Raw genomic sequence first — 240,332 nt, forward strand, 5'->3', positions numbered from 1 at the left:
AGCTACTTCTAATTGCGAGTAATTTTCATAGTTATTAAACAAATTGAATTAAAAATATTATTTTTATGATATTTAATTAATAAATTTGTTAAATTCGAAATTAAAGTGATATCAATGAATAATATATAAAATAAAAAAAATAGCTTCTTTTCATGGCGCTGTAAAATAATGAAATTTGTACTGAGCGAATCTATACTGACAACAGTGTTCGTGATTCATGTGCATGGAACATATCGTTGTGAATGATATATTGTGTACTCAATATCGGATCATAGGATGAAAACTCGAGTTTTCACAATCTAAATTCACTATGCCTCGAAAGACGCTGAGAACGTACCGACAATTACGTTAATGTGCTCAAAAATCATCAAAATTTGTGTGTATTATTGAAATTTGACAGATTCATTGCTTCGTGACAGGAGTGTGTGATTTTTCCTTTTTTTTTTTTTTTCGTTTGTTTCACCTTAGTTCAACCTCCTTATCTATTTTCCTCTCATATTCATCTTTCCCTTTATATTTCAATCCTTGAGTATCTTATCTCTCATTTTCATCTACCGGATAAAAAGAGAATACTTTTTACCCTTTCTCTCCTCTCCATTTCCCTTTCCTGTCTGTCTTTTTCTAAGTTTTTCATTTTTTTCCCCCTCTTCACCGATACATCTTATATTTTTCTTTCTTTTACTAAATGTTCATGATAACAACAATTTTTGACTCTCCTGCATAACGTGAACGTGGATGAGTGATCATATTTTCACGCAATAGCCGATCGTCGGCTATTCTACCTTGTACGCGAATGAATGCTCCCTACGTTTAACTGGTGTCAATGTACACACGGTGTAACGTTATTATAGCATTGGCCAGAGAGCTAAAAGAATCTTCGTTCTAAAAGAATCTCCGTTCAACTAGAAATTCGACATGATGAAGAGCAGTGCTATGCTTAAGAAAGAAAGCAAAATGCGCATACGTGCTTTTCCGGTGAGTATGGCTTCGTTTGTTTTTTCTTTCTAGCCTTCATTCGTTTTTATCTCTTAAAATTTAATTGTTCTTATATTTTGTTTTTTTTCTTTTTTTATTTTTATTTAATATCTATAAATAAACTAATAAATATACGCTATTCAAATTTATGCGTATATACATTTATATATACTCAGTTCTTTTTAATTGTCAAATTATAAAAAAATAGAATAATTTATAAAAATAGTTTTCATCACCTGATTTTTTACAAAAACTCTTCTTTTTATACTTTATAGGATAACAACGCATAGTATCATAATTTAGATGTTATTTATGATCAATATACTGTGTCTTTGAACTTTAAAGAATCATGTTTATAATGTTGTATATATTGTCACAAAGATGAATGTATCAGCAGTTGCTATAGTGGCATATAAAATAAAAGCAATGAAATATAAATATTTCAATATTATCATGTTTATCAATGAATTTCAGTTTATTCTGTCAATAAAGTTTGGAACTGTGATTATTGTCTACTACTAAATTGTGATTGTAAAAATTATATCTCCTGTGCTAAATAATATGACATTAAAAATTGATCAAATAACATTTTAATATTATATTTAAAATACTAATGAAATATTCTTTGTGATCATATCTTATAATTATAATTGACTAGTAAAATATTCTTTGTATTTGTTATTATTATTACATAATTTACTTTTATCTAATAAAGCAATAAAGCATAAAATTTGTATTTGTACAATGACAAAATAATATTGATAAATTAAGCATTGTTATTTATTTAATATTCATAATATTTCTTTTATGTAATAAAGGCAATGTTAAAATAATTAATGTAAGAAAAAAAAGGTTAAAATATGAAGCTAAGAATACTTGAACATTCAAAATATTCTAATATAATATATAATTATATTCTTTTTAGATATTATTCTATATCAATTATATTTTATTAATATTAAAAACTATATTATATATAATTCAATGCATTCCATTGATTTTTTTAATAAAATTTATTATTTGTAATAATATTCTCACCTGTTTTTGATTTTTTATTAAATTAATTTTAATTCTCAAACATTATTTACATTAATTTTTAATAATCAATATAAATTTAATAATCAAATCAAATATCAAATATTTAATTTATTAATTTTCTTTTAGACAACTATGGATGAAAAGTATGTAGAAAGTATTTGGGCACTATTAAAAAATGCTATTCAAGAAATTCAGAAGAAAAATAATTCAGGGCTTAGTTTTGAAGAGCTTTATCGGAATGCTTATACTATGGTTCTTCACAAGTATGGTGAACGTTTATATACAGGTTTAAAAGAAGTTGTAACACATCATTTAGAAAATAAAGTTAGAGAAGATGTATTAAGATCTCTTCACAACAATTTTCTTCAAACATTAAATCAAGCTTGGAATGATCATCAGACATCTATGGTAATGATAAGAGATATTTTAATGTATATGGATAGAGTTTATGTGCAACAACATGATGTGGACAATGTGTATAATTTAGGACTTATCATATTTAGAGATCAGGTAAATGATTGTCACTTATTTCAAAAGCTAGAATAATTGTAATAAAGATTTTATAATAAATAATTATCTTATTTTTAGGTGGTCAGATATGGATGTGTTAGAGATCATTTAAGAGAAACTTTACTAGGCATGGTAGCAAGAGAAAGAAGAGGAGAAGTTGTAGATCGCATTGCAATAAAAAATGCCTGCCAAATGTTAATGTTACTTGGCATTAACAGTCGTCAAGTTTATGAAGAAGATTTTGAAAGGCCTTTTTTACAACAAAGTGCTGAATTTTATAGAGTAAGAAAACTTTTTTTAAATTTTATAATATTATTATTTAATTTGATTTATAATATAATTATTTAATTTTATATTATATAATATTATTTTTTAATATTTTTTTTTTTTGATTTAGATGGAATCTCAAAAATTTTTGGCTGAAAATAGTGCATCAGTATATATAAAAAAAGTTGAAGCTAGAATTTGTGAAGAATCAGAAAGAGCAAAACATTATTTAGATGAATCTACTGAACCACGAATAGTAGAAGTTGTAGAAGAAGAACTAATTAAAATTCATATGAAAACTATTGTCGAGGTATAAATATAATATTATCCCATTAACATAATATTTAATATTATTGTGACAATTTAAAAAATGATAAATATAAATAACAAATTAGAACAATTTATCTTTTTATTTGAAGATGGAAAATAGTGGTGTAGTACATATGCTCAAAAACCAAAAAACTGAAGATCTTGGCTGCATGTATAAATTATTTTCGAGAGTTTCGGATGGTTTACGTACTGTGTGTGATTGTGTTTCTCAATTTCTTAAAGAGCAAGGCCGTGCTATGGTTCAAGAGGAACATGAATCAACGACAAATGCAGTTCTTTTTATTCAGAACTTGCTAGATTTAAAAGATCGTTTTGATCATTTTCTTCATTATTCGTTTAATAATGATAAGAATTATAAACAAATGATTGCATCTGACTTTGAATATTTTCTTAATTTAAATACAAAAAGTCCAGAATATCTTTCGCTCTTTATTGATGATAAACTGAAAAAAGGTGTTAAAGGGGTTAGTTTAACTGTTTATTTTTATAAATAAATTTTTATGGTAGATAATGTTATAAAACTTTAATAAATATCTTACATTCTACAAAAGATTGCTGTATTTAAATAAAATATATAAGTTTTATCTTTTATTTCAATTCCTAATCTAAATAATACAATTGTATATAATATTAATCAATGTTTATGTTAATATATTTTAGATGACAGAACAGGAAATCGAAGGTATCTTGGATAAAACTATGGTTTTATTTAGATTTCTTCAAGAAAAAGATGTATTTGAACGATATTATAAACAGCACTTAGCTAAACGTCTTCTTTTGAATAAATCTGTGTCTGATGATAGCGAGAAAAACATGATATCTAAACTTAAGGTAATTTTTTTTTTAATTTATTAATATAGATTATTTAATAATTAATTATTTTAGACTGAATGTGGATGTCAATTCACATCAAAATTGGAGGGAATGTTCAAAGATATAACAGTTAGTAATACTATTATGGATGAATTTAAAGATCATGTCCTTACATCCAATGTAAGCATTTATAAGTTAAAATATTTATAATTATTTCATAAATAATTAATTTTTATACTTTCAATTTTATATTTTATAGACAAATCTACATGGAGTGGATATAAGTGTAAGAGTTTTGACAACCGGTTTTTGGCCGACGCAATCCGCAACTCCAAAATGTAGCATGCCAGCTGCTCCACGAGATGCTTTTGATGCTTTCCGACGTTTTTATCTTGCTAAACATAGTGGTCGACAATTAACATTACAACCACAATTAGGTTAATTAATTAATATTGCTCTTTTTATTTATGTCTTTAATTTTGATAATATAAATTAATATAATCTTTTTAGGTTCTGCGGATTTAAATGCTGTATTTCATGGACCACGAAGAGAAGAAAGTAGTTGCGGTGGCTTAGATACACCATCGTCTTCAAGTTCCATTGGCAATGGAAGTAATCTGTATGGTACTGGAATATCTACTAATGGTAGTATTTTAAGTCAACGTAGCAACAGTTGTGGAAATACCAGAAAACACATCATTCAAGTATCAACTTATCAAATGTGTGTATTAATGCTTTTCAACAAAAGAGAAAAATTGACTTACGAGGTTAGTTTGAATATTTAGTTTTATTTTCCGATTTTTATTGAAGAATATTGAAGTCTTCGTGATTATCTATACAATATATAAAACGTTGTGTAGGAAATTCAAGGTGAAACCGATATTCCAGAGAGAGACTTGGTTAGAGCATTACAATCTCTCGCAATGGGAAAAGCTACACAAAGAGTGTTATTAAAGCATCCTCGTACAAAGGAAATAGAACCTTCACATTATTTTTGTGTTAACGATAGTTTTACCAGTAAATTACATAGGTATCTTATTTACAATAAATCAAAATCGATATAATAATTAACAAATTTGTAAATGAAAATATTATTAAATCAATTTATTTAATTATATATTATATATTAATTATATTTATTATTATTTAATTATATATTATATATTAATCAATTTATTTAATTATTTTATATTACTTATAAATTATTTATAATTTATTTTAGAGTAAAGATTCAAACAGTAGCTGCAAAAGGCGAATCAGAACCTGAAAGAAGAGAAACTCGCAACAAAGTAGATGAGGACAGAAAACATGAAATAGAAGCAGCTATTGTTCGCATTATGAAAGATAGAAAGCGTATGCCTGTATGTAACATTTATGTAGCATTATTCTTATGATTTATTATTTTAATATTTTTTAATATATTTTTATTTCATATTATATTTTTTTAGCACAATATACTTGTAACTGAAGTAACAGAACAATTAAGAGGTCGATTTTTGCCGTCGCCTGTAATAATTAAAAAACGTATTGAAGGTTTAATTGAACGTGAATATTTGGCTCGTACGCCGGAAGATAGGTTTGTATAATTATTATTATATAATTATTATTCATTTTATTTTTAGCAATTGTTTTTAATATTAATATCAATTTAATTATAGGAAGGTATATACGTATGTTGCTTAATGCTCGAATTTAAATGTTGGATCTGTACAAACATGTAAGTAATCTATAATAGTATCTATTTCTTTAAATATCTTTTCATTATCTTATATTTTATCAACTTATATGTTACATCTTCAGTTTTTCATTAATTCATTGAAAATTGTTATCATCTCTAGTATTTTTTTATAAACGTAATTAAGATGATCACGAACGAGGCATTCCACATCATAAATGTATATGGTCATAAACACATTATATAATATAAAACTCGGATAAATTATTAATTTAACATTCCATTTATATTAATTTATATTAATTATTTATATAAATCAATTTCTATTTTATGTTTTAGGTTTTGATAAATTTTTATATTATCTGTTTACTTTAAATATAGTTATTATATATAGTATTTACTACATATTAATTTTAAAAATAATTATATTTATCTCAAAACCTAAAATTTAAAATAGAATTGCATAAAGAAAAAATGATTTTATAAATTTAAATTAATTGATGTCGATTGCCTCGAAAATAAAAAAAATAGATAAATCTGTTTAATAATTGGCTAGTTTGGTGGAAAAGGTTGACATGAAGATAATTGAATGATCTAGAATATATATTTTCAAGTATCAAAGTAAGTTTTTTACAAAAATATATTCTGTAAAATTCTTGATATCCTCTTCCTTGAATTCATTTTATCATATTTCAGTTGTATCTATATGATTGATTTAATTAAATATATAAAAATACTTACTATAATAGAAAATTGTAATTTAAGTTCAACAGCATTCAGTTGAATATACGTTATATACAAACATTTATTAGTAATAAATGAAATTTGTTATCGTTAAAATTGATTCATTCGTTATGTGTGTTATGATTCAGCATTTTTTTATATTTGTAATCTATTTACATATGTATCTATGATCAAAAACAAATCTACACGAATATAGTGATAAATTATTAGTGTTATATACGAAGATTTTATTTACATTCGTGATTATCTATTATGTGTGTACATAAACATGTGAATGTATATCTAAGAATATATTTGCCTCATTTTAATATTTGATTACTTTATTTTAATCATTTTCCATATCCTAAAATTTTAGAATACAAGTAATGATTTTAGTAAGTTTTCTGCGAGCTCCACCTCTTCCACCTAGCTCATCAATTATTTTATTACAATTGAATTAATCCAATTTTTCGTTAAATCGCAGAATATTTATTATAGTATGCCAAAAGTGGAATCTCTACGAATTTGTAACAGATGCGGAAATAAAAAAAAGAGACAATGTCACAGATGGTGAAATAAAAAAAAGAGTGCGCGCAGTTTATATAAAAGACGAAGAACTTAATAAAGGAATGAGACAAAAATTATGATTAAAGACCGTATTATTATGAGCTCGTATGTTGACGAAATGAAATGAAAAACATGCGAAATGCATCATATTTTTATTTCCATTTATACCTTTATTTATTAATATAGAGTTTTAATATTTAAACAAAAGGTTTTACCCTTTCTTACGCAAACTAAATAAAAAATAAAACCCTGTAAAAGCAATCTTTAGTTTCGACACATTTTAAATATAAGAATATCGTATTAATTCTATCCAATCCTTTGTTATTCCATTTTTTAACATTTCCTATTAAATTAACCTCTTAACGTCTAAATTATGAAAATAAAATTTTACAGTATAAGTAAAATGACAATCAATTAATATTTAAAATTACAAAGCATGTACTTGGAATAATAGACGTTAGAAGTAAAAAGACGTAAAGAAGTTAAATACAATTTCTATTATATATTATAATATATAATATATTATAATTATATTTAAAATTGTAGTAAATGCTAATATCAATATATCAAAATATTGCAGAGTTTACAGTTGAATTATTCTACAATATAATATATCACATAAAGTAATAAATTAATAAAATTATTAATTCAATTATTTGCTATTTAATGAAATAATGTTATTTCAAAAAAATAAAGATACATATTACAATTAAAGTAATTCAATTGTAATTTTGCGAATATAACATCAAATCATACAAATCAATTTTCTATATACTTTTAAAAGATCAAATTATATTTTCAATATAGTATTAAGAAAAATATTTTCAATCAAAATTAATATAATCAATTTAGCAATTAGTTAAATTTTATATATACATTTACATAATAATCATTTAATGATTTTGTATTTAATTGATGTGAACCAAAATTTACCTATAACTTCACACAACACATTCATAATATATTTTCTAATATTAGAAATAAATGCATTATTCTATAATATTATACTTTTTCACAATAAATTGTAATTTTGCTTTAGCAAAAAAGAGCAATTTGCATATTTATGCTTTTTAAAATTATATGGATTGTCCATAAAATACAACTTCAAAATACAAATTGTATACAATATCATACAGTTTATTATACTTTTACTTTACTCTGAAAAATTTGTTAATTCACTTTATAAACATTACAATTTGCACATAATATCATTGTCGATAGTTAACCAATACTGTACACATGTATCTCAATCAACTTGTTTTTCATGTAACAGAGAAGTCTATATTTGTTTGAATTAAATTAGGTGACAGGTGGCAGGCATCATGGTGAGTAAAATTGATCACTCGTGGTTATTCATTAGAAGATGATTCCCGCCTTTTTTCTGCATGTTTTTTTGTGAATTCCTCTGCATTTTTTAAAAACTTTTTTCTATCTTTTAAAAATTCTTCTGCAAGATCTGCTCTTAATGGATGTTCTGGTTCAGGATCATTCACTAATGCTATCAAAGCTTGCACAACTATAAGTATAATAAATCAATTATATGTTACTTCTTTTCTTATATGGATAAACAAATTCAAATAAAATTTTACCTTGATCTGTTTTTGTAGCTGGTTTCCAGTTTTCTGCACTTATAATTGGTAAACACACTTGGCCCTTTTCATCCACATTTGGATGATATATTTTTGTTTTAAAGTTTATTTTTGGAGGTTTAAAAGGATATTCTGCAGGAAAGTTTATTTCAATACGAAATGCTCCTTTATTATATGGAGGATTATCCTAAAACATTAAAAGAAGTAAAAGTGATAAACATTTCTGAAAGAGGAATAATAAAAAAAACATACTTTAAATGTAATTAAGACTTGTATGTCATTATGTTACCAGTTAAATTTTGAAAACGACATATACAATCATTCCAATCTTTCCAAAATCAAATTGTAGTACAGCATTGCGTATATCTAACTATAGTTGTCTTTACAAATAGGATTAGGTTAGGTTAGATTAGATTAAATTATATCTCTAAAATAGAAAGGAACATCAAAACATACCGGCAATATAAGACCTTGCCAAGTAAGAATATTCGATTCATCAACTTGAATATTTGTAAAATTTTTCATTGCTGAAGCTCTTAAATCACCAAGTTCCTGCAAAAATAAAATCGCTATCAATATTATTATTAAGAAAAATAATAATATATATTTTAAATAAATAATAAAATACTTGATTTCTTATCATAAAAAATTTTGAATATAATAAGAATAACTATTAACAAATAATAGTAAAAGTACTACTGTTCTATATCATCATGAAAAATCATAATATTTAAAATAATATGAAAATTAATTCATATATGATGATCAAGGAATTTTAAATACGAATTTTTTATAATATTTTTTCATATAATAAATTCAATATATAATCATTCTTATTGACAGAAATTTTGATTTACCTTTTGCAATCTTCTCGTAGCTGCCATTTTGAAAATAAATTTCACTAAATGTAGTAAAACTTGTCAAGTTTCTTGACGATGGTTCACAGCTATTGTCTTTGAAAATACCCTAGTATTTTTTTTACTGAAATTTTTTCAGAACAAAACACTATAAATTCTTTTTTGTTAAATTTTGTTTTACTATACTGTTTTCTCATTAATGCAAATGCAGATATTTATTGTTGATCACGAATATGAATTGCTGTTCTTCCATTCGTTTAGCCGTATTGTACGCGTGCGTATGATTTATACATAGTACCTATATACATACCTATATACAACTAAGTTAAGAATTAAAGATTAAAAATTATTTTAATGTTAATATATAAGTAAACTCTTGACAAAACTTTACTTCGGAATTCGAAAAATTAACTTTTTTAAAACTTTTTTCATAAAAATAAATTTTTTTATATCTTCTTTTATAATATCTTTTAATAATTAGAATTAAAAAATGTTAATTTTAAATTTAAAAATTCAATGATTCAAAAATTATTCATATGTAAAGTTAATGCTTTTTAAGCATTTGATATATTACTAGGACGCCATATTGGTTTCCAAAGTTCGTGGATAATAATAATAAGTGGAATAATTATCTATATGTTGGCTGTGATAGGCATTAGATTATATATTTTCAAAATTACTGAGTTGGATTAATTATTTTTCCAGCTGCCTTAGATAGCCGGCGATATTAGTAATAATTATTATTTTGATTTAAAAATTTTTTAAAATTATTTTTAAAAAATAAAGTTTTAAAATTGAATATAATTATACGTATTGTAGAGCAATCAGAAAAACAAAATATATGAAATGCATTTGTATAAGCCAAATTTGATTTATCGCGCTTAAGTAATTATTATCTATACAAACAGTAACTTTTTTCACTGGACGAATTTGGATACCAATCAATATGATGTTCTAGTAATCTGTCAAATATACTTAACATTATTAATTTTACGTATGATTAAGTTTTAAATCAGTGGATTTATAAACTTAAAATTAATTTTTTTTAATATTATTCGTCAAAAACTTTTAAAAGGTACAAAAAAAAGTTAACAATTTTTAATGCTCCAAAATAAAGTTTAATCAAACTCTTGATAAGATTTTAATATTTTAAATATTTTAAATTCTTTAAGAATAATTATAATTCTAAAGAATAATTTTTAAATATTTGTAATTATTAATGAGAGAAATATTTATTCTAACATAAATCATAATTCATGAGAGTTATCATAAGAATTCTTATCTTATCTTATAAACATTTTTAAGTTATTTTAAATATCAATTTTTTTATAATATAATATTGTTTATTATTATTGAATATTTTAATAAATAATTACAAATTTAAGAATTTATATTTAATTTATATTTTAAAACATATTTTTTTATAGAAAAATATTAACAAAAAACTATCATGTCAAAGGAAAATATTAATTTACCAAAAGCTCCAAAAGATTTATGTTTTTCTGAAATTGATTTTATTCAGGTAAATTAACATTAAGATTATTTTAAATTGTAATATTTTATCATAACATTATCTTAAATCAACATTATCTTAAATCTTAAATTTATATTTTATAGCAAAATTTTAATGTGGATGCTTTTCTTCAAGAACATAGAAAAAATACAAAATTAGAAACAATGCGAGATGATCTTGGAATATATTTAAAATTATTGAGATCTGCTATGATTGATTTAATCAATAAAGATTATATAGATTTTGTAAATTTATCAAGTAATATGATTGGTTTAGATAAAGCTATTAATGATTTACAAACACCTTTAGGTCAACTAAGAGAAGAAGTAATGGTAAATTAAAAAAAAAAATATCTAATTTCTAATTTTTGTACAATATTATTAATAATAATTTTTTATAGCAAGTACAGCAGATTTTAGATGATGAAGTTGTGACAATTACTCATAACATAAATGAAAATAAGAAAGTTCGAGATTATAAGCAAAGTATATTCAGTTTACAATATATCTATAAATCTTTAAATAAACTTACATCTATTTTATGTTTAAATACATTCCTTGAAAATCCTGTTAAAATAGACATCTTGGAACAAGCTGCAGCAGAATTTAATCAGTTGCAATTTCATATGTCTAGATGCAAATTAAATATTACTAACGAAAAACAGAAAGTACGTACATTTTTAAAAAATTTAAATAATATATTTAATCAATATAATGAAAATAAATTTTTTATTTTTTGATTATGATTTTTATTATGATATATAATGAATAAAATTTTATATTATAGGAAAATGAAAAACTAGAACAATCTTATATGACACATCTCAATGAATTTTTTTTAGCATGTATACAAGAACAAAATTCTGTCTTATTAATTCGTTGTTTAGGAATTTATGTCACACTTGATAAAATATGTGATGCAGAGAATTTAGTGAGAAAAGAGATTATTAGTCCATTGATATATAGCATAATTAATATAGAAAATTTGCAAACTGATTTATTAGGTCTACAAAATATATATAGTAAGTTGTTGACCATCTTAAATGTAGAGCTTAAACAATTATTAGATATCACATTACATCCAAATAGGTATGTAATTTATAAAAGTCAAATTATGTATTTTATAGTATAGAAATATTTTTAGATTTTGTTTTGCAGACTTTCTGTAAAAGGTTTCAATTTTTTAGTAAATAGTTTTTGGATTGATGTAGAAGAAAAAATCGAACATTATATAAAATGCATCTTTGCTCCTGGAGATCCAATATTATTCCATTCAGTAAGTGAATAGAAAAAAAATTTTATTAATATGTATCATATACAGTATTTTATACATATATATAATTTCAGAGATATGTAGCCACTTTGGAATTTTTAGAAAAGTTAGACACTGAATGCGTTACATCTGAATGTTTAATTGCATTAAAAAATAATTCACAATACAAAAATTTTTTAAAAAAATGGAATTTACCAGTATATTTTCAAATTAGATTTCAAGAAATAGCTAATGGAATTGAGACAATTTTAATTGAACCAATATCACCAACATCTATAAAAGGAACATTGGAATCTCTTGCATTGCAAAATGAATTTTCTCTTTATACAACTTATATTATATGGGAAAATCTACAAAAAATTTGGGATAATAATATATATCTGTATCAACTCTTCCATAAGTAAGTGAAATAAAATATTTATTTATAATAATAATAATTTGCAATGTTTTGTCTCTAGATTTTGGAAATTCAGTCTTCAAATATGTGCTAGATATCAAACATGGATTCAAACAGTGCTTAAAGAGGTATGCTTAATTTTTTAAGTGATAAAATATATATAAATGATATATGATATATGATGTCCTAAAAATTTTTTCATTTTCTTACAATAAAGTTATTCTATTGCGAAATTAATAATATCTTAATATTAATGAAAAATAGGCTATATGTTTCGAGATATTGTCTATCAAAGCTTATTGTGTAAATAACAAAAAAATTATGATCTACAATTTTAATTTTCTTTTTATGCAAAGGTATGGCCAATAGAAAATGAAATTAACAATTCAAACAAAATAGAACATTCTACAAAACTTAATTTTTTAATCTGTTTATATAAGGATGCAGAAAAATTTATAAATATACTTCCATCTCTTTTGGAAATATCTCGAATAAAACTTAAAGAAGAAACTCCAACAGTATTGAAATTGTTAAAAGGTTACAGCATAACATGTTAATGTTATTATTATTAAAAAATTTTTTATCGTTATATATGTATTCTTTCATAGATTCTCTTGATGAAACAATAAAAAATTTAAAAAAGATTTGGCCAGATATTACAAAAGAAATTGTAAATGAATTATTGAAACAATGTGTAGTACATTTGAAACAAGTTAGTGATATACCAAGATTATTTAGACGGACAAAAAGGGACATACCAACTAAATCATGTGCCTATATTAAAAATACTCTTGCATTTCTTATCAATTTTCATACAGATTATAAAAAAATAATACCAGATGATGTTAATTATTGGTTACAATTAACTCTTTCCTCATTAACTGAACAGTAAGAAAAAAAAATTTAAACATTATTAAATATTAATATTATTGTTTTGAAGTTTATCATTGTTAAACATTAATTTAAAAATATTTATAGTTATCTAATTTCTGTAAAAGATGTGCTTACTTCAGTACAAAAAACTGAGGAAAGTTTAAGAAGATTGAAAAAAATACGCGATAAATCTATAGGTTCTTTTTCATCTGAAGTTCAAGGAATCAGTGATGATGAAAAAATACGAATTCAATTACAAATTGATGTACAAACTTATGTTAACATGGTAAAATTTATCATCATAATTCATTTATTAATTAAAATTTATTAAATTATACATTTAAATCATATTTTAGATTACAGAGATGCAGATTTCAACTTCAAATATACTTTATATGAAAGAGTTATTATACGCTGTTGAAACAGCAATAAAAAGATAAATGTTATTTTCTTCTATTTATTTTATTTTTATATAAATTAATTTTGTTATTTGCAATGAAAATTTATTTATTTATATTTTTCTCTATTATTTATATATTATTCATTATATAATATTTTCTCTTTTAATAAGAAAATTATAATAATAACTTTTCTTTTAATTTTTTAATGTGTTAAATTTTGAAGAACAAATTATCCAAATTATTTGCTTAATAGACATGTATTATTTACATAAACATATTTATATTACAGAAATTGTATTTATGATCTAATTATTTGATTATAAAATATTAAATTCTTTTTATAACAAACTCTGATCCCAAGAATCACTTTGTGGCAATTCAATGGAAATTATTGAATCTTGATGAGGATAAGTTGGATGCCACCAATCTAAAATTTGATAATTAACAACTTCATTCAAAATAACTTGGTTTGTTAATGTATTAGGAATATCTGATGTTCCAAATCCAAGTTGTAATCGATGATCTTTAAAACCAGGCATTAAAGTCATTGATACTGACTGTAAAATCAAACCAATTACAGGTGGTAACATACTATATTTTAAACAAGTTACCTATAAATTTTACAATATTGTATAAATATAATTTTATCATAATGATATAATATCTATTATAAATAATTAATAATTATTTATAATAAAATAAGTACCCGAAGTATTTTACAACCTTCTTCTATATTCACAGCTACATCTTCCAACATTTCAATAAAATCTGTTTTTTTACCGTTCGTATTTTTTTTTTGTTTTAATAAATTATTTGTAGTTTTGGGCAATTCTTTTAATTTGAAATAGAAGTACCAACGCATTTTTCCTTCCTAAAACAAAGTATTGATAATTACTTTATAACCAATTAATTTTATTAAGCATTTTTTAAATGCATTTTCGAAAAAACAAAAATTAAAAATATACAATATGAAAGAGAAATATATAATTATAATTCTTTTAAAATAAATCTTATAATTATAATTCTTTTGACATGATTGATGATGAACTCAATGATATGAATTCGATCACTCTTTGATGTTTGAATAAATTTTGATCTTCAATATTTCAATTAGTAATTTAGTAATTTCAATAATTATAATCATTATCTTAAAGTTTATAATTTTAAATATCAATAATATAATTTCTACAATCAGCTATAACTTTCTAATAAATTTAACTCTTTGCTCTCCAATGGTGACTCGATCACCACTTGAGTTAATGCCGGTCCAGCGGTGACTTTCCGATTGTTGCAACTTGAATAGCGGCAATATTTATTTATGTTTGATTTTTTTAGAGTATCGCTTCATAAATAGATTCCTAAGTTCTTTACATATAATCTTATGAGGTGTAATCTTATTCTATGAGTAATTATCTTATGAGACTACCGAACGCACCGAACGCGCGGATCTAAGTCTTGCTAGTTCGACAGAGCGAAATAGGCCTGGAGTGCAAAAGGTTAATACAATTTTAATAATTATTTTTGATTTTTAAATAACTTTGAATATCAATAATAATTTCAATGAATTTCTGTAAAATTAAAATAATTTTAATCATTATCCTATGATTTTTCTGCTATTTTAACTTCTAATTATATAATCATTCTCTTAATGAAATTATTTTGACCATATTATAATATATCAAATATCATTATATTATTTTAATGATTCTTACAATTCAAATGATAGAGAATGTTATCAATTAGATATTAACAACACAATATCAATATTTCAAATCACAATATCATGATTTTAGTTTTTAAATTTCTTAAATCTTTGCAAGATTTCAAAGTTTTCAAATGACTTTAATATGATTTAAATGATGATTTCATATTATAGTTCTTGAATTAATTTGATTTTTACAAAAATTTTCAAAATGATCCAATTATTAAAAAATATTATTATTAGTATAATATTATATATTACTACATACTTTATGCCACATAAGACAGCACTGTCTTTTTATAAGTGAATGTGGTTCATCTTGTCTTAAATAGGATACATCATCAACTTTTCTTTTCAAAGCAAAATAAGTATAATGTAATGTTCTGATGACACAAGCTCGAAGTCCATGAGTACGAACCATACATTGTGGTTGTAGACGTTCTGGTAAACCAGGAACAAATTTATAGTAACTGCAATTATATTTTACTTGATATTATTATATTTAATATTTAATTAGAAATTATTATATTTTTACATAAAGAAAAACTTACGATTTATACAAATGAAACCAAAATTTTCCAGTTGAAACTACATAATAAGAACTTCTACATATTTGAGCAAATTTTCCTATAGCCTCAGGACTAATATATTCAGATATAATAAACCATATATCTAATGGATAATCTATACCTAAATAAAATAAAAATATGAATTTTTGAATTCAAAAATATGAATTTTATTATTTGCTATTTCTTTGTATTTTACCTTGTTGTTCTTCTATACCTTTTTTAAAGTAATTTGACTTTTTATTTCTTTGATTTGTTAAAACTTCTAAAAAATGAGATTAATTTAAGCTTATTTGAAACTTAATAACAAAATACTTATAATTATAATTATACTTATAATTTAATATTTCTAAATATATTTACCTTTAGTACTTTTCTTTGACTTATTTGAATCATACAAATTATTTTGGTAATTTTCATTCATTTCATTTAAAAAACTTTCTTCATCTATTGTTATTTTTTGTCTCACTGTAAAAAATACTTTATTATAATTATTTATTAAACAGTATAAAAAAATGAATAAAAATGTTTTATTATATAAAAACATTAGAATATAAGATTCATTAAAATGAATTGATGAAAATAACCTTCAGAGGAGACATTTATTATTGCCTTTTTAAATCTTGTGTGTATCCGTGATGAATTTGCAAAATCATTGATAGTTATATCTGTTATAAAAAAAATAAAATATTATTTCGTCAATAATATATTTTTTTTACACACATTTGATGTGATGTTTAGGTATTATTTTAAAATAATTAAAAAGGAATGTATATGATTAACCTCCAATTAAATTGTCATTGCCATTTTCCACATTTACTTTTTTGCTAGATTTTTTCCTTAGAATAGGCATGATGTTAAACGTTATGTTACTATCTACAAATTAATCAGGTACCAGTTGTAACAAAATAAAACTTAAAATTAATAACTATTTACATTAATAATAGAGAATATTGTAAACACCCATCATACTTCTTACAATTAGTAAAGTCGATAAAAAAGATGTACTCTATTCATTTTCATGCCATCGTATCAACATCGTGTTGTTTTGACTGATATTTTTATATTATAGTTAATACGTTAATTTCTTAATTACATTCAAATTATTAACAATAAAAAATGAAAAACAATAATTTAATTTATAAATTTGTATATATTTAATTACTTAAAAACACATGAATTGTTTTTTTAACAAGTTAACATAAACACAATATTAAATAATTTAAAGTTCATTAACATAATTTTATTTTTTTAATATTGTTTTAATTTTAAAATACTATATAAAATGAATCTTTATACTAAAGAAGAAAAACGTATTTTTAATTTTTTATATCAGCAAAATTGTTGTTTAAGATGTTGTTTTCGTTTTATTGGATGGCGTACATTAAATTGTTTTGAAGATCCTATTAAATTTGCAAAACATGTAAGTATTTCTAAATATTTATAATTAAAAAGTTTTTTAAATTTTTATATAATATATAAAATTTTTCTACAGGTTAGATATATAGAAACGGAAGATATTTCTTTTAATGATGAAATACTTTGCATGGCCTGTCTGGGAATTCTCCAAAATAAGATACAAGAACAAGTTATTAAAAAAGTATGTTGAAATATTTAATTTGAAATATTGATGTTGATGTTTTACATAAATTTCAATAATTTTTCAATAATAAACAGATTCAAATTGAAATAGAAAAACAAAATTATGACAGTGGAACATTCACATGTGCATTAACAATACCAATATGCATCAGTCTTAGAGAACGCTTCTTACATATTCAATGTGCTACTCAACTTAATCTTTCAGAAAATACTTTGTTAGATCTTAAAGTTAAACTGCAAAATGTAAAAGATGTTTGGAAATGGATAATGACTCCTAAAATAGAACAGGCTATTAAAAAACAAGTGGATTTGATAACACCTTCTCCATTTCTGATTGAAGTTATTTTAACATATAAATCTAATGAGAAAGAATGTGAAACATTGTAAGTTCAAAAATTTTTTTATTTCTATTGATAGAAATTTATTTCAATTTCAATAAAATTTTTTTACTTTAGATTAAAAATATACAATGAATCAAATAACATGGGAAATAAATACAAAAGAAAATATGATGATAATAGATTCAGCAAAAAAAATATAGAAACTATTATGACAAAAATAACAGACAAAGAATTTTCTCAGCATTTTAAAGCATTATCATTTGAAACAAATAATAGTATTTTTATAGAAAATATTATGTGTTCACATTCAAGTATTTTTATTGGAGGTAATATTTACTGCTTATTATAATGTATATAATTATATATAGCTATAATTATAATATATATAAATTATTAAATATACCATATATTCATATTATAACTTCAGGACGATATAATAAGTTATCAAGAGAACTGAGTCAAACACCATGGTTTATAAATGGTGAAAAAAAAATGCAGACATCTGTTCAAGATATACTTTGTAATCCTATTGCTGATGTAATGAAAGCTCAATGTAAATCATATATTTAATAATTTTGATATCATAATTAATTATATACTAATAATTTCACTTATAATTTAATTTTTAGCTATTAAATTTTTATCATCTGGCAGAGAAGATGTGGATGTAAGAAATATATATTCAGGAAGACCATTTGCAGTTGAATTAATTAATCCTCGATTGACAAAAATAACAGAAAAATTATTGTCAGATTTAATTAATAAAATTAATCTATCTTCACAGCAAGTACAAATTGTCTCAAATTTAAAAGTTTTATCCAGATTTGATCTGAAAAAATTGAAAGAAGGAGAAAATGTTAAAACAAAATTTTATCGAGCACTTTGTATTTGTCGTAATGCATCTAAAAATGTGCTTTCTCTTGAAAAATTAAATAATTTGAAACATTTAAAAATAATTCAAAAAACACCAATGAGAGTATTACATCGACGACCCTTAAGCCCTAGAGAACGTTTAATATATGAAATGAGAGCTCGTTGGGTAAAACATCAAGAATTAAAAAATTTGAACATAAGTTCCGAGGATGCTAATATTTTTTTTATATTAGATATTAAAACACAAGCTGGAACATATGTAAAAGAATTTGTACACGGAGATTTTGGACGAACAAAACCAAGTTTGTGTGATATTCTTAATGTTGAAATTGATATAGTCGCATTGGATGTAACAGGAATTAATTTGAATTGGCCATAAGAATTATTTTAATTTTTAATATTTGAAATATTGCTATTACATATGCATAAATATAAAAAATGGTTTTAATAATATGATTTTATAATAAAAAATATATACCTCTCATAATTTTTAAGATTTTTATATTAATATGCATCTTTGTATTTTAATATCCAGAAATGTTTTTTTACAGCAGCCATAGAAATTCTTTCTGAACTTTTTCGTTTAATTAACTGTAATATAAAAATAATTATTAACTTTTGAATAAAAAATAATAAAAATAAATAGAAATTACTTTTGATATCAAATCTTTAGCTCCTGGTGTAATTTGTTCTGGCCATTGTATATTTAATGTCTTTATTTTTGCATAAGTTTCTTGTTGTGAATCACTAAGAAAAGGTGGTCTACCAACAAGAAATTCATAACAAAGAATACCTAAACACCAATGATCAACATATATATCATATGTTTGTCCTGATACCATTTCTGGAGGTAAATAATCTAATGTTCCACATAATGTATTTCTTCTGCAATTATTTTTATTGTTAGAACTTTCTCTGATTCTGTTTTTGTATTATGTTTTGACAATGTACTATAATTATACAAAGGTACTTACTTAGATGATGGTGCATGAACAGACCAGCCAAAATCTGCTAATTTTATATTACCTTCATAAGTAAGTAATAAATTCTCTGGTTTTATATCTCTGTGAATCACATTATTTTTATGACAGTATTCTAAAGCATCTGCCACTTGATAAGTATATTTAGCAGATCTAAAAAATAACTTGTTGATTAAAAATAAATATATAAATTTTATTAAATTATGAATTATCTCCAAAATATATACAAATGTTCATTAAATCTTTCGTTGGGTTGTCGTTTTAATTCCTTATATAATTCTCCTCTAGCTGCAAATTCTAATACAAGATAAATACGTTTATGGTCATGAAAATATGTTAACATTTGAAGAATATGAGGATGCCTGAAAAATTTTATATAATATAAAATATATATTTATTATTAAAAAATATTTTGTAAATAAAGAAATTATAAAATTATAAAATATTTACCTCAAATGCGTTTGAATTTCAATTTCACGCATCACTTGTTTCTCTACACGTCCTTTCATTAACTCTACTTTATATAAAGTCTTCAATGCAACCATATAATGTGTAGTTTTTTCTCTAGCCAAATAAACACGTCCAAATTTACCTCTACCTAAAGGTGCACCAATTTCAAAATCATCTAAATTCCATTGATATCTATAAAATAATATTTTATTTTTATAACAACATTAAAATTGCGAAATATTTATTTATTAAATATATACTATATCATATATAATACTAACAATTGAAGAAAAATTTTTTCCTTTTTACCTTAATCCTCTAGCTTCAACATGTTCTTCCATTTTATACAAAGTATCAAGTACAATATCCTTATAATCAGATGGAACATTAGATGGAAGTTTAAATGCTTCCATATGGGTCATTATAAATTATATGTTTTTCAGAAATATCAGAAGATTTTTTAAAAACACTATTATTATTTATTATAAATTTATCTATTGTTGTTATTATATATTTATATGTTTCAAAATATTCTTAAAAATAATAATTATATAATATTTAATATTTGAGTTAAATTTTTTATTAAAATAACACTCCGCAATCAATCATTTATTCAAGTATTCATAACAAATTCTTCATTATCATATATTTAACTGACATTTTTGATTTAAATCTTTAAATATAACTGATAGATCAAAGTGACATCTACAGAATGAAAATTAGAAAAAAGTTCGATTTTAGCCATACAATATTTTGTAATTTAATTTCAATGAAAAATTCTAATATTAAAAACTTATTTCAAAGATATATTGTAAATAAATAATCTAATTTAAAGTAAAAAATAATTTTAATATAATTTAGAATTAATAATAATATAATGTTTATTTTATGTAGTTGTGTATTTCGTTAAAGTTTCCTTTCTATATTTCATATTTTCTAGTGCCTATCAAAGTATATACTTACTTATTTGCTGATCAGTTTTGACATTTTATAATAAATTTTTAACAAAAACGACATAAGAATACACATACATATACATAATGGTAAGAAAATAATTAAATTTTAAACATATTAAAATTCATATAAAAAATTAAGTAATATTTGATAGTATAAGTAATTAATTTCATATTTGTTTAAAAAAGATTATGTATCATAATTGCATTTTAAATTGTTTTAAAATATTTTATAAATTTATAGTATAAATAAATGATATAAATAATTTTTTTAACAGAATATATATATATATATGTGCATTTTTTTTTAGGGTAATGAAAGCTCGTTGCCTATGGAACTATGTTCCAATTGTGAGTCAATATTAAACTATTCTTGGTATCTTAAATCAATTTATTTTGTTTTAAATTTAAAAATAAAAATTATATTTACATATATTCTTATAAAATAATTTTAAATTATATTTGATCAAAATATGGAATTAAATTAATAATTTTTTATTTATTAATTTACTTGTTACTTTTGATCTATTTTTATCAACTATTTTACCAACTAAACATAGTACCTATAAAGTATTAACCATCATATTAATTATATATATACAATTATGTTAACAATTATATTAATTAATATTATTCTTATATTTTTATTTTTTAATAATTAAATTAATAAATAAATTAAAATAAAAATATTAATCTTTTAGTTGATGTTGATGAAATTAGAAGATTAGGAAAACGATTTCGGAAGTTAGATTTAGATAATAGTGGTGCTTTAAGCATTGATGAGTTTATGTCATTGCCAGAATTACAACAAAATCCTTTAGTACAACGTGTTATAGATATATTTGATGCTGATGGTAATGGAGAAGTAGATTTTAAAGAATTTATTCATGGTGTTTCTCAATTTAGTGTTAAGGTATATATAAATTTTATTACAATATCATCAAAGTATAAATAATACATTTAAAAATAATTTCTTTTTTTATTATATAGGGAGATAAAGAAAGTAAATTAAGATTTGCATTTAGAATTTATGATATGGATAATGATGGTTTTATAAGCAATGGAGAATTATTTCAAGTATTAAAAATGATGGTTGGTAATAACTTGAAAGATACACAGTTACAACAAATTGTTGATAAAACAATATTATTTGCTGATAAAGACGAAGATGGCAAAATTAGTTTCGAAGAATTTTGTTCTGTAAGTAATAAATTCTAGAATCACAAAGAAAAAATAACTATATAAAAATATTTTTTTTTTTATAATTTTAGGTTGTTGGTAATACAGATATTCATAAGAAAATGGTGGTTGATGTTTAAATTATCAAGTTTATGAGAAAAAAGATATTAGAAAAAAAATTATAATAATATCAATTTGACTTTTTCATTATTAACACTAGATTTATTGGATAGTTATAAATAGAGTGAAATTATGATCATATTAAGTCTTTAATCAAGCCAATTTTTTATATAAGTTTATCATGTTTAAATATTTTTGTTATAATTATTATAATTATAAATTTATCATTTTCAAAAATATTGTGCATATTTATTAAATGTAAGATGTCTCAGTTGAAAAAAGACATTTAAATATTTCTTTGTTTTTAATGACATCTAAAAATATTTTTGATAATTTAAATAATTTTAATAGAAATAGTTTGAATATGAATAGTTTGAATATATATATTATGGAGAAAGAAATTTTTTCGGAATAGCATTTTTTTGATATTTACTTAAGGTTATTGATTTTTTTTTTTTTTATTAAGAAATGTAATAGTAAAATATTTTTTTTGTATTGTATGTAATGAATGAAAAGTATATTTGATGATGTCTAAATAAATCATAATCTTTAATTGATTAAAATATATTAAACAATTATAAAATAAATAGAATAATAAACTTATTATTTATGTTAATTATTGTTATGTTTATGTTGTAAATGTTTAAGATATTTATTAACAATAAACTTTATATAGTTGAATATAGAGTATAGTTTCTATACTTATCAATATACATAAATAAAATTTGTTTTCTAGCTGTTTATAGTTGAATTTTATACTTATCAATATACATAAATAAAATTTGTTTTCTAGTTATTTATAGTTGAATTTTATACTTATCAATATACATAAATAAAATTTGTTTTCTAGCTGTTTTCCCAGCTACTAAAACATTGTTGCTTTAAAATCATTTAAATTATAGAAATATTTTATATGTCATTAAAAACAAAAAAGACATTTAACTAATCTCAACATTTAAATAGTTTTTTCAGCTGACATATCTTGTAAATTACGCAAATTTTAATATAATTGGTGTTTTATATATATTCACAAAGTTTAGTTTTTAATCAAAAAAATATTTATAGTTATAGAATAATTTTATTATTTTATAATATATAATCATTATTAATATATGATTAATTAACATTATAAATATATGTTATCTAATTCATTTACAAAAAGTTATTTCAAGTTTAATTTTATGAAAATATAATTATAATTATATAAATTACTTAAAAAATGTCTTTTTATATTTTATATTGAAATGTAATTAAAATACATTTTTTAAATATTATTCCACGATATATTTTAATAATTTGCAATATATTACTAAAAATTTTGAATTTTTATCAATTTTAAAATTTTTTTAATTTTTCAATTAAATGCTATTATAGCTGAATAAATAGGAATATTTTATTTAATCCATAATACAAGATTTTTAAGTTAAATTAAATTAATCTATTAAATTGGATAACTGTTAATTTCTAAGATCTCTATTCAATTTTAAAATGATTTTTATATTTTATATATATAATATATATATATTGTATTAAATATATATAATATATTATTAATTAATTGAGCATCTGAAAGAAATAAATCATTTAATTAATTATAACTAATTAACATTTGAGAAGCTCTCTCTTGAGTTAATAAAATTAATTTTCTAATAGAAATCTTATGATTATTCAATTTTGAATTTAAAAATCATAAACAGGATTTTAAGAACTTTCAGATGCACAATTATTTTTATATAAATGTGTTATATAAAAAAATTAAATTATATCCATTATTTTATTATAATTATTATATTATAAGTCTTATAAATTTACATATTATCTTAATGTTTGATCAAAAATTGAAATAAATCTATGTAATATATATAATATTTAATCATTTGAATCCTATATATATTTTTTTAATATATTTTTGTTTCTTCATTTAAAAAATTATATATAAAATATATTTAATCTTATATTAAATATAATAATCTTATATTATAATGATATTATATTAATATAATATTATATAATTATAATAATTTTATGTTAAATATAAAAATTTATAAAAAGTATTCTAAATTATAAATTTTTAATTGATCAAAAATTAATGTTCAAATTCCAAAAATAAATTTTGAAAAATATCAGAAAAATATAGATTTTTAAAAAGTTTAAAACTATATAATACTGCATAACCAGACTTTTAATGTCAACATTCATTATTGAGTTCTATTCATTATTGAAAATATATGTAAACATGTTAATAAACTATAAATAATAAATAAATATTAATTATATTTTTATCATTACTTAAACAAAAATTATAAATTTCATTTTCTTATGTTATTTATAAATATATTTGGTATAATATTAATTTTATAAATAATATAATATTATATTATGTTTTTACTTTTACTTTTACAATATAATATAAAATTTTAATGTTATTAGATATTTTTAGATATACAAAAGTATTTATAATGAACAGATATATAGTATTATTTTGATTTTTTTATTGATGTAAATTTTATAAATATATTCTATATGAAAATATACCTGAATATTATATGTATTATAAAAGAAATTAAAATAGATTCTAAAGATTCGATTTCAAATGTTTAAAAATCGTAATTCATCTTGTTCATTGAAAAAAATAATATAATAAATGAAAGCACATGAGAGCTAACCAAATGCTGTCAACGTTGACATATTTTTAAGATATTGGTAGCCCTGTTTCGTCCCCTGCCTTTCATTGTTGCTATTTAATACCCGGTGTGTTTGCGTTTTTCATTATTTCTTGCAAAAAGTTTTGCTGTAAGTCTTTTACAATCTAACGAAAAGTATTGACAATAATTATTTAGCAAACAAAAGAAGGCGGAGGGGGTAGCAGGAGGTGAAGATGGATAATTTGGAGGAGGTATTGCAAGCTCTTGACGAATTTCAGAAAGTGCGTCCAAGTGAAATACCTCGAGAGCTCGAAGATTATTTATGTTGGGTTGCAAAAACTGGTGATCCTGTTTATCAGTGGTCATTAATTAAAACATTGTTCAGAGAAAAACTTACTCGCGTGATGACCGAATTTTATGAAAGTTGTCCGACGCTTGATCTTGCACCGTGTCCGAACGTTGAGCATTTCAATTATGATATGATGAAAAGCAATCTCTTGGAGCGTTTGGAATCATTTGCAAACGCTCCGTTCACTGTTCAACGAATTTGTGAATTATTAACAGCACCACGCAAGGAATACAATAGAGTTGATAAATTTATGAGAGCTATTGAAAAAAATATCTTAGTTGTTTCTACTAGAGAACCTGGACCAATAACCAGGAGAAATGAAAATGGAGATGGTATGGTAAATGGATCAGTAGATGAAGATCCATCTGTAACACAGCCTCCTCAGGATGTAGAAATGGAATATTGGGAAAAGGACTGTTCTTCCACAGTTACAATTAGCGTGCATACTGTTGAAAATGAAACGCCTTTGTTACATACTGTTGTACCAACTAATACTGTAGTAAAAAATGTATTTGATACGGAAGAACTTTCACATGAGAAAGTAGAATCAACATCTAAGTCAGATATTGTAGTATCTAATTTTATACAAACTACTTCAGAGTTTTCCGGAGTTTCCAATTTGAATTCTCAAGCACAAACACAGGATTCACAAATTGGTTCTGCAATACAAAATCTGTCAACTATAGTTCCTGAAAATTCTGGAATTATTAGTGATGTTTCAGAAGCAATTATGAATGAAGATACTAGTTCTCAACCTAGTTTAGAATTGATAAATGAAGGAGGAGATACTATAGATTCCTCAAGAAAATTACAAACTACTTTCCAAACAAAAGATTTTAGCACAAATGAAAATAAATCGACAAAATTTTATATAGATAATTCTAAGATAAATGAAAAGACAGAAGTTGAATTAATGTCAATACATGTACAAGAAGGATCAAATAAAAGTAAAGATATATTAGTTAAATCAGATATTGAACTCAAAACTGTATTGGATAATAAAGAATCAATTAGTCCAATTGTTGAAAATCTAAATACTAATAAAAATTTGGAAAATACAATAAAATTAGATACTGAAGTAGAAAACATTCAATCAATTATTGATACATCTATTTCAAATAAAAAATCTCTAGATATGGAAAATACATCAGCAACAAACAATTCAGAACAACTGACAAATAATTTAATATTATCTACTGATAATGTAAGTACAGAGGAGACTATAAATACTTCAAAGAATTTATCTATTGATATAGAAAATTTGAAAGATCAAACTAAAGAAGTAGAATTAATAAAGAACTCAAAATCTATAATAGAAGAACCATGTTCCAAAACTAATGTAACAAAACATTTCAATCAGAATCAAAAGAAAAATGATTTAATTATCACAGAAATTGGAGAAGATGAGGGCAGTATCATAAAAACTATAGTACCTGATCCAATTCCTATTGTTGAGGAACCAAAAAATATAGAGTCTATTAAAATTAAAGAAAACATTTCACCAATTATTGAAATAACAGAAAAATCAGAAAATCTGCAAAATTCTCCAATAATATGTCAATCAGAAAACAAAGAAAAAATGTCTATTAAAGATAATAATGTAGCACAATTACAAGGTAATAATATAACTTCTACCATAAATAAAATACATGATAGTGACATAGTAATTGAAAATATAATGAATAAAAAAGAACAGAAAGAGGTGGAATTAATGGATGTAGATGAAGAAGAAACATTATCCGTGTTTCAACAAGATGATGAAGTCATGGAACAAGAAACAGTACAATCATCTAGAAGTTAATGATATGTAAGAAGAAGATTTTATTCATATTTTTTAATATTTGATTTTGATTTTAATAGAAAACATAAAAAAGAAAAATAGAAAAAATGGAATTTGTTTAAATGATAAAAATTTGTATTGTATTTCAAATATGATTTGTATGATTTTCTTTAAGTAATTTAATATATGAGATGCATAAAGAAATATTGTAAGATGATTTATTAGAAATTCTCTAATCATATATTATATTACTGTTTCATTAATTTTATAATTACTACTCATTTAATTTCATAATTATTATTAAATCAATTTGGTATTGTACAGAGACTTGTTCATATGAATTTCTAAGCTCCTATAGAAAGCAAAACACTGCCTATTTCCAAAACATTATAATATTAGTTATCAGTTTTGACTATGATTTGGATCTTAATTCAAATCAATTTGTAAAAAATTTCATAATAAATTTATGTGAATGAAGTTTCTACTTAGGATATGGCTGTGTTTGTAATTAAAGCATATGAAATTTTTATGGCTCCTAACATAATACAATATGTGATATAAAAAAAGAAGCATTTAAACATGAATTTTAGTGCTTTACAGAATATTTTATTGGCAAATAGGAGCATAGATCTGACCAATTATAAGCTAAATTAATTACTGATTGTATAAAGTCACAAGAAATAATTTTGAATTTTAATAATTGGAAATAATGAAAAATGAAAAATATGTCAATTTTAAAAAATCAGTACTATTTATTAATAATATTCAAATATATTCACAAAAATGACTGAAATTTACAAATATTTCAATTGTATTAAACATAAATGGATGGGATCAAAACATGAATTCCATTTAATTATTTAATTGATAAAAAAATGTATTGCTATGTAAAACATAGCAAAGATAAAAAATTAATTCTTTCCAATTAAAAAATGGTGATTACTCTTTATATTTTGCTCTATTTTCCAATATATAAATATAATAATTAAATACTTATCAAATAATATGAATATTACAACATTTTCTTTTCTTTTAAAATGGAAATTTTATTTCGCAAAACACATTTATTTAAATTAATTTAAATAAATAAAATTAAAAATTTATCTTAGTTTAATTACAATAATTTGCTTCTGATCACATATTTTCATCAAATATTTTTATGCAGATTTAAGTCTAAAGATAATTCTTCTTCTTAAAAATAATTATAGTAACATTTATTATAGTAATTTAAAGACAACATATAGAACAATGATATAAAACATTGATATAATTTAAGAAATAACAGTGTACAATATTTTATAGAAAATATATTAAAAATCATTACCAAAGTGGAATTATTTATAATACCTGCTTTATATTTTAGAATATAGTTTTGTAATTCTTATGATTATAAATTATAATTTGTAATAAATGTCTCATATATATTATTTTAATAAATAAACGTATATCAAATTGAATTTTTTAAATTTTAAGTTTATACAAATTTAATGATTTGAAATTTCGTAGTAAAAAATATATGATACAAAATAATTTCAGAATAAAACATTGTATTTCAAAAATTAAATCAATAAATTTAATCATTATTTATTACAAATATGACTTTCAATACCTTTATAAATTATTTTCATACAATTTGTTAGTTTTTTAGTTCACATGTTTTTAACAATATATACATATAATTTTCATAATATATCAATTTAATTATGCTTTTATTAATTTAAGTAAAAGTTTGATGTTGAATTAACTTATTAAAATAACTATCTTTTAAATTCATAAGTTCTTTATAGCTCCCAGTTTCTATCACTTGTCCTTGTTTCAAAACAATGACTTTATCTGCATTTTTTATTGTACTCAATCTATGAGCTATAGTGAGAACTGTCCTTCCTTGAACAGCTTTTTCTAAAGCTTTTTGTACGTAATGTTCGCTTTCCGCATCTAATGCACTTGTGGCTTCATCCAAAATTAAAATTTTGGGATTCTAAATATTAAAAATATACAATTCTTATATATATATTAATTCTTATTAGATAACTTTGATTCCAATAATAAATTTACCTTTATCAATGCTCTAGCAATAGCAACTCTCTGTCTCTGTCCTCCACTAAGGGTAATGCCTCGTTCTCCCACTACTGTATCTAAACCATTTGGCATATTTTCTGTAAATTCTAAAATGTGTGCACATTTTGCAATCTCTTCTACATTATATTTTACTGAGTTTATTGCTCCATACAATATGTTTTCTCTTATTGTTCCACTAAAAAGAATAGGTTCCTGAGAAACAATACTAATCTGTGATTTTACCCATGCTGGATTAAGAAACTTAAGATCATAATTATCTAAAAGTATAGATCCTAAATTAGGATCATAAAATCTTAATAAGAGTGAAGCTATTGTAGATTTTCCAGAACCTGATGCTCCAACAATAGCAACTACTGTACATGAAGGGATTTTTAAATTGAAATTTTTCAAAACCCATGTATTCTCTCTTGTAGGATAAGCAAAACTGACATTGCGAAATTCAATATCACCTGATAGCTGATTTTTCAGAATTTCACCACCATAAATTGGTATTGCTGATTCTTTTTCAATCAATTCAACTAAACGTATATTTGCACCCAATGCTTTATTTAATTCGCTATAAAATGAAGATAATCCATTCAAAGAAATTGCAACATATACAGCATACCCTAAGAATGCACTTAAGCTTCCAATTGTAAGAGAGGAATCAGAAATCATAGCTCCACCATAATATAACACCGATAAAATAATCATATTTCCAGAGAAACCAGTTAATCCAAAAAACATTCCTCTGCATAAACTTTCTTTATAACAAACTTTAAGCATATCATCTAGTTGAGAATTATAATAATTGGTTTCATTTATTTCTTTTGAAAAAGCTTTTACTGTTCTTATATTGCTAATTCTTTCTTCAGATATTATATTTAGTGATGCTAAATTGTTTTGTATGTCTCTGGAAATCTTCTTTAAAAAACGACCACATACTATAGCTAAACCAGCAACTGGTGGAACAATTGCTAGACTAACTATAGCCAATTTAGGAGAAGTATAAAACATCATAGATATTCCAGAAATACTCATGAAGGCAAAACGTAATCCATCTGATATATTGCTTGTCAGAGCATTGCTAACAAGTTGTGTATCTCCTAAAAATAATCAAATATAAAAAAATAATATTTATATAATAGAATTTTGAAATTTGAATTTATACCAGATAATCGACCAACAAATTCTCCTGTATTACATTTATCAAAAATTGCTATTTCTTGTCGAAGAATAGCAGCATATAATTGTTTCCTTAAAGATTGAGTAATTCTATGTCCAGTAGTAGACATTAAATATATTCTGCAAAAATTACATAAACCTCCAAAAGCAAATATTCCAAATAAAATGATACATAATTGATTAAGATTTTTCTTCATATCTTTTTTATCATTTGTATTAATGATATCAATTAATTTTCCTAAACAAAATGGTACTGCCATTGTTATAGTAGATGAAATTAATAAAAAAGTAATAGCACTGAATAACCTCCATTTCTCAGGTACTGCTAGCACAATTAGGTTTTTCAATTCTGAAGTTTCTTTTTTTTTTGTAATAAATCGTACAGTGGAATTTAAAGTTTTAGTTTCTAAAGTATTTGTTCCGTAATATCTTAAAGTGTTAAATATACAGGTTTTTCGATTAATTCTGGCTGATGATGTTAAATATATATAAAATAATTGTTTATGTATAATTGGCGATTTACAAAATTTTATTTTTTGTGAAATAATATTTCTGGTAAAGAACTTCCAAATAAGTGTCATTTTTTAATATATTCATATGTCTAGAAACTAAACAATTCACAAAATGGAAAGTCATTAAAACTTATATTTGATTATTAATAAAAAGGTTATGACACTTTTAGATTGAATATATCTATTGAATATATTAAATATATTAATGTTAAAATTTATATTTAAATTATTTTTCAATATATGTTTATAAAATTAGATTCAGTTTAATATTAATAATAATTTATCGATAATATATTTTAATTTCATAACTAGATTTTAACCAGCTGCATATTAAAAAAAAAACCATTTTAATCACGTGACTAGATAAACAATGAATGAACTTACTATGAATATAACTTACTATAAATATATAAGTGAGTATTTACACAAGATACTTACCTATTGTAATAAAAAATATACATGTATATTTGATTGATAAATAAATTTTCAGTATACTTATATTTATTTTATATTATTTGTATAGTACTATAAACTATATTATTAATATATTTATTGTATTAATACATATATTTATATTAATACATATATATCTACTTAATTCATACAAAAAATGTAAATGAATATAAATTATTATTTATTGAATAAAAATATAATTTTTAAATGACTGATTTTATAAAATTTAAAAATAATAATGTTAAACTTTAGCTATTTCATTAAAAATTCTTTCTCTTTTTTAGAAACATTAATAACAAATCTAAATTAAAATATTTACTTATAGAATTAATAGCTTTGTAATACTACAGTAATTTTGGGACATTTATTTTGATTATAAGATATATAAAAAAATAAAATTAAAATTGGTATAAGTTTGAATTTATCAATCTATTTATTTACATATTTAAAATATTTAATTTCTTTTATTTAAATATGTACTAAATAATTTAAAATTTTTTCTATTATATATTTTTTTTAATTATTTTTGATTACAATAGTATAAACTAGATATGAATTAGAAACAATAGGAAACATACAAATATTTAATCAAAAAGAGTGGGGGAGTATTCAAAGCGCACAATTTAGTTGAGCATCTCTTATTAACCAATGTAGAGGTTATAAACTTAAGATAGTTCTTTCGAACAACGCATCATAGTTGTTTTTCTATATTTACTATAAATTTACTAAATTAATGGCATTAAAATAATTCAATTATTTGTGTGTTTATGACACACAAATAAGAGAATAAGAGATCTCGATTTATTATTTATTCGACTCGTAATTGACGAGTATCAAAACATGAAAAATTTATATGACAGACGTACTATAATAATGTAATTGAAAACATTTAAATTTTAATCACACATCAAGGAATTAAAAGAAATAATGACAATCACAAAAATGATGTATTATCAAACGCAAAATTTGTGTGATGTCAAGTAGATATGTGAGAAATAATACTAATTTATATCTTTTCTTAACTTTTTTTTATATTTAAATATGTTATTTTTTTAGATAACATACGTGAAGATTTATAAAAATAATATTGTAGAATTGGCATTTAAAAATTTTTAACAATGTCAAGTATACTTGTACAACAATTTGTTCAAAGACTTAAATCCAAAAATGAAGAAATACGTAATAAAGCAGCTAGAGACCTATGTCTCTATGTTAAAACAGAATTACGTGAAGTATCACAGGAAGAAATTACAGCTTTTATGGATGAATTTAATCATCATATATTTGAAATGGTATCTGGTTCAGATGTAAATGAAAAAAAAGGAGGTATCTTAGCTATAGTTTGCCTTATTGGAGCTGATGTGGGAAACATTAATACAAGAACTATAAGATTCGCAAATTATTTAAGGAATTTATTACCTTCTAATGATGTAGGTGTTATGGAATTAGCTGCTAAAACAGTTGGTAAACTAGCATTAGTTTCTGGTACTTATACAGCAGAATATGTAGAATTTGAAGTAAAGCGTGCCTTTGAATGGCTTGGTGGTGATAGACATGAAGGTAAAAGACATGCTGCTGTTCTTGTTTTAAGAGAACTTGCTGTTTCTATGCCAACATATTTTTTTCAACAAGTGACACCATTTTTTGAACTCATATTTAATGCAATACGTGATCCAAAACCTGTGATAAGAGAAGGTGCTGTTGAAGCATTGAGAGCTGCTTTAGTTGTTACTGCACAGAGGGAAACAGCAAAACAAATGCACAAATCACAATGGTACAAACAATGTTATGACGAAATAGTAACAGGATTTGAGGAAATATATACTAGAGAAAGAGGAGTAAATAAAGATGATAGAATACATGGTTCACTATTAATATTAAATGAATTACTAAGATGTAGTAATATTCAATGGGAAAAAAATTATGAAGCTTTAATGGAACGATTAAATTGTTCTACTCAACAAAATGAGAATGACATATTATCATTAATGCCTCGATTAAAAACAACAATAGTATCTAAATGGTCTAATTCCTCTCAAAATTCGACTAATTCTCAACAGACATTATATCCATCACATGAATCTGCAGTATGTCGTTGTTTAATGCAAGAACGATTAGATGATATATATAATGATGTAATGAATCAGAGAATATCTAGAAATCCACATATTCAACATGCTCTTATGATGTTGTTACCAAGACTTGCAGCATTTAATAAAGAAAAATTTACAAAAGATCATTTGAGAGAATCACTAGCATATCTTTTAATGACTTTACGTAGTAGAGAAAAAGATAGATATGCTGCATTTACAACAATTGGATTTATAGCAGTTGCAGTAGAAGATTCAATAAATCCTTATCTTTCAAAAATTATGGAAATGATCAAAAGTTTATTACCTTCTAAGGAAACGTCTACTAAGAAACGTGGAATATCTTTGGAGCCTGCAGTATTTATTTGTATAACTTTACTTGGACATGCAGTAAAACAAGTTATAGCTGCAGATGTGAGAGATTTGTTAGAATCTATGTTACAAACTGGATTAAGTCCTATTCTTACAACTTCTCTCAGAGAACTAGCTCATAGTGTTCCATCATTAAAACCTGATATATCTCAAGGACTTTTACGAATGTTATCTCAAGTTTTGATGCAGAAACCCTTAAGACATCCTGGTGCACCATGGACTGCAACTAGTCCTATATCTGGTCCTCCAACTGAAATGGATATTCCATCTACAGTTTTAGCTTTGAAAACTCTAGGAACATTTAATTTTGATGGTAATCCACTTTTGCAATTTGTAAGGCGATGTGCTGATCATTTTCTTACATCTGAACAAGCAGAAGTTCGATTGGAGGCTGTAAGAACATGTTCAAGATTATTACGATTAGCGTTAAATCAACCTGGACCTACAGTGACTAATACTGTCTCTACTGTTCTTGGAAAATTATTAGTTGTAGGTATAACTGATACAGATCCTGATGTAAGACTTTGGGTTTTAGCTTCTCTGGATGATTCATTTGATATTCATTTAGCACAAGCAGAAAATCTTTCCGCACTATTTATTGCAATGAATGATGAAATGTTTGAAATAAGGGAATTAGCAATTCGCACAATCGGACGATTAAGCACAATGAATCCAGCATATGTTATGCCTTCTTTACGTAAAACACTTATACAATTTTTAACTGAATTAGAACATTCAGGTATGGGTCGTAACAAGGAACAAGCTGCACGAATGTTGGATCATTTAGTAGTCAGTGCACCTAGACTTATTCGACCATATATGGAACCCATTCTAAAAGTTCTTGTTCCAAAATTAAAAGAGCCTGAATCAAATCCTGGTGTAATTTTAGCTATATTACGCGCTATTGGTGATTTAGCAGAAGTTAATGGTGCTGAAATGCAACAATGGATGCCTGAACTTCTTTCTATATTGCTTGAAATGCTAGTCGACGCGAGCTCTCCAGAAAAAAGAGGAGTTGCTTTATGGGTTCTTGGACAACTAGTGGGAAGTACAGGACATGTTGTTAAGCCATATATGCAATATCCTTCATTACTAGATGTATTGATAAATTTCTTAAAAACAGAACAACAACTAATTATTAGAAGAGAAACTATAAGAGTTCTTGGATTATTAGGTGCTTTAGATCCATATAAACATAAAATGAACCTTGGTCAGATTGATTCTCAATTGGATACTCTTACTTCTATGGCTGATACTAAAAGTGAAACTGAAAATACACAAGATTTAACTACTAGTGAAATGTTGGTCAACATGTCCTCTTCAACTTTAGAAGAATATTATCCAGCCATTGCTATTGCAACTCTTATGAGAATCATTCGTGATCCAACATTATCGCAACATCATACTATGGTAGTTCAAGCTGTAACTTTTATATTCAAAAGCTTAGGAATTAAATGTGTTCCATATATTTCTCAAGTGATGCCAAGTTTCCTTAATGTAGTTCGTACAGCAGATGTTAATTTTCGTGAATATCTATTTCAACAATTGGCTATTCTTATTGCCATTGTGAAGCAGCATATTAGAAACTATTTAGATGATATATTTAATTTAATTAAAGAATTTTGGACAGTGAATAGTCCATTACAGAGTACTCTGATACTTTTAGTTGAACATATTGCTGTTGCATTGGGTGCAGAGTTTAAGATTTATTTACCACAGTTAATGCCACAAATATTAAGAGTTTTAACACATGACACAAGCAAAGATAAATCAGTTACAGTCAAACTTCTTCAAGCACTTCAAAAATTTGGAAATAATCTGGATAATTATCTTCATTTAGTTTTACCACCAATTGTAAAATTATTTCATGCTACTGATTGCCCAATAACTGTAAATAAAGTAGCACTTGAAACTGTTGATCATCTAGCAGATACATTAGATTTTACAGATTTTGCATCCAGAATTGTGCATCCTTTAGTACGAACTCTAGATCAGTGTCCAGAGTTACGAAATACAGCAATGGATACACTATGTGCATTGGTGATACAATTAGGAAAAAAATATCAGATCTTTATCTTATTAGTACAAAAAATTATGACGAAACATAAAATTGTTAATTCACGTTATGAAGTTTTAATTGATAAAATTTTGACAGAAACAACTGTTGCTGACGGTGAGGATTATCTATTAATGAGACATCGACATTCAAGAAATAAAAATCGTGACTTATCGTTAACATCATCTGACACAACTACGATTAAAAGATTACATGTATCTGCCTCAAATCTTCAAAAAGCCTGGACTGCAACAAGAAGAGTTTCAAAGGATGATTGGCTGGAATGGCTAAGAAGTTTGTCGATTGGTTTGCTAAAAGAATCACCGTCACCAGCATTAAGATCATGTTGGGCTCTTGCACAGACCTATTCCAAATTACCTAGAGATTTATTTAATGCGGCTTTCGTTTCTTGTTGGACCGAATTGGACGATACTTATAAGGCGGAACTTATACAAACCTTACAACAAGCATTAATGGTTCCTGATCTTCCAGAGATAACACAAACGATTTTAAATTTAGCAGAATTTATGGAACATTGTGACAAAGGACCATTACCTTTAGACAATAAAATTTTAGGTGAAAGAGCAATGCATTGTAGAGCTTATGCAAAAGCGTTACATTATAAAGAAGATGAATTTCACAAAAGCAGAAATAGTAATGTTTTTGAATCTTTAATCTCTATTAATAACAAACTTCAGCAGAAAGAAGCTGCAGAAGGTTTATTGGAATATGTTATGAATCAGAATAATCAGCAAGATCTAAAAGTGCAAGTTCGTTGGTATGAAAAACTACATAATTGGGATAAAGCTTTACAATTATATAGAGAAAGACTAGAAAGCGATTCTACAGATGTAGAGTCGACTTTAGGTGAAATGCGTTGCTTGGAAGCTCTTGGAGAATGGGGACAATTGCATGATGTTGCTACCAAACAATGGTTTCATCAAAATGATGAAACTAAACAGAGAATGGCTAGAATGGCAGCAGCTGCAGCATGGGGTTTAAATCAATGGGAAAGTATGGAAAAATATGTCTCTTTAATACCAAAGGATACTCAGGATGGTGCCTTTTATAGAGCTGTTTTAGCAATTCATGATGAACAATATAATATTGCCCATCAACTTATTGATAGTGCTAGAGATTTGCTAGATACAGAATTGACTGCTATGGCTGGTGAAAGCTATCAAAGAGCTTATAATGCTATGGTAGAAGTTCAAAAATTGGCAGAACTAGAGGAAGTGATACAATTTAAATTAGTCCCTGAAAGAAGATCTACTATTAAGTCCATGTGGTGGGAAAGGCTTCAAGGTGGACAGAGAATAGTTGAAGATTGGCAAAAGATTATACAAGTTCATACATTAGTAGTTTCACCTCAAGATGATATGTATACATGGTTGAAATATGCTAGTCTTTGCAGAAAAAGTGGTAGCTTAATGTTATGTCATAAAACATTAGTTATGTTACTTGGAACAGATCCTTCATTAACTCCTGACCAGGCATTACCGACCACTCATCCTCAAGTAACATTTGCCTATTGTAAACACATGTGGGTAGCAAATAAACGAGAAGAAGCATATAATCAACTGCAAAGATTTGTACAGATGTCTTTACAACCGACAACTCTATCAGTGGTCAATCAAGAAGACGAGAAACAACAGGAAATAAGAAAAAGATTACTCGCCAGATGTTATTTGAAGCTTGGAGAATGGTTAGAAGCATTGCAAGGCATAAATGAACATTCTATACCAGCTGTGCTATCTTATTATGCTGCAGCTACAGAACATGATCCTACTTGGTATAAAGCATGGCATGCTTTCGCTTATACTAATTTTGAAACAGTTTTATTTTATAAACATCAGCAAGGTGATTCAAATACTGAGAATATTCCAGGAAACGGGACTCATAATAATCTTTCTAGTTCACAGTATATATCTCAATTTACTGTACCAGCAGTTGAAGGATTTTTTAGATCTATTAATCTTTCTCATGGTAATTCTTTGCAAGATACACTTCGTTTATTGACCTTATGGTTTGATTATGGTCAGTGGCCAGAAGTATATGAAGCTATTGTCGAAGGTATCCGTTTAATTGAAATCAATACTTGGTTACAAGTAATTCCGCAACTTATAGCAAGAATAGACACACCCCGAGCTTTAGTTGGTCGATGCATACATCATCTTCTAATAGATATTGGAAAAACGCATCCACAAGCCTTGGTTTATCCTTTGACCGTAGCATCGAAAAGTGCTAGTCATGCTAGAAAGACTGCTGCCAATAAAATTCTTAAAAATATGTGTGAACATAGTCCAACATTAGTACAACAAGCAATGATGGCTAGCGATGAATTAATTAGAGTTGCAATTCTCTGGCATGAACTATGGCATGAAGGATTAGAAGAAGCTAGCAGATTATACTTCGGCGAAAGAAATGTTCGAGGAATGTTTGATACATTGGAACCTTTACATGCAATGTTAGAAAGAGGTCCACAAACTTTGAAAGAAACGTCCTTTAATCAAGCTTATGGCAGAGATTTAATGGAAGCACAAGAATGGTGCCGCAGATATAAAGCTTCACGCAATGTTCGAGATTTAAATCAAGCTTGGGATTTATATTATCATGTCTTTAGAAGGATATCTCGACAATTACCGCAGTTAACTAGTTTAGAACTTCAATATGTTAGTCCTAAATTACTTCTTTGTAGGGATTTAGAACTGGCTGTACCGGGAAGTTATAGTCCGGGACAGCCAATAGTTAGAATAGCAAGTATACATAGTTCTATGCAAGTAATAACCAGCAAACAGCGACCGCGAAAATTATGTATAAAAGGTCAGTAATCTTTGAATTTCATTAGATAATTTAATATAACATTGAATAAAATGTATAAATTGTCTTAAATGTCTAATATTTGCAGGTAGTAATGGTAAAGATTATATGTTCCTTTTGAAAGGACATGAAGATCTCAGACAGGATGAACGTGTAATGCAGTTATTTGGTCTAGTCAATACTCTTTTATTACATGATCCAGATACATTTAGAAGAAATCTTACTATTCAAGTAAATATATGTTAAAAAACAAAATTTTATAATATAATATTTATCAAATAATTAGTCAAATAATTAATTTATTAAATATATAATATTTTATCAATTTTATCAATTAAATTTGATATTTTATATTTAGAGGTATGCAGTAATTCCATTGTCCACAAATAGTGGTTTAATTGGTTGGGTACCACATTGTGATACATTACATACACTTATCAGAGATTATAGAGAAAAGAAAAAAATACTATTAAATATAGAACATAAAATAATGTTAAGAGTAAGTACATATTTTATATATGTTGATATTTTATTTTAATTAATTTAATTATAACAATTTGATTTATAGATGGCCCCAGGTTATGATCATCTTATGCTTATGCAAAAAGTTGAAGTATTTGAACATGCTCTTGAGCACACATATGGTGATGATTTATCGCGGCTTCTTTGGTTAAAATCACCATCAAGCGAAGTATGGTTTGACCGTAGGACAAATTATACACGTTCTCTCGCTGTAATGTCTATGGTGGGCTATATCCTTGGTCTTGGTGATCGACATCCATCTAATTTGATGTTGGATCGTTTAAGCGGGAAAATATTGCATATCGATTTCGGAGATTGTTTTGAAGTGGCTATGACTCGAGAGAAATTTCCTGAGAAAATCCCATTTCGATTAACAAGAATGTTAATCAATGCGATGGAAGTAACAGGAATCGAGGGCACATATAGAAGAACTTGTGAATCTGTAATGTCAGTGTTACATCGTAATAAGGATAGTTTAATGGCAGTATTAGAAGCATTTGTATATGATCCTCTATTAAATTGGCGATTAATGGACAATGCTGCACTGAAAGGTAAAAGATCTGATGCTCAGGGAATGAGTGCTAGCAGTAATCAAGAGCAGAGCGATGCATTAGATTCTCTTACTGCCACATTACCAAAGAAAGGAGTACCATGTAGTGTTGAAAATGGAGGTAAACTATTTATCTGTATGGAATTTAATTATAACAATTAATAAATATATAATTGAAAATTATAAATGATATATATCATAAAAAATGAACGAAAATTTATTATTATCATAGGTGATACTAATCAACCAGAGGCATTAAACAAAAAAGCTCTTGCTATTATTACAAGAGTAAGGGATAAATTAACGGGACGTGATTTCTCTCATGAAGAAACATTGAGTGTTCAACGTCAAGTTGATCTTTTAATTCAACAAGCTACCAATAATGAAAATTTATGTCAATGTTATATTGGATGGTATTTTTTTATAACTTTATTTACAATATATTACAAAATCATAAATGATTTTCATTATTTATTTGTTAATTATATAATATATAAATAATACATTTTTTTATAAATGATTAATTATTATTAATCATTACTAATAAAATTATATTTATTTTACAGGTGTCCCTTTTGGTAAACAAAAATTTTCATAGATGGGGACTTTAACGTATATCATGTGCAGTCTTGTTCCTGTTTTTGCATTTTTTATTATTAAGAAATAATTATGTATAATGTCATACTAGAACATGTACATATATAAGCTATATTATTATATTGATTGTATATAATACTTATGTTATTCTTGCTTATAAAGTACAATGTAAATTAGAAAAAACATACTTCAGAAATTATATAATAATCAGTTTTTATGTAAACATAGAAAAAAATCTACTCAGGAATAAGATTATAGTAACAATATTTTTTTCTTAAAGATTGTCTTTGTATTTATTGAAATTTGTATATATAAAAACTAGCATCACAATTATTACAGTCAGACCATTCATTCAAATTTTTATAGACAAATTCATATAATATAAAACAACATTAATTATATACAATAAAACAATAATAATTATATATTTTCATTAAAAGACAGAATATGTCTTGATAAAATAATTAATATATAAAACAAATGAACTTAAAGAGATATTAAGAAATATTAATATACATAATTTAATCTTTTTCATTAAAAATTTATTGCAATAATTTTGCATTTCCAATTCCAAAAGCATGAGGTAACAAATTGCTTAATGTCGTTTTTAACACATTTTTCATATCAGGTCCTGTTAAATAAATTGGTATGTCACCAAATTCTGCAATAGCTTGTCTACAAAATCCACATGGTGTAGTAAAAATATTATTTTTTTTATCAGCTACTACTGTTAAAACTTTGAATTTTCTTTTTCCTTCTGACACTGCTTTAACAATTGCTGTTCTTTCAGCACAAGTTCCTACAGGATAAGATGCATTTTCTACGTTACATCCTGTGAAAATGGATCCATCATCACAAAGTATTGCAGCTCCAACTTTAAACTTACTATAGGGTGAATAAGAGTACTCACGAACTGCTATAGTCTTCTTTATCAAAGATTGAATATCTGGTTCTATAAAATATTGTAAATAAAAAAAAAATTAATACTAATAACTTATGTTTAATTTTTGTTAAATATTATATATAATATTATAGATAGATAGATAGATAGATAAATAGATAGATAGATAAATAGATAGATAGATAGATAGATAGATGAATAATGAAATTAATAAAATATGATTATATTATATTTACCTAGTTTCGCAAAATCAATAATTTCTTCTGCATTCATTATAGCACGTATTATTAAATATCGTAAAAAATCAATGTTTTAATTTGATATTTATTTAGAAAACCATCTTAATACTCGATACTATTTTGATACTTGTCAAATAATATTTTTAGATACACGTAACAAATATATACATATAAATTTTTTAAAAACTATGCAAATATACGTGTTATCAAGTATACTATTATCAACTATTGTATTATACACTTTTGTTTGCTCACACACGCATATCGTACAATGATTTTATCTGCAGAATGAGATAATATTGACCAATATTATTATTATATTGAATCTAAGAAATAACCAATCAGACTCGACCAATTTTTTAACTGTTAACAATAATTGATTAATAAATATGACTAATAGAAATATAAGATTAAGAGATATCAAAAATTATTTTTAAATTTTATATTTTGTTATTATTTTAACAATAATATTTATTGATTAAGAAATTTTAATAATATCGTTCTAACATTCATAATTCAATTTCTTATTTAACCTTAAATTAAATTTAATAAAAATTTAATAAGAAATTTGTATATATAACAAATAATTTGAATTGAAATAATAATTAGAATATATATAATTTAATTTATATTTTAAAATATAATTTATATTTTTTATGTGATATATATAGACAATAGACAATGATTAAGCATAATAACAATATTTGATAATATAATCAATTGAATTATTAAATCTATTTACTATAAATTAAAAATTTCAGTAGTAATATTTAGTAACATTATATACAAATCATTAAATTATTGATGTGAAAGAAAATTAAAATAAATAATAAATATATTATATGATAAATATATATAAATATAGAGTATCAGATTATATTGTTGATCATTTTTGCTACCCAATGATGAATTCTCTTTGCTTACTATTGTTTCACTGCGTAACCCGCAGATGTTGATTGAACTTTAGTTACCATTATTAATGCAAGAGAGCGTTCTGTTTTATATTAGTTGCTCAGCTGTTTTGAAGAATCGACGCAGCTTAACAGTGATTATCCGTAACTCAGCGTTGAATTGCTGCTTTCACGTCCAAACGCAAACAGATGTGGAGTGGCTGTCCAAATTTTTGACGTATCTCGTTCAGAATTTTTCGAACAGTGAAGACTTTTTTTTCGTAGAATTTTTATAATATCAACAAAACGTGTGATCATAAGTGATCGTGTTAGAGGTTAAAGACATCAAAAGAAAAAAATAAAGAAATCGCTATGAGCGAATTAAGCCAAGAGGAAGTGAGTACCAATGCATCGTTTTCAATCGTTATTCAATAGCGTCCGTAAGTCCGTTTTGTTGTTACCTTCCTTTCGCTTTATGCTTGCTTTGTTTCCTAAATTTAAGCTGAAATGGAACATGATAGGCAAGAGCATAAGAAAAAATAACAGGATAAAAAAGAAGTCTCATCAGCAAGACAATAATTGTAAAATACTACTTTTTATACTGTGGTATTGTGTTAAAATAATTATATAACGTTAACAAATTAAAATTAATTTTTTCCATTAATATATAATTAAGATAATTCTTTGGTAATTTTTGTTGAGATATTAATTACAATATTTATTTCTTTTTTTTATAATGTAAACAAAAATTATATATTTCATAATATATTAGAAAGATTACTTTAATATAAAATTTATTTAAAAAGATAATGTATTCTTTATATTTATAAAAGTATTTTTTTATTTTCATTGTTATTGTTTGTGTTCTTTGTCTTTGATATAAATATAGTAAATTTTTGATCATATCTTACATAGTTTTGATTATTGAATCATATCTTCCTGTTAAATATTAATAATATGAGAAATTATTTAAAAAATCATATTAATTTTTTAAAAAAATTATTTTATAAAATAATAACAAAAAGAAACATTAAAAAATTATAAATATAATATCAAATGTTTCAATTATAGGTAAGAAGAAGACGTATGGCTCGTTTAGCAGGCTTGGACAGCTTTAATTCAACAGTTAATATAAGTCATAATAATGATCCTGTTTCTCCAAACACACCTGGTCCATCTAAAACATTTACAGATCAAATAATATCACCATTAAAACAGCAGCAATTTCAGAATCCTGAGCTACCAATGGAAATAGAAGAAAATACTAATAAACAATGTAGTAGTTCTGGTGTTGACATAGATTCAGGAATTGAAAATATGGAAGTTGAGGAATCTGAAAGAAAAGAAGTAAAGCCAAGATCACGTGTAAATATAAATATTTATATTTATAAAAGAAATGTAAAAATATGTATTAAAAAAATATTATTATTATTATTATTATTATTATTATTATTATTATTATTATTATTACTATTATTATTACTATTATTATTATTATTATTATTATTATTATGTTTATTTTTTAGACTACAAGTTCCAGTACAGAAATAACTACAGAACAAATACATGCAGTTATATCACGTGTATTATGCATATCATGGAAAGAACCTACAGAGGGTTATATATTCTTACCACAAATGGCAATATATGCATTATCAACAAAACTCATTGATGCCACAGAAATCATTAATCAAGCATTAATGGAAGTCTTATGCATGTTTATGAGAGATGAAGATCCTTTAAAAGAAATTAATATAGATACTTCTTCAGATAGAGAAGATAGTCCAAATAGTCAAGCAAGTCCGTTACAAAGCCCAGTTACAACATTTTGTCGTTGTGATATTTGTTGTAAATCATCACAACCTAAAAGTCTTATTTATTTATTAGACTGTTATTCAAGAGTTGCAATTGAAGAACGAAATCATCCAAAGGTATAATTTATATTAACATTTAATTATTAATATATTTGTGTCTTAACAGGTATGATATTTTTTTTTTTATAAATAGAAATCAAGTACACCACCATTATCTGATATTTTGGCTGTTCTAAGAGCACAATGTGTTCAATATTCCAGTCTTGTGTTACAAGGCCTAGTTGGTATTTCTCAGTCTTCAACTACATATCCGTTTTCCATGACACCACTTCTGTATCCTGTACTCTCGCAAAGTTTACCTCGTGGCTATTTACATGAACTTGTAACAAGAACACATACGAATTCTGCAATATTTAACAAAATTTTTACACCACTTTTGCAAGGCTTATATCTTTCAATGCAGCAAGCTAGTTTGATTAGAAATACACATCGAAGACCGATTGAAGCATTAGAAGAGTTAATAGAAATTTGCTGCGGACCGAGTAGTAACATACGACCAATATGTCGTTTAATTGTCCATCAAATTCAATTTTTACCTGATATTATGACGTCAGCTGCTGGTAAAGAAATTACAACAACATCTCTTTTGGGACCGTTTTTGTCAGTTTCTGTATTCGCCGAGGATCAACTGGATGTGGCTGAAAGATTCTTCAGTGGTAATCTATTCGTCGATAAATCAATAAGTTTAACATTGCAACAAGAATTAGAAAGTATCAGAACATCACTTCATAAGATATTTCATGCGATACTTGCGAGTAGTAACTGCCGTGAAGCTATGTTAACATATTTAGCAACATTATTACGTTACAATGAAAAACGTGCTCAAATACAAATGGAAGAATTTTCTCTTGCGGGAGATGGATTTATGTTGAATCTCTTGTCAGTATTACAAAAACTTTCTGTGAAAATCAAATTGGACACAGTAGATCTATTATATCCATTTCATCCAGCAAGTTTCGTTGAAATAAAAAACGATACAAGGCTGAAACTTACGTGCCAAGAAGTTGCTGATTGGTTGAAATATTTAGAGAGGACACACAAGTGGGTCGAGCCAAAGTTTCCAACACAATGTTGGTTCCTTACTCTACATTGTCACCATATAGCGTTGTTACCGGCTTTACAGAAATACCAGAGAAAGCTGAGGACTTTACGTGATGTGCAAAAAATGCTCGATGATCTACAAGCTACTGAACCACAATGGAAAGATAGTCCTTTTGCTAGCCGTAATAAAGAATTGATAGAACGATGCAAGGAGCAATTGAAACATCTCGGCAAATCGAAATTATACACAGATGCTGGATTAATCGATCCTGTTTTATTGAGAAGGTGCTTACACTTTTATATTTCTGTAGCAGAGATTCTGCTAAGTTTATTGACACAGACTTCGCCAGGAAATCCTATTCCTGAACTGCCTTTGCCACAGGAGGTTCCACAAAAATTTACAGCATTACCAGAATGGTATGTCGAAGATATTGCAGAATTTGTATTATTTACTCTTCAGTAAGTATTGTTTTATTGTTATTTTTATTATTACATTATTATTACTAATGTATTATATTATTATTGTTTTCTATCTCTTATAGATTTTGTCCTAGTGTAATAGTAAATAATATGGATAATTCTCTCATTACATGGTTACTTGTAGTAGTATGTACTCCACATTGTATACGAAATCCATATTTAATAGCAAAAATTATTGAAGTACTATTTGTAATAAATCCTAATGTTCAGGTAAATATAAAAAAAATCAAATTTTATATTTTTTTAAATAATGTCTTATAATTCTTAATTTTAGGGACGAACTGAATCTCTTCATGATCAAGTAATGGCACATCCTATATCAAGAACATTATTAGCCTCATATTTGATGAAATTCTACACAGACGTTGAAACAACTGGTTCTAGTTCAGAATTTTATGATAAATTTTCCATTCGTTATCATATTAGTTTAATACTGAAATCTATGTGGGATAGTCCAGTACATAGAAAATCGATCATCGATGAAAGCAATAATGGGAATCAATTTGTAAAATTTATTAACATGTTAATGAATGATACCACATTTTTACTCGATGAAAGTTTAGAATCATTAAAACGTATTCACGAAATCCAAGAATTGATGTCCGATCTTAAAGCATGGTCTGCATTATCTCGTGAACAACAACATTCACGAATGAAACAATTAGCAGCAGATGAGAGACAAGCTAGGTCATATCTTACTTTGGCCAAGGAAACTGTTGCTATGTTTCAATATCTAACAGATGATATCACAGAACCATTTTTACGGCCAGAATTAGTCGGAAGATTATGTGCCATGTTAAATTTTAATTTACAACAATTATGTGGTCCTAAATGTAAAAATTTAAAAGTACGAATACCACAAAAATACGGTTGGGAACCAAGAGCTTTACTTAGTCAATTAGTTGACATATATTTACATCTTGATTGTGAGATTTTTGCTGCTGCTTTGGCTGCTGATGAAGTAAGTTTAATATATTAATAATATATTAATAATACAAATATATTAATAATATTAAAAATTATTATATAATTATAAATTATTATATATATTTAATAAATTAATAATATTATAAATAATATATATTATAATAATATAATAAATGAAGTCTATAATAAAAAACTTTTTCTAACAAATATTATAATTGCAGCGTTCATTTTGTATGGAATTATTTATTGATGCTGCAAATAAGTTAGAAAGATCAGTAATCAAGTCTATTATAGAGATTGAAAGATTTGTAGCTCTTGCTGAACGTGCTGCAGATATAGCAAGGGATAATCGTGCACGTGATGCAGATTACGGTGATGCACCAGAAGAATTTCGAGATCCACTTATGGATACACTTATGGAAGAACCTGTTAAACTTCCATCTGGCATTGTTATGGATAAAGCAGTTATTATTAGACATCTTCTCAATAGTGCTACAGATCCTTTTAGTAGGCAACCTCTCAGTGAAGATATGCTTACACCAAGTGAGTAAATAAAGTAATTTTTTTTTTCATATAAAAAAATTTATGTAATAACTAATTATTGCATATTTATAGTGCCTGATTTGGAGAAAAGAATATCAATGTGGAAACAACAAAAGAAAAAACCGACAAAAATATAAATTATGATTTTATTGCAATAATCATTTTTCAGAAACATCACGATATTGTGTAGTTAATGTTACTACATGATATATTGTATCAGTCCATAGATATATCATTCTATGGCAAATGAATACAGTGCAATGATCTCGCTAATGTGCAAATATTGCACTTAATAAATTTACAGTTTTAATACATTACTGTCTAATACTTAAAACAGACAGTTAAACAGACTGCAGCTATGTAACCAGCTGCATATTACTTTTAAAGGAAAAAAAAAATACTTTTAAAAAACTTGTAAATAATTGCTGGTTTATAACATCAATACCCAAAAAAAATCTTATTTACAAACTTAGCACTTGTTCCTTTATACGTTCTAAATATATGAGACTGCAAATGAAAAATTAAAAACATATGATCAATTATAAGAATAATAAATTAAACAGCATAGAGATAAAAAACATCAATCTAAATTTTTTTATTTAAAATTTGATAATTTATAAATGAAAATAAAAAAAGAAGACATTATTTGATGCAAAATTTATGTAAATGATTCATATATAAATGATAAAATATTTTAAAAATTATATTAAAGTTTTTTTTTAAACATGCGAAATGTTGCACAATAGAAAAAAATAATTTGCAGCGATTAATTCTTTCTAAAGATGTACATGGTAAATGTATCATGCCTATTCCTTCAATAAATTTCATGAGTAAAGATTTGTTTTGTGTATATAATAATATATTACTTAAAACAATTCCATCCAAAAAATATTTTTTGTTTTTTCAATGTGAAATTTTTTAAAAAATTATTTTAACATTTTTACTATAATTATGCTTTCTTTATTACAAATTCAAATGTTTTTTTACTTCAAAACTTGAAGTATACATTTTCATTTAAATTTTTAAAATGGTATTAAAAATGGTTAAAAGTTTATAACAAAAAAACTTTAAAAAATTAATATTTATTTTTTAAAAGTATGATTGTAGTTTATAATTTTCATATCAATTAAAACTTTGTTTTTATAAATTATATTTATATAATTATATTTTTAAATTTAACTATCAATTACATATTACATAAATTTATCATTAAATAATGTTAAAGATTATTTTAAAATGAAAATGAATTTTATTTTAATTGTAAATTCGAAACATAACAGATATTCTACATAATTCAAATGATTTGAAAATATAATAAATTATATGTTGATTCATATAATCTATTCTAAATTAGTTTTATTATTATTAACTGTTAAAAAATGTTATTTATTATATTCTTATTTAGTGTATTATAATCTCAAAATGTTTAATGTTTAATTAATATTCTCATTATATAAAATTGATAAAGTTCAGGTTACAAGAAAAAGACATTTAAAAATATTAGAAAATTAAGTATTGTTAATATATATTAACTGCCATTGTAATTTTTGCCCATTTTTCAATTCAAATAATATATTAATATTTCTAATATACTTTTGTTTTTACAGAGAATATACATAAGAACATAATTCTTTTTTTGAAAAATCTTTCATATTATATATGTAAATATAAATAAAAATAAAAAAAGATCAAGAAATTAAGCAAATATTTAAATATAATACATATATGGTAAATTATATGTAATAGATTATATAGAAAAACAATAAACAATATTAGTTTATTTTAATTACTTACAAAAATATAAAAATTTTTTAATATTTTTTATTTAAATGAAATTTAATTATATCAATGAAAGATTGTTTATTGCTCTTCCTCTACCTACTCCAATTAATTTCAATTTATTATTCTTCTGAATAATTTTTCCCCGACCAATTCCCATTGAACTAACTATAGATTCTAAATCTTCAACACAAGAATCTTCATTTGCTTCTCGCAACATAGCTTCAGAAAAACCACGAGGAGCTCTTATGGGTTTGAAATCTTTACTTCTTTCTTCATTTCTTGATATAAATTCAAAAGATTAATGATAATGACAAGTTCTTATAATTATATAAAAAAAATAAGATAATAAATATGTAATAAATTAATATAATTAGAATTAGAACTAAATTATTTGATTACTTTGAATCAATAGTTATATTAATTGTTTTTGTATTGTTATCCATAGAATATTCTTCTTCAGTTAAAATAACAGAGTTATCATTAATTTCTATGTCCCAATTTTCTGTACAATCTATTGTACTTGAAAGATCTGAATATATTTCAAAATTTGTTGCACCATGTTTTTTTGTTTCTATGAAATATAATATTTTAACAATAATGTTATTAAATAAAAAAAAAATAGAAATAAAATATAAAAAAACCTGGATATATTTCATTTAACACATTACGAGCAGAACACGTAGTGATATGCTCCTCTAATTCTTCCTTAAATAATCGATGGGTGGCATTATATGGACACATAACTTTATAATGTTCAGGATATCGCTATTTTAAAAATTTAATATATTTATATAACTGATGATATGAGTATTATTTTGTGAAAAAATTAAATTTATTCGTTAAAATTAACAAAAAAAAAATGCATTCATAATATTTTTTTTATAATTAATTTACTTACTTTTTCACACTTGACAATGTGCTTTTGAAGACGAGATTTTGCGATAAAATGATTTTTATCATATGGACATATTATAATCGGATCATGGAGCGTAAGACATTTATACATTTTGAATTTATTAAAAATATCTAATTAAATATACAAATAATAAGAATATTTTTTATGTTTTAATAATTTTTTTTCTGTGATCGAAATTATTTCTTCGATATATTGTTTAAAATCGATAGTACATAAAAATCGATATATAGTCGATTTATATTTGTATCGAGAAATAATTTAAAAAAAATTGTTAAATTTAAAAATTTAAAAAATATTACATTGCATTAAGATATAGATATATAGAAATAATATTATATATATATATATAAATGATTCAAATTAAAATTCAATTTAATTTATTATTTATATTTTAATATAAGTAAAAAAGAAAATATTCTAGATATATTTTATTCTCATTGACACTACATTTCTTAATTTATAAATCAAAATAAATCAGAGATTAAAATCAGAGATTAAATGTTCATCTATTTTTATATATAATCATTTATATATAAAATTGTAAATGTATATAATTGATAATAATATAGAGATTAAATTTTTTATTTAACATTGTTTCTTTGAAAGATATAAAAATAAAATATTATTTCAAACAAGAGTTGAAAATATTAAAAATGAATTTTTAATATTAATTATTTTTTGATTTATTTGTATTCATTGTATAGTTTTAAAAAAATATAACAAAAATATAACAAAATAATTATAGACAAACTTACGTAAATAATTTATAATAATAACTATTATAATATAAATCTTTATGTTAACAGCAAATGATGAAATAATATATTTTATTAATTTATTATTAATATGCTATAAGAATTTATTACATTTTTTTGTAAATTTATTAATTTATAAAACATGAAAATTTTCCAAGTTTATTCCCGAAATTCTTACATTTTCGAAATTACAAAAGCTATGCACATGATTTCTTTTCATAAATAATATTACTTAATTTCTAAACATTGAAATAAATTATTATATAAACATTTAAATAATTATAATTTCATAAATTTATGTTTTTTTTATTCCTATCCTACGTGCAAAAATATTACACTAATTATACACACTGGAAAAATTAAAAGTACAAATTCAAGATTTTAAACAATGTAATTTGTACATATTAAAGATCATTATATTATTGGAAAGATATATCCAAATATTTATTGTATTATAAATATTCATAATATAATACAAGTAAGAAAAATATTTTATAATATACATGATAATGTTTATATGAAAAAAATTAATAAAAGTTAATTTTTCATAAAAGTAAGAAGCAAGATTAAATAATATCAATTGATTTTAGATAATTTATAACAATCCAAATATAATGATAAGAAAGAAAGATTTATATAAAATTACATATAGATAGGCTAATAGCTGCCTATATAATTATTTGAATCACTGAGTTTCTTTAAATAATTATACAAGTATGTTACAGATAGGGAAGAGGATCGACAAGTAAACAAGCAATAACATATAAAATGCCCAGAAACATATTTAATTTAGCTGTTTGCTTAGGCACACTCTGAATCATATGAGGGCTTCTAAATTGTTTTTCTATTTTGAACGCAGTTGGTAAAGTAATAACTGGTAACAGAAACCATATAGAATACCTTAATGCAAGCACCACCAGAGTTACATATGGTGTGAATAATAAAAAAGCATATAAAACATGAGATACAGTGTGACCTATTAAAATAGCTAATGTTACTATTCCTGCTCTTTTATCACTCTCTAAATCTCGGGTATTGTTACTATGTAAAATAGCTTCTGTATTTAGAGCAAGAGGTATAGCATAATATATTGTACCTAATTCAATATAACCAGTTTGAGCCATGAATGCAAATAAAACTGAAATAGGACCAAATATAACTAAAATAAGAACATCACCTAATGCAATATATTTAAATCCTATTCCTCCTGTATAAAGAAATGAAGAAGATAAACCTCCAAAATACACAAGTGCAAGATGTTCCATTTTTGCAGGAGATATGGTAGTTAATAGAACAAAACCTAAACATCCTGCTGTATATAATAATGCACCTAATGAAACTAATTCATCCTTTGATAAAAGTTGATCTACTAATATCCTATCATCACTTTTTCGACTATCTACTCCTTTTATATAATCAAAATATGTATTTACTACATTACCAGCTCCATGTACACAAAAAACTGTATATACTGTGAGGATAAAAGATATCCAGCTAAAATTTGCTATGTTTGTTAATCGATAAGCTAATGCAGATCCAAGAAGTGTTGGCATTAATGAAGCACTTAATGACCATGGTCGTACAGCTAAGAAGTATGAAGACAATTTCATAAGTGGAGAATTTAATGTTGAGGATGATATTGGTGAACAATTGATATTATTTGACATTGATTTTCCTCCAACTTCTTTAGTAGAAACCCAAATACCATTGGACATCATATTTTATATTTTGCTATAAATAAAACAAATCAATAATTATTATATAATATAACAAGTATAATATAATATTTATATTTTCTATTAATAATGAATCAATTATATTAATATTATATAATATAATATAAAAATATAATAATATATATAATAAAAAAATTATATAATAAAATATATAATAAATATATAATAAAATATAATAAATATATAATAAAAAAAGAAAAAAATTTATTTATATATCATTAACAGAATTTTATTCTAATGTATTTCTAATATATTTTTAATTAAATTATATAAAAATAAATTCTAGAATTAATAAATTTAAAAAGAAAGTTAAAACTAAATTCTTTAACTAAATTCTTTGTCAACAAAAAATTTATAAAATATACAGAATATATATTTAAGGATTTATAATTGTATATAATATTATTATATAGAAAGAATTTTACTAATTAAAAATGAACTATTGATACAATTAATTTTTATAACATTATATAATTTTATAAAGAAATTTATTTTTTAATATAAATATATAAAAATTAGATGAACTTACCTAGTATTCGTTTAAAGAGTAAATGTTAGGTTAGAACAATCTCCATACTGTATTCAAAATTGTTACATTTTTTAAGTATTTATTAGTTAATAAGAAAATTATTAATTATGCAAAAAAAAAAAAACAATTTTCACATAGTTAAATTTGAAATTCTTATTTGAAGAAGAATTCTTCTTCTTATGTATTGTTACATATGACGATGACGTGTTTTCATTAATATGCACGTGGCGCTCTCTAAAATATTCTTTTTTCTCATAAAGTCAACAATATCGTTAATAAATTTAACTTTCACAAGAAATATTTAGAAATATCTAATTACTCTTTATCTTTAAATTTCAAAATATTGTACAATTTATAGATAATATACATATATTTTTATTATATTCTTGTTAATTTTTAAGTAAGCAATATTCTATTATTTTTAAATATATTAATAAATACATATATAATGTTTATATTTAAAAAAATTAGATATATGTATTTATAAAATATAATACTTAATTTTTTTAATATTATAATTTTTATATATAATCAAATAATATATTATTAATATATTATTAATATATATTATTAATATATTAAATATATAAATAATATATATTTTTGAATATATATGCAATAGTAGATTGAAAGTAATTTATATTATATAATTATAACTTTTAAACAATATAAGAAAAAATGAAAAATTTAAAACGCTAATTTTAAAATAATTAAAATTTTAAAGATTATTCAAGCATAATATATTAGTTAAAATAATAACAAAATGCATGTAAATATACCTTAACAAGAAATTATAAATATATATATATATATATATATTTAACTAAACACAAGTTTAGAGAATAAATATGGCAACAATGTTCAAATTTTTAATAGTCAATCAAGTATTAGAAGTTTTAAAAGTTACTAGAAGTTACTTCGAATTCTCACGAATTTTAATCTTATGAAATATTTATTTATATGAAAAAAATAATAAAACGATTATAAGTAAAGATTGAAATTTTAAATTTACTAAGCATTAAATAAAACACAGTTTTCATAGGTTTCATATAATTCACAAATTTTTTTTAAAAATACAAAATTTTTTATACAAATAATGTTTGAACTAACATATTCGGATATCAAAATAAAAACGCAAATTGAAATTAAAAAAATTTAATGTTTTTTTTTAAATTTAGTTAATAAATATTCACGAATACACATAACTATTTTGTTCATTTATTATTTTATTTTTCTTTTTTTCTATGTATATAGTTATTTGTTAGAAACTAAAATCAAAATTTTGAAATTCTTATTTTACATATCTTAATTTTTAGCAATTACATAGTATAATTTAGTAATAGTAATAATAGTACTATTACTATATAGATATATGATAATATTATATAATTTTTTTTATTAAAATCTTATAAATTAACTAATAATTAAATTATAAAGTATATACCATTTCTTAACATAATTTATTGTTTGGAATTGATTCAATAATTATATCAACAATTCAATATTTTCTGCAAATTACCTATCTTTATTTGTATATCTAATCTCTTTCGCTTAATATTATTTTTTTATCACATATATTAATTCATTTAAATTAAAGTCAATACAAATATATATAAGCTATAACCTCAAAATTTATATATTTATCATTTATTTATATTATTTCTATTTTTTGCAATTATAACATATATATATAGATCAATTTAAAAAAATATTAGATTCCGTTTTCTATTTATCGTAATAACAAAATAAGACTCTTGATACTAGCAAAAACGATGTTGCCAAATTTAACCATGTATCTAAAGTAGGCTGTGACTCTATGTGGAAGATACATCCATTTATTATATGCTGTTCATTATACGTTTCATAAACGGTGGTGTCAGATCAGAATTGATCGTTTTGCTTCACGTTCTGTTCCAGAAATTTCTAATAAATCTTTTCAGTGAAATTTTCTATAAAAATTTATTTTGTTACATTTTAAGTGTTTACGTTATTCTCTTTTTAATTATCGATCGTAATCTTTTTCACAAATATTCTGTTTTTCAAAATGTCCTTTTTCGGATCATTGATGAGTGATCTCGACGATGATCCTATTTTTGGGTAAGTTAAAATATAAATTTTAACTTCTTAATTTTTTTTATAAGAATGAAAATATATAAATTATATTATTTTTAAACTTAGTTTATTGTAATTACAATAAAGTAAAACAAAACTTAAAATAATATTTTATTAATTTTATTATATAAATTATTTATTATATATTATTAATATTTTGATTCGATAAAATTATATAATTTTTAGGAAAAAAATTAGTAAATATCTATATTTGCAAAACACCCCACATTAAAATCTTATCTTATAAATTAGAAATATGATTAACTATAAACTTTAATTATTTTAAATTTTATAATGGAAATTTCATTTTTACAGTATTTTTTTTTAATTTTGTTGTATTAATTTAATTAATTATTAATTATTTTATATAATTATTATTCTTTAATATATTTATTATTCTTTTGTATAATTAATATTATAATATTATAATATAATAAATTATATTTATTGAAATTTTCATTTATTTTATTATATATTTGAAGATTTTGTTATAAAAAAAAATACATTCAAGTTTTTAATATTATTTTTTATAGATCTCATATTCAATCTATGAGACATATGAATAATATGATGAATTCATTATTTAATGACCCATTTGGTATGATGGGTCATCCTAGCCATAATGCTATTGCACATGCTAATCATAGGAATCAAAATCATCAAGATGATCTTCAAGTATTACCATTTGGATTTCCACCATTACCATCATTTAATATGGGCAATATATTCTCAAATTTTGTAAATTTTTCTCTTTAATTTTTAATTTATGAAATTTATAATAATAAATAAGTAAATTTATAATATAATTATAATATATTATATATAATATATTAAAAAAAAATATTTTAGGATAATATGGCATCAAGTGGAAATTGTCATTCTTTTGTATCAAATTCTGTAATGACATTTGGTAGTGATGGTCGTCCACAGGTTTATGAAGAAACCACATCTACAACAACTGTTCCAGGTGGCATAAAAGAAACAAAAACAACAGTCTGTGATTCTCGTACTGGAAAAAAAAAGATGGCTATTGAACATCACATTGGAGATAGGGCACATATTTTAGAAAGAGAACAAAATATTCATAGTGGTGAACAAGAGGAACATCAGGAATTTATTAATCTTGATGAAGGTTAATAATCTTTTTTTATAAAAATTCATTTATTTTATGTCTATTAATTATATCATTATTTTTATTTATTTCATATCTAAAATGAAAAAAACATATTATTTTATTTTACAGAAGAAGCAGAGAGTTTTAATAAAGAATGGGAATCACGTGTTCGCCATTATGGAAATTACCATCATGGAAATTCTCATTATGGTATCCATGGTCATCGAAATAGATTTGATCATAGACAGTTGGCTTTACCTGATCCATCAGGAAGGTTAGTTCATTAAATATATAATTTATTTCAAACAAAATCTTTATGTATAATTATTTGCACAAAAAAAAAGTATAAATATTTATCTTATAATTCTTTAAAACATACAATTGATGTTTAATACATTTTTATTAAAATATTAAAATGTTAATACATGTAGTGATGTTGCATGTATTTATCATATAAACATGGAAATGTACACTTAAAATTATGTGTGCATGAATAAAAATATTATATATATAGCGCTGTTACTGATAAATTTAAATTTATGCAGTGTACATAAGAAAACCAGAAGACGAACCAGTAAAAAAAAGTGAATGAAGAAAAAGGATCTCATCATATTAAATATCATTTTATCTTACTTTCTGCATTCCCTGCTAAAATTTTGTATCAAACATTCAAATAAAAACATTTAAGTTTTAATTTCTATTTGTTTTGTTTAGTTATAATCAGAATTTCATTATAGTACTTTCATGATATTTTAATTTTCTTATATTTCATGTGTTACAAATAATTATAATTATTATATTATTACATGAATATATAATTTATTGATTTAATAAATTGCAACATACTTCATAACTTTGATTCTCATTTTATAGTAATGTAAACTCATTGAGATTAATAAAAGATAATGTATCAATAAAATATCTAATATTACACTTAAATTTTTTTTATTTAATGTATTATAAGCATGAAACTAAGTCTAAATTTTAATATCTAAATTTTTTTATTTTTTTGTTTTTTGCTTTTTTATTTATTTGCTCGTTATATGCTTTTATAATCGATATTCTAATTCTTCAAGATGGACATCTCCTAGACGTAGTTTAAGATTATCATCATCTAAACCATACAACTCAATTTACAATTTAAGGTAATTTTAGTAATTTTATTAAAATTTATGGTTTTGAACATATATTAAACACATAAATGTGTTATAATATTAAAAATTTGTGGTTTAATAAAATAAATAATATAAAATTATTATGCATTATACACTATATTTATGAACATTAAATATAATTAATAGAATATATAATATAAAATATAATAATTAAATATATTTAATTCATATGTACATATTACAAATATTAACATATTTATAATATAAAAAATTTACGAATATAAAGAAAATTTATTTATAATAAATATCTGTATTTGCACTATTAAATTATTTAAGAATGGAATTTATTAAGCAAAAATAATAATCATTCTTTTGAATAAAACTAATGTTTCTAATGAAGTTTTTAATAAATTACAATTGCAATATTTTTCAATATTTACTTTGTAAAAAGAAACATCATAAAACTATATAAAAATATCTGATTCATGCATGTTGTTTGTAGTCTGTAATACAGTAGTAATAGTTAAAGTATATTAATATTTATAATGATATTATATTATTATATTTTTATTTTTAGATGATTTTATTAGATCTATGTTGTATTTTTAAGAGCAGTAAATTGAAATTCTTAATTTATAGAAATGTAATGATAATTTTTAGATTATAAATTTCAGTAAATTAAAAGATTTAAATAAAGAAGTTTTAATTTAAAATTAATTTAAAATATCTTAAATACAATTTTTTTTTAGATATGTTATAGATGTTAGATATATATTAAATACAAATATTTTTTAAATATCTTATTATTTTGTAATAAAATAAATATAATTCATATTTTATCTTATATTTTTTAATATAAAAAAAATATATTTAAAAATCGTATTTAAAAATATTTATTTAAATAAATGAGAAAATTTTTTTTATAAATTTTCAATTTATTAATAATAATAAATAACATTTTGACATATATTAGCAAAACTTAATCAATTAGTCTTTTTTTATACGTTAATATCAATAATAACAAATTTTTTTATGCAGTATATATAATATTAAATCATGAATATTTTTGATATTTAAATACACATAAAATAAGATATTCAGTTTTCAGTATCTCATTTTTTGAAATTAATTACGATTTTTAAAAAAATATTTATATATTTATAAAATCAATAAAATAAAAGATATATATATATTTTTTTTTTAATTCACTACAGATTTATTATAGATTTATATAGATATTATTTATTTTTTATTTTTCATTTATCTTTTTAATCATATCTTTTTAATTCAAATTTTATATTAAAGATATATAAATTCGTCTTTTATTTTAAATTTAATTTTATATATTATATTATGTATACATTTTTACATTTTTTTATTTATATATAAGACTATAAAATATTTATCCATTATAATATTTATTCATAATATATTATTTATTTTGTTATCTTTAAAATTTGTATAAAATATATCACATATTGTATATAATATAAGATTATATATAATAAATAAGATTTGTATAGAATATACTTATATATAATATATACAATATATAATATATTATATATTGCAGGTACAATCGCAAATATTAATAAAATAAAAAGCATAGTACACAATGACATATGCAATGTAAGTATGCATTTTATTTAAAATTTATATTTTTATATTTCAATTTTTTTGTAATTTATTGGATATATTTTTTCAATATTATATTATTTAATTTTTAATTTTTGAAATTCATTAATGATTTTTATTTTTGTAAAAATATTTTTAAAAATTTTATTAATATGTAAACTTTTTAATAAATTTTATCATTTTCATATTTTACATATTTCATATAATTATATAATTTAATTTTAATAATATCAAGAAATATATTATGATTTAACATTCTTATGTTTACAGTTTGAATTCATCCAGTTGTATTCAAATCTACATTAGCAGTACTGCAGTTGATTATAATAAGAAAATGTGGATGTTGAAGTTTGCAAAAAGTGTCATTATATCTTATAGTAATATATATAGACTTTGTATTTAATTATTTAAATTTAAATTATGTTATAAAATTTTGGAAGAATCTAAATGTTTTAATAAGTAAAATCATTAGTTTTAATAGTTTCAAATAATTTCTTGTTATATTTTTATAGATTTAGATGAATCTTATTATGTTTTCAAATTTTTTAATGTTTTTTCTTAAAATTAAAGTTTAAAAAATATATTCTATATCATATAAATATTTTATTGAAATTATGCTGCAGTTATTTTTGATTCTACATGTAAATTTATTATTTTCTTGAATCTTTTTAAATAAATAACATATATGAAATAATATGCATTAACATATGTGAAAAATATAAGTGTCAGAAAATATTTAACTTTATTTTAAATATATCTATACATAATAAAAAACATTTACATTATTTAAAAACAATTGAATTTATGAAAAAAAAATATAATTCATCTAAAAAACTATATTTATGATGTTCAAATTTTAATTATATTTTTAATAAATCATTTAAATTTCAATATGTTAATACATTTTCAATTTTAAATAAAAATAAATATATTTTGGAATATTATATTTATCAATGAATGTACAATTTAATGTAATAATTTTTGTCATTATTTATTTCAATAAAAATTATAGATTTAGTATAACTTAGTTCATTTCTTTATATTAAAAACAAAAAAATTAAATATAAGCCATTCCTATCTCTTTTTATAATTTTTTTTTTAAATAGAAACTAATTTTATTTAATAATGTTTCAATGAAAACATTTAATTTTCTAAGATTTTAAAATCATCTACGATTTAATATTTATGTAAATAATAATAAAGAATGATATATAAATGTATATATATGCTATTACTAAATTCTAAAAATAATTTTAAAATTAATATATAGTGCAATTAATTAACGTTTTCATTGAATTATTAACAATAATGTATATAATATAATTTTATTAAAATTCATTAAAAAAATATACCTTATTTTATAACAAGAATAAAATTAACATCTGTAATACATAGTAAAATTATTAACATAATCATCAATAAAACAAAAAGAACATAAGAAGAAAGTTGACAAAAGAAATGATATATTATATATTGTCTGCACCGCACAGGGCAGATTGACTTGTGTTAATTATCTTCTGCCAAAGTGTTGATTCTTGCATTAATAGCCAGTAATTGAGCCACAAAGGCTGAATCGCTCATAACTGTAGCAAGAGCAGATAATAGATCTTCTAGGGAATCTTGTAAAAGACCTAACTGCCGGGCACATTCGGCGATAATTTCCTTTTCTTCAGTATCAGGATTTATCTAAACAAAATATATTATTATTTAATAATACTAATTTTTTATAATTATTTAATATTAATTTTTATATGAATAAAAAACATACTTTTGGTGAACTGCAGAATTTATTAAATGCCATTTTGATTCGTCTTTTGCCACTATTAGTTTGATAAAAAATTGTAAAACTTTGTGCATTGTTTATATCCAGCACAACAGGAAAATATAAACCAGCTGTAACATGACCTTTAGTATCTCTTGCAAGAAGACTTCTGAAGTTATAAACTAAATTTCTGCGTTCCGTAACATCAATGGCAGTTAAATAAGGCCTTGCCACATATATAAGAGCAACTTGTGTTCTTTCTAAGGTATCAGATCGTGTTTTTCTTTCATGCCATTCAATATAATCAGGATCGTTACTGCATAAAAAGTAATTATATTCTTTTTTACAATCTGGTTCATCAGATTGAATAAACCAGCCTGTATGTGGGTATAATTTATCCTCCATTATAGTAATTACTCGAGCTACATGATATCCAGGATCAAGTAGCATAACTCCTTGTCGTCCTCCAATTTTAATTTTCAGGCACACTAACACATGTTCTTTTTCACCACTATCTGCAGCAGGTGGTCCTCCAACATAATTAGCAACATTATCGATCGTCTACATAATAAAGAAATTTATAAAGAAATTATGAAATTTTTAATTATAAAAAATATATGTGTGTGTGTGCATGTGCGTGCGTGCGTATGTGTGTGTATAGATTAAAATATATTTAAGAATTATAAATATACCTCTTCACAAGACACTAAATAGAAACCACTTGCTATACCAGGAAATCTTTTATTTAAACATTTTAAACGGTATAATAATTCAAATCCTAAACCCACACAAGTATGATGTTCACGTGTTATCAATGGTTGATATTTATGATAAAATCTTTCCAGAACAGTTTCTCCACTTGCAATATAATCCTTATAAAACCTATTAATTGCAAAACAAATTATTATAATAATTGTTTTATAATAATATTAACATAAACTTATAAAACATATGTTATGACAATTACTTAAGGAAATTGCCAATGGTATCATAGCGATGCTCACGCAGTAAATGCTGCGTTTCTAATTCAACGCTGCCTGCTAGTTCCTCATATTGTTCGACCGTTAAAACGGTCAAGGCTGGTGCCTCATAATGGGCCCATACCGGCAAGGGTAGCGGCACACCCCTGATCCAGGGCCCTCGTGCCTGCCCTTGTGGCTGGCACCATATTTCTGCTGTCTCGAGTCAACTTGGCCATTCACTTCCCCAACGGCCCACTGTTGGCACAAAGCCATGCTCATCCCTGCAGCTGCTTATTGGCTCCACAGGGCTCTCTCCGTGTTTTATACTCTTCTCTCGCTCTAAAAATATAAAATTATATATTTTTATCATCGATATATTTTACGTATGTATAACATATATATATTTTATTAATAATTTCAAATAAATAATTATTTATTTTAAAAGATAAAATATATAAAAAATAATATCTTTACTTTGTACTTCCATAAGTATGAATAGAATATTTTTTAATCAATATAATTCATAACTTATTTGTTATAATTATTATTTCTATTAATAAATATATTTACCATATCTCCATTGCTATTTAAGCACACGAATTAATACGATTCCGAATGACAAAATTTGTGAAATAAAAGTAGAGAAACGGATTGGAGTTGTCGTTGGCTTAGTATCCAACATGGCGACGATATATATACGCATGATGAATCAATACGTGACCAGATAGATATGTAATATGCCACGTGTCTACTATGCTTTCATCTCAATGTTACTATTCGCGTTAATATACTATTTTTTATTTACTAACATTAAAAAGATTGCCAATTCTAACAATATATTTAATATCTATATTAAATATTTAATATTTTATATTTTTCAAACTATATCAAAATAGATTAATTAATATTGTGAAAATAATTACGTAAGAAAAAACATATATTTGTTTTTTGTTTTTAAATTCACAATACATTATTATAATTTTAAAAAAAATTCAAATTTTAAATATGATTTAAAAATAATGGTATAGTAAATATGAAATTCTAATGACGCCAAAACATTAATGTTTACATTTATCAGCTTAAATATTTATTTGATTTAATAGCACATTACCTATATCAATGTATTATGTTTATAATTTATTACCATGAAACATAATAATTTAAATTATAAATATATGATATTAGAAGTGAAAGTATTTCCCTCCCGAACTAGGACACACAAGATGTTTCAAGTACGCATATGCGAATTATTTCATTTTGTAAATAGATATAATTTTTTATTCAAAACATAGAAGAATCAAAAAAAGAAAGAAAGAAATTAAACTAAATTATAGAACTTACCCATACAATGAGCGCACCAAACAAACAAAAACTCTCCCTCTTCGGAAGCTTGGCACAATTTACACGTCCGAAGTCCAAGCAGAACTGGATAGTGGAATGTATGCTGAAGATTATATACGTTCAAACCTTTGTAGTTTTCCCTTACCTCTCTGCCAAGCTTGGTTTGATAATTTACCACGTGACTATTATTTCATACAAAATTTAGAAGACATAATTTAGAATTTGTATGTTTTCTTTTTTTTATAAATAAATTGAAAAACAATTTTTTCTTGTCTAATATTTAATATTACTTTTTTGTATTACATTCAAAAATATGTTCAATAAATATGTATTTACATATTTATAATTATTAAAATTTTATTCATATTTGAAATTCTATTTCTATTATCATTATTTACATAAATTCTATATTATATATTTAATATAAATTTCGAAATTAATTAAATAAAACAAAAGAGATGAAAATTTGTCACAAAGAATTCATCTTAAATATGATTGGTTGAACATATTGCGCTTCTGAAAAATATCATCATTTTCCAATTGTTGAGCTATCGAAGCCTTACATTAATTTTTCTTGAGTTGAGTGTCATGATAAATATGACTGTATACATTCTTCGAAATATTAATATAATTATTAGGATTTCCAAGAAAAAAATAGATACTATATTAATGATTATTCTCATTTTTTATTCATTACATATATTATATTTTTTTTTTTATAACTTCAGGCGCACTATTTTAAATGACCTTGAATTGATATTTTTTAAGTTACAAATATTCTACTCTGGAATTCTATGGAATTCTGAATCATGACAAACAAAAATGATATTTCGCGCGGTTTTATTGTTAATATTGTTAATATATTGTTAATATTGTTTTAATAATTCAGCCAATTGACGCTACAAACAATATATAATAAATATATAAATATATATTGTTTTATATATATATATATATATAAATATATATTCAATCTAACATATACATACGCAAATTAAAACATAGTCACATTAGATACATTTAGATATCTATTGATCACGTGATTATAATGTAATTCTATATGTATTTTGATGAAACGAAATTACTACGCAGTTATATTATTCTTTTGAAAAAATTAAAAATAAATCAATTGTTATTAATATAGTTTATTTGATAATGATTTTATTTTTTATTTATTCTTATAAAAAATATATACAAAAACAGTTTAATTATTATTTAATATATAGTATATATTTTTATCAATTTAATATTATAAATATCACAATATTTTTTCATCGATTATTATTATTTTCTTAATCACACATTAAAAAATTATATTAAAATAGTTTCATGTTCATATTTACAATGACAGATATATTTTCATAATAGTGACATATGAATTTCGATAATAATGCAAAGAAATTTAATCTTTACATGTGCTTATATATTTATTTTATAGAAGATATACGTAAATATTTTTTTATTATAATTATAATTAAAGATAAATCAGATTTCTATTGATTTTTGTTTGGTAAAGCAATTTAATTACATAAAATACAAAAATATGTATATGATTCATGCATGACGTAAAGATATATTTTTCTGTCAGTTGAAACATTGCATTGCATATAAATGTAATGTTTGTGTAAATGATCTATATGTACATGCGTTACAACTTCTTGAATGTTACAAGTTCAACTAAAATAAATAATGATAAAATTATTTTTGATAATTCTTAACATTATATCGTTTAAAATAAATATTTTCTTTCAAATTTTTTATTTCGAATTCTTTTTCTTTTATTCTTCTGTTATTTTATTAAGATATTATCATTATTTTATTAATAATATTCAAGTACTGTTTAAAGTTTATATATTTAAAATATTTTGTTTAAAATTTGATTATATTTTTTCAGAAAGTTAATAATTACCTTATAGTAGAATAGTTAATAATTGAAGTTAATAATTATCTATTGAGTTATAATTTTATATTATCATACATTATTCGTATCGTTTAATTTATACAGATAAATATACATTTAGAATATATTAATGTGATAAAATCGATTAATTGTTTATCAAAATAGCATTATTTTTTATTATTTTCTATGTATTTCGAATTTTTTGAATATATAATATATAAATATATATGTTACTAATAAATATATATAATTATTGAAATAAACATTACTTGAAATATAAGTATTATATTTTTTATTGATTAAATATGTAATATGTATTTGTTTTTTAAATTTTATTATATATTTATTATATATTTCGTAATATCTTGATATAAATTAATGAATATATTCTTAAAATATTAATAATAAATATCGAATCTTCTATACATTTTCTTAATATATACAATATTATATATTATATATATATTATATATATATAATATATATATAAATTTAAATCTTTTATTTTCTTCTAGTAATGATGATTAAAATTTAAATATATAATGATTATATTTATATAATTTTATAAATAAAATATATATATAAATATAAATATAAATATATTTATATAAACATAAATAATATATATATAATATTAATTTTGAATTTACTTTAAAACAATTTTACTTGTAATTGCATAATATAATTACAAATAAAATTTTTCTATTTTGAAAGTATAATTTTAAGTTATTATTATACAAATACTTTGTATAATAAAACTGATTTTAAAGGCACGTGATATGAATGAACCAATCAAATTTAGTAATGGATATCGATGCATGCATTTAGATGAGATAGAAAATTATCTACTTATATACGTATGTAATCATGCATGTTTCTTGATATTAATGTGCGTAAAATATTTATATTATATTAAACACTATCGATATCTTTCATAACTTTTACGATCAGTTTTATAGATCACTTCGTACGTATTTTTCATTTCGATTATAATTGAAGCATATAATAAATATCAAATACGTTTAAAAAAAATATTTATATTTTTGCATGAATATTTATTTTAATTTGTTTATCATTATATTAAAAAAATGATATAATTATTAACTTTATTTTTAATTTATAATAATTTTATTTATTTCTTATTAATCTTATTTATTTCTTGATATTTATTTTCTTGATATTCATAAACATATGGAAATCATTGTTCAAAAGAATATATTTAATTTATTTTTTATTTCAGATTATGAAAACAATAATAAAAAGAATGAAATTGATATGGAATTAATGCTATAAAATATTTTTTTATGTATATGTTTATTTTGGGACAATAAATAACAATGTCATATTAGAAAGATGATACTTACATCAGAAACAATTATGAAATAAATGTATGTATATTTTTTATATATTTATTTTTATATATTTTAATAAGTTATTTTTTTATTTCTAATAAAATTTTAATTTATTAAAAATATTTTATTTAAAATGTTTATTTAATTTAAATTATTTTACATTTTCAGAAATTTAAAAAATATTAGTCATCTGAATTGAAAGAAATTTCAATTCCAATAATGAAAGTTGAACCAATAGATAATTTATATCTTGCACTTATACAGTGCTTTGCTATTATATTATGCGGGTAAATTTTTTTAATAAAAATAATAATTATTTTTTATCTTAATAATTAAATTTTTATTATATAATTTCAAAATATACATAAAAAAAATTTGTTTATTTTTCAGATATATTGCAGGACGGTTTGATGTTATTACTAAAATAGAAGCAAATGGTCTAAATACTTTTGTAGGAACATTTGCTCTACCTTCCTTAATTTTTATGTCATTGGCAAAGTTAAATTTTACTTTAGTAAACTGGAAATTTCTTTTTGCTGTATTATTAGCTAAGAGTTGTGTATTTTTTATTGTTCTTAGTATATCTTTAATTATTAAAAGAACATCAAATCCAGGTTGTGCTGCACTTTTTGCAATATTTACCACACAAAGTAATGATTTTGCTATTGGATATCCTATGAGTAAGTAAATTAAAAATTAATATCAATTTATAAATATATAATATTATTATTTTTATAGTTCATGCATTATATGGGAAAACACACCCTGAATATGCTGCTTATTTATATTTAATGGCACCTATATCATTGGTTATTTTAAATCCAATTGGTTTTGTATTATTAGAAATTGGTAAGCGTTATGATGAAGATCATAGAAATTATAAGGACATGATTTACTCTATTATAAAAGGAATAATGTTGAATCCTGTACTTCTCATGACTGTCCTTGGTATCTTTGGTAATCTTGTCTTTAGTCATGTAGTACCAGCTGTACTTGCAACTGTGCTCAATGTATTTGGTAATGCTTTCTCAGCAAGTGCTCTTTTTTTGTTGGGATTAATGATGGTTGGAAAAGTGCATAAATTGAAAGGTACAGCTCTTGTAATACCAGGTATATTAATATCAATAAAATTGCTGGTACTTCCTTTGGTTATAAGAGAATCTATTATTCTTTTAAATCCTGGAGAAAATGCTACAGATACACAAGATTTAAGTACATATGGATTTCTATATGGTACTATTCCTACAGCACCAGCTTTATTTATTTTCACTCTTCGATATAATCTTGAAATTGATTTAATTGCATCAGCAATGGTTGCTTGTACTTTTTTATCTGCTCCACTAATGTTTGTATCTGCAAAATTAATTGATGCTGTTGCGAGTGGGATTAGCCCAGAAAATTATGAACATCAGTTAAATATATTTTCTTTTGATGTAAGCATTGCTTCAGCAACAGTGTGCATATGGCTAATAATCTGTTTTATTGGATTAGAAAAAAAAAAATATAAATGCATCACTCATAAATGTACCTTGTGTATTATAATTGCTCAGGTTTGTATTAAATTATATTGATATTAATTATATTTAGAACTTGTATCAATTATAATTGAAATATTTATATAAAAATTATGATTTTAGTTGGCAACAGCTATTGGCGTCATAATATGGACAAAACTTGAATCTCATAATAGTGATTCAGCTTTATGGTAATGTCTATTATTTTCTATTTTTATTTTATTTAATATAATATATATTAAATATATTAACTTATATTATTAATATAAATTATTAAAAATATTAAAATTTATATTATTGCAATTTATAACAATTATATATATATTAATTATAATATATATATATAATATTTATTATAGGTATATTCAATTTATTTTAATTACTATGGGAGTATATGCAAGTCGTATTTGGACTATGGCAATAGCTGCAACTTTGTTATATTTAAGTTCTCGTTCTCTGGATTTTGTTTATAATATTCAAAAATGGTTTTATCCTATAGGATGGGGGTATGATAAATATTTTGTCCTACAATTAATATAATTATATAAATGTATAATTATATACAATTAATACTAAAAAAAGATAATATAATTAAAAAATATAATAATTAAAAAAAGATAATATAATATTCTTTCAGAATTCCATTTTTAATAGCAATTATCATGTGTAGCACTATATCTTCAAAGGAATCTGAACTTGAGTTTAGAAATCCAAATTTTCAATTTGGTACCATTCAAGCTGGAATTTCTATTTTTATATTAACATTCTGCTTTATTGGTAGGAATAAAATATATTTTATCAAATGAAATAAGAAATAATTTTTTATTATATATTTTTTTTTACAGTAACAATAGGCTGTTTGATTTTACAACAGAATTATCATCGTCGAAATATTTTAACATCTTATTCTAATTTAATAAATAATGTGAATGAAAATTCTAATAACGATGATAATGAAGGACAGATAGTAGATGTTGAAGATTTGATTTCTTCGACTTCTAATACTCCAATGTAAGTAATTCATATAATAAATTAGAAAGAATAAAACTTTTTTTTAATTAACATATTAATTCTATTAGCATTGGTTGTGAATATATAGATGATTGTCCAAATAGAATATGTAGAGGCTATAATAATGAAATTAATAATTGTGATTTATACATAGATGTTGAAAATGATAGAAATGATCCTCAACTTTTACGACATCTTATATTCGTTATTTTACTTCTATGCTCTATGTTTATAGTAAGTACACTATAAACATATACCATATACTATATATATATGCAATATATTCAAAAGATAAAATTATATTTTATTATAAATATTTTGTAAAGGGTTTATCCATATCAATTGGAACATTATTAATGGAACAATTAACGGGAATTTATGCAGAATTAGCATTTTTGGATGTTGCTTTAAATTTTGGTCAATCATTAATCACATTTGCTATTTTTGGATTAGATACTGATCTTGGGAAATTAGGATATTGGCTACGAAAAATATGTCGAAAATGGCGTACTGGTACAAAATTATTTTTATTATATATATCTATCTTTAAATAGAAAATATTTATAATTAAAATAATATAATTTGCTATTCTATTTTATAGAAAAAGAATTACAACTTCCCCCTGAAGATGCTTTAAGTCCAGAAGTGAAAGCTATTAGGGATCAATTTAATCGTTGTTATTTAACTGAATGTCGTGCTCGTATAGCCATATGTCGTAGACGCTTATTAAAGGTATATAAAGGTGTTTTCACTGGAACTGATTTAGTTAATTGGTTGCTCGAAGCCAATATTGCGCAAACTAGAGAAGAAGCCATTCAATATGGTCGTAATTTATTAGAAAGTAGAGTGTTACAGCATATTAATGGTACTCATCATTTTTGTGATCAAAATTTACTTTATATTTTTAATGCCTAATTGTACACCTTGGTAAAATTTTATAAAATGATTATTTTTACAATTCTTTTGAAATGTATTATCAAATATTAATTTTTTAAAATACTATAAATTGGAATATCTAACAGTAAAATTTTTTACTATATATTTCGTGTAACATATTATCTAAGATCTTTCAAGATGGAATATAACTTTTTAATATTTTTTTGTATATTTTTTTAATTAATTTATTCAGTTATAGTATTATTGATTAATATTTATTCTATAGAATCATTTTTCATCTGGCTGTGCTTTTTCCGTTTTTTGTAATTATAAATGCTACATATATTTAATGTTATAGTCTCAATCCTATAGAAGAAAGTGATAACAATTCATTGAATGAAAAGCCAAAGAGATGAATATTAGTATTCTATTTTTAAATTTGCTATTTAATCATTATTATATGCAGTATTGTTTTGTACAAAATATCTCTATTTTCTTATAAATTTGAAATTTATTGTTAATAAATTTAGAAATATGTTAGAATAAAAGATTATATATTAAATTTTATTATCACAATAAAATAATAAATAAAATATTATAAATAATATTTTTGAAAATATTATATTATAGAATAAAAAATAAAATTTTTTGTTTGTAATAGTAGTAGTTTTTTTAATATAATTTTTTAATTTTATAATTTGAATATATATTAATAGAATGAAATATAATAATATATATAAATTAGAAACATAAATCATCATCTGGATCTTCCTCATCAATATCATCTATATCTTCTGGTTGATAATTAATTTTAGATATATTTATATTTGGATTAAATATGTATGGTAATATTATTTCTTTTTTCTGTTTTATTTCATTTTCACTTGTCTCTAACCTGAATGAAGATTCAATTTGATTCAACTTCTCACATCTTGAATCTAATTTTTTGCTTTGTTCAAGTTTTTGTGACTGAATTTCATAAGATATGATATTTTGATTTACTATTTCCTGTTGTTTCAAAATTCCTCCATTTATTTTACGATGCACAAATTCTACTATATAATTAAAATTCTTGTTTATCATTGAATTAGAAAATTTCTGTATTTTTACATATGTACTTCCTAATGTTTCAATGCAAGGTATTTTAATTTGTACAAAATCACGTTTATAAATACAAATTACTTGTGATACTTGTTTGCTTAATTTCTTTAAAAACCACATAGTTTTTGATAAACCAATAAATAAAATTAAAGATGTCAAACAATCAATAATTACTATAGATTTTTCATTTGTAGTTTTTAAAATATATTCTAATCTATGAAAATCTTTTTTAGCAATATTATTTATATCAAATTCATTAATATTAATAGTATAATAATCAGAAATATGTATGTTACTTGATATGAAAACTTTATGTTCATTTTGATATGAAGATTTTGGACTGGAAAATAATAACAAATTGAATACACGATTATCATCATTCTCTTTCCACATTTGTATCCATCCTGCAATTAGTATTTTTGCATATGTTGCATTCACTCCTAAAATATATTTATTATTATTTATTATCAATATAATTATATATTATTCATAAATATATATATATATATATATATATATATATATATAAATATACATTATTTTAATTATAACATTTAAATTAAACCATAGTTTTGCAAAATATTTTTCTCATATATATATATATATATACATATATATATATATATATATGTATATATTTTATTATAATATCACCAAACCTTCATCAAGAACAATTAATTTTGTACCTTCTAATGAAGGTAACATTTTTATAGATATCATATTGTGTTATAAATAAGAACACCTATGAAATTAATATAATAATCATATAACTATATAATGATGAGTAAATGTTATATTATTATTAATGAAGTTACATTTATAAGAAATTCATCTCTTTAAATGTCTCTTTAAAAAACTTAATTTTAAATTTTTAATTTTGAAACAATTTGATGTTTCTTATTCATATCTCAGAAATTGAGCACAAACTATGCGATAACATAGAAGAATGTGTACATTGTTAAATTTGAATATGATCAGTTCAGGGAATTTTATCTTTAAATTATCTTCAATAAGATTGAAATTGGTCCTCGACACGACAATTGATAGATGTCGCTGTATTGACTCTGAAAAGGGTGCGGTACACGGTAATCGCCATACTGGACGAACGTGACCAAAGACAGAGCGAAAATGAATACTAGAGTGTGTGTCATATCAAAGCTATTTCACTCATAACAGAGAGTTTATTTTGACAGTGTGATTTGCGAATGACCCACACGATGTCTAATATATTGGCTGAACCCTAAGGGAAACCAATAAGTGTCAGTCTATACGTGTGACTGCGTAAGATCAGAAATATCGCAGCTCGGGTTTCCTTGCAACGGGTTGTCGCTGCATGTGTCACTGTGAGTGCAGCTTGTGCTTCACTTCCGAACCTCATTTTCTTTGTTAACATTTACGTGCGTATTATTAGCAGTGTACTTGTGGTGGAATAGATGCAATATTAAGGTAACTTTTTTGAATTACCACCGATGAGTTTGACCGTGTTGTGCTCTGTTCGGTGCTGCTCCTTCAACTAATCGCGTGTGTAATGCCCGGGAGTCGCTCTAGCACGGACCCAGAGCACAAGTCGCCGCGGGAAAGTGGTGAAGATTCAGAAGATGAGAGTGAAATCCTGGAAGAGAGCCCCTGCGGGCGGTGGCTCAAACGCCGCGAAGAGGTATGTTTTTTTTTTAATTTATTTATATTTATATCTTGTTTATCAGTTTGACTAGAATTTTATTCTGATTAATATTATTTTAAATATTTAGTTTAACGTTGTTCTCTTCATAGAAATTATAATTCTACATGTTATTTCTATGAAAAAAATAATAGAATAAACAAAAAATGTAAGAATAAAAAAAATTTTTTATTATAATACTATTTATTCGTATAGTTTTCAATTTGGATAAACTATTAAGATGTTTGTATAAATTATGAGATAAATAGCTTAAACATTGGGATATAAATGTAATTTATGTAATTTTGTTTTATGTCTAATTTAAAAATATGTATATGAGACATTTTTTTGTATTAAATAGATAACGTAAAAATTATTAAATATTCATACAGAAAAATCAGAAACTTATAAATTAAAAACTATTTGCTTTATAATTTCATCTAATATTTGATTCTTCTGAAGCAATAAGAAAAAAATTTCTACTAATTTGTTCTTAAAACTTCTTCTAATTTATTACGTATTCGTATATATATATTATGATTTTAATATATAAAAATAATCTTCTTATAATATTTATATAAATAATAATCTTTCTATTTATTTTTTAAAAAATTAAAAATCATTTTTCTTAATTTGTGTAAATATAAATTTTTTCTGAATTATAAATATAGATTATAATAATTTTTTGATATTAAAATTAATAAAAGTACTTTTTTTTATATTTCATTCTAAAGATGATTTTCTAAAATTAATTCTAAAGTTAAATTGTTAATTAATTAAATATTTATAAAATTGTTTTACTCTATCAAATTATTTTATTATTCTATATTTGAAGACAAGAATTTAATAATGTTAAAACAATGGAAATGTTTTATTTATGCTATTAAATAATTGTTTTATGTTTATTATGTATTTTATGTTAGGTATATGTAGGTTCTAAATCCACATTAGCCGAAGGCTCTACATTTGGAGCAGCCAGAGGCAGTGAAAACGAAGTTACTGAAATGGAGGTATGTTTATTTTAAAAAAACAAGTTATTTCTTTAACATAGTTTATGTATTTTTTTATTCAAAATCTTAATTAAAAAAAATGTTTATTAAAAAAATTAAAGGAAAACTATATATTTTATTTGAATATATTTTTTTGAATATAGAATATAATTTTATTTTAATATCATTATCACATCATTAAATATTTTTTAATCTCTGTCTATAAATTACTTCCCGTTCTTAAATTAGGAAGCAAGGTCATACATTTTTAATGTAATGATAAATAAGTATGAAATTGTTTGATTTATATTTTAAATAACTTTAAAATAGATGATTGCAATAATGTGTTCTATCATTACTATATATTTATGTACTATATATATATATATATATATATCTATAGTTTCTTTGAGATATATTAATAATCTGATTTTATTTTTATCATATATAATTTTTATACATTATAAATAATATATTTTTATAATGAAGTAAACTTTATGTATTTTTAGTTTAAGTTTTTTATAAATAATTATATGAATAAAATAAATAATAATTTTGTAAATAATATTATTTTCTTTTAGGTGGAACAACGTGATGTACCAGGAATCGATTGTGCCTATTTGGCAATGGATACAGAAGAAGGTGTTGAAGTTGTTTGGAATGAAGTGCAATTTTCAGAAAGGAAAAACTTCAAAGCACAAGAAGAAAAAATACAACTTGTATTTGAAAATCTTACACAATTGGAACATCCTAATATTGTTAAATTTCATAGGTATTGGACAGATACCCATAATGATAAACCTCGGGTATGAAATAAAAAAATTAAAGTTTAAATTAATTTTGAATTTTTAAATAAATATGTTATTTACTATAATTTTATTTATTTTATTTATTAGGTCATATTCATAACTGAGTATATGTCTTCTGGGTCTTTGAAACAGTTCCTAAAAAGAACAAAACGTAATGTCAAAAAATTACCCTTGCAAGCATGGAAACGTTGGTGTACTCAAATACTTTCTGCTTTAAGGTAATATGAAAAAGAAATTCTTTGTATATCATAAGTCTTTTAAATTATATTGCTTATTTATTTATGTATTTTTCTTATAAATGTATTAATCATTTTTAACTTTTCAGTTATTTGCATTCTTGTTCACCTCCCATTATTCATGGAAATCTCACTTGTGACACAATATTTATTCAACATAATGGACTTGTAAAAATTGGTTCGGGTAAGCAATTATTTCACAAAATATAAACAATTTTTTATTCTATGAGAAAAATTTTATGTACAAAAAAATATGTTAATGTTTCTCTACTTTATACATCAAAATATTTTGTTAACAATACTTATTATATCATAAAGCTATTCATAGGTATTCAAGATTTATTTCTAAATGAAATCATGTATTATATTAGAATAAGAATTTGCAAGGCATTTTCCCTTTTTCACAGGACTATAGAAAAATTAATAGTTTTATTTGTCATAGATGAAAATTTTATTTTTCATGGATGAAAATTATAAATCACAATATAGGATTATAAATGTTAAAAAATATATATATATATATATATAATAGACAAAGTATATATATATTGCCATTATATCTGTCTTTTCAATATTCGTGCAATAAGTTAATTCATAATAATAAATATTATAATTATTCTATTTTAATTAATTAATTTCTATTTTAATTTATGATATTGTGTGTTATTTAATAATTAAATTGAACAAACAGATATCTGAATATTCTATTATAAAATATAATAATGTGTGAAAAAGCTATAATATATTTATATATTATGAAAAAAGTTTTCTATACTATAATTTAGTATTGTTATAATCAAAAAGAATAGATTATCATTTAATCTATAAAAAAATTAATAATATTTGAACAAGAATTATTCTTTAAATAAATTTTAATGATAAACTTTATATGAAAAAATTGAGATATTGTTTTTATCAAATATTGCTAATAATTTTGCATTTTGCATCAGATATTCAGAATCATTTTATGTTATTGTTATCATTGTAATGTTTATAATCTCTCTTTCTTTCTTTCCCTCCTCCTACTCTCCTTCCCCTTCTTCCTCTCACTTTTATCTAAATATAATTTCTTTTTTTATTCTATATATTAATAAGATAAAATTCTTGGAAAGATTGTGTATAAATTACATTTTATATATTAGAAATAACTTGAGTCCTCATTTTTAATTGTAGCAAATAGACTAATCTAGATAATGAAAAAAACACAGCAAAGTCTTCAAAGAGAGGAAGTACTATCGTACTTTCATCTATCCAGAGAATAAAATCAATTAATAACAACGACTTTTGGTATAAATGAAAAAATGATGAATTTGAAGAAAATATATTTGGCAGATAATCATCGTATATTACCAGCTAAGTAATTTAGACATATAAAGGTAAGTATTATCTATATATATCTGTAATATCTATCTATATAAAAGTGCGCGCGCGCGTATGTGTTTACATTTTGATTGTCATTTATATAAAGATATTCACAATTTATTTGATTTTAATTTATTATTATAATTTATTTAATATAGTGTATTTCTTTATCTTTTGAGTAATAAAAAAAAAAGATAAAGAATTTAAAATATTTTTTGTTTTTTTATGATTACTATTATTACACGCATTTTTCATTGTGATTTAACTTTTATGTTTTTGTTCATTAATAAAACAAATTTTATTTTTCTTGTTTATAAAATAATTTTATCATATGAATTATTTAAAAATAAACTATAAATTATTTTTTTATTGTTCATATTATTTATTTTATGCATACATATATACATGCAAATATGTGTGTGAGGACTCAAGTTACTCATAGGATAATTTTTCAGTTACAACACAATTTTTCTAGCAATTTATGTATTAATTTAATTATATATTATGAAAAATATTCAAAAAATAAAAAAAAAAACATTGTGTGAATTGTATTTTTTTAATTAATTTTTAATTGAAAAAATATAGAATTTCTACTACTTAAATAAAAAATACTACTACTTAAATAAAAAATTTTAACTTATTAAATACTTTTTTAAATACTTAGAAATATACATATTTTGTGAGTGCTTATTTACAGTATATTCATTAAAAATAATGATGTATTTTCATTATTATTACAGTGGCTCCTGATGCAATTCATCATCATGTTAAAACATGTAGAGCAAATATGAAAAATATGCATTTTGTAGCCCCTGAATATGGAAGTATGTGAATTATTTCATAAAAATATATATTATTATTATATATTATAATTTATAATATCTTTTATTTTATTCTTTAGATTCTGTAACTCCTGCTATTGATATTTATTCATTTGGAATGTGTGCTCTGGAAATGGCTGCGTTAGAAATTCAGGGTAACGGAGAAACTGGTACGATCGTGACCGATGATAACGTTCGAAAAACCATAGAATCATTAGATGATGGCCAACAAAAAGATTTCATTCGAAAATGTCTTCAAGTAGATCCGCTTAGTAGACCAAGCGCAAGGGAGCTTCTTTTTCATCCAGTTTTATTTGAAGTACATTCGTTAAAATTACTTGCTGCTCATGCTTTGGTTAATTCAGCCAGTAAGTTTAATAATATTATTGTTATCTAATTTCAATTTCTCAAAATATATTTCATAATAGTGTCACATTAACTATTTTCATCATTTATTAAAAATTGATTTCTTAAAATGAGTTAATGTTACTCTGACATATTCAAAATAACAAAATTTAAATCAAATATCTGTATTTCACTTGTAGTCATTGAAAAAGAAAAATATTAAGACTTCTAGGATTATTCTATTCTAGAAATTCTATTCTATTTTTTAGAATTACATTTTTTATTCCATATTTGATTAGATAATATTTCGACAATTTATGCGATATTATTATATATTTTTAATACACATATTTTTTTTATAATAATAAAAATAGATAAAAAAATCATTACAATAAAACTGGAATATTGATGAAATGATAGTTTTTATAAATTGGTTAATTTTTTCTATTTCTTCAGCTAATATTTCAGAAACAATAACGGATGAAGTATTGCAAAGGCTCTATGGTCCTGATACCGTAGTTGCGGAAATTAAGTATCAAAGTCGACCATCGCAGCAGATTCGATTAAGTGATATTCCTGTTACAGAAAAATTAGAAAAATTCGTGGAAGATGTAAAGTGAGTATTAAATAGTCATATCATGAATATATAAAATTGTATAGATATTTAAAAATATTCTTCACTTTTAATAGATATATTTTTATTGTGCTTAATAGAATTTATTCTCATCAATTTGTATAGAATTTTTAAGAGTGATTTTATAGAGAGAAAATATCTATATTCTGTATATTTATCAATCTGTGATTTTTATTAATGACTCATTAAAATATAAAAAATAAAATTTTCATATTCTTTATTTTATAATTATGAGATTATTATAATCAAATTTAAAAATTTTTTTTTATTTTTATTAAAAATTTCGAAAAAATGATATCAAATATAATTATATTTAAATAAATTTATATTGTACAGATAGTACAAAAAAAACATGAAAAAATTAATTCAAATTAAAATTGAATTTAATGTTTTCCACTTTTTATTTTAAAGTAAAGTGAAAAGTTAAAAATCGATAATCTATGATTATTCTTTTGATAATTCATATTCACAAATTCATAACATACATTTATTAAAAAACTGTATATTTTTTAATCATATCATATTAATTTTTTGTGTCAACAGGTATGGTATATATCCTCTGACAGCATTTATGGCGAAACTCCCACCACCTGTTCGACCAAGAGCAATATCACCTGAAGTTACTGAATCAGTGAAATCAGTAACACCTGAACCGGTGGATGTAGAATCTCGAAGAGTAGTTAATATGATGTGTAATGTTAAACCTAGAGAAGAAAGTTGTGAATTACTTGTAAGTACATAACACAATGCGATAAAATAATTAATATTAATTATCAAATTTGTATTTCTTATACTAGTATATTTTATAGATGACAATATTATTACGAATGGATGACAAAATGAATAGACAATTGACATGTCCTGTGAGTCAATTAGATACTTCAATGCTTCTCGCTCAGGAGCTTGTACATTTTGGATTTATTAATGAGGTATTTATCTTATTACATATTTTTAAAAAAAAATAATAGTTTCAAGATTTTATTGTTTGTTATAGAATGATCGTGATAAAATAGCAAATTTAATCGAAGAGGCATTAAGAAGTTGTTTTAACAAACAAATGATGACACCTGGAATGGTGTCATTAACTAATCTTCCTACTCAAACTACTTTATTGCTGCCTGGTCCAGAGTTTCCATGCTTACAACACTTTGATAATTCTATGTATAATGCAACAACATCTCATAGTGATAGTGTAATAACTAACCCGCTGCCAAAAAATTCATGTCTCCCGATGTCAAGTAACACGAATAGAAGTCACGATGAAATGGAACCACCGTCGAATGCTGAAAGTGGTAGTTAACCATCCAGGATATTTGGTAACTCAGTTCACTGTGCCACTTTGCACGCTCTATGTATAGACTGGCTATGTATTTTTATATTTAAGTAAACAGGAAGAAAGAATGAAATTAAATGATTAAAAGAAAAAAAATAAAAAATGGAAAAAAGAAAAAGAGTGCCGTGGCTAAAGCAATAGATTAAAAAATATTAACGCGGTAGAATCAAACATTTTTATGTTTCATATGTTCTACTTAAAATTAAATCTAGTAATTTTTTTTTCTTTTCAAATTAAATAATATATTAATTTTAAAAGCTAGGATATACATATTGAATAAATTTTAATTAAATAAAAATAAAAGATGCGCTATATTATTTTAGTTGATCATATAGCATCTAATTATCATAAATCATAAATCATGGATTCTTGTTACTAGATTAAAATATAATAAAGGCCATTTTATTGGTGAATTTTTAAATTCATTGGAATTTTTATTTCAAATAACTTTATTTATATAATTGGAATATATCATAAAAATTTATTTTTATATACAAATTGACATAAACTAACTGGAGGAAATGATTAATTGTTATTAAATATAAAAGAATAATTTTATCATACATCACTGCAAAAATAATAAAAATAAAGAAAACTAATGAATATCGTATTTATTTTGCTTTAATATTCGATGTATATTATTTATCTTAACCCAAATTGTCATATTCTATTCAATTATTAAAATAAAATAAATAAAAAATTTATTTATTAAAAAAAATAAAAATAAAAAAAAGATAGTAGCGCATGTAAAATTCAGTAAAACGTAATATAAAAATTATGTAAATATAATCATTTTGTAATTCATTTTTTTTCTTTTATTTTTAAATAATAATCGAATACAGCCACGGCTCTCCTATACTTCGGTATTATTGATGTGATTAAACCAAGATTATTAAATCTCGATAAAATTAGCTGAAATCCTTGTAAATAATTTATATTTTTAAGAAAATCTGTTGACACAGAAAACTAGTCATATAGATATATTCGAGTGCTAACAAACTAACACCGACCTTATTATTATATCTTTTTGCATTTATAACATATGCTTGGCCAAGAAATATTGCTCCGATTTCATACCTCGGCAAATGAAAAAAAAAATGAAATTTTCAGTGAAGTATTTCACTAAAAAAATGACTAATTAATTATTAGAGGTAAAACGAAGATGCAAAACAAAGAAAAAAATAAATGAAGTAACTGCAGCAATTATTACCGATAACATACAGTTTGATCTTAAATATGTAAGTAGATTATTGAAATAAAAATTGAATGTATAGCTTTATAATTCAAATTATTAAAAAGAAAAAACCGGAAAAATGAAAGTGCGATGATGACTGAATCAATATGAATGGATATTATTGAAAAGGGCTGTACGATGACAGTGATAAATAAATACTATAACTCGGAATTCCACTGCCTAAAATTTGTTTTCGTTCATTGAAACTTGTCACTCCTGTCTTCCTAATTTCAATTTTTTTACTTTCCTATATATGTTTGTATTGAAATCAATATTGATAGAAGGAAAAGAAAGAAGAAAAAGAATGGAAGTATGGAGTTATGATATGGATTTTGAAGTGTTATAAAAATTCTGTAAAAATTTATTCACATGAGTTTGTATAAAAAAATGAAGAAAATGAGATGTAAACAAATTTTTAATGTAAAACGTTTTCTAATGGATGGAATCTAATAAAAACAAATTCTTACAAAAAGTTTTCTTTTATGATAGATTTTTTTTTAAGAATAGAAAGAATGATTACATAGTATAAATATTTAATAAATGTTTAATAAAATGAAATAAGGGAGGAGAAGAGAGATGGAGAAGCAGAGAGAGAGAGAGAGAGAGAGAGAGAGAGAGAGAGAGAGAGAGAGAGAGAGAGAATATGAAAATGAGAATATAAAAGATTGCCTTATAATTTTTTTTAGTTTAAAATAATATTTTTATAATATTAGTATTATTAGGTAAAGAAATATAACGATAAATAATAATAAATGAAAATTATATTATATTAAATTACCATATATATGGTAATAATCATAATAATTTTTTTTTAAAAGTACCATTGTTTATTTTTATTTATTAACTTACATGTTTCAATCCAATTTTTTTTCATTAAACTTGTATGTTTCAGTTCAATTTTCTTTTTTATATTATAAGAATTTAAAAATCTTTCCATTTTTATATTATGAATTAAAAATTAAATAAATAAATTATAAAAAAATTAACTGTATATATATATATATATATATGTATATATACACAATCATATCAATACTATTCGGTCATAAAATCTTCTTCATTTTATTTGATATTATATATAATATCATGTATATAAATATTGTGAATAATATATTTTTTATACATAATATATTATTATTTAACTTTTATAAATAAAAAAGAAAATAAAAGGGAGTTCCTTTCCAAAGGAGTTCCAAAATTTACTTTGAACAGCACTTTTTAATTATAATATACTTCTGAATCAAGTAAATATCCAAAAATGATTTTTATTTATTTCATTTAAGCACATTATTAAATTTCATAAATGATAAAGTTAAAGTTATATATCCATTAAACATTACATGAATTATGCTTAATGGAATTATGTTTTCTAATAAATTTGAGCAGTGAATCAATTTCTTGCAGGATGACCAAATTTATGTTCCATCCGAATGGGTACGATTTAACAGATAATCAAGATCATGTGCAATACGATCTAGCATACCACTTGCTGTAGCTTCGCAGTTCGTGATCACAATTTCAGGTGCCTTTTCTTCACCATCAGGTTGTTTACGTTCCGTGGTGTTGGCAATATCGGGAATAACGTTCACATGTTCCCTATTTTTTAGATCTGGCACGGATAATTCAACGTCTTTTTTCACGGCCAAAGTCACATCTGGCATCCCACTTAAACGTGATTCAACATCAGCGCTGCATAAAACTTTTGCTGAACTTTCTGACGACGGATTGTGTGCAATGAAGATTTGTCCTTGAGACTCTCTGAATTTACCAAATTCCCGGAAACTGCAACATTCATTCGTGGTATAGGGCTCGTTTACATAATGCGATGATCGTGAAGAAACTATACTATCAAACGCGATAGCTTCTTGATACTTTCGCGGACTAGTGCTATAATTCTCCAGGTTTATATCATCCGAATGATCGATGCGAATCTCTGGTAGAAATCTGTTGGCAATGGGAATGGAAGATTTCGAATATGAAGACGAGGATTCGTTGATGAATTCCCGCATGTCTATACTACCCGCTGCAATCCCGCGAACTTCTAAATATGATTCTCCAATACCCAAAGATGATTGGAGAGGTGGAGCGGTGTCATTCTCCACTTCTGCACTATTTTTTGAACACACTAGTAAGATGATAAATTTATTTCATTAAGTAAATATAAAATCCACTTATTTATGTATATTATGTATTAATAGATGATATAATTTTCATAAGTACCCTTTATCGGTTCAGATGTTATTTCTTCTTCTTCTGCATTTTGTTTCCATTTTAGTTTTCGTAAGATTAAATCAATCGTAGTCAATTCACCATTTATGATATACATCATCATTATAACAAAACCCTAAATTTATGAAAGTCATAGTTAGAAATAAAACTTTTATTTATTCAATTAAAATTATCAATGCACTTACCAAGACAGAAGAAAGAGAAGCAAATATATAATGAAAAATGATGGAGGTGGAATTTATATAAAAAATGGAGGCAGTCTCTGTCGCAATGATGCTACAAATGACTATGGCAGCTCGATGAAGCATTCGTAATCTAAAAAAAAAAACGAATATTTTATTTTTTAATTTTTTTTTTTTAAGTTGTATAAATAATTATACCTGATGTCTATCGCTTCCTTTTTCATAACATTTTCTTCAACAAGAGCATGAGCTTTGTGTAAAATTCCCAAGTATAATAATATAAATATAAGAAACATCATTGTCGCGCAAGTAACAAAGATATTATAAACTCCACTGCCAAAAATTAACCACCATGATTCGTGTCTCCAACCGGTACTCTTATGTGTGAGTTCTGTACTTAACACGGCTAAGATAGGGACACCTATATTAAATAAAAAAATTAATACAAATCTAGTGGATTTTAATTAATTATTATTATTATTTGAATGACTATACCCGTAATGACTGCAATAACGGTAGGTTGAAAGTGTTGACTGGATCGAACTTGAGTTAGACCAGCATAAATGATTAGAGCTTCTGATACCGGCGCTGACATACCAATAAGAAGAAAAGCTTCCAAAGTTATTGCCACGATCGCATAGGAACTCTAAAATAAAATTAATATTATAAAAAGTTCCTAAAATCAATGCAAATATGTTCTAATTACCTCTGGTAAATCATTATGAACGGCATAAATGAAAACAGCCATTGCTCCGATTAAAGCACAGCAACACTGAAGCTTTAAAAAGTTCATCCAGCTTTGATTTGTCCACCAAAAAGTTCCAAGGATCAAAGAGGATAGAAGACATTGTGCTAAACAACCACCGCATCCAAATATCACGATGAATGTGGTCTGTTCTTTTTTTGCAAGTACTACCTGACAATTATATTATTAAATTTTATTTTATAATAATTCAATAAAATTTAATATTAATCAATAAAATAAAAATAAAATAAAAAATATAATAATCTCTATTTGAACTTACTCTTACAGCACGTGCTGTTAAGAAAACTGCAAAAGTTCCGCTATTAGGACAAAGACAATGCGTGGCAGCATCGCTTGGAGATGTATTGGCGATACAATTGTTCAGATCCCAGGAACCTGTAACGTCCATAAACCCGCAAGACAAATTCCACGAATTTGACTGATTCTGTATATGTTTTAGCTGTAGATCTACCCAGATTTTATTATGTTTGTCTAGATTGAAAGTAGGCACTGCTACTGTGATAACTCGAGAATTTATTCGAAATTCCAAATCTGTACCATCACTAGTAATAAAAAGTATTTGAATTGAATAATTTCAACAATAGAAAGTAAAATTTAACATTGTCATTGCTTACTCAAGTTCTTTAACATATGTTGCAGGAAAAAAATGAGATATATTTTTGTAAACGACTACTATTCCATATAAGGTACTATTAGATTTTATTCCACGTTGCCGTTTCTTCCATAATCGCACTGTTGTTTTATCTTCGTACCAATTTGGATACCTGAATAATTTAGTGAAATAAATGATATTTTATAAATATAATGGTATTTAACAAACGTTATTTAATTTATGTTAATTTATGTGTGCGTTATTTAATTACATAGATTCATCTATAGGGATTTGAAGAGAATGAGTGATACTATCTCCACTATGTTGCTGTAGTTCTTGAACGTCTACTACCAAGGAAGAAAAGGATAAATGCTTATAAGGATGGATAGTCATCTTGGACCAATGTATTAAACTTCGTTGAATGATTTGAAGAAGCAATAGAACTTTCTGAAAATTAAAAGTTTATGCATTTCTTTTGTTTATTAATTTGTACGAGTTAAATTTTCATACTTGTTGATTCAAAATTGAATTTTCATCGTTCAATATACGACTAATTATTCGTATCAAAGTTTCTGTGGAGGCATATAAATCAGATGGATCAATGTGATATTGATAACGTTCTATTTCTGTCAGAATACTTAAAATACGATCTCCTTCACCGGGATAGAGAGGTAAATTACGAGTTCGCAGGATTTCCCAAAATAGGAAAATTGTTTCAGAACCACTTGTATTTTGATATCCTAAAGTTAAGCTTTTAAATTTATTATAATGTATAACTAATGGTTCAAATAAACAGAAAGAAAAATCTGGTATTTGCCATTCAGGAGTTGTGGCATCTTTCATTGAACATAGCCTGGATACTGTTTTACCCACAAAATGTTGAGGACATTCTAATAATGCTTCAGATCCAGGAGCAGTATCTGGCCAAATTAAACCCCAGGATTTCTCTTTTAAACAAATCGGTATTAATGTTCGATTTACAACTTGTACACGAACAGACATAAACTTGTCTGCTACATTACAAGTATATATTGCAGATTTCTAAAAATATAATGTAATAAACATAAGAAAAATATTACATTTTAAATAAAAAAAAAAATAGGAATAATTTGTTATTAATTAAGTACCTGTGCATTTGTAATTTTTAATATACTTCCAGTCGGATATAAATCTTCCCAGACTTCACTACCAAGTTCTAGTTTCAATAGAACTTTGTTCTTTGTCCAACCAAATCCTATTCCAATATTGGGTACATTAGGCGTCATACATGTTAATTGTATATTGGTTCCCTGACAAAAGAATCAGTTTATAAAAATACTCATTTCAATTATTATTTAAATTATTATTTAAATAAAAAAAATTTTTCTTAAAATTACCTTATCTATAGTGACGCTCATTGGCATCACCTTTACATCCGGTTCATCTCTCACGTCTATGTAAATACTCTTACATTGTTGCACGCCCCAATCAACTATTTGACAAGTGTATTGACCAGCATCAAGTAAAGTTGCTTTTTCAATAGTTAATACTGATGTGTGTAGATCGGAACCATCATTGGAAAAATATTTATATCGAATTCCCCTATAAAATAAGAATTTTTCTGTTTATTGCCGTTCAAAGTTATTTTTATGCGGTATTTTTATTATTTCATTTAGTTACTTAATTGTTCGATTAATAAATTATAATAATATTTCCTATTTGTTCACCTGATGGCTTTATTCATGTTCACTAACATATTATCCTTGTACCATGTGAAATTTATGTTATAACTGCCTTGAGCAACGCAAGAAAGAATGATCTGATCTCCTAGATGTATTTCGTGTTCATTTCCTTTACTTAGCTTAAGACTCTGAAGGAATGTCAATGAAAATAAGTAAGATCAATTTATAAAGAATATATTCAAGGAAGATCAATGATACATAAATACCTGTAATTTGAGCGTAGGTTTTTGTTGAAAAGTAAAATGAGTCGATTCAAGAGAAATTTCACTGAGCCGTCGTCGTTGAACCAATTTGTTGAGCGATTCTCGAATTTTATCCCCATCCTCAGAATTTCCGAAAAAGTGGAAAGTAATTTCCGACGTGGGTCTACATAACGAATAAAAAAACTATCTTCTATATAATTTTTAAATTTTTAAATATTTTTTTATTAATATTAATATATTTCATTATTTCATTATATTAAAACATTTTATTATTCTCATTTTTTTATTATAATATATATTTATATGTAATATATCTTTACTTCCATTAAAAATCTTGACAAAAAGAAAATGGAACTTTTTATCATTTAATGTACCTACTCACGTCACGCTCAGGATTTGTAAATCCTCCGTAAACGAGATATTAGAATTCCTTAAATATTTTGCAAGCTGCGAAGAAATAATAACATTTTAAAGAATAGTAATCAATTATTGTTCAAAGGAAAAATAAAGAAGAGAATTATAGGAATAAATAAAAATAATCACTTTCTATAGTAACATATATGTATATTATTACAAAATAATCATAACGGTAACATGATTCATTTTTAATATAATTAAATATATATAATATAATTAATTTTATTGATTTAACAATTACATCGTAATGAAAAAATGTGTGTGCATACGTGCGCGCGCGCGCGCACGTGTGTGTACGAATGCATTTATATATATTTATACACGTACACATATGTATTTGCACGGATCACAATCGATCATTTTCATATCGCCTTTTTCTTTGAACAATTTTAGCGATTAAAATCGCTTATCGCGATATATCGAGATATATATAAATATAATTTTTGTCATTTTTAGAATGTTAATCTTCGTTATCGATATGCTCTGTTCGAGTTGAACTTTAAAATCGATTTCTCTCTCTGTATCGAAAATGTCTATTGAAGATGTGTTTTCTGCCATCTATCCAATATCCAATGATTCTTTTTCAGAACTTCTTGATATGATTATGTGACTGCATCCAGTCGAAAAAAATTCATTCTTGATAAATGAACATGTTTCAAATTCATTCCGGTGTATCTAAGAAGTATGGATCGTCATTGGAGATGAGTACGCAGGATAAATCGCCGCTTTCAGGACATAAATGATTTCGTATTCTTTCTCTGGATACTCTTAACACTCTAATTCCCGTCTCACGACAATATGCCTCCAGCAAGATCATTTGCAGGTGACTGGCAGAATCCATATCCGTATCGAAAGGTACAAGACAAATAATACTCTGATTATTCTCGCATTCCTTGGATGCTAGAGCTCGTAATGTTGGTAACATACCGCACGTTATAGTGCCTCTAGGATATCTAAATATTTCTTTTTGTTCGGTCCACGATAAGCTTCCACTGAAAATCAATTGAGATGAGTATTCCAAGTTATTTTTCCAACTTTTATTTTTTAAAGTAGTGAAGAATTCGACGATAAAGCAAAAGCATATAATAAAAGATGATAAAACTTTCATTTTTTAGATATTATTTTGTATTATTGTATTATTATGTACTTTCAAATATCATATTTTTTATTAAGAAATAAAACATTTCGAGTTAATTCAAAAATAATAATTTCATAATTACTTTTTGATACAGTTTCAATGAATTCCGCAATTTATTAATATTATATTATTAATATTATATTATTAATATTATAATATTGTCAAATTCTTCGTAAAATCAGCATCACATATAAAAAATGAAAATTCATACCTATCAGACATTGTAGACGATGCATAGGATTGTAGACTTTGGCAACGTGTCATATCTGTGAGTATTTGTCTCTGCTTGTCGATTTATTATTTTCTAGTATTCTCTTACACACTTCACTAAAAGTTGGAATTCTTTCGTTTTTGATCGCCAGTTTATAATAATTAAATGCACACTTTTGTTTCACTGATCTCTTTTAGAAACTTTTTTTGTCAAAATGCACAAGTTATCTCGATAACTAATCTTATGCAATGGTGAAAACTTTCACGTTGAAACACGCGTACCGCTCAACAGTTCCAGTTGACGAGTGACCTCGATAATCGACACACGTCGCTTTTATACATCTCTTACCCCCACCTAGCAACATGCATTGCAATACTATATATTCAGGGATATTCCAGATAAAGCATGTCGAATTTATGTATTGCAGAGTTTTTTATCAACGAATTCACTATGAAAATTTTTACTAGGAAACAGAAAATAAAATGAAAAATGAAAACTGTAGCAATTTTTAAAATAGAAAAGTAATAAATAGATAGTGTCATGCTAATTAGCATGTATCTATAATTTATTTTGAAATGTAAATTTAAGCAAAAATTTCTGTTATTCTTCGAATTAGTTATTATTGTTTTAATAAGTTTCAACATGCTTAATTTCAATATCTAGGAAGAATTATTGTATGCAGGAAATTTTTGCAAATATCGATGCTATTGATAATTGTTAAAGAAGAATTGCAGATTTCGATTGTCTATTCGTTCGAAATGTTGCTTCTATTGCGCATAACCATTCTTTATATATAGTCAAATAGATAGAAACTTGAGAATGAGATGACATTTTTTACGTATATCAATGATGACAGTCTTACAATAAATATTATCTTTTTTTTTTTTCTTCATATTCAAAATATCAAAAAATTAAACGTGAATAAAATTATATCGATAATCATACATGAATATCGAACTCGATAGATGTCAAGTTTGTTTGGTTAATAAATTTTACATCCATTTTTCTTGGCAGGACACTTCGATCGATAGCACGTGCTCATATGATGCAAACAATTGAATCTTATATGTCTAGTTTCATCATCCTTGTAACTGAACAGATTTGCGAATAATCCATATAAAAATATATCAGAGAATCATCGATTAATGAAAATTACAAAACGTCGATATATCGCATCTGTTTTTTAGTTGTCTCTTTTATTCATACAATGTTTCTCTTTCTTTATTCTTTTTAATCTCGTTTTATGCGTATATTATTCTTCAATAGAACTATGAATGTGTTAAAATTAAATCAATCATACATAATGACTTTAATTCCGATAAAGTAGAAAGTTGATATATTACGTAATCAATTTGGTTGTAAGGAAATTACAAAACAAATTCGTATGGATAAATTTATTTTTTATTAATTAGAGAAAATTTTCTTTTTGTTACAGAAAAAGTTAAAATCGAAACTTGATAAGTCAGTCACCTCGGAAACATGTATGCGTAAGCGACTACTGGAAATTCCAATCTACAAACTGGAAAAAAAAAGGATTCCCAGAACGAAGTGATTTAAACATATTTTGATAAATATTATGATAAATATAAATATTGAAAACATTTACTGCATAGTATATCAAATTAGAATTTTATATTAAAATTCTTTAATACAACATATTCATGAAAAAGAATGATTTTTTTATTCGATAATTACTTTATTATTAAAACAATTGAAAAAATTGAAAATTTAAAAATTTTCGTCTAGAGAAATTTAGATTTTGCTTTTTAAATTTTAAAAATAATGCAATTAATGCCATAAATGGTGTAATCGATTCTGTTGGAGTTGGTGTTGAATTCTTTAATATATAAGAGTCGACAAGTAATCTTATCATCTGCGAAAAAAAAATCATTAATTCTTGTTATGACGACTAAGATTGTGACTTGAGATATCATTCCGGGAAGGTAACATTTTATCGTTTCTCAAGATTTAGAGAGTTGTATAAAGATAAATAATAATATATAATTGTATACAATTTATACACAATTATAAGTACACATATTTATAATTTTTTCAATATAAAATTTCGCAATAAAAAATGTTTAAATTGTAGATTGATTGGAAAAACATTTTTTTTTTTTTTTCGTAAAATTCATTTAAAAGAGACACATTCATGATATTAACTCTATAAATATCAAAGTATGCAGAGTTCTATTGATAGAATTGTTGAACACAAATCAGAGATAGTTCGTGCTGTTTTGAAACATATTGAGATTTCTAGAAGTCACATAACACTAAAAAATCCAACTATTTTTTTTTTATACAACATACCATATAGTAAAATTTTGTAATAAAATGAAAAAAAAAGAAGAAGCTTTTTAGTTTATTTATTGATTTTTATGAAGAAGGAAAATTCATTCCGTTATCGAAAAAGATTTTGGATTTCGGAGTGGCGCCACTTATTGTGTCATTATTGATGCTGATAAAATTATTGTCAGTAATAACGATAAAGATTTGCATGATTATTATTAAATTAATTATTATTATTAAATTAATTAATAAATAATTAATTACTGTGAACAAAAGACAATAGATTATTTCGATTTATTGAAAAAAGAAATGTAATTAATAAAATTCCATTTTATCAATTAAAAGTAAAAATTTTTTTTGTCATCGAACAACAATAATGAAAAATCATTGTAAAAAGAAATTATGAAATAGAAAACAATAATAAAAAAATAAAAAGCAGAGCATAAAGAAAATGAAATTACTTTATTTCTGGAAAAACCAAATGTATCATGTTGGAAATTGATTGTGAGTGAAACGAGTCGGTAGAAATACCAGTAGAGAAAAAGAAAAAAAATATTGATCTTGACGTCACTTATATACCTGTTTAAGTAATCAGAAATCGGGAAGGAGAAAAGCCAATTTAGATTCTAAACCCAAATCCTTAAAACTAGAAAGTATTTTTTTTTAAATATTCAACATTTTTTTTTAAGCATTAGAAAAGGTATTAACATAAAAGATATTAATATAAGATATTAAAAATCTTTCAATAATTAAAATTCTTAAAATTTCAGATTTTATTTTTTTAATATAAAAATTCTATTGTTATCCCCTATTTTATAATAGGATCAACAACAATTTTTTAATTCAAATAAGCTTGAATCAGGATCAATTTGCGATTCACTGACGATGTGCAATTTAAGTAATTAGTGCAAAAATAAAGTTCGAAGAATAGATGTACCAAGTTTTTCTTTAATAGCATTAATGTTTCTCGTATATATGTCATGTTTCGAGAACGTGAATCGATAACGTAACGATGAATAATTATGTCGATGTATGTGTGATACGTTAAATTTAATTTATTTCCTATCGATTTAAGCACATTATTTTTTTTTTTTTAATTAAAAATAAAAAAATATACTTTTTCCTTTAACATTGAATGCAACTCTTTATGTCAGAATTATTAAAATAGAAATAAATTTATAATGATACATTTTTGGTAAATATAACGAATGATCAAGTATAAAAAAATATCCAAAAACATGCACAATAGAATTAAACATTGGAAAGTTATTTTCTATATTGATATCAGATAATTGTATCGTGAGTAATTATGAAAAAAGTCCATAATGTAGATTGGATACATATATATATATATATATATACATATGAAAATGATATATAGGACAGTTTTTCCTATCTATAAACTTTTTTCTCTAACTGAATGATACTAATATTGTATTTAATATGTATATATATAAATATATATATATATATAATGTATGTATTATAGTCTAATATATATACTTGTTATATATATACTATATATACTTGTTATCTCTTGCAAAATAGTATTATCAAAATAAGTATATAAAAATATATTTGTATAAAAAAAAGAAAAAAAAGAAATTATAACTGATTAAAAGTGAAAGTATATTAATGGATTTCAACGAGGAAAATTCAAGAATCTCAATATTATTAACATTATATTTATAATAATGAATGAAATAAGTCATGAAAACACTTAAAATTTATCTTTCAGTATATTAATTGAGTTTTTTTTCAATATATTAAAACGTTACATTGATTTTCAATAGGCACGTATCATTATTGTGTAAAAGTAGATTGTAATGTTACACAATTGATTCTGATTGTTAATACATAATAAAAGATTTTAGATTCTCTTATTTCAGAAATTGAATATTTTTGAAATTTTATGAAATTTGCATTATTAGTCCTATTAATCAAATAATAATAATTAATAAAAAAACAAATTGTTTATAAAACATATATTTTTAGTTATTTATTATATCTATAATTTGGTAGGATTTCAATTTTGTATACAATTTTCATGAATGCAACGCTGAACCACATAGATGTTGAAGTTATATCAAAATTACTACATAGATTATCTGAGAAATTGACATTTTTTTCATTGAAGATATACTCTAATACAAAGAATTATTTGAATCCCATGGCTCAAAAAAGCACATTGTAATGAAACAATTTGAGAGATCAAAGAAGATTCAATGGACAAAAGACTTGGAAAGACGTCTAAGATCTTGAAACGTTAGAATTATATTAATTATATTAATTATAATATTCGTCAGAAAATGTTCAGGAAGAGAATTACTGTTACAACGATCGTAAACAATCTTCGAATTCTAATTTATGCCACGAAAATTAAGAAAACACAATTATCCCGAAAATTACATGATTTACAATATTTTATATAATTATACATATAACATTGTTATACATTAGAGCAGTTAAGAGATATAATAACGTTCAATTCTAATTAAGAAAACTTTACTGTGAGAATAGATAAGAAAGAAAAGAATTTTTCTAATGTAAGATATTTTAAAAATTCTCTAATAGTTCTATAATAANTACCTGTTTACTGATATAAGATTCCAAGCTGCCGTATTGTGATATTAGACCGGTTTTCAGGGATGTCATGTTCGACAATTTGATTCTGCATTCGTATCTCGATCGATCTGTAAAAGTTTCCATCAATCACTTTCGTTTCATGAATTTTCCAAGCAGAAAAATTCCAATTTCTCAAGAATAAAAGAGGATTATTTAAACTTACTATTATAGATTTTCGTGCCATTCCTGCATGCGCATGGCTGCTGCGCCACTTCCTCATGAGGACATTGTATTATACAATTCTCCATTCTGCATTCTGTGAACAAGCATTGATTTCGTGAATGCTCTTCCTCACGTATCGATTCCAGTGACACAATTTCAAATGCTTCAGAGTCATTGAAATATCATCTACGAATCTCATTAGAGATCAATATAATAAATCTAACAAATCTTATATGATGTAATTCTTTATGAAGTGATATTTCTAATCTACATCAGAAGATTTTTTACCATACCAACATTGAAACCTACCTTCCATAGTATTCAAAAGATGGATCTCACAATTACGACCGACGTATTCATCGGTGCATTCGCAGGTCATTGCTTTTGCTCCAATTTGTCTGCAACAATTCATAATGATTTCTCTTAACGCTTGTTCAAAGAAAAAGCGAAAATTTTATGGATAAAGGCTCGAGTAAATTTGTCTTTTTCCAGAGTACAAAATTCAACAAGATTTTGTACAAGTGAATATTTTATATCCTCGATTTGTCAATCAATCTTTTTTAAATGATAAAATGAGAGATGTCTCTTATCTTCGTACTTGCAAATGCCTTTATTTCGACAAACAGGATTTTTCCTATCGTCAGAGCAGAGAGGTCCTTCGTTACAATTTTTTCCATTGAAACCATCGAAACAATCGCACCAAAAGTTCCTGTGACAAAGTCAAATTCCATGTTAGATATGTATATATCAGAGCAGAGAAATGTATATAGGAAATATTTAGTGAAATACTAATCGTTAATGAATCATGAACTGATACGATATCTTTTGAAACCATCCTATCGTTAATATTTATCTTTTATGTGAAAAATTTCCAAAGTTATTCGTAGGGATAAAAATTTTTATTACTTTGACACATTTTCTCTTCGAACTTATAATAGAAGAAAATTAACAAGATTAAGAGTATCATTGACTCTTAACCATTGACCAAAGAAATTTTTCGAAAGTTTTCCATGATGATTGATCCAATTCAGCACGTGTTTCGTGAGAGAGATATTCTTGTTTAAAAACGAGAATAAACAATATTCTGTGGAATACATAATACGCATTTAATAATTGCATAAAAATATAAAGAGTAAACATAAACAAGATAAAGAATTACAAATGAATTATACCTTACACTATCTTACATGAAAAAACTATAAGTATTTCCCTGTGTTTCCCTCCTAAATAAATAAAATAATAAAATACCATTATTTAATATATTTTATATAAACGAACATATCGGAAACAAAGATGATTCCATTCAAATTAATACCCCTTCTAGGAACTTTCAACGGAGTTTCAAAAGAGTCAAGATAGAAAGTAGAACTCACGTATAATCTCCAGACACGAAACAATTGCCTGTGTAGGAGCAATGCTGGACGGAGCAAGAATCGGAATTCGGCACATCCTCGGTCATCTGATACGTGACATTGAACCCGTACACGTTCAACAAATTGTTGAGAACGCGTACGTGATTGCCCTCGAGGCGATCGAGCTCGAACTCGATCACCAGAAACGGTCTGAACGTCCTGAAGAATTTGTATTCGAACACGTTCCCCTCGGTGATCTCCTTTATCAACGTGGCGCCAAAATTCATGCTCTCCGACTCGTAATAGGCGTACTCGGTGAAGCTCAGACCCTTGTACACGTACACCTGCGTCAAGTAGACGACGATGGAGCTGTTGGTCGCTGGAATATCGGATACATCGATTACCCAGCGGCACTTGATCGGCACGGGGAAAGGTTGGGGGAAATTCGGAGTCTGGATCACTCCCCTTGGCGTTGTCAAGCGGCCGCCGCAGGATATCTCGGTCGTCGTCGAAGCTCCCATTAGAGTCAAGTAGAATACAAAGGAGAAGCTGATCACGAGAGATCTCATCTTCGGTGTGCATACAGCTACTGGAGAAAAATTTTTTATCGATTTTCTTTTCAATATTAAAGATATATATATATATACATGCATGCATATTTATTGCCAGTGAAAATATTTATTGCAGAAATGATGATATTTTGTGAATTGGAATCTATAGACTCAACAGATAGCAGGAATAATAATAAGTATTCTTGATATTCACATTATTGAAAAACTACTTACATCAGGAATACGAAGAAATCATTAATTCCCTTCACCAATACTCAAAATTCTGTATTCGTTTCTCGTTCGATAATATCATTGCACGATAACACGTTATTTTTATGGAACAATTATGAAAAATTAGTCTCGAATCAAGCAATGGATATTGTTCGTTACCACCTACAAATTTGAGAGAAGACACGGACATGGTATAAATTATTTCAACACAGAGAAACAATCTAAAGAAATGAGAAGAATTTGTTTGAATTGAAAAAAAAGGTGAAATGTTGAAAGGTTAATATATAAAGGGTGAGCGGTCGAGTCGCACAGGTAACATCTCGATCTTATCTTATCGTCCGTTTTAGGATGATTAACAATTGGATCTGGAGCCTTTGGGAAGTGTAATCGCGAACGTACGAACCCGCGATCTGTCGGGCAGCTGGGCGTTAGCCCCTTCCGCACAACTGATTCCCTCACGCGCACCCTCAGTGCATCCCCTGCATCCCATTCGTCTTCTTACAGGCCGGTTATTCTGCGAAGATGCTACCAATCTCCGACAGGCGTGGACAGAGAGAGAGAGAGAGAGAGAGAGAGAGAGAGAGAGAGAGAGAGAGAGAGAGAGAGTTTACGCAACGCGTTTATGTAGTCGGAACTATATTGTATAATTTTGAATCGTGCAAAAAAGGAGTGTAGTTAGAGGACGTGTTCTGAATGTCCATGTTTCAGAGGCTGTCGAGTTGAATTTTCAGGAAGATCCAAGAATGTTTGGTGTATGTGTGATTAGAAGATTTCACTGGGGAAAAAAAAGAAGCAACAGGATTATATTTGTACGAATATTAACGAGTATGTGCTTATATATATATATATATATATATATGTATATGTAAAAAATATTATCACAGTATGTATATTGATAATTACTTGAAATGATATCTGTGTTCTGTTCGTGGAGAATATCATGAATACCTCTGAATAATGGTGGAGATGGTTAGAATAGTAGATAAAAGGTGAGATAAGTGTGGAACAATTACAACAATCATTTAGAAGTTCAATCTGATCTTCTTCCCACGAATATCATATCTCTTCGGTTCAAGGATTTGTAAAGGTTCTGGATTAAAAAAAAAAAAAAAAAAAAAAGAAAAAAAAAAATAAAATAACAGTCAGTAATTATTTCATGTAAATTATTACATAATATTAAGTATGTATGCGCGCACGCACACGTGTGTAAATATACATATATTTATTTATTCATTTATTTATTTAAATTAGAGTATTATGACTTGCGTATGTAATTTACTTATATTACAGCTTACGATTATAATTTAGGTACAATTTTGATGAAAAAGGCAATGGTAACTCTTGTATTTTCTCTTTCATATAAGTAGAAAAGGCATTGCTATTCACATAACGAGCGATTATTACTTCTTGATCACGGGAAACGTCGGACGGATCCACGTCCATTGCGTTCGTGGTGTCCGGAGATTCAACAGGTTTTGAGTCCGATTGACTGGTATTCGAGCTATCCTCGTTGCTTAAATTTACATCCTCTACGATACCGCTATCCGTTTTCTCTCGTTTCGCCATTTTTTTACGCTGAACAGGAAGAGTCTCATCCTGTTCCGTTTCGCTATCACTTTCGCTTATATTTAACAACGTTTCAGTATGCTTGAGCAAGTTTAAATAAGTCTCGCTCACGTTGTTAAAATTTTGTAGTTCGGATTTGTTTTGAGATTTTTCTTCCATCGGATTCGAAGTGGTTTGTTCATCGTTACCCTCTTCTGTCCGTGAAACAGATTTGTTACTGTTCGTAGAATTTTCGGAATTCTGATTGTACCAGTCAACGTTATCGTTGTTATTCACTACTTGCCAATTTTGATTTTCGTTCATATTGCACAATACGACAGCCCGTACTTGAGAAGTTGTATACAAATCTCTAGGATCGGCATCCACGCTAAGCAATACGCATACCCTTCTTGTAAATTCATCATCTTCGTCAGACACCGATTCATCCGATATCGATCCATCGGATTCTCCCAATACAGGAATTACAAATCTTGTTAATGTTTGTTGGGGGGAATTGAATCTTCTTCGTTCTAATAGTATCACTTTTTCCGTTTCCAGATCTTCGTGCTCTTTCCATACATTTAATCGCAAACAACGTCTAATTTTACCTCTACATAGTTCTTGTAGAGATAACGGCACACATTCAGCTACAATAAATATATTAATAAGTTGGTGAAACTAAATATATAGTTTACAAATATTATTCTTTTTTTATTTTATCTTAAAAAGATTATAAAATACGTACGTAAATGAAATAAAGTTTGCTCCGTTGTAGTAGGTACAACTAATGTTGCAAATGATACAGGAAGCATTTTAAAGTGTAACCAAGTATCCTCGTCTATTCTAAGTACACGTAACAAATGATCTTTGAATGGCATCACGAGAATACCTCCAATACATACAAATTGTTTAATAAATCCTTCGTAATTTTCAGGACATGCTGCACCACAATATACTCTGTCATATTGTCTACCAGGTGCAACATTCAGACAATTCCCTGCCAAATGTACAGTTACATGACTCTTTCTTGTTCTCACAGGAGTCACATATAAATAAATTCTTTATTTATCACCTTGTATAAAAACTGGTTCACAAAAGTCAAATTCATCCAGTGCTAATGACTTCTGTTTAAATTCTTCAAGTCGCTCGTACGCATATTCTAAACAATCTTCATGCAACTCAATGCCATGATTTGTTCCATGTTGGTCTAAGAAAGGCATAAAGATATCACGAATATTCTATACTGATCTAGTAAAGCAGCAGTGTTCTTACTCAATATGAGTCCTGCCATTGTACTGAGATAACCAGTTCCAGACCCAAGATTTAAAAAGCTCAATCCTGATTCCAATGAAAGACTTTCCATCACCTCGCTATATATGCATGGTGCGGATAAATGAATGTTGCCATGTTTCCAGGCAAGATCATTATAAGCTCTATCTCTGTGAGATGGTAAAACATAATCTGCTCTATCAACAGCTCTAAAAACTTGTTCTACTTTTCTTGTTCTTATATATCCAGATTTCATTAAGTTATTAACTAATTCATCATTGTTTTGTCCACTGCTTACAGCTGCCCCCATTATTAAAAATTTACTAAAGATCTCTGCAACAAGATTTTAATACATTAATTAAATATTTTTTGTGATTCTAATGTTTGTATTTAAAATAAAAATATAAAATTAAATATATATATATATATATATATATATATATATATTGAAAAAATAATATTTAATATATCTATTAAATATAATTTATTATTATAATAAATATATTATTTACTATTATTTATATAATAATTATTATTTTATTATTATAGTTATCATAATATAATATATTTGAAAACAGATATAATAATCATAATTTTATATAGTTTATTATTATTAAATAACTTACCAAGTTAAAATATAATATAATTAAAGTTTGTAAAAACACAAAAAAATAATTTATTAAAATATATTTCATTCAATAAGAATAAAATTCGGATTAATAACATTAACATATTTCATTTTGTTATTAATACAATAGCAAATAGCTAATTTTATACGTCAAAATATAACATAATATGATCATATACGTCAAAGTGCGTATCACATACAAAATTGGATAAAGTATATATATTTAAATTTTTTTGCAACAAATTCGTAAAATAAGTTAATCTTGAATTAAATATTTGTATGTACATAAGCATTAAAAGTTTTAAAGAAATTTGTATGGAATTTTTTGCAGCGTTCTCGTTAAAACGTTCCCTTACCAGATGAAAACACTATGCTCAATGACAGTGAATAATGGAGTCGATGTTAAGTCGGAAAAAAACTTTCAGCTTCGAGTTAGTTTATTATAATGCACACAATATCACGCATCGTAACATGACATTTTGCAACAAGAGACGGGATTTACTGCTATGATGTCTTCTGTTTTGATAAGTATACAAGGGTCCATCAAGTCCATCAGCTGATAGCACAAAACACGAGAATTGTCTCTACGCCATTGTCCGTCACCGATCTTTTTACGGCAAGTTAAATGACACATAACAAATTTCACAGAGAAAAACCTGATTTATTATGATCATCATCTTGTTTTTTATTTATTTTTCAGAATTTTTTTTTCTCAATCACAAAGTATTTTTCTATTTCTTTTTTACCTTTTCCTTTGAAACGCGTATGCGTATTAATCGGCCTTTTCGAAGCATACGACAGTGCTGTCCCCACGGATGGAGCCCCTTACGTGACAACCATCCCTTCTTTTGCCATCCTTCCTACAAGACAAAGAGGATTTAGAGAGAGAGAGAGCGACATTTCTGATGTTATTTCTCTCTTCTTCTAACTTGCTTTTAAAACAGAAAACAATTCGCGGGAAGTATTTGTATTGTGTGCGCGGGTGTAGTATAACATTGGTTAGCGTCTCTGTACCATGGTAACGAAGCTGAAATGGAAAAAGACTCTCAAAGCTCCGGAGCTTAGCTTCGACAGCACTGGCCAACAAAATCGAGCGCAAGCGTTTACATATGTATGTTTTGACATATGTTTCTCAAATCTAAATATATATATATATTATGTTTCTCAAAAATATATACATAAGTATATATATATATATATATATGTACGTATATATATATTTATATTTATATATATTTATTTATTTATAATCAAATAATTTCAAAGCTTAATTTAAATAGTTTGTAATTAATGTTTCTGCATATCAATTATATTATATGTCAAATAAATTAATAAAGAATTTATTGTAGCAAGTAATCATAATATGTATACACATCGCATAGAAATTATTCATTATTGCATTATGAAAATATCACTGCGAAATATAAAATAAATATTTCAATATATATAATAATTCTATTAAATTTGTTATATATTATTATTTTTTTTATTTTAATATTGAAAAACATAACATTTAATTTTAATCGTATATGATCAAGAAAATAAATTATTTTTTATGATTTGATTAATATGAAAAATTTAATTTTTTTAAATTATTTTTTAAAATTGAAAAAGAATATCAATTTTTATTATGATTTTTATATCAAAATAAATAAAAAATAATCATTATCATTTGATACTTTTTATATTAAATATGTTACATGTGAATTATATTTTTTTTGTAAAAATTATATCTATGAAGTAATTTTATTAGTATATTTGAAAAATAGTAATAACAATATATAACCGATAAACAAAAATTTTCATTATATGTTATTAAATGCATATTTCTAAAGTAGTTAAGCATTTTTATCTTATTTTATTTTATACGTACCAATGTGAATGAGTCTTTTTACAGCAGAAGCAACATGGGTCGATGCGCATGCGCATTTAGAATGATACCGTCTCTTCGCATATGATGGCGACTGACAACTTTAAAACGTGAGTTTATTATCATATAATTTCTTATGTTTACAATGTGTTGTTCGCGTGTAAAATATAACAGTGCTATCATTAAATATTCAGATGTTTGTTAGTCAGGTAATTTTTTTTCACGATTATTGTTTAATAGATTATATCCTTAAAATTACCGCTCATAATTCGTTAGACCAACATTCACTTATCCTAGTAAGTATACCTATAAAGCTTTCCGTAACTTCTTGCATTAGTGTACTTGAAAAAAGTTGTAAAGTATTTATGAATGAATGTAACATGTACAAACTTTTCAGTACATATTAATATAATTTTCACAATAATCTTTATTTATATTCTTTTTCAATTTATTTCATATAGAAACATACTTAAAATATTGTGACTTTGGTGCTTTGATAATGATTGTATCTACATATTCATAACGATCAATTAATACTAGTAAAGTAAATATAATGAATTAAATATTTTTTTCCTAGCTTTGAAAGCTTTTTAATAACCTTGATACATTAAATATTTTATATTTTATTAAATTATATTTTATTGTTGTTTTTTTATAAAATAACTTATATATTTATAATTTATAATTAAAAATTTATTTTTATTTAGGATCATCTAGTTTATAGTATCTTTTATAAATTTAAAAAATATTTGTAAATTATAGTTATGTCGTATTGTTATCGTTATTATTAATTTATATCAAAAGTTTATAAATTATTTAAAATTTTAATAAAATTTATAGTAAAAATTGTTTATTACTGATTTTTATCCCTTTCGAATATAAATTTATGACATTCAAATACTATAATTATAATCTGATAATAATTATAAATTTATATTTTATGTGAAGCGATAATTCGAGCGAATATATCGAGCATTAAAAATATAAACTCATATTTTAGAGGTTAATGTAGAAGTATATCGAAATAGAAACTTAAGCATTTGTTTAATATGTAAACTGGATTTATCAATTAGAATTTTCTATTAATCAATACAAATAATATTTATATATATAGCACAATAGAAAATATTGATCGTTAAACTTAATAATTTTATCAACAGTTCGTCAAAATTGCTGTTTCAAAGACAGAATCCTTTTCCCGATTACACGTATTGCTCGTTTAACCAATCCAAATACGATAACAATACGACGTCACTTGAATACTGGCCGCCATTGGTTAAAAGCAAGAACTATAAAAATAAAATAATAAAATTTAATATATATCTATACTTGAAACAAATCTAAATCAAATACGTTTCATATTGCACATTTTTGTTAAATTATTAATATATTAATAAATTTAAATTTTCAAAATTCAATATAATTGTCTGTTAAATAACAATAAATATGTGACTTGGTTTTTTAAAAAAAATGTTAGTTTAGTTCGCATTGATCAGAAACATGTATATTACTCGTACTTTTTTTTCAACAATATTTGCGCGGGAAATTCATTAAAGAGTAAAACAATAAAAATATATTATCAATACACTAGATTAGATTAAAACATTTTTTATATGTCATGTGTATCGATCGACTAAGCATGATCCTTGAATGATTTCAAAATTACTCGCTGTCGGGAAAAATCTGTACATCCTATGCGGTTAATAGTGCACTGAGAACGTTACGATTGGTCGAAGTTGTGAACTTGTTCTTTAGTTTAATAGCGATTAACCAATAGCGAGCGGCCTGTTGCGCCGTCGCTACTACAGTTAGAGCCTATGAGGACGTAGCTGTAGCGTACGGAGAACGAAGGCTCGAACGCTTAAAAGATATGTGAAAATAATTGCTTAAAATTCCGTGGAATTCAATTTGGTTTGTTTTTCATTTATACTGTATTAATTATTTACACTACCTTAAGAATTCTGGTAGAAGTGATCAGTTTTATATAGTTTAATCTGTTCTCCGTTCCAGTGTGAAAAGTGTGCGTGCGCGTTGTATTCTTCGAGTGATTTGTGATGCGCGACTGATGATTTGTAAAAGTATTAGAATAAAAATATCTGTGCTGTAACTCTTGAAAGTAATAGTTTCTTGAGATTTTTGGTATTTCATAGAATATATAGAATAAATTCTTATTCAGCCGATAGGTTTAAAAGCGTGAAAAATAATAACGTAACTTCACTCAATGATATTAATTCGGCGCGTGTTTCAAATCGTGTTGGCAATTCTCTTAACGCCCAGTTATGGCTATCTGTGAAATCATGACAAAAGTAACCGAACTTTGCATATTAGTTTCATTTATTTTATTTTGTTAAATTTTTTTCATCGTGTATATAAAAGTTGCAATTATTCATGAATTATGTAACTAGTAACAATTCTATTATTCACTTGGTAATAGAAGATATTATATATTGTTAGGTTTGTAAAATTATAAAGTATTTTTTTTTTTTTTTTTTTTTTTTATATTTCTTTTACATAAAAATTTTTGATATAATATTTTTTTTATTTTTTTTTATTTTTCGTTTTCATTTTATAATAAATTTTAAAAATTAATTTTCTCAATATAAATAAAATTTAAGTCAATAAATTGTTTTTATCTTTTAGTATTCTAGTTACATTATTTGTATTGTTTTGTGATATAATTTTAAAAAAATAAAGATTTTATGAAAGTATGACAATGGTTTATATTTTTAAATCTTTTTGTAACAATTTATAAATAAGAAAAATAAGTTTAGGTATTTAAAAAATATGATGCATTACGTTTTCTTGACAGAATGGAAGAAGAAATAGTAGTAGATGATGTAGATGAGAACAGTAGCACGGAGACTCCACAATCAGATGACCCAACAACACCCGTTATGCCTTTATTATATATTCAACAAAGTAAATTACGTTCAGTACCACCTACAACCACAAATCAGACTTTGGTTTCACCTAATGCTACTCAATTGGCTGCTATTATCAATCCAGTTAATAATCAGGTAAATTAAAATTTTTATCTTATGTAAGATAGCTTGAATATTTAAGGAAATTATTTTTTTTTTTATATTTAATATAATATTGAAAAATTTTTAATGAAATTTAAAAAAGATCATTAATATTCATAATTTGATTCTTATATAAGTAAATTAATATATTATACTATATAGTACAATAAACTACACAATTGTAATATATAGGTCAGAGTAACCTATAATTATATAAAATGATTCAATAATTTAAATATATATTAACTACATTTTCATTATGTTACATATACATTAATACGGAAAATATACATGTGAAATTTTATTAAATTCCATGTGTAGGTCATAATAATGAATAATATATATCTTCATAGTAATAGATCTGTTCTCAATATATCTGTTGTAGAATAATAAGTAGGAAAATATAGATTACATTAAATATTATTTTTATATTTAATTATTCAATATTTTTATGAGTGTTAAAAATTTTTTAAAAAATACAATTCAAATATAAAGAATTTGAATTATATTAAATTATACGATATTGAATTATCAAATGATTTTTATGATTAAATTAATTGTGTTAAAATATCAATTTCATTCAACTAATTTATTGGGAATTTTATGAATTAATTCAATGTCAATGTCATCAATGAATTGTTTATTTCATTTTCTAGATTGTCACTGGACAGAATAAAGTATTTATACAAGGACCAAGTCAGGTTACTACTTCTCAAAGTAAACAACATATTGTAATTCATCGGCCAATTAATACTGTCAGTACCACAACAACTTCACAAGGTCAGAAACATATATTACTTAGAAAGTCCAACACATCTACTGCTCAGATTGTGCCCTTAAGTACTTCTCAGGGAAATCAAGCCAATGCACAAGCAGGCAAGCATACGTTTGCATATCTCGGGACTCTCATTAAACCAAATAAATCACGTGAATCTGTTGTTATTCCAGCAGGTGATTAATTCTTAAATTTTCTTTATATTATATAATAATAATTATAAAAGATATTTTTTATTAATATAATTTTAATTTATTAATATACTTTATTAGGAGCTTTGACTACAACTCAAATAACTAAACCAAAATTAGTAATAGCACCAGTTATATCACAGTTAGCTCAAACTTCGACAAGCACTACTACAGGATCTCAAAGTCAACCTCCAAAACATATGGCGAATTTATTATTACCAGTCAGTATTCCCCAACAAAATGTACCTCCTAAATCCAGTATGTTTAATTTAAAAATTAATAATGGCCAAATTAATACTGATAGTAAAGGAACTATTACTGGTAAATATTTGAAAGCATATTTAATTGTTAAATTTGACCAAATTATTAATGTTATTTTATATCACAGTGCTGCGAGAGTCAAAAACTACAAATTCAGCTACTCATCCACCACCTTTGCATCCTATTACAAAAATGAGTTTATTAAGTGCAAATAAAGGAAATAATAATTCGACAGATAGTATAAAAATTACAGAAAATCCAGATTCTGCTGTTATTACTCCCATTCCAAAAAAAGATGATACTGGTATACCTGAAAAACGGAAAAAGACGATAAGCAATATATTAAGAGGATCGAGTGAAAAACGAATGAAGAAACAAAATCTTTCAAAATCTCCTCAAGAGAGTATAGTTGATGTAAGCTATGCACTAAGTAGTCCAGAATCAGAACAAGATAAGGATAAGAAAGTGCAAAATGATGATGATATTACTTTGATTAAAGTAGTTCCTAGTGAAGATAAAACTATGAAACTTACTAATACTAACGTGGATGATGATATAAAAATTGAGATTATTAAAACGCGCACAAGTTGTGGTATTGAGTCAATAACAGACAATAAAAGCGATTCTAAGATTAATATAAATAACCATGAAGATTTGAAAGATCATTTAAATACAACACATGCGAATGATTCGAATTTTGATGCAACAAAAGTTTTAGATTGGAAAGATGGTGTTGGAACTCTTCCTGGAAGTACATTAAAGGTATGGCAATGTAATGTTAGAAAATTAATTTGTGACTAATGTTATAGTTTAAAATAGCGAATGTATTTCATAGTTTTGTATGAATGAATTTGGTATCATGGAAGTAGTAGATGAAGATGAAAATAGCAAGCAAAGTAAAGATTGCATTGGTGACAAAGAAAATGTTTGTTCGACTCAGAATTCTTCCAAATCTAGCCCTGTAACTGTTAATAATATAAATACAGAAAAGAAATGTAAGTATTAAATTATAATTTCCTTCAGAGAGGAATAAAAAATTTTTTTAAATAACAATTTATTTTTTTAGCTGATGATAGAAAATCTAGGACTGTTTCGGCGGATACAATGTATCATTGTGAAGGCTGTGGATGTTATGGATTAGCTGCAGAATTTGAAAGTCCAATATCATGTGGTCCAACATGTACAGAAATAATAGAAGCCAAAAAACAACCTACTTTACGGAAAGAAAAAGATTTAAAGTATATAATTTAATTTTTGAAAAATTATATTTAACTAAATATATATTTAAATTTATTTTTATTATTATTTTTTTTTTTTTTTTTGATTTAGTAGAGATTTACGTGCGAAACGTAAACGTAAAAGATTACTTCAAGAACAACAACAGTCGAAAGAAATAGAAGAAAAATCTGAAGATAAAGTTCAAGACAAGGTAAAGTCTGAAACAGATGAGGATACAAAAGATACCATCACAGGAATAGATGATGAAAGTCAAGGAGATACCACTGAATCAAAGGTATTTATGATCAAACTTTATTTATATAATTATTAAAATATACTGGTTTATAAATATGTTTCTGTATGTAGTATCCTTGGCAGACAGGAAAACTCGGATTTTCATGGTCTAAATATCTTGAACATTGTAAAGCAAAAGCTGCACCTGTTAAATTATTCAAAGATCCTTTTCCATATACTAAAAATCATTTTAAAGTTGGAATGAAATTAGAAGGAATAGATCCTGAACATCCATCACGATATTGTGTTCTTACAGTTGTTGAAGTAGTAGGTAAGTTCGTTTTAGTTTTTTTTTTTTTTATATTTGCTATATAAAAACAAATTTAACATATTTAAACTATATATTTGATATTTTCAGGTTACCGAATACGTTTACATTTCGATGGATATTTAGAAAATTATGATTTTTGGGTAAATGCAGACAGTATGGATATCTTTCCTATTGGTTGGTCAGAAAAAAATGGACATCGATTAGACCCTCCAAAAGGTTATGTAGCTAGTAATTTTAATTGGAATGCATATTTAAAAATTTGCAAAGCTACTGCAGCACCAAAAAATATATTTTCAAATAAAAGTGTAAGTGTTAATTTTGAACGATAATTTTTAATCAAGTGATACATTTTAAATTTTTATAAATTTAATCAATATATTTTACTATTATAGTCTGTCTGTCCAACTGGTTTCCGTGTAGGAATGAAATTGGAAGCAGTGGATAGAAAGCATTCATCATTGGTTTGCGTAGCTAGTATAGCAGGCCTAATGGATTCTCGCATATTAGTTCATTTTGATTCTTGGGATGAAGTATATGATTATTGGGCAGATGCAAGTTCTCCATATATTCATCCAGTGGGATGGTGTCATCATAATGGTCATAGTTTAACGCCACCAAATAGTAGGTGAAAATATATATTTGTTTTTATATCTATTTTATAATTTTTTTCAGAAAGAATGATACATACAAAATATGAATTTATTAATTTAGATTATAAAGATCCTAAATCTTTTACGTGGGACGCATATCTTAGAGAAACTCGTTCTATGGTCGCACCTGCGCGAGCTTTTAAACAACGACCACCTTGCGGATTTAAACGTGGAATGAAATTAGAAGCAGTTGATAAACGTGTACCCCAACTTATAAGAGTAGCAACAGTTGAAGACGTAAAAGATCATATGTATGTAAATAAATATTTGTTTTCATCAAAATTAATTGATTATTTGATAGTTGACTGTTAATTTGGAACGTAAAAAATTATATTTATATTACAGGTTAAAAATACGATTTGATGGATGGCCAGAAAATCATGCCTACTGGGTTGATGATGATTCACCTGACATACATCCCATGGGTTGGTGTATGAAAACGGGTCATCCTTTGGAACCACCATTAAGTAAGAATTTTTTAAATATTTGTCACATTTGTATATTTGTATATTTTATTGTTTTTCTATATTTTTTTATATTTTGTTATTTTTAATATTTTTAATTTTGAACATATATCGTATCTTTACATCTTTTTTAGAGAATTTTTTAGTGTGTTTTAACATAATATTAATATATGTTATTCTTTATAGCTCCGGATAATTTAAATGATAGACCAGAGTGTGGAACATATGGTTGTAAAGGAATAGGTCATGTGAAGGGACCTAAATATGCAACACATAATTCTGCATCAGGGTGCCCGTATTCACCTCAAAATCTTCACAAAGTTAGACAATTAGCTGACAGGCTTAATTTAAAGCATGAAACTTGCGATTTTGAAGATGATTTACAGGATAGATCAAAAACAGAAAAGGCTGATAAAATAAAAATGGAAAAATCTGAGAAACTAGAGAAGCCATTATTTTCGGAAGAAAGATTAATGAAAACTGAGAAAGATATTAAACAAGAAGATGGAGATTTTTCTGATAAAAATGACAAGTCTGAAAATTCAGAAAAGTAAATTATATTAATATTTTCAATTATATTCCTATTAATTAAATTGTTATATAAAATAATTAATCTTAATATTATATTTTAAATTATTCATTATTAGGTCTAGTAAGTCAAAACATCATCATAGCGATGGACAAACGGATGATGATGAACTTTTAAGGAAAAGAAAAAAAAGGTTTGTTTCTGAATAATTTTTTTTTTACATTCACGAATATTTATTATCAATATATATATATATATATATATATACATATATTATATATAATTTATATATTTCTGTAGACGACAGATTTCTGAGGAACCTTTATATTCTCTTTCAAATTCATATGGTGATTCATCGTTAAATACTATACCTTATGCCGCAAATATGCCTGATAAACAGTTGCGTACGGAATTATATCAATCTGTTTATAATCCTGGATACAATCCATTACCGGATGCTCCACATATATGGGCAAAACATAGTAATGCTTTAAACAGGGTAGTAGCAAAACAAAATACAAATCCGCGAAGGTGGTCGAATGAAGAAGTTATTAAATTTATACAGAGCGTCCCTAATTGTAAAGAAATTGGAAATATCTTTAGACAACATGTATGTATTAGAAAAAAAAAAAATTTTATATAATTTGAGTTATGCTTAATTTTTTATTTTATTTTCACAGAATATAGATGGAGAAGCATTTTTAATGTTAACTCAAGAGGATTTGGTATCATTATTGGGATTGCGTCTCGGTCCTGCGATTAAATTGTATAATAGCATAGTTCTTTTACGTCGAAGGGCAACGTGAATGATATGCGATGAACGCATATATAATTGGGTTTTAAAAAGTGCAAAATGGCAGCTATCTTAATGATCGCATCAAATGTATTTATGAAAAATAAAAAAAAAAGAGAGGCTTAACAATCATTGAGATAGGAATGTACCTCCTATCGTAATTAGAACATTAGTTTACAAATGGAGGAGGAAAGTGTAATAAATTTTAATTTAATGATGTAAAAGACAATTATTGAAGTGAAAGGCAATTATGTGCTTGAGTTGAAATGGACAATTTTTATCCGTATGTGATCACGAGATATAATTATAATTCGGACATATGGCCATGATGAAGTACTTACGATTGTCCGTTTTAATTTTTTCCTATACAGTGCATTCAATCATGTACAAATGTAAATATTAATAATCTTAATAATTAAATATTGTAATACAAAAAATATAAGTAGTTTTTCGAAGAAATCTACACCTGACCTGCGATATTAATATTAAGAATAGTTTACCTTCGTCCTTCGAATTCTTTTTAGGGCGAATTTATTAGCAATAATAACATATTTTTTTATAACGTATTATAATACCAAATGTTTCTAATATTTTACAATTTAACAATATTTCATTTTTACAATAAATAAAAACAACGAAAGCCAATTCGAATAAAAAAAAATAATTGTAAATATATGTCTAATAAACAAAAAATTTAAATGCAATATACGATGTATATTATATATAAAATAATGTATAATGCATGAAAAAATTAAAAATATTCCCTAACTCCTTTCAAATAATAAGGATGTTCAATGATTCATTAAAATATAAAAATGGAATATTCATAATAAATAAAAATTAATTAAAATAATAATAATATTTCAATTACTCCCATTTGTTACTCATTGGCTTTCAATTGATATTAAAATTTAGTATCATGTTACAAGAGACGGTGCTCTATTTAAAATGCGTTTCCCTTCTCATTTGTTTCAGACCACTCGCAGGCCGTTTTTCTCCCACCATACCAACCAAGTGTCTGCTATGGCGATGTTTACAGCGTAGTCACGGCGGCTGCCCATGTGTTCAGTCGGTGGCCTGTCGCGTGCCGCGCAGCAGTACGTTTTGTTACGTGTTGGTCTCGTGATTCTTTGTATCACTCCGAAAGCATTTTTGTGTGACAACTAGTTGTCAAATATTTATTGCTATTTTACTATATACAAATTGCATTTAATTATTTTATATTAATTATATTTTTTTTAATATTGACAAAAATTAAATAATTTAATGCATGATTAATTGATTCATAGAAATATTTTTTTATAATATTAAATTCGGAAGACAAGTTTCAAGATACAAAATATTGTTGAACTGAAATATAGAATTCTAAATCAATATATCGATTTTAATGTTTTAATCGATTTAGAAGAAATTGATAAAACTATGAACTAAGTGAAGTGAAACAATGACAGTGATGTTATTAGCAATTTGTTACAAAATATCATATATTGAAATTTTACAATTACATTTTTTGATTAATTTAAAAAGTAATAAAATTACTCGAAGAACGATCTTGTGATTGACATAGTGAATCGATATAATTCACGTGATTCCTTGTCATGCGCAAACGTGATTATTTCGAGTTACGAGTATATTTAATTTGATTAACGAGAACAAATTTTTAATCGATATTTAAAAAAAGTAATACAAGAGTGACGCGGAAACTGACAGGTATATATCATATGTTATGACTGGCGTATTTTTAACAAGCCAGAAGGAGGAGAACGATGTGGGATGGTTATCGTTAATTATTGGAATTCGAGAAAAACGCGAAAATCACGGAGAAGAAGGACAGTCGGTGAAATTTGGTGGCGGTGGGCCACAGACTCGTTTGTCGGTGATTGACGCGGGATATACCGGCACCGGAAGTGCTAAAATGCCCCGTGGCCTGCCGACTAGACGAGGTCTTCAAGCGTTGGCACTTGTTCTTGCCACTGCTTATGCTACGATTCTTCTTTATCAAGCTATTGTACCTCGTCAGGTAAGTTTTAAGAAATTTACATCATTATTTGAATCGCATAGTAAAACATTCAATTAACATCTTTGATAAAGAGCATTCGTAATTCGTCATTTTCGAAATTCGTAAAAATTATATATTCATTGTTAAAATGTCATTCGATAGTTATATAAATCGAATATTTATAAAACGCTATAAAACGAACAACAGAAGATAAACATGCTTCATCAATTCGTTTTATAATTTGTACATGTTCTTCGTTTCTTTTTTTAAAATATTCGAATTGTTACTCTATATGCATCATGTTTATAAATATTACGAGAAAGCTTGACCTTGTATATGTATTACATTGTTTAGTGGATCGACGAGATGACAGTTGAAGTAAATAGCAGAAATGTACTACTAGAAGTGCCATCTTCAAGAAGAATGATCAGAGAGGAATCATCGGTAACACCTGCAATCGCGACTGCGACGATGGCACCATTCACCACAAATCTCGACGATGTGTTCATCAGTGTAAAGACCACTAAACATTATCATCATTCCCGTCTGCCAGCTATTATCAGCACGTGGTTTCAATTCGCTAAGGATCAGGTAAGTAAAATAGAAATACTATATATAGTAAATTTGATATTTATATTTATATCTATATTTATATCGTATTTGTATGTATATTCGTATATAATTCGTATATTCGTATATTCGTATATATATTTTTATAATTTATAACTAATGTTATTAAACATGCAATTCCTTTATTTATTATTAATATATATTCGAATAATTAGATTTAAAATTATATTTTGCATTAATTTGAAATGGAAAGAAATAAATGGAAATTTATATCTAATTTATTAGGTCGAACAGAGATTTTCAGCTTAATAAACAGTCGTGAAAATGAGATTTTATTTCTTTATTTTATTTTATTTATATTATTTATATATATTATTTTTCTCTTTCTTCTTCCCATTCGAAAATTGTAGGTAGCATGTCGGTAGGAACGAAAGGTTTACAAACTCAACTTTCGCGATATTATCATGCCACGACTAATTGCATGCATTGTACTCTCCTTTCTACTCATCCCTCTGCTCCCAACGCTACCGACGACACTTCTTGGAACTAGTAATCAAGAAAACTTAGAGGACTGGATAACAATCGAGATTCTCAGGATTCGTAGAGAATTATTCAAGGATATAAAAGTCTATTTCAGAGTACTTGTGTTTTTATAGCACTATAATATTTATCTACTATCTTATTCCATTGGGAATCTTGTTTGAAGTAGGTTTTAATTTGTTTTAATTTGAGGTTTTATTAGATTTGAGGTTAAGAAAATTTTATCGAATTATATTTTGTAATAACATATTATATTTCTATAATGAATAATCACAAATTAATTATCAATTATCAAATCAAGATCGATAGCATAGATCTATCTAAAATGATAGAAATTTAAATAATTTAGATAGAAAAAATATACATATCTATATATTCGTACTTTTATATGTATTTCTTATATTCATCATCGCAGCAAGATTAAGTAGATATTTTCAGTTCCGACAAATTGCTCGTGATGCACCTTGTAACCGAATGAAATTAATACGTTGCGATTCGACAGTCATCGTATTCAATTGGCCCGCAGTTAACATCTCATTGGAAGATTTTATTAAGAAGAAAGGGATTTCTATCGGCAATATCGATCAATCGGATGTCGAAGCTCTCTCTTGTCATTAGTTTCAGTGACTCGCTTCATATTGTAACTCTACAATTTACAATAACCGTTTCGCTCCTGAATTGGTCGCGGATAATTGATCAATTACGATATTTATTTATCTGGAAATGCTTATTAAGCACACTGCTGTAATTTTACACGATTAAAGTATATGGAATTTTTCAAATTAATCTCGTTTTATTTTATTTTCTTTTTCGATAATCTGTTTTTGAAATTGATTCTGGATTCATTGCAATTTTTAAAGAAATAAAATTTGGAGCAATAAAAATATTCATTATTAATATTTCGATATTTGATACTTATATTTTATTTTCCCAAAATTTTCGATATTCAAAATTTATCTTTTGAAATAATAACTTGTAAAATCAGATTATTGCGTATATCGATATATTACAAACTGGAATACAAGCATATATCACTCGTTAACTAAAATTAACTTGAAACTTTTTAATTCCTCCTCACTTATTACGCATAGTTGTAAATGGTGGCAACTAGAACCAAACATTGGGATCCCAGTGTAAGAAATAAGCTTAACGACGATGCCCGTTTTAGCCGCGATATACGTACGTGGATTAACGTAATTACGTCGATGTAACACGACGCCGGTGCCACTGACGTCATCACATCTCTCATCTCTCTTTTTCCCTGGTGTGTGATGTTTCTTGTTTGCCGGATATTCGTGTTCCTTCTGCAAACGCTGACTCGGGGTTTATTCGTCTCACCTCTTTTCTTTTTTTTCTTCTGTAAACATTCATTTCTTCTCTCTTTCTCTCTCTCTACCACGATTTAATTGCAGGTTACACAGGACATCTGTCTTGTCGCGACAATTCTTATTGTAAGATAGCATCTCATGGATAATTTAACTCTCATATGCAAATCTTTAATTGTCGACCGAAAAAAAACGAACAAATTATTTCTTTCACTGAAAATAAATTCCTCAATTAAATTTTTCTCTATTTTTGATTTTCTAAGAATATTATTACTATCGAAACACGTGTCCCATGTTTAAAGTTGTGACTGTCGATTATCGATATATTGTCGATATTATTGATAGTTTTATATATCGACGATATTAAGGGAAATGTAGAAATAATTAAAATTCTTATTTTTTTTTATCCAATATTACTATTAAAACATGTAAAAATATTATTCGTAATTTGGAAATTGTAAAATAAATAAAACTTTATTGAAAAATCATATATATATATATATATATGATATATATATTGTATAATACATTTGTAGTTTACTTTTAGTCGATATATTAACGATATATCAAAATTATTGATATTTATCGATATTATCAATATTATCGATATTATCGATATTTATAACGATATCGATAGTCATAATTTTAATCCAATTAGATTCTGCATTGGATTTCTAGGTTAAGAATGCTGTCTTTATTCTTATAAAATTAAATATAATTTCCAGTAAACATTGCAAGAAATTGGAAAATTCTGCTTTCGTGCTTATTCTTTGAAATAGTTTATCCCATCGGTACGGACATTTTTCTCGTATTTTTTGTCATTTTATCCGCACAAGTGGCGGAATTCTTTTATTTCCTTGGTTCAAAACTCCATCTCGCCACGTGAAAATCCTCGAAACAATACTCGTGACGTCTGGTAAGTTATCGTTACCCCTCGTTTCGTTGGCGTTCACTTCCTGAAGGGAACTCGCCAACTAAAAATAGGCAACTGCTTTAACACGTGCTCTGCACCGATCTTTAACCGAGTCATTCTTCACTTGGCCAGATGAGACTGATGAACCTACCAGAGTTTCCTAACTCTAAGGTGTTTTCCTCTCAATTCGTATCACTCGAAATCGTTTTATAAGATTTTTATAACATAACCTTATTTCTTATCTTGAATCTTCTTGAATTATTTTATTATTTATTTTATTTTTATTTTTTTATCATTATATACATATATTGAAATCGAAAAATTGAAATATTATTTATATTGGATGTTTAGTTAAAATTTAGTTAAACTCATTAAAAACTTTGAAATAGAAGTTGCAAAAATCAAAAAAGTAATCATTTGTTAATGTCGAAAGATTCGAGTTTTGAGATTTTCGAGATCTCGTGCAGTTTCACTCGCGTAAGAGAAGAAAGGGAAAGTATAGTTTTGATTTCCCAACGGCCGGTCAAGGATGAAACCCTTGGCAACGATTTATCGAGCTCGGTGGACGTAGATGGAGCGATCCGAGGTGGAACGAACGGAAGAAATCGAAATTTATGATCGGTACGCGGCGCGTGTTAGCCGGGGTAAACAATGGCGCCTGCGTACGTGACCGACACGTTGATCGTTAGATTCGTAACCGACGTAGAAGTAGCTTTTATCCAATCGTGATTTAATCTTCGTTTTCTTTTTGATTTCAGACATGGTTTTTCACCGATCGAGACGATCCGTATTTCCAGAATCAGACCAGTGAGTAATTTTACTTTTCATTTTCAAACGAATTATGCGGTAAAAATTCGAATCCAATTTATCCGAGAAAAAAGATTAGAATGAAGATCAGATAGTTATCGATCTACCATCCTTCGTAACATTTTTATTAATTAGTGATTAAAATATTTATTCATTATGATAATAATAATAATAGTGTTTTCAAGAAGTGATTAAATTCCAGACTTCATTAATCCTCTTTTATTATTCTCTATTTTAATTTTTATTCACTCGGTATACTATAATCGTGTAATCTGTAAATAAGTTATGAATCATAAATGTATTCATGATCTTGCTTCAAAGTTATACAATTAAAAATATAGGGTTATGAAATAAATAAAGAAATAAGAACGAAATAGAAGTATTTATTTCTGCTGTAATACGAGGCACGGATAATTACTAGACTTAATGGTTGGCCTCATTTACGCGATAATTGCCAGCGCGGAACGAACTAGCGTATAGAAGCTTGTAGGATCCATCGTCGATTATTTCAAAACTTCTCGTCGTCCTTTGGTTAATAGTCGCGTCGAAACACGTCACTGTCCTCGATCGATTCGCATTTTATCTGTACAGATCATGAATAACATGTCATCTGTCAAATCGTGCGATTAATCGGAACCTAACCTAACTTTTGTAATCGAATCAGTATGGGATCAAGAACTGATTCAAGGGTTGACGTTGTTCGTCGATCAACCACCTGCTGGATTCGACGGGGTCGTAGAAATGGTATTTCATTGGAATTTTTTTCTGAAACCTGCTTGTGAAAGGAATCGTATATTGGAATTTGGTGGGTCAATACGAAGAATTTTTTAAGAAATTTTTTCGTTCTTCGATTTAAAAATATTTTCAAAAAATTGAAATTTCCTCTTTCATCTGATAAATTTTTTTACATATTAATTAACTAAATTCTATCGATATATATCGAAATTTATTTTATTAAATTTTTTTTATACTTTCGATATTTCGAAAACAATATTTGATATGTAACTTTTTCAATCGATTGGTAAGATTAACGCGTTGTTCCAATGAATGAATGTCGTGAACGAGATTTTATTTTACGGAATGTCCTGTGACCAATTCTTTATTCTTATCTTTATACGTTATAAGATAAATATACGAAAATACGAAAAGAAATAATAAATATTTGGAGTAGTGAAAACCAGTTTTGAACAATATTGAGCAATATGGCGGTAATCTTGGCGTTAGAACGAGAAAGGGTGGATTACGCGAGACAGGTAGTAGAGAAAGGAGCCGTGGTGGAGGTGCAAACCGGTGCAGAGCGCGTGGTGAGGTCAAATGTCGGACGGTGCCCGAGGGCTCGCGTGCTCATCCCTCCTCCTTGGATCCTAAGGTGGCCGACATTATCCACCCACGCGGCCGACTGATACGTTTACGCCGCAAGGGAATACGTGCTCCCAATTCTTCCAAATCTCGTCGAATTTTTTTCGAATATTCTTCCAAATTTTATCGTCGCGTCGAATTATTTCGAAAAATCTTAAAAATCTCTTCGTTCGATCTTATGATAATTTCGTTAATTATTTCATTCGTCGATATTATATCGCGTTTTTAATTTTTTTAATTATACCCAATAATTTAGAAAATGATCGTTCTTGTCTTGAAAAATTTATACTTTGGAACGAAAGAAGAATAAAGACCAACCGGATAAAAATTCTCTTCTCTTCGATTTATATCTTTCCAGTTCGCAATTATTAAGCGGCCGTGTAATTACGAGAACGATCCGAACGATTAATCGTAGCGTATTGTTGTTATATATAATTGATACACTCGTGTATCGTGGGAGCGTCTGTAGGCAAGGTGAAACGTATCGCGATCATCGAAAGATACATCTTCGAAAGCATCGTTGAAGAGTCGAATCGAATTATTAATGAAAAATTACTCTCTGATTACATCAAGAAGGAGGGTTATCAACCTTTCAATTTAATTACATTTAATTACATCGCCCACTGTTCTTTCTTCAACAAAACTTGACGTGTCTCTATTTGTCTTGCAGACGGTCATATGATCAACACGAAATGCTCGTCTTCGCACAACAGGCGGGCCCTTTGCTGCAAAATGTCCGTCGAATTCGACAGGTTCCTCGACAGCGGCCGGAAGTGAGTACTTTGTCCAATACTTTTATCTTCTTTATCTTCTATCTTTATCTATCGCGGTACTTCTATTTCGTCTCAAATTTCAATCAATCAATGCTTATCACGCAGAATATAAAAATATTTTTTGAAATCCAAGATTGAGCGATATACAGCGAGTCGTAATCAAAATCGTTTTATAAAAATACGTTTCACATGGTAATTTTACTGTTTATGCATTATAATAATTCTTATCAAACGTATATTCTTATACAATTTTTAAAAAATAAGAATAAAACCTTTCGCAATTTTATTTTTCACATAGAAATATCTATATATTTTTTATTTTATATTACTATAAATATAAAGGTACATTTACAATATATACATATATATATTCACTCATCTTTTTTTCATTTTTCATCATTAAACGGTTTTTATATATTACGATTTTTCTAACTGTGACTCGCTGAATGTATATAGAAAAAGTAAAAGAAAAATCAGATCGGACGAAAAATATGTGGATTAAACAGATGTATTCCTAACCTATTGTGTGTTTACCTATGAATGCCGCCCTCAAAACGAACGATTCTCTCGATTCCATTCGATTCGATGTCGAAGATATGTCAGGTGGAAGACGGGTATCGCGGTTCCTTCGATTCGAAAAAAGGGAGGGGGAAGGAAGGAGTCGAGTCGCGCCAAATTTGTATCGAATAAACTTGTCTCGGCGGAGTATTTTCGAATCAACCAAATTAAACTGTTCGTTGTCAGCTTCGATCGGCCATTCGCGTTTTTGCCCTCTCTCTAAAAAAAATTCTTTGAAGAAACACATCGCGTCGACTCTATGTAATATATTTCGATATTTTTCGAAAGGAAATTGTTTCCCTCACAGGAGAGGAAAGATTTTTGGAGAGAGGAACTTGTTAATGCTTCGCATATAAAACATTTCATAGACGAAATTTATCTTCCTCTCTATATATATATATATAACTTGAGACGAATGAGCGCGAAATCTCGAGAGATAAAAAGTGGATGAAATTTCGAAAATGGGATTCTTTTTTATTTTCTTCCTCCACTAATTGCATAGATTTTTTTTTTTATTATTAAGGGAACGAAAGATGATATTAAGGAAATTTCATCTTTTCAAGGTTGTTTAAAAAAAGTTTTTTTTTTTTTTGGAAAGAACGGCAAAAGCTGGGCCAAAAGCGTTCCGGGTTGTTTGCAAATGGGATGTTATTGCTGCCGCTCGAATATTCGTGTTTGCATAGGGTGGAACAATCAAAATATTATCCTTCGACTGGAAAAACACGCCTTAATGGATCGTCGTCGTCTTCGTCTTAGTCCTCGGTCTCGAACCAATTATCCGTATATTCCAAGCACTCCTCCACCTTTCTCCCATTTTTCCTTTCCAGTTTTATTCGTTCGTCGTGCATGAGACGTTAGGAGGCCAGTGAGGAGGAACATGAGGAGAAATAAGAGGCGACATCGATTCGTTCCTAAAAAGGAATAAGAGGTTAATCGATATGATCGTCGATCTCAACCGAAAAGTAGTTTCCGCTTTTATCAAGAGAGTTCCCCCAGCGGCGGCCATTTTTTCTCTATAACAATCCGGCTCGTCGGCTACTTCACAGTGTTTACGTGTAAAGCGTAAACCAGCTCATTGGACCGTATAATCAAAGAAGAAGATCAAAGAGCGACTGAAAGAACATCCTTGGCATGTTGAAGAGGAAGGAAGAGAAAACAAGCTGTTTTCAATTACTACGATTGTTAATCTGAGTGTGGAAAGTGCATACTTGTACCTGTGTGTTTTCCAAACGATCACGGATTGGTGGAATAATTCTTCTCAAGCTTGAAGGAAAATGTGCACCGCTCCCCCTTCGTTTTGTAAAAGTATTTGACTCGGAGGCCGAAAAAAACACTTGTTCCTCTCTCTCGACTTCGAGTGGTCCCACAAGAGCCACCCGACCTTTTATAATCTTTTGCTACCGTTTACTGTTTAAGACCAGAACCTTTCCCCGTATCCCTCCAGCTTTTCCTCTTTAACCGAGTAATTTTTCTCTTAACTGGCCGACGAGACGCGCGCGCGCACACGTGCTCTTCTGGATGAACGTTGCTGGGGAGCGAGGGTTCTCCCCTTACCGAGGGAATCCTTTTGTCCTGTTTGAGAAAAGTCCACAATACGGCACGTCATGGCCAGGAGGAGGACCCGGCCGTCTTCTTCGTGAGCGAGTAAGGATGGAAAGGGATTAAGGGGAGAAGGAGGAAGAAGAAGAAGAGGTGTGCACCAGCTGGCTCGAGACGATTCAATCTCCCCTTCTCTCTCTCTCTCTCTCTCTCTCTCTCTCTCTCTCTCTCTCTCTCTCTCTCTCTCGTTCGCTTTCAAGGGGATCATTGGAGAAAGAAGAAGGGCCAAGGGAGTGTCTCGAATGTCACATGCGGGCTCCCTTCCTCCTTGCTCTGTCCTTTCGTTGCCTGGACGCCTCTTTGGGATCCTCTTCCTCTTGTCCGGAACCCTCCTCGTCCTCCTCCTCCTCCTCCTCCTACTACTCTTCCTTCCCATTCGAGCGTTTTCTTTTTCTTTCTCTCGAACGCGTGTTTTTAATCCTCGTTTTTATTTTGGTGCATGTTCTTCAACCCTCTGCTTGTTGTCCGGCTGGTCCTCTTATTGGTGGGGTGGGGGGAAGGGTTGATTTATCGGAGCACGGAAAGTTTCATGCGCTTTTCGACGGCTCGTTGGAAAGATAGCCTTTATTGGATTATGGCGGATATTTGTCGCTGGGATGTGAGGATATGATTTGTGGATCCATTGGTACAGATTTCTATTGTATCTCCTTCGATATATATATATATATATTTTTTTCGTGGGTATTATTCTGCAAATTTCTTGAAACGATTATATCTGAATTTTATGTTAATATTACGTATTATGTATATTTTATTTCTGAATATTCAATATAATAATTTTTTACCAACCGTGATTAAATCATTTACAACGACAAACGATGAGGTTATGTTTGAGAAATAGATAAGATTTAATATTAGATTTAATATTTCTGGGAGTCCATTTAAGTTTGAATACTCGTATAAAAATAATAGAAATTCCAATATTTTTAAAAATTTTACGAATCGAGTCTTTTCTCTGAAAAGAATTTTTATTATTTCTTAACATTACAAACTGAAATAATAAATATGGTTAAATTAAAAGTTCCATTAATATTTTACCTATACCAAGATCACGTGTATATAATCATCCACCGGGAAAATATTTTTCGCCGATGAAAGTCAACTATATTATCGTCCAGTTAAAATTTACCGCTAGCGATTTTGCATCTCGCGTACGTTCAATTATGTGAGCATTTTACGCGCTGCCTGTTTTATCGATTCGCGCCATCGATAAAACAACGATGCCGTCTCGAATTTATGGAATTCCTTCTGCGCGCGCAGCTACGCAATCGTTTCGAGAGCACCGCGATTGTCGATATTTCTTGCGATTTATGCCGCGGAACGGATCGATCTCGTTCGACCTCGACGAAATGAATACGTTAACGAAGTCGTTTCCTTCTAGCAACGTTAAAGAACGAATTTTAAAACGTCGGTATTATTCGACATCGCTTCCGTTTTCCAGAGAACATGGGGAGATTCTCAAGTGCTTTAAGAGAGATTTACAAGTGGTTCGAGTGAGATTTCCAAGTAACTCAAGTTTGTTTTAGTTTCGAGAGAATTTTTGAAATATTTCGAGTATGCTCGAATTCTTGATTGTGCTCGAATTCTTGATTGATCGAATTACATTATGTAAAAGTGATTATCCGTTGTTATCGATAATCATTATAGTTTACGATTATTTCGATTAAATTTTTAAAAAACAAAATTTTATCTAAAAAAAAATACTTCACACTTCAAAAATACTTGTATCTATTAGGTAAGCACAATTTCACGCGAAAAAAGGTACACGCGGAAAAAGAATCGAAGGGGAAAGATAATTCGATCCGAAACTTCTTGCTCAAAGTTTCGCACGAGACGTATCGGATACGTGACAAATTGCAAGTATCTATAAGGAAGTTCATACGGCGTCAGTGATCGATTAAGAGTCGAACGATTTCGAAGCAGGAGCCCCTCGTGGACGCAAAACCGATGCGATACGCGATGAAAGTGGTCGATGAAACGAGGTCGAGGTACGATGTCCCGGGGCGGATCGATGCAAGGGGATAAACGATTTGGGACACGGACGCGGCCGAGTCGATTTCGTTTCTGGTCGCGTATATGTTGGTCGCGCGCAGCCTCCTCGAATTCCGATCACGCGGCCGCGACCACCACGCGTAAAAAAGCCTTAATGCGCATGCCCAACCGCGGACAAACTTCACAAGAACCGTACCACGCGTCGTACCACGAATCACAATTGCCTCGCTACGTAGGGATGGGTTAACTTTTAAAATTCGAAAATTTCACCGATTCAAATTTGCTCGTTTTCCCGATTTCCTCTAAAACTTTTCGAAATTGAAGAAATTCTTTTTCTTATAAATTCAATTTGATGGAATTTTACATAAGTGATGTAAAAATTATCGTAAATATTAAATATTTAGAGCACTCTAGTCCCATGCGAACAAATCTTAAAAGTTTTTTTTGATCGGACAAATTTCGAGCAAGAGTACTCGCGCGAAAGGTATCACGAATGGGTTGGGTCCGGCTGCCGTTCGTCCATTGTTGCTCGTTCTCCATAGAATTTTAGATTGGTAACGACGATACCGATGATTTATAAGTGGAAGCGTATCTCGGTATTCCGCTCGTGGCCGGTGAAAGGATCAGCGAGCCGGTTGACGAGGAGCGTGCGGCATTTCAGGTTGTCTTATCGCGTTTCAACCAGGGTTAACCGTGTACATACACCGATACCTCGTATCGCTTCGTTCAAATAACGTGACCGTTCTCTCGAAATCTTCGCGATCGTGTGTGTACACGCGATATTTCTCTGGAAAAGAAATCTCTCGACGAGAAATGTTTTCGGTATCACTGTTTCAATATTTGTTCTAAATATCTAGAAGAGGCGAAAAAATAGTTTGCCGCTCTTTAAGATTTCGAAAGAAAACGAAACAGAAAATTTCGCGATTCATCGTAATTTTATTAACCGTAGTTTATCTTCGTCAAGCGCAGGACTCGACTTCGTTAAATTCCGGCATCAATCGTCCGTGATCGTCGATTCATCGGTTACTTTCGGCACTTTTCGTATCTATGACACGCCTACCGACACGATAAATTCGTATATAGATTTGTAGCGTTGAAAAAACAGTTAATAAAAGTAATAAGATGAAAAATGCATTAGATACAAGTCTCGTAGAATAATTTGATAACCGATATTGACATGGAACGTGGTCGAGGGTTCGTTGGAGAGGAAGAGAACTTGAGGATATCCTGCGTAGTCGCAATTACGGGCGGAACTCGCAAAAAACTTGCTCCGCTCCTGGACACGAGGTTCCTCGGAATGGTGAACGCTCGCGTGACTTAGTATTATATACATATAGTCAGGGGGCTGCCGGTAATACCGCATAATAAGCGTTTAGGGACCGAACTTTTCTCTTTCTTTCTCGCGTCGAGGTCATCGTTTCTTCGCTTTTTTTCCATGATGATAATCCATTCGCTGTACTAACGATCGTCTCGTTATTAAATACAGATCGTTGCAAAATTTTATTCGAAGCAAAGTAAAAAGCATTTCCTCTTTTACGTCAAGAACTGTTCAAAGAACAAACTCGTTGCTCGATCTAGTAGTTTCCAAGTTTTCTCTAATTCTGAGGCGCATAATGGGCCGGAAAACATGAAATGTTCGACATAACTCCGCGCTTGGAGCGCGTACGTGTCCGCGGGTGGCAGGTGTATCGGTGCACGACGCCTGTTCCTCCTTCGTCGTCTACGTGATACGAATTCGGTGATCCCCACCGACGTTCCCGGAATCCGTTCCCGAGGAGAATATTATTTCTCGACTCGAGGAGGAATAAAACTCGAGAGGTGGGGTCTCGTAGGAAATTGTTCACGTAGAATCACGCTGGCCATTCGCCAGTGTCGCCTTTTGTTCCCGGTTGCACGCGACCAGCCTCTCGACTCGATACGCGTCGCAGAAATGCTAATATCCGATAGGAATGCGCCTCTGGTGTTCGTACACGACGTTTTGACGATAAGGTAAGGAGGGGGGGGGGGGGACATCGCGCTCTCTTCTGTCCCGTTTCTTTTTTCCATTCTCGAAGTTCATACGATCAGCCTAGAATTTATTTCTCGATATTTTTGAGCAAAAGAATTAAGAATTAATCGATGGAAACGATTGGTAATTTTTATCAGGAGATTAAATAGAAAAATTTTTCGATTCGTTTCGTCGATATCGATGTGCGAGTTACGTCGAAGGCATTGTTTCACGACGACAGCACGATGATCGATCATTTAATCGATTTGACCCGGCATGATCGTGGCCAATTGATTCGGATGACGCTGCTCGGTTTGAACGATCAGCCTCGCGCTCGGTCGAATCGATCGTTGCATAACCGTGTCAAAATTAATGCCGATACGCAGTGTCGCTGCGCACATCATATGCGCCCTAAATATAACCGACCAATAACATACAAGAAGAAAAAGTTGTCCAGTCTAACGTCCTTGACGACATATTATCTCGAATACGATCAGTTCACGCGTTTCGTAATTTTTTAATTATAAATATACGAAGAAAAATTTAGAAATTAAAATCAAACTTCCAAGCGAGATTATGTGAAAATAGAATAGAATTTATTCTACGCAATATAAAAATGATACTATAGAAATTTAAGAAAAAAAGCAGAAGTAAAAAATAATACAGAAAAAATAGAAAGATATTTGATTGATAGAAGAATAACGTAATAAAAATAGAGTTTAATTTTCGGTATTAACTAAAAAATCGGTATTAACAAAATAAAGAATATATTTGTTAAATATCACATTTTTATTTCGTAAATTATTATATATTTTATTTTCAAATCTATAATTTAAGATTTTAATTGCAAGCATACGAGATTGAACTCATTCGTGTGAACGTATATGGATTCTTATTACGTCTCAGTTATACGAACTGATCGTCTTTTAAGTCTATAGATAATTTTAAGGTAATTTTATTTCGTATCTAGCGAAATCATTTCTTTTATACATTTACATCTAAATCGTCCAATTTATCGAATTTTATCCGTAATATCCCGATAGAAATGAAACAACGTTAAATTAAATTAAAAAAAATATATATATACGTTTTAAGAACCACTTTCTCCTGTAAATTTCGTTCTGTTCCAACTTGAACGCGTTTTATTTCCTTGTGTACAAGACTCGGTACGAAAACGGTTTCTTGGTTAAGCTTCGCACTTGTTCAGAAATGTTGCGTGTCGCCATTTGCAAATCCGGCGCATTTCTCTCCCGTATGCATCGAAACTGGTTTGCACCTGATACTGGCTTCCCGATCGAATGACGCGTTTCAACGCGCCCCTCTCTTAACTCCTTTCTCTCGTTTACTCGTCCCTTTCTCGATTTGCCCTGCTTTTTCAAGATCACGCGAGCTTCCTCCCTCCTTCCTTTCTTCATTTATTTTCTGTCGAACGCGTCTGTACGCGTGGTTCGAAAGACTGAAAGAGTGGACGATAGTTTGATCGATACGTGGCGCTACTTGCAACGTTGTCGACGTAACGATCTATCGAGCTTTCGATTATCTCGATTATTTCCGCCATGATAGTTCGATTGAAACAAAAGAAAAAAAACGGAAAGAGGAAGAGCAAAAGTGTGACAAGTGTGATTGTGTCGTTTAATGTGAAAAAGTTTCGCGAAAATTAAGAAAATTATGAGAAGTGATGGATTAGGATTTAAAAGTGGATTAGCTTGAAAATATATTAAGCGCTGTATATGAAGAATAAAATGAAATTAGAATTTGTGAAAGAGGATAAAGATTAGCATTTGAATTTGTTATTTTTTCAACAATAAATCTAGTAAATTAAGAGTTTGGACTACGTATATGTGACAAAAATCTTTATACTTCTTCATATTATACAAAAAAACGATAATTTTATATAAAAATATGTAGATTATAATAGGTTATGTATGATCTTTTTAATAGATCGGTTCAAAGGATGAAATCAATCCTCGAAGTTTCGATATTATTTTGTTGATTTGAATATAAGGTAAGAAATTTTAAATTGTAAAAAATGGTATAAATTTGAGATTTGATTTCAAAGAAATTGCTCTCTACATACACAAGAATTTACACAAAGATAATATACGAAATATTTTGTGAGTGATTAAGCAAATGTACGAAAATTAATCCGTTAATCAGGTATAATCGAGAAGATTAACCAAACGTAGAAATTCTTTTCTTTCTTTTATATTTATATCCTTCACTTCGTCATCATCAGGTATCCAAGATCCGTGAAACTTGAAACGATCTCTTTGAAACGTGAAATTTATATTTCCTGCAACTTTACCTTAAAACTCTTTTCAACCTTCTTTAAACGCGTACAGCCATCGTAAACCACGTTCCTTCCCTGCATTGACGTTTTTTCCGCTTTATAAACAAATCGCACAGCTCCACATCGGAATATATCGAATAGTTGGCGATTGCTAGACCAGATCGAAACGATCTCTTCCGTATACTTCCGTATACTGTAGTATTCAGAGATTACAACCGTGAAATCGTTAAACGGATATTCTTGTTTAACCAAGTATCTTGTGTGTTCTATTGTTATTCAATTATTATTCAGATTATTATTATCGTCGAATGGAATTTATTGCTTCTGGAATGTTGTTTTGGATATTTAATTATCACGAAATTCTGTTTCGAAGAGAGAGGATGGAGAAGCTTGTTGTCAGAGTATTCGAATATAAATGAGTCAGTTGTTGATCAGATCAGATCTTTTCTGTACTACTTTTGAGAGATTCTAATCGTGAAATCGTTAAATGAATATTTTTATTTATCCAGGAACGTGAGTGTTTTAATTTTATTCAAATTATTATCATCGAGAATAGTTTAAAGATGTAGCTTTTGGATTTTTTAATTATTTTGAGTTATTTAATCTTCGTGGTTTTGGTTATTCATATTTTGAATCTCGAGAAAATTTTTTATATAGAAGTCACATTTTCTGAAAATGATTTAATTTGTTCAAGGATCTCTTTATTGTTTAAATTTCCAATTAAGTTAATATAGAAACTGAATAAAAAAGATTTTTGAAAAGTGATATTCTTATATGGGCTACAATTTTTTTTACATGCAGATAGCTCTATTCACGTACGAATATTTGAAAGATGACACAATTCGAACATTAAGAATAGTTTTTTAGAAAATTCGAAGCAAAATTAATAAAAATATTCAATATAACTTCGAAGAAACTTGGTAAAGTTTTTAAAAAAAGTATTTCTCCTTTGAATTCGTGAAATGCTCAAACTGTGAATGGATGTTGAATGTGATATTAGCTCACCCACATATTTTTGTTGCCACCTACCAAGTGATGTGTTTACATAAACAATTGATAAGTGATAACCACACACAGTTGAAATGCAAATGTACAATAATAACAATCTTTCTTGCAAATATCTCCATATAAAATGTTTAAAAATCAAAATATATATTTTTCTAACGTAAAGGATTAGATTAATCTAACCTAATCTAATCAAAAAAAAGAAAAGAAATTCTACATGGAAAATCTTTCTGAATTTGTAAATAAGTATAATAATAATTCTAACTTTAAAGAAAATAAAATTCTAACCTAATTTAACTTAAAAAAAAAAAAAGAAATTTTCGATTCTATAAATAAGTTAACAATAGTTGGAAAATCCTAACCTAACCTAATTTAACTTAAAAAAGAAAAAAAAATTTTACATAGAGATTCGAATCCTTTTGAATCTGTAAATAATATGTATAATAGTTAGAGTATAAATATTCTTTAATAATTTTAACTCTAAAAAAAAAGAATAGAATTTCATTTCTTCGAACATTCGTTCGAGATCAAAACAAGGTCGCGATACACGTTCAAAATAGAGAAGAGGATCCTGGCTACGAGCCAATGATAAAAAGTTCCTCGAATCCTCGATAAGTTGGAGTGGCTGAATCCGATCCTACTCGATCTATCTCTTCCAGATAGTCTACAACTGTATATACATATATATATATATGTCCTCGCATGAATGATTCCATTCAGCGCCAGACGACGCGGTGGTCGATGAATTCGTATGATTCGATCGGCAGATTTCGTTTCTTGGAAACCGTTTACGTCCAAGATTTTCTCTTATCGCAACTCCAACATCTTCCAAGACTCTTCTCGAATGTTCTTGTAATATAACTTTAATCATAATATCGAAAGAAAAAAATTCGAAAATTCGATCTATTTATTCATCCTATAAATCTATGTGCTAAGTTGAAAAGTGTTTGATCATCATATACAACTATCGCTCATAACTTTTCCTTACAGATGAAAAATCTTGCAAAAAAAAAAAAAAAAAAAAAAAAAAAAGATCGATCCTCATTATTATAATTTTTCCACAATTTTTTTTTTTTTTACATCAATTTCTCGAAAAAAGAGATCCAATTTCAAAGAAACTTGTTTCACTTCGAAAGAAGGATCGAGACACTTTTCAATCATTTTCAGGAATAGTCGAGGAACAGCGGTGGAGCGAGAGGTACGAGCGGCACGTAGCGGCTCACGTACAAACGTCTTCTTCCCGAGAAGGACGTCTTGGCCTGTTCACTTGGAAAGCAATTTCTGTTATCAATGTAATATTCCGCAGCGAGAGGCCCCGGAAATGGCTCGTTGACTCTCGCCGCGTCGCTCATTGCTACATCCGGTAGGATGGTTGCCGGTACACAATATAACTTGATACACTCGAAAGTGGAACAAAAGAGTTGCAGTTGGGATGTTTCGTCTGGGCATGCACGTGTGTGCATGCACATGATTGCTCGCTTCTGTTCTGTTTGGCGGATTCTTCTGTTAGGTTGGGTCGATAATATAGGATAGAAAAAAAGCAATTTCTAGATGAAAAATATCTATTTTTTTTTTCATCAGGAGAGAATTGATCAATCGTATCCGATTTCGAACGAACAAATTTTATTCTATACGTGAAATTATTTTCTGTTACCAATTGTGAGACATCTTGTATAAATATATCGAAACGATCATAAATGGTTTATATAGAGTAATTATCGATTATCGATAATTACGTGGAATTTTCTTATTATTGGTAAAAATATTTATAAAATTTTTTGCAATTAATTGTAATTAATATTGAATATTTAATGGGATATTGTTAATTCACAGGTAATCGCTAACATGATAACTTTGCAAAAATTTATTCGTCGATATATAAAAATCCAATATTATATTATCGATATTTATAACAAGAATATCGATTGTCATATAGAGATACAATAATATATCGAAATCGATAACATACCAATATTATCGATATTATTAATATCGATTGTCGCAACTCATCGAGATACAAAATGGATGGTATGCGATAGTACGTTAACCTCAAACTTTTCGAGGAGACGAAACTTTTCGAGGATAAACGAGGAAAAGAAAAAAACAAACGAAACATTTTTTTTTGAAGAAAGAAAAAGAAAAGTGTGGCAGATTTCGTTGGAACGAAGAGGAGGGAATATAAAATCGCATCTCGATCGTGAGGCAATCGTATCCACGTAACAAAATATCCCCGAGGTCGAGGAGAAAGAAAATCTCTTGCGGTGGCTGGCTTATAAGTCTGACCTTATTCTGTGTATCGAGTGTCCGCAAGTTCGACGACAACACTGCTTTCTTGCTCCCTTTTCCTCGAAAAGAAACTATATATATATATATCTCGCTCCTTCTCTACATCGAATCTGTATCTCTGTATAGGAATTCGAAGCTCGAACGCTGTTTTGAGGAGACATCTCGAATGGAGGAAAGGTGGACATGGAAGTTTCGTGGCTTCTCTCCAAAGTTTAGACGTCTTGTGTGTTTGCATCCTTTAAGCAATAATTACATCCTTCCAAGGTTTCGTTATAGTGGTTGGTAGTTGGCCAAAAGATACGATGAACGTATCGAGGAATATATATGCATATTATTTCGATTCTGCGCATCTTGATTTATAGTTCGATCGAATTTTAACATAGTGAAATTGAAATGGTAGATAGATAAAGTTAAGAGAGAACGAATATAAGTTTATTGAGTTATTAGAACTTGAATGAGAAAAGAATCGAATCTTTATCGCTTTTATATATAAAGAACCAGCGTGGATGTTCATAGCATTGCATGTCAAAAATTTCTTCTTCAGGTAAATATTATACTTTTTATTTAGAACGAAAAATTTATTATTTTTCTTTTCAAAATATTTTCAAATTTGAATCTAAATCGTGGAGAATCGATCGATTTTCGAATATTATACTTTAGTAATACTTGGGTGGAATCGGTTGACAGCATTTTTATTTTATTCTGAGACGAAGATATTCTTAAATTTAATTCATTCATTCTTGAATTTAATTCACAAATTATTATGTATCGTTCAAAATTTCAACCTGGGGCACTATCTCTTCTCGATAATTTCGATATTGCTTTTACTTTATTTATCGTAATTGTATCATTTCCTTTTTAAAATATTCTTAAATTCGAATTTAAACCACATCCACAAATTATCGTTCCATGCGAAGCATCGATCAAAATTTCCATCCTTTCTTTGATCCTCGAGCAATCCATCCATTTCTCTCTCTCTCTCTCTCTCTCTCTCTCTCTGTGTCTTTAAAAAAAGTTTCAACCGGTCGAGATTTAAAATCGATCCTTGAGGAGAGCACCAGCATCTCGAAATACATAGTTGCCGCGCTGGGCCCCAATTTAATAATCAATAATTTAGCCCTGGTGAGGCCCCGGGGCTGCACGTGTACGGACCGTGCCGTGATCGTGCCGCTCGAGCAACGAGTTGGTTATGTCCATCGGTTACGTGTTCGGTTAATCGAGACGTTGGACAATAGTTTGGACGATGATAGGTCGATCGAGTCACTCCCTTTCGAAAGCTCTGGGCCGGTCTTCATCTCGTGCTCGTTTTATTCGATAAACAACGCTCGAGGTGTGCACACTTCCTCTCGGTAGGCTTGATTTTTGGAACTTCATATTACTTCATATTATTCATATTACCATTCTTTTTAATAAGCATTTGTTCAGGTGTCCTGAAAGGAAAGAAATTTTACGCTTAGGTTAAGTTTCGTTAGATAAGTTTGAAAACGAGATTAGGTTAAGTTTTGACCTGTCATTTTGAAAGATAAGTATTACATTTTTGAAACTTTTTATAATTTTGCCATAATGCGATTATTTTTAATATCGAAAGTATACATCGTTCAGATGTGAAAGAAAAGAAATTTTTAATTTTCAATTGATTTTAGATTAAATGAGTTTTGAAAGTGAGATTCAGATGTCAGGAAAGAAAAGAAAATTCACAATTAGGTTAGATTAGGTTAGGTTAAAGAAAGACGTAATCTTTCGTCTTATAAATTCAATCGAACGTATTATACCATTTAGTAAACGATTCTTCCAAGCTTCCTTACTTAAAAAATGAAAATATTCATATATATTGAACCGAGAGAGATATACCATTTAATTTTGCTAAAAATTTCTGCTGTTGAAATTTGAATATTTGAAATTGTAATAATTTCGAAGAATGTATTTAAGGAAAGGAAGGAAGAAGGAGAGAGGAAATCAACTATAAGGAGATCAGGTTTGTTACAACTTCGTCGATAAAGCGATGCTTCCGCTCTGAACTGGCCGCACCTGTATCGGGTGACTAATCGACCATTGGCCCGTCTGCAAGATGTTACCGCCTTCCCTCTTCCTCTTTCCTCCTGTCCATAATATATTAACTCTCCACCTTTTCACAAATCTCAAAGCAATCACGTTCGAAATAATTTTACGAAATATCGTAACATAACCTAACTCGTTAATCGCAACACGAATGAATTTTATTTATTCGTTTATTCAATCACAAAAAGTTGCTGTGAATCTAATCTAACCTCAAAATATACATTCGTATATTCGTTCGAAATGTTGTTCGATGGTGGAAGGGTGACAAAATAGCACTTAGGGAAGAGAACGAATCGAGCATCGAATCGGTAGCTGGCGATAATGGAGCGAGATTATTCGAGACGGTTGGTTTACCTTTACGAATCGAGGCGAACGATCGGATTCGCCGGATGCGCGCAACAGGTGAAATTACACGTAGAGAAAATTGCCGATCCTTCGCCTCTCTTCGTTTCTTCTTCTTTTTTTTTTTTTCTTTATTTCTTTATTTCTTTTCATCCTTACTTACGTGTTCTCAGAGGAGAGAAGAGTCGGAGAGTGCAATATTTTGCGACGATGCGATCACGGTCGTTCACTGCAATGCAACCAATTTTCGATCGCTCGGAATGAGAATTTTGAAAAATTTTTTTTTTAAGGAAAAATTTACGATTCTTTGAAACAATGAAAACTGACAATTTCTTGATTCCATTTTCAACATAATTTTAAAAAATGGTTATACGAAATAATGAAAATTTTGATAATTTCTTCGCATTTGTAGAATTTCAATAGAATTCACGATTCTTCAGAGTAATGAAAATTTCGATAATTTCTTGAGAAAAGTCAAAATTCTTCGAATTTAAATCTTCCGATTTTTCAACAAAATATACTATTCTAAATAACGAAAAATAACAATACCCAATTGAATAAAATTCACGATTTTTCAAAGTTAACGAAAATTTTGACATTTATTTTTTTAACGTTCAAGGATAAAATTCATCATTTTTTCATTGATCTTTCTTCTTCGACGATTCTTCGAGATTTTTTACACGGAAAAAATCTTTCGAAACCTTAAACTTGAAAACAAATTATTCGAAGGAGGTGAAATGAACGAGCACGAGTTATCGGTCAATTCCTGCCATGTATCGAAAAGGTCATGGCTGACGTGTGCCGCGCGATCGAGACGGGCGTGGCGATCACGACTCGCGCGGATTAAATCGTGATCCGTGGCGAGGTCGCCACCTCCGCGCGTAAAAGCTATCCGCCGTTACGAATGCACACTCGAGTAAATTAAACCGGCCGATCTATCTCGCTCGACCATCTGTAATTTCTCGAAACCGATCATTGTTGCGCGAACCAAGCCTCATTTTTATTAGTATCGTCTTGGCTATAAGATTATTCTTATTAATCTTGCTTCTAATAAAAACTAAGTCTATTATTCACATTAAATTTAAATAAATTCAAAATTTCTCTCTTACATATTCCTCTATAAATTTTAACGTCAATATTCATTGTATGCATCACACGAACTCTACAAGAGTTTAAAATTTTTTTTTCAACCAAATATTCGTTGATTGTACTCAATCGATATATTATAAAATTAAGATATATTATAAAATTAATTATCTTTTATCGCAAATTCTTCTTCTTGGAAGAAGAATCGAAAAGATCGTATTCATCATCATAGATCGAGATTCAACATTGATCAGAAAATTGAAATGGAGAGAGAACGTTTCGAGCAACTCTTTCTCTCTTTCTCTACGTGCATCATACGCACGCGTATCGTTTCGATATGTACGACACGATATGTGGCTGTCGAGAAGCCATGGATCCAGAGTATCGTGGGAACGTTTGCGCGTTAACGACGCGTGTCAACGGCCGTTTGAAGGGGCGAGACGCGTGCATGGGACACGTGCTAACGTTGGATAGGGGTGGCCACCCTCTGCCATTTTTCTGGGAATTGTTCTCGAGTCGATTCCCATCGAACGAAGCCCCCCTCGACTTTTCCGGCACGCGATGATGACGGAACTTGCCAAAAGGAAATGAATTGAAGAACAACGAGTTGAAGTTGAGGTTAAGTTGCGGTAGAATTTGGAACAATTGGAATGATTCTCGCGATATACTTATATATATAAGTAATTAGTTATTTTAATTTAGAACAACGACAACATTTTAATTAAGAGTTGAAGTTGAGGTTAAGTTGCGGTAGAATTTGGAACAATTGGAATGATTTTCTCGATATATATATACTTATATATATATAAGTAATTAGTTATTTTAATTTGAATTTTGTAATTATTTTATACGTAGGTGAAGGTTAAATTTTTGTTTCAAATGGAATTACACGTATATTTTTTGATATATAATAAATTAGTATCAATTTAATTATTTGAATTTTATAATTTTTTGTGACTATGTGAAAGTTGTACAAAGGTAATTTTTTTTTCAAATGAGCATTCTACAAATGTAAAATTGATTAATTTAATTATTTAAATTTGAATTTTGAGTGCATGAAGATCACACGATACGAAAATTAAAGATTATTTTCTTCAAATGGACTTTTCGTGTAAAAATGACTACTTTAATCGTTTCGAATTTGAATTTTTAAATTTATTTTGCAAGAGATAAAGGGAGAAATCTATTCGAAAGATACGAATAATAATTTACAGAATCAGGAAGGATTTTATTCGAAAAAACAAAGAGTGGAGTGAGAAAAGATTTCTTGAAAATTTCTTTTATGCAGCGGATGCAGAAAGAGACGAGTTTCCACGCGGAGATTTCTTGTCACCGGGAGGGATTGGAGAGGCGGAGAGATAATTGGCAGAAACGAAAGCAGGTGTCGGTCTTGTTTATCTTCGCGCCTCGAGAACCCGGTCCCCGTTAAATCGGTGTCGTTAAACGTTCGTGGAGATGTTACGACTTTCGTGCATGGTAGACGACTAATTGCGATCGTAAATGTCGTGAAAGTTTGACCGATTTGCGACGAGCGAGAAAAAGCCGGACGAACGCACGCCCTTAAAATTCCTTCTTCTTTCGTTTTCTTTCGAAATTCGTCAAGCTTTCCACTAGGATCGTTTCATAGACACGTTTGTCGATTGGAAAAATTCTTTTTGAAAAATATGCATAACTATTTGAATTAACTAAAATTATATCGGTCACGATAAACTTTTTTCAGAATTTCAGGAAATTCAGAAACGCAATATATTGTAAACAATGGAGATGGAAAATATGTGCAAAATCGGAAACATAATAATTGCACAAAGGCGATAGATAGAGATGGAAAATATTTATGAGAAAATTGTATCATCGTGATTGCAAAAAGGCAAAAGATAGAAACAAATATTTTCGTTGATCGGGAAAGTTAGTTTACAGAATATACAAGATACTTGATCGTGCTTAAAAGAAAAAAATCTTAGCATAATAAATCGATAAATCAAATTCGAGATACCGTTTTTTTAACACTTCTAACACTTGCCACTAATAACGAGAAAATAAAAAGGGAACTGGTAAATAATAAAAATTTCAAAGCTAACTCTCAATACTTGTATCGTAACGATCAAATTATCTCGATTACTCGTTGCTCGTTTACAGCCATCCCTATCTCGGTTAACAAAACTCGTTGCAAATGTTCACTCACGAAAAATTCCACTCTCTCTCTCGGAAAGAGGAAAAAATCGATATTTCGAAAAAAAAAGCTAGATAAATCGTGTATTTTAACAAGTTTAAGAATTTTGGAAGATTGGAGATGGGGGAAGGCATTCAGAGAATGGGCGCGAGATAATATATAAATCGGTCAAGTTTGGCTCGCTTTGGACGGCTCCCGTGGCCGTTTTACACGGCAATTAACGGGCCAGGCACACCCACCACTCATTAAGCCCCGGCTCTCGATGCCAATTTGCCGCCTCGTTGCCCGCGCACGCACGCCACTCGCTCGATTCGGTTTCAAGGCCTCTTCCCATCTTTTCCATTTTCTTTTCTAGTAGATTCGCTATTCGATTTTGAAATTTTTGGAATCGTTGAAATCTCTTGATCTACTCTGTACTCTTTACTATTAATAGTAAACATATATATTACGAGATGTAATAATAATTTTTAAATATATGATATATTTAATAAAAAAAAAAAAAAACAATAATCACGATCAACTTAACTTATTTCATTAACTTAAAATATTTTAAATATTTCCATTTCCGTTAAATCTATCATCGAATTTTGTGATTACCTTTCTCAATCTCTTCGTATAATCCTTACTAATATATAATAATAAAAATGATCAATGATATAATTTTTTAAAAAGGATTATTAATAACTGTTAATAGTAAACGAATATGTATAACGAGATATGATAATAATAATCTTTTAATATATAATGTATTATATATTTAAAAATTCCATATAACGAAATTTTCTCGAAGAAAAAGATCCCAGAAAATATTTCAATACAGTAATCCTTCTTAACTTTTTCCTATGTTCAATTCTCCTTTTAAATTTATATTATATATCGATAGCCCTCCTTAACTATTTCTTCCTTTCACCATCAATAATCGAACGGGTAATTACGAGATACGATAAACGTTTGAAGAAAATTTGCCTCCACCTTACATATATATATATATAAAATGCAATCTGCTCGAATCGTCCCATTATTTCATCAACAACCCGTTAAAAACACGAAAGAGGGTCTCTCGATGTCGGGTTGGATAAAAACGAACGGGTCTTCGCACCTTTATTCCCCCTCCTTCTCTCCAGTCGTTAATATACATGCAGATCGCTAGTACAAGGTGCGCGCGCATGAATTTTTAACCGTCGGGCACCGTTTAATATCGTTCATAACGCTTAATAAATATCCGCCCGATTCTTCGTCTCTCCTCGCATCGAAAGTCGATAAATAAATTTATACGCGTCTCTTGTTTATATCGCGTGACGTATACGTATTAATTCCTTCGTTATTGTTGTTATCGATCAGAAAGATTACGTACGTAGATATATAATTTAATTCTTCCGAGGAAATTGTTACACAAAGTTTTTAAATATAATATTTATCAAAACATTGTTACTGTACGTATCTCGTAATTATTCGTTTACTATCAATAGTGAAAGAAGGATTGTGTGAAGAAGGAACGTAAGAAAGAAATTAATGAGAGGTTAAGATGGACGAATTAATAATAATAAGACTATTTTTCAGAAAAATTGCTTTGTAAGAAATTTTTAAATATTAATATATATAAAATATATATTAAAAGATTGTTATTATATCTCGTGTAATTTTTGTGTGTGTAATATATGTTGTAAAAGTGTTCGGATAATACGTTAATATTGGATATTGGCAATGACCAGTCGCGTAGTTTAATACAACGATAGTGATGGCTACGATCGAGCATGAAATTTGAACAATTTATCTCGAAAAAAATGTATGGAATAAATATTTTTTATCGGTAAAAAAATTATATCGCGATGAATAATAAAAAAATAAATGGATATTTGAACTTGCTTAAACTTGTTTTGATTGATGGTTCGTAGCCGATGCTGTGATTTTTACGTGAAATTTTTTGCAATGAAAATATTGCTTGAAATTAGATCCCAGGAATCTCCTGTTTAAAGAATATTTTTGGAATATCCTGTATATATATTTACCACATCTTTCGTGTCTTAGCGTTTTTATCTCATTTTATAAATTCATTAATGCAAATTTTAAAAAGGTTTCTTAAGTAAAGACGGAACAAATGTTGTAATAATTCTAAGGAAATATAACGTTTCGAGTATGGAAAATTTTATAATGAACAAGATATTAGATTCCATAAAAGTGAGAGGTATATATATTTATTATACAAATATCGTCAATGTGCTTCCATATTTTCGATTAAATACAAAATAACCGAATAAATGCAAGTTTTAAATTACACTTATCCATAGAAAAATACCGTTACGAACATTATTAATTCTTAATCAATTAAAATTCTAAAAAAAAAAAAAAATAGTTTGTAAGACAACACGGAGATAATCTCTAATTAAAACTCGTAGGATAAGGTGGAGGAGATATCGTGTTGCGAGTTTCGACACTTCGGCCCCTTTGATGCCTATCTCTCTCGAGGAACTCGTAAAAATTCTAAACGCCAGATTTAATTAAATACCGACCGAGTCCAAAACGAGCCACCCTCTGCGCGGTGCCGAGAGCCCATCTGAGAAAGACGATTAGAGAATCAACAGAGATCGAGCCAATTTGGTCGATATATACCGTACAATTCGAATGATGAATCGATGCTCGAACTATTCCATTGCAATATCGATATCGAATACTATCGATACTAATAATCGATTCTATCGAATTTGATTGGATCGAGAATCTTTCATTCGAGCGGTGGAAAATACTTTACCGATCGATTTCTGGTAACTTTTGGTCGAAAGTGATGGGGAAATTTTTGGCGAGCGTAGAAAATTCGAGGTATGGAGAATTTGTAACGAATTTGAGAGTATAGGGTTTTTTTTTTGAAGAATGGAAAAATTTGGAGAAAAGAGTGGCCCATTCTGATAAGGATAAGATCAAGAAATATGGAAAATTTAAAGAAATTCTGAAATTACAAAATCTTGAAATAGAAGAAAATTTTGATAAAATCTCGTTATGACCTTATCGTGAATAGAGGAAACGTAAGAATCTACATAAACGGGGAAAAAAAAAAGAGAAAAATATCGTTTAAATACAATCTAATGCACACGAGATTGGCAATTGGCATCTTTGCACTCCATTAAGTTGGAATCCAGGCGTGTTTAACGATGGCGGCAGGTACGTATCGAGAGGATTGGCCACCCGGTAGCGCTAATGGCCGCACAACTCTTAGAGGCAAAGATTTTATTTCGCCTATCATTCGCCTCTCCCGCTCGTTCTCTTCCGAGAAACGGTTGTTCGCGATTGCGTTTCGATGTCAGCCACTTTGCAAATGATAAGATACATCTCGAGATTATTCCTTTCCTCTTCTCTTCCTCTTCCTCTTCTTCTTTTTGTTTCGTTTCTATGGATTGCTTCCTTATCGAACGAACGAATGGGATAATTGTTGGATCGGTTGTTTTGAGATAACGTTCGATCTTTATACACATGGAAAAGAGATTTTATTGTTTATTGCTTTTACAGTCCGTTAAAACTTGAACTAAAGTAACTTGAATTAAAGTAGATACATCGTTTCGACGTATTCTTGAACATCATTTTAAGGTTAAGTTTCAAACTTGCATTTCATGTTAGAATTTTTACATATAAAATTCTATCAGATACGAAATTTTAACTCTTATATAACAATATTTCAAAATTACACTTACACATTTCAATTTTGCATATATGTTTTATACATTTTAGATAAGAAATTTTAACTCGAATATAGACATAACAATATAATCCCTTCTATGTATAAACGATTTCTCTTTAAACTATAATAATAACATTATCTTAAATTACACATACAATTTTACATACAATTTTAATTCTTTCACTTTGAATAACAATTTCTTCCATATATATATATATCTCCTTGAACAAATCTTGAAACAAAATTATATTTACAAATTTTTACGTGTTGCTATCATACACAAAATTTTCAATATGCATACATAAAATAATAATAATAATAATAATAATTTTTCTTCCAATCTATCTCGAAACAAAAATTATGATACATTCATTCTTTATTATTTTATCTTCTTTCCATGCTTCCAAGTTTTGCCAAATAATTATATTCGTAAATATAATTCCTTTCATCGACTTTTTCTTTCAAGCCACACTTTCTGTTCATATCCATATCCAGGCGCGAAGGGATGAAGGAACATTATAGATTGAACGTTGGCTCGGTTGCAGGTGGTTCTGCCACTTCGACGATGATAATTACGTGAACGTGCCACGCCTGCTCAAGCTTCTGGACAACTACAACCCACGGGAGGACTGGTACCTGGGCAGGCCCTCGATACCGGCACCCTTGGAGATCATCAGGCAGGGTCCGGAACCCTCGAAGCGGCCGGTGAGTTTTTCACTCGAATTACGAACCAGTTCCTAAACTGAACTTCCTTTTTCTTCGATATTTCGAGAGAGGGGACCACCGGGTTAAGGGTGGACAACCTATATCGAGTTGGTTAATTAAGGATACCTTTTAGAATCTAGGAAATTTGAAATTTTTTTCCAAATTCCAGGAGTTCCTGAGCGAGTTGATAAAAATTGATAATGGATTTGAAAATGGACACTTCCGTGATTCTAAGTTTTGATTTTTGTAATTTGATAAATTCAGATTCTGAATTGAATCTAGAACTATTATTTTAAATCGTGTAGGTGATTCAGGATTATTATTAATAATATATTTTGTAGCTTGTTTTGGAAGATGAAATTTAATTTTATATAAAATAAATGAATATATATAATAATTTTTTTTTTTATTAGTAGCTTTTATTAAAAGAGCTCAAATTCCTTTTTCAACTTGACTACCAATAGCAATAATAGCTCCTACACCGGTTTCATCATTAGTTCATTCTTCAACTTTAGTAACAGCTGGAATTTATTTATTAATTCATTATGTAGATTTATTAAATTATGAATTTAAAAGGTTTATTTTACTAATTTCTACATTCTGGCACGATTGACAATAAGATTAATTAAAAGATACAAAAACTACAATTTTACTTTTCGAAGCAAGAATCGTGGATTTATCATAAAAAAATTTTTAAATCTAAGTAAGATCGATCGAGAATTTGTCTCTTCCTTCCTTTATCGTTCGAGTGCGAGCGTTGGTTCGATGTATTGGAACCGTGTACGAATGAAAACAACAAGTTTTTTCGTGTCCTTTCTTGCGCGAGACGTTCGCCTCGTAACCGAAGGAATTTCTTTCATTTTCGTGATTGGTGACAGCGACGATCGTTTCGCGGAGACCTCCCTCAATCCGAGTGACGGTGAATGGAGGCGGTAATGAGTAACCGTTTCCTTTTTTACCCGCCGTCAAAGGATAGAGGCGTGAAATTCCCTTTTTTCGTGCGCGGCGGGAGGTCTCTCTCTCCTTGGGATTCTCCAGGGACATGGAAGAAACGTGAAAGTTGGGAGAGGGGGGAGAGAGAATGGAAGAGAATTGGCAGAGAAATCGGTGAGGAAAGGAAATATTCGACGTTTGAGAAATTTAAGAGAAGGGAAAGGAAAAGAGTAGAGAAATTTGAGAAGTGGGAAATGTTTGATACACTTTTGCAAATCTATGGAAAACTTGATTGGAAAGATGAAAAATTCATTAATGAAAAAAACTCTAGCTGTTACTAAAGTTGAGAGAGAATGAAAAATGTTTGGTACATTGATTTGAAAATCTATGAAAAATTCACTTACAGAGAAAGAGAAAAGTGGAAAGTTCGATAAATAAAACATTTAAAAAATAAAAAATGTTTAGTGTATTTTTGTCAGATATCAGAGATAAATTGGAAAATAAAAAATTCAATAAATTTGCAAAAATTTGGGAAGAAGAATATTTGGCGTCTGAGAACATAGGGGGGAAAGAAATTCGAGGAAAAAGTTATTGCTTTCGTTTCTGGTTGGGGTTGCACCCAGAGAGAAAATTTGTTGCGCGTTTTCTTGCTTGGACGCGAGCAAGGAAACGAGTTACGTCACTATCTACCGGCCTTATCGAATTTATGCATCTGGGAGGAAGCAGCCGCCGCATTGTAGCCGTATTTTCCAGTTTGCAAGCTTAAACCGAATCCACTGCCTCCCCTTAGGGGGTGAATTCGAAGAGAATGGAGGAGGGCGTTTTCTTCTTCTTTTTCTTCCTTTCTCTCGTGAATTTATCTTCCTTCGATTACGAATACGAAATTAATGAATCTTAAATGAATTTTTGACGATAAATTCGTAATTGGACTTGAGAAAAAATTTAATCTAAAAAATGTAATATTTTGTAGTTTCTGTGTTCTCTGTGATCATACCTTTTTTCAATCAATTTGTTATGTATATCCTGTTTTTCAAGATCGTTTGGAGTTTTTGCATCTTTTCATAAAATCCGTGATTTTCTTCACGACAGTTAAGAGATATCGTGTTCTGTTCTGAAGGAATACTCGATTTTCTGGATTTCTCACATTAGCTTCTCTTTTCTTTCTTCACCAAGTGAAATTACTTGAAAAGTAATTATATAAATTAATGTTACGAATAAAAAGATAATAAATGTATTTTTTTATATATATATTATACTATATTATACTATTTATAGAACCTAATATTAATTAGGAGACTTGATATATATATTATACTATTTATAAAACCTGATATTATGATGAGATTCATCACTATTATTTTATCAAATCTATGTCTTATTACTTACATAATCTAATATACACTACACTATATTCGTGGGATGATCTAATATCAATCGTATGAGACTCGTCATTATTATTTTATCGAATTTATGTACTCACTATACTTACTATATTAATCACACGAGTCTTCGATATTTATTATATCATATCATTTATATATGATCTAATATCAATCTTCGATATATTTACTGCATTATTGCTATTCTATACACATAGGATGACCTAATATTAATCGCACGAGGCTCATCGAATCCGATAAAAGCCCACTCGATCTTTCCTCCCTGGAACATTCGATATCTCGATTAGAAAGGCCGTAGTCTCGAGTACTTACATGCCTCGAGTCTGCACAGTATCTGTCTAAAGAGACTGACGCTTATAAACTCTCTGCTACAAAGTCGCGATCAAAAATCGATAAAAGACCTGTCTTACCGAAGAGACTCTCTCACCAGAGATACACGATGCGATTCCGCGTGATATGATCGCCGTTTGGTCTCCAGGACAGGTAAAACGGGGCCTCTGATCTTATCTCGTCACATTGTCATATCTATAAGTCCATTAATTCTTTTTCCTGTTCCTGAAAAAAAGAATAAGGCAAAAATAAAAAGAATACTCGTCGATTCTGAACAACTAAAAAAAAAATGAAGAAATCTTGCGCACTTATTCTCATGTTTGGAATTAACGGTAGTCTGATCGATTTCGGTTGTGTTTATTCATTATTCGTTTAAAAGAGAACGATTTGTGATGTGCAATGCGCAAAGGATTTTGATTGGTTATGTTTCGAAATACGTCACAATTATCAACCAATTGTGGACGAGTATTTTTCCTTAGACTCTGATAGGTGGAAGATATTTTTCATAAAATTAGGTTATAATTTAAGGAATAAAGAAAAATATATAGTTATAGAAATTGTTGTATAATTTCACTTACTTTTATTGCGATTCTAACTTTTACTGTAGTCCATAGCCTTTTTCGTTATTTTGCATTCTTCTTTAATATATTTCTTCTTCGATATCTATCTCAGAAAAAGAGGAGAAAGAAAATTGAAATCTTCGCAATTAAATCGTGAAATGAGAATTAAAAGATTAATAATTCGAAAATAATAATCGAAAATTTCAATGTTTTCTAGAAGAATTTTGATCGTTCGATCGGTGGATCATGTAAACGGAAACGAAATCGAAACCGGTAGAGGCGAGATGAAACGATAAATCTTACGAGAGGACCCGTTCCTGCCTCCAGAGGAGATTAAGCGTTTCTTATAAGGAATGATCTCGACCATTCATCAACCGGCAGCCAGATATCTCTTTCTCTGATTTCTACTCGAGTCACCAGGCTCGTTAGTCCCCTAATAGCTTAAACTCTTTTCATTTTTCCAGCTTTCTTTCCTTATCCTTCGAAAATTGTATCCAAGATGAACAGTCTTATATAATCGCTAATTAGAATATTCCTCTATCATTTTCGTCTTGGAACTATAATTTATCTAGTGTGTCTAAGCAAAAATCACTGTCAAATGAGAATCGTTAATGGTGAGTTTAAAGTTTAATTGAAAATCATTGAAAAATTGTTTTAAAAACAAAATTATTGAATATATAAGAAAGAAACGGAGAAAAGTGATTGCACGTTATTTATATTACTTTCACTTACTCCATTATGCATATTAAGAAATCCATGCATATATAAATTATCGATTTTTTTTTATATCATGCAGAGGCAATCTATTACATAAATTTAAAGTATGTGTGTCAATTTGAGAACAAGTAGAGTAGAGTAAACCTATAGCAGCCATATATCCAAAGTAATCTTGAAAATTCTCATTTTCAGGCAATATCCTCGCTGAAAAAATATTTTCAAAATGAATACATAGACAATAACTTAAGAACACATACCAATGAACAATAAGTTTGAAGATAAAAATTTTAAATAATCGAAAAAAACGTACCTTTACACTTTAGGAAGCAAAGAGGAATCGAGGTGTTTCGTCTTTCTATTCCCCTTTAATCGGGAGGATATTCGAAGCATAGATCAAGCTGGATCCCATTTCGAGTGAATGGACATTGTTCTGCGGACACCATGGATATAAAGACCTCTCTCTCTCTTTCTCTATCTTCTCCGTATTCCATGTTTTTCAGCCATACTCTTCCTCGAGGTCCTCTTCATTCAGCCTTCTTACGATCCGGTCGAACCAGTATCGTTGCAAAGAGTACCACCTTTGAAAGTCGATCGAACGCCGAGCTCGGGTATCGATAACAAGCTTGGTAACCCACTTAAGTCCTCGTGGCTTACGAACATTTTTTTTTTCTTTTTCTCTGGACGCTTTTTAATTTTTTCAAACTGCTAGGGATCTAGATTGGCTCCATTGAAGGTCTGTAATTTCGTTCGAGCCTCTCCTCGAACGATTTTTGAACGATTCCGATGGATTGGATTACGATAGATCATGAATTTTAAGAAAATTTAGAAAGATAGAGTAGAATGAAGTTGAAAAATTTGACTTGAAGATCGAGTATTTTTATGTTTTTTCATAATATTCCTCGAGTGAAGTTTAAAAGTTTATGTTTGGCAATTTTGAAATTGATAAATATAAATATTTGTATAAATTGGCAAAATAAATATCTATAAATATTAAGAAACAAAGCTTAGGTAAAAATCTTCTTATATTCTTCAATATAATTCTTTATATTAATAATATTTATTATACTTGGAGTATTTTTTTTTGTATATCATATGTATTTTTGTATATTTAAATTATGCATAAATGCATAATTTATTAATGTCTAATTTTGTATTATAAATGATGAAAAGTATTATAAGTTGATGAAATGTTTGGATTTAAAGAAGGGAGCTGGATTAAGTTTCCTTCTGTTTCGATTGTGCTTTGCGCATAATATGTGGACCGAGATAACCTAGACCGTGTCATAATAGTGAGACGAATCTCATTCCCGGCATTGTCATAAATGTTCTCGTTTCGCAGTGTCCTGGCCGCATTCCCGCCAAGATCGTAACACGTTCTGTAGAATTCATCATAACGACTCCTCTGTTTCTTCATATATATTATCTTATAGTGATTTACCTTAGGAGACTCGTAAATTCAAACGTATAATATAATTAAAAAATTTATCTGGAATAGAAATATTTAAATTATTAAAACTTTTAATATTTCTAACCTCCGATTAATATTCTTAAAGTCCAGAATTTCAGATTGTCTAAATCTAATTTAACCTAACCTATATCTTTTCCCTCAAATATTTTATGGTTAGCAAGTTCCTTGGACAGAGAATCTCCAATGATTCTTCAATTTCTTAAATCGAGAAATAAACTATGCACAGAGAGAATCTACCCGTGTGGAGTAATAGTTGGAAGTGAAAGGTGACTAGTGCTCGTTGGAAGTGGTTCGTGCACAGTCCACAACGTATTCTGCGACCCCCCATGGGTGTGGTGCCATCTTCCAGCCAAGATTATGGTCTAAGGTACAGTGGACGTTACTCCCTGGGGTCTTCGCGTACTCGTATATTATATTTGCCCGAGAAACACTCACTTTGTTCTTCGCTCTATCCTTCGTCCTCTTTTCTTCTTCCGTCTTTGCTGCGTCCGCTGAGAGCTAGAGGCTGTGCACGTGCATTGTAAGAGAAGCTCGGGATCGACGGGTGAATGAGCGTTCATCCATGAGGGTGTGGAGATCATTGTGGTTAGGTTCGAAACTGTAGTTGCGTTGGTCAGATTGACTCGTGCGATCTGTTTGAATGTTCCGTTATTTATGAGACGATTGTTCTATCGTAATGATATCCAAAGGAATGACCTCTAGAGAATATATATCTCAAGTTGATGATAGTAATTTGAACATTTTATTAGAAATGTGATAAGGATTTAAAAAATTCATTGAATTTTCGATTGAATATATTAGAATTATATATTTGAATTATTGAGGATATATAGGATATGCAATCGACTTGTTTATTGTACGTAAATGTATATGTATATCAAGATAGCACATGTAACGCTCTCTCGCGGTTCAATTTGGTAAGAAAAATTTAACCAAATTTATGGAATAAGGAGAATTCGATAAGTAAGTACGTATAATATTCGTCTAAACAATTCAAAGAATTACAAAAGACAGAAAAATTATATTCTAGGATTATACTACATAAATTATATTCTTTCTGATATTCTACGATAATTAATGATTTACTTTAATAATGTTGACGATATTTTTTCACTTTTGGCAGCCATTTTGTGTCATAAGATATCCACAAGGCAATATAATTTTCTTCGATAATCAATAATAAATAAAAAATAATGAAACGAAATCTTAATAAATTCGCGAGGCTATTTATTCTCTTCGAGAAAATGTGCATCTAGTTTTCAACATCGTGATTACAATTTACTGTGTAGAAGCATGGTAACAGACAGAGTCGAGTTTCGTAATCATTGGTCGATTCAAAGCCTCGTAGAGGATAATTGAACGTGGAGAATATCTGGTCTAACGATATAATAAGGCACGAGGCAATTCTGTCGCAAAAACACGTATACCCGTGGCTAATTTAAATCCCCACGCGGTAACAAAAGTTGCAGTGATTATCGTTCTCTCTTCATTCTCTGATTATCGGTAGTTCTAGAGAGGCCAATTGACCCAATATCATTGCAGATATTCTACGAAAAAAATATATTGGGTATATTCTAAAAGTTGAAATTATTTTCTTAATCGTTTTATCAGGTAAATATATTAATAAATTTCTAATTTTTTTGTACTTTTGAATTCTACGTAATATTTTCGCAATTCTAAACTTTCAATCGATATCGATAGATTTTTTTTGTTAAGTTAAGATTTCGATTGATTCGAGAAGTCAAATAGAATTTTAACCTAAAATTTTTTTCAATTCTTTTCGATTCACGTAACACAATTCTAAACTTTCAATATGAATTTCATTTTTGAGTTAACCTTAACATTTTAATCGATTTAAATGACTTGAACATAATTCTAATCTAGAATTTTTTTCAGTTCTACAACAGTTTCAAAGTTTCAATCAATTATATATATATATATATATATGGAGTTGGATTTTCTAAAAGGATTAACCTAACATTTTAGTTAGTTCGAGTGGTCACAGAAAAACTTAAAATCTTGTTTAGTTCTTGAATTCTACATAACATATTCATAATTCTAAACTTTTCATTTACATGGAGCCTATTTCTAGAGAGAATTTATGATTTCGATCGATTCGAATGCTCGAACAGGATTCTAACCTAAAATTTTTTTCAGTTCCTGAATTCCCAAGTCTGAACTTTCAATTGATACATATTGAAATGAATATGAAACTAAATTTTCTGAGGGATTAATCCAACAATTCGACCGATTTTAATATTGCAAACAAGATGTACCATCACTATTACCAATCTCATCTCCACCTAACATCCTGCCAATCTAATCACCCATCGGTCGTTGGTTTACGTTGTTTCGCAGTCAGTGTAATTACGGTTGCACCACGGATATGGCGGCCACCACGCCCCCGGTGAAAGGATGATCGAAACGAAACGGATCGACTCGAAAGAGAAAGAGAGAGAAATAATCAGAGAGGCGATACGTGGCCACCGGTGATTTCAGTCGGCCGGTAGGTCGATCCAGCCCCAGGATAACCTGCCGATGAACCGTAAACCAGGAACTTATTACCAAGCCGTGTAGCTCGCGCTCCAACTTCGCGGATGCTTTATTATTACGACTACCAGCGACGTGTGTGCAATCGTGGCGGATGTTGCACGTGTTTCTAGCATCCGAACGACACGCCACGTATGGGTAGAGAGAATGAGAAAGATAGAAGAGCTTATTTGCACCGAGGATGAACCGACTCGTGGCTGCTGCCTCCTAGGGTTTTTAATTGGGAACCGAAGCCAGGGATATAGAGGAGAGATTTGAGATTGGTTTACTAATCGGTGGATACTTGGGTGTTTTCTTGCGTGCATTTTGATGAAGGATTTTTTTTTTTATAGGAATAGGTAAAAGTTAATGCTTCGTTAGAGCACTGTTGGAGATGAGGTATCGAGGTATCTTTTGCTACTCGAGTAATGGAACAGAACTCTATACCGATATATTTTGAAATTTTTAAGTCAAGTTTCTATTCATAATCGTATCTCCAGGTAATAAAAGTTTTCCTATTATTCGTATATTCGCATTTAAATTGAATAATAAAAGTTTCATAATATCCACAGAGATCGAAACAGCGTTCCAGTGAAAATCGAAGATATTTAGAAGAAAAAAAAAAAAAAGGCTTTTAGCCTGTACAGATATAATTTTAAGAATTCATATTTCCAAGTAATGAAAGTTCTTCGTTTATTTGTATATTTTAAATCAAAATATTGAAAGTTCCATAACACACGCATAATATTCAAATGGTATTCCACTTAAAAAATCGAACTTTTCATTACTAAAATCGTGGCGATCACATTGACCGCGTGTACGTATTCTTCTTGCGGCAAAAGCTTCTTACCAAGACCTTATTATTATCCATATCGGTGGAATCGTTGGTTTTTGCCAGTTGAATTACCAACCAATGCAACAGCCGGGGAATTACACCGGTGCATTAGCTGCAACCGGGTTTATTGCTCTCGGTTAACGACCTGAGTCGAGCCATGAGTAATAATTACGTTCCTACATTTCTTTCCGCGATTCTATACTGTCCCATTGTTGGTTGCTGGGGCCAATTTTCCTCTATATGTCCCACAACAACCAGACTTCTGGGTCGAAATCTACTTTCCAGTCCGTCGATTTAATTATACGATAAATTCAATTCAGATACGATTCGTATTGACTGGCAATTCATATTGATTTCTATGAGAAATGAGATGTATAGTGAAAACAGCGTCACAAAATGACTGAAAGATTATTATAGTCGATAATTATATATTGAGTATAATAGCAATCGTATAAAACTAAGCAGAATTTTAATATTGATGTTGCAAAATGTTGCAAAATAATTTCAAGTTTCTTAGAGTATTCGTAGTATCGCTTTACGATTCGTTTTTCTGATTGGAATATTTAATTCTTATACAATTTTGTACAGGAGAAAAAACTAGAATAGTCCAGATTTTATTTTATTTTATTTTTATTCATTATTATATATATATATATGTATGTATGTATGTAAGATATCAATGAGAATATTCAGTTTTATTCATTCTAAAGTAATTGTATTTCTACTTAACTTTTAACACAATCCTACAAGCTTTTATTTTTGTTTTAACAATATTCAATAAGAGTAAAGATATTATAAAAATTGTTATGAAAATTTTGTATCTTATAGTATCATAAATTTTTTTTCCAAAAAATAAAGTATCCATTTGCATACGAGTTATTATCATTATGCACAGTCATTTTGAATTTGCACAAAAATAATTACAAAATAATGGAATAAAATCCAAAACGATTTTTATCTCATCAAAAAATCTCGCCATTGGAATTTTTTCAATGTCGTATCGAATTTTATTAAAAAAGTTTATTCATCAGATATATATTTCTTCAAATAAAATTTTATTACCAAAAAAAAAAAAAAATTTCAATATTTTTCAAGAAAATAGAATCTTTCATCGATCTTTCCACATCACGTGGCTCATTAATATCTTTTTCAAAGATAACATTTCGATTTCTCGAGAGTGATGGTATTCGAAAGCGAAGAAACACGGTATAGATCGGTGGCTGATCTTGGAACTAATTAACAGATATATCAGAGTTGTGTCGTAACGTAGAGTGTCGACTAGTTCGGATTTCCGTCCCTGGACCCTGTTTCGATCGTTTAAATGAGCGGGCCGATCATACATCAGCCGGACCCCGATAATAGGGACTGATGCGGGATTTACTGCTAATAGCACGTCGAATCGGTAATCGGTCGCGTATTAATTAATCAACAGAGACCGTGACAAGCTGCGTACTCCTTTTTTTCTTCTGTTTTTCTTTTGTGTCGAAATGAAAAGAGAATTAATGAAGAATAAAATAACGAGGAATCTTTCGAACGAGGAAAGTATATAAGCGAGAATGAATCGAAATGAGTTGGAAATTGGATTTATACCGATAAATTTTAAGTAATTTAACTTAACCTATAATAGTGACAAATATTTTATGCGCATGTGCTAGAAATTTATAAATGATATTTATTGAATTGTTAATATGATCACATTGCTAATTTTTCTTTTAGATATGTTAGTTTCTTCTGTATAAAAATATTATTTCTATACATGATAATAATTAAAGAAGATCTAATAATATATGTGTAAAATGATCATTATCACTGTGACGGTGATGTAAAATAGTTCACTGACAAATTTTTATACTTGTCATAGGTTAACTTAGGTTAGATTGATAATATTGACGATACAATTTGTAATTTTAATATTTTTAATCCAGTTTAATCTTTTTAAAACTGCGTATAATCAATAATATTATCAATATTTATATTGATAACAAATTTTTAAAAAGATTGATTTGAATTCAGTTATTATTATCGAATAATATTATTAATCGTATACGAATTTATGAATTATACTTAAAGATGCGAATATAATTTGAAAATAAAAATTTTTAAAATTTTTCAGAAAATATTTTTCACGGATAGATACTTGAGTGTAAAATAATTTTCACTTGCAATTACCAAGTTCGAAAAAAATACTGGGATACAACTTGTATCATATAAATCTTTCAAAATATCCTTAAAATAATTCTACTGATAATATTCGAAAAATGCAATTCCAAGTAAAAAGCACCGAAAATGAACGGAAGCGCGCTACGGAAGACAGGAAACAAAATAGTGGCACGTCGAAAAGGAAGATGAAGTGGCCTTGGATAGTGCAGGGCGCAGGAAAAAAGAAACCGTAGGTGGTCGCAGCAGGAAACCAGCGAATTCTCGGTTCTTTACTGCTCGTATTAATCATTCTATTTATTATCTATTTATCTGTCTCTCTCTCTGTTTCGCACGAAACTTTTGAAATTGGCTGGAAAAAAGCTATATCTATCTTATCTGTTTATCTTATCTATTTATCATGAAAATTATGCATTCAATAAAATCAATATGGTAACATTCATTTCGAATTCGAATGATAGCGATCATTGGTTCAATAAATCTTTTTATTTTTACATTCAATAATATTATAATGATATCTAATTACAGATTTATAATTTTTGTGAAAATTGCTTTGGAAAGTATTGTTTTATTTAATTTAAAAAGAATCATTTGGATAAATGGGATTAATCAATTAATAGATTGCAAGACGTACTTGGGATTGACCTTGATCTTGCATTACAAGGATTGCAGCCGTCGTGAGTGATTCCCGAGGGAACATCAGTCTGCGGTTTTCCTATTATACCGCGACAAAAAGCCGAGCAAACAAACCATACACCCATGTCCGGGCAAGGGATCGCCAAGCATCTAAACGATGAATTCTTGCCGCGTCTCTTCCAAACTGATTATTCCAAGATTGAAAGGGAAACATCCAATTTAATTGCAATTTATATCTATAGATTCTTCTCTTTTCGATTTTTTTTTAAATCAATGCCAATTTTACAGAATTAAATTTTATTTATTTGTAAAATTCTATAAGTATCTTTTATCTTTAAATAGTTTCAATCTTATCGTTTTAGTAGAATTAGTATTATATCATTCATCAGAGAGAATTATGTATATAATGAATAATATTTTTATTCTCAAATGGACTTTCACCCTTAGACCAGCAAAGATATTTTCTTCACTTTTATTTAAAGTATTATCGTTTTATTTAAAATTAAGATTAATTAATATTATTCGTCTCCGAATGAAATATCAAAAATTTTACTAGAATATAATAGATGTAACGATTACGGTGTTGGCCTCTAACACCTATTCCCGCATTCACCAGAAAATCGCACCCTGTTCGCAGACCGGAGGCACGCGGATGCGCGCCACATGTCCCGCATTCCGTCCTTCGCCCCTCTTTCTTTCCCTCTCCCCACTCGCAATCCTGCGATCCTTTCTCCTCACCTCTTGCCCGTTCCCGGAACTATTAATTAGCCTCTGAGCTCGCCACTCAAACCACCGCTGCCTTCCTCTTTCGTTCTACACGATCGTTCGATTATTATTTTCGTCCAACGTACCCTTCTCTATATCACTTATGTCGAGATATTCTATCGTTCAAGGTCGATATCCCCACTATCGTCAATTTCCTTATTGGAAACCGTATATTCGTTACATATTTGTTTCGATATACTCGATCTGTATAAAAATTTATATTTGTCGTGCTCTAATGATATATTTTAAGGTGCAGGTCTCTTCTTTACCAGAAATACAATTGGTCATGAAAAAATGTTTATATCACGAATATTAACATATCGTATATTATGGCTATAAGAAATGACAACTTCGATTATCGTTGATCAATCAAAGATATCAATTAAATGTTTCTGGAATATGTAGCAATATTAATCTCTGTTTAAATTATAAAATATAAGAATTATTAAATTAAGAATATAAGTGCCAATAAAGTTATTGTACTGCATAAAATAAAATAAATAAATGGAGAAGCGAGTTCAACGGTATATTATCGCACAATAGATATTCACTTAACTGAAAATGAAACTCATTGATGGAGATCTTATATTCAATTACAAGTAAAATTTATCCATCATTTTTACGATATTTTAGAATTGATAAAATTTTATTTTATGCTTAAGAAAAAGGAAAGAAAGAATGGATTCCATTCAAAGATAACCAACCGCGCGATTCCTCTGACACGTTGCTATTAACCATAACCAAAGCAATTTTCTCGCTCCTCCGTTTCTCCATAGAATCGAAAACAGGCGAATCGCTTTTTCTTCGTCGGGACACGCGTTCGTCGAGACACAATGGACACCTTTTTTTTCTTCTCCTTCAATTCGACCTCGTTGTGTTTCCTTCGTCCTCCACACACGATGCGCGACGGATTTAATTAGAGTCGCATCGCCTCCAGATATATACGCTTGTCCGAGGATAATTTCGCTTCGCCTACCGTCCTGTCCCATGGCCAACGAAATTAAGGCGGCGTTTAATGAGCGTGAGGACAGTGGAGGGGACCGCCCATAAAGCTCCTCCGGCATTGCGCCAACTTTTGACTAAGGATAATTAAACGGAGCGTATTTGATCGAGCGTATAACCTCTATAGAATTTACTAGTATTATATTTATTAGTATTGTTTGTCCAGAAAATTTTTAATGGAATTTGTTGATAATAGATAGATCGATGTTTGAGATTCGAAATGCAATGAGATTTATACATAAAAAGAAACGTGGAATGATTAAATGAAGTTCGATTTATCTGTGAAGAAGAACTCTAGGGAAATTATTTTAGGCTAATTATCCGTCGAAATTATGATATATCGTTCCCTGGATAATAAGAATATTAGCGCGAAGTTCAGAAAATTGGCCGATTCGATTCTCATCGAAAGCATGTATTACCCAAATTACATTTCTGCATTTGGACATGAATCTTCGAATTGAATTACATTTTTGAATTACATATTGCATTTTACATTTTCGATTCGCTAATTCTATTTTCCAATTTGCAAATTTCAATTGCAATTTACAATCTTCGAATCTTTCTATTTTGTTTTTTAAATTTCGATTTTTGATAATCTTCAAATTGTTGCATTTTCGATTTCGAAAATTTTTTAAATAATTCCATCCTCAATTTTGCAAAGTTTGGTTTTTCAACAATCTTCGGATCGATTTTACTAAATTTCACTCCAGCAATCTTTGCATTTTTCACTTTTCCAAATTCCAATTCTTCCTTCAATCTTCGAATTCCTCGCGTTCCATTTTACAAATTTTCCTTTTTACAATCTCCGAGTCGTCATATTTTCCTAATTCTTTCACCATCCTTGAGTCAAGTCAGTCGTGGACAGGAAGAGCCGCGGAGCGGTCGTTGCACAGGACTTCCTTCGATTAATTAACACGAAGGAGAAAGACATGGAGGGGTCGGTCGAAATCTCGCGGAAATCACGACGAGCGGAGCCGCGACGCGTTACGAACGTGGGAATCGTTTTCAGAGTGCACGCCGCCGTGAAACTATCACGCTGATTACATCTCTCTGTTTACTCTGCCGGAAAATCAACATTATTTATGAGTGCGTCCCGGCGAATTTCGTTACCGATCGTTCCGCGTCTCGAATCCGAATGAATTTTATTTTTTCGCCTGGAAAAAATGAGGAGGAACAAGGAAAAAGGAATAATCTCCTTCGTTCCGCCCACTTTTAACTGGGACTGGAAACTCAACCGACCGCGAACATTCAGAAACAGAGCTTCTCTCTGTTCCATCCTTCCATGCTCGTTTTGAAACGAATAATGTCGTTAATTAAATTTTTCTAAGGAATAGTATTCTCTCTCAGGAATGTGTTTTTATAACTTTGTTTATTTTCTTATATTTACATCGTTATTTTTTTATTGTATGTATTTATTTTTCATAACTTTGAAGGAAGACAAATTGATGGAAATTATGTATGTTCAAGAGGATGTTCAGTAAAACGTAGCTAATATGACATATATATATATAATATATACGATATATATACAAAATAAATTAATTTTGGAAAAAAATTTCAAAATATTAAGAAACTTAACCAAAGCATACGTTCTAGATTCGTGGATTAATTTAAAAAAAAAAGAGAAAAAGGAGTAAAATATTAAAACATCATAGTCCAGATCATATTTGAATTATATAGAATTGTTCAATCAGTGGCAACGATTCCAACGCGTAAATTGAAACGCGTTCCCGAGATCCACGATATTCATAGGTTAAATTAGCTCGATTAAGCGCGCCCTCTCCCTTTTTCTCGTTCGACAAGCGGCCACGAGAGGCGCGCCGTTTAATTTCTTCCCTCCTTTTGCTCCCATTAATCACTGTCTTCTCTTAGAGCGTCCTATTCCGCTCAGGCGTGACCGGTTTTTCCGCGCGGCCTTGGCCGTGGTGCACGCGCCATCTACTCGCCCGATTTTCCGCTTCCTTCGTGCTATTCGATGCGAGTGCTAGTGAATCGAGAAGAGTTCAAGGATGATCGAAAGTTCAATGGCTGCCGTTACGTAAGGAGGGAATCGAAAGTGGAGAATTGAAGTGGAGGAAGAAAAGTTTTTAACGTTTCCAAGCAAGTGACGTATCTTTCAAAGTTAGGTTAGATTAGATTAGGGCAGGAATAACTTACTCTTATTAACTAGCTCTTAGAGCTACGAAGTTTCCAAAGTTTCTAAGGTTTCTTAGTTTTTCGACGGTTTCAAGGTTTCTTGAATTTCTTATGTTTAACAATATGAAACTTTCAAAAATCTCCAAGATCTAAATCTACGAGAGTTTTAAGATTTCTAGAATTGTTTAAAAAAAACTTTCCAAAATTTCAAACTTTCAAAATATTCTAACTATTAAATCTTTCTTTCTTTCGAGAAAAAAGGAATAGTTTCCATTCATGGATCCAACGATAACCGGTCTGGTTGGATAAAAAAAAAAGAACGAAGCCACAAGGTGGAAGTCGATCGCGCCTCACAACATCAGGATTCCTGTCGATAAGAAAGTATGGATTCTGTTACAATCCTGGGAAACTGGGTGCAAAATTTCCCCCTTGTCGATCGTCTGCCGGAATTTAAACGGTCGCAAGGCATTTGATCTCATGTGAGAACTCGACTGTGAACAGCAATATATATAATCGATGAACTTCGGTGAAAAGAAGAACTAATCTTGACACGAATGAATTACAATGTTACACTGGTGTTGTCCAAGTGCTACTAATTTTTTAATGTGCAACCAAGTTTTCGATCTGTCAATATTCGAAATTTAAAATTTTTTTTGGAATTTTGAGAATTTTAATTTAATAAATTGTGGAATAAGGAATTTGAAAATTTGAAATCTGAAAATTATAGAATTGGAGATCTAAAGTTTGAAAATTTCGAAGTTGTATTAATTTTTTTAAGGTATTATTTGTAAAATTTTCGATTGTTTGTGGCCGAATTTGAGATTTCGAGAAAATCGTAAAACAGAAAATTTGGAAATATCCGAGAATTGTACAATTGAAAAACCTAGGGATCTGAAGTTTGAAAATTTAATAAGTTCAAAATTTGAGGTATTAAGAATTATAAAAAAATTCTGCAAAAGTATAGAAGAATGCATGTCTCAGAACTATAATTGCACAACGTTCAAGGATATCGTACTTCCTTCTTTCCAATCTACTTCTTATCTGCAATTCAATCCCGGGAAAAGAGCAATCTTCCGATCTAATTAACTTCACTTCCCCATTGTAATCGTTGTGGCCACGGATTTTCCAGCGGGAACGCGCATCAGTCTCAGTTTTCACGCAGACCAAGCAAAAGCTGGTCGTCACGGGTCACGCGATCCCCCCTTGCATTCAGATCGAACAATACGTCTCCTAATTACGCTCGAGGTTCCTTAAAATCGCCGAGACTCTTTCTTTCTGAAAACGTACGTACAAACACGCAACTATTTCACTTAACTTCCAGATCAAATCTTCGAATTTTCAAATTTCTTGTATCTCAGATTCTTAAATTTTTCGATTCGCGATTTTAATTTCTTGTATGAGTCTCCAAAGGTTCATAAATCAGTAGACAACATTTAAAATAGTATTATAAATCTTAAAAAATTTGTCAAACTCTTAAAAAATCTACACAACAGTTAAAACATATTTTTGAAACTATTAAAACAATATTTTGTACTATCATTTCAACATGTACAAGTATCTTTACATTCTTACAAAAAATCTTGCAGAATCTCAGATTAAGAAACTTAAATATATTAACACGTGTTGCATTAATTTAAGCGATAGGTTTAAGTTTACTCGTACAACGCTGGAACTAATACATTTCAAACCCATCACTTGATACCTGCATCGCAACGCGCTCGGCGTCCGTAAGCAGTCTTTAACCCCGCAAACTCTCCAAAGATCTTTAACCACACCTTTCCTCCCTATACGCCCAGGAATTTAATCTCTCGATGCCGTTACTCGAAGCCGCGTTAAAACGTATCCAACCAATCGGCCGATCCACGAGCCTCGACAATTGGTCCGGCTATAGGCAGACCAAACCCGGAAGCGTGTGCCCGTGTATCCTTTCCGTGTACCCTAGCATCCTTCTAGTATATCGATGGTCTTTGAACGAAACGGGTGTCGGCCGAACGAGGACAGGTGAACGTTTCAAGCGGTTTACGGTGTAACCAGCGTGCTCGAAGACGTGCTCGTGACCCTATGACGGCCCCTTCGCCATCGAGAGACGCGTATCAGTTCCTCGAGTGGGGATTCGGCCAGTTCCTGTATCGCGTATATAAAGAGGCGAGATCTTTTGAATGGTCGATTCCAAAAATAAAAAAGAAACAAACACAAAAGTTGCAAAAATATCGATTGATTATTTATTAAGTTGTGAACGATTCAAATTTACTTTAGATATAACTTGCTAAATTATATTATATATTGCTAAATTAGAGACAAAAATATATCATTTGGCTTTGACGAATTTCCAAATGAGAAAAATATGTTACGCCCACCAGGTTTACATCATGTCACGTGACATCTCTGCCTATTCTAGCAACAGTAGTGGGGATAATATGACGTATTCTTCTCATTCGAAAATTTGTCGTTAGAGTTACTATACTATCTTTCATACTTTATGGACATATTATGGACTCTGTATTTGACGTTATCTCCATTATTTCGATATTATTATACTTCTGCGAGATATTATGCTTATATCTCGTAGCGAGATGCTCTTTTTGTAAGTTACGTGTCCGGTATACGAAGCCCCTCGATCTAACCTCTCGTTCTCGTTCTACGTTATTTTATTGGGATATCGGCGACCGTTGCAAGCACGTGGACACGCATGCAAATTGACGCAGCTTGTATGTAATTATCATTCGTTAATATTCCTATCGATAGCACCGTGTTTGTTATCGATGAGAATGCAGAAGGAATTCTTTGATTTTTCTTCTGTTCGTTCTTCTGGATCGAGTGCTTTGATCATTTGAGCAGAGCTCAATGGGGCGTAACGCAAATGGAAATTTGAAATTTCTGAGAAAATCGAACATCGTTTCGTAGAAATAATTATGCTATTTTTTTCGTATTTTAATCTGGAATAGTTACAAAGTCCATGATATTTATCGCATACTGTTATTTTCATTATTATTTTTACAATCTAGACGTAGAATTTTTCCTTTTTTTTTTGGTATATTTATTTTTTTTTATTCAAGAATAATCAGATAAAATACGAAGAAACATCATTCTATTTTATTATATTTTTTAATTCATTTTTATCGCGAAAGAATGAAGAATATAATCTCATCACTAACTTTTTTTTTTAAATTTAAGCACGAATATTTCAAAAACAATCAAAAATTGATATTTTATTTCATTGATTTCTTTAAAATAAAAAAAGTTGTTTCATATACACATCTTTATATATATATTGATAAAAATGAGAACAATTTAGATTAATTATTTTATATGAAATCATAATACATATAGACAGTTACTTATTGTGAATATTATATACATTTATACAAATGAATTAAAATCATCAATAATAATCTTTTATATATAATCCATCGGTGCATTAACATTATCTCTTTATGTATTCCTCTATTGCATTCTTCGCTTTTCTCATCACGAAGTCATGCGTATTCGCATGGTTAGCTCGGTCGATATCGGCGCCTCTAATCTATTCATTAGTCCTAATATACCGACAGACAGCCACCCACTCTCCATCAGATATTACTAACCAGTGTCATTCGGTCTTCGTTTTACGATCGTTAGCTGTTCATAGGCCTTAGAAGATGCGAAGACCCATCATAGCCGGCTTCGATTATCGGTTTCCGGATTGGAATGGGTCCTTCGACTAATTAACGCCTTTACGACTGCCGCCGTTTAAACTACTATCTATATTTCATCTGGTTAATACCGATCTCTTTGGTCAGGTTTTCGGATACTCTTTCTTGGTGCCTTTTCAGTTCCTGCGTTTTTTGCTCCTGATTTTCGTCGATCTCTTAATCACCTGATGAGGTCGATGGACCGTTAAACGGTCTTGTTTATTATCGTTTAATGAATTCGTTAGGATTTTCGAAATGTCTTTTAGAAATGAAAATTAATTGAAAAAATTGGTCCATTATATTTCGATTTTTTTTATAAATATTTTTTATATATTAATAGCAATGTTAATGAAGTTTAATAATTTTATAATGTTAATATCAAAATATTCAAATATTGTCTTTTTTAAAATAAACTTTTTTAGAAGTTATTATATAATTTTTGTATTACAAAATTATACAATATTTAAATTTAAAATATTTAAATTCACATTTTTTGCATTTAATTATATATCATCGATATTGCTATAAATATATATTTCAAATTTAAAATTTTAAGAAAATGAAAGAAGAAACTTTTTATTCGATTTAATTGATCAATTAAGAAATCCATTAACCCAATTTAATTTCCACTAAAACGAGAAACTTATATCTGACATCAATTTTACAACTTTCTTCCATCCAGTGGTCGTACCAATCCTAACACAAGGGGTCCGAAAATTCCCCTATCTCTCTCAAAGGGATGATAAGAAGATAAGGACCAATCAACCTGGTGAATTTATCTCTGGATCGCTGCCAATCGTCGCTAGGTAATTGGATATAGGATCGCATGGATCGTATAATCGGTTTCTCAGGGAGGGAGTGGACGCATCAACCCCCTTCGAAGCCAGTCTTCGGAATGTAATTAGTCAAGGGAGCTGGCTGGGCGCAATCTTGGCCAACGATCTTCCACAGCTAACGTCAGGGTTCTGCGATTTCTCCAGATCCCATGGAGTTACAAGTGGTCGGGGAATAATTAAAATTGGTCGACCGGGCAGGTGTTGTCCCTCGATACTTTTTTTTAATAAATATTTTTTTTCTTCCTTTCTTTTTTTTTTGTGAAGATGGTTTTATGATTTTGAGGTTATTTAACCCTTTCGAGATGAATTTTTTTGGAAATAAATACGATATTATGATAAAACAAAATATAATTAATTAAAAATTAATTTTCTAAATGAGATTATTGATTAATTGAAATTCTAATATTGTGTTTCGATATTTTTTTCATTAATATTTGAAACTAATGTAAAAATTATTTTTAGAATGTAAATTTTTATTAATTTTTAAATAATTAAATATAAAAAGAGTTGAAATCTTATTATGAAATCTTTTTTTTTTTTAAATTAAATATTAAGTTCGAGAAATTTTTTCGATTTAAAATTGTCGTTTATTAATCACTTCATTAAAAAATATTTCGCATTACATTATAAGCGAAATATTCGAACATAATATTTATATAATTCGTACGACACTACGAACGAATTCGAAGTATTTCTCGAGTTTGTTTATTAGGACGAGATTTCAATGTTAGTTTTATCGATAGTTCAATTCGAACAACATTCAGTCTCGTGTTATTCATGGCGTCGTGCGAACGATATAGCGTCGCGGAATATTTCGTTTATGGTGTATAAATTATACTGTATTCCGGAATATTTCGTCCATAATATTATATAAATTATATTGTGTCGCGAAATATCTCGTCCATAGTATCGTATAAATTATATTGTGTCGCGAATTGTTATTTTATATTGTGAAGTATTTCGTCAGTGGTATCATATGAATTATATTCCAAAATATTTCGTCAGTGACATCGTATGAGTTATATTATGTGGAATATATCGTAAGTGATCGCAAATTATACGAACAATATTGTATTGCGAATATTTCGCCCATAGTGTCATATAACCTATATTGTGTCCATGATAGAAAATCCTGAAATTTCTTGCATCTCTAACAATCGTCTGTTTTGTAATAAATTTTTTTATTTTCAAAATTTGTATTAATTTGACAACCTTATTCTCAAAATCCTTTAGGATTTTTTTTCGAATATTTCATCATCAATGAATATTAGCGCAAAAAATATATATATCGATTGCGAAATGGAATTAACTATATATTAATATCCGGAGTGATTTGTTATTTGATTTTCATTATCTTGTTCGAGGTTAATTACTGACCGCATTCACTGTCATCCAGACAAGTTTTTGCTCGCGAATTAATCGAACGATGCAAGGAGAAAAATTGCAAGTTGACTAATTAAAATCAACTTTTACTTCGATCGCGTATAAACTGTTATATGTACTTCAAAGATAAATGATATTATTAGCATACAGGATGGAGCTATCGCCTCGATAGTTCTAGTAATGGTTTTCTTTCTACGTGTCGTGTATCAATACTCGTATAAATTTCAAGATGCATCGAGTAATGGAATTTTATATCAGTTAATGAAGGAAATAATCACGAATCTCGATAATTCGTCGATAATTCTGTTACTACGCGTGTGGAAATTTTACATACATACTTGTATTAATTTCATATAAAAGTTTTTTTTTTCATTTCTTCATGCGATTTCAAAAACAAATCAATAACAAATTAATAAAATTTCAAATTTCTAAAAGAATATCGATTCAATTTCGATTCAAATATTTGTAAAACTTTAAATACTTTTAAAATTTCATTCTCTCTCAATTTTGTATTACATTATTTCTATATTAAATAGTTAAAGTAGATTGCTTCTGAAAAATAAATACAATAATACGACAAAGGCATAGAGGAAAATTTATAAAATATTGTAATTCTCTACGTAACCTCAAATCATGGAGAGATTACAAAGAATTAAACATAAGAAAAGTGTTATTCAAAGTGGTGAATAGACTTCGGGATTCCACGGATTCCTCGTGACTCCTTTATCCTCATGTTATTTAAATAAAAATCCTAAAAAGAAAAAAGAAAAGAGATCGTAGAGATCGATTGCCAGTGTATATCTAATGCATTCGTGAGATCCTGTCACAGTTCTAACTTTCATTCAAATAATGTAGATTTAATCTGTTACAATATCGACAATAATTTTTAGGTTATTTTTATACATGTAATTTTATAAATAATAGTTTTGACGATTATTTGAAATTGGTGAATTTTATATAGAATAGATAAAAAATTAATTTGTTAAATATTAGATAGATTATATTTATAAATTAAATATAGATAGATTATATTTACAAAATTTTCTAAATTTATAATATTTGATACATTATTATATTTTCGCAAAAATATTAAACAAAATTTCTATTAGACCATAGGAATACTTTTACAATGAAATTATTTAAAATGAAAAGTGAAGCTTAACAAACAAGAATCAAGAAAAATACAATTTTTCTTCTATTTCTTAAAAAAGATAATATATGATAATATACTTAGCAGATATCTGTAGACAGATTTCTTTCGAAATTATTCGAAATAAAGTGAAACGAAACGAAAAGTGAAACTAAATAATCGAGAAAAATGGATAAAATTTTTTTTTCCACTTCTCGTAAGAGATTTATTCGCGAGAAATCAGGAGGAAATCGAGCGTGTCGAGCCTCGATCTCCTCGTGGCTTGGGGCTATTAGAGGCAACCTCTTAGTGCTGGACTATATCCATGGCAGCGATACTATCTCGCCGCCGGTCTAGAACTCGTGCTCCTTTCCTCATAGGCTAGGCGTGGTACATGACGAACAACCGTGAACTGAGGCATGCTGCACGTGCGTATCTAACCAATGAAACCGGTCTCCTTCAAAAAACCCGACAATACTCCCGTGCACCGTTTCGTACGCGCGCTTCTACCGAGACTATGAATATTCGAAACATTTGAACGAGTGATAGTTTATTAACGAGAAATTGGATCGGTTTGAAAATATTTTTAAAATTCAAAATTTTTTAAAAAATTTTATATCATGGATAGAATGTATATTTTGTTATATGACGAAAACGTTCGTATAAATAGAGTGCTCTACTTATGGTGGTTTATTATTCCGCTTATTATCAATTAGATATTATCGATAAAAAATGGAACTATGCTATTATTTCGCGTTATTTTAAATTACTACTAGTTAAATTATCTCAACATATTATAAATTAAAACGAATATTTCAATATTGAAATGGAAGAATATAAAAATATATAATAAAAATTATTTTTTTCTTAAATATTAATTTCTAAATATGAATTTCTCAAAGTAATGACCATATTATTTATGTCACTATGATTCTCAATGCCTTATATAAAATTTCATCGATATAAATGATCATTTTCGAAGAATCTACTTGTAATCATACGTTTCATGAGTAGATGGTTTTCTCGTATCGAATTTCCAGGTCGTTGGGAAGATCGGAAACACCTTTCTCCTTTTTCCTTTTTGCCTTTTCATTCAAGTATTCAGTATTCTTGAACAGGATCCTCGTTTTCTTCATTCCATCCGGAGTGAAAGATTGACTTTTTCGATTATGAGATAGACGATACACAATATAATATTTGATATCAGAAAAAAGTCATTTACAATTTTTCTATTGTATAATTTTTAAATAGAAACATTCTCTTCAATTTCATAATTATGATATATTCCATAAAAAAAAAAATGTTATCATAATCAAATATCTGGATCATCGACGACTCTTCGAAACTTGATTAATAATAATTCCTCTTAATTTTATAATTCACTGGTATATTTGATAACAAAAAATATTCCCATGAAATATCTCGAATACGATCATCAACGATTCTCTAAAACTTAAGAAAGTTTTTAAATTTATTGATATATATATAAATATTATTTCCAATCAAATACCTCGATTGATGTATATCTGTCACTTGGCTTAATCTCTCCTCATCCATCGACAGAAAAAGAATGAAATAAAATTTATTCACTGATGCAATGCCAATCAATTTCAATCAAAGATCGAATATTCTAACCGTTACTGTACAGCTCGATCGTAATTTGTCCCAAAGAAGGTAGAAGCGTATTATCGATTACCGATGCGTCAAGATGTAATCGATCGTGGCCCCAATCCGGAAAGTCATGGACGATGATCGGTGTACGTGACGGGGATCGATTGACCGTCTCGTGAACAATCGATCACGATCCTGAATATTTGAAGATTAGAAATTTTTTTTGCTATCGAATAACCAGATTGGTTTTTCTGTTGCAGCAAAAGGTGAAATTCTGGTTTGCGACAGGTGGCGCCGGATTTTGCATTAGCAGGGCGCTTGCGATGAAAATGACACCGGTTGCTGGGTAAATATTAACTTTCTCTCCAGATTCTTAGATTATTTTCGATAGTTTTTATATAGTAGTTTAATCATCAATGTTTAATCATTTGCAATTGTTCGATAAATTTTACGTTAAGTCACTGAAAAGAAGAAAAAAAGTTCAGAAATATATTTGATTTTTGCAAAGAATTGATAGAATAATATATATATATTATTTTTTATATAATGATTGATCTTTTATATATAAAAATATTTTATAATAGTTTTTTTACATTAATAAAATATAATCACATTCGGAATAAAAATTTGAGTCAATGAAATATACATAAATTTATATATATATAATATATATATAAATTTTATTATATAAGTATATAAAGTATTAAATATATTTTATCTATTTTTTTTTTTTTTTTTTTTACGTAAAAGATCAATTATTATATAGTATAGTTAATATCAGTAGGGGTTATTCTATGTAGAAGATAATAGATTATTGTTTTAAAATAAAACGATTGCTCGATAAGGCGCAGAGGAATCGAAGACAACCAAGCGACCACTGTGTCCCGTCGGTAAATAATGATTGACGAGGGTCCACGACATAAACGTCGGCGTAGCTTCATTCGAATTGCTTCTCGAGACGAACTTATTGATAATAATGCGGATAGCGACGTCGCGATCAACCATTTTGATCGCTTTAAGTGGAGTGACTCGTAGCGATTTCGAATCTTCTTGATCCGCTCGATCGAATCGCTTTATAATCGCTGGTAATCATCTAATCGACATGCTTTTTCCTCTTCACGAGGCTTTTTTATCTTTATTTTGCATAACTGGAAAAAAATTCTTCGAATTTCAATTTCCTTTTATATAATAATATTCAAGGCTTTCCATACGAGGTAAAGAAAATTCTGAAAATTGAGGTTAGGATTAAAGAATTTTGTTGATTAAAATTAATCCTAGATAATTAATCTGATGATTTGAATAACGTGATTACTAACCTTTTTAACGTGATGAAAATTTTATTTATGCATAGAATTCTTGAACATTGTCATTTACGATATCAGTCTAATCAATTACAGTTAATAGAATAATTATAAAAAACCTGTAAATTAAAATGGAAGATGAGTTATATCTATATAGATCGACAAATCTAAGATTTTTTCCAATTTATTTCAACGATATTTTTTTATTTTAATATCGTGTGAGAAAGAAAAAAAATAAGGAAAAAAATATAGAAAATAGGCAGAAAGAAACAGAGCAACGAAGAAGCTTGGCACCTAGGAGGGCTTTCCAATCGGTTCAATCTTCCGTTTCTTCTCCACCTAGTGTACATCGTCCTAGCATTATCTTGTACAGTGGTTTCCCTCGTGTTGCAACACGTCTATACGGAAGGCGGAGTAGAGATGCAAAGGAAAGAATCGTGCAAGTGCATCGAACCGCTTTCTCATTCAGGGACGTTGCCATTATTCCTTCTCTCTTTCTTTCTTCATCCCTTATTTCATTTTTTCCTTTCTTTCTTATTTATCCACCAATTGAACAACTTTTGATTTTCTGTTTTTTCTTTTCTATCCTTTATTTTCGGGAAAAGATGGAACTTGTCACTCCTTACGTTTTTTTAACTAACTCGTAATTTTTGATATTTCCATTTTTTTTTTGATTTTTTTTTTATAGAAAAAAGACTCGATAATATTTTTCTTTTTCTTCGAAAATGGCATATCTTATTCTTCGAGTTTGACGTTAAAACATTTGAGGTTAGAACGTTTCTAATCCCCTTGTCTTCCTTTCGAAAATATGAAATATTTCTTCAAGTAGAATAAAGTTTACGATTTTTCGTGATACTTACTTTTCTTTTCTATCAAAAAGATGCGAAATATTTTCGAAGTTTCTTCTATTTATGTTTGAAAAATTTGCGTTTTAAAGATGTTTCGAGTTCAAAATCGCTCGACACATTCCGGTTATAGGTTAACTCGCTACGTTGCAAGAAACTAGCACGCCTTTAAGGTATTTTCAAACATATAACCGACTGTTATTTACGACGTTCACCAGTCGTAACGGTGTATCGAGTCTCGTAACTGTCGATAATTTTCCATTAACGTTCCTGCTATCCGCGTCTCGTTAATAGCAGAACAAATCACTTTTACGGGTTCTGTGAAGCACCACCATTGCTGCTACTTTCCTTACCTAGTATTTTTCTTCTTCGAACAATGTCACTACAAATTGTTTTCTTCTTTCTATTTATTCTTAATGATATGACTATCGATACAAGTTTGCGAATCTTGATCTGATATTGAAATGTATCAAAGATAAAAATATGAAAAGGAATCGATTCTATCGATACTAATTTGTAAATTTCGATCCGATATCGATATATATCAAAAGCCAAAATATCAAAAAGAATCAATGTTTCTGTTACTCGAACATATCGATATCTATTTACTATTAGGCTAAGTTAGGTTAAGTTAGGATAGTTGATTCTGATTTTCTATGGAAGATGAATTGATCGATCGATCGATCGATCGAGTGAAGATTTCGCGATAAGCAGGGAATCTCGTTGACTTTTCCATCTTATTGGCCGACGAGGACTGGTTTCGCCAGACCTTGCGGAGATGGATCTTAATTAACGACGAACGCGACGAGTGCATTTACAATGGGTCTGCACAGATCGCCACCCACGTTTACGCATGCACTCGTTCCAACTCGATTCTGCATGTATACTCGCGAATTTAATTTTAAATGAAACACGTTTTTTCTTTTGTATCTCGATAAAATGAGTTCATTTATCTAAAGGCGATCAATTATATATCAAAGTAATCTCTTTGAAAGAAAGTGAATAAATATAAATAAATACGAGATATATTTTCAAAATTACTGCCAATAAAGATAAAAAAACGAGATTATAATTATATAATATTTTCTCATTTGTGAACTAAACTCATTTTAAAAAAAATATACACATTTATTTTCTAACTAACCTTACTTTGAAAACGTAACATTCATTCATTTGCAAAATAATTTCATTTTAAAGACATATATATTTATTTACGAATTAACCTCACTTCAAAAATGTACATAAAATACAAGAAGATATTTCAGTTAAGAACGAATCGCCAAATCATAACTTTTGATTTCGTCAATCTATCGAAAAAAAGTCGTCAAAAAAATCTGAACAATCTGAAAAAACCGAATGGTATTTCACGCGTGAGATAGAATCGATCAAATCTCATCACGTTCGATCGAAACTAAATTTCTCCTCACCTGTATATCATCCCACGAAAATTGAGTTTCCCCCGAAGCCGCGGTCGTATCTCGAATACCGAAGGCGGCTTTTGCACGATCGGGGATCGCATGGTCGAAAATTTGGGCAAGCCATCACTGGCACAGGTAGCGGCGAGTGATCTATAGATCGACGACGGATCCCGGCTACGTATCCGTAGGAATGCCCAAATTGGTTTCGTCGGCCGCGGGTTTATAGACGTTGCAGCCCGCGATCGCGCGGTGGAATCCAATTAGGTCGAGCAATAATGGAATCAAAGAGATCGACTCTGCTTCCTCGTCCTTCTCCTTTGTTCGATTCTCGTCATTGATGCGTGAGATTTCGTTTTTTATTTATCTTTCCATTGAAGTCTTCATGGTAAGAATGCAATTACAAGTTAAGTCGCGAAACGAGAAGCGTATAGAGAGGAGACTTGTGAAGTTAGCATTTTCAACTTGCATTTTTATAGTCAAGTGGAGACCTCTATGTTCAAGTGTTTTAATCAAATATTGTCGTGCTTACAAATCAACCGTTCTCAACTATTTTTTACCAGTAAAACCGAATATTTTTGTTTTCAGTGACGTTGCTATTATACTGCCTTACTTGTAATGTTGTTGTTTCACTATAAACACTTTGCATATTGAATAATATTGATTTGAATCTAGTATTGCATTTGTAAGTATGCTGCTTTCCTTGTTTTTACTACCTAATCTTAGGTTAAGAAGATATGAAACAAATGGGCGATTAAAATGGTCGATGACATTAACTGTCCCGACAAGGAAATGTTGACGATAGGGATTTTTTTTACTTGAGACGATAAATCTCAACAGCTGTTTTATGGAGGAATCTCGGTTTTGGAATAATTATATCTCGTTTGAAAGGTACCAGGATAGTTTAGCTTGATTTTCTAATTTCACGGTTTGTTAGTCTTATGGTGTTTTGATTCTCTGAGATGAGAAAAGGGGATAGTGTGGAAATCGATCGTGTAGCTTGACTCTTGCTTAGCGATGGTGAAGACAGCTCGCGTTTTTGCCGCGGTATTTTTTTACTTTTACGTTTATCGTCGCGATGAGAAAGATATATAACAGGGGAGCGTCGATGAGAATTTTCTTGGGTGAAAGGGTTCATGGGAATGTTTCGAAAGAGATATTCGATGACTTTGGAATTTGGATTAAAGATATTCGTCTATTTTAAGAATTTTTCAGAAAAATAGAACTTGTGAAATTATAAAATTGTAAAAATTCTTTATATTATTGATTGTATGTGAATTCTAAAAATTTATTATATATATTTAAAATTTTGACTAATAATCATCATGGATAATCATTAATGAATTTATATAAAAAAAAAAATAAATTATAATAAAATCAATTTATCTTATTTTTATTAAACTAAATACTTGTTTTTGTTATTAATTTTGTTTTTATTCATGGAATAAAATATTTATCCTAAAATATTTATTTTTTAAAAATTCTTGTTTTATGTTATGGAAATATTTCTATTACATCACAATTATTTAAAATTATATGTAGATACAAAACTAAAGAATACATATCCAACTCTTAATTAAATTAATCAGGAATGGCATTAATTTATTGATAAAATAAAATAAAATAAAAAACATTTCTAATTTCAATTAAAACCGATATCTAAATATACAGTGGAATATATGTCTCAATCCAATCGATTGTGATCGCTGTTGGCACGTTCGCATTGATAAAGATCCATCGCGTCTGTTGAGGATCGACTCGGCCATTTGTTCCATCTCCAATTGGAAACGAATGAAGTGGCAGTACGTGCGCAAAGCGGTCGATAGTTTCGATCGCGGGATCGATAATCGATCTCGAGTCAAGTCTTCTTCTCGTTCTTCCTTTCGAAGCTTCCATGCCATTTCCTTTCGTATCTTTGATGGATTTGTTTGCTAAAGGTCGTTATGCAAGAATTTTTAACGAATAGTTAATAAATGACATTTGTTTAGTGATGTTAGTGAAATTTATCGTGAATTTTTTTCTTTCATTAATTTTTATTTTCTTCTATTCGATGTGTCACTAGATTATATTATTTGCCAATTTGTTAATTTTACAGAAAAAAAATAAATCTTAATATATTTCATACTTATATCATTTAAATACAAGTATCGAAAGAAGAAGAGAAATTTTTTAACAATACTTTTAACAATTTTTGTGTTAATTTATCAATAATATCTAATTTGCAATATTTAAATATATCAATATTTAGATAAATCAAAATAACGGAGAATATATCAAAATATTCAAAATTTCTTAAAAAATTTAGAAACGTTTTATTATGGATGGAATTAAGTATAATTTATATTTAAAAATCGGAATCAATAATCAAATTTTATAATTAGCAGTTTTTTTTATAGATTATTGTCTTTATTTATATTTCTTTCGAAAATAACGAAAAATTACTTTATTATTTAAAAGAGATCTCTGTTAGATTCCAATATACAGAATTCAAACTTCTATTCTATATTATCCTATTTCTACATTCCATTTCATCATCTATTTCGTTCTATTCTATTTCGTTCAACTCTAAAACTACCTAATTTAAATTCAAATCTATTTATACACCATAATTCGTTCCATCTCTACTCATCCCAGTCCCAGAAGATCGCGCGGAATGCTTGTAAAACAGAACAGCGCGAAAAACAGGTGGAGAGATAAAGCGGAAACCGTGGAGAAAAAGATCGAAATGAACCGCGTCGGTATCAGCGGGATCTGTCCTTGGTTATTTAGCACCGAACAGAGGAAGACGGAAGACTTCGATTCCCTCTCTCTCTCCCTCCTGTTCCCTTCCCTTTCGTGTAACCTCGAAATTTCGATTTCGTCGCGGTCCTCCAGGTATTTTAACGAGGACGATATTCCGTGTCGGCGGTGCAGAAAGGACACTGGTCCGCCTTATGTCCACCAGAGGCCGCGCGTGCAACAAGCGAGTGAAGGATGGAACGATAGACCCTGCATCGAGGGAACAAAGATAGAGGCGACGGCCGGTGGAGGGGATAGGGTCGTGGAAAGGGTATACGCGATTTCGGGACTAATCTGGCCAATTAAAAAGAGCCAAGAGACGCGCGCGCAGGTACGGTGAATTCTCGAATCCGTCGATGGTATTCGCTAATGAGCGTTCCTCTTCGTCTCTCCTCCACGCTCCTTTTTCCTTGGAACTCCTTTCCTTCGTTTCGTAGAGCTTGCCTGGTTTAGGAACTTTCTTTCGACGAGAACGATCGACTCTTGGAAAACGTTAATTAGACGAGAAATAAACGACGAATATTTTGGTCTATAGGAGTCGCCGTTAATTGGACTGTGAACGTAGCGAAAATTTTCGGGTATTGAGAAGCTTGGAGGGAGAAGCTTGCGTGAGAGGGGGAAGCGTGAGAAATTTGTCGGCATGGGACGTGGGATAGGGAAAGAAATTGTTTATTCGATTTTTCGGTGTTGGAGGCGGTTAGAGCATGGAGGGGAATAATAAGGGGAACGATAACAAACGGGGAAGATTGTGAATCGATTTTTGACTCGATTTTTTTTCACACCAGAAAATTTTTTTAATAATTGAAGTTAAGGTTAGTTCGATAAATTTAATAATTTATTAAAATTATTCAAAGCATCAAATAACGAAAGTTAAATTTCAAATGAGTAGTAATTTTATTAAGATTTTATTTTAACTAGTTATTTTTTCAGCATTCAAGGAGAGATTCTTATTAGAATCTTACTATAATTTCTCACAAATTGTATCAACGTCTACTTTTAATTATCGATCATTCTCAGTAAACAATCGAATTTAATCACGATCTGGAATGCTACTAATCGATTCCATTCGACAAATTTTTACTTCAATTAATCCATTGTGAATAGTATGAAAGATTTTTTCGATTATTAATTCATTGGAAAATTCAATTTTTGTATTTTTATTATTTTTATTATATCGTTTTATTTTTCATCGAATATTCACTTATTTTCGTCAAAACAAACGACATCAACGCCTCCATTTATACGATTCATAAAATTGTCTATAAATTTCGTCAATAATATTATATTTTTGTTAAGAAATAACACGATCGACGAGATTATTTATTGCACCGCTCATAACTAAATTATCGACATACGGTAACAAAACGCGAATCCGACTACGATTAAACGATCGACAAGTTAGTTAAAAAATTCTATTTATATTGGCGGCAATTTTGAAATATTTTTAAAAAATACTTCCAAAGAATCACGTAATTGATTAATTTGAAATTAAACGAAATAAGGAAATCGATCGAAAGACGAATACGGTGCAAAGGAAGGCTCGTTAGGTTAGGTCGCGGATAATCCTTATTTGCAATGCAACGAGGGTTGGCAACGAAGAAACGCAGGAAGAACGCACAGGTGCGCTCGAATAATGATGAAACAACCGAGTTCCCCTTTTCAAGATCTCTTCGATTATTCCTTCCTTCTTTCTCGTGTTCCTGTCCTCATCCCTTTCTCCCCGGACTCGCCACGAAAAGATTCCTTATTGTTAAACCACTATGGAAAAACAACATAAATATCTTTTCAACTTCAAAAAAAAAAAAAAAAAGTATGCACGTATATAAGAAAAATTGGTGATCGTGAAAAGTGAGCGAGCCCCTTCTCCTCGGCTCTCCGAGTCGGGAGGATCCGCCCCTTATCTCGGGCCGTCGATTTATCCTCGGCTCCCTTGAGCCGGCCGGACAAATGTACGATAGGCGGTCCGCGTAGGGAGGCGGCGGCGAGCCTTTGAGACATTTGTCCTTTGGTGTTCTCTCACGTGCAGCCCCCAGGAGAAGAGGAGGTGCCGCGCGATATACAAGCGGGGACCCGCGGGCCCCCGCGACTACCGGTCGCCGCTCTAATTGGCACGATTTATGTCCGCCGCGGGTCAACCGTCTTCTCGCCCCGGCTGCTCGATCAACGTCCACTGGAATTTTCGTCCTTTCGTTTTGCGCGTTTGACGATCGAAATCCCCTCCTACCTGAAGGGAAGAAGGAGATCGTGGGAGAGGTTGGAGATGGTTTTTCGATCGATCGTTCCGAGAGTTGAATTTAACGATTCGTTTCGGGAGAAGTGGAGGGGGGTGGTATTGGAAGTTTAAAAAAATTCGATTCAAAACGCTTCTGGAATGTTTAAAAATCGTGGAGAAATTTTTCGTTTCTTCCTCTTCGAAATCGGCATAAAAGAATGGCGATTGCAATGTAAGAACATTATTCCATACGAAAGTTGCTATACGCTAGTTCTAGTGACGATAAATTTGAACATGAAAGGTGAAAAATTCAAACGATCCAATCTCCATTAATTACCATAATCTCCATTAAAAAAAATCGACAAAAGTGGCGATCGACTATAATGCAAAATTATCATATCCCTATTACCGCAATTTTCCTTTCTAAAATCGATATACGAAAGATAAATCCAAAAGGGATTCATCCTCCATGAATATAAAAAAAATCGGCAAAAATGGCGATCGACCGTAATGCAAAATTACCATTAATCGCATCGACACGACTTTTCTCCCTAAAATCGAAATATACGAAAATTTCCGATGGCGGTAAATTCGAATATGGAAGACGAAAGATCGGTATCGAGCGATCCGAGGAAAGGCCCGTATCCTTCACTAATACGAAGCTTCGCTTCGATTACAAAAATCGACTTGGTCTCTTGTTCCAAAAAAAAAAAAAAAAAGAAAAAAAAAAGAAAAAGAAAATAAAAGCAAAGGAACGAGATTAACCGGTGGTGGATCGCGAAACGAGGCGTCTCGAAAGGCGTGGAAAATAATTTCAAGCTCGTCGAGCCGTGTCGCGTTCTGTTACGCGCTCGCGTGGCACGCCTTCTCGAAAAATGACAGAGAGAGAGAGAGAGAGAGAGAGAGAGAGAGAGAGAGAGAGAGAGAGAGAGAGAGCAATTAATAGATCGAATTATCGGGTAATCGATGGAAATTCGTTATGGTCGATATTCGAACCGGTCTCTTGATAAATGTTTCCACGATGGTGGAGTGGAGAGGACGAGCAGGCAGGTGTTCCTCACCACGGTTAAATCTACATGGGTGGAATGCCGGTAAATTAAGGGAACCCGGGATCCAAAGATCCGACAATTAAACGGGGCCCCTCGTTACTTTCCAATTATCTGATTCTAATATTTCTCGCCTTTCTCGCGTGCCTCCTCTACCCCCCCTCCCCCCCTTATTGCTTTTGCTCTTTCGATTTTTTGCTCTTGGATTTTTTGATCTCAAAAGGGGAAGATCGATGATCTCGAATATCCTCTCAGCCGCTTTTCATTCGATTGCATTTTTATTGGCAAGGCGTGGATGTAAATATAACCTCGAATAAGTTTTTGGTTAGTTGGAATTATGACTAATGGATTTTTTTATTTATTTAAAAAATCTGTGTATTTATATTTTATAATTGTACATTTAACTCGAAAATGTCTTCGAGTATTTATATCTATTATTTTTTGATGAATCAATTAATTATCGATTGTACAAAAATTATTTTCAAAGGATATGATTTACGTCGATGAACTGTCTATTTTGTTTAAGCAAAAATCCTTTTATCGATTTATTTGCAAGATTTCAATGAATTATCGAATTTTTAGTATCATAGCAAGTAATAAAAATTTCTTCGAGTTCTCCTGTCTTCTTTCTCTCTTCCTAACTTTCGCTCTCGTCGACGATCAGCCTATCGTTCGCTCAGCTTGCAGTCACGCCATCGTTATCATTCACTCTTCCCCCCCTCTCTTCCGTTTCTCGACCGATAGACCATCCAATTGAAAAATTCTTGGAACGTTTCATTTCTTAAGACGAGGCCACAACCTAACCCAACCTAACCTCTTTTCATCATTTGCACGATACCCATATATATCCATATAAACGTGTGTTATATACGTTTCCATATATAACGTAATAATCATAAATAATATTCGCAATAGTTTCCTGGACACCCAGACTTTACGCGGGGGCGCGGAATTTATCGGCTTCCTTCCCCTTCCGCCCTTCTCCTCTCCCTCACGACCACCCGAAGCGCGACGGTAATAAACACCGGATAATCCTAGTCCACGAGGTGGGCGCGGTCCATAGGAAAGTTCACGACAAAATCGCGCGAAAAAGGACGAGAAAACGTCCCGTGATTCGCTGGAACACGTTGCTCGCTCCGGGTTAGATGAAATTTATGGGGTTAATTCATTTCCTCGATCCAAGATTTCGCGAATAAATCGGGGACGTAGTTTATTTTACTGGAAATGCGCCGCTGGAAATGAATCGCTAAAGGATTCGTGGTAAGAGACATTTAAATCTTGAAAAAACTGGAAAATATATTTTTAAATTCTTGGGAGAATTCTAGTGAAATTTTTAGCTTATTTTTATTTCGTGGGGAATTGCAAGTGATGGTAAGGTAGTGGCGCACGAGTTATCGAACGAGCGATTGGCGAGAATTTTGTTCTAAATCTTGCTGGAAAAGCGTGATACATTTTTAAATTCTTAAGATAATTTTAAAGAATCGATTATTTTTGTTTCTTAGGGAATAATATATAATAAAGTAGTGATATGAATTATCGAACAAGCAATTCGTAAAAATTTTCTTGAATGTTTCGTATAATTGATAATCGATAGAAATGGTGGAGAAATAATGTGTGTTTGCTTTCAGAGGTGGAAAGTTCATTACTGTGGGCGACAGAATTAGACTGCCGGATGACGTGACGATGGGATACATTATCGAACACTTGCTCAAGAAGCAATTAACCGTCGTCGAGCAATTCCATTCCCATCTGGAGCCCATGAAGTTTCTCAACAAAGACACTTTCGACGAGCAAGTATGTTTTTTAATTTTATTCTGAAATTACGAGATAATTGTTCAGTTTCGAAAGACACGTTACTCTCCAAAATTATGAAATTTTATGCAATTCCACAATTCCAAAACCTCAATTATAATAACTGTTTATTTCATTCCATCGTGTCGACAATTCTACGATTCCATGTTTTAATTCCTCAATTCCTTTTTAATTCTTCGACTCGATAATTCTACGATGCCATGTTCAATTCCTCAATTCCTTCTTAATTCTTCAATTCTAACAATTCCATGATCTCAGATTCGAATATTTCGAAAGACATATTATCCTACAAAATACTATGCAATTCCTGATTTTTCAATCTCTGTTATTTAATTCCATCATGTTTTCTACGATTCCTTTTTTTACGCAATTCCACAATTCCTTCGATCCTCTTTATTTAATTCCATAATACTGACAATTCCAAGACTTCAAATTCAAACATTTCGAGAGACACGTTATCCTTTAAATATACGCAATTCCACAATCCCTCGATTCTTCCTAATTTTTCGATCCCTGTTATTGAATTCCATTATACCATTAAAATTTCACTTTTTTTAAATGCAATTCCACAATTCCTCGTAATTCTTCGATCCTCTTTATTTAATTCCATAATACTAACAATTCCAAGACTTCAAATTCAAACATTTCGAAAGACGCGTTATCCTTTAAATATACGCAATTCCACAATTCCTCAATTCTTCCTAATTTTTCGATCCCTGTTATTCAATTCCATTATATCATTAAAATTTCACTTTTTTTTACGCAATTTCACAATTCCTCGCAATTCTTCGATCTTTTTTTTTTATTTAATTCCAATTACATCGACAATTCCACGACGAAAATCGATCGTGAAATCGAATGATACGCAGCATTCCAAGCTCAATCTCGGCTCCAGCAACGATTGATTAATTGATCCGGTAGGAGGCGGTGGATTAAAAAAATCGACGAATGAAAGGTGGAGAGAGGGGGAAGAGGGGAAATTAAGATCGTACGGGTCGCAGTGTGAAGTCTAATCGCGGGTAATGGAATAATCCCCGCGATGAATCACCGGTGAATGCCGGTCTCTTTCCTCGCTCGAACTCGAACAATGACCAATTGATTCGATTGTTGCTGCTTTCCTCGTTTGCTGCTCTCGGTGGTGCACCACCAAGCAGGTGATCGTCAACGTGCACCAGGTGTCGTTCACCACCCGTAACTGCTGCAACCTGCAATTCCAAGATTCTACCGTCGACCCCCCCCCCCACACACACATACGTTTTTCCTCTTACGCGCCATGTTTTTATGAAATATCATTTTATTTCAAGTGCTAGTTATTTATTGAACAACTTGAATTAGCCGAGAAAAATATTCTCTAACACTCCTAATAATAATGATAATAATTGAACGATGATAACTGTGATACGAGTGTCCCCACCACAAAAACAATTGTCTAATTTATGACCGAAAATTGTGAGTTAATTGGCCTCGTCGTGCTCATCTGATTCGTCATTGTATATAACAAGGAATTAAATAACAGACCCATAATATTTGAAACACGTGCACGTTCGATCGAGTTCTCCGAGAGATATTGTGGAAGATCTGACGCGGTATAAAACGAGGTGAAACTTTTCGTCATTTCGAGGTAAGCACGAAGCTCGAAAACGCTTGGAGAACAAATATTTTCGTTTGGTTGGCAGAACTCGATCGGTCTCGCGTTTCACGCGATCATGCCACGATCGTGTTGCCCCGAGACTCGTGGTATGCGAAAATAAACGATATCGCGTTACTTTCCAACGACCGTGCACGTTTCTTCCTGCGCAATAGCCTCAACACCGATATCGAATCCGTAATCCGAGGCGATAATAATCGATTAACTACGAGCGAAATTATTTCTCACATTCCATCCTTCATTTTTTGTTCCAGGTTTCGTTCAGCTATTCGAAAGGTCCGAGGGACGAGTGGAATATTCTCAAGATCGACGGCTTCGACATGAAGGATGATCCGAAAAGGTGCGTATTGTTGATATTTTATTGTCAAAAGTTGAAAGAATTATTGGCTTGAGTTGCGATTCTATCGGTATATCGATAATATAAGTTAGCAGATCGATAACGATTGATAATTGGAATTTAAATTTTTTCTAACCCTCTTTCTCTTTCTTATTACCGTTGGGTATATTCGAAATATCGATAAAATATTAAATGGTTGAAAGATTAGATTATTTTTTTGTTGAAATTTATTAAATACAGTTTTTTAATAATAACTTTGAATAAGAAAAGATATCTTGATATATCAAAAAAATTATCAATATCGATAATCGATAATTACAACTCTATATGAATAAATAGAATTCTTCTATAATTATATTTAATTATATAGTATATTTTTTCCAATACGATATATTTACCAATATTTATTAATACAATCACTCTAAATCCTATCAAAAAATAATCAGTCCATATCTTCTCCATTTTCCAAACACCTTGATGCAAGAAAAATGTCGAACTTCCACGAAACTAATCTATCCTTTTTATCATCGTATGAAGCACAATAGGCAGTGATGGAGAAAGAGTAATTAGCAGAGCGAAGAGCTACGTGTTGCACGGTATCTTCCTCCTTCCGTCCTTTTCCATTCCAAGTATCAACTATCCGCTTCGTTTTCCTCAGGTTTCTTCTTTTACCGTCTCCAGAAGCTCGAATCGCTCTGGTAATTGCTCTGTCCGCGAGGAAAAGGGAGCGAGAGCGGAAGAGTGGCGAAGGTTAATGACAAAGATGCCACGCCGCTCTTAATTGACTTTATTATAATTACTACTCGGCCTTTTACGTTTCCCTCTTTTCACCGTTCCTTCCTGTCCGCGCTATTTTTTCATTTTTCTTCCTCCTCTCGGTTTTATTCTCGACACGCGAGCATCAGTTCCACAGAGAGACAGGCCAACTTCCGTTTCTATGAATATTAACGAGATACTTTTCTGGAAAGTATCGGTTGCTCGAGGAAAAGAGAGAGGTCTGGTTCGTTTTATCTGAAATTATCGATTCCTTGTAAATTTTCTCGAAAATGGGATTCTGGAGAATGAGAGGAAATTGGGATGGAAATTATTAATTTTTTTATATCGATGAATATATTTCCAATATCATTTCTGATATTTTAACTTTACGATATTGTCACAGCAAAAATTCTCTGTAATTAATTTTAACTTTTATTGTTCCAAGAATATTTGTTTTATTTTCAGAAAATCTTCGACTTTCTTTCTCTAAATTTACTCAAAATTTACTTTAGTTTTAATACAAATTAATATTTCGATTTCCTAACTTTCATTTCTCTTCCAATTCCTTCCCAATTTCTCCGCTTAACCTAACCTAATTTAATCTTCCATACTACGATTAATATATATTTCATACAAACAGTTCACAAATTACCAACGTACGATAGTGCTCCACTAACAACGAGATATTCGCGCCTCGACGTGTCGATATTGTTCTAATTACAGATTCAGGTCGATTCACTGCCATCTGTTCCCGCACGTACCCAATTGCCCGCACAGATGATGACCAGTCGGATGATCCAACTCGCAAACAAGAGGAGAATCGTGCGATCTCACGTTGCCTCTAACCGCAACGCCCATCAGTTCACTAGCCGAGATCGAGATCGGTTAATAAATGTTATTGTCTCACGTTTTGTATATAAGGGTTAGGTATGCGTAAAGATCGACGTAGAGTTTTTAAAAAAATTTCCCTTTTTTTTTTTTTAATTTAAAAACACATATTTACAAAACTCTAGTTTTAATTAAATAAATTAGAATTTTTTTTGCGCAATGATCAAATTTTAACAAAGAATTTTTTATATTTTTTGTCGAAGTTTTATATCGTATTTTCATTGTATATAAGTTGTATATCATTGTATGAGTATTCGATGTTTTTGTATATAGGAAATTTATAGGAATACCTGGAGTTATCGTTCGAATTTAATATTTTTGACGACACGAAAAGTGAAGCGAGATATTTTTTTTTCTTTAGGTGTTCGTGTTGTTGAAAATATAACGGGAAGATTGTTTCGATCGATAATACTGGGTGAATTGGTTGTACTATAAAAAAAGGAAATATTCGAGGATTATTTGGCGACATTCTCGTCGCCGCGTCATGGAATTACCTTAAGCTAGTCTCCCGTGTAAATAAACAGATGGTCATACCATGTGATATTTAATAGGTGTGAGTGGATTCGTGCTTTTGTGTCGATTGTGTAGTACCTATATGTTTCGAGAAAATCGGATACAATCCCATTTCTTTCTTGCGTGAGATATATAAGAAAATAATAGTGATGAAATAATTGTTAACGAAGACGCAAAAATATCCTTACTCACTTGATAGGCTATTTTGATGAACAGTAACTTTGACAGAGGTTAGGTTTGAGTCATGCATTCTTTATTCCACAATAAATCAGTACTAGATTGATTGAAAAAATACGATAAAATAATCGTTCGTTCTTCGTTTTTAATTAACAACAAAATAAAAATTTTATCCAAAAAAGTAACAATTACATTATTAATTAAAAGTAACAATTACAAATACATTATCCGATTTTTTCGTTCCCGTTCTGCGTGCTATTGATTTAATAAGTGTGCAATATCATGAGATACACAAAGAAAGAAATAGAATATTATTCATTAACCGACTTTAGTTCGGATTAATTGTTCTTCTTTCCTTCGTTGTATTGCGCCTGTGCACCTGTTGCACTCGAACATTGGGAAAAGGAGAAGAAAATCGGAATTTCCGTTGGATGGGATCGGAAAACATGGCGAATGTTCAATTACGTGCATTGTAACAATGAGATTTTATATAATACACGGTACCTATTATACAAAAGATACGATTTTAATCCACTCCTCGTTATAATTCCTTTTCCTGTTTCCTCGTTCAGAAAAATTGATTCTATGCATTTAAATTCTTAATTAATATATTGTTAAATTTTATTTTAAAAATTTTATCTGACTCTGAATATTGTAATTTTTCAGAAGATGATCGAAAGTTAAATTTCGAGATTTGAGTTCGATTTAATTTCTGATATTACAAAGCGAAAAAGAGCACATGTATATTTGAAAAATTCGCAGAATCTGGAGAGATTTCTGTCCAAGTATCTCCATCTGTTTAAAATACGATCAAGTCGGTAAAGTTGTTCCCTTCTTCTTTGATTCTCAGCTTATCCTTTCAAACGATATTTTGTACATTCGAAATATGTCATCCCTTGCAAGATCAAGTTATACATTATTTTATCGAAATCATCATTCCACATTTACTAGTACTAACATTAATAATAATATCAAGAAAATAACTATTCTTCGAAACATTACTATAACAACTCTATAGCGATTATCGGTCATGAAGAAAATCAGAGGTAAATCACAAATCGATAAAGTTACGAAGACATTTATTTCACGTATTTACCAATTATTTTTATTTTATTATTATCACTAGATTCTCAATTTAAACAATCCATTCCATTTATTAGATTCTATATTTTTCAATTAAAAAGAAACAACTTTTACAATTCTTAAAAACATTTTTTCGTCGTATGTTTTTTTTAAAAAGAATATTCATTTCTATACCACATAATAAAGTTATAATTTCATGATGATTCCGTTACGTTATACGAATCGTTTTTCGTGATTGCTCTTTCAGTGCTAATAAAAAAACATACAGTTGCACGAAAGTATATTTGTAAAATATATAAGTTAGATATGGAAATATTTATTCGATCATCTCTTGCGAAGTTATTTATTATTGAAAAGATTACGAATGAGTCTGCTTTCGCGTTTCACTTCTCGTACGAATTTTCATAAAATGCACACGCGCACGAGCGACTTGCGTTCGATATGTTCAAACCGGAAACGTGCAGCATATGTGTACAACCATTGAATTTATTATGAATGTTTTAACGGGTAGGAACCTGATAGTTTTCAGAGTTCGCAATCATTTTTGATTCTACTAGTTGAATAAATTAAATAAATTAGATAAATTAGATAAATTTCAATCTATTACAGATACAAATTATTTAATTTAATTACATTCAACTTGTATCTCGAGCGTTAAGAGATAACATAACGAACGTTTTCACGATGAAAATGAGAATTAGAGGAACAACGTTTTCCTCTAAGGAAAATTAATGTTGCCTCGAAGCAGCCTGAATGAGAGAACCAGGAATATTATGAGAAGTGACTTTTAGTTCCGTGGATGCAGTTGCCGACACGGAAGAGTGGATTGGAAAAGAATTCTAGGTTGTTTGTAACGGAAAGATACAAGGATGCATTCAAGATGGAGCCACTGTCTTTGAACATTTATAAGCATCAGTTATGTTCTTTTATTTCATAAGTTCTTTTTTTTTTTTTAGAATGGTATACCTAATCTTAATGATATCATCTTACCACGTTTTCTAATCCCTAAATAGGCCTTTATATCCCACTAAAGAATATTCATTTACACAGTGTGTTTTTTGTGAAATGTTTTCGTTAATGGAGATTAAAATGGACCAGCCTTTGAAGAGTTGAATTTTACTTTTAGTATATTATATATTTATTTTTATAGCGTTTATTTTTTTATTCATTTTGCGTATGAAATTAGACGTGGAATATTAATCAAGATATTAAAACCGATAATTCGAAAAAATAAATAAAGAAAAGATTAATTCACGAATAAGAGAATTGGTAGAATATATTTTTGTGATACTTTGTATACTATATTTGTATACTATATTTCGTAGTTTTGACTGAAAGAAGATAGAGAAGACGAAATTGCAACCGGATAGAGGTTAGATGCGAAGGAAAGTTTTCCAATAAATAACGTTTACGTCGACCGAGTGTCTCTTTTTCGCATGTCACGTCGGAATATTGTAAAGAAATTCCCCGACGATATACATCTCTCCCCTTTCTCTTCTCGAATATTTATGAATTCTCAAAAGGCGAACGGTACGCGACGTGGATACCGAGAGACGCGAGACCATTTTCCTTTATTTCTTTTCCCCTTTCCTCACTTCCTTTCGTTTTTCCCCCGGGCGTGAGACCAATTTCTAATGGTGCCGGGACAGCACTCGTTTTTTGGCCTATATAATAATTTATACGATCAACCTCGGTTAGAATTTTTCACCAACCATCGATTTCACTTTAACGAATCGATCAAAAAATATGATAAAAAAATTCAAAGAACAAATGAATTTTGTTTTCTTCTTTCTTTCTCGAAATAAAAAATAAAAATAAAATAATCATAAAAATTGATCATTAGACGCTTAACTTACTCAAAATCATAATGTAAAATAATTTCCTTTGATCTAACCTAAAAATTTATAGTTATAAATGGAATTTCTATTTCAAATTTGATGACAAATTTGATGATATATCAGTCTCGTGTTCAAATCGTAATGATAGATAGTTAAGTTTGAAGAAACGAGATCATCAGAAGGTATTACTTACGTTTTTTCTTTACGGACGTTTCATGTCGTCAGGTGACTACTTTCTGTCGTCGTGCATACTTTCGAATCGATAGCGTTTTACCGCAACGGAAATTCCACGTCGGAAACGTATCCTTCTCCATTTCTCGAAGACACGGGTCAGAAGTTGAACACTTTTTAGGTTATGAACAGTTCGATGACATCCATTTCTATTTATTGGGAAAAAATCATTAAAAATATTCGGTAAATTCCTTTATATTTGGCGAGGAATAAATATTACGTATAGTTTTTTAGACATTTGATGATTCGTATCTACATCTTCTTTGTGTTTCATTTTTCCAATAAATATAGATTATTAAGTTGGCAAAATTGGATTATTAAAACCGATATAAACAACGATCGACACAATACAGTTTCTGATATTTTATTGAAGTATTATTAGTAGAAATTGGTAAATAGTGTTTATATGTATAATGTATGTGGATATTGGTTGGAAGAGTGGGAAAAAGTGCATTCTCGGTCGCAGCCGGTGACGTAAGACGTTGCAGCCAGCGGCCAGCAGATAAAGAGGATGATGTAAGAACAGGGCTGGACTAACGTATCCTTGCACCCTTATATTTTTTTTGTCGTTCCTCGATAAAATAAAATAATTCATCAATTTTCACATTCAAATTAATTCTATTCGATTCTAACAAATCTTAAATTTCATCAAAAAAGATTTATTATTTGATATTCATTAACAATTCGATTCGATCTCTTTACCGACTGTTGGTCACAAGCGGATTAATTAATACAAAAGTATCATAAAGAGTCGAACTTAAAACATTCGAAGTACGTCCAATTAACAAATTTTCCAGTGTCTTGTCTTCCGTATTTCGTCTTCCGAATTACCGGAATTCGAATTATTCATTCCATTCGTCCATTTCCAAAAAAATCAAATACGATAAAAAGAAGAAGAAAAAAAAGAGTTCGAAAAAGCTCACATTCAAAAAACGATCGAAATTTAAATTTTACACAAAAGAGATCGAGCCTCGAAAAACCACTCTTTATGGATCACGCGCCGTTCTCCTCCCAATTCCTCCTCTCTTTGCTCATTGTTCTCTTGTGCAGAAGCTGCAGGCAATTCGGAAGTTCCTCTCGAAACTGTCCCAAGCCAACATGACAGGGCGGTTCTCGATCGTGGTTCCGTCACTGAGGCAGAGATAAGAAGAGGGGGAGGAGGAGGGAGATTCGTATGTAGGTCGTACTGTCAGTGCCACGACCCGGTTTCAGTAGCCGCTCTCCTACCCCCTCGGACCCAGAATCCATCCCCGAAACCATCGTCCTGCGTCACCTCGGTCGGTCTGCAAATCCCTAAATACATTTCCACCCTTCTCCAACCTCTTCCTCTCCCCTCCACCTCTCTTTCTCACGCTCGCTCGCTCGCTCGCTTACTCTCGCGTCACAATGACGTATTATTCGCGACACATCCCCGTTTCCATGATGAGTTCACGCCGAGAATTTTTCGGTCGAGTTGGGGAGGGGGGAGAGGGGAGGGGGACATACGCTTGTTTTTCGATTATGCGATGCAGGATTTATTTCTTTTTTTTTTTTTTTATCATTTTTAGATGCAAGATTTGAAATTTTCGAAATTTGTGCAAAAGTTATTTCCGTGTCTGGATATAAAATTAAAAATTTTCAAAATTTATTAAATTTATTAAAGTGAATGTATATTTAATTGTAATGTATTTTTAATTTCTAGCGTTTTTAAATATAAAATGTTTCTTTCCAGGATCGATTATATGGTGGATCTTTTATATCTTACATCTTTTGAAACGATTTATTTTTTTTATTTATAAAACACCTTGAAACAGAAAGATTGGGCAAAATTTCCAAAATTTATCCACTTTCTACTCTTGTTCATTCCCTGTTATTACAACCTAACCTCTTCACCTCGAACGTTTTTATCTAAAATAAACAAACACTGTGAAACCCAAGAAGAAGAAACTCTGCCCCCCCTCCTTCCCCCCTCCTCGAAAATTCTCGTCCCATTCTTGGCGCGATCCTCGCGAGATTCGCGTAATGATCATTTAGAAAATTTTGCCCAGGCACAATTTCTCGCCCCTCCGCAGGAGTAATTATCCGTGGTAATTATTCAAATTGGAATATCGGCGAAACGATTGGAAACGAGAGGGGCGCCGATTCGCGCGAAATAATTCCAGCGTCTCTCCTCTCTCTCCCCTCCCCTCGCCTGGCGCAAACTTCAATTTCTTTCTCTCCCTCCCACTCTTCCACTCTTCCTACTCCTCTCGCCAATATTATATCCGAGACACTCGAAACAAGCCCAAGTAGTGTCCCGTCCCTTAAAACGCCGTATTCGCGAGTAATTATACCAAATAATTATCGGGTATCGCGGTAGTAATTACTCGAAACAGTCGTCGAGGAAATAATTCGAGCACGTTTCTTCGTGGTCGTCGTCGTCGTCGTCGTCGTCGTCGTCGTCGTCGTCGTCGTCGTCGTCGTCGTCGTCGTTGACTCTGGTTAGCTTTCTTTCTTTTTCTTTTTCTTTTTCTTTTTTACGGTATTTTAGATGTTTGAGAGAAAGAGAGTGGAATTATTTTTTTTTTTTTCGTGATTCGATTTATTACATTAACGATTGCAATTTCGAGTTTGATTTATTGAGAGATATGTTAATTCGAGTTATTTAATTGTGAACTCTGTTTCTTTCTGGTTATTTTATTGGTTAATTTGGTAGTTTCGCGGGCTAGGGAACTTCTAGTGAATTCGACTTCGAATTTGCAATTTCTACTTCTTTTTTTTCCCAAGTGGATCAGTGATGGGCTGAAAAATTTAATAATTGAATAATAATAATAATAGGAAATAATTGTAATAGGAATAAATGTTATTTAAGCATTTTAACGTGGAATAAATAAATTTTTAAAATCTCTCTATTTTCAGATAGCTAAAAATTCCAAACACTTAAGTTTTAATATATTTATTCGAATTCTCAAATACAAATACTTGAATTCTTCTCGCAATAATTTTCAATCTAGAAAAAAAAAGTCGAGCTGTCAAATTGAAAAAATTCACTAAATTATCGACCGAGTTGATGCACCATATCGTATACCCAAAGCGTTAGAAATAATCGAATGAAAAGTCGAAATCGTGTATTCGCAAAAGTTTCTATTGGAGGAGATGTAGTAGTGGGGGAAAAGTAATTTATCGCGGGATATATTCTCGCTTCGATTCTCAGACACTAAACTCATTATCGTGGAGGCGCACACGTATCAGGAGGTTCACCAATTTCTCGCATTTGCATCTCTAGAATCCGCTCAGACGCGAGGCCTCGCCCGGAATCAACTCATCTCTATTCGATCCCTTTCACGCGAATTCGCCCACTTGACAATTCCCCCTTCCCCTCTCCCTCTCCCAAGAAAAAGAATCCAACAACAAAACCTATCCTTCTCGAAAGATCGAAAGAATCGAGATCGACAAATTTTTCAGATATAGATAACCTCGACAATCTTAAATAAAGCGCAAAGTTTTCAATCTTGATTTCCCCCCAATATTATTGATCGCAGTGAAAAAATATAAAATAGAAGTTTTTTTTTTTAAATTATGTATTTTTTAATATATCGATGCAACTCGATTTTTTTTTTTATGTATTATATCAAACGCGTGGAGAATGAATTGGAAAGTAAGTGGAATAGATCTGACATCATCAGGCAACAACAAGTAACGTAAATTATCCGCGTGTATCGTGATAACCGTGGTTTCGCAAGTAGTACGTATCAATCTTTCGTCAGATACGTGGAGTAAGACAAGTAGCGTAGGTCCATCATTTGTCAAACACATAGAAGAAAGATATTTTCAAACGAGTCGGTCACACGTATCATAGAGTAAGACAGTCGTTTTATAAGTAGTATAAACCTATTATTCGTCAAAGTGTGAAAGAATTCAGACGAGTGGTATAGATCGGTCATATATCGGACAGACGTTCTCGGTCGATAATCGGCAAAGTGCTGTTTTTCAAATTTTCGTTAAAATATCAAGAAAATCAATTCTCTAAGATTCCAAAAAAAAAAAAGAAAAAAAGAAAAGAATCTTCGAAAATTAAGCAATGCACAGCAATCGAGAAATGGAGGAAAAGAGCAAAAGAGGGAAGAGTAGACCGCAGGAGCGAATATGGCGGAGATTAAATGGAAGATTAAAGGGAAGATTAAAATAAACTGGAAAGAAGGCGTAAGTAATTTCGTTCGTTTAAATTTTCGACGAAACTCGCATGGAAAATATGGCATGGCTGGCCGAAAAGCAGGAAGGAGGAGGAAGTAGGAGGAAGCGGCGCGTGCACTCGCATACGCGCGCGAAATCGCCCGATTAGTATGGCCGCCTGTGAACGGGCCTGTGGGGTTATTCAAATTGGAGAAAACGCTGGGCGTAGGATCTTGAATATTCAGCACGTCGCTCACACGGATGTCCTGCGACAGGATAACACCGGATACGGGATCCCGTGCCGGCTTACCAGACAGGAAACACCGTCCTCGCCATCGTTTGTCGAGGATCAGAAAATAATCTCCAGCCGAGTGAATTTTCCCCACGATCGATTTGTTGAAACCGCGTATTATCGTTTTCGAGTATTAATTAATATTGGAAGGATCGAATTATGTCTGACCGATTGTCCGAAAATACGTAAATCCGTTCTACTTTCGCTATCTTTCTTCTAGAAGTTTGTTCGACAAATGATAATCCTATACTACTACGCGGTACGTCCGATAAATGATCGATCTGTATTATTTATCGGACGATGATCGTGTTATTTTGTGCACGATGACTGATTTGCGTTACTTGTTGTGAAAATGTGAATGACTTGCTCCATTTATTTTTCAATCTTTCCTCCATGTCGTTTTGACAAACGACTATTTCTTTACGACTATTCGTCTTAAAATGATTATCTTATTTTATCGTATCTGACGAAAGATTGATGTATAGTATTTGTAAATAAGATCTGATTCACTTGTTGTTGTCTGAAAATATCTATTCCATTTAGTTTTCTATTTTTCTGTCTGACAAATAATAATCCTATATCACTTGTCTTAAATCGACTGTTTTATTTTATAAAGTCTGATAAATGGCTGACCTACTTACTCGCGAGGCCATAATCGTCTCACCACAAAATGCTCTTTCTGCGTATATATTCTTTTTAAAATCGTAAGTATATTAATAATCGTGTAAAATAGAATATAAGATTGTCGAATATCGAATGACAATCGAAACGAAGGGGCAATTAAAGATTCTCGTTTGATTCGATTCTTGGTCGTCGATATCGCGTGTCGTCAGGCCTATCAGAAATTGATCAGACCTACGCGCGAAGGGATGCAGCCGTTGGGAAATCCGAGCAGACCCTCCTCTGCCGGTTTAATTAATTTATGAAGGCAGACGATGTCCTCTTGATTCGACTCGACGTTCATTATAGATATCCTCGTCGACATTATATACCGACCGTTCGCGCCTCACTTTCTGGAAACCATCCCGTTTAAGACGAGAATAATTTCCTGTAAACCGCCTCCTTCCATTTCCTATCTATCGTCTTTTTTTCATTTCATTTTTCATCTTTTCTTTAGATTCTCGCATTTTTTTGCAATACAATTTTTTCTTAATCATTTTTTTTTATAAGTTTTAATATTTAATTTATTTTCTTCTATGTTACGTATGCTTAAATAAGGATCGAGAACAAAAAATCTTTTGTCGACTTTATGACATTCAAATCCATTATTTGCATCTATCATTTGCATGCCATCTATATATATTACATTTAGCTATTGTTAAACAACCCCATTATCGTGTTGTAAATCACTAATCGATTCTCTTTTTATCCCCTACCTTCAAATCCCTTAAATCTCTCAAATTCCTTGACCTGGAAACATTGATTCAGAATGAGTTTCGAAAATTTTCTTGCTTTTTTCGTTGACGGAAGCACGGACCATGGAGAGTGTCCTTTTTATTACATTACATACTCGATTGAGATGCACGGACCATGGAGAGTACTCTTTTTATATTGCACGCTTGACCAATCAGAATCGTGCTCTATTCGTTTCTCTATTTAACATTCTTAGAGAGAAAAATATTTAACGCGATATACGAATAATCAAGATCGCTATATTTATTTTCATTCGAGTTTCTTTCAAAATTACTTATACATGCGGATCATTTTCGCTTACTACCAGAATAAGTTTCCGGTATTCTATTAACGCGACTCGAGACCCATTGCGATTGTCCCTTCCCTAGGAATTACACCTTCTTCCATGCCGTTTCTCTTCGCCATTTTTTCTCTCCTTTCCATTCCACTCCTCTCTATTCCTCCACAGTGAAATTACGTTTCACGGGGTCCAAGAAATCTCATTTCCGGGGAACTCGAATGTTATTCTATTTTCCGTCTCTGTTTCTGTACGAGAGCGTCAACGAGTTTTGCGATTCGGCCCGCGGAATAATCCGTTGTTGCAATAAAGGACGTAGAAACGTAAACGAGCCACGGTTCAAAAGAAAAAGATTCCTCCCTCTTTTACCTTGCAAACAAATTCGTATCCAATCCACGAACGCTACCATTACGATCGAGAGGGAATCAGTCGCTATTTTTCTTCGTGAATATTCCACGAGCACTCGACCAATCGAAACGATTCTAGTATCGTCTTCGTACGATGATATGTGTATTTGAACGATTCGGAGAAGATTTTATACGCTTGTACTACTCGCAGTGGAAAATCAAAGGATAAACGTTAATTATAAATCTCTCATCTTCGTCGGTCAATACTAGTCGATGGACGATCATACTACTCGTAATGAAGAATTAAGACGTTAATTAATCATAAATGTGTTTGAATTTTCGTCGATCAATATTATTTGTAGTCGATGAACGAGATTTTACAAAATTAGTCAACGTCAATTATATCCACCTGTCCGAGTTGTCATCGACCAATACTACTTTCAATCAAGAATCATATTATAATGTTAATTACAAATTTCCCTTCGATCGATCTTATCAGCCAACGAACGAGATTTTATAGAGTCAACGTTAATTATAAATTTCACCAAACCGTGATCAAACAATACTTACAAATCAATACAAAATATTATATACTACTATGTAAAGTTCAAGACGTCAGTTAATTATAAATCCCTTCATGTCGGAATCGTCGTCGGCCAATACCACTTTCAATCGGTCGCGCACATTACAGAGCAACACTACTCGCACTCGATCCCTCGATACTTTCCAATATTTATCTCGAGCGTCGAACAGACACAATACCTACTTGTAGACATCGCCGGAGGGATAGTGTCCAATCGGTGACCCAATAAACGAACTCTTCATCCCCCTATAAACTTCTTACCATCCGAGCCAACTGGTCATCGCGGATATTATAGAGCCACTCCATTTTTCCATTGCCTCCGCACCTGTATCATTTCCCAACGAGACTACTACCTTTTATTGTATCATCGCCTTCGACTAAACTCGAATTAAGCTCGATTATCATCGATTCGTACTACTTAAAAACCTCTCGGTATTTCAATACTCGATCCAACACCTTTTTTTTCCAACACCTTTTCAATCCCAGCGTTCTCGAAACATTCTTTCTACTTTTTCTCCACTTTCTTTCGTTTCTTTTTTCTCTCTCTCTCTCTCTCTCTCTTCGAACAGGGTTAAAGAGCGGAACAGGAGGAGGTGTTCATTCACGTCCACGGAAAAGGTGTTTTCGGCACGAGGCCAGGGGGGGAGGGGGAACCGCGGGAGAATCGCGCGACTTTAAGTTTGCCGGCCGAGGCTTTCGAAGCCGATGAAAGTGAAAGCTCTCCCCCTTGTCCTTTCACCAGGGGAGGGGGAGAGATATGCATTCGGAAGAAGGTCGGCGGAACCCTAGAGACCGTGTAATCCCCTTCGAGCGGATGCACTTGATTTTCTTTCCACTCTCGACCCATCCATCGGGAAGGGGATGGTTTTAACGAAGAGGTCGACGACCCTCCAACCCTTTTCTTCATCATCCCTCACCGTTCGTGGTGGACCATCTCTCTCTCTCTCTCTCTCTCTCTCTCTCTCTCTCTCTCTCTCTCTCTCTCTCTCTCTTCCTCCCTCCCTCCTCCCCCTCCCTCCTCCCCCTCCCTCCTCCCCCTCCATTTGCGAATAGTACTCTCATAATATTCATAAGTGGAATTCTCACGAGTTGAAATTTCATTGTGGATACCTGGCTTCTTAAACGGGCGATAAGTTTGATTTCCATCGAATAATCATTCGATTTGTCGCGTCATCGATTGTTCGACGATTATTCGATTCTTTTTGTTTATATAAAACGTAACGTAAAAAACGAACGATTAAAAAAACGGGAATCGAGAATCAAGGGCGCCAATCCTTAATGGCGTAACAACGTTGGGACCGATTAATAAAACTGCAGCTGCGACCAACCTCGGTGGTTGCATACGCGCTGGCGCGAGTGCGCATGCGCACACTTGCTGCTGTNATCGATTGTTCAACGATTATTCGATTCTTTTTGTTTATATGGCGTAAAAAACGAACGATTAAAAAAACGGGAATCGAGAATCAAGGGCGCCAATCCTTAATGGCGTAACAACGTTGGGACCGATTAATAAAACTGCAGCTGCGACCAACCTCGGTGGTTGCATACGCGCTGGCGCGAGTGCGCATGCGCACACTTGCTGCTGTTTACCCGTGCAAATTTTCATATTATAGGGACGGTTTATTGGCTGGCTGTCGATAAATGGTTTCATTAGTCGGAGGAACGGCTGGCCGTGATTCAGGCTATGGACAAAGTTTTCTCGGTTAGTTTTCGCCTGGTGGAAAAATGGCGATCGTTCCCCTCTCCCCTTCGAGAGGTTTGGATATTTATGAATTTTCCAACGGGTCATATACGGATAATTTGAAAAAATAATACAGGGCGAATCTCTCGTAACACGATTGATTCGGATAAATCGTGAATTATTTCTCGTGGAAAAAATTTGTAAGAGGAGGGAGAGATATATTGTTTTTCAAGTGTACAATTCTTTGTTATTAATGTTAGGGGATGTTTCAACTTATTGAATTTAAAAACTTACTTAAAAATCGAGAAAATTAAAATAAATAAACGAAAGAACATTTTTCGAACGTTTTTTTTTATAAAACGAATAAATTACCTCGCCTATTGTACATCAAGAATCGTTAATTTTCTATCGAAAAAGCAATCTTCCGATAATTGATTAAAAAAAAAAAAAAAAAAAATACAATTCGAACGAATTGAACAAAACGATCGATTACACGTGAAATTAGATTAAAAGAAAAAAAAAAATCAATTTTATAAATTGGAAAATTCATCGATGCAACTTTTATTCTGGCTCAATTTTTCGACGGAAGGGGAACATTTTGGAAAGAGATTGAACGAGTAACTTTTCTTCATTCAAATCCGATTAATGTTGTTATTTCAATCAATAGAATATTCCATCCTCCTTAATTAAGAGCGTTCCAAAACTCTTCAAATTTCGCTGTACTCACGATTCTTTGATATATTCCAATCCACGATACGGGTTTGAAACGATATTTAATTTATAACAATTTTAAATCTTTATTTATCGCGTTCAAACATCAATATTGCTATCCAATATTTCCCTTCCATCGAGAAATAAAAATACCGTTTACAAAATTACAAGCCACTCACCGAGATCCTCTCTCTATTCGTTACAGAAGCAAATTTTTCGAGCCTAACCTTAAAATTGGTGGTGGAACAAGTTGGAAAAATTAATTTGAAAATTTAAGAGTTAAAATAATAAACGAATAAAAAGTTGGTTTACGATAATAAATTCATTTAACGAATTTATATACTTGTACGTGATATAAATTTGTACAGTTGACTGCTTTTTGTATAATTTATAATCTTTCGCTGCAGTTGAGCGCAGCATTATTCTACGCGTTGAATGATAAATTGTTTGAGTATTTTTTCTCTTTTTTTTTTTCAATTTAATTTTAATCGTTAAAATTTTATCCATCTCTGGAACCTAACCTCGACTTTTTTTCAAATTTTTTTTCAAGAGGTTAAGGTTCGAAAATTTTGTACTTTAATCGTAGTAAATAAAAGTATTCGAGTTACGACAAGCTTCAAAAATTAATTTAATAATGATTAAATTTATTTTGAATAATAATTTCGTTTAAAATGCTCGAATAACGTTTATTCCTATAACTACTTTAATTAATGTCTGCATAATTATCGCGGTTATTCTACGCTTTGAATAATAAATTATTCAAATAGCTCATTGAACTAACTTTATTCTTAATGTCTCTACCGCTTCGTTGCAATTTAAATGCCATTTCTATCTTGTAACTTTCTTCACGTATAAAACTAACATATGCATATACGCATCAAAATTCTTCTCGCTCTTACGATCAAATGTTATAGATAACTAGTTTGAAAAAGCGAAGAGATGGTTGGATAAATTTTTTAGATTAAAAAAATAAAATTATTCGAACAATTTTATCATTCAAAAAGCATCGAATAATTCTGTGTAACAAATTCGAACATTTCACTTAAAGCAACTCCAATACGAATCACATCCTTCGTTCTTTTTCGTCACGAGATATCTTACAAGAAAGATCATTACCTAATTCTCCAAAATTTAAACTTAATTTCTCAAATATTACGTCACAATTACGACACAACTCGTGCATAATCATCACACTCTTGAGACATCTTCTCGAGGAGAGTTTTCTTATTATTTATTTTTTTTTTAGAAAAAAGATCCACTTGCATATATCTCCGTATCGCACCAAACCATCGCCCAACTTTCTCTCGGATCGACTTCTCTCCTAATCTCCAACCCCATTCCTTCAATTTTCGAAAGGAGAGAGAGACGAGAGCACGGCCGAATTTCGAGCTCACCAACCCGTGTTGACAGCGCGTAGCGCAGCTCGCTCCGCTCTGGATTGCCGTGCCGGCCCGCGCGCACTAATCAATATGGAGGGGAGCGCTTTCGAAGCGAGTAGGGGTGCTCACCCCTCACTCCTTCCAACTATCCCAGCCACGTTGCGCCCTTCTCTTCCTTCCAAAAAACTTCTCCACTCTCCTATCTCTCTCTTTCATTCACGCACCAGGCAGAAACCCTCTCGCTCACTCTTCCAAAAAATCCTCTTCTCCCTTTTCTCCCTTTCTTCTCTCTCTCTCGCTCACCCTTTGTTCCAAAAAACCTTTTTCTTCCTTTTTGCGTCGCATCTCCTTTTTATCCACGCACGAGGAAGAAACTCTTTCTCTCCCTCTCACTTCACCCTTTCTTCCAAAAAGAATTTTCCTTCCTTTTTTACGTTCCATCTCTTTCTCTCTCTTGGAAAAAACCATCTCTCCCCTTTCTCCCTTTCTTTTCTTCTCCCTCTCGCTCACCCTTTCTTCCAAAAAATCCTCTTCCCTTTTTTCCGCTGCTACATCTCTTTTTCACTCATGTACAAACCCTCTCCCTCTCTCTCCCACTCACTCACCCTTTCTTCCAACTATCCCAGCCACGTTGCCACCGTTCTCCTCCCTGCCAGACCCCCTTTTTTCCCTCGTACACTCGCGCCTCTTCCTTCTCTCTCCATTCACCCGCAAGTCCCTTTCTCTCTCTTTTTCTCTCTCTCTCTCTCTCTTTCTGTCTCTTTCTGGTGACGGTGGAAGGGACGGTGGAGGAGGGGGTGGAGAGCGAGCGCAGCTGGGGGGTTGAAACGGTTGGATCCGCTCAGTAGGTATCGCGACGCGCTGCCGGCCGTAGCGCGCACTCTCCTGGCCCTCGAACTGGGTCACAAGCCCTCCGGACGAGGCACCGAGCGGAGCACACCGGGGCCAGTTGCGCGCCACGCAACACACGCGACACGCTCCCTCGTTACTCCCCTCCCCCCTTTTTTATCATTACTATTATCATTATCGTCGCACAGAGAGACGGGGAGACGCTTCGTTTCTCGTTCTCCTGTTTACGGGAAGTATATACGTGTTTTATCCTCGTTCGTGTTCTCTCGGTTCGTAGTGATATATGTATGTATGTATGTATGTATATGTATATATATATATTGGAGGATTTCCAAGGAGGATGTGCGAAGTGGGTGAATTTTTGAAAGAGTGTAGAGGTTAGATTTTGAGGAGAGAGCGAGAGAAAGAGAGAGAGTATACGCGAGCGAGTTGATCCTTTGGCATTTTGGAAGGGTTGGCTGGGTTTGGGTCGCGAGGACTGGTCAAGGACGTGCGGTGACGCAAGCTCTCGCAATAGCCTTTGGCGGCCTTTCGTTTATCAAAGTTTTCCTTTCCAAGCTTCTTCGTTATTAATCGACGATATTCGATACCTGCAATAATTAGTACGGTTATTCGATAGCTAAACACTATTATCTGGTAATATTAAATAGATACTACTTGATATTAATTTATCAAAAAAAGATGAGAGTAGTTGAATATATTATCTAAATATCTATTACTATTCTAGTAATAGTTTAATAATAGTTATTATTAATGACATAATAATTTTTGGTCACTCTCAATAATTTTCTCGATAAATTGTTATCGAGTAGTTTTGGAAGATATGTATATATGTGAAGTAAGAATTGCAAAAGCTCGAATTAAGGAGCAAGATCTCGATAACGATCACGTGTGAAAGTGCGAAGTGGAGGGCAGAAGGAGGATCGATAGTCCCTTTGTGGATTCCCTCGTGGAGGGAAAAAGCTGGTTCCTCTTCTTTGATCGGATCGAAACGAGGAAAAAGTGTGGCCGTTTTTTCCCTTTTCCAGTCAGACTCGTCTCGACGCTCGTAACTCCATCGAAACGAACAGTCCGCCGATTCTTCAAAGAGAGAAGGATCTCGCGTATCCACTTAAACTTTACGGGAATTTTAACACTGAGAGGGAGGAAAAAATGCTTCTTCTTCACCTTTACGTGTGTCGTGATTAATCGTCTGAAATGCAACAGTTCGAATTATTCCTTTTTCCATTGATTAACGTAACGATTCTTCCTTCTCGTTCTCAAATTAAAAAAAAAAAGAATTTTCATTTCTTTATGCGATTGTTCTCAAAAATCGAAGAAGAAAAATCGTTCGTATTTATGCGTTAGGTTAGGTTTTACTTACTTTCGTCGAGAAAGATTCGAAAAGGAAAATAATTCTTCTATTTGTGAATTAGGTTAGGTTTTAAAATCGTTCAAATTTCTATTCTTCCATACGTGTTTCGAATATGAGGTTAAGTTAGGTTAGGAAACTCGTAATTGCGTTTCCTCCTCCTTCATTATGTGCGTTACTTTCATCGAAGAGGATAATACTTACATTCGAGAAAAAATCCTTCGAACTTTCGCATCATCGTTTCCATCATCGTCGGAAAAAATTTTTCAGTAACCGTTTTAACCATATCCCATTCGCACATTATGATCATTCGCATCCTCGAAGGGAAGATCGTGCATAAAACCCTTTCAAACTTCCAACCCATGTTTCCTCCTTCTTTCATTAGTATCCTCCTCTTTTCTCACGTTTTCAACCTTCCTCCCTGCTCCACCACCATACTTTCAATCATTTCCACTCTCGTCTGACCCCCCTCCCTCGTTCGCCTCGATCAAAAGTCATCCCTCCCTCTCCCCCAAGTCTGTTCCCCATCGCGTGGCTCCGACTAATAGGTCGGCACAGCTGGGGAGAAGGCGAGATTTCACGGTATTAAAAACGATCCCGCCGCGGAAATTCGAGCAATCTGTCTGATGGAAGGACAGCACGCCGCTGACAAACTACTTTCAATCAACCGGCCGGGTATACGTCGCGGAATATACATTTTCAGATTGCCAGTTTCTTTCGCGACGCGCCGTGTCTTTTTTCTTTTTTTCTTTTTTCTCTTTCTTATATTCTCTTCTGCCGCGCTGTTTCCCTTTTACGATCCCTTTATTTCGAGGAGTCGAGGTTGTTTTTAGCGAAACGAGACGATGACACGTTGTTGTCGGTCCGAGCAATCGATACCTCGCGTGTCGAGCACAGTGTCACGGGGTCATCCGTGACTTTTCCCTTTTTCGAAGCCGCCTCGAGGAGGGTTCTTTTTTGATCGAATCTGAGCGATGGAGGAAGGGTGATTTTGGCTTTTCGATCGCTTCTCCATCTTGTTTGTTCTTGTTTCTTATTAGAGTAGAATAATTTCTTTTTAATTATTGCTCCTCTTTTATATTTTTGTTGTATTCTTGTTTCCTATTAGAGTAGAAAGATTTGGAGATTGTTCTAGATTTTTTATTGCTCCTTTTTGATTTATTCTTGTTTCCTGAAAAAAAGTAAAATGATTTGTTTTGAGTTTATTCTTATTTCCTGCTTGAATAGAACGATTTAGAAATTTGAACGAAATAGTTTTTGATGAATTATATATGAGATTATTTTTAAAGAATGTTGATAGATTTTCATCAAGAATCAATTTTCTTTTAAAAAAAATATATATAAATAAATTAGGTTAGGTTTTAAATTCTCCTCTATATATTAATACATTACTTAATTACTTTTGGAACGTATAGTATCATATTACTCAAGAATGATTTATCCAACTTAACAATTTTGTTTAAATTATCGTTTTCAAAAATTTTCAATTAAAAAGTCAAGTGATCAAACTATCGGAGCAAACTGTTCAATCGATTAGTTTCAATAATAAAGAGATTTCTCAAGTTTCGAGCAATTAGTGATTGGTTTCTGAACCCTCCATTAATCATCATTTACATTCGAATGAAAAAGAGCGAAAGATGTCGCATCCTGTAAAAAAATGATGGCGGATGAATCAAGCCACTCGACGAAATGGTTGTCACACTCAGGTTGCTCGTATATTTATTGAGAGTCGCAGGTATCGCGTTGTTTAATCGTCGAGTGAATGGGAGGAAAAGTACAAAGAAGAGGGTACTCGTGGGTCAGTGTACTCGTGTAAACAGCCCCCATCAAGGGTGCAAGGTATAGCAGTTCCATTCAGAGGAATACAACTTGCATATCATTGTCGAAAGTGTTCCTATCTATAAATTGCGATGGTAGTTTAATGAAAAGGGACGTTTTATCGCCAACTTTCTCTATTTTTAAAAGTAAATTCGCTTTTGCAATTTTTCGAATCGTTGGAGAATCATCTTCCCTTAAATGAAATTATTCGTAATTTCAATGTCTTTTCAGAAGTGAAGAATAGAATTGCAAATGTAATTCTTATGAAGATTTTATTGGATTTATTACGATTTTTCTTACACAATAAATCTGTTGCAAAATATCCATGTATTCTGTAATCTACATTATCGTAGGTTAGATTAGATTGGATTAATAAATATGTTGTTACAGATTAAAATAAATTAGAACAGTTAAAGGAAAATTTCAAAGATTTTCTATCTTGAATTTCTACTACTTTGAAGTTTGTCATCGCAGGATCGTGTTTTTAGAATATCGAAATCTATTATAGATGGAGAATACAGCTCTTTATTGCTCTATTCTGATTCTTTTTTTTAAGTTGTTTTTCAACTCTTTAAGACTAATAGGATTACAAATATGTTACAAAGGTGATTTTTATAATCATCGTGAAATTATAATTCTTTTGACGATTGAAATCTACTTAAGACGAATAAATAATTTTTATTATTATAGATTAAGATAAACTGGATGTTAATCAATGCATCTGTTTATTTTCTCTTGAGAATAATCGAAATCGAATTAAAAGGAAAATTTGGAAATGATTTCTCCACGAGAAACTCGCAGAATTCTTCGAAAGCTTTCGCATTTAATCTTCGAGATTAAATTACTCCATCGATAATACAGTTTCCAATTTAATCGTCGATAAATTTAAACGTAATAGAATTCCGTGACTGTTGGGAACGTCTCGAGAAAATTATACGATTCTTTTCGAATCTTCTATATTCCCAGGGACAAATTTTATCTTCGGTTAAATCGATAATTTAATCTTCGTGATTGAATTACCCCTTATTCAACCTTCTCACGTCTTTCAATTTACTATCTATAAATCTAAAAATAGTATAACCTTGTTACTCTTTTCGTATCGTCTCAACACAGATGTGGAAATTTCTTGAAATCTTCTTACTTTTGTCTAGTATTTTCTCTTTAATCATCGAGATTAAATTATTCCATCAATTTCTCCACTTTATTCTCGAAACGATTCCCTAGAAAGTTGCAAAAAACATTCCTGGCAAAAAAAAAAGTAATTTTAAAATATTCCATTTTTTCTTCAAAACCCTTCTTCATCTTTCTTTTCGCACGGAGTGCAATATCATTTAATCGTCGAAGCTTCTATCGAATTCTTGACAAAGAAATAATTCCAAAATCAAAACCTTTCTTCATTCTTTTTCTCTTTGAGAAAATGAAAATACCGTAAATATCGATGCTTCAATCAAAGTATAATCAAAAAATAATTCCACAATCTTTCTTCAACAACTTTGGATTCTCCAAAATCCTTCTTCATTTTTTTCTTCGCATAGAATGCAAAATCGTTTAATCGTCGATGTTTCCACAAAAAAAAAAAAATAACTCCAAAATCTTTTTCCAAAATTTTTCTCTATTCCTTTTTCCCTGGAAATGAAAATATACTATAAATATCGATAGGTGAATGGAGAGCAAAGGTTAATTAAAAACGAAAAGAAATGGAATCGGGATAATGGCGTTTGTCCTTGGACGGCAAGCGGGTCAAGTGTTCTCGTTCCAGAGATGACCTTCACGAGTGCAGGACGCGGAATTATTTCCGCACTGCGCTTTACCTTTTTGCCTCGTGGCTGGTCTCGAGACGACTCTTCTCCTCACCTTTCCATCCGCCGAATCTTTTTTCTTTTTTTTTTTCTTCCTTAGTCTCGCATTGGAGCTTCACCGACTACTTCCTGGACTGACCAACTTTTTATCCCGTTTACACTTTCTCTTTTGGTCTTCTAACCTAATTTTTTTCTTCGCCTCTCTGTAAAAAAGAAAATCTTCTTTTTTTCTGTTTTTTTTTGACAATAAATAGAGGAATCTATTCTTTGTATTTCAATGAGAAATTTGAAGAAGTATAATGTATAACTAGTTTTATTGAAAGAAATATAAGATTTAATTCTTTGAAAAAAGAAACGTCAAAATGAAAGAGGGAAAATTTGTAAGAAAAAGTTTGAAATAAAAATCTTTCATTGAATTTCTTCATTATTACTGTTAATTTACTGTCAATGTGAATTTATGATTCTTTTGATCTAATAAAAGTTTTCCACTAAATATTTCTTCACTATCAATTATTGTTAGGTCATTATCAATGTGAATCTATGTTTCTTTAAAAAAATAGCCATGAGAAATTGAAAGTTTGCTCGAATTTGAAATCATCGAATACTTCTCTTCATTTCTAATCATTATTACAATTTTATTATCAATACAACTGATTTTTTTCTTCACAAAAAAAAAAGAATATCAAAAAGAAAAAAATTGCTCAAATTTGATATAAAAATCCACTATCTACAAATCACTATAATTCTATTAATGTAATCTAACCTTCAAAAAAGTATCAAAATAAAAATAAGAGAATAATTCACAGTCAAAAGAGATGGAAAGTTAATAATATTACCGCTACAATCAATTCTTCCAAAAGAAAAAGAAGAAAAAAAAAATTCGTAACGAAAAAAGTTTACACCAGTTTGACAGAAAGTCATCTGTGGAAGCTACAAGATGAAAAAGTCACTCGATCGTAGCTTCGTCCAGCGAGGAAGTAGAGAGGAAAGTGAAGTTTGGAACGGAAACGGCGTGCCCGCGTTCGTTTCGCGCTCCAGCCACTTGACGTGGTCGTTGATCAAAAGCGAACACTCGAGAATTTCTCAAGGAGGGTTGTTCTTTGAAGCGAGAATTCCTTCGAGATCCCTCGGCCGTTTGTCTTTGACAATAATCACTGGTCTCGAGCACTCCACTGTCCCCGATACAACCCTCTAAACGAACGTGTTTTCTTACAGCCAATGCTCTCTTTTCCATTCTTCTTTCTATCCACAATATTGTTTCACGGTTTCTATGAAAATTTTTCTCTCATATATTGTGATGCGTTAAGTCCGAGCGATTTAACTTTATTTAATGTGACGATTGCGAGATTTAATAGATTATTACAGAAAATTATAAATTATATTTACAGAAAGATATCATCTTTTGATTTAGATTTTTTTATGTATCGTCAAGATTTGTTACGTTGAATAGCATTATGAAAGATTTAGTTGATGGTTTGTCAAAAAGTTATTAACCTAACCTAGAAATCAGAGATTAAATAAATTTTTGTTTTACATCAATTAATTTCATTTTAAAACAAAATTAAATAAAAACTTATTTAATTGTTAATCGATTTAACAATTTACATTAAGTTTAAATTAGTTTTTTCGATATGGTTTAATCTAACCTAAAGAACCTTCGAAGAAACATTTTTGTTAAATAATTTTTTTGAACAACGACTATCAATATATAATCTTCATAATCACTATTCAGAATGATAACTTCGACAAATATTAAAAAAATCGAAATTAAAAGATAGTATCTTTTGTTTATACATATATAATTTTCATATAGCTCATGATTTCACAATGATCTTTAATTCTTCTTACAATTCACAGAAACAGTAAAGAAGTAATTTTGCAGAAACGTGTACCATGTATTATACGTTACGTAAAAAAGAAATTCTAAGGACCTTAAAATTTGGTGAAAAGATGAAAGGTGAAAAGTCAAGGACGAATTCACGAGAAAACTGGATTGCTCTGTGTCCTTGTTTGCGTGTCCTTATTTCGAAGACGGGTCGAGGACGAGTAACGACCCTTCGATCGAGCGGAAATTAACCCTCTTTCCCCTCTTCCTCTTCATTCGATAGGTCACTTTGCATGATTCTTCTTCCGTTTTCGAATCGTAGAAGTACTCGTTCCATCTTACATAAAACTGTGCAACGTATTACGTAAATTGAAAAGTTAATTCTTTCGCTTATTGGACGGTTTTAAAGTCTTTGATGATAAGTAATTATTACCTGGACTAAAAGTTTCTTCCTTCGAGGATTTTTAGCATGGTAGAGTTTCAATTTTAACTCGTAACTGGGTCATTTCAGAAACTCGAAGCGAATTAATCTTAGTTAGAGACCAGTCTTGGCGCTAGTGTAAATATGATATAATCAAGCTAATCATATGAATGTAACGATGCGTTGAAAACAGGATGTCTCTGGATATGTGAACGATTATGTTTCAAAATCGACTCAATTTCTGTAACAGAAAGCAAGCTTGAAATTTTAGGCGAGAGATTGAAATTCTATTTCATCATATTCTTTTTTAACTCTTATATTATCCACGATATTTTTCAACTTAATATAAAATGAAAAATTTGTTATCTTCCTTTTAAGAAATTTTTAAATTTAAATTTAGATTACATTGTTATTTGACACGTTTTATATTTCTATTTATGATTCCAAAAATAAAAAATTGAATAATATTGATTAGTCATATAAAAATAAAAGTAATTTCCTTTCCATTCGTAATAGAAAGAAAATCACACAAACTTTTTATATAATAGATTTCACTTTTAAAATTCTTAATATTTTTTTACTAAAAAATTACTATAATTAAAAGTTCAATAATATCAAAAAATTTTTTTCGGCGTTAAAAAAAAATATTCCAAGTTTAAAATTTGATTCCTGAAATCAAAAATTGAACAATATTAAAAATTTTGATTAGTCGAATCGAAGCGAAAATAATTTCCTCTCATAATAAAAAAAAATAATAATAAAAAAATAAATAATAAAAAATACGAATTTTTCATACTATCAGATCTCATTCTCCTTGGAAATTGTTCGAAAACAACCGACAATCGATATCAAAGTGGCCATTTCTACCTTCCTCCCTTGCAACTACTGCTCCCCTTAGTTAGGCGCGACGAGGGTACAAGTTCACTCCGCGTCCTTGACCCACTCGCGTGTTTAACGATCCCCGAATCGAAGAGGTAGCCTTAAAAAAGAAAATTAATTAGAGCACGATCATTCCAGTGGAAACGAGAGGGATTAAAGGGTGGCAAGATCGATAAGTGGTCGAGAGATTCATGAAAATATCCTTGTTTCGAGATTCGCCACGATGTGTAATCATCTGTTCTTATTTTGGTGATAATTAAGTTAAATTCAGTGGGGGAAAAAGGTTGAAAGGGTGAAAAATAAAAAAAAAAAAAAAAAAAAAGAAAGAAAAAATGAAAAATTCAAAGATTCAAAAAGTGATTTTTTTGAGAGAATAGATTGATCGCGAATTATGACGTTGTGACGTGTGATTTTGTGACGTGTTGGGTTTTTGGAAGAATTCTGGCATTCGTTGCTGGTGATCTACACAGGTGAGTAACAATTTAAATTTTTCTTTGATCTTAATTTTAATTATAATTCATTTTTGTTATATAAATGTTTTGGTGTCTCAGAGATTTCCTAACTCTTCTAAAAAAATCTCATATCATCAAATTTAAATTTCTTTCTTATGTAAATTAGCATTGAGAATGTTTTTTTTTTTTTATATATTTGAAAAGCTTAACTTAAATTAATTTCCTCGAAAAAAATCGATATTATCAAGTTTAAATTTATTTTTAATGTAAATTAATTTTAAAATTGTCTATACATATTTTGCATCCATTATTGAAAAACACTAAAAATAATTTTAATAATTTTTAACTAGTGGATTGTTTATTATTTGAAATTAATGCATATGACGTATGTGAAAATACAAAATATCTAAATAAAAAAAATATAATATATTGATATTTGAAAAATAAAATAAGTTTCTATTTCTTTTATAAAATACTAATAATAACATTAATAAAAATTTGATTTTGTATAAAATTTGGTTTAGAAAGATATATCAATTTTTATGATTATATTAAATTAATAGTTAAGTTAATAAACGATAATACGTTTAAAACTTCCAAAAAATCGAATATATTAAAATCACAAGTTAATTTTAAATAGTAAAAATAGAAGATTATTTTTATCTCATAATTTTATATGTATTTCGCGTAAAATTTCGGATGGTTATCTTTCGGGTAATTTAATCACGGTAAAGTTTGTAAGGTGTTAAATTACTTTAAATAATCGAGAGAAACTCAAGAACTCCAATTATATTAAATCCAAGTTCCAAACTAACCGTGGAATATGGAATCAAACCTTGAACTTTCCAAGATCTTTGGAAATAAAAATTTTGTAATTAAACTTTATGAAAATGAGAATTCTAAAATACAAACTTCAATAAAATTCTGATTTAAATATTTAACTATTCGAAATTTGTTAAATTGCAAATTATTAATTTTCTATTCTTTATATCATTTTCGTGATCGTAAAAAAATGAGTTCACTATCAGATTTTCCACAGATTTTCACGAATCCATATGATCAAATACGTTGTTAGCAATATTCTTGGGAAAGAGAAGGATCGATGGAGTGTAATCTGGATCGTTCTAATAGTATAGTTGTTCAACTTCGTCCGCTCTGTTTCCCAGGATTTTTAAAGTTTCCTCGGTGGCTACTAACCTTATTCGAGATTATTTGCACGCTGAACGAGCGGGAATCCAGATGGAAAATTAATTTATGTTCAAAGAGTAGGGCAAAAGAGCTTGATGACGTCAAATATATCGTTTTTCTCAACATATGAATCGTCGAAATTTGGTTTCAGATTTTTCGATTTTCACCAAAGAAGAATTGTCACATGAAAAAAGCAATAAAAAATAAAATTTAAAATTTATTTTTCAGGTATACAGGATAAAATATTAATCATAAAAATAGAAATTTTCAAGAATTAATGTGCTTCAATGAAGATTGAGGTTAATATTATTTCAATTATCCTCCTCGATTCAGTAATTTTAATATTACATAAAAATTATCAAGAAATCTAAATTAGTTTTCAAGCTGGAACAAAATTTAACAAAACATTTTAACTACAATTTTTTTTAAAGATTCTATCTTTTATTAAATTCATTCAAAACTCACCTGTTAACTTGATTTTAATATTCTTTTTTTATTAACTTCAACATTAATTTTAAAATGTTTATTCTTAAAAAAATAAAGAAAAAAATGAATTTTGAAAAGTTAAGTTAAAAACTTAAATATTCTAATTGTCATTCTTTTTCGATGTTATAGAAGTTACGCTCATTTTCGTGTTCTTCTTGTCAGAATGGTCGTAAATTGATCCATTATTCCCTAGTCTTCGAACTTCTTATGGATGCTTTATCGAATTTCTTTTCTTTGTGGCACCTCGAAAAATTTCATTACATCTTTGCACTTCCTCTTGTTCATTAAAAAAGTGACAGTTTTGCGGAGAAATTTTACAATTGAATTTTTGCTTTGCCCTTTGGAAACTCTCTGATTTTTAAATTGACTTGAATACTATGCAAATAGAAATATTTTTATATTTGAGGTACAATAAGATCTCGATTATTCAGAATCATAATTATCCAGCATTTTTTATTGAAAATACGAATATATTTGAGAATCAGACTTGAGAATTGCTATTGTTATTTTTCACTAGAGAATTCTACTAGTTACTTAAAAGTAACTATTCGATAATTTTTACTCTGAATCCATTCCACATAGTATCCATTAAACAAAAATAACTCTAAAAAATATATTTGCATCTTTACATCAATCTTGTATCTTTTCGAATTTTTTTTTCTATAATTAATTTTTTTCCACTAGATTTTTTTTGTTATTTTTGAAGTTGGTAGACATTTATAGCTGATATACATTTATTAATATTTAAAACAAAAATGTACTTTTATTTAATGTAATGTATTTTTAAAATGCATTTAATATAATTTATGAATTAAAAAGTATATTATAAAATAAAAAGTTAGACTCGAAATATTTAAGACGTTGTAAATTATCGAATTTTCGAACTACATAATTTTCCAGAATGAGAGCTTAATGATTGTTTGCTTATAGCTTATGTATTAATTGATTTAATAGGATTTCGTTCAGATCCGGTGGCCCCGGTGTGCTAATCTGTTCTAATACCTAAACGCAACAATTCTGTTTCACCACGACCTACGTGCAACTGCCTATAGCTGCTCCAACTTGCGTTAATCCATTTCAACTTTAATATCATGTAACTAACCTAACATTTTCACACATCAATTTTATCTTTTAAATTTTTTTTTTAATTTTTCATATTAATTTTCGTTTTTAATTTTTTTAATATTATTATATATATATATTATATATAATCCTCCTCGAGGATTTTAATTACATTTTTTTTTCGTGAATTTTAATTAATTTCATTATTTTTCAAACATTTTAATTTCTTAGTGCCTGTCATAATTCATCTTTTGTGTCCATGATATTATTCCAGTTTTTTCATTTTATGCGTGACTAATCTTTATAACAATTCTAAATCATAATCAACGCCACACACCTATATCTACTCGTTATTCCTTGAGTGTTCTAATTTTAATATCAAGTAACTTCAACCACCATTAGAGGCCAGTAATTATCCACTTTATTATACCGCTTTTTAATTTCATGCGTGATCCTATTATAACCTAACCTTCATTAAATAGTAACTCGAGGCTGACATGCTTATTTTTTATAAACTTTGCATAACATTAAATCGTAATAACCCAATTAAACACGAGTAGCGATTTTAATTTATCGCAGCCTCTATTAACTTGTCTCTTGACGGTACGTGTGAATTCCATAAAGATTTAATTCTCGTTTAAATTCTAAATCCGATGTGTGATCGCGTATTTGGAAAATCGATTAATGTACTGGTTTCTCGGAAATTTGATTCGCGAGTTATGAGATATTGCGTAATGCTGCCATTGTTATATCCACTATTAATTTATATTCAGATTATTTCGTAAAATATTTCAGAGATTCTAATGATGAGATGAAGGTTCAAAAATTTTACTAACAATATAATTGAAAATGATGCATAAGATGATTTGATTAATCAAAATTTGTAAAGATAATTAAATTTAATTTGTATAATTTCTATAACTTTTTTTTATATAAAAAATAGTGTATAGTTTAGAAATAATTTTGTTTAATAAATGCAGTATTAAATTAAAAATCAAATATAAGTTAAAAATTATAAATGTATTTTTTGAATAAAAAAATTGAAAAAAAAATTAATTTCTTGCGAATTTATTTATATTTATTTATATTTCTCATTCTCTTAAATGAATAGGTTAAATTAAAAATATATAAATAAATAATAACATATATAAATATATAAATAAATAAATCTTTTTTGAATATGTTTATACAAAGGATAAATAAAAATAAAATAATATAATGAAATTAAGAAATAGTTGGTTTGTTTTTTAACTTTTATCATTAAATGTATGGAAATGTGATTTCAAAATAATATGGCATTAGCTTTTTTAATTGTATATTTGTATTATTCAAGTTTTTTTTAAAAATTCTATTAAAATTCTTCTTTTTGATTTTCTTCCAATAAAATATATTTATATATTTATGTTTATAATTAATTATACATTTAATAGTTTAAGATTCTTGTGTTTTACAAAATAATATTTATAATTATAACTTAGGATTAGTGATATCTAAATTGACCTAACCTAACCAATTTTTTTTTTTTTCAGAAAGTGTGTTTTATGTTTTTGAAACTGAATCGACGAATCGTTGGTGTGCAGTGTCGCGATCGAGAAACGATCGCCAGTGATCGGTGAAGTTTGAAAGTTGTTCCTCGAGCGTAGTGTAAGAATCCTGGTTGGAGAATTGAAGATCGTTCCTTTGACCGGGAGAACGGCGTTGGTCCTCGGCATGAAGGGTAAGTCGTTCGAAACTTTCCACTTTTTCATGAAATAATTTTATCACGAATTTTCTTTCTTAAGGTTGACTCTAGAACATTGAGAAAGAAACAGAAAAATTTCTAAGATTCTACTCAGAAATTTAAAGAAAATTAAAGTCGAACTTCAATTGTTTAAAACTAAGATATTTGAAAAATTGCTTGATAATTAATTAAGATTTAAAATTTCGAATTTTTATGAAATTAAGATCATAAGAAATTAAGAAATTAAGAATCATGATTAGAAGATCAATCATTAATAAAATTAAAATATTAAAAAAAGAAAAAATCAAAATTATAACTATATAATTGAACGAGAAAATTTCATCGATAGCTAGATTGAGGGATTAAAAATTTCCAGACACGTCGAGAACGCGTAACAACTGTTTTGCATAATCTAATTAGTCAGAGAGCTGCGCACAGAATTAAAATTGGTGGAATTAAAATTGCACGATCCAAAAGATGTCGAATATGCTTTCTTAGAATTCTATTCTCTTCGACTTTCGCTTTTTTTCGCTAGAATAAAATTTGTTATGTCACCATCTGGTGTCAATGATCACCGAAAATGTCACATTTTAGAATCGATTATAATATTTCTAGGAAAGAAATTCTCGAAAATATTTCACATTCATTGAATATTTGTAATAAGTAAATTAGAAATAAAAATAAGAGGAAAGATTTTCACGAATGGAAACGATATTTCTCACGAAACTCGTACTTTGCAAGTATATTCGAGCGTTAGTAGAAATTGCAAGTCGAGCATATAGAACAACTTTTGATCTTTCGCAGCCAGAACTGCACTGCAGATTCGCATGAATCGAATCCTTTAGAGAGCCATCTGGCGACAAATTTGATTACTATCGCCATTAAGTAAACTTTACATGAGATATTTCATACTGCATGGTTGAAATGGCATACGTAAAGGATGATTTTCACAAATGGAAAAGATCGTACCATTGAATAAGTCATATTTGAGAAGAAAATCATTGGTGGAGGACTGAGATTAATCTCGCGATTATACTTTGGCTAGGTTGTCTGGTCGAAAACGAATATCGCGATTCTGGTACCCTGATAATGGATTATCGCTGGTGAGAATAATGTATAGCTTGCTGTCACGGTAGCCACGATGGATCACCTTGCCGCGACTTTCTCCGGCAAACGTCACTCTAATTAACGTGGCCTGAAAGCCACGATTAAGCGATTCGCTGGCAAACAAAATAATTTTTCTTTTATAAAATTTCAGTTTCTTTTTCTATGTAAGTAATCTTTTTTTTATGCCGATCATTATTTTTAATAACTATTAAAGTTGTTTTCTTTTCAGAAAAAAGCGATCTATTTTTTTAACTTATTTTACTCTATTTTAATTCTAACCTATTTTATTTAAAAAATTTATATTTTTATGTTATAATATCTCTTATAATATTTGTATAGAATAAGATATTTGAAATAAATAATCACGAATATATCTGTATTAGTATCAAGTTTAACAAAATTAAAATATTACAATTTTCTTATCCACAGATGTCTCATCTTACCGCAAATTCATGTTGAATTTGATCAAATTTCAAAGGTTTCACAATGCATTTAATATTTATTCTTTTCACCAGTAGCGTTAATTTGCGCGTTTCTCTTCCCCAGAGATCGGAAACAGAAGAACGATGGTGTATTTTAGTTTCAAGTTCCCTTCCTCCCTCGAGGTGGAATTTTAATTTCGCTGGTGCTTTGGTCAAATATAAAAAAGAAGGCAAGGGTTAACAGCCACTTTTCCCCAGTTCAAAGAGCAAGGACAAATATTTGCTCGGTTTGATACTGACGAGAATGCGACTCATCGTCGTGAAAAATAAATCTCGATTCTGGAACAATTGACTTCCTATTAATACTCGTTTAGCCACGACTACGTCGTTAATTATTCAAGCATCGATATCGTTAATTAATAATTAATTGATCATTGACGCCAGATTCCTTCGATCGATAAGGAAAGGATTTCACTGGGAGAGACTAGAAATGCGTGATGCCTTGCTCGATACTTAACCTCTCGTCTTGTAAGTCTTCTTAGTGATTAGATTTGTCGTAATTAATTCTACTTACAGTAGTAGCATTATACTACAAAAAGTATTTGTTTCTACGAACTTCTATACAGTAATAGAAACTAGAATATAAACACAAATTATAATTATTCCTATATAGGTAAAATAATATTTATTTTACAAATGTTTAAAAATTTTATTTTTTCATATTTTATGAAAATTTCGCTTTATTATCTATTGATACCTATAAACATAGTATTAATTCATTTCACAGTTTTATGTCATTATTTCGGATAGCAAATATTTCCTCAATTGTCCAAATTGACAATCGATAGATAACCTAATCTAATCTAATCGAATCAAAAATTCTTTGAATCTTTCTGTGACATAAAAAAGTATATTATATCAATTATTTCGTATCGAAATAAAATTTGATTATTTAATTTTGCGATTTTTTGTCTTTCAATCGTGTGACAAACACGATAAATTAGTTTGTAAAAGTTTCGAAATTATTATGCCATCTTGGCAATTAATTGAATCGACGTACAACAGACGAGACGTCAAGAGATGGCGTTCAAGATGATCATTGGAAAATTATCGCGAAATTTCGTGTTTCGCGTTTGGACTCGCGCCAGCCGTTCGTTTAAAAGAATGGATTCGCGACACGGAAACCCACAGGGAGTTGGAACTCAGACATCTTGCTATCTACGCCTCTCTTTTCCTTTGCGGATGGAGTAATTATCGCATAACTTGGACCTGGTCTCTTTGTTAACGACGAAAGCTTCTCTCTCTCGAGACAAGTATCCGATATTGAGCGCTCGAGAAAGCGTGAACTTCGTCTTCACGCTTCTCGGCTTCCGGTACCCTTCATCGACCATTCTCTCTTCCGCCTGGCTATCTCCATAATTTTTTTTTCCCTCACATGGTAAACCATGGGAGCTGATATGTATCTTATTAAACATTTTATAGATATAATGTAGACTTTTTGTGCAATTAGATAGAAATCAAGAAAAAAATCTAGTAATTATTTAAAATAGGGATCATTTCATTGATTTTATTGCTTTAAAAATTTTGTTAATGTTATATTATACTTCTATAATTTGGAATAGATTTAAATTAGGTAATTATTTTTATTAATTTATTATCCATCGATTAATAATTAAATAAATTTCTGTCTAACTTTTTCAGATTCATTAATTATATTTATAGAATATGATTATTCGTTAAATTTATATTTTCGAAGAATTATATTTTTTATATTTATTCAACGATTATTATTTCTTCTCAATTTGTATCCATGAAAAGTGAAACGTCAAGGACAAATATTTAGCAGCGACCGTGCTCGTTTCCCATCTATTCGTTTCACGTCTTTTCCTTTCTTCTTCTTTTCCGTACTTTTAATTTAATAGAGCTTCTTTTTTCTTCTTTTCTTTTCCTTTCATTCATTCTGTTCTAAGTATCTCTCACCTTTTTTCTATTTATTTTAATCCAGCTTCTTTCACACCATTTTTCTTCGTTCTTTTTTCAACAAAAAATCCAAGTGTCGTATTTTTTTTTGTGGAACAGCCGACTGTCACAAGATATTTAATTTTTCGAGATTAAAACTCGATCGCAAATATTGATAAACTCTAATGATCCTTGGTGGCTCAAGCGTGCCATCTAAAAGCCTTCCAAGCTTTTAAGCTTTTCCCAACGTCGACAGAGTGCTACGTGGCACGTTTATAGCCGCTTATTAAACGGCGAATAATTTCACTGCGTCTAATGAATTTGAAACTTTTCCCGAAGCCTGTTGGAAAGGGGATAGCAAATCGCGTTAGAAATCTCAAGGAACTCTTGGGAGGAAACTTTGTTCAAAAACTTTGCTAATGTTCAGAGAGTCCTACAGGGACACTTCCCTTCCTTCTGCTTCAAAGATTCGAATAACTCTTTTTAGAACCAAATTAATGATTATTGAAAATTTTTCCAATAAATTTTTAAATTTAATATTTTCTTGTGAAAATTTCTCATTCTTAAAAATTGACATATTAATTTTGTTGTTTAAATATTATCAATATAGAGTTCTAAAAAATTATAAGAGATTCTAGTAACTCTAGTGATCACAAGATATTTTTATCTATCTTATCGACAGCTCAGGTTAAATATTTTAAATATAATAATTAGGTTAAATATTTTAAATATAAATATATATTAAATATTTTAAATATAATATAAGATTCTAAATTTTTAAAAGATCTTGGAGAATTTTAGTAACTTTAGGGACTCTAGAATTAAATTCCCAAAGTTCCTATCGATCTTGATAAACTTCATAAAATTTTTCGATAGTAATTAAAATTAGAATGATTTTAATTCTACGTGAAAAATATTATCATAAGATAGTCGATTTATTATGTATTTTCACCTATAAAGGAAGATTCCCATTTTTAAACGACTTTCATGATCAGAAATTCCTGTCTGCGCGATTAGGCGGATAGAGGTTATGGCCAGGGTAGATGGCTAGGTTCAGAACTAGCGGGTAATCGCGTTAAAACATAGCAAGCTACTCGAGCCCTCGTTAATCCGTTCCGATGAAGTGTAACCGGCTCGATGATATCAAGGGCCGATGTTTGAGAAATTCGCTTCCGGAAACGATGCACTCTCATTCGCGCAAACACTCGTTCGACTAAATATCCGCCGAAATTCCACACGGAATTTCACTCGTGCACGAATTTTAATTCTGAAACGTCGATATATTCCCGGACGTTAATTCGATAGAAAATTTTCGATTCGTTATACACCGGCGATGAATTCTCGACAATTTCCAATATCAAAGAATCACAATAATATTTGAATCATTTTCGCGTATTTCAATAGTGTTCGATATAGTAATTAATTTAATATTCGTGATAATTCATCCGAATTTTGAAATGCGTTAAATGTCTGCGTATGGATTTAAAAATAGATATATAAGGTGGCTCGTAATTGTATGTTCATGTTACAGGCTGAGTAAAAATTTTATGTGAAATATTTTTATATATTTCTGTTCTTAGTCTTATTATATATAATATATTAATTATTTTCGATAATATTAAAAAATGTTTTAAATAAAAGTTGAATGGTTTTGAGGGATATATATATATTGATGTTAATAATTTTTTTTGTAGTGGATTCATATTCATTTTTTTCAAATAGAATTGTATGTTTTTCGAATAATAAATGTATCTCATTTTCTATGAAAAATTATTAGATTAGCAAAAAATCATTAGTTTAGAAGATATTTAGTAATATTCAATTGTTTAATTGATAATTGATTTTTCGATTTTCATAATCATATCATATCATATTTTTTATAGAAAATACCGAGATACATCAATTAATGAATTAAAAAATATAATTCTATTTAAAAAAGTAAAATCTTTATAAATTTTTTCAGGTTCATCTACCAGAAAATTAATAACGTGAGAAGCTTCCTTGAAACCATTCAATTTTTATCTAAAACATTTTTCTAATATCATCAAAAATAGCGAGATATTCCAGATATATTTATGGAACACCTTTATATTCCTTTAGAATTAAATAAATTGTCAAAAAAGATTCAGTATCACAAAATAAAACAGAGGTGAGTATAATAGGTAAGTATGCAAAGGGTAAGTATAGTAGAATATAGAATTAAGAAAACTGTAAAAAAAAAAAAGAAAAAAATATTATAAAAGATAAAAGCTGTAAAAGGTAAGTATATATAGAATAAGTTTATAAAACCTCTTCATTTATCATATTCTCCTAATACAAAATCAGAATTTTAGCTAATAAAAATTTTTTCCAAATTTTTTCAACTTTGTATTAGGAGAATATAATTCAATAAGAGGTAATGTATGAAATTTTTTCAAAATTTTCGTTCAATTTTTTAATTTTGTACTAGGATAACATAATTGAAGAGGAGGTGGAATGTAAAATTTTTTTTCAGGACTTGATATACTTACCTGTTCTTACTTACTTTTTAATACTTATCTTTTCTTACTAATTAACATATTTTCACGAATTAATCATATTTTTACCATTTTACTTAAATTTAAGAACTGAAAACAATTCTTACCTTCTTTTCCATACTTATCTTCTCTTCCATATTTATTTTTTTGAATTGCAAATTTCAATTTTTGAAACAAAATATTTTTTAATTAATAATATAAATATATAATGTATTTTAAATATATAAGCATGAAAAAATATATAAAATACATAAAAATAAAAAAATATGTATAAAATATGTAATATATACATAATATTTAAAAGTATAAAGATATATACATATAATATATACTTACTGATAAAAATTAAAAAAACAAATCAATCGTTTGCCGACTAATTTCTTTATAATTTAATTTTTATTCTCTAAGAATAATATATTGCAAAATTAATATAAGAAAATAACAGTCGATATTGAATGAATAATCAAAATTTATTTTTTGCAAAAACGTAAAAGTTAATTAGAAGAATTTAAAAGATTATAAAAAAATTCTAAAATAGTTTTTTAACTTTCAATAGTAATTACAGAAATATAAAAATATATACGAAATATACACATATCTCCTATATCTTTTCACTATATTAGATACATCTCTTGAATGGACAATGCATTCACGAATCACCTCGTATAAAATTTCCTCTCGTCGGTAATATAGCTTCAGTTTCCGGTTGCCTACCACGAACTACGTTCAACGACAGGTTTTCGATCACCGTTCAACCATCACGATCGCTTCGAAACTTGGTTGGCTCGTTCCATTTTCGTGGGTCGATAAACGGCCGATGAAAATGGCGGGAAACCGTGGAACGTTTCTCGCGCGATGCGCGGCGATCTCGGTGAACCGAGACGAGGGAGAGGGGACACCGAGATAAACGATCGACGAAGTGGACGATGTCGTGGATCGTATTCGACCCATTGGCAGGAGTTACGTAACACCTCTGCCCACCGCTGGTGACCTCGAAATGCTGTGAACTGCTTTGGAACGCGGCGCGAAATGCCTCGAATCTCTGACATCGTGCCGTTGAAATCGGAAGTCGAATTGAGGAAAATCTAGGGATTATCGTTGGACAGTGTTTCGTTTCGTGCATCAAAGAATCTTGGGAGTTTGGATGTAACGTTATCGAAATCGATTGATTGGGAGATCAAAGAGTTGGAGAGAAACCGAAAGTTGGAGAAGCGATTTCAAGATCTTAATTGAAATTGTTGAATCTTGGGATAAAAGATTAATTGGACGGATTAATTCGGTTCGAAATTATTTGCGGGAATTGAAAATGGTTGAAATTGAAAATTTTCGAACTTTTTGTTAAGAATTTATAGAATATATAATTTGAAATTTGAAGCGGGATGAAAATGGTTTAAAATTGAAAATATAGAATATAGAAGCAATGGGATAAAAGTGATTGATGAAATTGGAAATCGAGAATTATATTTGATTGTTAGATCAGTGAAATTTGTCAAAATAATAATTACTAAAGGCATGCGATTATTATCGATTCTAATTACATTTAATTGAGATAGACGTTTAATTATATTTATCTATATATGTTTATTACGTTATTCCGATCACAATCATTTATATGATATAATATACATACATCGACAATTCTGGCATCAATCTAGAATACTATTACGATTAAATGGCGAAATTGATACATGCCTAACAAACAACCAATTGGAAAATAATTACAATTAATATTCTCAAATAAATATCCGCATTTTATCATATAAAAATTCCAAAAAAGATTCTAAAAACAATCGATGATATATTAAAGCCATTCCAAAGATTCCATGCGAATTTAATCTAACCTAAAAATTCCTAAAATACAAATAGCCGCGCGTTGTCAACATTCTACGCGAAAATCACAAAATTTTCCTATATCCTGACTCTCTCTGAACGATTTTCTCTGTCACGACCAATCGACACTCGAATCTTCATTCGTGGAACATTAATTAGCGAACGGATCGATGCAGAGAAAGGGAGATTTCCTCTCTTGCACAGCTCTTCTCGCGTATTTCCCTTTTACTCTTGTGTTTTCCCGATCAGCACCGCCTTTATTAAGCCTCCGTTGTCCAAGTCGCTTTTCAATCCGGCCGTTTTTTCGTCTCTTTCGTGTCTTTGATCCATTGGAAACCGTTTTTTGAGAAAAACCACGGTGAAATAATGGAGATGGAATGGAGGAATGGATCTCTCGAACTGCTTCAAATACCAAACTTGGCAATTTTCCTTCTTCTTTGTTTCTTTCAAATATAAAAATAGTTTTTTTTCTTTCTTAAGTTACTCTAAGTCACTAATTGCAATATTTTCCTCCTTTGGTTGGAAATTTTTTAATACTCCTAGAGAGTGAAAATAAGATTTAATAAGTTAAGAGTGTATGAAAATGACGGATATTTTGCGCCAGGATTATGCAAATCTCTTGAAATTTGAATAAAAAAGAAACTGGAACAAATTGAAGAAGATGAATAAATATCTAATGTGTAGAAAAAGACAGAAGATATATTCCACGATTTTCTCGTAAACAAGTTTAATTGTCGAGCGAAAACGTTCATAAAGTCATAGAAACTTTGAAAAATTTATTTTCGGCTTTGGTAATTCCGTAAAAAGATCAATGGTGCTCGAGGATATTTATAATTTACTCGTTTATTGATTTATTAATAATTTTGTTAAAAACAAGATTAAAATAAATGGAATAAAATAGGATAAAATAAATAATTTATAATCCGATGTGACCAAAAATGAAAAATGTCCATATAAAATGATTTGTTCAGATTTTAATTTTATATAATTTTTCATACCATTGAAATTTGCGTAAATTATGCTTTTCAAACTTGTGCATTATAGCGAGCGGATTATAGTATAGGTTAGGTTTCGAGGTTTCGTGAATGCTTACTAATTTATGTTGCGTTAGGACTGGATTAACGTGGATTAATTTCAAATTACATTTAGGTTGACGTAGATTGGATTGGGGAAAACGTTAATGAACGTGTGTACAGTGTGGTGTAGGTCAATGCTAACGTAGGAACTTTCGTGAAACTTCGCAGTGGAGTAGGTCAACGTTGACAAAAGTATGTTAGCGTAAAATTCTACGTTGACGAGAATACGTAATAGTTACCAATGGTACCATGAATTTGCGATAGTTTGGATTAATTTCATAGAAGATCTTGATTTTAGTAATCAAGGTTAACTCTAGTACGGTCTTACGTTATTCATAATTTAATTTAAGTTAATTATAGAATGAATTATTAGAAATCCAATAAATAATCTGAGTTTTCAAAAGATCTACGTTGAAATAATATTATATCAATAAAGATATATCTTGAATTAAATATTTTCTAACCTAGGCTTAACATTAATATCTGGTTTACTGAAATTTCTGATTGAGATTAAGGATTTTTAATTCAGAATTGTAATAATGTTAATTTAGTTTAATAAAGTAAAATTTCAATAAATTCTAAATTCATATTAACATATAAACCTATGTTAAGCAATATTTACAATAGTTTAATAGACCAATTTTTTACAAGATTTAAGTTGATACAAAGTAATACAGTATAGTAGTATTCAACTTTTAGATCAACGCTAGAATACCTTTAAATAAAGAGATATGTAACATATATACGATAAATTATCAGAGACCTAGTAAATAGATCAATTTTTTAGAAGATCTATCTTGGCATACAGTTTTAGTAATTTAAGTCAATGCAAACGTAGGTTTAACTTAGTATTTACAATAGTCTATGTTTACAGTAGACCGAATGAGAATTCAATAGAACTATGATTACTCAGGGTAGCACACAGATTCAAACCATAGCTTACTCATCTCCAAGGTAACCTAGGTCTAGGTTAATCCGTATCCACCATCTTCCAAGTTAAAACCGGCTCAAGCTTAGTCTAATCTACACCTGGATTACCCTCAAATCTGCACTTACCTCTATTCAGGCCAATGCCTTCCTGTACTCTCTATATTGACGAGTAATAATATAATGTAGACACATTGTATACACAGACAGATCGAAGATCGGCAAACAATCGAGGATGAAGCAATCGATCGAATTAGTGGTTGTGATAAAATAGGATTCATTGTTGTATCTTCGAATCCGATAAATTCGTTGGCGACATAGTGCACGGTTAATCACTGGAACGACGTTTCGGCCTATTGTGCACTCTGGACACGGCCTGTGAACATGGCTAGGCTTGTCGAGTATTTTCCATCACGTGTATTTCCAGCCACTTGATCTATATTAATGAAAATTATATTCCACGAATCATATTAACGTATGAATTCGATCGTATATTTTATACGATACACGATATAAACCTGTCATTATAATTGACGAAATCCCTGGGTATCGGCTCCGCTTAATCGATTCCAGGAATACAAGTTAAATATTCATACCACGCACCAATATGTGAAATCCAATTGACTTGCTTTCATAGCAAAATCATGCGTATTTTCTTCCTATAATATTACATATGTTTACTATTTAATATATAGTGTGCTCATCTCTGAACAGTAAAATATCTCGAAAAATATAAAAAAATGTTTCAAACAAAACACGTTTGTTTGATATAAAAAATTATTTCTTAGAAAAAAATTCTTTCCTAGAAAAAAAGCTATTTATGTCAAAAAAATCTTTAATTTAAGAGATATTGTAATTTATAATTGAAAAATTGTATCATATAAGAAATATGCGAATATTCTGCTATTCATGTCTTTTTTATGAATTTTAAATTACAATCTCTTAAAATAAAAATTTTTTGATATAAATAGTTTAATTTTGTGTAAATAATAAATCTGATTAATACAATGAAAATTATATAGATCCATTTAAAAAAATTAAAATTGATTTTTACTTAACCTCTACATCAATCCATAGAAAAATTACTAATAAACTAATATTATATTGCATATTATTGCAATGTAAATACATATTATTTTTATTTGATGTATATTCATTCTTAATAAAAATCATTACGTGAACATATCTGATTTTAGAAATAATATATTTCATTTTTTAATTAATAAAGAAATGCAAGGAAGTTTCTTCAGAAATCTTTGACAGCTGCAAATCTGGGATATTTAGGCTACACATACGGGGAATATCTAAATTATAAGCATTAGTGACATGCTAGGTTACCTCTATAATATCTGCTAGAATCCAGAATTTGATATACATCTGCAAATTTCTCAACTATGTTTCAGATGTATATAATTCTCTCGTATTAAATTTTGATCTACATACTGCGTATTACACATAATATCGACCTAAATTCTTAACCAAAATATGATATTGAAATCAAGGAATAGAGGGCGTTCTACACGATCGATTATATTAGAAATAACAGAATAACAGAATAACAGAATAATCGATATTTTCGATAATTTCGATATTTTTGATCCAACTCAAAAATTTTCATTTTACCTCCTTTTAATAACAAAATAAATTTGCTAAATATTTTATCACGTAATGGCGGACATTATGCATGGAAAATACGGGTAGAAAGATTATCGGTAATATTCTGCGTGCTAGTGACTAGGTTGATCGCGTTTGCAATTACCGATAATGCTCGCGATTCGTCAGAGGCGTACGCGATTTACGCGGTAAAATATCGTACAACTCGCTGTCGTTTTAATCCCGCTATTTATGCATGTGCACCAAACTGGTTGAACGATTTCAACTTTATTACTTATTCCTCCTCATTCCTCCCTCATTGTTTCAATAATATGTTATTTGAATCAATAATATTCTTCGCGTGAAGCAAGAATTTTTTATTGAGTACGTTATGAAAGAGATAAATTTTATTTTTGAAAAAAAGTTGAACGAAATTGGTTGGAATTACTGAAAACCCACGGTTATGTATGTAAATTATTATCAATCTTCGTTTAAGATATTCTTAATATAATCTTATATAAAATTTTCCTGCAAATTTTTATTAACATTGATCGAAAATTAATATAAAATTATGTCAATATAGATCTAAATTATTGTGAGCTGAATTTATGTTAATCTTGCAAAGTCTTAAAATCAATATTAATATACAATATCATTTAAAAATGACATTTAGCATTCATTTTTTTATATTATACAAATTAAATTACACAGATATTTCGTTTCAATATTTTATTAGAAATAACTTAAAATTAAACAAATGTTTTAATACTCGAACGATATAGTAGATATATGCTAATATAATTATATTAGTCAATCTAGGTTAATGCAAATCTACGTCAAGCGATGACTTATACTATTGTGAACCGACGTCAACATTGACTTAATCTACTATGGACCTTCGTTAACGTCGACATATATTAGCATTGGCTTAGACTATTGTGAACCCACATCAAAGTTGATATAAACGATTGTAAAACTATGTTAAAATATAGGGGTAAATTTCTATAAATATATTTCAACATTGATCTATAATATTTTAATTCATACTTAAGATTTATATACTTATATATGTTAACATTGATTTAAATTGCTATGTTCCTATGATGATATATTCATTTAAATTACTGAAATTTTGTAATAATAAAAATCTAAAATTGTACATCTAAAATTTTAAATTTTAAAACAATTCTTAAGGAAAATAATGACTTTTTTTATTTTTAAATAGATTTTAAAAGTTGAAATTCTATAAATTTTTTTCATGATTTTAATGATAAAATAAATATAAAAATAATTAATAAACTTTATCTTTGAGGAATCTAATAATTTCAATTGGAATTCTAAATAATTTTCAAATCTTGAGATCTCAAAATTCTATAAACTTTATAATTGTAGAATTTTTTAATATAATTACGTATATTTTTTACAATTAATTTTCAATTAATTTTTGATAGAATAAATATAAAAATATTTAATTTTAAAAAGTTCTTAAGGAATATAATGATCTTTTCTATATTTTGAAGTAAATTTCCAAGCAATAAGATTTAGAAAATCAAAATTCTGCAAATTCTATAATGTTAAAATCTTTTAATACTAGAATACAATTATTTTAGCAATGAGAATTTTGTAATAGAACTTAATGTTCCAACATCTATAAAAGTTAAGTACTTTTAAGAGAGATGAATGTTGGTGGAACTTTGAAAGGAACATTGAAGAATAGCCCAATCGTAATACCAATATGAATACCATTCGAAGCAAACGTATTCTAACGAAGTCGGGAATAGCTGATTACAAAGTTCAATGCGGTCGTTCCGAATCGTTAGATAGAATCTGCCGACATCATACATCACAGGATACGGTTTTTACCCCATAAGAAAGGAAACTCTGTGAGAAGGAAGAAAATAATGCGGATAAAAGAATAGAAGGATGAAGGTTCTTCCATGAACATTATGCGGTCGGTTAATTTGATTTGCAGATAAAAATAAAAATAAAGGAACAAAGCCTCGAGGGTAGTAGCCTTTTCGATCCTCTTGAATTTATTCAATAGACATTTGCAAGTAATGCAGAATTCAGTTCTTGATCAAATTGGCGGTAAACATTTCCATCGTATCCTAGGAAATCCTTACTCTTGGATCATCCGTGATTGTTTAAATGAAAGAAAAGAATAATAATTAGTTAAATTTAAATAATAATTAAATAATAAAAACAGTTAAATAATAATTAGTTGAAGAATGAATTTATTTTGTATTATATATGTAGTATTGTATATTGTTTCTTAAATAAATTAATAAATAAATTTTTTCTTTATTTCTTACTTCATTTGCAATTCGTTAACCATCCTTGTGTTTCATAATTTCTATTGAAACAGTTTCGTTTTATTTTTTCTTTTTTTTCAATTCCCCTATAGCGTAATAGAGAACGAAATAAAAGTCGCAATGCGAGATTGTTCCTGGCTATTTGATTACGTAAAAGGAGAATAACAAATCTCTCTAATGAAATAAAAAAAAGGAAAAAAATATTTTAACTAGAAGACAGACAATTAAAAAAAAAAATGACAAAACTGTTATTAAACTTCAAATTGAAATATAATAAAGTATTTATTTTTTTAAATAATTAATATAAATTAAAAAGAAAAAATTCAAAAATCAAGAATATATCTATAATTGATTTATAAGTAAATGATTCAAGAATTCCAAAGAAATAAACAGAAAAGAAATTAGAAAAAGAGCAAAGGTTGGACACGGGTAAATACTCGTGTTCTCGCGTCTTTTACATCGTGTCAACGCTCGTTCAGTTTGTCGAGGGTCGTTTGAACGTGCTTCATCTCATGACTTATGGATCCGCGTTACACTTCACCGATCAACTCGTGGCAACCATTCTGTTTCCGCTCACTTTCGGCCATGAGACGTGGTTATTTTGTTTGTCGATTGACACAGAAAGCGACAACACACACACATGTATGTTCACGTTTCAATCCTGACAATATAATTTACTGCAATTAGTTACAATTTAAAAAAAATTTTCAAAAAAGGAAAAACATAAATGAAAAGTGAAATCTGGGGATATTTTTATAATGAATATTTTAATAAAAGCTTAGACTTATTGTTATTTAAAACTGAAGAAAAATTTGATTTGTTAGCAAAAATAGATTTAAAAAAAATTCTTAAATTGAAGAAAAGTTTGGATTAAGTTAGAAGAAAAAACTTTACTCTACTATTTATTACTTATCTACTTTAGTATTACTTATTTGAGACTAATGAAGACTCTACCTAGATTTTATATCTAGTAAATTCAAGAGAAATCCTTAGATTAAAGAAAATTTAGATTTATTAGAGACTTCTAACTTGAAGAAAAATGTAAATATAATGGAAACCTTTTGCTGTTATTTGAGATTAAGGAAACTTATGTTTGCTATTATTTAGGTCTAGGGAATCCTAGAAAGAAAGGATCCTTAGACTAAAAAAAAGTATAAATATGATGGAAACTTAGATTTACTATTATTTAAAGATTGAATAAATGAAACTTAGATTTGCTATAGATTTAGGAAACTCTACATTCAGAAAGATTCTTAGATTGAAGGGAATTTAATTCTTGTTATCTAGATTTAAACAATAAATCTTTTAATCTTTTGGAATTTAGACTTAGGAAAGTCAAAATTTACTGTTATCTATAATTAGAAAAACCTACTACATAAGCTCATAAGCTACATAAGAATATTTATACATTACTAATTCCAAAGTTACTCAAAATTCCTGTTTAACGCAGACATCATTATCCATTCTCCTTTCGCGTTTCATTTACTCCATAGATTTTGTATCCTCCTGCAACAAATCCTGATTCATATCCAGATACAAGTAAACAGGTCGCGTTAATTTGATTCATGAAAGAAATATTCTGTTCTATAGCGACGAATTTACTTACCGCGGCGCCTGCTCCCAGTCGACTAATTGGAAATTATGTAACGTCAGAGCGACTGTGTTTCCTGTAGAAGGAACGTAGGAGCAACGAAAAGGACCGCCTGTTTCCCTGCAATTCCTTTGTTCCTCTCTTTAGTCGTGGAGACGCAAATTATTAGGGGCATAATCAACTTTCTCAATGACGCTTCCTTTCTTTTCCCTACGTTTCCTTTGTTTTTTCCTTTGAAAAATTACGCTTTTTCCTATCGTGGCCAGATGAAGGATATTGTATGTTTTAATTAGTCGTTCGGCTATCTTTTCCATAACTTTGTGTCGGGTTTTAATACTATATAGATACCAAAGTGAATCACGTCATTGTACCTGAAAAAGGAATAAAAACTTGTTAGATTAATTCTGAATAGAGAAATTTCGAAATTTGCAATGTAATTGTGATTTTGAATATATTTTAGATATAAAAAAATGATATCTTATAATTATAAAAATATCTATATCTCTATAATTATAAAAATCTAAATTATTTTTTAATTTATTTATTTTTTACTATTAGATTCGAAAATAGAGAATAAAAATATATTTTTAAATTAATTTATATATTTATATATATTTCTGTATATTATATAACGATTCGTTCATTTATCGTAACAAATTTCGCGAGAAATTAATTGAACATGGAATAATTAGTCTGCTTTGCCTACAATATTAATCGACTTTGTTACATTATTCCGTGCAAAACAAATAGACCCGCCCTCCAGAAGCTTTATAGGATGCTTCATTAATTGGCGCGTCACGGTTACCGCGTTTTCTATGAATTAACAATGACGAAACTCTGATAAATCAATTTAACGGGAAGCAAGAAATTATACGTTGACTCTGAAATTAATAGTTGCAATTATACCTGATCTTTGCTGAACAGGTTGTTTGAACATAACTTCATGTGCTACTGGCTATTTGAAAAAAAAACAATCAATTTTATTCAAATAAATTTAAATTAAAAAAGTACTTAATATTTTTATAATTCTTCTATAATCTTTCAAATCCAGATAATTCGATTAATCTTAACCTAAAAGATCGTGAAAATTCAGAAATATTCTAATCTTAATTTGACCAAATTCTATCAAAAAAAAAAAAAAAAAAAAGAATCTTTAATTTTAAAATTTCTCAAACTTTGCCAAAAAGGAAATACTGCCTCTCTTTTATCGCATAGGTTCGTTCGATTTATGGATAGCAGAATTCGATGATATTTCAAAATGGCGCGAAATAAAGGAACGAAGTGACAGACCATTAGTGGTAGCGGGGTTTCCTGGAACCTAGATATGAAAAGGTCTTTCTAAACGGGCAGGACATTACCGTGGCGATAATTAATGAAACCGTATACCGTTTTGCCGACATTAACTCGTTAGGAAGGCCGCTGCTTGGGAAATTGTGTCTGCCTCGAGGAGAATTAGGGTGAGAATAGTAATGAGAGAACGCTGCGAATAACTTATGTTTCCGTATGTGTGCGTATTTATTACTCTTGTCGAAATTCTAATTTTATAATCTAGATTTAAGAATTTTGGTCGAGTTATTGAGCTTAGATCTGGAATAATTTGAATTTTAAATCTTTTTTATTGTTATTAGATAGATCGAAATTCGATTAAAGGTTAAAATTGATGGATATTTTTTACTTGCTAAACCTGTTTTTGACTTAGATAAGATAATAAATTGATTTCTGAAACGAAATAATAATAGTTAACAATAAAACATGCTTATGCTATAGTCACAAAATCAGTAAAATGTAAAATAACAAAATATTAGAAATAGTATTTTGATAATAACTGAAAAGAAAATATAATAATGCTCCTCTAAATGCAGCGATCATACTCGTTATAGATAGCCAATAAATGTGGCTTCCTAATAGTTCAATTTACTACTTGCTATATCGCTCTCGAAAAAAGAATACGATATTTGATGATTGATCAAAATTGCACATAGAAGATGAATATATGCATCTAATATACTAATTAATACATCGATTAACCGATCGAACATCATTCTTCACATCAAACATCTCTACCATATCGAGACTATTATACCTAACCTCCAAAGAATCGAACGCCTGATTGTAGCAAATAGGGAAATCGATCGAGCTTACAACCATGCCATTTTCATCAGCCGTATGAGTTAACGAAGAAACCTCGAAACAGGACACTTGGGTATTTATTGCACGCGTAAACACCATCGATCGGCTCGAAACGGCATGTACCTATATCCTGTCCAACGACACACACTACACTCATTTCCCTCGACGATCGCTCGACAGAGGGCGATCGATATCGATATATCGATATACTTGTGCACTCGACACTGGCGGCGTTCGTGTAAACCTGGCGTGTGTACATTTTGCGCCACGTTGGATCACGGCTCGCCACCGGATTCTGCGATCGGGATAACCATTCCATCTGATTCCCGAGGGGGCTCTATCCTCTCATTCCCAAGGGATCGACGAACCGAAAACACGACGGATGAACGTCGACCGGAAATGAGCGACTGTTGAAAAGAGACGAGTAATTGGGAGTAGGGGTTACGGTGCAATGTCATTTATAGAATGAGTGATTTGGAATTCTGGCTGTCATTCTGATGAGTCTAATATTTAATTTTGATTATTAAGTTAGATTTTTGTATGAATTAGATTTTATTGAATAGAATTGCAAAAATGAAATAAAAATAAAGGTAAGTGTTTCAATTTTTATGTATTGCAATATATAATATATACTTTATGTATTTTACTGATTAGAATAGAATTCTATTTATATGAACTTTTGGAACATTTAATTTTAAATTTTAGATGTCATTTTAATACACTATGAATTTGTCTTTAATTTTTTATGTTTATTTTATGAAAATCCGTCATTTAAAATATATTAATAATTCTAACATCATTTAAATTATCCAAACTTCATTTATTGGAATGAAATTTTCATTAATTTGATTTGATTGAATGAACTTTAGATAAATCCTTATTATTTAAATTAGATTAATACATTATATAATGAATGAAAAATAAAATAGAATGTAGAAATTAGTGTAGAATTAAATCCATTTATCTATATTTGCACTCTTATTTCAAAAAAGTTAAAAATAGCAAAATACTTTAGATTTGATAGATATGAATAGATTAGATATGAATAGAATTCTACTGTATATAACTTTTCCAAATAGTAAAAGTCAATTTATTGTGACAAATCTATTACAAAAAAAATTCTAAAGCAACGTTTAAATAAGCTAATTTTCTCTTCTCAAAATTCCAACTTTCTATCACAAGTTCCAGCATTATCTTTACACCAAATTACCAATCAGAAAATCTACTCAAAATCAATAAGAATCGGATCGATTGAAAAAAGAAGCAAAGACGAACGATCGAAAGATCTGCATTTTAATAATCTGCTCATCGACGAGGATTAAAGACCTCATGGGTCTCGGATCATGGATTTTCGACAGATGATACAAAGGTGGCTGATTCTTATCGCGGAAAGATGATAGGATCGGCCTATCTCTTCTGTGATCCGTAATTGAGTTCTGGTGGAAATAATTGCTCGCCTTCTGTCGCAGGTGAACTGAGATACCGTCGTGTATCGGATCAAGGGAATTGAAGCAGTTCCAAGTGGAATGAGAAGATGGCTTTCGATTAATCCATTAAAGAACGTGTCTTGCCATTTGTACCGATCTTCGATTATTCTTCGATGAAAAAAAATTTACCAAATTTTTTTCTTAATTTGTCGATACTTGAAGAGAGGATTCTGAGAGACCGATATAAATCATTGGAGAGACTAATTAGCAGAAAGCGCCTGAGTTTGAAAGTTGGAGGAGAGATTTTTTATAAGAAAAAAAGTCATTGAGAAATGATAAATGTGTTTCTATGTGGCAGCGGTTGATGATCGATACGTAGAGGAAACGAGGATGAAGAAAGTAGGGCGTAATTTTCTTTCGATTCTATCATGTTATCGAAGTTTCTGATGGACGTTTCGAGCCTAAGACGAATATAGTTCTTGTAACGTGGAAGAAGCTGCACATTATAATTTCGATTAAATCTATGTGAATAGATGGCACTATGATGCAGAGAGCTTCGTTAAGTTTAATTTATATGAATGTGACATGGAGAATGACATAATTAGAAAGATTAATACGAGTAAGAGCCAGAAATCCTAGTTAATATGGATGTGAAAATTTCTGAATTGAAATTAACTCAGATTTAAATTTAAGTAACGTAAAAGTTAATCTCGAAGGGCATTTAAGTTGATAGAGAACTTGAAAAACCTAGAATTAACCTTATCTTTACATTTCAAGAAACCTAAATCTACATAGACAAACCTAAACTTATGTTAATATGCTTGTTACGTAATCTTATATTAAGCTACTTTGAATCCCTCAGTATTATCTCTGAGAAGAAATAAATCCTTTACAAAACTAAATATTCTACCAAAACATTTTGTCCTCTAACCTCAAAAATATTTACTCGAGAGCATGATTCAATTTCTTTCATTAATTGCGAATTATTGATTCTCTCAGAAAATTAATTCCAAATAAATAGAATTCAATTTCGAATTCTTTTCATTTTTCAATCACCGTATTACTTTTCTCGTGACGTTTTAAAATATATCTTTGTTTACCGGCAAACAGGAAGTTTAGAATAGATCGCTTGACTCGAATCGATCCGGTTTTTCCTTCGATACTCCCTTTTTCCATTTTCCTCAGGGCATCAATCATTGTTGGTTGGATGATCGTGTGCAAAAATCGCGACGAGAGGAAAGTTATTCTTTAACAAAAGCGCGCTGACGCGGCTTGCTTCCCATCTTGACTTTTCCAATCTCCTCTTATCTTTTTCTTCCTTTCTCTCTCTTTTTTTCTCTCTCTCTTTATTTCTTTTCCTTTTACTTTCTTCTTGTTTCTTCTTCGTTTCTCGTTCCTCCTTGTCTTTGGTTACAAAAAAATAATATCATCCTCTTTTGTATTCCTGCGAAGATGCTCTTAGCCTTTCCTCTTCCCTCGAGGACAAACGTCCCATTCTTCAACACGCGTTTTCCACATTTTCCAACCTCTTTTTTCAACTATTTTCTCCTCGTTGGCCGAGACGGTCATAGGGAAGGTTCGTGTTTTCCGGGCTGACAAGTGGTTCCTCGTTTTTCGTGGTCGCCACGAGTGCCCTCCTTTTTGTTTCTATCTTCTTCTTTTGCTTTGCCTCTCACGGATGACGTTTTATGAACGTGTTCTCGGTTCTTTTCTTTTACTTTTCTCTCCTTCCTTTTTTTCCTCTTATTCGTACAATGTGGATTTGTCAAAAAGCAATTTCGCTTTTGTTTTATATCAGGTATTTTATTTTCTCTCGTTGTACAATTAGTTGCCTTCAATTGCTCATTGTTTTTGTGCCTCATGCGAGAGATTCTCGATATTATGATCCTAATTTAGAGTGGAAATATGGGATGTTAATTTATTCTTTAAAAAATTCTGTATCCTCGAGACAAATGGCTTTTTTTTTATTTTATAATTGTTCAATATACGAATTTTTTAACATGTTATATTCCAAAATGTTATGTTTTAAATTTATAATAAAAATGTTTGCCTATTATTTCAAATTCCATCGATTAATCAAAATAACATAACCTTAATTGAAACATTACTATTAAATAATCTTACTGAATAATACTTATTAAATAATCTTCATATAAAATTTTCTTTTTTAAATGATCATTTGAAATAAATTTCATCCAAATCTGTTCTCACACGCGTATTCAACACACACTTTATCACAAATCATTCGAAAACAAAATAGTAACGACACTGTCACTAACAAACTCACGGTTCGCTTCATCATCAAAGTCAACCACTTTAGATCAACGAAACAAATCAAACAAATTCTCTACTAACCCCACTGAAACTCGTTCGTACGGTCGAGCGCATTTTCGGTGCACGTGATCGCGCTTTATCTATCCTGGAAACCGACAATGTGAGGTTGGTTGATACCAGCCGAGTATCCAGTTTATCATTGGCGGAAATTAAACTAGTTTCGAGGCAGAAACGATATTAGCTGCGAATAATCGGTGTGGAAAACTGGGCCGCGTTTATCGAGCCTCGATTCTTGCTTTTCTATTCTATTAACTCGGTATCATCAACCGTGTCTAATCGACTTTCGCTCGAGACTGGCCCATTGTTCGACGAATATCGAGTTCCAAGTCACCTTTATCGGGTTAAATTATTAGATAAGGAAGATTATTGATGCTACAATTAGGTTAGGTTTTGGTGAATTGGTTCGTAAGCTAATGGAGAAATAGTACAAATCTGTTGTATCAAGTTGCGTGAAAGTTCAGAGGCGAGATCAATCGAGACTTCTGTTATTGTGACCAAGGATTGGATTCGACGAAACTTGTAATTGGAGTGTAATAAAGTTGAAGCGAGTATCGATTGCTGTTGAATATGGCGGCGAGAACAGATTCGATGAGGATTTTTTATTATTTTATATGCGCATGCGCTTATCATGATTAACATTTAAATAGGGAATTAATCAATTAATAATATTGCATTTCATGACAAATGTGTTATGACTAGATTATTGTTATTTATGTAAAATTTAAATATATAAAAATCTATAGAATTTGAAAAAGCAAAATTTCCATTTAAACTTTTTTCGTATTCATAAAAATTTTATTATACATAGGCATCTGTAATCTTATTCACAATAAATACATAAATTAGCATATATATACAAATTATATTATTAAATAGAGATCTTAAAATATCATGAAAAATTTATCATTCTCGATTAAAAGTTTAAAAAATTTAGTGAATTGTGTTTTTTAATTTTCTTATCAAAATTTTCTCCATTTTATTTTTGAAATATTAACAAAATCAATTACGCATTTCTAATTTTTAAATGATAGTCAATTAAATCTTTGAGTTTGAAATGTCAAGAAATGAATTTCGAACGAATTTCGAGGTTTTTCTCCTTGCATGTCAGCTTGTTTACGCTGTCAACTAAATATTAATCAAACTCTATGGAGATCTTCAAGACTCGAATAAAATTTTTTTTTTTTCTTAAATTTCTTATGTGTTCTTCAACATCTTCGTTCGGAGAAAGTTGTAATTGAATCGAGGATGAACTCGTCTCTTTGTTTGAATTTTAATCGAATCCTCGCCAACTTCTTGCTGTCGTCGGCGTATAGACGAATCCTGAGTAGTTTCTGCAATTTAATGGACTCGATTATCGAGCATAAACCTTACCACGAGAAACCATTCGTTCGCAAATCTTGCATAATTTATTTTTTTTCTCAATGGAATTTTCAATCTTAACCGAGAATGAAAGATGATCTTGTTCAAATTTCATTATTTTTGCATCCATTCAAGAAATTCTAATTCTGGCTCGTTTTTAATCCAATTTCACAACATCCATCATTAATCCAACAATAAAAAATAAAATATAAGACAGATTATTCTTAGAGATTATCAAGCGTTCTCAAAGTACAATTTATTTCTCTGAAATATATGTCGTGGAAATCAAAAGTAAGGAAAGGAAAGAATGAAAAAGAATAAGGAGGAATAAAAAAAAAAAGAAGCGAATAGACGATTCGAAAGATGAAACGAAAACGAGCGATGTAAAAAATGATTTGGAAAGTTTTACGAAGCTTCATACTTTTTACCTTCTTCTCTGTCTTTTCGCCATATTTCTTTTGCATGGTCTTAACCATTTCTTCGCTATTCGCCTTTAAATCCACTCACGTCATTCTCCCTCCCTGTATTATTTCCCTACAGAGGTGAAACAACGAGAAAGGAGGTCGAAACGACAAGGAAAATTGCCCAAGTTCCGTTTGCACGCGATTTAGAGAAAAAAATACCTGGACAGAGTTCGCTGATTAAAGAACGCGGGTCGTAAATTATTTTAAAGCGAGACAAATTTGATATCGTACTCGCAATTTATTCCGAAGAAACTGAGACAAACATTTGTTATTCTGTTCAGAATATTTTTTGTATATTGAACGCTATAATCTTAGTATGCATCGAATTTTAAAAAGTTCTTTCTTTCCGCGTAAAAAAGAAGAAAGAAGAAGTGTTACTCGCTTGAAGCGGCTACAAAACTGATTTTAAGTTGAAAGTTGATCGTCGACCGAGTTTCAACGAATATTGTCGAAAAGAGCCGAATAGCATGGTAAAGATTAGCATAGAGTTCTGTCGATAAGATAGAATGTTTATATCGTAAGAATCAAGGAACAGAAATTAAATGTCACAATAACCAAGATTTTATGAATATTATATCTCTAGAAACAATATGCATGATAAATTCCTATCGTTTCCTATTAAGAACAAAAATGTATCTACATTTATAAATACAAAGTCTCATTGTAAAAGTTTCAAAGATATAATCTATCCAAACATAAACACTTTAAAAGCAATAAACATTCCAGAAAAGATACCACTGCAATAGTAATATTTGAAACGAACCTGTACATGTATGTTTACTTGTAATAATAAATAAATCATTAATCATTAACTATTACAATCTTATTATATAATCTTTGCAACATAAGAACTATGATTCTCATTTGACCACAAATATTGTCAAGCTACTTTTTAGTCACGGTTATTATTTGAATGATTTAAAAATCGATCACTACACAATTGTTATTTTAATTCCATCTATTTAAATTATAATAATAATCACTGTCGATTAAATAACAAAATTCTCAAAAGAAAAATTTCCATAGAAAAGTGTTGTATGATATTTCAAATATTAAAAACGATATTTAAAGGAAGAAGGGAACGGAAATACGAATCGAAAAAGAGGAAAAGGAAAAAGGAGAGAGGAAATGGAAAATAAAAGGAAAGGGAAAACGGGGGTGAGTGAACGGAGGGGAGAGATGATAGGGTGGAAAGTGCTCGCGTAGCTTTCCAACGGATCGTTGCTGATAAAGCGCGATAAGCGGCGCCGTGGCACGTTATGAGGACGGAAACGATAACGCCGGCACATTTCCAGGGAAACGTCGACTCGCTTTTCCGCTTAGTCTTTACGCTTTTCGAGCCATGCCGCGAGAACTGGATTCGAGGGGGTGGTTCTCGTATCTCCAGCACAGCCTTGTATCCGGATGCACAACGGATAATTGAATGTGTCCGCGTTTGTGCCCGGTTTAATCCCGCGGCCAGAATTCGTTTAGCTCTTCTGCGTGTGCTCGATTGTTGTCGCGACTGTTAATCGCTTACATGGAAATCGATACTTTTAAGCTCCTTTCCATGGATTTTCAAGCTTGTTCGATGATCTTTTGAAATTATCCATCACAACTGTTCTTTCTCTAAAACAGATACGAGATAAAAAAAAACAAATGTACGATATGTATTGCAAGGCATACATTTTTCAACGTATTATATTTACACTTTCCTCTTAGATTCTTTAAATTTCAAACGTAGCTTTCGTTCCTAAACGTTCCTCGAAAGAAATTACCTGCAACAATTTAGAATACGAGATATTGTTCCATAAAATTCCACTTGGAATGCGCGAAGTGAAATATTCTTTTCGAATTACCAGCTTACCTTCCTTTATACTCGTAATCTAATTTCCCCGGAGCGTTACAATTTTCCGGGTTTAAAGTGACAACGTTTTACAGCCAAGTCGATGGAATTATATTTCATTCGTAACACTCAACGTTCTTTCCTTGCTCAACAATATGGAAGTCTCTCTCTCTCTCTCTCTCTCTTCTTCCACCACGATTTCGGTTAATCGCTATCTCGCTTTCTTTCACTTATACCAACTCGAATACCATTTTACAGAAGTTTTTTATCAAGCGTCTGGCTATCAGACACCTCGTTGATAATCGTTCCCCAGTAATGACGATCGGTAGGCATCGATCCTCAAGCTCGATTCCCATCAAAGAAATCCCAATTTCCGTTGATTTGTTTGGCGCGAGCGGTTCGTCGGCACAAAAGCTCCTCTCACTCCCACTCCTTGAGCCATTGTTGCCAACTAGAAACCTTCTAATGATTCGGCATTACCGTTGGTATGGTTACTGAAATGGTTGTCTAACGACCGTCTCCGCGTATGTTCCATTCCTTTTCTGATTTCGATTCTTCCAGTCATTCTCTTTTCCATTCTCGATATACATGTGACTATTGTCGTTTAAAAAGGAATATTTCAAAGGGAAAAGATTCGCCTCGAACAAAAAAACGCGGGGGGAATTCGTAAAAGAACGTAATGGGAACTTAATTTCCGATAAATTACGAAAAGAAATCGCTAATTTATTCTTAATGTTATATTTATATATAGAATGAAATTCGATTTGAATGAAAGAATCCAAAATTAGACAGACATTAGAAGAAAATTAATTTCCAAAATGAACAAACGTTTAAATAATAATACAAGTTAATCATGAATTGAAAACTTTGAATATTTTCAAATGTTTCTAAGATAACATAAAAGTTTTTATAAAATGAATAAAAAGCAATTCCATGATATATAGCATAAAGTTAATCGATATTCTCGAGAATCACGAAGACTTCCGTTAACCACAAATCAACCGTGAAACAGGCGCGGCGTGAGTGCAAATGGTGGTGACTTCCGGTCCCACGCCGGAAACGTTCAGGAATAATGTATTCCATCGGGTCATTGGGTATACCTCGAGGATCGTAGGAATCGAGTCTTTACGAGTATTGCATGTATCGTAAGGACGAACGTCAATTTATGCTTGTCTTTCTCTTCCTCTCTTCTCCTCACTTCTACCATATTCTAAACGCTTTCGAGTTGTTGCAAATTGCTCCAACCGCCTGGAGAATAGTGATTCCTTGTGGAATTTACTTTGGAAAGCCTCGTAAAGGATTAAACTAGATGGTGCATGATATATTGGAAAAATATCTCTTCTCTTAAGTTAATATTAGTCAATGAAAAATATAATATCAATATCATTATTTTCATTATGATCAAAATTTAGAAAAATGAACAAGAAAGTCTAAATTTAATTAAAGGATACGTTGAACTTAATCCTCTTACAATATTGTTTTTCTTAGAGTTCTTAGAAAAAGAAAAAGGATTATATAGTGCAAGATTAATACATTGAATGTCATGTGATCTTGATCATCTTGATTTTCTTAATAATTAATTATTCATAGTGAAAAATAATTCAGATAAAAGATGAATGATGTATATTCTCTTTCGATGCGTCAACTGTATCTAGAAATATAGAAAAAAAAGTATTGAAATGAAATATCTTATAAGTAATAAACATTGTAAGCGTTAATTTAACGATCCAATAATATAATATCAAAGTGCATACAGATTAAAATAATCCCATAATGTTAAAATGTCACATAATTTTGAAAATTTTGCTATACTTTAATATATCGACAATTCTGAATATATTTTTTTATCATCTTATATATTATTTTCTAACAAATAATATTTCTTGATCTATTGGTTTTCCAATTAAATTTTTTCCATTAATTTCAATATATCGTTAGCAAGTAACTATGCAATCTATGTATCCTTCTCAATCATGTTGATGTTCATCGTGTTTGTTTTCAGGGTGTGTTCCATATTCCTGCGTGTATTCCTGATCGAAGTAGATTCCTACGAGTGAACCCAGACTTTCGACTCGCGTCTCGAAGCGTATCGATATCGTCGCCTCGCGGCCAACCACATACAGGAAAGTGTCCTCTCGACTGGAGGAGAAGTGCAAGTACTCGGCATGAAGGGTGAGTCCTTTGAAAGTTACAACTTACCCCCTTGGTGCTCGACTTGACGCTCGATCGACGACCATCCATGTTTCTGACCCTTTATTCGAGGCCACCCTCATCTACATAGCTCGTCTAGCTATAAATTAACCGATAACTAGACTATTCGCTTTTACAAGCCAGCTACACCATGTACGGTTGTTGTTGTTGTTGTTGTTGTTGTTGTTGTTGTTGTTGTTGTTAGTAGTTGAAATTTTCAAAGTAGAGTAGCTCCTCTTTGAGGGTGATTCAGGTTAACGATTCATCCGATCGAAGTGGGGTGTTTACTTTTATGGGTCATCCAATTTTGTCAATTATTCAACTAAGCTGAAATATATTTTTTTATGAATAAAAAAATAGATTTTAGTTATGCATTTTTATATATGATTTGAATTTAAAATGAATTTTATGTCTTTGGAATCTCACAATCAGAGAATTATTGTAACGAAATATAATATTAGCCTGATATTACTAAATATTAAAATCATTCTTGAATAAATACTTAATAGTAAAATTCAAAGGAATCAAAATTTGTTTTAATTTTTTTACTTTTTTTTATAATTTTTTTTTATAATTTTTTTTTAAATTTTTTATATTAAAATTTTTAATTTTATTATAGTTTATATTACAGTTATGTATATTTTTATATTTTTAATCATATTTTTATAATAAATTTAAATTATATATTATAAGTTGATAGTTTCAATGTTCCAAAATAAATTAAGTTTAATTTATATAAAACAATAATTATATAAACAATAATACAACAATATATATAATACCTAACCTAAAATAGCAAATATATTATTGATTGAATACATTTTATGCATTTTGAAAATTTAAAATATAATCAACTAATATACATGTAATACCTACCATAGAATATCAAGTTATTAATTAAATATAATTTGTAAGAGTAATAATTAATGATGTACTTCAAAAATTGAAAAACCGAATCTACTAAATTCGAAAAAGGAGGAAAGAAACAAAAAAAAAAGAGATTTATTCATCGTAGGCAAAAGTGAACGATCAACGAATGATCGACTTAGTAGTTGAAATTTATACGAATTCATATATATTACGCTTTTGATACGTAGAACGTCTCTGCGTGAGTGGTTTTCCTGATGATAAACACAAATTACACTTGTAATCCTACCTCGAGGAAATATCGAATATCCCCACCACACGTTTGAAATTCGATTTATGCTGCGTTTCTCGCGATATACCACGATCGAATTGACTTGAATATACAAAAAAATATTAAGATCATTCGCAATTTTCAATATTTTTCGTGTCTTTGATAAAGTTTGAAGATCTGAATGAAATTTAATTGCAAATTATATATATTGTTAGTAAAAGCAATGAAAAATATGTAAAATTGACAAGCCAATGAGATTAAAACACAATTCTGATTGGTCGAACGTGTAATGCAACAAAAAGGACATTCTCCATGGTCCGCGCTTAATGAAAAGTCAAGAGAAGCATTGCCTCAATTCGAATGTAGAGAAGAAAATTGAACATTGAGACGATTCAAAGTAAAAATTCATTTTCATCATTATTTGAATATTTCTTTCATCTTTACAACGTAATAATTTATTATCTTTTATCAAATTTCTATGACCAACTTTACTGATGTGAATCCAATTAAGAATATTTTTGTTGATACGAAATTGTGATATGTAAGTTATCATAAATTTTATCGTACTTGTCGAAAATATCAACAATTCTAAATATTTTTATTTCTTTAGAATTTTATTCTTGATTGACTAAATACGTATGGAATTTTGATCGAAATTAAATATTGATATTCTAGCATCTTTCGATTAAATTGTAAGAGGTTAATTGATATTAATTGATAAAGAAGAAAATTCTGAATATTTGAATATTTTAGATTTCGAATATTATATCGAGAATCTTTTACTTTTTAAACATATTTTATATATAACATATTTTATATATGTATACATTATCTTTTTTTTCTTTTCTTCACAGCTGTATGTGATGTAGGTTAAAAGATGAAAAGATAACAAAGGGAGACTGCAGAGAGATAAAAGATCGATGAAGTTCTTAATGGAGGCAGATTAGCAGATTGAAAGATCTCTGCCTCGAGATATATTCTCTCGCGAGGAACAATTCCTTGGTGCTTCTTTATCGAGTTCTCGATGGTCTAATTCGTCGTCGAATCATTCAAAGGGGCAGTTTTCTTTCAAGTTTCTTCTTCTGAGTGGCGAGATTTAAAGATTAGAATAGACTTTTTAGAGAAATTGGATTTGAATCGATTGCAACTCTTGTACAAATCACACGAGTATCCATAATTAGACTTAAAGATTTAAAAGATACGAACATAAGTAATTCGAAAATTTGTGAAATTCATTGTGAAACGATTCACAGGGGAAGAGTTTCTTCAGAAATTTAAAGATTGTTTGATGAAAAATTTTGGAATTATCATCTCTATTGTAACTCTTGCAATCCTTTGACGCTAAGTAATTTTTAAAAATTCTTATATATAATAACAAAACAAAATCAAAAATTTCATTGTAAATGTATCTTCTTTTTTTTTTTTTTTAAAGAATTGGAATTCACGATGATCTTTTTCCTGTGATTTCACAACGAAGAAAGAGCGAGAGATTTCTTTTGAAACGAGGGAAAGAAAGGATGTCACTGAAAATGTAGAACAACCAGGTTGACGGTTTGCGTGCGAGCAATCTGCGTGTTGGCTCGATCTGGGTCACAGAAATCGCTGGAAACGTAATTTCAGGATACGCGTTCGACGCCCTTTTCTTCGCCTTCCGTGACCCGCTTTCCCTACTTGATCGCTTTTTAGACAACCTTGGGGATGCTTCGAATACGTCTCTCCGTTGTTACATCACTTTTAAAAAATTGTCTTTTCTCCACTCGATAGATCGATTTTCGTTCGAAATTATACAAATGTGAATCGTAAAATTAAAATTTTAATATTTCACGCCAAATAATAATTTATTCATCTAATGGATAATATTAACAAAAATTTCTAATTGATAAATCGTTTTTTTTCTTTTCTCGATTTATCGTCGTTTTCGCTTCTTGCAAAACGAAATTATACAAATGGATTTTATAAATTAAAAGTTATATTCTCGTCTAAACGGTGATTTGTTTTCCTTGATGGATAGTATTAAAAGAATCGTAAAAATTTTAATCGATAAAAATTGTTTTCTCGTTTCTTGCACAAAATTATTCAAATGGATTTTAAAGTTTTTTCCCCCATTTTATTTTATGAATAAATTGCACAAACCATTTTCTTTTCCTTCCCCAGATCGTTACACGCACAAAATTATTCAAACGAATTTTTAATTTAAAAAGTTTCTTCTGACTTGAAAATCGATTTATTCTTTGCATATTAAGAAGAATTATAAACATTTTTCATGGCGTAAATTTCAGTTAATACACCATAGCACGAAGAGAAATTCGAGTATAAAGATCATGCAACGTTTCCTCCACAATGAGCTGTTTTATCAATGGCCGCCATTTATAACATAAATCGCGCAAAACATTCCCCTAAATTGGCAAGAAATGGTGGAAATCTTCGCCGGTACTTAACCCAGAACACCTTCTTGGATCCTCCTTTTCGAGGCAGAAAGATTCGCAACGATCCTGATGATGACTCTTCTTGCTCCAGAATCTTGATAAAGAATTCTACTTTTTCTGAAAAAAAGACATCTCTAGAATCTCGAGATTCAATTCGAGATATCGGATCAATTACCCTTGTGTTGCGCGAATAATCAATTTGAAATTTAAAGAAAATTAAGGAGGTAATTCGAAGCTTAACTGAAAACCATGATCTTTTGTGCTATTTCTTTTGATCTAAAAGTCTGTTTAATTCTTTTACTTTATTATTCTTTGTGATTCAAAGTGTAATATTTTTATAAGTTTTTTCTTCTTTTATTATATATTTTTATTAAATCTTAACCAAAATTAATTTTTTTATCATTCCTTCTTACGATTTGATTCCAAAATTAAATTCTTTCAAAGATTATTTCTCAAAAGAGCCATCGTATATTTTGAATTAAATCCGATATCTTTTTTCCTTTACAGTGAATTTATTCTACATCAGTTCTGAAAATTAAAATGAATATAAAAATATCAATAATCTGATATTTTTATAAATTAATTTTATATTTATTAAAATCTCTAGATTCACAAATACTAATTCAAACCCACAAATTATATTATCTTTCAAAAGAATTCTTTAAAAACATGAAACCAAGAATTACATATTACAAAATCTATTAATCAATCACTTAGTACATTCTCTTTTAAACGAACAACAAGATTCAAAAAAAGGTAATTTATAAATACATCACATATATACACTGCATATATAAATTCTAAAATTTATACTATAATTAGATTATATTCCAGATTATATTCTCTCAAAATAATTCTATCTCTAAGAAGCTATTAAAAGAAACCAAGAATTACTGCAATCAGAAAAAAGATCTCTAAAAAAGCTGCAACTCTTCTAGTTACTCTTCAGTATGTACCAATCAAATTAAATCCTTCCACCCTTAAATCAACAACAGAGAGAAAACAAAAAAAAAAGAAAAGAAAAAGAAAAACAAATAGAAAAAAAAAGAGAAGAAAAAAATAGAAAGAAAAGAAGGAGTAGACTGATAAAAGAATAGGTGGAGCGGATATCGCAGCGATTTTGAGCAAGAGGAGGAATTGCAGCCCCTCTGGCGGCCGAGCAAGGGGTAGCAGTGACACCACGACCCAGATACGGGCCATTGTGCACCGTGTATAGTAGGATTGCGTCACAGAGCTCGGCACAGCCGCAACGTCGGCTCCGGATTCCGGCCGAGGCTGCTCGAACTCGATCGTTTTCCACTGACGCAGTAGTCGGTCGCTGCCGTTTTTCAGCCACCCTATTTCGGTCAATTCTTGACCCACTTGGCCGCCCTACGTTTTTTTTCCTCCCTTCTTCTTATTCCGCTTCGTTTCCTTCGATCGGACTTTTGCCCCCCTTTTTTTAAATCTTTGATCGAGAGGTTATGGGGTAATTTTCGATGGTGATTGAATGAATTTTACGACTGTGAAATATTGGACTTTTAATGTTTTTTCTTTTTTTTGTTTCAAAACCGAAGATAAAGAGAGGTGAATGGTTTATCTTAGAAATTCTCTTCTAGTTCAATTCAATGTAGCAGAAAAATAGAGTTGAAAAAATAATTAATTTAAAAATTTCGAATAAAGTTAGTTTAATTAATTGTTTATCAAAATGCTCGAATAACGTTTATTCGTAGCTATTATAGTTGATCCACTCTTTGTATAACCATTTAGCACTACAATTATTTGCGATTATTATTATTATTATATTCTGAACAATAAAGATAGAAGTAATTTTATTCGTACCTTCAACTATCAAATTTTGCTCATCAATGTCAATCAAAGAAAATTTTGTTCTACGTATCAGAAATCAGTCAACTTGAACAAATTTTCTTTTCCTTTCTCAACAAACTATTTTGAATTTCCTCTACAAACGCTCTATAAATAAGTTCCAACGAAACTAACCTAAAAGCTAACCTAAAAACTTCCGTTCAAAGCTAAAACGAAATATATATCCCTTTACATAATCGTATTACTAGTATTTATAATTTAATTTCACTAATCAGAAATCAACACTAGAATTCGTTAACTCGAGAACTAACAACTTCGTTTCACCTCTTTCCGTTTACATATTTCGAAGGAAGAGGGAATTTTACCGACGTAAGCGTAAATCGACATGATTTCAACTTATCTGGCAGCCGTGGTCACGCAGGAGCCGCGTGCAGCTCGAAGAGGTGGAAAGGGGGAGGGTAGGATGTTTCTGACAAGAGAGGAGGAACGTTTAAGCGACTGCTTTTACCCGGATCGTTAGCGCGCTTGCTCTCCTCCAGCTTCTGGACCGCTGCCTAAATACACGAAAAGTTACTATTCGCAAAGTTAGTGACCGGTTGGTGAATTTGTCCAAATGCGAAACACGAGGCTTTCAAATATGAATCGACTCTAAACGTGGAAGTGTGTATATATATATATATTTTTCGCAAAAGTATTTGAATAAATAATAATAATATCTTACAAAAAATGTCATCAATTTTTCGAAATTCGAAAATTCGAAAAAATTTCAGTATAAATCCTATAAATAAAAATATTTCCAATCAATAAATTTCATCTTTCCCTATTTAAATAAATTTCACTCGTCAATTTGCAATAATTAATGAAAGAATTTAACGCGTGGAAATCATATATAAATAATCCCATATAAGTAATTCTCTTGAAACAATTCATTCCTTCTTCCTCTCTGCGATAAAAAAACATTCCATTCCGCGATAAGAATCGGCCATTAAGCGCGCAGCCATTAAGAGCTAAATCCACAAACGAAAAAATATAAGCAAATAACGAAGATAAAGAAATGATATCAAAAACCAAAACTAGAAAAAAAAAAGAAAGAAAAACAAGTANAGAAAAAAAAACAAGTATTCACGCATAAGACCAACCAATCCAAAATGAAACGCGTACTTGTCCACAAAAAACCGCAAAGAAAAGCAAAGGAAAGTAGTTGAAACACGATCGAAGCGAAACAACGGTCGTAAATAAGAAGACAACAGGAATGGTGGGTGCACGTGCAGAGTCCAGTGGCGTGGAAACGTGGGGTGGAAGACGAAAGAGGAATGCCTCGATGTTTTCCTGGTTTAAAACGCGTGTCGAGTATCGGTGAAACGGATGAGAAGAAGAAATTCTTCTCTTGG

General features: G+C 29.2%; 25 protein-coding genes and 2 long non-coding RNA genes across 61 annotated transcripts in view; 13 read left to right on the forward strand and 14 right to left on the reverse strand.

The window, feature by feature from the left end:
• Window positions 1-237: 237 nt before the first annotated feature.
• LOC122718224 (cullin-3) lies at window positions 238-6,932 on the forward strand. Of its 3 annotated transcripts, none has more exons than XM_043943084.1 (14): window positions 238-975; window positions 2,140-2,523; window positions 2,602-2,805; window positions 2,921-3,100; window positions 3,210-3,584; window positions 3,781-3,951; window positions 4,006-4,113; window positions 4,193-4,370; window positions 4,444-4,700; window positions 4,794-4,963; window positions 5,156-5,294; window positions 5,382-5,509; window positions 5,592-5,650; window positions 6,816-6,932. In XM_043943084.1, the coding sequence occupies exons 1-13, from the start codon at window positions 916-918 to the stop codon at window positions 5,614-5,616; spliced, it is 2,379 nt and encodes a 792-aa protein (XP_043799019.1). In that variant the 5' UTR covers window positions 238-915; the 3' UTR covers window positions 5,617-5,650; window positions 6,816-6,932. The 3 variants fall into 3 exon arrangements, with proteins under 3 accessions (XP_043799019.1, XP_043799020.1, XP_043799021.1); XM_043943085.1 differs by having other exon boundaries at window positions 6,830-6,932; XM_043943086.1 differs by lacking the exon at window positions 6,816-6,932 and having other exon boundaries at window positions 249-376; window positions 852-975; window positions 5,592-5,958.
• Window positions 6,933-8,017: 1,085 nt separating this feature from the next.
• LOC122717807 (ubiquitin-conjugating enzyme E2 L3) lies at window positions 8,018-9,541 on the reverse strand. The gene is made up of 4 exons (XM_043942225.1): window positions 9,345-9,541; window positions 8,944-9,039; window positions 8,488-8,674; window positions 8,018-8,414 (listed from the first exon to the last, which is right to left on the reverse strand). The coding sequence occupies exons 1-4, from the start codon at window positions 9,369-9,371 to the stop codon at window positions 8,248-8,250; spliced, it is 477 nt and encodes a 158-aa protein (XP_043798160.1). The 5' UTR covers window positions 9,372-9,541; the 3' UTR covers window positions 8,018-8,247.
• On the forward strand, window positions 9,517-14,230 carry LOC122717803 (conserved oligomeric Golgi complex subunit 2). Of its 4 annotated transcripts, XM_043942217.1 has the most exons (14): window positions 9,837-10,419; window positions 10,772-10,866; window positions 10,962-11,189; window positions 11,258-11,342; window positions 11,436-11,524; window positions 11,644-11,945; window positions 12,015-12,132; window positions 12,204-12,529; window positions 12,588-12,654; window positions 12,883-13,063; window positions 13,135-13,414; window positions 13,505-13,685; window positions 13,756-13,841; window positions 14,090-14,230. In XM_043942217.1, the coding sequence occupies exons 2-13, from the start codon at window positions 10,795-10,797 to the stop codon at window positions 13,837-13,839; spliced, it is 2,013 nt and encodes a 670-aa protein (XP_043798152.1). In that variant the 5' UTR covers window positions 9,837-10,419; window positions 10,772-10,794; the 3' UTR covers window positions 13,840-13,841; window positions 14,090-14,230. The 4 variants fall into 4 exon arrangements, with proteins under 4 accessions (XP_043798150.1, XP_043798152.1, XP_043798151.1 ...); XM_043942215.1 differs by lacking the exon at window positions 9,837-10,419 and adding an exon at window positions 9,517-9,618 and having other exon boundaries at window positions 11,258-11,524; XM_043942216.1 differs by having other exon boundaries at window positions 11,258-11,524; window positions 12,967-13,063.
• LOC122717805 (transmembrane protein 183B) lies at window positions 14,025-17,230 on the reverse strand. Of its 2 annotated transcripts, XM_043942223.1 has the most exons (9): window positions 17,048-17,230; window positions 16,852-16,944; window positions 16,656-16,736; window positions 16,432-16,536; window positions 16,268-16,333; window positions 16,054-16,192; window positions 15,771-15,972; window positions 14,507-14,671; window positions 14,025-14,411 (listed from the first exon to the last, which is right to left on the reverse strand). In XM_043942223.1, the coding sequence occupies exons 2-9, from the start codon at window positions 16,919-16,921 to the stop codon at window positions 14,139-14,141; spliced, it is 1,101 nt and encodes a 366-aa protein (XP_043798158.1). In that variant the 5' UTR covers window positions 16,922-16,944; window positions 17,048-17,230; the 3' UTR covers window positions 14,025-14,138. The 2 variants fall into 2 exon arrangements, with proteins under 2 accessions (XP_043798158.1, XP_043798157.1); XM_043942222.1 differs by lacking the exon at window positions 17,048-17,230 and having other exon boundaries at window positions 16,852-17,026.
• On the forward strand, window positions 16,690-19,355 carry LOC122717804 (tRNA pseudouridine synthase Pus10). Of its 3 annotated transcripts, none has more exons than XM_043942220.1 (7): window positions 16,690-16,809; window positions 17,422-17,491; window positions 17,564-17,668; window positions 17,746-18,053; window positions 18,126-18,337; window positions 18,439-18,564; window positions 18,641-19,355. In XM_043942220.1, exons 1-7 carry the CDS (start codon window positions 16,802-16,804, stop codon window positions 19,261-19,263), a joined length of 1,452 nt encoding a protein of 483 aa, XP_043798155.1. In that variant the 5' UTR covers window positions 16,690-16,801; the 3' UTR covers window positions 19,264-19,355. The 3 variants fall into 3 exon arrangements, with proteins under 3 accessions (XP_043798155.1, XP_043798156.1, XP_043798153.1); XM_043942221.1 differs by having other exon boundaries at window positions 16,773-16,809; window positions 17,405-17,491; XM_043942218.1 differs by lacking the exon at window positions 16,690-16,809 and having other exon boundaries at window positions 17,290-17,491.
• On the reverse strand, window positions 18,715-20,806 carry LOC122717806 (aurora kinase B). The gene is made up of 7 exons (XM_043942224.1): window positions 20,624-20,806; window positions 20,315-20,506; window positions 20,092-20,226; window positions 19,859-20,017; window positions 19,538-19,769; window positions 19,363-19,475; window positions 18,715-18,840 (listed from the first exon to the last, which is right to left on the reverse strand). The coding sequence occupies exons 1-6, from the start codon at window positions 20,734-20,736 to the stop codon at window positions 19,389-19,391; spliced, it is 918 nt and encodes a 305-aa protein (XP_043798159.1). The 5' UTR covers window positions 20,737-20,806; the 3' UTR covers window positions 18,715-18,840; window positions 19,363-19,388.
• A 450-nt stretch (window positions 20,807-21,256) lies between these two features.
• LOC122718056 (calcineurin subunit B type 2) lies at window positions 21,257-22,803 on the forward strand. Its single transcript, XM_043942731.1, has 5 exons — window positions 21,257-21,357; window positions 21,579-21,618; window positions 21,969-22,180; window positions 22,258-22,467; window positions 22,539-22,803. Exons 1-5 carry the CDS (start codon window positions 21,355-21,357, stop codon window positions 22,584-22,586), a joined length of 513 nt encoding a protein of 170 aa, XP_043798666.1. The 5' UTR covers window positions 21,257-21,354; the 3' UTR covers window positions 22,587-22,803.
• A 2,459-nt stretch (window positions 22,804-25,262) lies between these two features.
• Window positions 25,263-27,494, forward strand: LOC122718025 (serine/threonine-protein phosphatase 4 regulatory subunit 2). Its single transcript, XM_043942675.1, has one exon. It carries the CDS (start codon window positions 25,445-25,447, stop codon window positions 27,359-27,361), a length of 1,917 nt encoding a protein of 638 aa, XP_043798610.1. The 5' UTR covers window positions 25,263-25,444; the 3' UTR covers window positions 27,362-27,494.
• A 1,405-nt stretch (window positions 27,495-28,899) lies between these two features.
• LOC122717982 (ATP-binding cassette sub-family B member 10, mitochondrial) lies at window positions 28,900-31,304 on the reverse strand. Its single transcript, XM_043942584.1, has 3 exons — window positions 30,570-31,304; window positions 29,396-30,504; window positions 28,900-29,318 (listed from the first exon to the last, which is right to left on the reverse strand). The coding sequence occupies exons 1-3, from the start codon at window positions 31,162-31,164 to the stop codon at window positions 29,058-29,060; spliced, it is 1,965 nt and encodes a 654-aa protein (XP_043798519.1). The 5' UTR covers window positions 31,165-31,304; the 3' UTR covers window positions 28,900-29,057.
• An 880-nt stretch (window positions 31,305-32,184) lies between these two features.
• LOC122718206 (serine/threonine-protein kinase mTOR) lies at window positions 32,185-40,665 on the forward strand. Of its 2 annotated transcripts, none has more exons than XM_043943050.1 (7): window positions 32,185-32,536; window positions 32,605-38,889; window positions 38,975-39,117; window positions 39,245-39,385; window positions 39,455-40,079; window positions 40,191-40,371; window positions 40,525-40,665. In XM_043943050.1, exons 2-7 carry the CDS (start codon window positions 32,667-32,669, stop codon window positions 40,538-40,540), a joined length of 7,329 nt encoding a protein of 2,442 aa, XP_043798985.1. In that variant the 5' UTR covers window positions 32,185-32,536; window positions 32,605-32,666; the 3' UTR covers window positions 40,541-40,665. The 2 variants fall into 2 exon arrangements, with proteins under 2 accessions (XP_043798985.1, XP_043798986.1); XM_043943051.1 differs by having other exon boundaries at window positions 32,185-32,423.
• Window positions 40,666-41,075: 410 nt separating this feature from the next.
• LOC122718210 (cytidine deaminase-like) lies at window positions 41,076-42,681 on the reverse strand. 2 transcript variants are annotated; one of them, XM_043943055.1, is made up of 3 exons: window positions 42,620-42,681; window positions 41,693-41,976; window positions 41,076-41,507 (listed from the first exon to the last, which is right to left on the reverse strand). In XM_043943055.1, the coding sequence occupies exons 2-3, from the start codon at window positions 41,727-41,729 to the stop codon at window positions 41,098-41,100; spliced, it is 447 nt and encodes a 148-aa protein (XP_043798990.1). In that variant the 5' UTR covers window positions 41,730-41,976; window positions 42,620-42,681; the 3' UTR covers window positions 41,076-41,097. The 2 variants fall into 2 exon arrangements, with proteins under 2 accessions (XP_043798990.1, XP_043798991.1); XM_043943056.1 differs by lacking the exon at window positions 42,620-42,681 and having other exon boundaries at window positions 41,076-41,387; window positions 41,466-41,507; window positions 41,693-42,178.
• Window positions 42,682-42,758: 77 nt separating this feature from the next.
• On the forward strand, window positions 42,759-48,085 carry LOC122718207 (ubiquitin conjugation factor E4 B). 2 transcript variants are annotated; one of them, XM_043943053.1, is made up of 8 exons: window positions 42,759-43,025; window positions 43,657-43,950; window positions 44,112-44,516; window positions 44,593-45,959; window positions 46,043-46,190; window positions 46,255-46,941; window positions 47,129-47,450; window positions 47,523-48,085. In XM_043943053.1, exons 2-8 carry the CDS (start codon window positions 43,672-43,674, stop codon window positions 47,585-47,587), a joined length of 3,273 nt encoding a protein of 1,090 aa, XP_043798988.1. In that variant the 5' UTR covers window positions 42,759-43,025; window positions 43,657-43,671; the 3' UTR covers window positions 47,588-48,085. The 2 variants fall into 2 exon arrangements, with proteins under 2 accessions (XP_043798988.1, XP_043798987.1); XM_043943052.1 differs by having other exon boundaries at window positions 42,759-42,981.
• An 887-nt stretch (window positions 48,086-48,972) lies between these two features.
• LOC122718209 (gametocyte-specific factor 1-like) lies at window positions 48,973-50,306 on the reverse strand. Its single transcript, XM_043943054.1, has 4 exons — window positions 50,131-50,306; window positions 49,874-49,997; window positions 49,632-49,803; window positions 48,973-49,510 (listed from the first exon to the last, which is right to left on the reverse strand). Exons 1-4 carry the CDS (start codon window positions 50,236-50,238, stop codon window positions 49,291-49,293), a joined length of 624 nt encoding a protein of 207 aa, XP_043798989.1. The 5' UTR covers window positions 50,239-50,306; the 3' UTR covers window positions 48,973-49,290.
• Window positions 50,307-51,493: 1,187 nt separating this feature from the next.
• Window positions 51,494-53,400, reverse strand: LOC122718063 (ubiA prenyltransferase domain-containing protein 1 homolog). Its single transcript, XM_043942740.1, has 2 exons — window positions 53,169-53,400; window positions 51,494-52,634 (listed from the first exon to the last, which is right to left on the reverse strand). Exon 2 carries the CDS (start codon window positions 52,619-52,621, stop codon window positions 51,623-51,625), a length of 999 nt encoding a protein of 332 aa, XP_043798675.1. The 5' UTR covers window positions 52,622-52,634; window positions 53,169-53,400; the 3' UTR covers window positions 51,494-51,622.
• Window positions 53,401-55,000: 1,600 nt separating this feature from the next.
• LOC122718007 (myeloid leukemia factor) lies at window positions 55,001-59,630 on the forward strand. Of its 3 annotated transcripts, XM_043942633.1 has the most exons (7): window positions 55,001-55,265; window positions 55,814-56,018; window positions 56,130-56,412; window positions 56,524-56,668; window positions 57,471-57,539; window positions 59,083-59,138; window positions 59,415-59,630. In XM_043942633.1, the coding sequence occupies exons 1-6, from the start codon at window positions 55,213-55,215 to the stop codon at window positions 59,099-59,101; spliced, it is 774 nt and encodes a 257-aa protein (XP_043798568.1). In that variant the 5' UTR covers window positions 55,001-55,212; the 3' UTR covers window positions 59,102-59,138; window positions 59,415-59,630. The 3 variants fall into 3 exon arrangements, with proteins under 3 accessions (XP_043798568.1, XP_043798570.1, XP_043798569.1); XM_043942635.1 differs by lacking the exon at window positions 57,471-57,539; XM_043942634.1 differs by lacking the exons at window positions 57,471-57,539; window positions 59,083-59,138; window positions 59,415-59,630 and adding an exon at window positions 56,940-57,088 and having other exon boundaries at window positions 55,003-55,265.
• An 865-nt stretch (window positions 59,631-60,495) lies between these two features.
• On the reverse strand, window positions 60,496-63,311 carry LOC122718036. 3 transcript variants are annotated; one of them, XM_043942691.1, is made up of 5 exons: window positions 63,210-63,311; window positions 61,911-62,207; window positions 61,599-61,788; window positions 60,913-61,467; window positions 60,496-60,830 (listed from the first exon to the last, which is right to left on the reverse strand). In XM_043942691.1, the coding sequence occupies exons 4-5, from the start codon at window positions 61,354-61,356 to the stop codon at window positions 60,651-60,653; spliced, it is 624 nt and encodes a 207-aa protein (XP_043798626.1). In that variant the 5' UTR covers window positions 61,357-61,467; window positions 61,599-61,788; window positions 61,911-62,207; window positions 63,210-63,311; the 3' UTR covers window positions 60,496-60,650. The 3 variants fall into 3 exon arrangements, with proteins under 3 accessions (XP_043798626.1, XP_043798627.1, XP_043798628.1); XM_043942692.1 differs by lacking the exon at window positions 63,210-63,311 and adding an exon at window positions 62,439-62,703; XM_043942693.1 differs by lacking the exon at window positions 63,210-63,311 and having other exon boundaries at window positions 61,874-62,082.
• A 2,626-nt stretch (window positions 63,312-65,937) lies between these two features.
• On the forward strand, window positions 65,938-69,944 carry LOC122717910 (integral membrane protein GPR155). Its single transcript, XM_043942425.1, has 12 exons — window positions 65,938-66,076; window positions 66,350-66,497; window positions 66,630-66,748; window positions 66,852-67,141; window positions 67,200-68,011; window positions 68,099-68,166; window positions 68,335-68,481; window positions 68,613-68,752; window positions 68,821-68,986; window positions 69,055-69,220; window positions 69,313-69,499; window positions 69,588-69,944. The coding sequence occupies exons 3-12, from the start codon at window positions 66,681-66,683 to the stop codon at window positions 69,899-69,901; spliced, it is 2,358 nt and encodes a 785-aa protein (XP_043798360.1). The 5' UTR covers window positions 65,938-66,076; window positions 66,350-66,497; window positions 66,630-66,680; the 3' UTR covers window positions 69,902-69,944.
• A 582-nt stretch (window positions 69,945-70,526) lies between these two features.
• On the reverse strand, window positions 70,527-71,880 carry LOC122717888. Of its 3 annotated transcripts, none has more exons than XM_043942376.1 (3): window positions 71,779-71,880; window positions 71,650-71,705; window positions 70,527-71,403 (listed from the first exon to the last, which is right to left on the reverse strand). In XM_043942376.1, the coding sequence occupies exons 2-3, from the start codon at window positions 71,681-71,683 to the stop codon at window positions 70,604-70,606; spliced, it is 834 nt and encodes a 277-aa protein (XP_043798311.1). In that variant the 5' UTR covers window positions 71,684-71,705; window positions 71,779-71,880; the 3' UTR covers window positions 70,527-70,603. The 3 variants fall into 3 exon arrangements, with proteins under 3 accessions (XP_043798311.1, XP_043798310.1, XP_043798309.1); XM_043942375.1 differs by having other exon boundaries at window positions 71,623-71,705; XM_043942374.1 differs by having other exon boundaries at window positions 71,623-71,852.
• A 162-nt stretch (window positions 71,881-72,042) lies between these two features.
• LOC122717886 (nuclear receptor-binding protein homolog) lies at window positions 72,043-79,301 on the forward strand. Its single transcript, XM_043942373.1, has 11 exons — window positions 72,043-72,620; window positions 73,544-73,630; window positions 74,191-74,415; window positions 74,506-74,636; window positions 74,744-74,838; window positions 76,757-76,840; window positions 76,918-77,205; window positions 77,639-77,798; window positions 78,360-78,546; window positions 78,626-78,745; window positions 78,811-79,301. The coding sequence occupies exons 1-11, from the start codon at window positions 72,492-72,494 to the stop codon at window positions 79,114-79,116; spliced, it is 1,812 nt and encodes a 603-aa protein (XP_043798308.1). The 5' UTR covers window positions 72,043-72,491; the 3' UTR covers window positions 79,117-79,301.
• A 2,167-nt stretch (window positions 79,302-81,468) lies between these two features.
• Window positions 81,469-95,606, reverse strand: LOC122718031. 4 transcript variants are annotated; one of them, XM_043942686.1, is made up of 21 exons: window positions 95,056-95,606; window positions 94,292-94,856; window positions 93,517-93,627; window positions 93,228-93,316; window positions 92,920-93,012; window positions 92,721-92,824; window positions 86,459-86,523; window positions 86,080-86,239; window positions 85,859-86,001; window positions 85,529-85,733; window positions 85,280-85,441; window positions 84,663-85,193; window positions 84,424-84,599; window positions 84,175-84,324; window positions 83,820-84,102; window positions 83,501-83,710; window positions 83,290-83,440; window positions 82,993-83,215; window positions 82,798-82,927; window positions 82,604-82,727; window positions 81,469-82,508 (listed from the first exon to the last, which is right to left on the reverse strand). In XM_043942686.1, the coding sequence occupies exons 2-21, from the start codon at window positions 94,837-94,839 to the stop codon at window positions 81,799-81,801; spliced, it is 4,368 nt and encodes a 1,455-aa protein (XP_043798621.1). In that variant the 5' UTR covers window positions 94,840-94,856; window positions 95,056-95,606; the 3' UTR covers window positions 81,469-81,798. The 4 variants fall into 4 exon arrangements, with proteins under 4 accessions (XP_043798621.1, XP_043798620.1, XP_043798622.1 ...); XM_043942685.1 differs by having other exon boundaries at window positions 94,292-94,859; XM_043942687.1 differs by having other exon boundaries at window positions 95,456-95,472.
• Window positions 86,626-88,142, reverse strand: LOC122718032. Its single transcript, XM_043942688.1, has 2 exons — window positions 87,843-88,142; window positions 86,626-87,485 (listed from the first exon to the last, which is right to left on the reverse strand). The coding sequence occupies exons 1-2, from the start codon at window positions 87,893-87,895 to the stop codon at window positions 87,155-87,157; spliced, it is 384 nt and encodes a 127-aa protein (XP_043798623.1). The 5' UTR covers window positions 87,896-88,142; the 3' UTR covers window positions 86,626-87,154.
• A 580-nt stretch (window positions 95,607-96,186) lies between the features above and the next one.
• On the reverse strand, window positions 96,187-99,524 carry LOC122718020 (protein-L-isoaspartate O-methyltransferase domain-containing protein 1-like). Of its 4 annotated transcripts, none has more exons than XM_043942665.1 (6): window positions 99,424-99,524; window positions 99,241-99,354; window positions 97,870-98,199; window positions 97,670-97,804; window positions 97,343-97,594; window positions 96,187-97,244 (listed from the first exon to the last, which is right to left on the reverse strand). In XM_043942665.1, exons 3-6 carry the CDS (start codon window positions 98,174-98,176, stop codon window positions 96,337-96,339), a joined length of 1,602 nt encoding a protein of 533 aa, XP_043798600.1. In that variant the 5' UTR covers window positions 98,177-98,199; window positions 99,241-99,354; window positions 99,424-99,524; the 3' UTR covers window positions 96,187-96,336. The 4 variants fall into 4 exon arrangements, with proteins under 4 accessions (XP_043798600.1, XP_043798597.1, XP_043798598.1 ...); XM_043942662.1 differs by having other exon boundaries at window positions 98,851-99,354; window positions 99,424-99,523; XM_043942663.1 differs by lacking the exon at window positions 99,424-99,524 and having other exon boundaries at window positions 99,241-99,374.
• LOC122718019 (lethal(3)malignant brain tumor-like protein 3) lies at window positions 99,507-109,431 on the forward strand. Of its 8 annotated transcripts, none has more exons than XM_043942653.1 (18): window positions 99,507-99,605; window positions 100,392-100,474; window positions 103,174-103,381; window positions 104,044-104,338; window positions 104,435-104,674; window positions 104,742-105,376; window positions 105,450-105,609; window positions 105,681-105,852; window positions 105,944-106,127; window positions 106,199-106,397; window positions 106,485-106,702; window positions 106,790-107,018; window positions 107,109-107,298; window positions 107,393-107,514; window positions 107,698-108,061; window positions 108,159-108,233; window positions 108,341-108,650; window positions 108,721-109,431. In XM_043942653.1, exons 2-18 carry the CDS (start codon window positions 100,449-100,451, stop codon window positions 108,844-108,846), a joined length of 3,753 nt encoding a protein of 1,250 aa, XP_043798588.1. In that variant the 5' UTR covers window positions 99,507-99,605; window positions 100,392-100,448; the 3' UTR covers window positions 108,847-109,431. The 8 variants fall into 8 exon arrangements, with proteins under 8 accessions (XP_043798588.1, XP_043798590.1, XP_043798589.1 ...); XM_043942655.1 differs by having other exon boundaries at window positions 106,211-106,397; XM_043942654.1 differs by having other exon boundaries at window positions 105,947-106,127.
• Window positions 109,432-110,131: 700 nt separating this feature from the next.
• Window positions 110,132-179,163, forward strand: LOC122718255 (fringe glycosyltransferase). The gene is made up of 9 exons (XM_043943135.1): window positions 110,132-110,853; window positions 111,187-111,423; window positions 114,939-114,987; window positions 117,017-117,119; window positions 138,708-138,867; window positions 163,226-163,311; window positions 174,191-174,356; window positions 176,277-176,362; window positions 177,839-179,163. Exons 1-9 carry the CDS (start codon window positions 110,560-110,562, stop codon window positions 177,894-177,896), a joined length of 1,239 nt encoding a protein of 412 aa, XP_043799070.1. The 5' UTR covers window positions 110,132-110,559; the 3' UTR covers window positions 177,897-179,163.
• Window positions 163,682-165,670, reverse strand: LOC122718256. 2 transcript variants are annotated; one of them, XR_006347348.1, is made up of 4 exons: window positions 165,127-165,670; window positions 164,561-165,063; window positions 164,282-164,385; window positions 163,682-164,191 (listed from the first exon to the last, which is right to left on the reverse strand). It is a non-coding gene; the product is annotated as an uncharacterized LOC122718256 (long non-coding RNA). The 2 variants fall into 2 exon arrangements; XR_006347347.1 differs by having other exon boundaries at window positions 164,561-165,670.
• LOC122718257 lies at window positions 166,296-166,881 on the reverse strand. Its single transcript, XR_006347349.1, has 2 exons — window positions 166,539-166,881; window positions 166,296-166,454 (listed from the first exon to the last, which is right to left on the reverse strand). It is a non-coding gene; the product is annotated as an uncharacterized LOC122718257 (long non-coding RNA).
• A 14,401-nt stretch (window positions 179,164-193,564) lies between the features above and the next one.
• LOC122718241 overlaps window positions 193,565-240,332 on the forward strand; it is a 139,926-nt gene continuing 93,158 nt past the window's right edge. For 2 of the 4 annotated variants that reach the window (XM_043943117.1, XM_043943120.1), the window contains exons 1-4: window positions 193,565-193,801; window positions 201,740-202,071; window positions 206,319-206,506; window positions 233,384-233,553. In XM_043943117.1, the coding sequence (XP_043799052.1) occupies window positions 233,547-233,553 (7 nt within the window). In that variant the 5' untranslated portion in view covers window positions 193,565-193,801; window positions 201,740-202,071; window positions 206,319-206,506; window positions 233,384-233,546. The remainder of the gene's footprint in view (window positions 193,802-201,739; window positions 202,072-206,318; window positions 206,507-233,383; window positions 233,554-240,332) is intronic. The other 2 variants (XM_043943119.1, XM_043943118.1) reach the window with 2 other exon arrangements.

This window comes from Apis laboriosa, unplaced genomic scaffold, assembly GCF_014066325.1.
Source record: "Apis laboriosa isolate Shangri-la unplaced genomic scaffold, ASM1406632v1 scaffold5_cov152, whole genome shotgun sequence".
Classification (NCBI taxonomy): domain Eukaryota; kingdom Metazoa; phylum Arthropoda; class Insecta; order Hymenoptera; family Apidae; genus Apis; species Apis laboriosa.

Coding starts and splice junctions, on each gene's coding strand:
- LOC122718056 (XM_043942731.1), top strand. Junction 21,619..21,968: donor TATGGAACTATGTTCCAATT/GTGAGTCAATAT, acceptor TTAATCTTTTAG/TTGATGTTGATGAAATTAGA. Junction 22,468..22,538: donor GTTTCGAAGAATTTTGTTCT/GTAAGTAATAAA, acceptor TTATAATTTTAG/GTTGTTGGTAATACAGATAT.
- LOC122718224 (XM_043943084.1), top strand. CDS start 916: ATGATGAAGAGCAGTGCTATGCTTAAGAAAGAAAGCAAAATGCGCATA. Junction 4,371..4,443: donor AACATTACAACCACAATTAG/GTTAATTAATTA, acceptor TAATCTTTTTAG/GTTCTGCGGATTTAAATGCT. Junction 4,701..4,793: donor GAGAAAAATTGACTTACGAG/GTTAGTTTGAAT, acceptor AACGTTGTGTAG/GAAATTCAAGGTGAAACCGA.
- LOC122718255 (XM_043943135.1), top strand. CDS start 110,560: ATGACTGGCGTATTTTTAACAAGCCAGAAGGAGGAGAACGATGTGGGA. Junction 111,424..114,938: donor TTCAATTCGCTAAGGATCAG/GTAAGTAAAATA, acceptor TTTTGATTTCAG/ACATGGTTTTTCACCGATCG. Junction 174,357..176,276: donor AAGACACTTTCGACGAGCAA/GTATGTTTTTTA, acceptor TTTTTGTTCCAG/GTTTCGTTCAGCTATTCGAA.
- LOC122717982 (XM_043942584.1), bottom strand. CDS start 31,164: ATGACACTTATTTGGAAGTTCTTTACCAGAAATATTATTTCACAAAAA. Junction 30,505..30,569: donor ATTTGTTGGTCGATTATCTG/GTATAAATTCAA, acceptor GATTATTTTTAG/GAGATACACAACTTGTTAGC. Junction 29,319..29,395: donor TTGCTAGAGCATTGATAAAG/GTAAATTTATTA, acceptor TTTAATATTTAG/AATCCCAAAATTTTAATTTT.
- LOC122717804 (XM_043942218.1), top strand. CDS start 17,354: ATGAATCTTTATACTAAAGAAGAAAAACGTATTTTTAATTTTTTATAT. Junction 18,054..18,125: donor GAGAAAGAATGTGAAACATT/GTAAGTTCAAAA, acceptor TTTTTACTTTAG/ATTAAAAATATACAATGAAT. Junction 18,565..18,640: donor TGATGTAATGAAAGCTCAAT/GTAAATCATATA, acceptor TTTAATTTTTAG/CTATTAAATTTTTATCATCT.
- LOC122717886 (XM_043942373.1), top strand. CDS start 72,492: ATGCCCGGGAGTCGCTCTAGCACGGACCCAGAGCACAAGTCGCCGCGG. Junction 74,416..74,505: donor CCCATAATGATAAACCTCGG/GTATGAAATAAA, acceptor TTTATTTATTAG/GTCATATTCATAACTGAGTA. Junction 76,841..76,917: donor TGTAGCCCCTGAATATGGAA/GTATGTGAATTA, acceptor TTTATTCTTTAG/ATTCTGTAACTCCTGCTATT.
- LOC122718210 (XM_043943055.1), bottom strand. CDS start 41,729: ATGAATGCAGAAGAAATTATTGATTTTGCGAAACTAG. Junction 41,508..41,692: donor TATTGATTTTGCGAAACTAG/GTAAATATAATA, acceptor AATATTTTATAG/AACCAGATATTCAATCTTTG.
- LOC122718025 (XM_043942675.1), top strand. CDS start 25,445: ATGGATAATTTGGAGGAGGTATTGCAAGCTCTTGACGAATTTCAGAAA.
- LOC122717807 (XM_043942225.1), bottom strand. CDS start 9,371: ATGGCAGCTACGAGAAGATTGCAAAAG. Junction 8,675..8,943: donor GGCAAGGTCTTATATTGCCG/GTATGTTTTGAT, acceptor TTAATGTTTTAG/GATAATCCTCCATATAATAA. Junction 8,415..8,487: donor AGCTACAAAAACAGATCAAG/GTAAAATTTTAT, acceptor TTATACTTATAG/TTGTGCAAGCTTTGATAGCA.
- LOC122718020 (XM_043942665.1), bottom strand. CDS start 98,176: ATGGGGGCAGCTGTAAGCAGTGGACAAAACAATGATGAATTAGTTAAT. Junction 97,805..97,869: donor AATGGCAGGACTCATATTGA/GTAAGAACACTG, acceptor TGCCTTTCTTAG/ACCAACATGGAACAAATCAT. Junction 97,245..97,342: donor GCAAACTTTATTTCATTTAC/GTACGTATTTTA, acceptor TATTTATTGTAG/CTGAATGTGTGCCGTTATCT.
- LOC122718019 (XM_043942653.1), top strand. CDS start 100,449: ATGATGGCGACTGACAACTTTAAAAC. Junction 105,610..105,680: donor TATAAATACAGAAAAGAAAT/GTAAGTATTAAA, acceptor TTATTTTTTTAG/CTGATGATAGAAAATCTAGG. Junction 107,515..107,697: donor TCCTTTGGAACCACCATTAA/GTAAGAATTTTT, acceptor TATTCTTTATAG/CTCCGGATAATTTAAATGAT.
- LOC122717805 (XM_043942223.1), bottom strand. CDS start 16,921: ATGCCTATTCTAAGGAAAAAATCTAGCAAAAAAGTAAATGTGGAAAAT. Junction 16,193..16,267: donor AGGTATAGAAGAACAACAAG/GTAAAATACAAA, acceptor TATTTTATTTAG/GTATAGATTATCCATTAGAT. Junction 14,412..14,506: donor AAGGTTGTAAAATACTTCGG/GTACTTATTTTA, acceptor TAAAATTTATAG/GTAACTTGTTTAAAATATAG.
- LOC122718031 (XM_043942684.1), bottom strand. CDS start 94,923: ATGCATGTATATATATATATATCTTTAATATTGAAAAGAAAATCGATA. Junction 84,103..84,174: donor ACATATGTTAAAGAACTTGA/GTAAGCAATGAC, acceptor TTTTATTACTAG/TGATGGTACAGATTTGGAAT. Junction 82,928..82,992: donor AAGGAAGCGATAGACATCAG/GTATAATTATTT, acceptor TTTTTTTTTTAG/ATTACGAATGCTTCATCGAG.
- LOC122718007 (XM_043942633.1), top strand. CDS start 55,213: ATGTCCTTTTTCGGATCATTGATGAGTGATCTCGACGATGATCCTATT. Junction 56,413..56,523: donor ATTTATTAATCTTGATGAAG/GTTAATAATCTT, acceptor TTTATTTTACAG/AAGAAGCAGAGAGTTTTAAT. Junction 56,669..57,470: donor TTACCTGATCCATCAGGAAG/GTTAGTTCATTA, acceptor TAATTCTTCAAG/ATGGACATCTCCTAGACGTA.
- LOC122717910 (XM_043942425.1), top strand. CDS start 66,681: ATGAAAGTTGAACCAATAGATAATTTATATCTTGCACTTATACAGTGC. Junction 68,167..68,334: donor AATAGTGATTCAGCTTTATG/GTAATGTCTATT, acceptor TATTTATTATAG/GTATATTCAATTTATTTTAA. Junction 68,482..68,612: donor TTTTATCCTATAGGATGGGG/GTATGATAAATA, acceptor ATATTCTTTCAG/AATTCCATTTTTAATAGCAA.
- LOC122718036 (XM_043942691.1), bottom strand. CDS start 61,356: ATGCTACTTGATCCTGGATATCATGTAGCTCGAGTAATTACTATAATG. Junction 60,831..60,912: donor AATTCTGCAGTTCACCAAAA/GTATGTTTTTTA, acceptor TATTTTGTTTAG/ATAAATCCTGATACTGAAGA.
- LOC122717803 (XM_043942215.1), top strand. CDS start 10,795: ATGTCAAAGGAAAATATTAATTTACCAAAAGCTCCAAAAGATTTATGT. Junction 11,525..11,643: donor TTACTAACGAAAAACAGAAA/GTACGTACATTT, acceptor TTTATATTATAG/GAAAATGAAAAACTAGAACA. Junction 11,946..12,014: donor ATCACATTACATCCAAATAG/GTATGTAATTTA, acceptor TTTGTTTTGCAG/ACTTTCTGTAAAAGGTTTCA.
- LOC122717806 (XM_043942224.1), bottom strand. CDS start 20,736: ATGACCCATATGGAAGCATTTAAACTTCCATCTAATGTTCCATCTGAT. Junction 20,227..20,314: donor GAAATTCAAACGCATTTGAG/GTAAATATTTTA, acceptor AAAATTTTTCAG/GCATCCTCATATTCTTCAAA. Junction 20,018..20,091: donor GAAAGATTTAATGAACATTT/GTATATATTTTG, acceptor GTTATTTTTTAG/ATCTGCTAAATATACTTATC.
- LOC122717888 (XM_043942375.1), bottom strand. CDS start 71,683: ATGATATCTATAAAAATGTTACCTTCATTAGAAGGTACAAAATTAATT. Junction 71,404..71,622: donor ATTAATTGTTCTTGATGAAG/GTTTGGTGATAT, acceptor AATATATTTTAG/GAGTGAATGCAACATATGCA.
- LOC122718206 (XM_043943050.1), top strand. CDS start 32,667: ATGTCAAGTATACTTGTACAACAATTTGTTCAAAGACTTAAATCCAAA. Junction 39,386..39,454: donor AACATAAAATAATGTTAAGA/GTAAGTACATAT, acceptor TTTGATTTATAG/ATGGCCCCAGGTTATGATCA. Junction 40,080..40,190: donor ATGTAGTGTTGAAAATGGAG/GTAAACTATTTA, acceptor TTATTATCATAG/GTGATACTAATCAACCAGAG.
- LOC122718032 (XM_043942688.1), bottom strand. CDS start 87,895: ATGACACGTTGCCAAAGTCTACAATCCTATGCATCGTCTACAATGTCT. Junction 87,486..87,842: donor TCGTCTACAATGTCTGATAG/GTATGAATTTTC, acceptor ATTGATTTTCAG/TGGAAGCTTATCGTGGACCG.
- LOC122718209 (XM_043943054.1), bottom strand. CDS start 50,238: ATGTATAAATGTCTTACGCTCCATGATCCGATTATAATATGTCCATAT. Junction 49,804..49,873: donor GTTAAATGAAATATATCCAG/GTTTTTTTATAT, acceptor TATATTTCATAG/AAACAAAAAAACATGGTGCA. Junction 49,511..49,631: donor AATATAACTATTGATTCAAA/GTAATCAAATAA, acceptor ATTTATATCAAG/AAATGAAGAAAGAAGTAAAG.
- LOC122718063 (XM_043942740.1), bottom strand. CDS start 52,621: ATGATGTCCAATGGTATTTGGGTTTCTACTAAAGAAGTTGGAGGAAAA.
- LOC122718207 (XM_043943052.1), top strand. CDS start 42,958: ATGAGCGAATTAAGCCAAGAGGAA. Junction 43,951..44,111: donor AAGTAAAGCCAAGATCACGT/GTAAATATAAAT, acceptor TTTATTTTTTAG/ACTACAAGTTCCAGTACAGA. Junction 46,942..47,128: donor CTGCTTTGGCTGCTGATGAA/GTAAGTTTAATA, acceptor TTATAATTGCAG/CGTTCATTTTGTATGGAATT.